General features: G+C 42.7%; 14 protein-coding genes and 1 pseudogene across 27 annotated transcripts in view; 8 read left to right on the top strand and 7 right to left on the bottom strand.

The window, feature by feature from the left end:
* Window positions 1–1,540, top strand: part of coq4 (coenzyme Q4 homolog (S. cerevisiae)) — a 4,604-nt gene extending 3,064 nt beyond the window's left edge. Inside the window, exon 7 of the mRNA XM_027027113.2 lies at window positions 491–1,540. Coding sequence (XP_026882914.2) covers window positions 491–674 — 184 coding nt within the window. The 3' untranslated portion in view covers window positions 675–1,540. The remainder of the gene's footprint in view (window positions 1–490) is intronic.
* Window positions 1,541–6,168: 4,628 nt separating this feature from the next.
* Window positions 6,169–10,997, bottom strand: bspry (B-box and SPRY domain containing). The gene is made up of 6 exons (XM_027027128.2): window positions 10,632–10,997; window positions 10,060–10,158; window positions 9,365–9,595; window positions 8,901–8,926; window positions 8,632–8,756; window positions 6,169–7,272 (listed from the first exon to the last, which is right to left on the bottom strand). The coding sequence occupies exons 1-6, from the start codon at window positions 10,995–10,997 to the stop codon at window positions 6,737–6,739; spliced, it is 1,383 nt and encodes a 460-aa protein (XP_026882929.2). The 3' UTR covers window positions 6,169–6,736.
* Window positions 10,998–13,487: 2,490 nt separating this feature from the next.
* On the top strand, window positions 13,488–18,783 carry zmynd19 (zinc finger, MYND-type containing 19). The gene is made up of 6 exons (XM_027027133.2): window positions 13,488–13,718; window positions 14,933–14,992; window positions 15,412–15,518; window positions 15,671–15,811; window positions 16,064–16,244; window positions 16,540–18,783. The coding sequence occupies exons 1-6, from the start codon at window positions 13,668–13,670 to the stop codon at window positions 16,681–16,683; spliced, it is 684 nt and encodes a 227-aa protein (XP_026882934.1). The 5' UTR covers window positions 13,488–13,667; the 3' UTR covers window positions 16,684–18,783.
* A 22,452-nt stretch (window positions 18,784–41,235) lies between these two features.
* On the bottom strand, window positions 41,236–52,686 carry sapcd2 (suppressor APC domain containing 2). The gene is made up of 6 exons (XM_027027106.2): window positions 51,659–52,686; window positions 48,078–48,214; window positions 43,948–44,094; window positions 43,580–43,675; window positions 42,602–42,715; window positions 41,236–42,313 (listed from the first exon to the last, which is right to left on the bottom strand). The coding sequence occupies exons 1-6, from the start codon at window positions 52,500–52,502 to the stop codon at window positions 42,185–42,187; spliced, it is 1,467 nt and encodes a 488-aa protein (XP_026882907.2). The 5' UTR covers window positions 52,503–52,686; the 3' UTR covers window positions 41,236–42,184.
* Window positions 52,687–54,392: 1,706 nt separating this feature from the next.
* Window positions 54,393–56,840, bottom strand: tmem141 (transmembrane protein 141). Its single transcript, XM_027027125.2, has 5 exons — window positions 56,665–56,840; window positions 56,448–56,514; window positions 56,144–56,227; window positions 55,673–55,780; window positions 54,393–55,187 (listed from the first exon to the last, which is right to left on the bottom strand). Exons 1-5 carry the CDS (start codon window positions 56,716–56,718, stop codon window positions 55,117–55,119), a joined length of 384 nt encoding a protein of 127 aa, XP_026882926.2. The 5' UTR covers window positions 56,719–56,840; the 3' UTR covers window positions 54,393–55,116.
* A 13,784-nt stretch (window positions 56,841–70,624) lies between these two features.
* Window positions 70,625–71,563, top strand: LOC113588077 (proteinase-activated receptor 3). The gene has a single exon (XM_027027110.2). It carries the CDS (start codon window positions 70,625–70,627, stop codon window positions 71,561–71,563), a length of 939 nt encoding a protein of 312 aa, XP_026882911.2.
* A 320-nt stretch (window positions 71,564–71,883) lies between these two features.
* Window positions 71,884–76,263, bottom strand: LOC113588088 (zinc finger protein 436). 2 transcript variants are annotated; one of them, XM_027027127.2, is made up of 3 exons: window positions 75,678–76,263; window positions 74,117–75,566; window positions 71,884–73,249 (listed from the first exon to the last, which is right to left on the bottom strand). In XM_027027127.2, exons 1-3 carry the CDS (start codon window positions 75,877–75,879, stop codon window positions 73,204–73,206), a joined length of 1,698 nt encoding a protein of 565 aa, XP_026882928.2. In that variant the 5' UTR covers window positions 75,880–76,263; the 3' UTR covers window positions 71,884–73,203. The 2 variants fall into 2 exon arrangements, with proteins under 2 accessions (XP_026882928.2, XP_026882927.2); XM_027027126.2 differs by having other exon boundaries at window positions 71,884–75,566.
* Window positions 76,264–77,852: 1,589 nt separating this feature from the next.
* LOC113588091 (PH and SEC7 domain-containing protein 4) lies at window positions 77,853–85,589 on the top strand. Of its 5 annotated transcripts, none has more exons than XM_027027131.2 (15): window positions 77,853–78,231; window positions 78,503–78,645; window positions 79,405–79,911; window positions 80,347–80,422; window positions 80,853–82,104; window positions 82,205–82,285; window positions 82,425–82,596; window positions 82,769–82,858; window positions 83,135–83,178; window positions 83,263–83,435; window positions 83,611–83,681; window positions 83,791–83,936; window positions 84,041–84,185; window positions 84,292–84,435; window positions 84,613–85,589. In XM_027027131.2, the coding sequence occupies exons 3-15, from the start codon at window positions 79,429–79,431 to the stop codon at window positions 84,904–84,906; spliced, it is 3,171 nt and encodes a 1,056-aa protein (XP_026882932.2). In that variant the 5' UTR covers window positions 77,853–78,231; window positions 78,503–78,645; window positions 79,405–79,428; the 3' UTR covers window positions 84,907–85,589. The 5 variants fall into 5 exon arrangements, with proteins under 5 accessions (XP_026882932.2, XP_026882931.2, XP_026882930.2 ...); XM_027027130.2 differs by having other exon boundaries at window positions 79,301–79,911; XM_027027129.2 differs by having other exon boundaries at window positions 79,296–79,911.
* A 6,574-nt stretch (window positions 85,590–92,163) lies between these two features.
* On the bottom strand, window positions 92,164–103,191 carry pax8 (paired box 8). 3 transcript variants are annotated; one of them, XM_027027121.2, is made up of 12 exons: window positions 103,055–103,191; window positions 102,449–102,605; window positions 98,671–98,836; window positions 98,021–98,218; window positions 97,729–97,805; window positions 97,504–97,629; window positions 97,006–97,175; window positions 96,589–96,709; window positions 95,758–96,000; window positions 95,433–95,534; window positions 93,730–93,816; window positions 92,164–93,132 (listed from the first exon to the last, which is right to left on the bottom strand). In XM_027027121.2, the coding sequence occupies exons 2-12, from the start codon at window positions 102,468–102,470 to the stop codon at window positions 93,062–93,064; spliced, it is 1,383 nt and encodes a 460-aa protein (XP_026882922.1). In that variant the 5' UTR covers window positions 102,471–102,605; window positions 103,055–103,191; the 3' UTR covers window positions 92,164–93,061. The 3 variants fall into 3 exon arrangements, with proteins under 3 accessions (XP_026882922.1, XP_026882923.1, XP_026882924.1); XM_027027122.2 differs by having other exon boundaries at window positions 98,671–98,812; XM_027027123.2 differs by lacking the exon at window positions 102,449–102,605 and having other exon boundaries at window positions 98,671–98,812.
* Window positions 103,192–117,796: 14,605 nt separating this feature from the next.
* On the bottom strand, window positions 117,797–120,751 carry LOC113588076 (annotated as a pseudogene).
* Window positions 120,752–122,455: 1,704 nt separating this feature from the next.
* wbp1 (WW domain binding protein 1) lies at window positions 122,456–129,165 on the top strand. Of its 2 annotated transcripts, none has more exons than XM_027027118.2 (5): window positions 122,456–122,681; window positions 124,295–124,397; window positions 124,668–124,835; window positions 125,600–126,115; window positions 126,214–129,165. In XM_027027118.2, the coding sequence occupies exons 1-4, from the start codon at window positions 122,619–122,621 to the stop codon at window positions 126,076–126,078; spliced, it is 813 nt and encodes a 270-aa protein (XP_026882919.1). In that variant the 5' UTR covers window positions 122,456–122,618; the 3' UTR covers window positions 126,079–126,115; window positions 126,214–129,165. The 2 variants fall into 2 exon arrangements, with proteins under 2 accessions (XP_026882919.1, XP_026882920.1); XM_027027119.2 differs by having other exon boundaries at window positions 126,211–129,165.
* A 2,122-nt stretch (window positions 129,166–131,287) lies between these two features.
* lman2la (lectin, mannose-binding 2-like a) lies at window positions 131,288–136,689 on the bottom strand. 2 transcript variants are annotated; one of them, XM_027027115.2, is made up of 9 exons: window positions 136,483–136,689; window positions 135,915–136,033; window positions 134,332–134,449; window positions 134,167–134,249; window positions 133,828–133,860; window positions 133,188–133,349; window positions 132,766–132,880; window positions 132,515–132,637; window positions 131,288–132,297 (listed from the first exon to the last, which is right to left on the bottom strand). In XM_027027115.2, the coding sequence occupies exons 1-9, from the start codon at window positions 136,640–136,642 to the stop codon at window positions 132,155–132,157; spliced, it is 1,056 nt and encodes a 351-aa protein (XP_026882916.1). In that variant the 5' UTR covers window positions 136,643–136,689; the 3' UTR covers window positions 131,288–132,154. The 2 variants fall into 2 exon arrangements, with proteins under 2 accessions (XP_026882916.1, XP_026882917.1); XM_027027116.2 differs by lacking the exon at window positions 133,828–133,860.
* A 983-nt stretch (window positions 136,690–137,672) lies between these two features.
* Window positions 137,673–142,448, top strand: mtfp1 (mitochondrial fission process 1). The gene is made up of 4 exons (XM_027027117.2): window positions 137,673–137,864; window positions 139,718–139,845; window positions 140,141–140,373; window positions 140,659–142,448. Exons 1-4 carry the CDS (start codon window positions 137,792–137,794, stop codon window positions 140,723–140,725), a joined length of 501 nt encoding a protein of 166 aa, XP_026882918.2. The 5' UTR covers window positions 137,673–137,791; the 3' UTR covers window positions 140,726–142,448.
* A 1,103-nt stretch (window positions 142,449–143,551) lies between these two features.
* Window positions 143,552–145,600, top strand: LOC113588075. Its single transcript, XM_027027108.2, has 8 exons — window positions 143,552–143,701; window positions 143,811–143,908; window positions 144,051–144,112; window positions 144,268–144,448; window positions 144,612–144,717; window positions 144,794–144,882; window positions 145,057–145,142; window positions 145,305–145,600. Exons 1-8 carry the CDS (start codon window positions 143,552–143,554, stop codon window positions 145,598–145,600), a joined length of 1,068 nt encoding a protein of 355 aa, XP_026882909.2.
* A 6,151-nt stretch (window positions 145,601–151,751) lies between these two features.
* On the top strand, window positions 151,752–216,017 carry LOC113583944 (mediator of RNA polymerase II transcription subunit 13-like). 5 transcript variants are annotated; one of them, XM_035526998.1, is made up of 31 exons: window positions 151,752–153,296; window positions 165,684–165,921; window positions 184,804–184,888; window positions 185,128–185,211; window positions 199,716–199,867; window positions 200,338–200,532; window positions 201,637–201,801; window positions 202,682–202,829; window positions 203,094–203,198; window positions 203,553–204,200; window positions 204,291–204,504; window positions 204,750–204,828; window positions 204,917–205,038; window positions 205,285–205,387; window positions 205,610–205,824; window positions 205,989–206,158; window positions 206,679–207,589; window positions 207,781–207,960; window positions 208,162–208,385; window positions 208,667–208,862; window positions 209,090–209,381; window positions 209,727–209,979; window positions 210,400–210,588; window positions 210,761–210,984; window positions 211,667–211,809; window positions 212,021–212,179; window positions 212,298–212,462; window positions 212,886–213,049; window positions 213,297–213,458; window positions 213,617–213,729; window positions 213,880–216,017. In XM_035526998.1, exons 1-31 carry the CDS (start codon window positions 153,225–153,227, stop codon window positions 214,010–214,012), a joined length of 6,303 nt encoding a protein of 2,100 aa, XP_035382891.1. In that variant the 5' UTR covers window positions 151,752–153,224; the 3' UTR covers window positions 214,013–216,017. The 5 variants fall into 5 exon arrangements, with proteins under 5 accessions (XP_035382891.1, XP_035382890.1, XP_035382889.1 ...); XM_035526997.1 differs by having other exon boundaries at window positions 205,607–205,824; window positions 209,730–209,979; XM_035526996.1 differs by having other exon boundaries at window positions 151,753–153,296; window positions 199,719–199,867; window positions 205,607–205,824.
* Window positions 216,018–282,500: the final 66,483 nt, after the last annotated feature.

Raw genomic sequence — 282,500 nt, 5'->3', positions numbered from 1 at the left:
TGTACTTAAAAAAGAAATTCTGCCCGTACTATAAATAAACTTCCTTTGATATTTTTAAGACATTGTCTCGTACATCTCATTTGCCTGTTGTTGATATGTAGGCTTTTCTTGTACTTCCTAATCTTGTTTGGTTTTCCCATTGTTTTTGTCTGAATGTTCACAAAATTTCCTGACAGTAGACTCACCAGCATTTATTTGATTACCTGATAGTAGACTCAACAATGTTTATTGCACCTACATACATAGGAATCCATTTCTTTAGCAATGTATTTTCATTGATTTTTCAATAATTGTGTATTATTTTATATGTTTCCCAGTATATAATTGGGTATTATTGTATATGTTTCCCAATATATAATTGTACCTAAACAGATTTATGATTCATTCAAGCCCAAAAAACAGCTAGATTCACTAGGAAGATGTGTTTAGTGTTTTGCCTATGGTAACGAGGGCTACATTCTGGCATTTTTTTTTGTGTGTGTCATTTCAGTCGTCTTCAGAAGTTGACAACATCTCTTGGGCCGTGGGCTCTGCACAGTGGCATCCACTCCCGTTGTGTGCTGAGCGTTTTCTACGAACGGCGCTGGGAACAGAACCTGGAGGACCTCAGAGAGGAGCTGAACATTGAACCACCTCCTTTCACCCTACCTGCAAACAGCAAGAGACCATCCTAAGTGTTCTAGCATGCTCTATTCCCTTTTTTATTAATAGGTCAACTAACCACATCTTGCCTTTAAAGGAATAGACTCAGCTAGTTAACATTTTCTCAGTTTTCCACTTTCCACAAATCAGCCAACAAGGTGTGCTTGTTTCTTTTATTTGTAGGTATTTTAATTTTTTCCTGGAGCTAATGTAGCTAGAAAGGACTAGAAGCCTTTTCACATAAAACCTTTCACAAAAAATGCCCAAATCTTTATTTGCTTCAAAAAGTATTATGTAATCTTATTTTTAAGTAAACCATTTTTTAAAATAGCATAGATAGTCCATATTTACATATTTAAGTTAAAGATCTAATCATGTTATCCACATAAATTAAATGTGATTCCAGTTCACCCAGGTGACTGCCTTTTAACCTTATAGCAGCCAGCTATACGGTGTAGTCCTTTATAGATTAATGTAAGTCATTCAGTTTCCTAAACCACATCATCAAGTCTGCATGAAATTGCTTATGTACTGAGTGGTATGAGGCAAATATTTATGGAGGGTATTTTGAGTAAAATGGCTCCCAATGCTCCCAGGATAGATTAGCAGTAAAGTTCTGATACAGAACTTATAAAGGAAATGTCAGTCACCAAAATGTCTTTACCATTTAATTTAATTTTACATTTAATTTTGGGTAAGATTGAAATTGTGTGCTTTTTTACAGAAATATTGAATTAAGAAGAGTATCATAGCACATCATTTTTAAGAAGACCGGCCATTGTATCACACAGCTGTGTTAGATGTCCTGGGTGAATGTGATACCTGGTCATGTATGTGAACATGGCAGATTTGCCAAGGTCGTCGGTATGAATAAATAAATATGAATGTTGTATATGAATGTTTACTGTGAAATTTAGTTTCATTTTGACTGACCTGATGGTTGAAGACTGAGAGATGCTGTATACACTAGTACTTTTCAATACCATTGTGGAAAGTGGAAAGCCCCTTATTACCATTTCCTGCTTTCTGGTAGTGTTGAATGGGATCTTTGTTCTTGCTGCTTTTCTACAGTCTGATACCATGTCACATGATGAATCATCATATTCAGAATGAATATCACAGGAATCATAATAGAACAACATTAGACCAGGTGAAATCCATCCACAACATCCCCTAAACTGGGGATTTACATCAGCAAAAAGAAGCAAACAAACAGTAATTCACCTGCATTTTCACCTCATTTTTTGTGAAAATCTTTTTTAAAATATAATTGCATGGTAAGTAAAAATTCCCAGATTTTTTTAAGGTATTAAATACAATAAAAATGTAGTGGTAATTAACTTACAATATTACAGTATACAATGTCTGAGCCACCAATACGAAGAGGAACAGAAACAAGGCAGGACCCTCAGCTTAATGCTGAAACACCACATAAGTGTTCTGTTGTGTGGTAGTGGCACTGTATCAATAAATGTAGTCTAGTCTAAAACTACCAAAGAATGATAGCCCTAACTGAGTAGTGAGATACAGACATTAGTCAGTGTCTGCAGGAAAAAAAAACAGCTCATAAGATTGTGACCTCAAGTATGATGTGAGAACCTTTGCAAAGGTTTATTGTAAAGCATCTTTGGATTAGAAAGCTGCTAACTATGACATCATATCAACACACAAATTTTTCTTAAATGTATTTTAATAAGAACCTCGTATTATTAACAGTATTTTTTTGTCACTGATTTGCAGAAAGGAGTTTTAAAATTGCTTGAAGACCTAGAGGATATATTATAATTATTAAAAATCTTTGTATGAAACTAAACCACTGTTGTATTAATAAATAAATAAAAACAACAAAAATATGGAAAAACTAATTTTAAAAAAACAAACAAATTGTCTGGTTACAATAACCTGCAATTCCAATAATCACGCACAGCCTGCCCAGCTACTCAGGCAGAGCTGAATGTACTGATAGCAGAAGGGAGAATTGGAGTGAATCATATATTTATGAATCTCAGGCATTAAATATGACTTATTAAATGTAAACACAAGCGCATATCTCTGTGGACTGAGGAAAAATTGCAAGACTTCACTGGCAGAATTGGGCCACCATTATCTAGCTAGAAGTTTTCCTGTAGTTTTGATCTATGTGATTTGATACAATTAATTCATTGTTCTACAAGATGCAGTCTCAGTGGCAGTGGGATGTCCTGATTTGTGTGAGACCATGTGATCAATAAAATAAAAATTAGGTCTGTGTAGAATTTTTTACTCTAGTACAGTCACTCTAGTATATTGGTGCATATGTACAAATATTATAATCAACATTTTAGTTTGCCAGTGCAGCTATGCATATGTCCTTAGAAGAATCAGCTTAAAGATGCAAATTATATTATTCATTTGGTGAAGGCTTTTGCTCACTAGGTGGACTAGTTTCTCAGGCTCAAAAAAGGTAAAAAAAAAAATGTAACTGTGTGGGAGAGGTGTCCGAAGGGATAATTAATAATCTTTAACCTACAGAAGAACCACCCATTTTACATTTGAAGGTGAGTAAAATAAATTAGACATATTATGGACTTTTGAACTGAATTTATAAGACAAACTTTGCATATGTACTTTGTGTGTCCATATTTAGGTTTAGGTTTAGATTAACATACAGATTTAGGTTCCAAGGATCTTCAAAGAATAGAATTATATTGAATTATATTATTAACAACAAATCTTAAAACGGTAATATCAGAATGACCTTATATATTACCAATACTATAGTTCTTGTCTCTCACTCCAAGTGGTCATTGGGCCAACCTCAAGAATCAAAGGGAAGTACAGTAACTACCCTTCCATAGCATAATAAAATCATGTTAGTTGTCATCATTGCATATATCTCATAAGAACCAACCTGGGACTCTAGGTACTCTTCTCTGTGTATTGCTACATTGGTCTTGAATGTTCATGCTGTCTCTATCATATGTAGGCCTATAAATTCTGGGCTATGCATTTTCTGCCTTCTCTCTCTGGTCCCTTTGCATTTTCCTCCATCTCAAACACATACTGCAATTCAAAGAAATTATGTGTAAATATATATTGTGTAGTGTGACTTGAAAGTTGTATCTCTAATTTGTTTAGTGAGTGAAAGAAAGAGATAGAGAGAAAATAATATTGTGCTGTCTCCCTGTAGTGAAATGATGGTGTAAGCATAACTATAAAAAAGACAAATATTGGTCTAAACTTCAGATTTTTATAATAACTTAAAAGCATTATTATATTATTACTGTTTAATGGGAGGATCAACGGGCATGCTTAAAACAGTTTAAAAGTTAACTTTGATTGAATAAATATTTGTATCAATGTTAGAATAATGTTTCTCAATGCTTGATTTGTTTCATGAGGGAAAGAGAGAGAGAAAACAATATTGTGCTGTCTCCCTCTAGTGAAATGATGGTGTAAGCATAACAATAAAAAAGACAAATATTGGTCTGAACCTAAAATTTTTATAGACCATCTCTCATAAATTAAAAGCATTATTCTATTATTACTGCTTAATTGGAGGATCAATTGGCACTCTTAAAAAAATTAAAAGGTTACCTTTGATTGAAAATTTGTATCTGAATGCTAGAATAATGTGTTAATAGCATAGATTTGGACTGTTATATACAGGTGTATAAAAAAAATAAAAGCGTTCCCCCACCAGAAACCATGGATGAAAATGTCTGGGCACTGCATAAAGTATGAGATGCAGAGAGAAACAGTCACACAGAGAAGTTTGAAGGAACCTCAAAAAAGGCATCAGCAATGCAAAGTGCAAATACAAGCAGTGCATTGAGCAGCACATTGAAACCAACAACCCCCACAGTGTATGGAATGGCATTAAGGCACTGTTGGACTAGAAGTCAATACTCTGCAGATCAACCTACCTGATAGCCAGTTTTTGCTCAATTGGAGGAGCTGCTACTCACACTGCACTGAGGAGAACAGATGCTGATTCTACAGCACCACTTGGTGAGAGCCACCATGCAGAGGGTTAATGGCAGTACAGCAGCATAAAACACATTTAACCTGTCACGTTAACAAGCTGTTGTCTTGAGATACTTTAAATCCTTCACCATCATCTCTGAGAGGTGCCTCAGTATCTTTTGCCTGGTTGTTCTAATACCCATAGTCATGAAGTGCTTTGAGAGACTGTCACACATCAGAAACTCTCAAACATCGGATCCTTCACCCATCCCCCTCTCTCCATGCCTCTCAATCTGGCAAGCTGGTCATACAAGCTGATCCAAATGCAATCTACATGACCCTGACAACTTTTGAATAGCTAAACATCTATGTAAAGATGTTACATGTGTACTTTAGGCATGCATTTAATACCACAGTTAATCACAAACTGGCTGATAAACCAAACCACCTGGGTCTGGGCACTCTGCTCCTGGACTTTTTCACTGAGACACTGCAGTACATGAGGATTGGGAAACTGCACTTCTCTAATTCTGAGCACAGAAGCCTCACAGGGCTGTGTGGTGAGGTCAGTGATCTTCACTCTCTTCTACCTCCTGACACCATAATACAATTTGTTGATGAGACCACAATAGTTGGACTCATATCAGTTGGTGAGGAAACAGTCTACAGAAATGAGGTAGAAGACTTAGATGAATGGTTCAAGGATAACGGCCTGGTCTTCAAAGTTAAAGTCCTAGACTTTAAAAGGGCTAAGTGGACAGATCACCTCTCCCTCTACATATTTAGAGAAGCAGTGGAAGGAGCCTTAAGCACCTTTGAGTCTCCTTAACACCTAGTGGAAAGAGTCACCAATGACCCTCAGAAAGCAGAAATGACCCTCAGAATGCTGAAGCAGGCTCTACTCCCTCAACAACTCCAAGTGAAGTTCTACCCCTGCAGCATTGATTGAGCACTATGACTCAGATAGCTCATAAATGCTTGGGCACCTTCTGACTTCTTTGCATGTATGTGCAAAATATATTTATATAAAATGTTTACATATGCTGTACATACTTAAACTGTTTTGCTTTGTGTTTCTATATTTGTAATTATGTATGCTGTGTTCATGTGCAATTTTTGTATGTTGTGTTGTCAGTTTGTCTATAACCTATTGAAATTTAAAGATAAGTTAAAAATGAATTTTATAATAGCTAAAAATCACAAATGAATACATTGAATGAATGGTTTTTTTTTTTGCCAACATACCCCAGACTGACAAGAAGTGCTAAATCCACATAATGAGTGCATGTTGAAACCCAGCATACTCTGTCTCAGGAATGTGTAATAAACTCCACACCCTCTTCACAGCAGTAAACAGAATTTGTTAAGATGTGGAACCAGGGCTTAGAGACTAAGATGTGCCAATATTAGTTCTTTTTCTTGTCCTTATAAACGTATGAATGACAGTAGAAAATACTTAAAGTGGTCTGCCAATTTAATGTCTTCATTTGTTCAAAAATGTTTTTTGAAAGAAAATAAATGGAATAAATGAAATAGATGAAAACTTGAGTATAGTTTTGAACAATAGACTGAACAATAAGGAAAACTGCAAACCATCACAGATCAATATTAAATCAACACAAATGTCATGTTTGTTAAAATAACACAGAAGACAAAAATCGCTTTATGTCTACAATTGAATAAAGGTAATAAATAGAAATTGGTACAATAAATTGGTAACTCTATTACTTTTAAGTCTAAGCAACTTTCCACAGATATAATTGCAAATAACATACACTACATTATAATAGGCCACAACATATCTGCAACAAATCATTTTACATTTCTTGTTAAAGTGTACTCCAGTTTTGATTCCTTCAAGAAAATACATGTCATTCTTAAAAACAAATGTAAAACATATCCCAAATATTTCAGCTGAAAATAAACTTGGCACAAAAAATATTTATTAATTTTCTGCTACTTGTTATTTTGAAGAATTTTCTATAAAATACATATATTTTTTAAATTTTACAAGAAGTTTACAAGAAGCGACAAAAATGTGGTCTTAGTGTTTATCTTCATCATTTAGAGCTTTCCACACAAGTTTGTTATACATCTGTATATTCCTTTAAGATCTCATACATTCAGTGATACAGCACAGCAGCAGCAGTCAGTGCACTATAGAGACGCTTTGATCAGCCACGGCGCAGGCGGGCAGGAGGGGCTCACTGAACACCTGCCGGACAGCATGCAGCACGGCCTTCGAGTCCGGGTCATAGAACAGCAGGGTGTGTGCACTCCAGTCCAGTAACAGACCCACTCGAGAGGGCCTCTTCACCATGGCGATGGCCACGTTACATCCGCTGTGGCAGAAGGAGAAGTTGCCGTCATAGTGCGACAGCACCCAGGACTTGGCGTTGTAGCCTAAGCGGGCATCGTTGCCTGAGCCCTTGCGCTCCATGCTGCTGTAGCAGACGCCCACTTTGAAGGCGGCGCTGGTGCCCACTTCCAGCAGCCAGGCGTGCGTGCCTGAGGAGAGGGCATATGAGCAGAGGGCATTGGGCCAGCTGTCGAAGCGTGCTGGGTCGTAGGGAGGTGCCTGGCCCCGTCTCTTGGGTATGAAAGTGAGAGTGTGGCCATCCGGCGAGAGCGAGAGGAGGGGGCTGACGGTACGCTCATCAAAACGCAGGCTAATGAGACTGTGCGCTAGAGAGGGAGCAGAAAAAACACGTGAATGGGAGAAAAACAGGAAGGAAAGAACCCCAATAATGTGGGGTTAAAAATGAGTTTGGCAGTCCAGAGTTGAGAACATGAAGTGCTATTTGAAGATCACCAGTACAGATTAGCGCATAAGACAGAGAAAATAAACGAGTCCAAGTTGTAATAATATGTTTTAAGGTGTTGTAAGTCCATTAATAAGCAGTTATATACCTTGGCCTTTTGCTTCTAATAGTGCTGTATACTTAATTAATTTGACAGTGAGTTTCACATCCAGTTTAGGGCGGGTTTGTTTGAGGAGCTCTTATTTTTCAATACGGTTCCTCTTTGCAGCACCATGAATAACACATTAATAGAAATACCTCCCTTCTAATTACACTCACTGTTGACTTTATTAGGTACAGGTACAGATCTTATAGGTCCATTTTGTAGACTGAAGCCCGTCTGTTGGCACACACAGTTCATTATCCAGGCTCTATCTCATTCATTATTGATGAACCACAGAAGCATAGCTGACTAGGCATTATTTGGGTGGTGGACCATTCTGAACACAACATAACTAAGTGACACAGCTGTGGTGTTGCACAGTTAAGATGTGTATGGTGCACATTTATAAGGCTCTTCAGTCTTTTTTGTTTATCTGTTTTTTGCATCAATGACATTGCAGCGTTTGATGATGGTCCACTCTCCAAAAATATCCAGTGAACAGCAGTTCTGACCATGGCTGGAGGGTGGCTAACACACATTACGCATGGCAAAGTGGCAACAGCTGGCTTATAGCCTCTAACTGTACACCTACAAGTTTAAAATATAGTGGTGGTATTTCAAGATTTATTTTCAAAATTTGGTGTTCATTGGTATTTCATCCTAGACTCTTCAGGAAACAGATGAGCAGGTGAAAAAACACTACACACCTGATTAAAAAACAAGCATTTATTTTACTATTAGCTGTTTTGTTGCCCCTGGCCTGCCACATATACATGTGTACCAATATATATTTTGGTGTAACAACAGTTCTGCACTAAACATTTTCTGTAGTCTCAGGTCATAGCCCTGTCATAACTTATCAGATCTCAGGCCATACACATTTAATCCAGATAGTGTAAAACTAGACTTCATATTGACCCATTCAGCTGTAAACCTCCATTTCAAAAGTCGTCTACAGTTGTTATTTAGTCACCGCAGACTTTTCTTTATTTCCATGTGTCTATCCAAGCTTTGCATTCATGGCTTTTCCAATCCTCCTGAATGGAGGAGTTTGTTTAAATCACAAAACTGGCACATGAATGACTGGGCTTTCCTGGATTAAGGCTGCTTGGTGTGGCAAGTGGTGAGGTGTCTACAGACCTGATGGAGCCAGGATCATGGCGCTGGCCCACATCCCCAACATCAGCTCGCTGTCACTGCACTCTCTGCACACATTAAGATGCTGTGTGTCTCTGGGCTCCCCAACCCCCTCCGCCTCCTCGATTCTGTCACAAGTACGCGCACACACACACACACACACACACACACACACAGGGGCACAGATGCTAATTATGATGCAGCCTCACTGACTTCATCTGCTTTGTACTTTTAAATGGTGTGATCTTCTATGTGTAAATTAGACAAATTACCTGTCTGATATTTCCTGGTTGGAACTCTAAAGCGAGAATAAAAAAACACAACATTCAGTGCAATTCCATATCAGTAGTGTCATCACAGTACATCACAGTGCTGGGGAGTGAAATGAGACATCACTTTTACTAGAAGCAGCAACAGCCCAGCACAGTTTCAGGTTTTCCTTGCTATAGCACAACTGATTCACCTCATGACAGGCATAATAACTGATGAATCTGATGCTCCTGTAGTTCACCTGGTAGAGCAGGTAGAGCAGGTGCTGACACGTACTGGTAAATATGTAAGTCATTCTGGATAGTACTGCTTTTCAAATTATGAAAATGTGCATAATCAGGAAAAAAGGATTCTGTACTGGGTAATGGCTCCCTATGACTGGAGCCGAGACCCTGGGGGGTACACGAGGGGAGCCCTCTCCAACTGACGCAGCTCAGCACTCAGTGCCCAGTGCTCCTTCACTCACCATGAGTGCAGCATCCGTCGAGTGGGTGAGTGTGTGCACCAGGCGTGTGCGGGCCTGCGTCAGAGTGTCCAGAGCCTTGTTCCAGTGCACCTGTTGCGTCAGGAGGCACTGCTCTACCCGCTCCTGCTCCCTCTGCACGGCCTCCAGCAGACGCTGCTCCTCCTCCTCCAGAGCTTCTCGGACACTGTTCACCTGAGCCACCACCCGCTCCCGCGCAATGCTTGCCTCTACCTGTGCACCACATCACCATTATGGTGTTATTAACTGACATAAACTGCACACACTATACCTTTATTTTAACGTGTAAAGCATGTTAAATGACACAAATACTATGTAAAGGTGCACTAAGTATTAATGAATACAATATTAATTAATATAATATTCATTTTTACTTATTGTGCACCATCAAACCTCTGCATAATGTCTCAAAATCAGACTGTACACTGTATATTTGTTAAAGGTGGGGAACAGTATCTAGGGTATTAACCTTCAGGACCTTCATTAAATAGCCTAAATAAATAAGCTTTATTTTTAGGTAAAGCAAAAGACTTATTGGGATAAAAATGGTTTGCCTAGAGCATGTTTCTCGTCCTCTGTGTGTGTATGTGTGTGTGTGTGTGTGTGTGTGTGTGTGTGTGTGTGTGTGTGTGTGTGTGTGTGTGTGTGTGTGTGTTTTCTTTATCCACACCAATCACCTGCACAGCTCTCTCTTTTGCAGTCAAGGTGTGCTTTATAAAGCGTTCTATTCGGAGAGATTGCAGCTGCATTTTCTCACAAATGTCCACCAACTGGTTCTGAAAGATAACAGATTTGTAATGACAAACCTATTAATGTCAGTTATAAATGAACTAATTCTAAGTTTAATTCAGTAGGGAAAATTTCCTATAAATGAATTGCATTAATTCAGAACATTTTAACACCATGATGATGGTTGACTAAACAAGGATTGAGTCAGTCTGTTTAAAAGTCAACATGGTAATATGTAACTATCAAATGTCAACATACTGGCATGGTAGGGCTCATAAGAATGCCTACATTCTGGAACCTTTATAAACTCCTTAATTCTGATAAACAAAAGTATAATATAAAATATATAAATATAAAAGTATATAAACAAAAAGTAACACTTTCCAACACTTACCACCAAATTCAAAAGTCTTAGCAGTGACAAATCTTTTAAATACAAGGCTGTAATACTGAATTTCATTCACTGAGACGTTTTCTAACGCACACATAATTAGGTGGTCAACTGCTGTCCGAAACTCACCCTTACTGCTGTGGCTCGTACAACCAGTTCTGTCACTCTGTGACCCTGACAAGACCCGCGAGTAACGCAGAGAGAGCAAGTGAGTTTTCCCTCCGTACTACAGTACCGATCCAGCGGTAACTCATGTACAGAGCACACTTTCAGTTCATCTGTAGTTGTCAATTCTGACGAAGATCCCATATTCATCGTTCCGTTAGTGTAGCTAAACGTGCTTCCATTTAAATCCGGGTCTTTAGATTTATTTGTCTGAAAGTCCATGTTGTATAGGTGGTCGTCTGCGTTCCCCTTCATTCCAGAGTCCCCTTCTTGTTCGCTATCCCGTAAGGACACCACAGCTAAGTCAAAAAGTCCGTATTCCGCACTCATGACGACTAGTACGAAATGTAATAAATCCTTGAAATGTTTGTAATGTAAAAAAAAAAAAAAGGTTCTTAAACCGGTTTAGACGTAACAATCCTGTGTTATTTCTGCGCTGCAGGTGCATCCAGTTTTCTGGCCTAGCCTACCTGACACAGGTGTGTAACACGGAAGTTAATGCTCCGACTCGCATTTCCAGTTTTACGACCTGTGGAGAAGAAATCTGTTAAGAAAAGGTATGCCTATTTAATCGATAGTTTCATTGGGAATAACAACAGAAGTATGAGTTGTTCTCCTCAGTCCGTTTACCCTTCAAAAAAGACACGCCAAACAAATCTATGACTTTCTGGGAGTGGTTGAATAGGGAAAACAACGGCCTAGTGACATTAATGGTTAAATGGAGAAAATACAGAGAAAAGTACGAAGATGTATATATAGGCTAGGCCTATTGTTGTAGGCTATTATTCTAGCCCGGCATTGGGGCCGCATAGCCTATTATCTCGAGCTTCTTACGAACTCCGGTGAAACTTTAATCGGTCTTGACTCGGTTTGTAGAACATTTCCTGAGTAGGCTGTCTTTTTAGAAATTATTTACATTTTTCGGCAGACTAATTAATTTCCCACACGGGAACGCTACCGTGGGCTACTTTAGTATGTCCCTCCACATGATAAACAAATTTAGCAAATTTCGGGTGTGCACGTACTTCCCTCTTGCGGGTATCAAGATCCCATAGTCGTGTCGAAGATTCTCAAGCAACAAGCGGGAATGTAAGCAGTACAAATTAGGTTTCATAAACTCTCCACAAATACGCCCATTAATCTGTCTAAGTGTCTTGTTTTAATGATTGATATTGCTCTTGATATTGATCTTGTTATACCTAGTTATTTAAATTGTAGTAATAATACTCGATTATGGAACGTATACTTTACGTCACTATTCAAGCCCTCCAGCTAATTCAGAGGTTGTCTTTGGCATCGAGCGCACGCAATTCGCATCTCTGTACCAACCATTCCCCCTCAAAAACAAACAACCAAACAAAACAGTTACATTTATATCGTTGAACCAATGATGAAATGATCGAACTGAACTAGCATTTTTTTTCTGGTATTCCTGGAATAGTCTCGGTCTCATCTCGTCCCATTGGCCACGATATTTTTAGCCTGTCCCATGCTTTCGAGTGTCCCCAGTTCCAAGAGATAGTGGTTGAAATAATCCCCGACGAAATTGGACAAGCCTTCAAGATCCCGATACGTCATCAGTAGCCCTCGATAGCTTTTACGTAAATATACTCGACGAGGTTTTGCCCTACATTTCCAGTATGCATGTAATCTCTCTTATGTGGACAATATTCATCATTTTTTCTGCAGTTGTCGTTCACAACTTCAGTTTCACGCATCAGTCAGTCACTCCCACTCTAACACTAACGCGTTGTTCTAGGCAACCCTACCTGCCTGCACTGATATTATAGGTGTGGTAATGTTCGGTAATGTTCACCTCGCTGCAGGACTTTAGTTAAATCGGGGGGATATGTCAAAATGCGGGGGATTACAATACACAAATCAGCAACAAAGATGTAGTTTTAGCTAGTTAACTACTGAGACATCGGCATACAACTAGCGATTTTTAATGCTTGTTATAAATAAAAAGACCAAAATACATTGAATCAACATCAAACTAAGAGATAAAACAGTGGGTATCGTAATGTTTCTATCTTTATTGAAGGAGAAAAATACCTAAATTTGTGGGTGTCTGGTCATTGCGGAAACATTTTGCTGTGATTCGCAAGGCATAGTGAGAAATGTCTCATAACATTATTTGGCGTGTGCCTCCGAAAAACCTCTGCTTGTAGGGCCATGTAGCCCTAACACCTTCGTCCCACCCCTCTATACTAACAAGAATCGGGACACCTCACCTTTAGGCGCGAAAACGGAGGGGTAGGGCTAAGTGGTACGGGCAAGGGGTGCAATGGGAGGGCTGGAGCTTTGGTCTTGATCTTGACTCGAGAGTCTTGATCTGGACTTGGTCTCTCCTAAGGTGTTCTCGAATTCAATTCTCTATATTAGACGTGCAATAAAGATTGTGCAATTTTACACATTTACCATTGGTTTGCACAACAGCATAAACAGAATGCCTTTAATTACTCAATATATCGTCTACAACTTGTGCCCTAGTAACATTTAAACAGCAAGCCAGAGGTTTCGTTTCGCGCTAAAATAACTTGGTTTTCCCACGCATCACCAAACAACCGCCAATGGCACAGAATAAACAAGGAATGGGCTGTGCTTGCAGACTGAGTTCGCGCTCCAGTTGGCCTCTCCGATCAAATAGCATTACGCAAACAGTATGCACGTCAACGTCCTAGTATCAAAAGGTGCAACGTCAGACACTGTTAAATATGCAAGCCTCTGATTGGATAAACGCGACCAGCGCTCAGTAATGGTTGGTTTATAGTCGACGGGGTTGAGTCCCACCCACCGAAAGCTGGCAGGTTTTCCAACGCCACTCAGCGGTGCATCACGGTGGTTTGGTAGCGGGTGGGGAAGAGTCGGGCAACGACTGACCCTATATACAACAAAACTTGGACGAAACTCGGGGTTAGGGGTTGCCCAGACTGATTTCAAACCTATAAACTGCCCTGCCCCCTTTTACCTTTCACTCCATATCTGACAGCTCGTCTAATGTCGGATTTCAAGCTTGGGATTGTTCGACTTGGCCGTGTGGCCGGGAAGGTGAGCCGAATCCTAGTGACTGCCATGTGCGACACGAAGGGGAGGGGATCACAAAACCTTTAGCTAGCTAGCTAGTAAAATGGCTTTTTTAGAATTTATGAGGAAATCTAACATTTGACATATAACTGTGCTGTTTATATTGCAATATTTGCGTGTTTTTTCGTTTAAATCAACAGTTCTACAAGCGGCCGGTGTCCTAATAAGCGATTCTCCGGAATCGTTTTGTCGCACGAGCCGCCTACTTTGCTGTGCTAGCTGGTGCTAACGAGGCTAGCCAAGGCTACCAGTTAGCCAGCAAAATAAAGAAGATTGACGTATATCTAGCTAGCTACATCTATCATGTAGATTTAAACATTATCAGTTTGAAACTTTTAACAAGATGTGGGATTAAAACAGTAGTCACTAGTTTCTGACGGAACAGGGTTAATTACATTAGCTTGTAGACACAGATGCACATCGGGAGCCGTCGGCAAATCTCTCAAACAGGAACCGTTGCAACGTGACTTAAACCGGCATGTCGAAAGTGATGTGTTCAAGCCAGCTAGCTATCTAGTTCAACAACTATCTTAACTCGCAGGCTTGCTAGCTAACTCAAATTGCTTACCAGTAGATTTGACAAAAAAACATCGAGTACAGCAAGATGGCTAACTAAACAAGCGTTATTGTTATTAGCATTTGCAAATACACACTAGTATATATTGTGGTCCGATTTTAAATCTGTTAATTTGATTCTTTAAGTATTTACTATCTCTAAATGGCGAGGCATGTTTGTGCAAGCTAGTTAGCTGTTTATCCCGACATCTACAACTTCTTATGACCGGACAAATCCAATTCTCTGTCAGGCCGTTCATGCCGTGACACTAGAGGGCACCCGGAAAACAAAGATCAATTGGAATAGGTGTGACAATGCAAGAGAGTTCTGCTGGCGTTGAGAGTGAAGGCTGCTTTAGTCTCGTGATACACGCTGGATTACTGTGACACCGTTTAGCTGTTGATAGATACTGCAGTTTGTTCTGTTCTCAGCAGCTCATTGCATGTAGGATTTGAAGCGTGTATGTATCATTTACAGTTTTTTCTTGGAAATTGTAATTGCATGCTTTGTGTAGAAAGAATACCGTTTCACTGTAAGTAATGATGTAAGGAAAGTTGGTTCACCTGTTTGTGGCTTAAGAGGCTCCTAATATCGCCCATGAACACTGTTTTATTTCTTCCAGACAAAGTACACCCTCATTGATGAGCAGGACATACCACTGGTAGAAAATTACGCCTTTGAGGTAAGCAATTTCTACAGGTGGTGATCTGATTTTGTTGACTTTGATTTATTTATTTTCTAATGGCTTGTACTGAAAGACTTCAAATTGGGTGTGATTTTGATCTCTCTCTCAATATTTACAGATGCTCACCCTGAGTGAAATGAACAGAATATATTATAGAAGTATTTGCACTAAATTGTCATCACTTCATAAGTCTAAGCAATAAACAGTTTCTATTTAAGAATTTGCAAATGGATTGCAGTCATAATGTGTTGGCTTCAGAATATAATCTGCATGTAATTTTTTTTTTTTTTTTGTCACAGGTAAATGAAATCTATCAATTTCTGTGAATGATCCTGATGGAAGGCAGTTGCATTAACCTGTTTTCTGTTAAAAATATTACTGAAGTTTGATCTTGAATTTTCTCATATGGTTTTCAGGCACGTCTTGAGGTTGATGCAGATGGCAATGGAGCAAAAATCTTTGCTTACGCCTTTGACATTGGCAAAGGCAGGGGGGCTGGTCGACCTTTGCACGAGTTACTCTGGTGAGTGGAGCATTCTTACAGAGAGGGGACATACGTCCTTACATACTTAAGTACTGAGGTGTTTATTTTGTCATGTTGATGTGCATGAATTTCTATGTTCAAGTGCCTCTGTATGTGGCTAATCTTTTGTGTGCATTTCTGTGCATGAGCAGGGAAAAGCACAGAGGTGGCATTGCTCCTAGTTTCCAAGTTGTCCATATAAACTCAGTTACAGTGGACAATCGTCTAGACAACTTGCGCCTCGTTCCTGTTGGCTGGAGTCCCAAACCAGAGGAGCTGTCCAGCAAGCAAAGGTAGCTGAGTTCACTAGTCACCTCAGTGGAGGAATGGTGGCACCATGCTAATCTCAAACTGCAGCTCTGGAATTTTAGACATTAATAGAACACAACTCTCTGATGTAATTACTGTACAAGGAAGCATTAGGCAAATCATGGCAGTTAGTCTTTGCCAAGCAAAAAAACATCCTTGTGTAGCCAGCTCTCCTTTTAGCAAAAACCTTGTCTCCATGCCTGTCATTTGAACCTGAACTTCTGTCCCTTGTGCAGAGAACAGTCGCTGTACTGGCTGGCCATCCAGCAGGTGCCAGCCGACCCAGTGGAGGAGCAGTATCTGGAGCTGAGCCGCACGCGCTATTACAATGCCAACGGCGAACTGGTGGAGGAGGAAGAGTGCTCCTGCACTTACTATGAATGCCATTACCCCCCCTGCTCACTTATCGAGAGGAGGGTCAGTCCAGCCATATCTGACTTTTTGTTGAGACATTGCCGGTGGCACATTGGCAAAAAAACACCCCAACATTTTCTCAACCTTAAAAATTGTTTGGATAATAGCCCTTTACTGAGTAACCCTTAAAATCGATAGTAGGTATTCTTTTAATGTAATTCTGCCTTTTTGATTTGGCAACTGTAGTGACAGAAATAACCAAGATGTATGCTCTCTTGCATGTAGATTACCATGTTGATTACCTGTTGTGTATATTTGTGTACTCTGTTTTAATGGCTGCTTTGTCATGCCTCTTTAGCTGCGCGAGTTCAACATCTGTGGGCGCTGCCAGGTGGCGCGATACTGTGGCTCGCAGTGTCAGCAGAGGGATTGGCCAGCCCACAAGAAGCAGTGCCGTGAGCGCAAGAAGGCATTGGCCCTGGAATCCGAGCCTGAGCGGTGATCCCCGGAACCCCATGCTCGGCAGTGGGGTCAAGGGCGGGGGGAAGGGGGAATGGGCTGTGCGGTGAGACTTGCGAAGCTGAAATGCAAAAACAAATCTGCTGACTGATGGGACGGGTGACACCTTGGTGGGTAAGACAGGCCTGTTGGGGAAGAAGATGAAGAGGGGGGGGGGGGAAAAACGCTCCTTCCTTCCCAGAACTTTGACATCTCCTTGGCTTGTCTAAGGGGGTTATGGGTTGGAATGGGAGAGGGGGATTTTTTTTGTTTGTTTGTTTAGAGGGAGGCCGTAAAAGGCTCTACCTGCTGCTATGGATGTGTGTTTTGTGAAGAAAAACGCCATTGCCGTCATAACTTCCTGTGTGGACTGTGGACAGTTCATAAGCTCACTCCTTTCCATCCATGCGCCTGTCATGAAGTGTTAGCAGCTGGTATCGAGGGATAAGCCTGCTGTATGAAAAAAGATGGTATAACGGACCTCTTCACTGTACTACCCTTTTCCTCTCCCGGTTGGACTTCCTGTGCACATATCCATGCACACACTCCCTCGCCATAACCCTCCCAAAGTGTGCAGCAGAGGACTGTGTAGATTCACACTACCAGTATTTGTGTGTGTGTGTGTGTGTGTGTGTGTGTGTGTGTGTGTGTGAGAGAGAGAGAGATGCAATGATCATTAATGACTGAAGGACATTGGATGAAGTGGTAGATTTTTGTTTCTTTTTGTTTTTCTTTTTTCGTTTCCCTTTCTTGGGCTGGGTGGGAGGGATGGGGAAATTTATTGTTCAATCTGGGATGTCACTTGTTGAACCATTACAATGTTCTATTGTCCAGTTTCTAAAATGCATTACTCTCGGTGCTGCATTACAATCCCAGTTACGCTTCCAGCTTAAGTCACATTAACACACACCATCACTAGCATTCAGCTTCTAGGGATGTCCTGGGAAAAACTTGAAAATCCACAGAGAAAGTTGTCTCAGAGAAATTTTGTCAACATCTGCTTGGAGAAGTCTGCGAGTTGACAGTTGGGTTTCTTATTTGTTTGTGTCTCCTTGATGTCCCATAAGCATAGCTTATGTACTTTTCTCTCTTATTTTATGTTTTGTATATAACCCTCAATCTAAAAGAAAAAACACCTACATGCACACATGTCTAAAGTGTGTCTTCCTTTTATGTGAATGGCAACTCTAGCGAACTGTGATGCGCACGCACATAAACACAAATTAGCATGTATTGCAGATATACGTGCAATTTGTTGATGGTTGTGTGTACCAATATGTTTATTTATCTGGAGGGGGTTGAACACTGTGCACTGAGTATCCTCACTTTTATCTTTCATTTAGGCAGGGCGACACGTCCGAATGATCGAAAGTGGGGAGTCTGTCTTTTTTTCTAAGAATATTACAAACATTTAAATACATAGAAAACAGTATGAAAAATATGTGATTGGGCATAATGTTGGTGATAACTGACCATCTCTTGTCACTGTAAAATAAAAGAATCAAGTAATGGTGATGTGGGAGTATGTTTATGCTGGGGAAGAAGTCCTGAGGATGTTTATTTTGTTAAAGCGGGTACAGTTTTGCTGGAAAAAAATGTCTGTATAAATGCATCACATGACATAGGAATAATGTTCCACAAGGACAGACTCTTAATCTAATTTTGTTCTCACAGTTGATACTTAATGTGAAAAGCAATGTTAAATTGATGAAACAATTTGTTGGCTAGCTCTGTGGACCTAAATTCCTCTGTGAAAAAGAAGGAAAATCGATGTTATCTTTCACAGTGTGTAGTTATTGAAGGCTTTAAGCGTGATGGTATACACACCTAAATATTCTAATTTGTTAATTTTGCAAGTGAGCTTTTTACCATTTTTTTAAACTATATTGCAATTCAGCAGAAAAAATGGACACTTTGGATGGAGCTTGAGCAAATCTAAATATATGACACAAGATTTATTGGATAAAGGTCCCATGACTATTCTTTAACATTTTGATTTCCTTCTCTCCAGTTTAAAGATTAATCTACAAATTCTGGATGTTGAGTTCATTATGTATTGAACTTGGTGTCCAAAAGCTTAAGTGTAAATAAATCTTCAGCTCTGTAGGCATGTGAGTGTGAATTTTAATATGATGTAAAGTAAGCTTTGTTAGCTGGATGGCACACCATTAGGCCTAAAGATGGAACGAGGTTGGACAGGTTAATGGATATCATGAATAGCCTTTGTCAAAATGTGTTCATTGGAACCAGAGGGTGGCACTTGCATGTTCAACTTTTCTAGTAGTCACCCTAGAACCTGCTGTATTGGACCCTATAGTCACGTTTAAACTGTAATGTTGCAATGTTGTAATATCAGCAAAAGTAATACTTGGTTTTTATCCACAGTGATATTTTAGCTGAGTTCTAGGGAATCTTCTTCACTTGTACTGTTGGAAGAGCGCTTCAGATTAGAAACCAATTTATTATGCAGTAAGCAAAAAGAAACCAATGGTTTGTTGTTAAATCGCTAGTAAAAGTAATTGCCACTGTCGTTCATCATCTAGGATAAAATATTTTCTGTGTTTTCTTTGTGCCCAATCTCCATTCTGCTTACAGTGCTGGTAGAACGATCATCTGTCCAGCTCTGTGGCAGAAAGGTGATGTGTTGAAGTGGCTCACGTTTTCTGACCTTTCACAAGTTCACTTCACAAAAGGTGAGGTGGCTCAGGAGAGTAAGGGCTCGCTTGCTGAAAGCATACTTCAGGGGAGTTACAGAGAAGAATGCATTACAGGGCATATGTGTTTATTATATTCTTACGAAGTATGATTGGTACCACTTAAACAACTTAACAGAGCCTCCATGTCCACATGTATAGCAGTATACATTTTACATACTTAAATCTGTAATTCTTTCCTGCATTTTAGGTACATGCTCAAGTATCAGATACATAATGGCACAAGCTGTTTTACTGGTTCTGCATCAGTTCTGTGAAGACAAATATACTTCATAACATTCTTATTAAACTACTGCTGTAGTATCACAGGCAGCATAAGTCATGGGCACAGTGTGATTAAGGTGAGTTAATGATTAATGTCATTTGTGGGGATGGTGGTGGGAATGAAAACAGATTCAAAATTGATTTCTTTTTGCCATTTAGAAATGGCAAAAAACCTTATTAAACTGTTTTCCTCAACATTTTAGTCATGTTTTATTATCTTTTTGGTAACTAGTACGTGTATTTGGTATTTTGATTGTATTACAGTAATAATGATAATGTGGAATACTGCCAACTTGAGTTCATCTAACTTACAAAAGCATAACCTGTCATGAAAATAAATCAGAAAAGTGTGTCTGAGTCTTAGAAGAACTTAACTGGTTTTTACAAAGCTCTCTGAAATCACTGAAACAGCTACTCTATTATCTTTGACAATTAAAGAAGTGCATCATGAATAACCCACCTCTAGATCAGTGAATCAGAATGCATGCAAGACTTTTGTTGTATTTGTGCCCTCTGTTTGAACTCAGGTGAGTGGAGTAGAAGTACTATATAAGCTATTTAATACAGAATGTAAAATACAATATAGTATAAAAGACAGTAAAGTCAAACAACAGATCTGCTTCGCATTAATCCATTTATAGTGGTTTTCTACGTGTGTGTATATAATTCATCAAGTTATTGTGGTTTACTGTATGTTTGTACATAATACAGGTATTGTGGTTTCCTACGTGTACGTAATCCAGATATTGTTGTTTCCTGCTTATAGGGGAATGGTGGTGTTTGGCTTTTGTTGGCACCAGTATTGGCATTATGTTTGTGTTTACTTGCAAGGAGGTTCAGTACAGGTGTGGTAGCCTGAAGTATTTCCCACAAATCAGAGAAACCACCTTGGTTCCTGTGAATGGCTGGTTGTTTAGTGGTGTGTGTGTGTGTACAGGACTGGCAATAGACTTGTAATAGACTGGTTACAAGAACATTCTTGAAATCCTTTGCTTACAGATGTAAGTACAAGGCCAATAATCAGTGGAGGTCTATACAGCCGTGATACAGCAGAACTTTGCCATAGGCCCTTTATCGTGTAATAATTTCAGTTATTACTAATTACCTGTTTTCTTTCTGGAATGCCTACGAAGTCCTAGAAGAGCTGTAACCTTGCTGTGTTGTGCACTGACACTATATGCACAAGTGTCATCATAAACATCAGTAGTTTGGGGAAGTCATGTACCTGAGGTCTCTCATACCTTCACAAATGCAATTGTTAGGGAAGTGCAAGAAATTATAGCTACATTAACGAAAGTTACATATTTAACTCAAAGTTAAATATACATAACATTTGTCAACTCCATACTGGCATATTTTTAAGCATGTCGTCATCACGCTCACCCATTTGCTTTGTCATATCACAAGTCCTATTGCAGTTGCAATATTATCACAATGTGATATTTTGATCCTTCCATGCATCCCTAGTATATGCTTGATTTGGATTGTCTTCGGTGTTATCAGAAATCCAACTGACAGAATATCTTAATTTCTCATGTACATATTTGTCTGCTGATCTCCTCTCATCACATTTAATATGCTGCTGATTTGATTTATTTCTCTAGTACGGAATTTGAGTACTCGAGGGGTATTAGGTTATTAATATTAAGGTTTGAAATTAGGCTGTGAAATTGCTTATTTTAGACATAATAGCAAAACTACTATTAATAATAAATGCATTAGATTATAAAATAAATGATATTAAATTATATACACTTAAAATTATTACAATGAGAAGATGACCTGTTTGAATGTAAATAGAACTGGGGTGAAGAGAATCTAATAATGGTAACCATCATAGATAAATTATATACAAAAGAGATGAAAGACATTACACTGAACAAATAAACATGAGAATCTGCAAACAAAAGCTCAAGTAATTAAATGAGAATAGGCAGCACACAAACAAGAACCACAGAATGTATACCCACACAAGCACTGAGAGCCAGTAGTCATACAAGGTGGTGTGTGATATGGGGGCACTAGAGAAATATCATTTAACTTAAATATTACTTTTAATGTAAACATAAAATAAATAAAAATATATGTTAGGGGGTTTTATGTCTAATTCCAATTTCTATTTCTTTAAATTAGTTTGAACTAAAAAATGGGCATTTTATATTTTTTGTCACGTCTTCTGAATGCACTCGACCCATTATAAACTACGTAACCCACGAGCCTCCTGTTCGTTCCAAATCCCCAGATTATTAGTCTCACCTGTGTCTTGTTTTCTATAATGTGTCTTCCTATATAAGACCTGTTTGTTCAGGCTGTCATTTTGAAATCTCGTTTGCCTGCCTCACCCGTCTGAGCCATTGTAATCTGTTACACTGGTTACTTTGTTCTCTGCCTGTATTTGGCATTTACTCTGTTGCCTGTTCCCTGTCAGATATGCCTGCTTACAGCCTTCCCTCTGGATATTACTATTGCCTGTTTTTTGACTATGATTTTGGATTGCCCCTTTTGTTATTAAACCTGTCAACCCTGCATTCAACTCTGTCTCACCAAACCTGACATTCTTAAATGAAACAAAACTGCTTGACTATCGAATAACAGGAAAATACATAATGTGCTACAACACATGTAATAGGCATTTGACAAATATGTTACTATGGAGGTAAGGTATGGAATCTGGCTAATTTATTACTATAGGTAACATACAACAGCTGGCTAATTTATTACTATGGTTAATGTATGGCATCTGGCTAATTTATTACTATGGCTAACATGACATCTGGCTAATTTATTATGATGTTTAACATAAAATCTAAATAAAATGCTACATCAATAAAAGTCAGCTTGAACAACCAATACAGTAAGTGTAACATGTTAACCTGCTGCCAGGTCTGACAGAACAACAGTGCCTACTCAGTTCTTGGACTGTGCACTTCAGTAGCCTATTCCTCTATAGAAGTTTCCTTCAATATCATGCTGTGTATTACAAACAATGAACTTACTTTACATGGTCTTTTCTCTTCTATCAACCTCAGTCTGACCAGACTTTGACCTCAGACTCATGGTGACTTAGAGGTTCTCACTTCAGCACATTGCAGAGTTGTTTCTTCTACCCACTGTTTAACAGTTTGGGAAAAATAACAATCATTTTATTTTGTAGGCTGTCATTCATTATTACACACAGTCATATTTTACATCATTATAAGTAGACCTAAACCTTCATTTTAATAAATGTATGAAAGCTATATTCATTTAAAAATATCCCAGGTACACATTGAACTATTCTAATAATACTAATGCTACTACTGCAACAAATAATAATAATAATTTTATTTACCACTATTTACCACTAGGTGGCGCATGATGCCCTCCAGGGAAAATAACCATCATGACTACAGGGTAAACGGCCTTCCTTAAAACCTAAACATATTCCCTCAAGCTCAACCACTTAATTAGTTCTCTGTATTCTAATTTTATTTTAATGATCAATTTAATTTATAATATAATATAATAACTTTTTTTTTTTAAAAGAACCTGCAGAAAGAAGGGTTAGGGTAAATCCCACAGCTAAATATTCCTTTTTTTGTCCCACAGTAATTCTACAGTCCAGTGGTCTGTTTATTTTTTTTTTATTCATACAAGTGATAGAGAAATTGTAAACTACAGTTTTGAGAGGTTTTAATTTCCTTAATGCATGTTATATTAGCTTATTCCCACAGATGCACAGAGATGCATAAAATAAGTCAGAATCATACGGTTATGCCAAAGCCAAACAGACCATCTACAGTACAATTAGCAGCATTGACTTTAAAATATTTTGGATGGTGGCTGTAGGCAGTACAAGTGATCTATAAGTATGTAGGAATCCTTATTAATAAAATTTAATTGTGTAAATCAGATCATTTCCTGTCAAGCACTGATGTGGTGGACGTGCCATCCTCACCACACATTTAAACCACAAGCAGTACATACAAACCACATTGTTCTGTCTTTGTTTCTGAAAATATAGCATCCCCTGCAAAAGCAAGAAGTTATTTAGTTTAATGCTCCAGCAGCCACACTTTTATGTGTACAGGTCAATCCCCTGCAATCCTGTTGTTTATGCCATTGAAAGCATCTTCTGTAAGTGGTTAAGTATACTGTACAGATCCTAGATACATTTTTACAAGTATGCGTCATTTGTTTGCCTTAATGCTTTAATCTCATTTGTTAAGATGTGTAATGCACAAATGGTTTGTTTCCCATTGTTAGTTTAGCCTCTACCTTTTGTCTCTATAAGTTATATAAGGTGTAAAACCTTTTATAAGCAGGATTTACTATTTGCAATTTGCAGTTTACATAGCCTTGAAATGTTTATATTTAATAAGTTGGTATAGCAGGCTTTTATAAGCAGTGGATCATTGTACTCGACAGTTAGCTTTTACAGATCCATATTGTCAACCATGCTTTAGCTCTGTTGTTGTACTTATACTGTATTTTCATTATTGTTGTTATAGTTTCACTCCCATTCATTTGGTGCATGAATGCATGGGTCAATAAAGCACAGGAGCTTGGACGCTATATTCTTACTCTCATGCATTTGTTTGAAGTGAGATTGGCTTGCTGTTAAATTGTGTATGCTTATACACACAAGGAGAACAGTACACACATACAGTGAATTAGGTCTAAATGGAATTTTAATCACCATACAGGACCAGTCAGGTAACCAATACAACATAATGTAAGTCCCTGTAACTGTAACATTGCAAGATACCTTTTTTTTTCTATATGAACTCATATTACATATGTTTTTCCACTTTAACTGGAGAATGATGGGGAAGACTCTTTCATGGACCAGGAATCTTGCAGGTTAAGCAATAGCTGAACTGGAAGATAAAGACAAAAAGGTGGTTATTCACAACACATTAAAACACTACCTCTCATCTTCAGTGCTATAAACCACAAGGTTTACCTAAAAGGTTCTGCAGCTCCATCCTCATATCCAGGATGTGCTGGAGTGTCTTCATTAACTCAAAGTACCTAAGCAGAAGGTCCATGGCCAAATCACCTTCTCGTCCTCCCTTTGGAGCCACATCTCCTCCACATATGTCTCCCAGTCTAATCTCTCTTTCTTCTTGGGTGTGCTGGAGGTCATACACAGTGGAAGTTCCTCAGTGGAGAGAAACTCCACGTGTTCCACAAAAGTGCAAACATGCAAACAGCAAAATTTCTCATACTATCCAAAAAAGCAACCTTGTATGGCCAAGTGATATTTCCCATCTATCTAATTGCCATGTTCAAAACCCCTGACAAACAATCTGTATTCCATGGGGTCGTCTGTAACTATAGGAATATTCTGGGGCGCTAGGGTAGTGAGTGTTTGTTGTCTCAATAGGAATTCAGTGATGGTTGCTTTGGGTCCCATTGACTCTTGTTCTGGCTGTGTATATAACAGATGTGCCATGTATGCTACCGCCTGCATGCTCCCTCTCCACACATGATCCAACACTACAAGGGATATGTTTAGGCAGTCTACAACTTTTTGGCTCAGAGGGTGTAAATGTTCCACTTCCATCAGGACTAAGAGCGCTAGATGTGAACTGAAGACTCTCAAACCCATCTAGCACTTTGAACTTAGCATCTGGTGCTGCCAAAGCAGACTGTATTTCTAGTTATTTGATCTGTAGCGTTAGCTTAGTGAAGATAGCTGCTGTTTCTTTTTTATTTTTGGCTTCTCGTTCGTCGAGCACATGTTTTTGCCTTAGAGGAGATGCTTGAGCTAGCAACGTGGCTCTCTCCCATTCAGTTTTCTGACAAGCAGCTGATGCAGACGGAAGATGCTTCTGAATGTACAGAGGAAGGTTTAAGTTATACACTAAGTTTAAGTTATACACTATCTGAAGTTTCAACCTCTTTATGGCACTTCTCAAACTCGACCATATGCAGATGAGTCTTTTCCATCCATATCTCTAACTTTTCTGTGAAATGCTTAGACATGTCAGCTTTAGGCTCAAACGATCTATTCTGCTCCTTATTCATCTCATCTTCTGACATCTGCTGAAGTAACACTTTAACAGTCATTATGCTCGCAAAACTCTCCAAACAGCCCATTGAACTGAACTACCAACATTGTCTAAACGACGTGCAGATTGCTATCTTTGCCGTCCTCCATTAATTGAAGCGTCTGATTCATTTTGCCTGTCAGCTGGCCCAGCTTAGCCTTCCGATTGCTAAATGTCCATTACAATCTTTCATCGATTGCCTTAGCAGTGAGTTTAACTGTTCTAGTCCCAGCAGCTGAGAAACATTCTACGTTTTCCATCATAAATACTGAAACCTGTACTAAGCTTGTGCTTACTGAACTAGATGCTGCTTCCTGTTTTTGAAACTTTTGCGCCAACACCACTGCTTCGGCATAGTAGCCCTTAATGGTCTTTAGTAATGATTACTAAAAAATAATATTGAAGAGGTGTGTCAATTAGCGAAGGCGATGTCCGATGCTGTAGTGTGCTCTGGTCCCATCGCAATGCGATATAACGTACAGCCGGTTATCTTCGCTGAACTGTTGAATGTCCAAGTCGCGCTCACAAAACAATGTGGGGTTCATAGATAATTGGAACACATGCAAGGGCATTGTTGGTGATTTCAACATTCACTTTGATAGTGCCCAAGACCCTCTGAGATCAGCCTTTAGTTCTATGTTAAAATCAATTGGTTTCACCCAATGTATAAAATAATCCAGTACTGACTTAGTACTGACATACGGTATAGACATGGAGAACATAGTTATACTACCCATTGGATGCCATCTCAGACAATTCCCTAATTTGATCTGAACTACGTATGAGCCACAATATAGTAATCTTGATTTCCTATCATACCAGATGCACGATCACGCCAGGCACTGCACCTAGATTTATTGCGAATCTCCCAGACTTATCATTTGCGACTAGGATACCCTCAAACCCCATGGAACTTGATCAAATAATTGAATGCTTAGAATGAGTATTCCACTGCACACTCAATGATGCAGCTCCACTTAAGAATAAAAAAAATTAGGGACAAAATGTAGTACCTTGGTATAATGATCACATTTGCAATTTAAAATAAAACACTCGAAAAATAGAAAGTAAATGGTAAACGCCACACTAAGCTTGTAGTCTTCCAGAAGTAGAGCCTTCAAGTACAGAAAAGCACTTATTTTCGCTCATACATCTGATCTCTTGACCCTAAAACAAAATAACAAAAATAATCTAAGATTTCTTTTTAGTACAATTGCACATCTAACTAGGAATAAATATGACACCAATGCTCAGATTACATCACATAGTAGTAATGAATTCATGAATGAGAAAATTAAGCACATTAGAGATAACATTAAGAGTATTAGCATGACGTTGAGCAGCTACTTAGAGATCAGAACAGCCAAGCCAAAAATGACTTTAGAATCCTTTACACCTATTCAAGAGCCAGAATTTACATCTCTGATCTTGGACTCAAAGTCCTCATGTAAATAATATTTTTAGGACTGCCTGTCTCCACCTTAGGAACATTTCAAAGATTAGGAACATGCTCTCCTCACCTGATACAGAAAAGTTAGTCCATGCATTTATTACTTCAAGATTGGACTACTGTACTGTCTTACTATCTGGCTGTACCACTGCGTGTCTAAACAAGCTCCAGCTGGTTCAAAATGCAGCAGTCAGAGTTCTTAATAGAACTAGAAAATTTGATCACATCACTCGTATCTTAGCTACTTTACAATGGCTCCCAGTACAATTTCGTATTGATTATAAAATAACTTACAAAGCACTGAATGGTCTTGACCCACAATATTTCAGAGAACTCTTAGTGCATTATGATCCACGTTTGCTTAGATCAAAAGTTGCAGGCTCTTTACTAGTACCAAGAATAAGAAAATCTACTGTGGGGGGCAGAGCCTTTTCCTATAAAGCTCCCACACTATGGAATAACCTTCCTGTAAATGTTCGAGACTCAGACACAGTCTGAATATTTAAAGCTAGGCTGAAAACCTATCTGTACAGTCAGGCATTTTATTAACTACTTCCCATCTTAGGTAAAGGTGTAGAACTGGGGGTCCATGGGCATTGAGAGTTATGGTAAACTGGGATGTTATGATACTGTCACTTCAACTCTCTTTTATCACTCAAGTTTGTTGACTGAGTGCGGCAGAGTGCTGATGTTCCAGGGTGCCCGCATGCCTGTAGTTCTTTCTGGCTCTATCCTTTAAGCTATGCTGCCATAGCTAGATCTGCTGGAGTCCATCTTTGTACATTATAGTTCCCTAATTTACATACCCTCATACCTGGACATGCCTAATAATCTATTCTCTCTTTCTGCCAAGGTACATCTACCTCTGATGTCCTACCCCTCTGAGCTGTTATGGCTACTCTCACCACCCTCTGATGTCCCCTGCTGTAGCCCACCACACCTCCACCCCAGTCAACTACTTCTTCTTTGCCTTTGACGTTCTTGTGCGAGATGTGTTTCGGACACATGCACACCATAAGGACCAGACTGGGACTTTTAGAAAACCAGACTAGACATTAATTGCTTATTTTTCCATTTTATTATTTATTTAATTTTTTCTTTCACTGTTTATTCTGCTCCTTATTGTCTATATTGTTAACATTGTCGGCCAGAGGACGATGCCCCCCCCTTTGAGTCTTTGTTTCTTCTTTATGCTCTAGGGACTTTTTCTTTGCCACTGTCGCATTTGTAAAGCTGCTTTATGACCACATCTGTTGTAAAAAGCACTGTTCAAATAAATTTGACTTTGAATTAAACAGAAACAAACTTGTGCAACTTTTGAAAGTTTTAATTGATATACAAACATGAAGCTGGATTTATCTCAATATAGTCACAAATAGGTGTGAAGGATTTTTTTATTATTTAATGTGCATGCTATATTATTGGTCTTTTTTCAAATGCTGGGTCCTTGAGGATATTTGGTAGGCAAATTTTCAGATGAGAAATGGTCCATCCAAAGTTAAAACAAAGTCTCAGGCCTGTGGACAATGTCGTGGTGTTTTGAGGCACCCAAATGATCGAAATAGTTGAGTTGGAGGTTTTTGGCTATCCTCTTACCCAGGCGTTCCAACAACTATGAAACAACATATCAGTAACATCAGATTGATACAGATAAAACATTATCAGGTTTGTCCTATAATCCAGAAACAGGTTTTCTTTCTTTTTGAATTAGGGTATTGAGAACCTAAAAAATATTAGTATTTACAAAAAATCAAAATAGTTCAGCAATATAATGATTAATCCATAGGATGCAATGCTTCATTATAAATAAATCCATTACCATGTATTTCTAGATTAGTATTTGGTAGAGTTTACAGTCACAAATTTTGGTTTTCACAAAGTTTGCTGCTTCGGTTTTTATGGAGGCAATTTGCATCAACTCTAGATTGTGAAGAGTGATCATATAAATTGTAAAATTAACTTCATCACAAAAATTACTTAATTTCAGCCACTGCATTTCAGCCCTGCCACAAAATCAAAATGGCCTGCTAGCATCATTTCAGTGATCTTCTCTTTAGCTCAGGAGAAAGTGTTAATGAGGACAAGGCAACTGATATCACTCTGTCATACTGATTAGAAGAGCAGACTGGTTGTTTTAAAAGGGTGGTGGTGCTTGAAGTTTTCTTCTGTTAACCATGGTTATCTCAGAAGAAACACTTGCAGTCATCATTGCATTGCATCAGAAGTGCTTCACAGGCAAGGACATTGCTGCATGTAAGATAACACCTAAATCAACCATATATCGAATCTATGGGATCATGTCACCACCAGCACAGAGCTTGCTGATGAATAGCAGAAGGCAGGTGTGAGTGCATCTGCACATACAGTGAGACGAAGGCTTTTGGAGGATGGTGTCAAGAAGGGCAGCAAAGAAGTCACTTCTCTCCAAGAAAAACAGCAAAGACAGACTGACATTTTGCAGGAAGTATAGGGAATAGACTGCAGAGGACTGTGGTAAAGTTATTTTCACTGATGAAGCCCCATTCCTACTATTTGGGACATCTGGACAAATGATTGTCCGGAGAAGAAAAGGTGAGCACTACCATGAGTCCTGTGTCATGCCAAAAGTGAGGCATCCTGAGCCCATTCATGTGTGGGGTTGGTTCTCATCCAAGGGAGCAGTTTTGCTCAAAGTTTTGCCTAAGAACACTGTGGTGACTAAGGAATGGTATCAAAACATTCTCCAAGAGCAACTTCTCCCAATGATCAAGGAGCAATTTGGTGATCAATGCTTTTTGCAGCATGATGTAGCACCATGTCATAAGGCAAAAGTGATAACCAAGTGGTTTGGTGAACAAAACATTGAAATTTTGACTCTATGGCCAGGAAACTACCCAGACCTCAATCCCATTGAGAATCTGTGGCAATCCACAAAAAGAGGGTGGACAAACAAAAACCCAAACTGTGCAAAAAATGGGTTGGCATCAGTCAAGATTTTGCCCAGAAGCTGATATCCAGCATGCCAAGGCGAATTGCAGAAGTGTTAAAAAAGCAGTCAACACTGTAAATATTAAGTCTTTATTTAAATTGGATGTATTTGTCAAAAAGTAAAAAACTTCTGAAATGCTTTCAATTGTACTTGGCTATACCATATCAACATCTGACCAAAGAATCTTAAAAAAAAAAAAAAAAAAAAAAAAACCTCAGGCAGTAAACTTTGTAAAAACCAAACTTTGTCAGTCTCAACTTTTGGCCAGAACTGTGCATGTCCTGATTTTCTTATGTCTAAATAGATGACCCATTTGTGCTGTACCTCTTTTTTCTTAGAAAAGCCACAAAGATCCTGTGCATCAATCTTGTATCCGTTTAAGATCAATTTAAAGTAAAGGTTTCCTAAGGTTTTAATAAGAAATCATGCGATTTACAAAATATCCCCCAAATATGACAAGGCATAGTGTACAAGTTAAAATATAAATATCAGAGTACAGTTAAAATCTTTAAACAATGTTCTGTCATTTTAAATACAATGTGACTAGCAGAAACGGGCAAGGAAGTAACCAGGACTCACTTACTCTTGTCATTAGAACTATCGCTCTTCTGTGCAATCATGCGAATGTAGATCCGGTAAAGCGGAGCACGGTGCCATAAATGATTACGCACATAGCAACGATACTCTTTGGTTTTATGATCAATCACAAGGCAGTGACAGAAAGCCCCAGAGCAGATCAGCCAAAGAGAGATGCACACACCGAAGATCAAAAAGCCTGCATTATTAGGTTGGTCCTATCATAGATACAGAAAAGATGGTTTAAGAATTGTTGTGCAAAGACTGATGCCTTCCTAAGTAGAATTTAAATCTCAAATTTTGGGACCAAATGTTTTGTCTTTATATTAGAAGAAGATTTATCTGTTCCATTTAGCTGGTGAAAATTTTACAAACCTCCCGATACAACTTCATACAGAGAATTCCAATAACTGAAGCAAGAATAAGAAGAGTGCCCTTCCAGATACTATTTTTATAATATTCCAGCACAAACACTGTAAACATGCAAAGAATATTGTATAAATTAATTATTGCATACTGTTCATTCAATTAAATCATTCTCACAGCTGAACATCCAACTTCATGACAGTCTATATGATATGAAAGCACATCCTTTACTCTTTTTGCTACTCACCATCATTTTCCTGTCTGAAAGGATAGCTTGGGTTCTGCTTGATCTTGTCAATAAGAATTCCTTCTGCAGATCTTAAGAAATTCCATTTCCAGGTACCAAAGATAGTCATGATTCTACACTGAAAACATATATATTTTTAATCACTTGGTCACAAATATGATCAGCAAATATAAACATCACCACTCTGGCAGATTCCTCTTTTTGCAATACCACACCTGTGATACCTGCTGTATGATACCAAAATAAACACGAACAGCAAAGCTAGAAATAACGTTTTACGGGGGTATGTCCATTTTGCTTAACATTATGTCCGAAATGAAGATTATTATTTATTATTTTTTTAAATTTCGAAACTCGCAAGTGTGAAAACTTGGATGTGTTATAAAGGTTGCGTTTACAGATATAAATTCAGAATATACTGCTGTGCATGTAACGAAACTATAGTTCGTTCCAGTTCCTTAGATTAACTAAAGCGCTTACTCTGGCTATTGTGGGCATATATACGCCATTGTAATAATTACATAAGTCTTTTCATGGCTGTGCCTTTGCCAGAAAGGGGCATGATTCTTATAATACAATTTAATATTACGAACTATTCTTTTGATATTTCAATACGTGGTCTTTGTCCTTCTCCTATAGTCTCCGAAACGATTCCGCATTTACATTGCGTCCCTTATATAAACGGTTATTCCATTCCACAAATCTTAATCACTAGCATGAATTAACCTGATTTCCTTTGCCCTAAAGACCAAAGTATTCATTAAGTTGCGTAAATTATGAAGACACGCCCTTTTGTACTATACTAAACACACACGTCTACGTGAATATACCGAGATCATTCATTCTTGTTAAACCCTTTTGGCATGTGCAATTCCAAAGAAAGTTACCTTTTATCTTATTTTGTCCGGTTAACCGACGCAGCCTACTAAATGTTAGTTGCTAAATGTTACAGGCAACTGCTGATCTCACAGCGCTATAGGTTTGTGACTATATATAAATTTAGACCTGTTTGTTTCTGTTTGTTTTTAAACGGCAACACCAGTGGTCTTAATTTATATATAGTACGTGGTTTCGACGTCACAAACATATAGCAAGATTATGTGTAGTGTATTCCGGTGCCAAATTAAAAAAAGTTTTATTGCCGTCTCAAGGTCAACAAAGTACTTCTCATTCTGTGTACTGAACAGTATATATCCACTCTAGAGGGACAATAACAATAACAACTTGTCAATTAAAAGATTGGAATTTTCAAAAATCAACTGTGAAGTAGTTAGTTAGCTATGGAAATACTTTTGTACCAGCAGGGTCCGTGCATCATTGCTTTGTTCATTTATTCACTTTTTTTTTTCGGAGGGGGGGGGGGGGGTGGTGATTTTTATAGAAAAATGATTTCTTATTTTTTATTTTAAAATTGATTATTCTAACAACAATAAAAGGAAGAGAATAAAACAACAAATTTTTCTTTTCATCGCCTTAGGTTATTATTTTCGATTCCTTTACGTACGGTGTAGTTGTGTCATTCTTTTCTTTTTAGAGATGAATGGGCCTATATGTTATTTAATTCAAGAAAAAGAGTAATGTTCAGAGGATGACATGACAGGCGGCAATACTGCCTATTATTTTAGGTATTTTATTTATAGGCTAATTTATTTGATATTGAATTATGCATTGTAAAGTAAGCTAGTTAGCTAAGACACTATCAGGACGTTAGTCGATGGAATGTACATTAACAGTTATACCGGGGGGGCGGGCATACTGCTTATGTAGCTAACTATACAGAACAAATTCATTAGGATGTGAGATTAGCTAGTACTGTTTTCCAAGTAGCTAGCTGGCTGACTTAATTGGTCAGTTTCTAACAGATAATGCATCTAACAGATAATGCAAATGTAGCCTTGTTTCCTGCATCAAATGGGGACTTTAGCACGTTAAAAAAACAGGCCATTATGAAGTTCATAGACAAATTTAACCCTTGTCCAGATTTTCAACCTAACATTTTGTGGAAATGTTGGTGTCTTTTCCTAAGAATAATTTTTTCTAAAAATAAATAGTTATTTCTTGTTTCTGTATCAGTTTCAGCACAATATCTTTGTATAATGACACTACATTGGATGATATAACTATTTTGGATTCTAAAATAAGACTTAATTTGTTGAATGATGATGATATTGCTTTTTATAACATTATTTTTTTCTGAAAATAAAAACATTTAAATTTAAATTACACATACTTCGGCTTCAGAGAGCATTCCGTGATTATACAACCAATTTGGCACAACTGACAAAGTCAGACTGGATGTGAAGAACCTTATTATGTTATCAGAATGAAAAGTCATAAATAGAAGTTTGATTTTACACTAGGTCTTGAGTATTATAAGAAATAGTATAGAATTAGCAGTGAGACTTGGAAATGGACAGTTACAAAAGTGGGAATGTAATGCTGCGCAATGATCTCATTACTGTTGGTTGTGTTTGAAAGTTTAGCTGCCTTAGCAGGTTGTGTCTGTGTTCAGACAATCTTACATTGTACAAGCACAGGTAAAACTTGAAACTTAGTATATTGAAACTGCATTATCCTGCTGAACAGAGACTTGATATTTTGAATAAAATGCTGGACAATAAGCGAAAGTCAATGAACTGTCCAAAGATTTCTTTCTAGAAAAAACAACCATTTGATAAAGAGGGCAGTGGTAGCTCAGTGGTTATGGTACATCATTTGTAATTGGAAGGTTGCTAGTTCATACCCCACCACTACCAAGTCACCACTGTTGGGCCCCTGTGCAAAGCCCTTAATCTTCAATCATAATTGTAAGTAGCTTTGGACAAAAGTGTCAGGTAAATGTAAACAATACCAGATAAAATTTTTATTGGTTTAAGCAGAGCTTGAGTGACGAGAGACTTAGTAGTACAGTAGTACAGGTAGTCTCTCTCTGTCTTCTCATTTAGTGCCTTGTTTGGATTTAGTGTGTAGAACGGTATAGAATGGAGTAGTATGGTGATTTACCACTGAGAACCAGGCAGGTGATGGCCAAGGCAATAAAAGAGACACTGTAAGAGTAGTAAGAGAGACACTGACTGTAAGACAATGGAAGAGAAAAGTGCTTTAGTCTTGTAAACAGTGTTTTTCTTTTTATAATTTTATTTATTTTATTCCATGCATGAAATCTGTAAAATAGCATATATAATACATCTCACACAAAACAATTCCCCAAAACAACTAAACTACAGCTCTATGGTGTTTCTTAATGAAATTAAATATTGTATTGGTATTGTTATCAGACAACATTCAAATGCAAGATATCAGTATCAGATCGGTACCAGAAAACAGGTATTGCGCCATCTTAGTGCTAAGGGTCCCATGCTCTGCACATTCTGTGATTGTGTTGGATCAGGACTGGGATTGGGAAGCCCTGGGCCATAGGCTTATATTTGCAAAGCATACTATGTGCAATATATAGTTAGGTTTTGGATTTGTACACCATATGTGTTACATAGTCAGGTTTTGTAATTGTACACTGAGTCATGTGTTTGCACATAGCAAGGCATTTACAATATATGTGCTGTTTGATAGGTTTTACCATTAAATGAGTGTCATAGACCCTAATGTAGAACTTCAGTGACTTGAATCTGAAGTTCATTAAATAAATTTAAAATGCCGTTGTGCTGCAATTTTTTTATTTGATATTTTCCATTCATGTGAAACTGACTTAAACAGAACTGAATTGCATTTAAAGCCTTAAAGACACAGTCACATGAAATTCACATAGGTCTAGTTCAACATCAAAATGTAATTAAAAAAAAAAATGTATATAGCGCTTTTTACAACAGATGTTTTCACAAAGCAGCTTTACAAATGTCCAAGTCCAAGCCTCCAGTGAGCAAGCCAAGGGAGAGAGTGGCAAGAAAAGACTCCCTAGAGCATGGTGTGCATGTGTCCGAAACCCATCCCTCAAGAGAACATCCGTTAAGGGAAACAGAGAAGTAGTTGGCTGGGGTGGAGGTGTGGTGGGCTACAGCAGGGGACATCAGGGGTGGTGGGAGTAGCCATGGCAGCTGAGACGGGTTTAGGCTCAGTAACATTATGGCATCAGGAGTAGGTGTACCTCAGCATAAACTCAGAATAGTTTATTAGGCATGTCCAGGTAGGAGGGTGTGTAAATTAAGGAACTATAATGTGCAAAGATGGACTCCGGCAGATCTAGCAATGACAGCACAGCTAAAAGAATAGAGCGAGAAGGAAACACTGGCATGAAGGCACCCTGGAACATCAGCACTCTGCCACTCTCAGTCAACAAAGTTACAAAAGCAAGGGGAAGTGACAGCATCATAACATCCCAGGCTCTGCTCCCTGCAGTAGATTTTCTTATTCTTGGTACTAGTAAAGAGCCTGCTCCCTTTGAACTAAGAGGATGTAGTGGGTCAAAATGCACTAGGAGTTCGCTAAGACCATTCACTGCTTTGTAGGTCATTAGAAGTATTTTATTATCAATTTTAGTGGGAGCAAATGTAAAGTAGCTAATATATGAGTGATGTGATCAAATTTTCTAGTTCTAGTAAGAACTCTGGCTGCTGTATTTTGAACTAGCTGGTACAGCCAGATAGTAAGGCATTACAGTAGCCCAATCTTGATAAATGCATGAACTAGCTTTTCTGCATCATGTGAGGAGAGCATGTTCCTAATCTTTGAAATGTTCCTAAGGTGGAGAAAGGTGGTGCAAGAGGACCTAGCTCTCTGTGGGCATAATAGGAGCACCTCTGTTTTGTCAGGATTAAGTGAGAGAAAGTTTCTCATCATTCAGTGTCTGATGACCTTTATGCATTTGTCAATAATACGAAGCTGATATATGTCCTCTGGTTTGGCTGAGTGGAAACTAGCAGTGGAAACTAGCACTAGTGTTTACATATAATGTCACCTAGAGGTAGCATATATAAAGAAAAAAGCAAAGGCCCTAGAACAGAGCCTTGTGGGACACCGTAGCTAACCTTGTATGCTGAGAAGTCTCCATATATGTTAACAAACTAGTAGTGACCAGCCAGATAAGATTTAAACCAGAAAAGGGCTATTCCCCTAATCCCAACAACATTTTCAAGTCTATCTAGTAAAATGTTGTGATCTATAGTGTCAAATGTTGCACTCAGATCACGCAATATAAGCAAAGAAACATAACCCTGTTTAGAAGCCAACAACAGGTTATTAACGACTTTAATTAGTGCTGTTTTCGTACTTGAGATCGGCCTGTAGTTTGACAGTTGACATGGGTCGAGGTTAGATTTTTTTTATAAGTGGTCTGATTACTGCAAATTTGAATGATTTAGGAATGTAGCCAAGGTTCAAGGAGGAGTGTATTAAATTTAGTAAAGGTTCAGTTACTTCAGGTAGGATTTCAGTGAATCTAGTAAGCAAGTGGAGGATTTTGAGTGCGAGATCAGAGATGTAAATTCTGGCTTTTGGATCGTTGTGTAAAGAATTCTAGAGTCATTTTTAGTTAGGTTGTTCTGATCTCTAAGTAGCTGCCTGATGGCATGTTAATAATCTTAATGTTATCTCTAATGTGCTTAATTTTCTCATTTTAAAAAATCATGAACTCACTACTACTGTGTGATGTAATCTGAGCATTGGTGTCAGTTTTATTCCTAGGGAGAGGTGCAATTGTACTAAAATGAAATCTAGGATTATTTTTGTTGTTTTCTATTAGGGTCGAGAGATAAGTTGTTCGAGTAGTAATAACTGCTTTTCTATGCACGAGAAGGCTCTCCTTCCATGAAAGCTGGAAGGCTACAAGCTTAGTGTGTCACCATTTGCATTCTATTTTTTACTTACATTTACTTTACTTACATTCTTAAATTGAGCAATATCATTGAATGTGCATCAGAATACTGATTCTAAGCATTGAGTTATTTGACCATGGGGTTTGAGGGTACCCTAGTTGCAAATGATAAATCTGGGAGATTCGCAATGAATCTTGATGCAGTGTCTGACATGATCTTGTATCTATCTGGTGTGGTAGTGAGGTGAAGTTACCACATTGTGGCTCATATATAGTTCAAATGAAATGAGGCAATTGCCTGAGATGGCATCCAAATGGGGTAGTACATTATATTGCCAAAATTATTCGCTCATTTGCCTTCGCACGCATATGAACTTGAGTGACATTCCAACCTTAATCAATAGGGTTTAATATGATGTCAGCCCACCCTTTGCAGCTATAACAGCTTCAACTCTTATGGGAAGGCTTTCCACGAGGTTAGGAGTGTGTTTATGGGAATTTTTGACTACTGTTCCAGAGGAACAATAGGAATTTTTTAATACTGTTCCATTTGTGAAGTTAGACACTGATGTTGGACGAGAAGGCCTGGCTCGCAGTCTCCGCTCAAATTCATCCCATAGGTGTTGTATTGGGTTGAGGTCAGGACTCTGTGCAGGCCACTCAAGTTCTTCCACATGAAACTCGCTCATCCATGCTCATCCACCTTGCTTTGTGCACTAGTGCACAGTCATGTTGGAACACTAAGGGGCCATCCCCAAACTGTTCCCATAAAGTTGGGAGCAGGAAATTGTACAAAATCTCTTCATATACTGAAACATTAACAGTTCCTTTCATTGGAACTAAGGGGTCGAGCCCAACTCCTGAAAAATAACCCCACACCATAATCCCCCTCCACTAAACTTTACACTTGGACAATGCAGTCACACAAGTACTGTTCTCCTGGCAACCACTGCTCGGCCATGGAAACCCATTCCATGAAGCTCTCTACGCACTGTTCTTGAGCTAATCTGAAGGCCACATGAAGTTTGGAGGCCTATAGTGATTGACTCTGCAGAAAGTTGGTGAACTCAGCATCCACTGATCCCTTTCTGTCATTTTACATGGTCTACCACTTCGTGGCTATGTTGCTATTGTACCCAGTCATTTCCACTTTATTATAATACCAGTACCATTTGACTGTGGAATATTTAATAGCGAGGAAATTTCACGACTGGACTTGTTGCACAGGTGGCATCCTATTATGGTACCTTGCTGGAATTCCTGAGAATGACCCATTTCACAAATGTTTGTAGAAGTAGTCTGCATGCCTATGTGCTTGGTTTATATATCTGTGGCCATGGAAGTGATTGGAACACCTTAAGTCTTGGAACACCTTATTTGGATAGGTTAGTTTGGGAATATAGTGTATAACTACATTCTCTATGTCTACACCGTATGTCAGTACTAAGTTACACCAGAGTGTGTGGGTTTTCTTATACATTGGGTGAAACCAATTGATTCTAATATAGAACTAAAAGCTGATCTCAGAGAGTCTTGGGCACTATTAAAGTGAATATTGAAATCACCAACAATAATGGCTCTCTCCATTAGAGTGACTAGATTAGAGAGGAAATCTGCAAATTCGTTAATAAATTCTGAATAGGGTCCTGGTGGTCTGTAGATGAGAATTAGTGGAAGAGGTGGGGTGGGTTTCTTATCACTTGTTACATCATTAATGCTAAACATGTTTTATATTAAAAATAATTTCAAAGGACTCAAAATCATAACCATAAATCTGATTTATGCCTAATGTAGTATAAATGTATTAATGACTCCAGTATAAATGACTGCAATGCCGCCTCCATGGCCAGTTAGACGAGGGTGGTGTACATAGCTGTAGCCAGAAGGACATGCTTCGTATAAAGTGTTGTACTCATTTGGCTTGATCCAGGTTTCTGTTAGACAGAGTACATTAAATCTATGTTAGGATTTCACTTATCACAAGTGTTTAGATGTTAGGGATCTAACATTTAGTAAGCCCAGCATTAGATAAAAGGTGCAGGCAGTGTTCTGTGAATCATTTACTTTAATACTATTAGGTTATTAAGACATGTTTTCTGTATTTCTGCTTAGCTTGGGGAACAGACACAGTTAAAATGATGAACCTCAGGTGACGTTACGTAGCAACCAGCAGATAGTTGGTTTAGCCTCTTTGCTGCCTGGCCTCCGCTCTGCATTGCCATGGATTAATTAGCTCTGTCATGAGACTATAGTTTATGTTACAGGAAAGGAGAGCAGCACCCTCCCTAGTAGGATGGATACCATTCCACCCTAAAAGGCCAGGCTTGCCCTTGAATGTGTTCCAATTATCTATTAACCCCACATTGTTTTGTGAGTGCCAGTTGGACATCCAGCAGGTCAGGGAAGATAACCGGCTGTACATTATATCGCGGCACCACATTGGGATGGGACTAGAGCATACAGCATCAGAGACTCCTATGCTAATTGACACACCTCTTCAATATTATTTGCATAACGAAAGCCTACAAATTCTATTGGCACAGAATTTTTTCCATATACAAACCACTCAAAAGTTAAAACTAAATTGTGAATTATAGGGCTGGCCCTTGAGATTCTGCAGTAATAACTTCCATTTACATTCTATTCTATTTACATCTGTGCAGGGAGTTTCAATTTTAAATTTTTTCTTTTTTTTTCCACAGCTTCACTAGTGTGGTGTCTCAAGGAGCGTCCGATATTAGAGAGAGCAATGTTGTCTCCCCTAGTCAGTTGTGCTCTTTCCAACTAACAAAATAAAGCAGCTTCTTTGGTGATACCAAGGACAACTCGATTTAAAAAAAGAGAAACAAACAACCTGTTGTACTTGTGTGCCAAGGTATATAATATTCAATCATTTATCATTCATAAGACTATTACAGACCACACAATGTAGAAACTTTGGGTATGCTAAGGAGGTAAAGCTATGCTGTTGGCTACTAGTGTTTTGCTTGTATTAAATTGACAAAGGAGTAATTTTATGCATTCCACTATCAGTTTGTATCTTTTTTGCTTGCTAGTGCTAAACACTGCTGATAGTGGGTCAAGAGCCCACAGAGCATATGGGTGGAAAAACTGGAACTCGGTTAACCAGCTTGAGAAGGTGATCATCATACATTCCCGTAAATGCTCTGCGAATGTCCAAAGTCTCTTGCTCATGCAGTTTTACTGCCTCGTGCCTCCATGGCCTCAGTCCTGAGCTCACTGCGATTTTTTTTCACCACTTTGTCTTCCAAAGGCTGAGATCAGTGTGTGCTTGATCTAGTCTATCCCCATTTTCTACCAGTGTCACTGAAACTAAAAAAGTACATTTCCCTCTTAATATTATTAGGCTGAGAAACTGGATAATATAGTTTTTAAATGATGACTAGAACCCATTGAGTTTTGCAAATCAAACCTCAAGAAATCCTGCTTTAACCTTCAGAAAATACATACATGCAAATTATTTTAGACATTCTTGATAGGAATCACATGACCACATGCAGCAGCACGACTGGTCTTCAATCTTCTTAAGTTCACACATTACTCCACTGCTGCGCTCCCTTCATTGGCTCCCTGTAGCTGCACGCATCAGATTTAAAACCTTGATGCTTGCCTACAAAGCCAAAAATGGACCAGCCCCTTTATACATGAGGTCAATGGTCAAAGCCCGATCCATACCTCAAGTACGGCTCGGCTTGAAATACCTTGCTTCAGGTCTCATGGACGACAAGCATCGAGACTATTTTCTGTCCTGGCTCCCAGATGGTGGAATGAACTCCCACTTGTTGTCCAGACAGCAGAGTCCCTCGCAGTCTTCAAACGCAGACTGAAGACCCATCTATTTGCAGAATATTTAAAGGACAACTGACACTGCTCCCATATTGACTGACTAAACTAGTACTTATTGTACGGTAATGTTTATGTTGTTTAACAAACTCTAGCACTTATTGTTTATAGATGTATTTTGCACGTCTAGGTATCAGCATTCATCCCCGTATTCTACAGTATTCTGGTTCATTGGTATGTTTGATTCTAACCTACTGTACTGTACTTGGATATATTCTATGGGTAAATGACAAAGCACTTTTGTAAGTCACTCTGGATAAGAGAGTCTGCTAAATGCTGTAAATGTAAATGTAAATGTAAGTGACCAACTCAAACTTTTTTTATAATTGAAGTTCTCTGTACTCTGGCACAAGTCCAAAATGAACAGTTCTATTAACAAATCTACTATCACTCAAATGTCCATTTTGATTTGTGGGATCCCTTAAAATACAGTGTGAAGAAGCAAACACCAGGATAGCTAACCTTGGAATTATGTTGATAATACCTTGATGGACGTTCCTGTGTTTGTACAAAGGATTCAGAACTACATGCTTTGTACAAACACAGGAACTTACAATCATGAATCAGTTCATCTCACAGAATGTTAAATTTCAGAGATATTGTAAAAAAAAATGCACTACTTATTGGAAATGGTACGTTAAGTGAAATGGTATTTAAGTGTTCACTAGAAATGTTTCCCAAACTTTTATGTATGTTTTAATATATGCTATAGGACATATAAGCTATTCTGCTCCATTAAAAACATATTGGTCCTAGTGCCTCGTGAACTTGGGTCTGCATCCAGCACTCTCATTTAGGAGGCAAAGTGACACAGTGGCTTGCGTTGTGTTGAAAATCGAAGGACGTCTGTGATGTTTATCTCAACAACAATAACAAATGTGAGAAAGTTGCTGGGAATGTGGTGGTCTCAGAAGTTCATCTATTCAATTCTTCAAGCCCAAAGTCCACACTATATAATTCAGGCTGAGAAATACTATAATAATAAAAAAGAGCAGTTGATACTTAACATCTAAGCCTAGATGGAGATGGAGATAATCTGGTTTGTTAAGGTGTCCTCCTCAAACACATTTCGGACGAATACAGTGGTGGAGTGTGAGCTAGTCAATCAGAAGCTCATCAACACATGGTAAAAAGAGTGGTGATGGTCAGGTCACTGTCTAAAGTATTGTGGCTATGGAGTGTCTGTAGTCCTGGGGCTGAGCTTGTCTCTGGTCTAGTGTGGTCAGGCTCAGGCAGTGGTTGAATTTGTTCCTCTTATATAAATGTGGAGTCAAGGGCACTGCCATCATGAGCATTACGAGCTCGTGCCTCAAACAGCTGCTTAATGAGAGCACACTTCTCCTGCTCTAGCTGGGTAATACGCTCACTCTTCTCAGTCACCTCCTGAGAGGATAGAAAGAACAAAAGCAAGAGACAGAATGAGTGAGTGAGAATGAGTGAATAAGAGAGAGATTAACTCATGATAAAACATAATACCTAAACATAATACCTTCCTAATAGTTAGTCCTACACTCACTACCCTATCATTCTGCTCTTCCTCATTCCTTTGATATCTCACAGGACCTTGTTGCCTGGGTGAGACTAAGTTGACAAATTGCTCATAAAACTGCTTAATACACAGGTAAAAAAGTGATATTATATGGCAGAAGTTGAAATCTTAATGGGCTTTACCTGTGTGAGAAGATGGTTTTGGTCCTTCAGTCGCTGAATGGCCTGCGGAGGGGCTTGGACAACCTGGCCACTGAGGGAGATGGAAGAGGCCTGGGTGCCAGAAGAGCAGAAGGACTGGCAAGAAGAATGACAAAGACACAGCTAGCTTAGTTCAAACTCCTGGACACATGGAGTGTCCTGCATTTACAATGGATCGCATTGCCAGAAAGAGGTAAAAGAACCGAAGGCTTGAAAGGATGATGTTTGAAAAGAAAAGGAAGAACAAAAATTATGTTGTAGGAGCTTGCTCAGGTTTTTGTTATAAGCTTGAAAAATACAATCTTCTTCAAACTGAAAACTGAAAAGTAAGACAACTATTCATTCCTCACGTTAAGAAGAGGTCCATTATGGCATAATCATGCAGAAAGACAGAGAGACTGAAGAGGAGCTTCTTCCCACAGGCCATTCGGGCCCTGAATCAGGGAAACTGATAAACTGTGGGGACCACCACCACCATGTAACATAATAACTGTATAACTGTGCATATATATATATATATATATATATTTAAAAAAAAAAAAAAAAAAAAAAAAAAATATATATATATATATATATATATATATATATATATATATATATATATATTCAATTACCTTGTAACACAACAACTGTAAATATGTTATTCTACAAAATGGATCTGTACATTCTGTAGATTGTGTACATATATACACAACCATATACATTGTACATTGTGTATATAATCATAATATACATATATTGTACATACACATATATAGAATATCTATATTTCTCTATGCACCCCTGTTTTTTTCCTGTTTGGACAGAGCACTCTCAACCATTTCACTGCGAGTTATACTGTGTATGACTATGTATGTAACGAATAAACCAAACTTGAAACTTGAAACTTGAAACTTGAAAGGGCTTCCTCATGAGTAACATAAGTCATGAATATTAGAGATAATGATGTAACAGACTAACCATTCCAGAGCAGGATATGAGATCATTAAGGCAGCGACTGACTTCTTGTAGTTTGGGCAGGAGGACATTTAGGTGACCAGATTCTGTCATAAAATCCTACTGACACAAGAAAAACACAAATAAACCCTGGGGGATACAATCTATAGATATCTCACCAAAATCTGTCATCAAAACATTATACATTGGCCACAATAATACAACAATACTTACACATTGTAGCTCACTGTAACTGATCAATCTCTCAGTTTAGTGTTTTGTCCATATCCTATAGCCCTCTGAAACAACCAGTGATGCTACAAAATCTGTGTATGTGTGTGCGTACGTGTGTGTGTGCGCGTGTGTGTGTGTGTGTGGTGTGTACTACATACGGAACAGTGGCTGGTCTGTCCAACCAGCCTCTGTCTCTCAGTGACATTGTGGATTTGGTTCTGGTACCACTCTCTGGCCCTTTCCACCACATCCAGGCCAGCAAGCAGTGAGTCCTTCTCTTGCTCAAGCTCCTTCATCTGCTTAAGCTGCAGAGGAAGCACAGCACAACGTTAGGGTTGCACTGACTGAAACCTTTCAGAGATCTGGTATGGATGTGATAGCTGAAGCCTGCATGATCAAAGAATTCAAAGCAAAAGCCTTTATTATGGCAAAGTAATGGAGAGCTTGACTGTGATTCATTTTGGAGGCTAATAATCAAGCACACCATACACTCTGAAGCCCCACCTAGGAGCTGATCAGCTAACACAGCGTGAAATAAATATCTGAACACTTAAGCTACAAATCATAAGGTATATGACACACATGGAAACTATCTGGGTGGATGATACTCATGGGAACTAGAGAAATTAAAACTCTTTGGTTTTGCAAGTAAAACGTCACAACATCTGCTGCTACATAGTGCAGTTCAGTGCTTGTGAAAGAGAACAAAGGCCTTGGAAAATGTTGCCTAAAATGAGCAGGCCAAGCTAACTATTCACAAAGTTCACACTGTGAGCTTTGTGTTGCTGACACTGGTTGGAGTAACAAGGGTGAATCTGGCTCTCTCGTGTAAATGCATACTAAACACAGTTCCCTTTTAAGAAGCCAAGTCCTCATTTGAATGGGTGTCCTAGGGAGAGACAGAGAGAGAGGGGGAGAGAGATAGAGAGACAGACAGAAAGAGATAGAGAGAAAAAAATGGAAAGAGAAAGGGAAATAAATTGCAGCTGCTTTTCTAGCTGGAATGAAGCACATGGTCCAACATATCCAGCTACATGTTTGTGTGTTGGGCCAGTAAGAGGGTAAATCCTCTTTGTAAAGGGAACAGGGGTGGGGGTGGTGTGGTACCACAGAAAACAGTGCAGCCCATACATGGAGTTAAAGTGACAGACAAAGACAGACAATGACAGCGCCTCACAAAGAGCACTAGTCCTGAAACAACACTGACTCTGCACAGCAAGTCAGTCTGGGAAACAGCCCTTTAGCACTTGTTTACATTGAGAGAGTACTACAGCCTGTAGGGCATACCATAAAGCCATTCCCTATGAAAGGCCTATTTAGCCTGGACTAAACTTTTGGATGGATTGCACATGGCCTGTCAGTTGCGAGTGTGCACAAGGGCAGACAGCTGGTCGAGCTCTTGTTAGAGTGCAACCAGTGATACTCTTCTTCAGTCCTGACTAAGCAATAACCATCAACTACAACACAACAGCACAGCCTGGCCCGTATTCTGCTTCATACATGTTAAATATTAACATGTCAAATATTAACATACCTCATAGCTGTGGATCTAACCATAGGCCATTCCATAGCCTCCAGAACATGAAAGTAACCATGACTGCCCACCACTGTACTGAATCCACTTGATATACTGTTCTACCCTTCGGCTCTTCTATGCTGGAGCCCAATATCCTGCATTCCTTTGCTCCGGTGGAGATCTCACTCACCCAGAGGAAGAAGTGCACGGCCTTGCTGGAGTACAGGCTGCTGCTCAGGGGGATGAAGACAGTAGTGTATGCTGCCCAGACGGCACTCCATGCAGGGTCAGTCAGCACCAGTGGCTCCCCAGCTTCCAGGCCCCGGCGCCCAAGCCAGTTCATCACCATGAGGGAGGGGCAGAGGAGAGAGAGGGGAAGGAGGAGGCGGGAGCAACGGAGCTAAGGTGGGCGGGGTCTGTTGCAGAGAGAGGCAACGGCAGGAGACGCGAGAGCGGTGCGGAAGCAGAGAGGATGAGAGAGAGAGAGACAGACAGACAGACAGACAGACAGACAGACAGACAGATAGATAGATAGATAGATAGATAGATAGAGAGAGGCGTAGGAAAGAGAGAGAGGGAGAAAGAGGGTAATGGGTATGGGGAGAATGTGAGCGCGTTATGAGAGTTGGGAGAGGTGGCGCCGACAGGACAAGGGCAGAGGTACTGGGGGGGAGAAGGGGGCGGGGCCGAGCTGGGGTATAGAGGGGAGGAGTGGGTAGCAGCCATGAAGAGCACAGGGCACAGGCCAGGTAGCCCATACGATTTCAAGCGATTTCACAGGCCAGTTTTAACAGGAGACTGGGCCATCAAGCTAACATCCAGAAATTACAGTGACAACATGTTGAATTTTGAAATTGTTAACAAAGAGAACCTGACCAAAACCAGATCCTTGCTAATGCTCTTGTTACAGAAATGAACAGCATTCAACATCTGTTGTAAAAAGCCCTATATGAATGAATTCAAAAACTGCACTACACAGCCGCGATGTCGACCGCGGACCAGAAAAAACCCAGAAAGAAAAGAAAGAATGGACAAAAGAAAGATCCCTGTGCTGAAAGATCCAACTGGTGCTGGAGCAAACAATTTTGCTACAACTCTGGGATATCATCATTATAATGACTGCAGCTCAGGGGGCAGTGGTAGCTCAGTTACTGGAATAGTAATCAGAAGGTTGCCAGTACAATCCCCACCACTGCCAAGTTGCCACTGGGGGGCCCCTGAGCAAGACCCTTAACCCTCAATTGCTCAAGTTGTACTCAGTCATAATTGTAAGTCACTTTGAATTAAATTGTCAGATAAATGCCATAAATGTATTTCACACAGAGAATTTTATTTTACGACTGTGGTCTTAGTATGAAACCGCAGTTTCTATATTTTTACACATGCCAAATTTGGAATTCATATGTAAACCTTCATAGAAGCTGATTTTGTGTGAATTAGCTGAACAGGCTCTTAGCTCTACATCTTATGTAGAATCTTAGCTCTACATCCTGCTCTCTTCAGGATGCTCACACAAATGAGCACACAAAACTATACACTGCAGTGCTGGAGTGGGTAATCCGGAGAATGGGATGCAGGATTGTTGTTTCTGTAGGATTCCAGTGACAAAAACAAATGCCCAGTGACAAAATTCTAAATAAATTAACAACAGTTCGACAGAAAAGCCCAGAATCACAAGCTAACAGAAAACCAAGTGCAGACATGGACCCTAGTAGTTTTCATTACTTTGCTTGTCAGTCACAGAGTTTTGACATGTTTTTCAGTGGTAATGCTCAATAAGCACCACATTGTAATCAACCAAGTTGCAGAGAGCAGTGCACAGCTTGTTCATGTTTTAAGATAGGATCTCTTCGGCTGTCAAGATATAGTAGGTTATTTTGGAGTTCTTTTCTTGGGTATTCATCACCCATTTACTTTATTTTGGGCTTTTAGACTGTTTATCTTATGCAGTATGATTGGAAATGTTTTAAGGGCTACAATAATATGGTATGAAAATACTGTACAATTGTTTGCACAAAAAATAACTCTTGACTATGATCAATATATAAATAATTAAAATAAGATCATTAAAAAAGTTAAAAGCGTCAGTTTTTCATTGCTGTTGCCCTGAGTTCTGCTGTCTAAAGTGGACATTCTATACATGTACAAACAGTATTCTATGGAATATTCTTACTTTTTATTAAAATTACATTCAGAATTGCTGCACACAAGTAACATGTAATATGATGACTAGCTAGGTTTAGGAACACAGTGGGTTTTATGGGAAATAAGAAAAATTAATTTTCACTTAATTAGTTTAAAATGAAATGTATTTTACATTTTCCGCATAATGACATTCACAATGTTTGCTGTTTGTTCAGAGTTTGACACATAGCAGTTCATGTAGCATATGGGTTTGCTCCATGCACAACTCAACAACAATGTCTAAGAACAATCTTTGCAACAGAATTGAAAACTAAAACCTTTGCTTGCTATTAAGCTCTGTCAGACAGTAGCCTGGGGTCTTTTGGAAGAAACATATTTTTAAGACAGATCAGTTGTTTTGCGTTAGCGGATCAAATAGCACCAAGTTGGGATTTAATGTCAGTCAATAGCTTGGCAAGGTGGGATTTAACGTCAGTCAAGCGCATTTCCCATCACTCATTTGATCATCACTAAACAGGTTCCCTCCACCCTTAAAGTGGAACTGTGTGATCTTCACATATCTGAGCTAAATTCAAGAATGGAAAACAATGAGGTGTGGATCAGCATGCACGCATTTTGGTTTCGTACCATTTCATAGTCCACACCATTAGTGATGGTGTGTCGACGCTGCTCTTCCCGGCTCCTCCCGTGCTGCCTGGATCCTGCGTACCCTGTGGTGGTCTCGCTCTGAGAGCGAGGGAATCCAGCACGCCCACCTTGAGGACCTGAAAAACAAACAAACAAAGGAAGAAAGAAAGAAATAAAAAGGCTGATCATTTATTTTTATTTTTTTATTCTTTTATCAATCCATTTTTTACACTTGTTATATCACTTGTAGCCACAAGAGGGAGCTTATTTTGATTTGCTTCAGGCCCCACAGATTAAAAATTCTGCAACATAATTAGTCAATCAGTCATATCTTTAAGCTCTTCTTTTGATTAACATTTAATTAGCTGAATTTAGAGTTCAAAGGCCAATGTCAAGCAAAGTATGCAGGCTGGGGCATGTCATCCATAAGCCTCATCACCAGGATCATTTGGAAGGTGCTGCAATCTCAAGAGAATCAGTGCACATCCAGGTTGATAAAAAAAATTACAGTATATCATTTCAACCAGTAGGGAGTGGAAGAAAGAACAGCTGTTTACTCTAGAGCAGAGGGGGGGAAAGAGTGATCATCACAGGCTGCCCAGAGGAATCTGCCCAGAGGTGTGGGAGGTCTGACACTGGAATTTTCCACGCTTCACGGCTACTATGAAAGATTGCAGCGTCCTATCTCGTGTGCTCAAGCTGGACTGAGATGGCTATGGAAGTGGCATGTGAACACTCCTCTTAGCAAATTTTTAGATTACAATGAGTAAGGTATAAGAGACTAAATTTCTCCCAAAGTTCAATATGTTGTGCAGACGTTTACTGTCCTTTAAGGTATCATTGATGTTATTGTTTTTAATAAATTAAATACAATAAATAAATAAATGATTAACTTGTTTGAGAATGAATCATCACAATTATGTTATTTGGCAGATAGTATTATCCAGAGCAACTTAAATGTATGTATCAGTGTGACAATGTTTGTGTTGCCTTTGAATCAAAACCATCACTTTGGTGTTGTTAGAACCTTTCTCTAACAGGTCTACCAGGTGAGCTACCAGAGGACATCATTAATCAACTCAATTCAAATGTATATGCGTAAGGTGTTTTACAACATGTGTTGTTACAAAGCAGCTTTACAAAAATCATATATAGAGAAAGTTCAGTCCCAGGTCCATAATCAGCATGCCAAAGTGATTCCCTGGGAACATGAGGAAGAAACCATGTACCCTCAACTGGTCAGAAAACTAAAACACACTAAATAAAGTTGTTTTTGCTTTTCGTTTTAACTTGCTATACAAATGATAAGAGCTGCTTTTAAGACTTAATCCATATCACTGCAACAATATTCCTATAAATCTGCTCCAGCACTACCTAGGCTGCTCACCAATCTATGGGTAGACAGCACCTCAATCCTGGGAAAACTTGTAACAGGATACATTACACATACCAACAGTGCAAATGCTAATCTTTACTGACAAATGGCCTAGCCTGTGGGAGTTCTGGGCGTGAGAGACTATTCAGATGGAACACCTACAAGTGATCCTCCACTTGAAAACAACAACAAAAGGTTTAATGTCTGCTCTAAGACATAGTGTAATTTTTGGGGGTGTTTGTCAGGTTTTCCTGGTAATTTCACAATGGAACATGTCTATACAGGACACGCAATAACAAGCTCTACTGCCTGTCCCTATTCAAATAACTGCCCAACCTTGTTTAATCTGTTTAAGTAATATTCTGATTAAAGTGTACCAGTATGCAATGTGTGTGCATGTGTATGTATTGGGGTGTGGGTTAGGGTAGGATGAGGGGGACTTTCAGGGAGTAGACTGGTGACAAAGTGCACATTAACCATTACGGCTGATTTGTCCATCCAGGCGCACAGTAGACATACACTAACCATATATACTCATCGTTTTTTACCACACTGAGAACTTATTCATGGATACAATAGTGTTTCAACACAAGTTTCCCTACTATCGCCAGCCGCCCTTGCTGGCCAGCTAGCGTGGCCACACTGATCTCTGATCAGACCTACTTTGGACCGTAGTTCCCAGCAAATGTGAGGATGGTTTGTTTCCCATGGCAGGCACTTGTGGAAGTGTGTGTGAGCGTGTGTGTGTGTGGGTAGTGGGGGTGTGACTCCCACCAGCCTCCCTATCCACCGGTCTGTGTGCGATGTAAGAGCCAGGACTCGCCATGGCTGGGCACTAGCTTCTGGCCATGTCACACTTATTACTCCAGACATCTGTTGTGGACAGCAAGAGCAGCGATTAAATCTGAGTTTTATTCAAGTAAATGTAGCTTGAGTGAACATTGGCTGATCAATCTTGCAGCCTGTTCTCATCCGGAACGTGAATTCCTGAGTCTCCAGGGCAACAGCGGGTCTGGAGCTTAAGCGTGTTTTCTCCGATCTCTTGTGATAATTGTTTTCAGACCTTCCCAGCATTCTAGCCATGATCTATATCTCTGTGCATGGGAAAGGTAAAAGACTTCAATGTGGCATGCTCCCTTAGACCAGTGCTCCTTATTAAGGGCTTAGCAACTAATGGGTAAACTAATATCTTTTAGGCATGTGTTCAGAACGACGTCAATGCAGCCCAAGTTTGGAATGCTGGAGTGTTCCGAAGATATAGTGCTCGTCACGCAGACACATGATCACCACATTTCAAACATTCACAAAATGAACATCATTCTCTACCACAGGTCTCATGAATGTCACATACACAAATAATCAAATCACCTGAAGAATTCATACACTGTGTTTTAACCTTCGAGAGATATAATGGACAGACTGACATCTTGGTTGCATAGTTAGTCATGCTGCATGAAGGCACTGGAAGAGATTTACAACGGGATACCGTTGCCATGTCTAATACTGTCATCTCAGATGAGAGCACTATTAGCATACCTGGTGTCTTGCTTAATGCAAATTCATGGCAACCTTTTATAGTTCTCTTATAACTAAAGGGTTGCAAGTGTTAAAGGAAGGGCACAAAAGCAACCTAATTGATGACTCAATTTCAGACATCATTGCACACCCTCATTTCATTAGTGACAAACATAATACATAATGTTGGTATAAATTAGTTGGTCTTTCATCTTAAATTGATAGATAACGGCACTGATAGGGGAACAATTTTGCCCGTTTATTTTGTAATAATTAGGATGAGGAGTAAAATAGATGCTGGTCTCAGATCAGAGTAAAGGACAGAATGCTACTCAAAGTACAGACAACGAGGACTTTTCAGCAGCAGTGAAGATCTGACCTAAAGCTTTATTCTGTTACTAAAGATCATTAAATGTATATTAGTGACAATATACAAAACAGTTTTTGATGTGAAAGTATCTGACAATAAGGGATAAATCTAGGACAACTGAGGTCAGTGAAGGTGGAACTGCAAAGTGTATTGCAATTGGCTGGGTGATGCTTTATTTGTCTCCATGTATCTGACCAATAAACTGGGTCCCAGCAGGACTGGAAAGTGAATTACAATCGGAGTCTTGGTATTTATATAAATGTAAATTCAAGACATTTACGCATGCATTTTTGTGAGAACCGTTGTGAGCAAATAACTTACTTGGCTGTTGGACATGCAAAGTCTCAAGTGGAAGTGATTCGATTGACCGGACCCTATTCGGCTGACACGCCTTTTTTGCAACACGAACGGAATCTGATCTATAAGCACCTCGCTCGGGAATAATTTGAGCGCGTTCCAGACTTCTCTCAGTTCTTTCATATCCACTGCCGCTGTATCTTTGGGCAGTACTCGCAAGGGTACCGTAATTCGAGGAGTCGCTTGTTGAGTGTTTACATGAGGTAGTGTATACAGAACTGGTGTCCTCGTGGTGCCGTGACCGGCTCTGTAAACATGACGCATGGCTGTGATGCAGATTAGCTCCATTGCTTGGCCCGAGCGGCCGAACATGACCCTCATACGGCCGTACACCCGTTGCACTGCCGCCGGTTTTATCCGAGTGTATTTGCTGAGGTTGTGGTTTCGGTCCGTTTGTAAAGGAGTGTTTATTATTTGAGCAATACGATTTGGTGCCGTTTTCGGGATTTAACATCGAGTACCGGAGTCCTGCAACGAAGCGCTCGAAAGTCAGGCAACCATGAGGTGGGGTCACCCGCCTTAGACACTCAAGTACAGAGCCAGGTAAATCCTGAGTTTCCGAGCCCTGCCACCGACTTTCAATCTCCGAAATGTGCACATATCCTCGCCTCTCGTCGTCTAGAATATCGAATAAAGTCCGTAAGCTATGTAAAAAAGCCTTTGGCAAAGCTTCTGTGGACAGTTCTGTTTCCTTTGGCTGCATGTTCGTTATTTTTAAACCACTTTGTCTACTTTGGACGCCCTCCTTTTTGACACTAGTCCCGTAAATTAGCCGTTTCCAGTTAGGATCCGATGCGACCAAAGCCATTAAGTTATAAATGGTTCAGACAAGTGATTTTATAATCCAAAACGCTGCAAAACCAAATAGTTGAAAACCGAAGAACAGGAAAAACCCAGTGCCGGTGTCCTGATCCTTCGAGTCCGACTCAATCAAAAGTATCCTTTAGATACAATGTCATCTGCTTTCCCCGTTGTTACCATTACCCCCCAACAAATCCCTCACAAGTTTCTGCTCCAGTTTCTTTTTCAATGGGTCCGCCCTTGAAACGTTTGCGCATCTCGGTCTCTCGGAACTACTATTGGTCATGGTTGAAATTGCCACGCGCCGATTGGTTACCACAACAGCCACAGTGCGTTCGAGTTTTGTCCTTTATGAATTTGAATACCAGTTAGCCAGTCTTTTTTTTCCAGAAGGATTTCATTTAGGTTTATATAAAAGGATGACTTCTCATGCAAGATAATATTATCTAAACAAGACGTTTTGTTTATCCTAGCTTCCAGTCACGTAAGATGTAAGAACTTTAAGCATTACAGTAATTTTTAATGTTTTACATGCTGTCACAGGCTAAACAACAGTCAATGCTTGTAACGGCAGCGTAATTTGAAGAGATTCTTGAGAGTCTGCTTGAAGTACAACCTATGCAGAACTGGCGTCGTCTGGTGTCATTTGTAGGCAGTAAATTAACCCCTTATCTAATTGAATACACAAACCCGACGTGACGTGCTGACCTCCATCGCAAATCGCCCCTAGAGAGAGAGTGCGCGTGTTCAGTGTAATACTTGCTTTGCCAGTTAAAGATTATCTTTGTTTTACGGTGCTTTTGGGAAACCTAGCCATGTAATGTATATCAATACTTTTTTCAAAGCTAAATCATACATTTTCCCGTTTTTTATAAATATTACGTTATTTTTATTCTCATTATCATAACATCTGAGGATATTTAAATATCTTTAAGATGCTGTTTCGTTACAGTTTGTCTGTGGTCTCCAGCGATCCAGGACATACCATAATTCTGGGCACTTCAAAACTAGAAGTCTTTCCTCACTTTCAGGCCAGACTGGGCTTTGGTCCCTCAAATTAACCAAAGGGATTAGCCTAACAGTATTTTGTTTGTACCCTACACAAGTTTTATTAGACTTCAGTGGCATTACGGTTAAGGTTTAGGTTATGCTAGGAAGTATTTGTATTTAGACATTTTTACTGAGCTGTCTGTATTGCTCTAGGCTAGATTACAATATACTTCTGTTAGTATCAAATCCATGTGTTAACTCATACTAAGTGACATACTACAACTGTTCATTCCTACCCATTATCACTCCATGAAAGGAACCTTTCAGCACACAAGTGTTCTTAGTGACTCAGTGTAGAGAAAGCTATTGATGTTTTTAAGAAATGTATTATTTCTGTAACAATCTAGTGGAATTACATCATCTAAATCTTTTTTGTTTGTTGGGGGGTGGGGTGGGGTTATAGAACCCATTTAAGGTTATATTGGGACCTCTACATTAATTCCAATATTTATCATGGTATAAATGTTTCCCCCAGTCCTACTGTCCCAAAGACAGTCCTACCATTAAAAATAAATGATTACTAAATGTTTTATTAACTTGATTTCTAATGGCTTAAAATATGTTGGAATGTAATGAAAAGGGAGAAATAGAAAGGATTGCACATAGCTATCTTAAATTAAGTTTTTAAATGTGTACCATAGTTCTCATCAAATCTAATGAAAAATGAGCCCCCAAAAAATCACCACTTTGGAAAAAAATGAAGTTAGGTCTGGCAGCATATTACACATTTTAAGGTCAGCATGAGACCTCCTAGCAAAGTTCCCAATGCACAATTTGTTAATATACTCATTATAAACATTGTTCAGTTTTAACTTCTTGGATTTTGCAAGTGACACTTTCTCCAGACTGCTTTTTAAACATATGGCCTTTTATTACAGATAACAATTCCTCAAAAATCTGAATATTTAGTCAAGTCACTTTTCTATAACATTACACTTATACATGGTTCAACATCAGCAGGAGCTCTTCTATCAGCCCTTACAGATAGTTTGCTGGCATGCAAGTAGTGTCTAAATTTAATTTTAGATACTTTATTATCCTGAGATGCTAAGAAAGCCAAGAAAACTACGAAGATGCCCAGAAAGTAAGTACCTTTTCAGTGAGTGAATAGCGACCTCTAGTGGCGTGGCGTTTATTCGTTTCAACTAGCCTACACGGTCAAAGCCTGTCATTAAGTGTTCGGGGCTGGAGGCATAATTCTAAAGGCAACTGTAAAAACTGATTTCCCAGCCTATACTAATGACAAAATAAACCTGAAAGGCTGGCATCTGTGCATATGCAACTACATTATTTAATCTATTAACAGTTGTTTAAAAGAACCCTAAAACACAGGTTTAAAAAAATTGAGTACGTCCTAATCCGTTACAGATCAGAAACAATTATTGATTGCTAATGACCAACACTGAGTGCAAAATTAGATCAGTAAATCAGTATTACAGGAAGTGCAAAACTACAACTATCTAATTTCAGCCAGATGTGTAGATTTACATAAAATTTTAAGAAATAAAAACAGGTATCTAATATAAACACTGATGGCTGATGACACAGGGCGCCATATTGCTAGGTGTCACTTACTCCATTGAATCTCCATACTTTGTGACTTTGGGGTCTGTAGGGATTGCAAGGCTAGGTGGGTCACCCTCTGGATAAGGATGTGAAAATAGACAATTAGATTTTTTTAGAAAGAAAGCTAAAGTGAAATTCTTTTTAGAAATAGTATTACCAGATAACGATATGTCTCTGAAATACTGATAAAATGCAAAACAATTATAATGTATTCTAATGAAATGCTTTCTCCATCTTAATGGATAACCTGACTTGGTGTAAGGCAACACATATAATTTCCTTCATATACCACACTGTATACTACAGATGCCATAGTTTGAAAATGTAACCAAGCAAACAGTTAACGCCATTAAATCAAAATTCCTAAAACAGCTACCTAAAACAAAAACTAGCACAACACCAGCATGTAAAAGCATATCTATTGTGAAGCTTATCCAAAGATAATACTATCTAACTGTTTGTCTGACTGTATGTCTAGCTATCAGGTGAATTTCCCTCTGGAATTAAAAAAAGTGATCTATCTCTAAACAGGTTGTTAGGAGAATGGAGATAAATACTCACTCAGTGGGTCTGAATCAGGAAGGTTTCCTTTCTCTAGGAAGAACCACAAGTCTCTGCACTTCATACTCTCCCAGCGTGTCACTGAGTAGCTGAAGAGTGATGAGGCCACTGCGAAGGCAGTATGAGGCAAAGGTGAGACAGCAGGCTCCAACTCACCACAAACTCACCACCCACTTAAACAGAGACGTGCACTTGAAGCACTACTGATCACATATTATTCTGATGGCAGATGTGTCACAGCAAAGTGGTAAAGACGGCATAAGGGTGGTATGGAAGTAGAGCATGTGCCGCTCTATTACGGGAGAATCTGAAAAGATATTTTAAACAAAATAATAAAAACAAATTGGTACATCCATTTTCCATTTCTATTACTGTGTCGTTTCTTCCCATACTTTAGTTCCTCTATAGATGTGTCAATTGATTAACATCCTATTAACAAAATCAGTCAAATGAGGGATAATGCTGACATACCAATAGACACTAGCAGGTTCCATTGCAGGGGGTATGGCAGTCTTTTTTGAAGAACCTGCTGTGCAAAGAAAAGGCTAGCTGTACCTAATTAATAGATGGACAATGTTAGTGTGAAAGAGGGAATAGATTATAATGCAACAATATTTCCTTTTTACTAAACTGTAATGCAACCGAGTTTGTGAAACCCCCTACTTCTAAGTGTTAAAATGAATTTAGGGACTTCGATAAGCATACTAATGTAGGTTATCTTTTTAGGATGACATCTTGGGAGGCCAGTGAAATAAACACGAATTTTTATACCAACCAATTATGAAGCTGCCTGTTCCTTTCATAAATGCACGAGACTGGCAAGCAGCATATTGTTGCAAACCCTGGACAAAGTGAAGGACAGGTAAGGACAGTGGTACCGCTACAAACATACCCATTTTCATTACGTAGCTAATAGTCTAATGGCTAATTGTAAGCTGTGATACTGTAGTGAAAATATACTCTTCTGATTTAATCAAAAGGAAATGGCGCACCGGGTGCTTCTCCATGAGTGCATCATCGACCTTGGTGAGTCCAATATTAACCATTACGTTTATATTTTGTTTGCAGCATAAAAACAGTTTAATCTTTATGACCAAAGCACAACACTATCCACTTAAGTGTTTTCTTGACGCTTACTTCCGCGTAAAGAGCCAAGAAAACTGCGAAGAAGATGCCAGAAAATGAAGATCCTCAGAAAGTGTTTATTTCGTGAGTGAATAGCGACCTCACGTGGCGTGGAGTTTACTCGTTTCAACTAGCCTACACCGTCAAAGCTTGTCAAGAAGTGTTTGAGACTGGAGGTAAACTAGACTACTTATCAGGAACATTTAAGATTAAAAACAACAACTAACACTGGAATTGACCGTGTGAAAATAAAGCATTTATTTGACAAAAGTCAGTTATGTGGTCATTTATTTGAAAGTAATTACCATCCATATCATGTGTACTGTGCTACTGGAAAATCAGCACTGCCCTTTCACAACACAAAACTACACACAAGAAAACGTTGAGCTCGTTTTTTTTTTCATTTAAAATTTTTACTTTTATTTTTAGTCTAAAGTGGGCAGCCTTAGTCAGCTATGATTTTGTCCATCGTAATGTAAGTTAATGTCTTCTTTTTAATTGATAGTGCACACTGGACTATGTTGCAAGTCTAACATTAGAGAAAAAAATACAAATCTGCATTGGTCTTTTTAGCAAGTGATTCACACTCACACAAATAATATAGATTATGGATTTACAGTGTGTACTAAAGTAAAAGAAGGGTCAAATACCTGCTTATGTTAATTTTGTTGTGATTGTCCCTTGTTGTGATTGTCTGGTCTATAGCAGACCAGTTTTAATGGCAAGCTACACTCTAAGGTAAACCAAAAAGGAACAGATTCTATTGTTTACATAATTAACATAAGATGCAAAGGTGCCCTATAACATCCAGCATCACCTGACTAGGTAAAGCAGTGAAGTAGTAACATGGACATGTGGTGAAACAGAAACACTTGAATTTGTAAAGGGAACTCATTCATATCACTGCTGCTAAGAAGCTGCCCCCATTCTTCCTGAGCCTGCTTGGTCAGCCTCCTACTATAGCAGGACAGACATGGTAAATCATCCACATAACAAAAAAATAGCATATCTCCAAGGGTGACACACACCCTTGGTGATATGGAAGGCAATGATGGCTGAATGCAGAAAGCCCTGAGGTGATCTTTGGCCTAGGCTTTATGGGACTAGAGGTCAAGATGGCTGACGCCAAGGTCGAAGTGTGTGTTCAGTACACCCATGGAGTGGTAAGCCATAGCGCTATTCTGCAGTCACATCTCACTGACTAGAGAACAGTTAAAATCAAAATCGCAAAGAAATCATATTTGATAGCTAATATTTTTGGACAGTAAAATTAACTATCAAGGTTAACAAATAATTATTTGATCTTGTGTCTGTCTGCTCTCTCCCCCTTTTCATCTTTTTCTCTTTTGCTCTTTAATCACTTTACATTTTTTATGTTATGTCTTCAGTTGATTAGGTCAAAGTTATCATTCTTACACCCACTTAGTCAAAGTTTCATAACAGGAATTATGAGAAAATATTATATACCATAAAGTTCACAACTTTAGCTCAGAAGCAAAGATAACTTCAATGTTGAATAAAAATGATATCTACAGTGTTTCATACTTTACAATACAGTGTATACTTTACGCACACTTGGGTTTTCTTGATTAGACCATTTTATACAATGAAAGTGACGTTCTTTTCTAAATATCACCAGGAAGGGTTGATATCCAGGAAGAGTCGTTCTGTCGCAGGCAGCATTAATGCATCAGCTGTGCCATTTCTCCTCACTTCTTTGGCATCTCATTTTATTTTATATTATTTAATATATGACTCTTATGTGCAGCCACTAGCATTACCACTGTTAGATAGTTAGCCTTAAACCGAGGCCTCACAAGAAGGTGCTTTCATTACAGAACATTAGCTAAACATATATAGCTAGGTATAAAATAAGGTTTTAGATATAGCTTGATGATTGGTTTTAGATTAAGTTAAAACACACTAGGATTAAGGGGCAACTTGGTCTAAATAAGATATATATATATATATATATAGAGAGAGAGAGAGAGAGAGAGAGAGAGAGAGAGAGAGAGAGAGAGAGAGAGTTTTTCTGCACCTTCATTCTTTTTTACATCCCCTATCCTCCCAGATAAAGCCACTGAATTCTCCTTAGATTTTAAGAAGAGCAGGTAGTGCATTGTGCTAGCAACACCACTCTGTCATACGGATGCGAGCACATGGATAAGAGCATCTGTCACAGGCTGTTAAGGAAACGTTTAGCCAAACTCGGTATAGATACTTAATTACACCCAAATGAACATGATACTAAAGACACTTGTCTGTCTAACCTGCTGTTTTTTATGCTCGTTTAAAAGTTGTTTTATTGATTAAATACAACTAAAAAAGATCTGCTTTATAAAAAAAAAATACATTTTTCTTGAAAATTCATGTAAGAAGAATACAGAATCCATATTTCAGATCATTCCTTTGCCTTAATTCAGGTACAGTGACTAACTTGTTGACAAATTGCTAACTTGTTTATTTCATGAAGCATCGATTTCGCTGTGGTTGCAAAATGATATTGTAAACTGCGAGATTTTAAACAGGGATGTAATTATTTTAAACCGGGAAAATAAATGACCATGCTAACGGAGAGAAACTACACGGAACAGTACAGATGAACAAGCAACAACACAGAACATAGAAGACTGACTGAATAAATGCGAAACAAGGCAAGAGCACTGGCACCAGTTTAGTACAAACGACAGCTGCTAGGACAAATCTTTAGCGACAAAACCAGGAAATGGAAACAGGTGAGAACAATAACAGGCAGGGAGAACCAAACGAAGGGCGGAATTAACAACGGGGAAGCACAGCAAAACAAAGACCACGATGGCCTATCGTGACAAAGAGAACCGTTAAATTGTAAGATTTCATGAAGAACAGACAAAATGCTTGATGGAGGATAAAAAGGTTGTATGTGAGGCAGAGTTGTAAATATTGTTTAGGATAATACAATTAAATACATGACAGATAAGATAAACCTCATTACAACTAACAGCAAAGAAGCTAGTTGCTTGTTTGCTGTTAGTTGTAATTACTCGCTACAGGTGTAGTTTCGTCTTGGCTCCTAGTTGTGAATTGGGGGCGGACACAGCATTTACTGAACTGTTAAATTAGAACGACACCGGTAGAAGGCTTTCGTTTTGTTTTGTTTTTTTTCTTCTAGTTCCTCATCTACGTTGAGGACCTCTCAAACCTTCTTTTTTATCCCCCTTTTCAAACTTTTATCACATATGTCCACAAACCTAAAACATCTATCTATCCAATCTGGAATGTGCAATTCTTGACTACACATACTGCAGATCTTCTAGATATCATCGTCGTAGACACCGCTATCTCAGTAACTATCTGCTCCCAACATTCGACACTGTCCATTTGCCACACAGAGACCTGGACCTCCAGGTTCCCTAGATAACTTCACTGATGATCTTGACACCCCCCCCTTTCAGTTCCCCCCTGAAAGAAACCCACTCCTTCTCTGTGCTGCTGAAGCTACCAGGACCCTTCACCCAGTAAACTACAACATTTTCTTTTTGTCCAGCCTTGGTGTGAATGGCTATGCATGGTAATGGTGACAGTCCTATCAGGTAACATGGAGACAATCCACAGCCAAGCCATGTAGACTGTCCACCAGTGTCCCCCCTCTCCTCTTTGTATACTCACTCCCTTGATGTAATATCTTCTCAAGGCTTCTCCTACCAATGCTAGGCTGATGACACCTAATTAATTATTTTTTCCAACTTTCTGACAGACTGGTTTCCAGGATCATGTGCAGTCATGTAGCTGATGCTTTTATCCAAAGCAACTTACAATTATGATTGAGTACAACTTGAGCAGTTGAGGGTTAAGGGCCTTGCTAAGGGGCCCAACCTGGCAGTGGTGGGGCTTGAACCAGCAACCTTCTGATTACAAGTCAGGTACCTTAACCACTGACCCTGTAATCCCCTTGTAATAGCAAAGATAGACTATTGTAACTTGCAACTTGCATGTCTTCCTCTAAGATCCATCAGACCTCTACAGCTTGTCCAGAATGCAGCAGCATGACAAGTCATCAATCTTCCAAAGTTCACACATCACTCTGCTGTTGCGTTCCTTTCATTGGCTTCCAGTAGCTACCTGCATCAGATTAAAAAAAAAAACATTCAGTGGTTTGTAGATCATTAGAAGTATTTTATAATTAATACAAATTTTTACTGGGAGCCAATTTAAAGTAGCTAAGATAGGAATGATGTGATCAAACTTTCTAGTTCTAGTAATATCTGGCTGCTGCATTTTGAGCTAGCTGGAGCTTGTTTAGGCACTTAGTGGTACAGCCAGATAGTAGGGCTTTACAGTAGTCCAATCTTGAAGTGATAAATACATAGAATAGCTTTTCTGCATAATGTTCCTAATTTTTGCAATGTTCCTAAGGTGGAGAAAGGTGGTCCTGGAAATATTATTTACATGAGCACTGAACAAGAGTTTAGGATTCATAATTACCACAAGAGGTAGCATATACAAAAAAAAAAGCAGTATCCCAATATTTTCAAGTCTATCTAGTAAAATGTGATCTATAGTGTCAAATTCTGCATTCAGATAAAGCAATACAAGTAAAGAGATGTAACCCTGGTCAGAAGCCAACATGTCATTGACTACTTTAATCAGTGCTATCTCTGTACTATGATGAGGCATAAACCCTGACTGAAAGACCTCATGTATCTGCTTCTGATTCAGGTGTGAGCTTAGCTGCTGAGCTGTTTCTAGGATCTTGGAAATAAATGGAAGATTTGAGATGGGCCTGTAGTTTGACAGCTGAAATGAGTAGAGGTTAAATGTTTTTGATAAATGGTCTGATTACTGCTAATTTGAATGATTTAGGTATGTAGCAAATGTTCAAAGAGCAGTTTATTAAATTTAGTAAAGGTTAAATTACTTCAGGTAGCATTTCCTTAAGAAACTGCATGGGTAGTGAATCAAGTAAGCAAGTGGAGGATTTTGATCAGAAGAGCAGAGATTTGGCTGTTGGATAAGTGTAAATGATTCTAGAGTCTTTTTTGGCTTGGTTGTTCTGATCTAGCTACCCATTGTCATGTTAATACTCTGAATGTTGTAATCTGAGCATTGGTGTCAATTTTATTCCTAGTTAGATGTGCAATTGTACTAAATAGTAATCTAGGATTATTTTTGTTATTTTCTATTAGGGCACTATGCCTAAATAAGCTTCAGCTAGTTCAAAAAGCTACAGCCAGAGATTACTAGAACTAGAAAATTTGATCACATTACTCCTATCTTAGCTACATTACATTGGTTTCCAGTAAAATTTCTTATTGATTATTCTAATAACCTACAAAGCAGTAAATTATCTTGCCCCACAGTACTTTAGAGAACTCCTAGTACATTACAACCCACCGCATCTGCTTAGATCAAAAGGTGCAGGCTCTTTACTAGTACCAAGAATAAGAAAATTTACCACAGTGGGCAGATCCTTTTCCTGTATAGCTCCCACACTATGGAATAACCTTCCTTTAAATGTTGGATACTCAGGACACAGTATCAATATTTAAAGCTAGGCTGAAAAGCTATTTGTACAGTCAGGCATTTTATTAACTACTTCACATCTTAGGTAAACTGTTGTAAAATTAATTTGACTTGACTTATTTTATATGTAGCAACTACCAAGATAGACATTTGTGATTTTGTGATTTACTAAGTTGGTCCAAAGCTACATATTGGTGTACTTCTAGCCAGCAAACTAAGTTATATTTAAAACTTTATTATTTTTTTTATAGCTAATGTTTGCTAATTGTTAGCTAGTGTAGTCCAAAGACATTTGCTGCTTGACAGTTGTGAGTCTGTGTTCAAATGTCAGATCCCACCACAGCAAGGGAGATGGATGAGACAAGGTCATCTTTCTAACAACCATAGTTGTAACACTGTGTGTGTGTGTGTGTGTGTGTGTGTGTGTGTGTGTGTGTGTGTGTGTGTGTGTGTGTGTATATAATGTATGTGTGTGTGTGCATGCAGGCAGATGTTCAGTTTGCCATCATTCCTGTGTTCATTTTCAGCCTTTTATTGTTATGGCATCTCTTGGCTCCTCTGTGTCACATATCCAGAAACATTTGAAAGACATCCATTTAATGTCATATGAGGCCTTATATTCATGTTCAGTTGCCTCACACAGACATAGATCCTCACTGTAAGTGGTAGATAAGCTTCAAATGAACATCCTCAATTTTGTAAAAGAGCTGATAATCTGTAACTTTAAAATGTGGTCTGATTCAATTTCTGAGGGATACAATAAAAGACATTAGAAATAAATATTTTTCATTCTGTTATCAGCCACTAGGCTCACTCACAGCCTGTTTTCTTTAATTCTTATGTTAGGATTAGGGTTGAATTTAGACATACAACCTAACCAATAATATAATATAGGTTAATGTCTTCACATATCCAGAAACATTTTAAAGACATTAAAGGCATTAAATGTCATATAAGGGCTCACATTCATGTCCAACTCCTTTACACAAATGTCACTGTAAGTGGCAGATAACATTTTGTCATTAACATCTAGGTTCATATAAAGCCTGTTTTCTGCAGTTCTGGGTTTAGGATTAGCGTTTAAGATGTATCAGTCAGAAAATGTTTTTTTGCCATTTCGTGACATACACAGAGCCACATTATAGACATACATTTAATGTCATATGTCGGCTCATCCATTCCTAGCTGCCCTACTGAAAGGGAGGCTCACCTCTCTGTTTCAGTTAAACACCCTAATTTTTTTCTTTTGATAAAAGAATTGACAGTAACGTTCAAATATGGTCTGAAACAATAGCTACAATAAAAAAAAGTAAAACATAGTTAACATTTTCATTCTGTTAAGATCACCTGTGCTCACTTAAAACCGGTTTTCCTCAATTCTAGTGAAAGTTAGGGTTTAGATTTTGATTCTTACTTGTTGCCTAACTTTAGAAAATTTAAGACATTTAATGACATTTTCCTAGGTATATCAGCAGTTGTTTATTTAATTGTCACGATCCGCTTTCTTCACTTACGTCCACGTGATGGGACTGCCCACGTGGGGCTGTTTGTTTTTGTTGTCAGCGTGCTTCTGGTTGTGTTCACGGTTCCCACAAGTCAACACGCCCCCTTGTTAGCATTCCACACCTGTGTCTTGTTCCCCTGTTGATTTAAATATGCTCCTTTGGTTCAGCCTTTAGGTGCTGGTTGTATGTGAATATTACAGGTTCACTATGTGTGAGTACTGTGGTTCTGTTTAATGGACTGACTAGAATTCTTTGCTGCCTGTTTAATCTTGTTTTCTGTTTGTCTGTTTAATGTACATCACTTTCATTTTCATTAAACGGGTTGCGTTTACTTAAAACCTTTTTTTTTCCGTCCTCGTCGCAGTAATGTCTTTTCCACGCAGTTTTAGTATAGTTACAATATAGTGTATGTTCTCTATTGAAAATCCTTCTTAGAAACAAACATCCCTTCCTCTAGACTCATTTTTACTGGTGTTATTCAACCTAATTGAGGCTAACATCTGATAAACAAGATGCTTTATGTAACTGCAACTCATCAACTCTCTTAATGAAAGATACTGATGATAAGCTGCGATACAAGACACAATGACATCAGTTATATCAATTGTAGCATCTACATTAATTGGGGCAAAGACACATTCTTACTGAGTGCTCTGTTATACATCCAGTTTTAGGCCAGTCAATTTTTTTTAGATCCCTGTCCTCCATTTTTTACATGTGTATGTAGTGCACTTAACACACTTTCCATATCTTTGACCTTTCTTTTTCGTTACATGACCAACGGCATTGTCAAATTTCCCTGATTCAATTATGAAGTCAAAGCTAATCTACCATCTCCTTGATTTTCCTAGAGCACTGTAGAAGACTGTGCTACAGCCACTGAAAATAAAGATCTTTATCTCCTCTTAGCAAATGCCTCTAATAAGACCTGCTGTTGACCAAGGCATTTTTTAGTGCCTAATCTTTTATGACACAATGTCATAAAAGATTGGACACCACCACGATATCCAATTTGTCTTGGTAATTTATCTTGTATTAAAATAACACAAATGTTTAAAAAAGAAACTATAACCAGTAGTTTTATAAATAGGTCTAAAATACATCTTTAATGGGCCTGTGCAAGATTACAGCATACTGCCTACTTAAAAGAAGTAGACACTGAGTTTGAGTAATAATATCCATCAACATGACAACAAAAAATGTAGAGGTAATATATACATTTTACCATGATTTGGAGGAATTCACTCAGATGTGCTTCCAGGAATTGGCAGCAGATGACCTTATTGTTCTGCCTGTACCTAAATGCTAGTCAACACTTGAAGATGTTTCTATACAGTTGATAGCATACACATGTGTGATGACCTAGTATAGCATACAGTGGTGTCATGAAAGATTTTAATTTTGGATCACACATTGAAATGTAATCCATGAAATTTGAAATGCAAATTCAAAGATCTGAGCTTGTGGAGCTAAGGCCTCCATGTCTTTTGACTATAAAGACATCAGTCATAATATTTGCTGTTAAGAAATCCCTTGAAGCAGATTATTTTGGAATTCTGTGGCCCTATGAACAATAACAAAAAACAATAGATTTGAAGCTCTCTTGATTTTTGGCCAAAATGATGTATCTCTGTAGGCAACATATATTAAGTATTTGAGAATTGACACCGCCAATACATACGGTGTATTCCAGAGAAACAGAAACTGTTTCTAGGAACCGTGTGTGTTTATTTATATATATATATATATATATATATATATATAATTTTTGGCCATTTTTTCTTTTGCTGGCTGAAAGTAACTTACAAACAGTTGTGAATGCTCTGCTTCCAAAGATTCCACTGCAGCGCAAGATTAAATCTGACACATTAATCACATGAAACTAAATCTTATCACATTAAACATGTTTGGTTGAACTAAAAAAATTAAATAGCATTCTTATACTCTCATTGATGCTACTTTGCACAAAATAGTGACAAATTTTATTTCATGACAGCTCAGATATTTATTGTATTATTTTTTTAACTAGGGTTACACTTACAGTTATATGTATTTGGGTAGTGTAGGCTTTATGCAGTTTTTGTAGCCTGTATCTAGGCTTACTCACTTGCACTCATATACTGAAAATGCAATCCCCCCAAGTTGGCAGGCCCTCTATTTAAAATATCTTCACACATGCCTGCACTGATGTATTCAGTATATTGTGATCTTTCTTCCTTTGTGAGATCATTACAAAAGATTAAGATATTTTAATGTTTTTTGTTTTTTGAAGTTTATTATTTTATGCACACCTTTAATCATGGTTTATTTTTCATAAAATGTGTCAGTAAAAAGATTATTGGTAAGTGTAGAAATACTCAGAACCACCTGTTTTCATTTTTATACTTTACTTATTTATGTGATTTGCCTTGTAAATATCCCTTTTTAGAAGTTTATCAACCTGAAAGAGCTTCCCTCTTAATAAAATACATGGACTGGTACTAATATTCTAATGCAATTTCACAGAGGATGTAAAGATGGTGACAAAGATGTTGACCACAACATATTATCGCAACCTTTCATGGCAGCCATGACCGTTGAAACCCTGAGGTTGAATGGAAATCAGTCTGTAGGCAATTATGCAAACATCCTGGCTGGATATATCCTAAATATCCCAAATCCCATTGGTCATAATAGGCATTAACAGAAAGGTTATTGTTTTGGCGAAGAAATGTGAATTTACTCAATAACTGTGAGGCTAACATGAATAATGTCAGCTTTAATCTGATGATATTTCCTTTCACCTGTAGGGTGAGCCATACTGACAGGGACCTACATTTAACCTTGTGATCCTGTGTCTCAGCACAATTGTAAACAGCTATTGCAACATTGCCAGTGCACCATGCAGATGGAAGAGAAGAGCTTAGTAGTGTCAGGGTCCAGGGGTCATGCAAAATGTTGTCTTTTTCCAAGTCTCCAGGGTGAAGGACATCTGCCAGTAACCCTTGGTTAGGTTGAGGGTGTTGATAAAGTGAGCACTGTAGACCTGGACCAGGTGCTGTCCATGGTTCAATAATTCCCACGGCTGGCATCTTGTTGATTTCCTCCTCGACGGCCTACTAACATGCCTATGTGCCTCCTTGATGGTAATTCCAGGGGTGTCTCAATGTTGTGCTGCATGTGTGCGCCCAGAGTCAGGTCAGAAAATGACTGTGAACTGGTCAGTCACCTCCAACAACTGCTGCATATTCGGGGTGAGTTTTTTGCTGACATGTATTACGGTTCGGAGGAGCAGGGGCTTCTGGTTTGCGAAAGCTGACAGCAGGGGTAAACGCTCTATCCATCATTTAAGCTAGTTAATGTGGTTTAATTGGTTGGTGGTATAACCATCCAATTGCTGTACATGGTAGTTCACTGATCTGACTCACTCTGTGATGGTGAGCGGTACCTACGTCATCAGCACGAACATCAGACATTTACTGTGGGGATCAGGACTAACCCACGTCTCCCAGCAGGAACTCCCTAGGCTCTGTGGGGTGGTTGTACACTCCTGAGGGATATATATACAAAAGGTGAACTAAGGTGAGGCATAGGCTTACACATGTAACGCAAGCACTGTGTGCGTGATACACAAGTGATGCATAAGCAACTATGCACACTTTACAAATAGCAGAAGTACAAAAAAGGGCAAGCGAATTTCAGAGTCTGAACAATGAGCCCAAACGGCATCAAACAAGAATTGTGCAAGTCAAAGAATAGCTAATATAGTGAAGGAAATCTAGAACAGCACTGGGCAACTGCGCTTCCTGACGTTCTTTCATTATCCCATGGAGATAATGCACAATACCACACGAGTTACCATGGCACTCCTGGACTAGAGCGAACTCCAAGGAAGACCCACCAAAACCAGGACTGGAGTAAAAAGGGGACCGGTGCTATGAAACCTGGAGAAATTGACAGGCAAAGAGGGAAGAAAACGCACACAGCCGCAATACGGCAGGATATAACAATAGCACACTACTATTTCTTTATTGCATTTATATTGTACATAATGCATCTTGCACCCTTGCTCCTGCACTACTACATATTGTAGCACAGTTTAGCTAATATTGCACATACTCCAGTTAATATTGCACACCTTGTATATATAATGTTCTATATTCTGTCTAATTATATATCGCAGAAGTGCACTAGATAATTAAATAATTAACTGCATAATTTACTATCCCTTATGTGGTCTCTTATATTAGTCTGCACAGTGTTATAGCTGGCTACACTGTATTTTTACAAAGTAATATTTTTATTGCCATCTACCTCATTCCTCATTGCCAGCCACCTGTATAGATTGATGCAATTTCTACATGTATTCTTACTTGTTGTCTGGTGTGCTTGTTCAGAATGTGTACACCCTATGTGTGTGTGCACAATACCACCCTCCACCTATGCACTTTTATTTATCCTTATACTGTATCATAATTGGCCTTCTTCACATATAGTTTGGGGAGAAAATGTGAATCCAGTATCAGATCAATGGGCTTCATTTACTCCTGATTTTAATATGTCCCTTTGTTATTTAGGACTAATAAAAGAAGAGAAATTACATTTATCTGAGAGAGATGACCCAGATTAGTCACCTTGCTCTGTCTGCACTGACTGGCTTTTCAGGGTCCATTATGTTACACTGTGTCCTATCCTATTTTAATTTAGAGAGTGCTAGATGGCATATAACCCTGACAGAAGGACCAGTTGTACTGACACCCAAACAGTGGACTGTTCAGGTTTGTAACACCATCTCCTCAAAGCCACACCAAATCACTTCCCTCCTAAATCTCCTTCGCTCCAATTTTAAGTGAACAAGGCCCTTGACCTTATAATCTCATTTTTGGTAGGCTTATTTACCCCAGATATGACATTGTGAAATTATGTAGATGTAACTACTATGAACTGTATTCATCATCTTGTATCAATAAACAAATTAATTTGAAACAAACAAGCTGGCTGGTAGTATTTGCTCAGCTGTGTATGGATTCATTTTATTGTCAGGTTTTACTGCTCAGTACAGAACATAATGACAGTATGTAAATCTCTCATTATATAGGTATAAAAGCACTGAGGCAAGAAAGGTTCCTTGGATTTAATTTAACATTCCATAAAACAGCATGTGTAAATACTCATAATGTGCATAATACGCATGGTATATTGAATTTCTGAATTTGAAATAAGTCTAAGTCTTTAAATTACACTTTCAAGTATGGTGGAAATACTTGATTGGGTTTCAACTGTGTCTGTGGTAAACTTCATCCTGTGATTTGTTTTTTATTTTGAGAAGTCTGAGAACACTGACAAAGACTTCATTTACAAAGTCTTGTGTGACATATTGTTTTTTGTACTTTTAGAATACCGCAGCAAGATGCTTGAAGAGGTGCAGTGGACTTTCACACAAAAGAAAAAGGCCAAGCTAAGCAGACCTATTTGAAAAACAGCAGTAATCCCCTTGTCACTGATGTATTTCAAAACTGAAATCAAACAGCCAGCCAGCTTCATCACCTTCATGTAACACATTACACTTTGTTACACTGAATTTCAGGAGTGTACCACCGGATAGTTGCATCAGTTGTTTACTTCCAAATTTCCGTCAGGCTTCAATGGCAAATTGCATCATTACTGATCGGTGTGAACGATGAGGACTTGCTAGAACATGCTCTCCAAATTAACCAATGCAGTCTCTCTTTTCATATGCTCAATAACTGGTCAAGTCAAAAATAGGCAAAAAGAAATTAGTGAATTTGTGTTCGAATGTGTGAGTCTATGCATTACAGAGTGAAAATAATGTCTATGGTGTGAGGGCCTGGACCATCTCCATGTCCCCCCTCTCTGAAACAGACTTCACTATGATTGGGTAATCCCGGTCCCTATGGTGTTGAATCATGGGTCCTGGGTTGTCTTCCGCACCGGCTACGTGAGGGGCTATGGTCCTATGACAGATACTCAGTTGAGCTTATTCTAAACAGGTGATTTGCACCCAACAGAAGCTGAATATCGTGTCACCATATGTGGACGTCAGAAAAGGGATATTCCTCATAATACTGGTGAGACTGAAGCTTCTTCTGCTTGTTTCTCTCTCCTTTAGGAATGCCAAGGATTTAAGCTGGTCATCTCTTATTTATCTAAGAAACAATACAAGTGTATGCTGTAACTTGCATCTAATTACAAGTGTAACATGCAGAAATAGGTAGGTCCAACCACCAATGTAGATTTACATTTACATTTATAAGCTTTAGCATACACGTTTATCGAGAGCAACTTACAAAAGTGTAGATATTATGATGAAACAGCTTTTACAGATAATGATAGTCCTTGTTCACAGAATGTCAGGACTGAAAGTCAGACAGTGGTTTATGTTTTGAAACAGAAAGCCCATGGACACAAGTCCTTGTCTGGATATGCTTATGGTTACATGTAAATGTGCCATGAAAATGGTTAGTGGGTTTATTTTCATTCATTTGCATGGATATCACAAGCCAAAGCAAAATTGTCTTTGTGTATCAGCCAGAGAAACCTGACAGGTAGGCATGTTTAGTAATATAAAGGTTCTGCATGCGTAAGCTTCAGTTTGTTGATAGATAATGTCTCAATTGCTTTTTATCTATAAGAAGAGGTTTTTGATAGAATTTGTTTAAAAAATATGCTGGGAGTCTTGGCTTTTCAACTCTTTTTGAAACATTTTAGTGACAGACACTAAATTTATCAGAAGAGCTGTAGCACCATGTGTGATTCTTTGCTTTTTAATCCAGCATCCTGGGTTGGAGTCCGCACAATCCACTCCTTTAGGTGAAGCAGAATGGAGATCGCAAGCTACATCAATAACTCTCTGCTACTCAGTCGCCGGTCCCTGAACGCCTCTGCAGCAGACCAGACCATATATGAGGAGTGCAGAGACCTGCCTGAAGTCATCCTTTTCTATCTGGGTTTGCAGTTTGTCAACATGTTCCTGGGCATACCTGCCAACCTGATGGTGCTGTGGCTCATTCACAAGAACAATGGTGACTCATCCACCTCAGACATCTTCGTCATGCACCTGGCTGTGCTGGACATGTTCTTCTGCCTCATCCTGCCGCTGGAGCTGGCTAGCCTGGTCTACCTGACCACCAACAGTACCTGGTACATCCTGCGCTTTTTCTACGGCATCAAGGACTCCTCGCCACTATTCCTCTCATGCATCTGCCTTGACCGCTACATGGCTGTGCTTCACCCAATAACTTTCAACCGCCTGAAGGGGCGGCGATACCGGGCCACTTGCGCTGCCGCTGTCTGGGTCACCACCCTGGCCTACGCCGTGGCCAAGTGCATCTGCATCATCCCAAACTTCCACAAGGCCTTCACAGCCATGATCTTGGCAGCATTTACTTTCATGGTGTTCTGCAACATCTCCATCCTCTGGGCGCTAAGGCTGTCCAGGCCAGGCCGCGACGACATGCACCCAGTCAAGAAGAGGGCTTTTAAGATAGTTCTCATTATTCTGGCCATCATTGTCTTCAACTACTTTCCACCTGTAGCTCTCTTTCCATTCCAGGCCTATTTCTCCCAGGAAGTGTTCATGTGTTACATCCACTACATAGCCTTTGGCTTCATGGACATCAGCAGTAGCATTCAGCCCCTGCTGTACTTGTCCAAAGAGAAGCCAAAATGCACAGCGTGCTGTTGTAAGTGTTGCATCACTAAAAAGACTGACAATATAATCGTGGCTGAGGCATCAACTGTGTATTCTATAAATTGTTAAGATTTCTCTCAGAGGAATATTAAGATATTTTATTATCTGTTTGCACAACTATGCTGAATATAGATATTTCTTTTGTGGTCAGATTTGTTTTAAATTCTAGATAATAAACATTTTGCACTCCCAGAATTCCATCTCAGACATCTGATGTTTAGTGAGTACTGTTTGTAGTTATTTTATGATTGTTGCTAAAACACTGTGCATTGAGCCCAGGTGATTTCACTAAACCCTAACACAGCTGTATCCTGTGTTCTCTATACACTGTTAAAGAGTAGTTGCAAGTTGACTGAAATATAGAGGAAACAAGTCATTTTCTACCAGCTATTATTTTTATTTAATTACTGACCGTACTATCGCTGCATGGTCTTAAAAGTCCTAAGCAGCACAGACAGAACAAATCTGATCATTTGCAATAAAATTACATAACACTTCATTTTTTTGTTACCCCAAATAACCCTCAAATTTGAACCACCTTTTAATTACAAAGAAAATTTGCAGTTTGGTATGGTTTTAGTAGAAATAATCCATTAAAAAAAACATTACTTCTAACATAAATTACAATTACATTTATAACATTTGACAACTCTTGGTTTGGCTGTTGATTAGAGGGCATCATTAAACCATAAGAGAGAGGAATAAATGCAAAACCATTCAATTATATTAGGACATTTATAATACATTTAATTTACACTATGCGCAAATAAACATTACTTAATATATGTGTGCGCACATACATAATTTATTTGATGGTGCACTTTAATATCTAACATTTCAGGATTACTGTGCAATAGATACAGTATTCTGCACACCTTAAAGTGACAGTATATTTTGTCAATATTCTATAGCATTAATCCAAATAAATGAAGTCTACACATTGTTTCTCATTGTAGCTGCGTGAGACCTGGAAATTCTTACTGCAAAGGTAAAGTTTTTCCTGTCCAATTTAATTCCAATGTATTTACTACAGGATTAAAGATAAACTTCAAAAAATGTATAACCTGCTTCCTTTATATACACAAACAGGAACACAGAGAATAGCTCTAAAATAAGCTTTAAAAATGCTTAAATGAAAAACAATCACTCAAACAAAAATACATACATTAGAACAGCAGACGTTTCAAAGATTTATGGCCTTTGGTTTTGTAAAAGTTGATCCATCTGAATTATCATCATTACAATCCAGGGACCACAAGACTGTCAAAATGCAGCAGATACACAAGACAATATCCCTTTAATGTGTTAAATTACAACAAATTAAAAAGATCACATTCATTATAATTCATTGTTAGCTATAAGTAGTAGGCCATACACGAAAAATCACATCTCCTGTGGTAATGTCCAAATCTGGTTCTGCTAACTCCAAGGACTATGCACAGGTGTAAAATGCCTTACTACATTCCATGCTTAATTTAAGTCACACTTCACTACATCAGTTACTCAATTTATTTTCATTCTTAATGGAGAATTTCAACTAATTCCAGTGGGCATGGCATCCATTTCTCACCTAGGAATCATGGCTAAATGTAAGAGTGCCAATCTGAAGACCCTACAAATTACATCATTGTTCATCACAGCAAACAACAGACAATGAATGATGATTCTGCAAAACCACAGTACCCATGTTTATCATTCTCCCGGGACTTTCAGAGTGTCAAGCTCTCATGATACTGCCACAATTCCTGGTTGAGCCTTGAACAAATATCAAATAACATGTACACTGAATCATTAAAGTACAGTTCAAATGACAGTTCAAAACATACACATTATACTTGCCATCATGTAATTACGATATCAATTATAACCCACCTAAAATATTCTGCAGACAGAACCTCAAACTACTGTGTATACAGTTTCAAAGGTTTTCAAACACAGGACTCACAAACAGATTAACAAAATGCTCCATCCAAAATAGTAACTTGCTTAACAATAACTAAAATCTGGTAGGGGCCTATAAGATTTCTCTCATTTGCAAACTGCAAGGCCTGATCTTCCACAGTACTCCAGTTTCCCACATAATATGCATCAAGTGGAATTGTGGAGGACATAACAGGTTGGTATTTTTAAACTGAAATTATTCTTGTTTATACAAAAATTATTCTCAATGACCTTATAATGTCAGAACAATATTACAGAAATAGAATTGCAAAATGTCATTTCTTAAAAGTGAAAATAGGTCTGAAAAAAAAAACTGCCAATTAATAGTTAGTAATGAAGTAATGCTCAGCTAACAGTTACTTTGTGATAAGGAACAAAATGCTTCCCTTAATAGTAACAGTTTAAATGTTTTTTGTTTGTTGTTAGCCTAGTTGATTTAAATTGTCTCTATAACTGAATACTAAATATTAAGTTAGGGACCATTCACGGGATGCTCCTCAGCAAACAAATTAGTGTTGAGCTGATGGCTTTGTGAAGTAGTAAAATGATATTTTGTATGTAGCAGTGTTACCACTTTAACTACTGTGACATCTCAATTATTAATTTCCCAATTCTGAATTTTTCATATCATCTGCAGTGTGTAGCTTCTGGTGTTTTCTGAGTGATGACTCATTCGTGTACCTCTTCCCGCACTCAGTGCACACATGGATGTCCTCTTTGGAGTGGAGCTGCTCGTGTCTCCTGAGGTGTCCCAGTCTGCTGAAGCTTTTGTCACAGTGGGGGCAGCTGTACAGCTTCTCCCCAGTGTGGGTCAGTTGGTGAAGCTTGAGGCTACTGGCCACCGTAAAGCTCCGGCCACACTCAGTGCAGCTGTACGGCTTCTCGCCCGTATGCATGCGCTTGTGGATGGTCAGGTGGCCAGCCTGACTGAAGGTCTTTGCACACAGGTCGCAGCGGTACGGCCTCTCGCCCGTGTGGATGCGGTAGTGTGTTTTGAGGTCTCCCATGCCATTAAACCGCTTTCCACACTGACTGCAACAATATGGCTTCTCGCCTGTGTGAATTCTGACATGAATCCTTAGGTTGCCGGCATTGGTGAAGGTCTTGGCGCATACACTGCATGTGTATGGCCGTTCCCCTGTGTGAGTTCGTAGGTGCACTTTGAGCTGGTTATGTTCATTGAATCGCTTGCCACAGTGTGGACAGCAGTATGGTTTCTCACCGGTGTGGATTCGTTTGTGGATCCGGAGCTGACCCTGATGGCCATAATTCTTTCCACACAGGTTGCATGTGAATGGCCGTTCTCCTGTGTGGGTGCGCTTGTGGTTCTTCAGCAAGTCAGCTCGGCTAAACCCCTTGCCACAGAAACTGCAGTTGTGTGCCCTCTCAGAGCTGTGAGTCCTGGCATGGATGTTGAGCGAAGCCATGCGGCTGAAGCTCTTGTTGCAGAGAGCGCAGTGAAAGTTTTTGCTTTGCTTCAGTTCTCTTGAGTTTGCGGATTCTGTCCATGGGAGCATTTCAGTATGTCCCTCCTCCGATTCTGTAGCCACTCCAACATCAGCACAATCCCCCACCAGGTCAGCATCATCAGCTGGAGCCTTAGCATCTGTGGCAGATACACTATGAGCTGAACTCTCTGCTTCCAGGTTCCCAACATCACTCTCGTTACCTTCACTTATAGCACTAGTCAAGTGCTTTTCAGACACAATGGTTACCCTGACCTCACCATCACTGTCTCTCAAGTGGTCAAAGGGAGATCCAAACTGACTGTAACATTCAGATTCAACAAAGGTTTCTTCAGTATCTTCTACTTTAATGCACTTATTTATAAAGTTGTCAGGGGACCGATCCATTGAGAGGTTGATGGCTGACTCATCTCCAAAGTCAGGGTCAGTCTTTACATAAGATAATGTGGTATTAGACAGGTGTTTGTCTATCTGAGATGTTCCACTTTCTGATTGGGGGCATGACATTAGTAACTTGTACTTTATGTCTCTAGTTGTTCGTATCTGGTCTTCACTCTGCCCCCTGGGCCCTCTCCTTTTACCCTCCTGTGCGGATCTATTTGTTGAATTATGGATGAAAGTCTGACTTGAGAAGTCCAAATTGGCAACAGCAAGATCATCATTCTCTGCAATGCAAAATAATATTTTTATTATTATTTTTATTCTTATAAAATCCATATTAGGGAAATATGCCCTCCTTTCCTAACTAGAAAATTACCGAAGGCGAATTCACATACCTGTCTTCAAATGGGTTTTTAAGGCCTCTTTTGCGTACAGTCTTTTCCTGAGGTCCTCGTTCTCTGACGCAATTCGACGAATTTCCCCTTGATATTCAGACAAGGTCTGATCTACAGAGTCCAATATGTTACCCACAGTCGCCTTAAAAATTTCATTTAAAGATGACTCCAGGAAAGCTTTCAGATTTCTGGAGTTCGCCATTATTGTGATTTCTGCATGAGTAAACCAAAAACAACAACAACAAAATCCAAACCAAAACAAACTAACAAACAACGGCTTCAAAAGGTTGCTTCTTGGTTAACACTACGTCGACTCAGATGGTTAGCTAGCTAGCAACGCTAACCTACGGAACAAAGCAGGAAGTTACTGGTCTCACGGACACTTTGGCACCGCAAAATACATTTTGGTTCTACGCAACCTACCGTTAAACGGTTCAAATAATTTAGTGCGAATAGGTGAATGGATCTGTCTTGTAACTTTGTTTATATTAGTTTGTGAATTTTGTGAATATTCGTAAGGTGTTGCAAGCAACCTGAAGCTTCACTTGTTCTACAGTTGTCGTGTACGTAAACCAGTTTATCTCAAACTGTGAGGTCGCTCCTTAAGGTTTGGAGAGCTACTGCAACCAAATAATGTTAACGTCCAGCGCCTTTGGACTCTTTTGATCAACAATGGCTTACGTTGTGTATAATGATATAAGATTACATAGGTTTACATTTCTCCCAGGATTTGTAGCCCAAATAAAAAAAATTTATTCATTGCTTTTTTTTTTTCTAAACGTGCCATGATTGCTTCACCAGTAGCGGAAACAAAAGTGAAACCATAACTCTTTTGAAAACACGGTTTGATGACAGGATTAAACTGTCCCCCTTTCATATATATATATATATATATATATATATATATATATATATATATATATATATATATATATATATATATATATATATTTGCTTGCGTTGTGACTGACAACCGACGATGATATTCCCCCGTGTGACATTTTTAGCAGCCTCACGCTCATGCGTAGACATAAATTCAGACTTTGTATAAACACTGTTATTATACGGCATGGCGTGTCTTTGTTTATGTTGCAACTTGAATATAATTGTATAAAGATACAAATTTATATTCAGATTACACGTAACGCTTTTGATATGAAATGAAGCGTTATGGGTCTTCAGTTCAGACGCCTCACTCTACTACTTTCACCCCACTCTGATACAAATAGTTTTCTGATATTTGTCTACAGCGTTCCGTCCAATTTAGAGTGAGACTGTAATCATATGTAAGCCCCAACAATGCGTCCCCCTAAAGTTGAAGCTAAATGTGTGCCTATCTAAATATTGTACTAATATGCACCTCAGACATGGGGGCGCTCTAGCAAGAAAATAGAATGGGCGGTAACTGAGGCTCCATGATTCCAGGTATCTTTCCGCCTTTGTAAATAGGTAACGCCGGCCAGGTGTCTTCTTTCGTTCACGTTTTCTTCCCACAGTTCTCCACGGCTAAATCTCTGAATGTTTATCGAAACCATAATCGGAATAGAAAAATCCGTATAATATGAATATAATTGCGTACATATCTGAATTATAATCGTGAATGGAAAGCACAGTGAATGAATAAACTATAGATGACCAATTCGAATCAACTTTGTGACTTCTGAAAGGCACCTCATGTTTCAGCATAGCTGTTTGTAAAGAATTTGTTTTCATTACTTGGTAGCTTCCATGACTGAGGATTATATAGACAAAGATCAAGAGCATCTAAAGTAGTTAGCATCTAACGAATTCAGCTGTAGCTCTTACAGTGTATTTTATTTGCAAAACTGGCATCTCCAGCTCTGTTACTCTGCCTCTATTTGTTCATATTAGTAGACACATATGCCTTATGTTGTGACCTGAGGTAAGTAAAACAATTTATATTTCAAACTCAACTTGCTTTGATTTTTTGCAGTCTATTTCAAAGACATCATCTTATGATGTGGTCTAGCTTTGCTATGCAGTATAATTTAGGCCAATACACTCTGCTTATGTGTTAGACATTATTGGTCCATGATTACTCACCAATATAAAAATAAGGCAGTTTGCATAATTACGTTTTTGTTAGATACTGTAGCCCTGCCTCCAACTTTCAGTTCCCTATAGCTTTTTCCTTAATTCACCAGACTACTCTTATACCGTAAGGATAAAATAGTTTGATTCTTATGAGTCTTAAGGCATTACACACCTGTTTTGGACTTCATTTTCATTATTAAGCCTATTTCTGACCTGTGGTGTTAGAACACTCAGACCGCACCAGTGACTGTTGTGAGATCAGCCTATGACAGGGCAACTAAAGAAAACACAAAGATCAAACAAACGAGCATTGTTCGACGTCAAGAAACTGGTCTGAACCTGACATCTATCTTCTGTCCTTTGTTGACAGCAACTGGTTGAGGTATTGAATAATCATTAAGACAACTAACTCGTAAGTGCTCATATTCTACAGGAAGAGGCGAGATGAGTACCAGCAGGAAATGAAGAGGAGAATGGACCCGGATGTGGGTTAAATGATGTGAGTAGAGCACATTTTGGGTGAGTGAGATATTAGCTTCAGAGTGTGGTTTTATGGGGGTGGTACATGTCCTAGAGAGCCCTTAATGATAAGGTCTCTTAGTCCTAAATGCCAATTTATAAACTCACCAGAGACATTACTAAAGTACTCACTCACAAACCATCTTCAAATACCTCTCTCTCTCTCTTTCTCTCTCTCTCTCTCTCTACATATTTATATAATTCTTTGTCTGTCTCTCTCTCGCTCTCGCTCTCGCTCTCGCTCTCTGTAGTGGTATATTTATGGCCAGGAAGTGTAACTGTTCCTCAGTGGTGACGGGTGTGCAGAAAGTCATTGCACAGCACATCCGTTGTGCACCTCTTGGAGTTGAGCTGAAGAAGGGTGTTTGATTAAGACACATGCCGACATAAGAAGGTGAGTCCAAACCAACTTTTGATTCAGTTATATTTTGATAAGGGGCCTTCTCTTATGACAGAAGTTGTTACAAATTATAATTTGTAACCAATGGCTGTGTGGTGACTGACGCTACTCATTAAACCTCATGTGTTCAGAACACATTTTAGTGAATATATAACTGGTTAAAGAATCAAATTTGATTTGACTTCACTTTTAAAATACAGTGTCAGTAATGATTCTTATCTTGTTGACATTATGAGTAAAACATTGTCAACTTTTATTTTTTAAGGTATTAAATATGTCCTTTACATGCTCAGCCAGTAGTTGAAACAGTAGTAGTAGTTGTTGAAGCTCCCTAACCCAATTGTTAGCATTTGTTGCACTTGCTGGCTGCCTGGCACGTTTTTCTGCATTCTTGTGTAAGATGGTCTTCTGTGTTGCAGTATTTGAATTACATGCACACAGTGGCTAACTTTGGCATAGTATTGTTCATCATAAAGAATGGATCTTAAAATGGTGCGGTACTACAGAAGTGGCATGAACTGTGCATTTTTGGGAAATGGATTGCTTTATTTTCAGTGTTAATTAACATTAAAGGAGATCCAATATTTATGTTTGTAAGTACTATATAATTTTGTAGAAAGCCCTAACCCAAAGTCTGTTTTTAGTATAGCAGTAATTGCCAAGTTACCGTTTATGTGGAGATGGATACCCCACTTACACCCATCCAGGAGAGTCAATAGCGAGCTTTACACCTCGTTGCCCTGTCCTCTGCAGCCTGAGCTTCTGAGGTTCACCATCATGGAAAGGAATCTCATTTTTCCTGTCCAGTCGCACTATCAGGAAACGGATGGGTTTGAGGCAGAACAACCTGAGCCGTACTTGGAGGCCAAGTTGTACATTGAAAGGATGGAGCAAGAGAGTAAGAGACGTCAGAAAGAAGCATGCAAGGATGGAAGCGACGGACCACTGCCCCCGGATGGCCCGGAACCCTTAGAGCATGGGGTGTCTGTGACAGTGTACCCCATTAGGATTCCCAGCGTGCATTTGACTTGTGCTACCGTGCAATGGGATGTGCCCTCGCCCTCGAGCTCTGTGAATGAGATTAACTGTAGAGATGGAGCTTGCTTGGATTTGGTAGTTGATCCCTTGTCCTCAGACATGCCTTCCTTGAGCCAGGAGGATATTACTGTCTTGATCCCAGAGAAGGAGCATAGACAGACAGACACTGTATTGCAGCAAGTGCCAAATGTAACTGCAAAAGCCCAAGATGACTCCTCCCAGGTATGTCAGCCAAACAGGAAGGTCTGTGTGGTTTGGTTTCTAAAGTAGTACTTCTTAATATGACTGCTAGAAATATATTAATCTCTCAATGTTTATTTAATACTATAGAAATGTAAATACTAGCTTTCATTCTTTGTATTTTCTATTTTAAAAATGCTTGTTACATGTTTAAACTTGCATATATAAAAGGAGCATTATATGATTGAGATTTGACTTTAACTAGCAAAAGTAGTTATCAGCTATGAGACTGATACTCAATAAACACATTAAGGTTAGGGCATAATTTTTTTGAAACACAGTATGTACTGGTTAAACAAGTCAAATATGTATAGATTTTTAGCAGTTACTGTCAAGGGAGATTTCCAACTCTGACATCAGAGGCATATGTGAGCTTCAGTTCACGATATGAGTTTAGAGGTGTTATTCTTCTTACAGATGTATCATACACCAGACATGAATGAAAATGTATGCATAATGCCATCAAATGAGAAGGACCAAGCACCATTCAAAGGTAATGGTTACACTGTTAATGAAATCTGAAGTCATTTATTAAAGTAGAATTATTTAATAATTTCTCTAACATCACAATTTAAGTGGTGAGTATTGTATGTGATAGCAGTAGTGAGGTGGCTAGAAAAACTCAGCTGTTTGGTTGTTCATAGGATGATGTGACCATGATGACTTGATGATTTTTCAGTGTAATTTCCTGTTTTACTTGTGTATATCAAGCAACCTAGATGCACCCACTATAATTTTCCAGCTGCCTATTCTCTTCTGAGAGTAGGTAGTTCATAATGTATTAGTTAACTATTTAAAAAGGCCCTTCTGTACAGCTTACACTTTGGTATATGTTTTATAAAGGCATTTCAGACAATACTGCTGACTGCCACATAAGAGTCAACTTGAAAGTGTGTTTGTCTATTCTTCTCCATTATTTTTAGACACTTCACGGACATCAGTGGCCAGTGAAGATAATGGATCTGGAACATTTGATAAGAATTTTGAAAAAATACAAAGCAATGTCAGCAGCGAGGACTCAGAGATCCAGTTTTGCATTGAGAGCTCGGATGCTCTGGAAGAGAAAAACAAAAACATAAAAGACACAGCAGCAGAAGCTAAGCAATCACTGGGGGACGCAGGAACAACAAACGCATGCATGGAGCTTTACTCCGAGGAAGGCAGGGAGAGACGTGGCAGTAGTGAAAATGATCTTTGCCATTATGAAGAGGACATAGATTCTAAACACCATTCAAGAACAGCTGGCCAAAATTTAGAAGAAGACCATTCACAGCAAACTGAGGAGCCTAACTTAATGGAAAGGTCCAATCAAACGCATCCGTCCAGTACTGCAGCATCAGGTGAAAAGGCAGAGCTGCCACCTGAATTTCCCTGTGGTGCTAAGCAATCGATAGAGGAAATAGATTCTGAAATGGTGAAGCCAAAGATGGATCCAGAGTTATCACAATCAGAACAGTTAGAGACAACAGGAAATTCTGACAAGTCACAGCAAGTCATATCTGTTGCAACACTGGATATGACCAGTAATGAAATGGCTCAGCTGGAGCAATTACAACATGAGAAGCTGCAAGAATCCATGCAGGTCTGCAGGCCAGAGGAACAGATATGTGGTGGGCATGTAGAAAGCTCACTTGAAATGGAACCTCCTGAAGATACACAACAAATAGAATGGCTAACAGGAATAGAACCCTCACATCAGGTAGCACAGTACAATTCTTCAGATGAGGTAGAACAATGTGAACAGTCAAAACATCAAGAAGATTCACTTGATAAGAAGCTCATAGAAGACTTCAAGCAATCTGGATGTTCTGAAATAGAACCCTCAAGACAGCCAAATGAATCAAAAATCTTGAGTGTGAGAGAATCTTCTGAGCTGTCAAAACAATCTGAGTTTTCTGTTGAGAAAAAACCCTTGGAATATTCCGATGAATCAGACATTTCTCATGAGGAAAAACTTTCTAAACAATCAAAACAAAATGAATGCTCCAGTGAGGAAGAACTAGAGAGACAGGTTCTACAGACACCACTGATGCCAGAGTCTGTAGAACCTGTGGTTCTGTATGAGAACGGCAACGCACAGGTTACGGACAGGGAGAAGGCCCGCAAGCTTGCTGAGAGACTCTACAGGCTTGAGAATATTCAGCGTACAGATGTGGTCCAACATCTGGACAAAGAGTGAGTCAATGTTAAGGACTCTTGAGGATAGCCCTTGGACTTACCACTTGCTCCACTCATGTAGCCTTGTTGTTTTTTGTTTTTTGTTTTTTTTTATTAGCAATGACTTCAGTCGTGCTGTTGGTGAGGAGTACCTTAAGTTCTTTGACTTCACAAACCAAAACCTGGATGAAGCTATTCGGTGAGATCCTTAGACTTCAGAGATTTAGTACTCAGTAAATTTCAGCAGAAAGATTCTAATATAAATTCAGCCTTAAACTGTTTCATAAATTGTGAGTTGCCTCCTGTTCTCACTTCTGTGAGTCACATTCCTGCTTCAGGTCCTTTCTGAATGAGGTGGTTCTGATTGGCGAGTCTCAGGAGAGGGAGCGGGTCCTGGAATGTTTCTCTAACCGCTACCAGCAGTGCAACGCTGACATGTATAATTCAGCTGGGGCCGTGCACACGCTCACGTGTGCTTTGATGCTGCTTAACACAGACCTGCATGGACAGGTACGTCTGACTTCAGAAATGCAGCGGGCAATTTGAACATGCTTTTTACAGGACTCCTGACGCAATCATTTTGGGGTTTAACTTTGTAGGCTTCCGTTAAGCTATACAAATGCACTCTTCCTACTGGCTATTTGTTGGTCCTGTGTAAGTTACATGTCTGTATTTTCATCAGAATGTTGGCAAAGCGATGTCCTTTACTGACTTTGTGTCTAATCTGAATGGGATGAACGAAGGAGAAAATTTCAACAAAGACTTATTGAAGGTGAGAGGAATTGTTCATATCAAGTGTACTTAAATAACATTTTATATGCAGTTCTGGAATTCTCAGGAGCTTTCAAATCTATTCTTTCTCGCAAGGAAATAACTGAATTACATACTTTGAGTTGATGTATACATATGAAGATCATAGTACAGACCAAGACTTGGTGAAGATGAAGCACCTTAGGTTGAAAGTTTGTTTTTTTTTTTTTTTTTTTAAACTGACATTTCCCCCCCTTTTTATTGTAATGACTAATCTTTTCTTCAAAATATTTTTCAGACGCTTTACAACTCGATCAAGAATCACCAGCTTGAGTGGGCAGTGTGAGTTGACCTTTGCTTGCTGCTTTCAGACATATTTCTTGTGCTATTTCCTCCTCTCATCTTCTATCTTGTCTTTCTTCCTAGCGAGGAGACGTATCTGGTGAAATCAATGAGCTTGGACCCGGAATCGGATCAGGATGCATCCCTTCGCTCAAAGAGCAACCCATTCCAGGACATCGCACATGACAAGAAGGCTACCGTTTTCCAGAAAGGCTTCTTGAAGCGCAAAGCACATGCTGACATAGATGGCAAGCGCAGTAAGTGAGCAAGAACATCTGTGTAGTTGCTGTAGAGCCATTAATCAGCAAAGTCCTGCAATATCGTTCCTCAACTTTGGTGATTTAGTTAGGTCATTAATTTTAATGAGAAATTACTTGGTTTTAAATCATTAAAATTCATAATAATATGAATTTTTTTTACACTCTATGACAGCTCCTTGGGGAAAGAGAAGTTGGAAGATTTTTTATGCAGTACTTAAAGGAATGGTGCTCTACTTACAGAAGGTATGTGTTGTTGTATATATTGTTTTATAGTATAATGGCATATTGTGGAACAGAAGCGTAATGCTGGCTCATCTCCTCTCTCTCTCTCTCTCTCTCTCATATCTTTCAGGATGAATACAGAAAGGATTGGCAGAGTTCCGAGGAGGTGCTTAGTATTCATCATGCCCTGGCTGAGAGAGCGCAGGACTACACCAAGAGACCTCATGTGTTCCGCCTGCAAACCGCTGACTGGAGGGTCTTCCTCTTTGAGGCAGCGTGAGTGTCCTAGCATGCTGAGCATGTCCAGCACAACCCCACAACATGCAATGTGGTGTGCTGATTAAGCTAAGCATGTCATGTTCTCCTACTGCCTTCTTTAGGTCAACAGAGCAGATGAACTCGTGGATTGGCCGACTTAACCTGGTGTCGGCTTTATACTCCTCTCCTCCGTTTCCTGCAGCTGTAGGCTCTCAGAGGAGATTCTGCAGGCCCATCCTACCTGCAACTCAGTCTGCACTCACTCTGGTTGCCTACCATCTTCAAGACATTAAAGCTTTCACTCCGATGAAGGAGTTTTGATGGCGTCAGTGTGCTTCTTTTGTGTGATACAAATGTCCTTTTGTGTGAATAGGAGAAGCAGCTGCAGTCTCATGCAGCCTCGCTGCAGTCCTTTCAAGAGGACCTGAATGCACTACAGCAGGGGGTGCCAGAGGGCCGCAAGAAAGCCAGAGAAATGGAGGAGCACAGACTCAGAGAGGAGTATCTACAACATGAGGTTTGGACTTTTAAGCACATTTTAATTTAACTTTTTAATTTAACACATAATTTAAGCACATTTTATGGGTAGCATAAATCTAAATGTTATACTAATATGAAATACTTTCTCTCACTTTTGTGTATTTGTTATGTGGGTGAGAACATATTTATACTTGTTCTCTTGCTCTCTTTACAGAGATGTCGTTATGAGACTTATGTTCAAATACTGGAGGTCTGGCAGACACTCAGCAAGTCTTCAGAAACAGCTAGTGGGACAGACCTTACTCATTTTGACAAAGAGCTGTGGAAAGGAATCGCCATGGAAGATGAGGAGGATGATGAGATCGATGGAGGGATGATGCGATCTCATTCCAGTCCATCTCTCGAGCTAGAAGTAGCTCCTCCACCGATTGTGAAAGTGAGGCGTAACATCTCAGAGAGACGGACATATCGGAAGATAGTTATTCCTCGACGTAACAAGGAGTTATGAGACAAAATGGAACAAGACTTTATTACCCAGTCCTGTACGAGTAGTGCAGAAGCGCTTCAAAAGGCCAATTACCATTGCAACAGTGTTTATAAAGCTATGCTACAAGCATCTCTCAGACCTCAGGTTATTTCATGTTTTGCTGTTTACTTCTTATTTACCAGTTCTGTGCTTCTTACCGTTCTCAGTTTGTCCCCTTTTCTCCTACTCACTGATACTGTCCACAAGAGGGCAGTATTGAACGGGTAATAGCGAGTACCAATTGCCTTCATCTGAGATTTGCTATAGAGACACATTTCTACAGATGGTTTCCTGATCAGTCACCACAGGCCATACTCTTTTCTTTCACATTCTACCGAGTGCTAGACAGTTAATGAACAGTGAAAAGTGAGATCATAAAAGCTCTCAATAGTGGCATTTATAGTTAGCATTTTGAGCCCATTTTGATGTCATATTTTGCACATTTGTTTAAGATGTCCATTTTACTTTGATATAAGTAACTTGGAGTTTAAATTATGTTAAAGTTTTATCATGATCAAGATACAATGTGTAAATCTATTCTATAATATTCATTTAAAAAGTAATGCATATGTATGTTGCATTTTTTTTTTTTAAATGTATTTTGAAGTCTAGGCCAAATGCGTTTCTGTAGCGCAAAGAAAAAAAAACAATAAAGGAAAAATACCTTGCCAATCATTTTAAGACAGCATAGGAATTTTTAAATCCCCAAGTTCGTAAATAAATCTTCAAGCATTATAACTGTATAAATATAACTAAGTTTTCTCCACATGTATCTATTTAATGTTTTGTCAAAGTTGTTGTTAACAAAACCAACTTAATAGCTATGAGAAAGGTGCCAGGAGGATGTTCCTTCACTGATCTGTATCTGTCCACTGTTAGCCTCCTGACGGAGGAAGCAAGTAATCCTGGGATTGTGTTACACATTTAGCATCCTCTCTTTCCTTCCAACAGATCGTTTTGCTTTGCTTTGCTTTGCTACAGGAGTAGGACTGGGACCAAATGATCAGTTCCTCTTACAATAGTACCTCAGTGTAATGTCTGAATGGAGCGGCTGTATGTCCACTAAATAGCATTATATCCTTTCATTTGAATAGCAGTGTGCCATTGAGATAAGGTCTGATGCTGGAGATGTCTTGGCTGCTTGAAGCATTGATTGATTGTACCTGTAGGCTGGAGCATTGTTCAGTATGTGTTGGAAAGATAAAGATCTCAAGGCTCAATATCAGATAAGCTAAAAGCAGGTTGTTGATACGTAAACACTTCTTGAGGAAAAGCACCATCGCAACCTCAATGAGTCAGAAAATGACTGAACGCCTACTGGAAATATATACATATATATATACACACACACCTCTGACTTTACCCATCACTATTGACTAAATGCCTACACTAATTTAAGAATAAATAGAAAGTTAATCATCAACACAGTTGGGCTGGCTGCTAGACCATAAACACAACCTGTCAAACTGTTTGAAGTTCAGGAGGACAAAATTAGTTTATATCTGGCATTTTAAGCATTACGTTTTGGTGTTTCAGAATTTTAACGGACAAACAATAAAAATCCTGGTGCTCATAGCATCCATGTAGGTTTTTCAACATGGCAGCTGCCTGAGCTCAACCTGTTTGAAGTGCTCCTACAGCGGTAGTAGCCTCCACACTGTGGCGTTGGTGTGAAGTCATGACCACGACCGCATGCAGGGCCCACGAGGCGTGACTGCCTCAGAGTACCGTCTGACTGCTCTTCCCCACTCACGGCGGCTGTGACTGCGAGCCTCGGCCGATGTGGAGTCTATGAGGAGCCTGTTTTTGTTCCCTTCAGGCTGCCTGGCTGAAGTGCTTTGTGGTGGACTGTCAGGCCTGGTTGAGTAATTAAAAAGGCAAGCAGAGGTTTACCTTCATTAAGGGCCTTGGCCCACACTTAGCCACTGCAAATACTCTTCTCTGGCATTCTTTCACGCTACCTCCACCTCTGTGGCTCCTGGCTAATTGCTCTGTCTGGAAAATTCCCAAAGATGTCCTCTTTGTTTTGCCATAGGACTGCCGTACTCTGTCTGTGGTCTTTTCTTATTGTTGGATCTTTTCAATCTGTACATAACGTTGTTTGTGTCCTCTCGTGTACTGCGTGGCTCTGAGGCAAGTTTGAATGTACTACCCTGCAATCCCTCCCCTTCATCCTGGTTCATTTGTGACTGGCTTCCATGGCTCTCCTGACACACATTCTCCATCTGGTACTCACGCCTCGCGCACTCTACTTGTTACTTTTTATCTTTAGCCATCTTTAGCCAAGTATCCCCTCCTGTCTGCGTCCACCATTTCAGCAATTTTCTGCTTCACCATTCCCTTACTCTGACTATTGTTGCTTTCAATTTTCTTTGGGTGGTATTAATCATTTGATGTAAACTGATTGATTATCTGGCTCAAAACCATGGACTTTATATACTAAAAATATATTTTTCAAGAGTGAAATTTTCTAGCCTATTTTTCTAGCTACTGCTACTAACATTTCCCCATTAAAAGCCCCTACCGGATTTCAAATGAACTTTCTGCTCATGTCTTTGGCATACACTTGACCTTTTGGGTCTTCAGTGCCTCTGGGTCTATGGGCTGAAACTCAAACTGTGGTGAAAACTAACATGCCATACTCAGCAAATACCTCAGTCTCCATTAGGGTTGGGATTTAGTTCATGAATATGCACACATTCTTTCTGTGCCACTGCCAAGATTATGCTCTTACTACAAAATGATTGTGAACAATGTAGAATTTTATGTTGAGATTTTTCATTCCACTGACATCTGCCTTCCCTTTCAATGTGCCTTTTTTCAAACTGCTGTTTGCCATGTTTTTATACCACACATCTGCATTCTATTTTCCCAAGCACATGCAGGTCTGGGCCACTTGTCTATGATGCCAGCCCCACACCGTCCCTCTATAGAAAGCTTTTTTTGCAGTTGTTTCAGCAACAGCGGTGGAGCTGACGTAAAGTGCCTGCCTAGCTCAGGGGCAGTGAAGCTCCTGACCCATGTTTGCCTTCACCTCTGCAACATGCTGCTTCCACTGACAACACTACCTGGCGTGTGCTCCAGTGTATTTAGCTGCTTCTCAACACAGGCAATGAGCTGCATCCTGCTCGCCTCCTGAAGCGGCAGGTCCACCTGGAAGCAATCCGCCGATGCTGGCTGTCGATTAACAGGCATTAACGAGGATAAGGCACATGGCACACTGCACAGGCATTTTTTGTAAACAATATATAACATGATAATGGGTTATGTATGTACAGACAGATGGCTGCTTGCTTGCAACTGGTAAAGCGCTTCAGTCCTTCTAGAACATGGAACATTATCAAAGTTCCAAACTTCTAATTTTGTTATTGTGGTCAATATTATTGAGAACACACAGAGAAATAGCCAGAATGCACTGGTCACAAAAAATTGCTAAATTGTAAGATATGCCAAGGGTCTGACAACAAAAACATGACAACAGAAACAGCAGTGGCAAAGAAAAACAGTGGCCTTTTAGATGGATATTTAATTGTGTATTGAAATGTGCTGAACAATACAGAAATATGACCTCACAAATGACATTAAAAGTGAATAATCACTTCCTTAACCCAGATCAAAAATATACATCGTGAGGTTCGCCAACCTATAATATGTGGCAAGGTTACTATTTAGATGCTGCTTGTGTTCACCACAAGAATACATAACATTGTGTGCATGGAACCTGATCTATGGGGGGGGGAAAAACATTATATACAGTTAGGTCAACTTTCAACACCAATATCAGAACACAGTTGTGTTTGAGAAAAGCCAAAATATACCTTTAACTCTGTTGCCAACTGTTAAACATGGAAGTGGTCCATAATGGTTTGGCTAGACATCTCCTGAGATGCATTTGGTCAGATGATTACTCTGTATGGTTCAATAACAGCTATTTTATGAGGCTATTTTACATGCCTGGACCTTGTTGGCTGTTTGGCTGTGATCTAGCATAAATACAGACTGCAATGTTTTAAGAAAGGAAATACACTTTAGGTCTTCCAGCACATTAAATTCACTCTGAGATGAATCTAGTCATATTTTAAGTACGTTAGTGTTCCACATGCTTTTATCATAATGGCCACTGTGATTTTGTAATGGAGCAAATATTGGTACCTTCAAACGGCCTGCTGAGCCTTGAGAACCTGAAGTCAAAAGTTCAGACAATATCTCCTAAGGGCTGTATCTGATACCTGGCAAATTCCAACCAGGTAAGAGCATATAAAAGAGCAAGCTTGTGTGTGTAAGAGTGGAGCAAGATAACAGGGTAGAATACCAGTGCTTTGTTTCATTTGTCTGTTGTGGTGTCTCTAGTCAATAGGACTTCCTGCCCCTGGGGTTCTTGACAAATGAATTGGTCAAAGAGAATAATTTAAATTCTCTACAGGGTTCTTCAAAGTATCCATTAAAAATATGGGTTTGTTTATTGATGATGTTCTGGAGCTTTAATGAATAAGCAAGAAGCTATGCTCATGGGATACATGAACTTTGTAGTACTTAAATATCAGGAAACATTTGCTCAGATTAACCCACATAGCATGTAGCTATGAGTTATTTGTTATGCCGTAAATGCATTTCAAAAAATGCAAAATCTGTAACAATTTCACCACATATAATTCAAGTTCTTCACCACATGCACAGTTCACATTAAGGCAGTGTAAAATATATATGCATTACCCAATTCAATAAACAAAACAGAATCTCGCATGTAAGGCAAATTAACACACAAAATCACTTATAGCTAATTCATTTTCTTCTAAAGATGGTGCAAACTCTCTGTGACAACCTGGCTGGTTTCACATTAATGAACTATGTGCTACTGATATCAATTAATGAAGTTTATTCATTCACCCAATCTGGGTTAAGTGTTTCACGTCAAGTCACAATGGCTGTGCATTTGGACTCGTATACATTTAGCAGGCGGGAATTACTGGAGCTTTCTTGTGTTGCCATTCACCATTTCCACTAACAGTGCAGCTTAATTCATTTAGCCAGACAAATATTGTCTAGCAGACAATGCTAAAGGGGAATTTGAGTTTGTTGTCGATGAATGTCTCAGTCCAGGATACAAATGAAAAAGTTTCCAGTTGACTAGCCCAGGACAGAGGGATGTAAACTCCTCTCTCTCTCACACACACACACACACACACACACACACACACACACACACACACACAGAGGCCAGACTGTCTTTTTGGCAGGAGCTCCTCAAGGGGCCTCTGTGCATCTCTTATTTGGGCCCTGTAATGATAGCAGCGCACGCACACACACACACACACACACACACACACACACACACACACACACACACACACACACACACACACACCGCCCCAGCACCATAACACTCCCTGTGCCAGAGGTAGTTACCCTGTGCGCCAGCCCCATCCTGCTGGCTTTGTCCTCCCTCAGCTGTTCCAGCCTAGTGCCTGTATTGTGCTGCCGGGCTCATTACTGGCACAAGCATAGCCCAAGCCACCACACTAATAGGTCCACTGTCACCCTGAACTACAGAGAGGGAGGGGCAATGGTTTGAACTAGGGAGAGCCCTTAAAAGACGAAGTACTACCTCTGGCGTTCTGAGTAGACGTTCTTGTTTTTGCCCATTCCTTTGGCGTCTCAGGACTTTTATTTTGTCACTCGCGGTCATTATGCTATTGGCAGCATCCCATTTGGCACGACTGATCAAGAAGTTTGAGGTTCGTGACAGGTTTGGGTTGTGTCATGTATGCTACTATGAAAAGCAGCGTCGTTTTCTTGAAAAACTCTTTCGCACAGTTCCACAATGCCCGTTTGTTTCTGCATGCGTGAGCACGTAAGTTTACATTTGTGTATCCTCTACAGAAATGTAAGAGGGCCACCCACTTCAACTTCACAAAGAGAAGTGTGTGGAACGTTAAGGTTCACAGAGAGCAGGAGTAAAGCGAAGCTAGAACGGAAAGCCAGGACAGGGCTGGCCTTTATTGAGGGACTTAAGCATGAGAGAGCCAGGAGGAGTAATTTTTAACTTCAGCAATTTAACGTGGAGTTAATTAAGCCGTGCTCTATGTAGCAGATGTAACATTACAATACCTCTGGAGCAGTTTAACTCAATATCAGGCTCAAAGACACAATGACAGTGTGGAAAGCCCTGAATTTCCCCGCAGAAATTTGACATTGCCTCATGAATTTTTTTACGTTCAACTTATGAACGCTACCACATTTACACTCTTGAGGCAACGTTGCCACCAGCTCTTGGTAAAATATCAGTAATCAAAGGAATTAAAAATATGGTAAAATGTCAACCATCAGAGGAATTAATATTCGCAAACACGCAACTTACTAAATAGGGATATGCAAACTATTTTGCATACGCTGCGTACACTATATTCAGTTCTTCTATCTTACTCTTGTGTATCCCCCTTTCCTTCAGTAATGTATCTTTTAAAAAGACCACAAATACTTAATAGCGTGTATTAGTTTGTAACTAGATAGTCAGCAGTTCACCTAGGCCTACCTGATTTTCTGTCTATTATTAAACATTTTCCGCGATATTTTTCGATTTTTTTTTCGAAATTTAGTTTTTTGAGGAAAGGGAGGCTATCTATCATTCCCGCGCGTATGCTGGTGTATCCAGGTGGGCCGTGGCAGCGTCGAACCGTGGCCTCGTTAAAGCGGCATTGTAATGAGGCCACAAAGAGGGAAGAAATAATTGCAAATAAAAGTACGTGATGCAGAAAATAAAAAAAGGAAATTAAACAGATGCGCGTGTTTTCAGGATCATTGCTTTTGTCCCTTTCATGCGTTACGTTAAACCGCTGACTTGCGAAACAAGTAGCTGGGTGTGGCTTTTACTGGAAATAATAATAATAATAATAATAATAATAATAATAATAATAATAATAATAATAATAATAATAATAATATAGTTACAACTATTATATAAACTGTGATTGTTGCTTAAAGTTGACAATAAATTTGTCTGACCTGATGCACAATGGTACATGAATATTTATCAAGACGCTATTATCATTATTTTTGTTTAATTTTATTTTTAAGAAAAGCCATCATTATATAGGCTAACGATAAATTCACAAATCTAGCAGAACATGAATATATGAATACATGGATGTTAATAGACAGTATATTGCATAGAATTTCTAGAAAATGTTTCACTTATTTCTCAAAAAAAATCAAAAGGGAGGAGTCGTTTATCATGCTTTCTTTATTTAAAAATAATTTTGTAGAAATTGATTAATCATATGCTTGACAATAGAATAAAAATGAATAGTTTAATCACAGATCTTAGCAGAACCATTTGACATGTAGTACAGGGAAGGGAGGATAATAAAACAATGAAAAAGCTTTTTAAACTTCCCATTCAATTTATTAATTCGTTTCCACGACGCCCATTTCTGTTTATATGTAGAATAAAGGGGAATTTTCAATAAGGGATTTCCTTTTCTACAATATGTACACGTTGACTTTTTTTCTTTAGATTGATGGCTAATGGTCACTGGCTGTGAAATGCGGCTCTTGCTTCTGATGAACTTAATCGGGGAGTTTGTTGGGAAAATAGATCTTTCGAAAGCGTATAAGTAGTATGTGGCTACAAAGCCCAAATATTTTGAGAACAATAGCCAGCAAAAAAACAAAAACAAAAAAACCCCCAAAAAAACCGGAAACGTTGGTTTTCTTAATAGAGTATACCAAGGTCATGAACTCCGTTCTTGTCACACAACAATCTGCTGTAAGACGATCGATCTTTGGCAATTGGACAATGCCTGGAATGCAAACAAAACTAGGTCCCTAACTTTAAACCTTGGAAAAGGTATGAAAGCTATTTAAATGGAAGTTGTAAACTTGTGTAAATTGCATTTGTGGAGGCTGTTAACGAAGTGAATAAATAAATAATAGTCATTCAGGCAACAAAAATATTGTCCATGAATACTTTGCTGGTCTTTTTCCATGTCCTTCATGTTTCTCGTTGTTTCCCTCGTCATACCCTCTGCGACTGAAGACAAGAGAATACAACGGAAGTTCTTTGTATTTTACGTATGTCCACGTCATTTTTATTCACAAGTAGCTGACCAGGCCTCGCGTAACGTCTTCTTGTCTGGCACTAAAGGTGGTCGTAGGCAGCGGTGGAGGGCGGAGCTGTGCGGGAGGCTGAGCTGTAATAATATGGTGAACCTGTAGGGGGAGACAGAGATTTTACAAAACTCAGATCTAACATTAGCAAGCGCAATGATCGTTTCGGAAATATCCTTAAACGTTTAAAAGATCGGCATTATATAATTATGCGTAATTTGTACTGCAGAAATATTGATGGTTCGTGCACTAGCTGAACTTTGAATAAGAATGACCTATTACCTTTCCCAACAATGTGTTGTTTTAAAGCTAAAGATCAGCTGGCTCAAAGTTAATGGCTGTCTTGTGACTTCCCTGTGAATGTCCTTTAAAAAGGTTGTCCAAAGAGAAGTCCAGTTGTTGGCAAGCAAGCACCACGATTCCGCCCCCCCCCCCCCTCTCTCTCTCTCTCTCTCTCTCTCTCTCTCTCTCTCTCTCTCTCTCTCTCTCTCTCTCTCTCTCTCTCTCTCTCTGTATGTGTGTGTGAGCAGCATGTGACTGAAACTCTACTGCATGACATAAATTTCTCCAGTAGTTTGTGTACAGGTCATTGATAATTTTCCAAATGACCTCCAAGAATGGATACGAATTAAGGAAGCAGAAGATCTGGATGGATGAGGGTTAAAACAAAGCAGAGTGAGACCTCTCTTTCTGGCCTACCTAGTATGCTGGAGTTGGTGAATCTCCAGGCGTCACTGTAGGATGTGTACGGCGAATGTGTGTACGTCTGGCCTGAGTATTCCGCACCTGCAAAGGAAGAACACACTCAGCACTCTTAAAATGCACATGTATGCAAATAAATAAATAAATAAATAAATAGGCACACTCAAGAAATACACTTTTGGTGTAGCGCGTAGGCAGAGAAAGGAAAACATGCTTGGAGATGTTCCTTTGGCTGCAAATGCTCCCTGCCTCTCACGGACGTCTCATCGCCCCTTTCTCCAGCCTGTGTTCGCACCGCAACTCACCAAGTCACCCACCCGATGGTCAAGCGCGGCTTGTAAACCATTAATCCCCCGCCAGGTGGAGGGCTGAGGAGTGAACATCCCTCCGCTCACTGGTGCATACACCCAGCCTCTCTCCAACATCACCCCCAACCCCCCCATCCTCCTCATCTTCCCTCCCTCACCTGCTTCTTTAGCTTCTCATACTCTCTCTCTCTCCATCCCCTTCTTTTTCTTTTTTTAACATTCCAATATCTAATTGGTAATTATGTCGGCAGGATCGAGTCCCCCGTGGCCAGCCTCGCGAGCCCCCTCCGTCCCTGCTCGGGGAGTAATTGTGTATGAACGCTTCCTCTCAGCGAGCCCACCAGAAAAATAATAAATCAGACCCTCTCATTTCGCGCTTCGGAGGACAGACTTCAAATAAAAAAAGAGAGAGAGGCACATCACGCAGTACACACTCACACTGGCACCAACTAGTCAGCTAGTAGTCAATGCTCTCTCACTAGTCAGCTTCCCCTCTCTTTTTAGCAGGTATTTTTATAGGCATTGGTCTTGCAAGTCCTTTCCTCATTTTCTCTTTCTCTCACCTTCCACACTCTCTCTTTCTCTTTCTGTCTATTGCTAGTCTGCCTTTTGCTCTCATGTTCTTTCTCTCTCTCTCGCTCACACACACACACACACACACACACACACACACACACACACACACACACACACACGCAGACACACACACACACACTGTACATTTTTCCATCCAACACCACTCCCTCCTTCCTAAGAACCTCCATACCACCCCTCACTCTCTCCCCCCTCCCATTCTGTGGGGCCCCACAGTTCCCATGGCGATGTGTGGTCGGGTGGGGAGGGAGGGCATCGTGGGGAGTGCGGGCAGCAGGGCGGAACCTTTGGTCTGTTCCTTCGTACCCCCTGGGCCGTCCTCTGCTGCGACGCAGTTCACCAAAGCGAGCAGGCTACTCATTAACCCACCTCTCCTTCCTGTTAATCTCCAAACCTGCCCTTCCAGCATTCTCATTCTCATTCTCTCTCTTTCTCTCTATCTATCCATTTCTGTCTCTCCTCCCTTTTCTTCCTTTTTCTTTCCCTCTCTTTCCTTTTCTATCAGACTGTAGCCTTTTCACTGCCACCTAACCTAATTTTTCATCAAAGCATTTCTCACAAAGTGACATCTCTCTTCATTTTCTCCTGTTCCTCATTTTATTGAGTTGGAAAGTTAAGTGTATTGTAAATCAGATATGGAATAAAGTTTGAAAAGTGTTTTGGTTTTAATTGTTGAGGAATATGTCAAGTGAGAAAGAAGACTACAATTGAAGTGTAATTCTGCATAGTAAAGGCATTGCGGTATATGTTGGGGTATATACTGTTGGGGTGTGGAGTGTGTGCCATAGGTGCTATCACCTGCTACCATTCCTGTGATGGCAGAGGATGAGTAACCTGTCTGACCAGCTGCGGGAATGTGTGGTGGGTATCCAGGGAGAGTGGAGCTCACCATATCTCGCCCTGTGAAACACATATGAAGAAATAACGCACTTATATTAGTGTCTGAGGCCCCATCTTAATTACAGATGAGGTATATTTAGCACCTCATTCTGGATCTAATCAAAACAAGCAAAAAAAAACACGCTGACATGTCTGCAGTATGAGGCCAGTGCTTATTATATTAATAGGTACTAAGGCAAAAAAAAAAGTGAAGTTTAGGATGAAATGTGTTATTGTTTTTTACCTGCAATGAGCGACTGGCTGCTGAACTGGCCGTACACTGGTGCATGATGGGGGAATGAGTTGAAGGCATGGGAGAAATGTGTGGCACTGTTGCAACTGTTACCCACGGACACTGGTGATGGAGCAGAAATGGAACCCATATCCAGGAATGCAGTATTGGCTATAATGTTGGGGGAGGGGCTTGAACTGGCCCCCTCAGGTGACATTTCCTGTTTCAGGCAGATTGGGAGGGGCTGTAGGGGATCTGAGGTGGAGCCATGTATTTCATAAACAAGTGGAAAAATGAAATAATGGAATTAATTTAATGTAAAAATTAAGTGGATTGTGGCAACAACAATGTCCAATTATGCTATATCATGATTAAAGCAAATAATAATGAGAACAAACAAATTATGGAGGGGCGGAATGAAGTTTGACTGCTATGGTATGTGGTATAAAAATCTGCACCTGTTTTTATAAGGCAAGGGTTATAGTAATTGACCAAATTTATATCATAATGCATGAGCGAGCATGACAGAGCCACCCACTTAGCACAGTGACTCTTCAGTAAAGCATGTCTATGCTCATTCATGTAAAACGCTATGACCAGTATTGTGTTGATTAGTAATTGGGGTGTTTTCCATGGGCCAGCTTCTACTAACATACCTCCATGCTTGTGGAGGAGGAAAAGACTGTGAGAATATGAGAGCGAGAGAGAGAGAGAGAGAGAGAGAGAGAGACAGAGAGAGAGAGAGAGAGAGAGAGAGAGAGAGAGAGAGAAAGAGAGAGAGAGAGAGTGTGTAATAGAGAGGAGAGGGAAAGGGAGAGATTATTTAATCTTGTCATTCATCACCTGTGACCACGGTATATCCCTGGTGTGTTGCTAAGTTCCGGCCAATGGTGGCACTGGATGTTGCAAGGTTGCTCTTGCCCTCTTCCAGACTCCCATTGAGGAGCGAGAGGGGATAGAGGCACTGCGGAGCAGGCAGGGAATGAAGAAAAATCATTAAACACTGACAGCTAAGAAATACACACTACTGATTCCTGCTTGGTTTGTACTGGCATTTGCGTTTCTTATTGCTTCGTCAACTGCTGAAGTCCTCAACTGCTGGGAATATAGGATATGTCCTCAACGTGTAATATTCCACTATATGCTGTTAATATATTCCAGCATGGAAGTAGACTAAGTTGTTCTTTTTTTTTGTTTTGTGGGTCATCTCCTCGGGTGGTTGAGCTGTGAGAGATGGCTGCATCTCTGTGATGTGGGTACCTGCTCGCTCTTGCCAGCTGCAGTATGGCTGAACGTGTCTCCACCATAGTGGTGCCGCTCGAACCCGCAGTCGAGGTGCTGGGAGGAGAAGTGCTCGGGGCGGAGCTGCTTCCTGGCCCCGCCTCCACTGCCCTGTGAGTCCACGCTGTGCCGACAGCTTTCTTGGTCACCTGGGAGACAGCCATGATGCCAATAAGTTAACAGGTAAGTTACTTGGTGCCACTAAAGTTTGCGTTTAATAGTCGCAGTACATTAGCTCTTAGCATTATATTCTGGTAACTTCACTACCTTACTAATAAAAATATGTGTAAAGAAGATATATGTTTGTATTACATGCTAAGAGTACAATGTGCCATTTTATTTCCTTTTTTACACTGACTATACATGCAATCGTCTGTTTTCCTTTTATCTAGTACCAAGAGGTATTAGTTAACTATTATCCAAATGAGATTATGTGAGCGTGTAGCATGACTGTTCGCAACTGGCCCAAAGACTCACTGTCGTCATGGCTCCTCTTGCCGTCCGAGCTTGTCTGAGGTATACCCAGCAGGCCACTGATGGAGTAGGTGGAGCCCAGAGAGTCTGACTGGGGCGACTCAGGAGGGGTGACGGCTGAACTTGGAACTAAAAAGAAATAAAGAATAAAAAATGAGTTCCAGGAATGAGGAATGGGGAAGGAAAAATAGGAATTTCTATGATGAAACGGGGCCCAGCGGCACGCACTTAGCGTTTGGCCCGGACTGAGGCTCTTACTCTCCAAGGGCACGTTAAATGGCTGCTGCACCTTTGTCCTGATGATCCTGAAAAGACGTTTCACAGCCCTTAAGTTCGTGATTAGCATGGACTATCTGATGCCAAGTATCATGAGGTGGTATTGTTGAAGACATGATAAACACATATGAGGATATGGATTAGTAACAAAAGGGTTTAGCTTTGGTTCTTGTGAACTGGGGATGTGCTGGCAACCTACTAGAGTCCCACTCCAGCAGAAATGGCCCTCGTTGGCAGGTGTTACCTGTTGATGGAGCTGACACTGGGCACTGTGTCGCTGTCGCACACACCCTCTGCAAGTAGCCGGTCTCGGATCTCCCATGCAAACATGGTAGGGTTCTGCCGCTTGTACTCGGCTATCTTCTCCACCACTTTTGGAGTTGCCACTTTTGGCTTCGAGCCCCCTATCACTCCAGGCTTTATGCTGCCTGTCTCATAGTATCTGGGGGTGGAGATACAGAGATGGATAGGACATGGACAGGTAAAGAATCTGTGAGGAATTCTGGAGGGATTCCATTCGATTGCACCATGCTGACATCAACATAGAGGTTGAATGGTCAACGCAAATATGCTTCACACAAAAACATCCAAGTGGTTCCAAATATTGTCACAATCTGAGCATATTTTAAATAGCGATAACTTTATATCACTTTATATTTAAAAATTGCAGGTACATAGCTGTTTGCACCAATACAATGTAACAGCTACCAATGTCCCCCCACCACCACCCATTTATTTCATCTTGGCCATGGACTTCTAAAAGGAACTCCAAACAGAGGGGCCAAATGGATTGATATCTTCTTCAGGCTAAACGGATAATGCAGCCTGCTGCCCTCGACCCTGCTTTGGAAAGCCACTCTAATCCAAATATCTGCCCTTCCCCGGGCCTCTCACCTGCCCAGAATCTTGCTGACGCAGCCGTGACTGACCCGGAGCTGCCGGGAGATGTCACAGGGGCGCACACCCTGGTGAGCCATGTCCACAATGCGCTGCCGGATGACCTCCGGGAGTGGCCGTCCGTTCACAAACATGCCGCCTAGTTGATTAAGACCCCCATGCCCTGGGGGAAGAGAGGGGATGAACACACATAAATGTCATGCCCACTTGGACGTGGACCTGGCCACACTTGGCTAAGCACGTTTATTTCAGCATTAAAAGACACCTGGTATGGTGAATAAGAACAGACATGAGAAATTTGTCAACAGGACCACAACCAAGTGGTGATATATTGACTAATCAGCAGTTGGCACTCATAGACATTTGGGCTATTTTTCCTTAACCTCTTAGACAATAAAAAGTTAACAACATCAAAGACAGTTCCCCAGAAGAAAACTAAAAAGGTCACTTCTGTTGACCCAAATTAAATAAAACCTGTGAATGTTTCTTCATGTTAACTTACTTCAAGACAAGGGATATTTTTCGCTTCCAAATGTTCATGTTGATTTTCCTAATCTATTTCTACCTAAAACATGGATACAAAATGTTCTGAACATTTATTACTTTGATTCAGCTCATGCTTATAAAAAGCTCAACCTAAAATAGGATGAATGTGCTACATCATAAAAATAGAATTAGCAAGTGTGTAGAGAATTCTGTATGTTATAGGTTTCTCAAAAACAAATGTTGCTTGTTACTTGAGCTGGTCTTATACATTATTGTACGTTATTTCAAGACTGAAAATGTAATAATCCTACAGACATCAGCACAAAACCATAATAACAGTTCATACATTTCTTAACATAGAGACAGTTCAGGTAATTATTACAACAGATTATCAGCAATGAAACGGAAAACTGGCTAATTATTTCAGATTTAACTAGTATGTGGTCTATGTGCATATCTTCCACATTATAGAGACGGTGAAACAACCCCAACTTTGAGATTTGTATTTCAATGGGGTCACAGAAGACTGAGATTTCCATAATTCCATATATTATTCTTCTAGTAATATTTATTGCAGGATGTGTGAAATGCATCACACATCCTGCAATTTCACACATTGCAGGATGTGTGAAAAGTGTAGAATAAATATTTTTTGCTCATATAGTCTTAAACCTTGACATCTATCTGCACACATCATTTCACTCAGATGGTTCACTATTATCCCTGAGGTCTCTACACTGATGTGAAAATATCTAAATCACTTTAATTAAATCACGACTTTCCTCACAAATAGACAATATTATGCTATATTCCTGGTAGTTGTTAATGCTATAAAGTCACATAAATAGCCTTGCGGAAAGCCTTTATGATTTTCTCTTTTAGGTTTAGGTAAACCGCAATCAGCAAAAAAAAAAACACGTGAGTCGACGATAAATGCCAATAAATAAAGTAAAGCATAATTAATGTCAGTTTTTGTAAATATTTAGAAATTGTCATTATTCGTAATAACCCAAATATCGTGCTTTCACTGAGTTTTAAAAAGACCAGAAAGCGTGTTGATAGCGAGAAGACAAGAAAAATATATTCTCATTTTATTCTTTACAATTTCACAATAGGTGCGATATTTGGGCCTACACAGAAACGCCATGCCTTTTGTATAGAAATTTGCGCTCTTCTGTCATCGCGGTCTGCATCAATAACTCTCATAGAAGCACCGTGCTTTTCATTTAACCCATTCAGTTCCTTGTTTCCCCTCGCGCTCCTTTTAGGCCTTTCCCAGCTTTCATTTCCACATCAAACGGCGCCATTAACGTTGCTAGCGGAGTGTGTAAAACTCTCCTCGCCAAGCTTCAGCAACCGGCAGGATATTAAAGAGGAGCCACCCCAAGGGAATAAGCACATCAGTGCAACACGACTCCACACACACACACACACACACACACACACACACACACACACACGCACACACTGTCGCGCGCACACACGCATACATGTGTTTGGCTAAACTGAGTTTACCCTCCAGAGTGTTCAAAAGTTGCCTGCCTGCATTTCTCATTATCTGCTTTTAAAAATATTTGATGTCATTTATTCAGCTGTTCGATTTTAAACTTGGACTTTTTATGCTTAACGAACTCATAGAACTCACTAGTTGCAAATAAAGATTAACACCATTCGAACCGCATTAGATGAAAACGTATTCGGTATTTGTATTTTTTGAACAAACGAACAAATCTCCTTTTCAATAAGACTTTCAGTAAAGCTGGCTATGACGTTCTGTTTGTTTTATGTATTTGAGATAAGGCTGTTTGTATTCTTAAGAGCGTTTATTGAGAAGTAACAAAAAAGCCTTTATACGAACGAATCGATTTCGTGTTCAAGTTATGTTCAGAAGTCTTGGGATAAAATTATCCCAGTTGATAAAAAAATTGATGTAAGGGGGTACAGTACGTCTAGAACGAGAAACAAGATACTTGTAACGGACTGGAGGCGATAAACTACGTCCCCGAAAGGCAGTAGACCTGTGTTCACCGAATATTTTCCAGAACGCCAATAGACACCAATTATGCCATTTCGCAAAGCTATTAGTGACACAAATGTTGCTTACCATCAGGCGACGTGAATTAAACACTTTTTCTATAATTGAATCTTAGGTTAGGCTTAAATTTTAAGTGAAAGTACACATCTACTCAAAGACTTGAAGAATGGTGTTGTTCTCAGATTTTTGAAAAATCCAAGCAGGATCTGTTTCCCCTTTGCAAACAAACGTAAACACTCGATGGGGTGCCTTCACAGTTTTTCGCCGGTCCGTCATTGATACAACTGAAGTGACAATGGGTTGCCCCAATCTGAGATCACACAGCACGTCAGTGCACAATTCAATATTTCAATCTGACCAAAGGAAGAATATAAACTTTAAACCCTCCTTTTGTTTTACAGTGCAGACTGGTGCGTGATTGTTCCGAACCACAGGAATCATATTTCACAGCCTAATGTTAATTTGAAATATCGTAATTGCGTCTCTAAGGTGTACGCTATGCCAAGTTTCGCCCTTAAAATCATACAATCTGCATTTTCTGTCGAAATGATAATATTTACGAATATTAATGTAGAAAGTTTCATGTTTTACTCGGAATGCTTATTACGCAATAACTTCCCTTTTCACGGTAACTGAAAATTTATAAAGGCTTTTTAAGGAAAACCAGGATTATTGTTTCTTGTCTGTCAATTTAAAAAATAATAATTTTAGCTGTATGTCATATCAATACGCTTTGTCAAGATATACCAAAAAGTAGGTCTGCTCATCGGAACACCCCAAAGCTACGTACGAAGAAGAAAAACAAGAATTATGAGTGAAATACATCCCTTATATTCGTCAGAGAATTGATTTTCAAAAGCAATAGAAAATTAAATATAGCTTCGAAATGATCCCAGTTTTTGCTCTGGACGGCTATAAATAAATAAATAATATTTACGTTAATTTATTCCTCAGTATTTTTAGAAATAAAGTAGGAATATAATTTTTATGGAATTTTTATGATATTTTCGTTTTGAATTTTATGTGTAACAGTTCCTTAATATCACGTTTTAAGTTTATACTCTTATTATTACAAATATATTTGCTATACCAATTTGTGTAGATATAGATATCACTTTAATTTGAATTTATATTAAACCACCGCTATAGACAAAAGACAGCAGAAAAGTTAGTAACTCCTATCTACTTGTTTGTAATCTGTATTACATATGTGACTAGTTATGCTAGCTAAAATGACTAGTTTGTAGTGTTTACCTCGCCCGGTTGTGGTGGACATTGCTCAGGGGTCACTTGGTCGCTTGTAGTCCTGTGTAATGTCGAAGCGTCCTCACTGTCACTTTAATTTGATGTGTTTAGTCCATATGGGGTCTCGCCTCGAGTGTAAATGTTCTTGCGTGGACACTTAAATGCTCTGCAAAAGGACATATTATAGTGGTCAGCATCGGCCTCCTAGTTAAAAATGCTATTATCAGTGATGTTTTTCTTTTTAAGCAATGACGCATTTTATACCTATTTAATCTATGATTGGGTTTTCAGCAATGTTTAGACCAGCCGTTCACCTCGTCTAGTTACCCTAGTTTAAAGTGAACAGTTTATCGCCTTGTCGTTAACAGACTGTTATTATTCACGTGCGTCCATCTCGCTTAAGGTGTTCCCCACTGAAGTTTTAGTTAGTTTACCATAAGTGAAATCTGTGTTTGTAATTGGGGATATTATAGAAAGAAGGCCTAAATCACGAGAATCGAAACGAGCATACGGTAAAACGATGGCCAGTTATAGCCTTTATATAGACCCCAAAAGTGGTGCAGCGTAGCCTACATTATTTCTCAATAACCTCCTCAGTAAAGCTGTATCAGTTACCTTTAACAAGCTGTCCGTCGAATATTATCCAACGACAAAAATGCAGGTTACAGGGCAGAAAATGTGGCTTCTTGTATGATGTCCTTAACTCGGGCAGAAGGATTGGAGTTTCATAATACGGTCTCTACACTACAATATAGAGAATAGATGTGCAAGAACAGCTGACAGGCTTGTGTGTGGTTATATCCCGCCGCCTCTCCAACGGCGGGGCCGAGGAAACGACACACTTCAGCCATTGGATGAAGGCTATAGGGGCGGTTTGCGGGGTGTGACGTTGTATGGAGGGGGTGTTACCCACACACCAAGCTGTACGGATGGATGACTGACTTAGTGTTTTGAACAACTCTCACAACACAACAGAACACAGTGACCGAGCGATACGTCAACGTTTACGGAAATATTTGTCAACGATCCGGGCTGTTTGCGTTCAACCTCGGCGACAGCCTCCCTTTGATTAGATTTCGTATGAGATGTGATACGACTCCCGGGGCTATGTGAGTGCTGGCTCATTTAGGCATACAGTGCTCATTTTTACAGACAATTTGGTCCTTGATTTGCAGTGATTTGTCATTACTGCGAATATAGTCTAATTATCTCTTAGCAAACTAGGATACCTACTTCTGTTTTTATGCGCAGTATTACAAAGGGCTTTTAAAACAACTTATTAGAATGCTTTTTGGAGCTTTGACTTAAAGAACTGTCAACAGGCTGGACAAACAGAACTACAAAACTAGAGTTTTTTAGAATATCTGATGAAGTGTTTTGACCCATTGTCAGATTACAGTAGGCCTATATAGTGTAATCAGGCAATACAATTTTATCCTTGAAACAAAAAATGTGTGATGATGATGATGATAATGATGATGATGATGATAATAACAACAACAACAACAACAACAACAACACCAATAATAATAATAATAATAATAATAATAATAATAATTTAATTATCATTAAAGTTCTTATTTTTAGCGGGCTGCACCGTTACAGCGACATGGAAAGGCGCAGTTTTAATATCTTCAGCTGAAAGAGGCCTACTCCCTTCAACAATAATCGGCATTACACTGGTCCGTGTCAGCCGTGCCATGCGCTTCACAAATAAAACCTAGGCAGCAGTTATTTGGACCCCTGCGAGTATTGACACGGTTTATTTTGTTCTCATAGCTCTCTAAAACAAACAGCGCCGTAAACTGCTCCCATCACTGACACCAGGCCGTCGCCTCTGCCTTAGAGATCTGTGCTCGTTTATTGCCATATGGCGCGTGCCATCAGTCTTTATAAAGCGCCTGACACGACCAATGAAGATTTGTGAAATTTTTTAGGGAAAGCGTAGGATATGTTTTAATAGTTAATCATCATGATGGAAATTACTAAAATTGTGAGATCATTATTCAAGAGTTTTTTTGGCAATTCTTTGTAGAACCTTTGGCTACTGGCTTATGAAGAAGGAAGATATCTTAACATAAAAGGACTGCTTACCTTGTAACGCACATAGTGCCGAAACAACACTGCTTTGCTTACAAACTTCTGATCTCTCCACTCATTCTTATTCAAGTCCCGGCCCACCGTGCAGGATAAATGCCATTACATAGGTGCCGCTGCGGAACAAAAGTGAGCGTGTTTTGAAATAAATACAACTGTCTAGGAGGGATTAAAGCAAATCATAACAAAATAGAGGCAGAAAATTCCTCTCTTAACTGTGGAGAGAGCGGACGAAAGGCCAGAGCCCCGGGAGGGTCTGAGGGCGAAGGGTAAAAAAAGAAACAGAGGATATCGGAGATTTTAACATTGAATTCAATCTCGATGACGATTTTCTAACTTTTTTTTAATAAAAATTACAAACGGTAATTCATTGCTGGTTATACAATAGATAAGTTGTGGTTTTTTATTTCCGTTTTCCACCTGTGACTAGCTAGAGACGAATGACGCCTACCGTGCACACTCCAAATGTTCCTAGCTTGTAATTATAATGACATTTTATCTCAACCCAATGCCTTTTAGTCACTATCATACAAAGTACAATATATTGGCGGTAAGTCAGAGGAAATTAGCCGGCCCAAGTAAAAGTTTAACTGGTCTAAGCACCGGTTTGTATGAAAGTGACTGCAAGATTCTTTTCTTCTTCTGTAAAAAGCAGCAACGGCACAGCTCGCAATGGACTAACACCGACGTCAGTGTTTAAAAGAATTTGAATTGTTCTTATTAAACTGCAAGTATTCAGTGACTTATTCACTACATATTGTTGTTATCCACTTTCTGGCCTAATATGACTTTTCTTTTCCCGTCTTTTCATTCCTTTTTACTTTTTAAGATAATAATATTATTGTTGTTTTTAAACTTTTAAAATGAATGCATTAATCTATATTAACATGTTTTTAAGATGTTAATTATACATTCACTGTGAAATGTAACATCACACCGCAATAATTCGTAAAATATAGATGTTTGAAAATGAAACAAAATGAAAATGTCTTGCCAATGTTTATAAAATTCTTTGGGGGGGGGGGGGGGGGGGAAAGGTCCGTTAAAATCCAGAGTTGAGACCCTCACGCTAGCCGTGTCACTGTTTTGCTGTTAATGGCTTTGTCTGCAAAAATTGCTCATTGGATTACACATTTACCAGTTACGAAGGTTGTTGCTTACTGTAAATTCCGCTTCACTTTGTGCGCAATAGTGAGGATAACTCAAAACCTTTACAAATGGGGTACATTCAGTCCGACTGCTGAACTGTAAGATATAACATGTATTTACTTCCGAACATAATATGCGCTTAGGCGAAAGGATGAAAGATCATCCCTTCATGAATTTCAAATATATAATATTAGGAACTGTTAATACATCGAAATGAGGAAAAATAGGATACCTTTTACTTTTTTCTTTATGAACTAAAAATCTATTTCACACTCAAATAATACTGAATAAAACATAAGTAGAATATAGCTGTTCTTACTGAAACAAAAATTAAGAAATGTATGTAACAATATAAAAAGGTCATTCGATCAGTTGTTATATGAAGTAAGAATGACGCCAACCCTTTATGTACTTATTCATTAGTCTAAAATAAATCCTTTTACAGGCTATATGCTAGTTTTAAACTTTCAAACTTCTAAACTGATGCTAAAAGAGTGTTTGGCACGATTCAGTGAGCATATTGGGCTATTCAATTAGCGGTGTAACCGAGGGTTAAAGACAATTTCCTGTCCCAATGTTCAATCTTCAGTCGATCGAGATAAACATTTAAGGCGTGTCTTGAGGAAAGGTGCACCGGGCGTCTCCGAATTCAACTCCTGAGGCCAGGCAACGTCGCTGACTTTTGGACTCGACTCGGCCGCCAGGGGCCTCGTATGGAAATTAGAGGGCAAAGGGTCATGTTGTTGCATCTTTCAAGTCCAAAACGAGTACACAAAGCTGCTATTGTCAGGTGCATTTAATGGAAAAACAGAGAACATGAAAGAGTTTATACACTTCACCCCACGTCGTAGTTTGGGCAGACACTTTGCCTTACAGCAAACTCATACTTCTTAATGCAGTCAAACAGATTTTATTTTAAAACTTTTTAAACTTCTCTTTCATCTATGTTAAAAATATTAAAAGGTTCAGTCAATAGAGACTGAAGGAAAATATGTCCAAATAAGCCTACCTAGACTATTGCTTAGGTATTCTTTAGCTATGTGATATCGAAAAGTTTATCCAGTATTAATGTGCTATACTTTTAAAGCTCCAAATAAGTGTATTTACTAAAAAGTAATTGGGAGATATCTCATTCAGTCATTTTTTGCATATTAAAGTTATCTGCGAGCAAATGTGCTAAGAAATATTGAATTTAATGGAACTTGTCTGGGATAAAATAGTTATTTCTCACTAGTTCTATCTGCATTCTACTTCTGCATTTACTTTAGAATTTAGCTTTTTGTGTATGCTCAAAACCGCTATGAACGGCTTGCAAATAATTTTGAGAAACATCAGTACCATTTTAAACGTTGGGAAAAACAACGTCTTGCCCGGCGAAGCTCGGCGTGAGAAACTGGTCGTGCGCTGCTTGGTTTGCTGCCGCACGCTATCCACCCTTTTCCCTGCATGATGCATTGCCTCCACTTGTGCCGCGCGACTCAGCTTGTCAGCCCGCGCACTCCGCGAGATGAATGAGCCTCGGGTTTAACCCCACTTAATAGCAAGTTTTATAAATCTACCCACACGCATGTCTCGTTGTGGTCAACGAGTCGAGATGAGCCAGATAATTAGATCATAATAGCCGACGAAACGTCTCGGTATTGATGATTCCATTAGCTTTTCGCAAACATTCTTTGGTTGGGCAAAATTAACCGCATACACTGTCAACTTTACATGACTATCGCTTCCTGAAATGTCAAATACTGTTTAAAGTTCACGCTTGTTCCACAAATTATTCAATTACACAAAACGAATTTCGATTATATTTTTATTTCTGTTGTATGGTTTATGCCATTTGTCAGTTGCAATTACCATAATAAGATTAATTTGTTAAATATACATAGATATATAGAAATTCCCATGTGCTTTCCAGTCGGTATGGATCACTTTCATGTCCTCTTCCCCCACATAGTAAATCCTCCCCTGATTTCAGCTTTTTTTCTTTTCTTGTTCCACCTCTCTCTTTTTCTTTCGCTAACCCTTCTTTTACCATCTGCTCCAGGCTGGCTTCTGTTTGGTGCCCATCTTTCTCTCCTCATCTTCCTGTGTTTTGTGCACAGTTAGCCCCCCCACCCCATCTTTGTTTGGGTCGGTCCATCCCTCCACATTGTTCCAGCTCTGCCTCCCATTTCCGCTCTGGGCTTTGCCCTCTGACCCCGAACCCTGTTCTAGTCTACCCCCTGCTCCCACAAATCTGCTTGCTCTGCCATGGGCCGCTTTCCCCCCCAAGGTTGGGGGTGTTAAAACTGTTTCCCTCCACAAGACCTCTGCGTGACGGCTATTGTAAGGCCAACAATGGCCCACAGGCATTAACAGCCATTAGCCAGAGAGAGGGGTGCACCCCTCACAGAGTGCTACCTGCTCCATCGGTAGTGGCCATCAGGGACCCTTTGGTGCTGACCTGTTCCTACATGCCAGTTGGCTCTGTTCACAGGTCAGAGATAGGGGCATGGTGATGAGCTGAAGAGTCCTACCAAGCATGGGGGCTTCCCTGCAGCTCTGCTTTCTGCTTGCCACTGTGGGGCCTGTCTTAATAGAAATAGTTAGGTGGCTAATAGTAAGGCACACATTTACAGCTTACTGTGATAGACTCGGTAGTCCAAGAGAATGCATGCAAAAAGAGTGCAGCAGAGTGGGTGTGGGTTTACAGTAATACAGTGTCAACTGCTTTAGCCAGATTGGGCTATGTGTCCGATTTCTTTTTCATGACACAAGGTGAAGTAACTTTCACATACTTCCAAAATCCTGCACCATGATATATGATTGAGAGGAGGTCCTGAGAAGAGTGGGCTTAGGCCAGTTCCAGACTGGCCAGTTTGATTGACAGCCCCCCCTGCCTGGAGAGATCTCAGCTGGGGTGTGTCCACCCATAGGTTGCCATAGTAACTGACGTCACAGTGACTGAGTCAGTTGTTTTGGATACAGTAGAGAGGGATGGAGCCTTTTTGGTGTGTGTTCTTGTGTGTGTTGGGGGATTTTCTCTCATAGTTGGTTCTTAAAGCTACGAAGACAGATCTGCTTATACCAGTGGTAACAGAGCATTGCTTTTAAATGTATAACAGCAAAGATTTTTAGACTTTTTTTGGGTGAATGTTCATCTGTCCTCTCCATTTTTATACTTTCCTTATGACAGTTTTCAGCTTTCTTCATTACTTCTTCACTCACACAATGTGTTTTAGAATTGTTGTATTTTATCATGGTCAGTAAGTAATCATTTAACCATTTACCAGTGACTGACAGATTTGTCTGAAGTGAACCTCTTAGCTGAAACTAAACATTTTGAACTGGTCAAAAAGGCCCTTGAGACAGTGGATGGCTGCTGCCCTCAGCACGCCTTTGCAGTGTGCACTGTTGCCATGGGAATCCTTTTCTGATGTGTGTAACTTGTCACCACTTTTGTCAGCTGTGTAGTGCCATCATGCTCCAAACATGATTATAATCACTACCCTGTCAACTCCCGCTATACAGACGACACGGATCTGACACAGCTGTAGATTCCCACCACCCGGTTACCTCCTTAAGCGGTCCTGTATGCTGCCTAATGATCGCTGGCCCACTTAAATGCCTGAAGCTCCTCCACATGCTCCTCTAAAGAGAAACACCTGGACCCATGGTCGCTTTTCCCAATCCTGGTGTTGGCATATGACAAATTTTGGCACATTCCCTGCTATAACACACATGCTCTAAGTCCATGAAGAGCTTGTTTATTAGCAGAAGAGCTGAGTCAGATGTGTTGGGTACAGGAAAAATACTCCTGGGCCCTGCACAGGACTCTAGGAAATGCCGGACAATCGGCATCCTCCAGCTGTTTGCCAGCTGCCAGGTCCTGGTGTCTGAGAGCTTGTGTTTCTGGGCATTTTATTTATGTCCAACAGCAAGTGAATCATAGCTTCTATGATCTAATTAGGACTATCACCTGACCAATAGCTGCCTCTCCAAATACCATTAATGTAAACACCACTCTCTAAATACCCTCCGCCAAAGCACCATTCTCCAAATACTATACATCAGAACACCCCTCTCCAAATACACCTCACCAAAACATCCCTCTTCATATACAGTAAATGAAAACTACCCTCTCCTGATACAACCCACCAGAACCCCCCCCTTTCCAAATACAGTAACTGAAACTCCCCTCTCCAAATACACCCCACCAAAGCACCACTCTCCAAATACAGTAAACCAGAACACCCCTGTACAGATACACGCCTCTCAAAACACCCCTCTCAAATACAGTAAACTAGAACACCCCTGTACAGATACACCTCTCCAAAACACCCCTCTCAAATACAGTAAACTAGAACACCCCTGTACAGATACACCTCTCCAAAACACCCCTCTCAAATACAGTAAACTAGAACACCCCTGTACAGATACACCCCTCCAAAACACCCCTCTACACTAAACTAAAGAAACAGAGTTAACTCTATTAGCCTGCTTCCATCATACCTTCTCTTTCATTCTACACCAGTTGTCACTCCTACACCCACAACTATCTTTAAGTTAAGCACATCACAGGACAATATTGAGGAAATTCATTCCTGCCTTCAACCTTGTCTCACATTATCCCATCCGTCTTCGGACTATTCTTTTTTATCTTGCATTCGACTGTGTTTATCACTTGCATGCAGTAAAACAAGAATGTGCTTGATATGCTAATTAGCCATGCATGCATTTGGAGTCATTAAAGTTATAACGAAGGAGACCTTTCCCTTCGTACCTTCAGAGGCCGCAGTAAATTTACGGCCAGGGAACCCCACGGAGATGACGTTTAACGATCCACTGACGTTTACGAACGACCCCGTATAATTACAATGTAATTGGTCTTTTATAGTCATGTAATTCACCACCAAGCACGCTGTCAATATGTTGTTTGTTGAGGGCGAGAAGGAAGATTGGGCTCGCTGACCCAGGTCAAGCTGCACGGTCACATCAGGCTACTGGTCCCCGCTCCCCGGACATGAGCAGAAGGTTCTGAATACTGTGGGAACACCTGCCATTGAGTGGAGAGCTGCCTTGGGATGTTCTGGATGTGGTACTGTCCAGTGTCAGTGGGAGAGAAAGTAAGCACTAGTGGTAAGGAGATGCCAGACAGGTAGTCAGAGAGAAGGATTTATGGGTGAGGAAAAGAGAGGAGGAGAGACACAGAGAGAGAGAGAGAGAGAGAGAGAGAGAGAGAGAGAGAGAGAGAGAGAGAGAGAGAGACCATTGTTCCTTACTGTCTAGCATGTCAGTTGTGTCACCAGTGGATTTGCTGGAGCGGAAGCAGATCTTTTCCTTCAGTGACTCTATTAATTTACCTCATTTATCTTAGCCCCCCCATAAGTACTGAAGACCACAGTGAGAGTGTGTGTTTGTGTGTGTGTGTGTGTGTGAGAGAGAGAGCGAGAGACTGAGGGAGGGAGAAAGTCAGTGTGTGTTTGTGTGTGTGTATGTTTTTGTACGTTTGTATTAGAGGCAGCTTGTGCATCTTCACATGCCCTAGTTCACATTTGTCTGTGTGTGTATGAGAGAGAGTGAGAGAGAGAGAGTGTGTGTGAATGATAGAGAGAGTATGTGTGTATGATAGAGAGAGTGTGTGTGTATGAGAGAGAGTGAGAGAGAGAGAGAGTGTGTGTGTATGATAGAGAGAGTGTGTGTATGATAGAGAGAGTGTGTGTGTATGAGAGAGAGTGAGAGAGAGAGAGAGTGTGTGTGTATGATAGAGAGAGTGTGTGTGTATGATAGGGGATAAAAACACTGCAGCGCCCCTTTCCATTCCCAGAGGACAAATCCGTAGCGGAAAAACTCATTTTCCTGCAAATAGTTTGTCAGTCGAGCTAGAAGGAGTGATAAATTATCACAGACGTCGGGTGAGGGAGGGTGAGAGGGAGAGTGCTGAGACCCTCCCTCTTTTCTTTTCTCCCTCTTTCTCTGTCTCCCTTCTTTTTTCCTACATATTCCTCTTGTTTTTCATTTCATGTCAGCTCTCCTTCCCTTTCTCATTCAAGAGCGTTACTCAATTGACTCCTATTCCTTTCTCACAATCCCTCAAAATTTCTCTCTCTCCATGTCTGTTTCTGTTTCTGTCTGTCTGTCTGTCTGTCTCTCTCTCTCTCTCTCTCTCTCTCTCTCTCACTGTCTCTCTTTCTCTCTCTCTCTGTCTGTGTCTCACTCTCTCTTGCATGCAAAACAAAAACTAACACACACATACACAGAAATACTAGAGCATTGTTGTCCATGCAACTGGAGTGTGACGTCCCTTCCCAAATGATAAATTGATGGGCAGCAAAATGGATTTGTTTTCAACTAGTAACACATCAAAGAAATAATAATTCTGTACAGGGAAAGTGGCAGAGTGATGAATGGGGTTGACAGCTAGATCACAGTGGAGCAATGGAGAGAGAGAGAGAGAGAGAGAGAGAGAGAGATGACAAGCATAAAGTCAAAAATAGGCAACAAAATGCACTATCAGCTATGGCTAAATTTTTCCTAACCTGACAGTAGTTTTAACAAAAATGGCTGAGGGGAAGCTGGTGCTCACTTAGAAGAAGCTGCTAGTTTTGGAAGGTGGAACTGGAAGAATGGCCCAGCAGATGTCCATACTTTTGGAACCGTTGGCTCCGCTCTTTGAAATGATGGAACTCACTGCTTCGTTTACCTTCATAAATGTGGTTTAGTTGGCTAAAGTGATTTATGAAATCTTATTGGGCCTATTTGAACAGTAATCAAGCAAAGGCCTTGAGCCGAGACAAGTCTCATAAATTGCTTTACTTTCAAACCGCAGGTAATATAGTCTATATTAATATATTTACATACTGTATACAAAAAAAATATTTAAGGTTACAGTCCATCATGCCATATCATGTAAGTGATGGAAAAATACATACTGAAATAAAAGTAGATGTATGAAATGTAAGAATACACTCAGATTCCAGTTCTTGAATATCCAGTTGAATTCTCAAATCAACACATTCAAAGGCATTATCCAAACAGGACTTTGACATGCAATTTGATATGCTTGCATTTTCTTTCCCTTCAGAACAAAAGGCAAAGGCATGAAAATGCATTATCTTTCTTGGCCACAGGCATGACAGATGCTTGTACATAGGTGTACATTAACTCCATACACGAGACACATTAATTCATTTCAATGGTTTTTAAACCCATCATGTATATAATCACCATGTCATCAAGCCCATTTTTATATGGATACACCGAGGACATTTGGACAAATGTTGAAAAGTCTCCTCTTCTGTTTGTAACTACATAAATGTACTAATCTTGTTTTCGGAACACTATTCGTTTCATGGCGTGACAAATCCTTGGTAGTAAACTCACCAAAACGATTATAGGGGCTTGTAAATGTTCGCAAAAGCTTCAAAACTAAACTTCTGTCTGTTTCTCCTGGGAGTGTTTTTTTGTGTCTTTGTAGCAACTGTGTTCATTGGGGATGTATTAGTGAGACGGTCCTGCAGTTTGGCTGAAGTACTCAGCGAGGACCTCTACATCTATAAACCTCTGGCCCAGCTCCTTTTAAACACACACACACACACACACACACACACACACACACACACACACACACACACACACACACACACTCCGTTTTGCATTGGTTATGCACGTTATAATGAAAATACACGTGATGGCTATAATTGCAATCATCATCATCATCATCATCATCATCATCACCATCATCACCACCAAAACCATGATCATAATCGTTATCATGGTAATAACAATCGTAATCACGGCAGCCTCACTGAAACGGTGTATTCATACAGCTGCTTTATTTAAATACTAATCCAACAGTTTTACAGGCGCATATTCATGTGAGAGGCCATATGCACTGCATGCCATTAACTGTGTCGCCCCTCTTGTGAGTCACATCCTTTTGTAGGTTTTATTTATGTTTTTTTTTAAACTTTTTAACAGTTGTCCTCAGAGCTTTCGCTACTTATTTTATCAATATCTCTTTTATTCTTTACCAACCTCTCTCTCTCTCTCTCTCTCTCTCTCTCTCTCAGGTGATTGATGGAGAGAGGCGGCGGAGCACAGAACGGCATGTGGCCACTAGTCCGAGACAACATCCTTCCCAGCATACACTGGGAGAGGCTGCGAGACTGAGAGAGAGAGGACAAAGTAGCAGAGGGAGAGAGTAAGAGTGAAACGAAAGAGCCTGTGAGTAAGAGAGAGAGTGAGAGGTGGCAGAGAGAGTAAGAGAGTAAGAGAGAGGGAGAGCGTGAGAGAGAGTGGGAGAATGGGAGGGGGAGACAGAGAGAGAGAGAAGGAGCGAGGCAGAGTGGGAGTGTATGAGAGAATGAGAGTGGGAGACAGAGAGAGAGAAGGAGCGAGGCAGAGTGGGAGTGTATGAGCGAGAGGGGAGCTCAGCTGAAAGCCGCAGACTTAATTCTATGCATCATTAAGCAGTCTCACTCAATGCAACATCCCCTATACATCATCCACGCTCAGTAAACACAACGATGACATTACATTAGCAAGCGCAAATGAATTTTCTTTTTAGAGGGAAATTGAGAATACTCTCTTGCGCTCTTTCTCTCTCTCTCCTTCTCCCTCGCTCTGTCCCTCTCTCCTGCCCACCATGTTGTCATGGCACTCACAAAAACTCACAGCACAAAGCCATTTAAAAAGGAGGACTATTTAAACAAACACAAACAGACACATGGCCCCTCACCGCCACCACACTTCTGCTACACACACACACACACACACACACACACACACGCACACATACACACACAGCCAGGGAGGATCTCTCCAGCACTGGAGCTAGTTACTATTAGCCACAGTGTTATTTACTGACTCAATGCAGCCTAGAAGAAACAATCTCATGGTTTTATTGCCGATATACGTATGTCTGATAGATGCCTCGCTCCTGCTGCGTATGAGATCTCTGTCTGACTCTCACTCATGTGGCAGGCAAGGAGTGAAATTCAATTCACCTTTTTGTATCTTGTCACCTTACCTAGTACGGGGTACTTGACAGCAATGCACTGACAAATTGGTGTTCCAGCCTCAGTAGGAAAGATCGGGACAGAATAGGGAGGGAACGAGAAGGAGAGCTCGTCCTCGCTCCTGTACGGCGGACTTCGCACATACTTCCAGAGAAAGAGTTCTTGTCTTTGGGGGAATCTCTGATTTGGTGGAAATTGACATCGACGTAGCCGCCGCTTGCCCCAGAGCCCGACCCTTTGTGTGTTTGTTTAATGATCTGATTCGGTGGCCGCGGGACTCGCGTGCGCACCATCCGCCCCACACCTCCATCCCCCCAGGATTCCATTTGCCGCTTGCTTCACACTGCGCGCATTCTACCTCTCCCTCTCAGCGACCCCCGCCGTCCCCATTCAGACCCCAGTTAACACACACGGCATAAATTACTGGCCTAATCAAATGAATAATTCTGGTTTTATTGCTCACATTATGTCTTTTTCTCCCCAAAGTATCAGGCCTCTCCTCCCCCGTCCTGAAGTCGACATCACCCATTAAGTTGAGGCTATAGATCATCTCATCTGGCTTGGCGTGCATGCATTTCAGCCCGTTCTGAATCGGTTACAGTAAAGTAACACCGCCCCACCCCGCCCCATCCTCTACACCCCCCTCATCACCACCCCAGATTTGCCCAAATGTAAAAATCCATTTTGCCTGTGCATGCGTGAGGAGGCTGTCACTGTGTGCAGTAATGACGGATGGAGGCATCTTTCTCTCTCTCTTTCTCTCTCTCCCTCCCTCTCCCTCTCTCTTTCTTTCTCTGTTGCACCGCACGGTGGCAAAAAGTCACATCACTGACAGACAAAGGGGAAAGGGAGGGACCTCAATTGTAGACGCAGAGAGAAGTGGACATGTCCGGCAAATTAGCGTGATCCGTCACCTCGGAGGGGGGGATGTTTGTGTCTGGTGTACGAATGTTGCCAGTGCTTCAGCGCAGGACAGACGTGAGGGCAGCCTGGAGTCAGAGGTCAGCGACGAGTCAAGAGCATGACCTCTGACCCCACGGCATCTGAGCCCCCAGCCGGCCAGGCTTCCCAGTGAGTCTATGTTCCCAGCTCTCTTTCTGCTTCTATCAGAGGGCTTTCATAATGCCCACAGCGTACTGCATATCGCTTGATGGAATTTGATAGTTTTTCATCTTTTGACACTTCAGGATTGAGCGCAGTGACGCTGCATCATTACCAAAGCTGTAAAGTTTAAATAATATGCCTGCATGTAATATGTATATTATGCATGTGAAGTCTGTATCACATCTGCGAAGTCTGTATAATTTGCCAGCAAAGACTGTATAATTGCCTGTGAAGTCTGTATATGTCTGTGAAGTCTGTATAATATGCTTGTGAAATCTGTATAATATGTCTGTGAAGTCTATATTATGTCTGTGAAGTCTGAATAATATGCTTGTGAAATCTGTATAATATGTCTGTGAAGTCTATATTATGTCTGTGAAGTCTGAATAATATGCTTGTGAAATCTGTATAATATGCCTGTGAAATATATATATATTTGTGAAGTCTGTATATTATGTCTGTGAAGTCTGTCTAATATGTCTGTGAAGTCTATATTATATGTCTGTGAAGTCTGTATAATATGTCTGTGAAGTCTGTATAATATGTACAGGTCCTTATCGTGACCTGGCAAAGGCCTTGGAAATAATGTTGCTGCTGTAGTGTCTGTAACATGTCACGGCGGGGGAGAACTTTCCGACCCTGCGCACAACCGCTACGCAAATTCCCAAAAGTGTTTACGTTCTCATTCATCTCCATCTGTGCCAGTATCTGCTGAACTGTCTCTCTCTCTCTGTTTATCTCCACACCTTCAAACAGACGATGACCTCCTGCCAGCCAGGCCTCTACCGACCCCCTACGGGTGCTCTGGGTTTGACCCAACCCAAGGTGTGAACTCCCCAACCACCCCCCTAATACTTGTCTTTATGATTTCTTCCTTCTTCCCTGATTAGAGGACAGTCCACTCTATGGAGCAGTAAAGTTGCTCTGTGTGTGGTTTTTTGTGTCTGTGTATGTGTTGGGGTGTGTGTGTGTGTGTGTGTGTGTGTGAGTGTGTGGAGTGAGTGTGTGTGTGAGTGTGTGTGTGTGTGTGGGCGCATGCATGGGGGGAGTCACATTTAAGCTGAGCTGGCAGGAGCACCCTGTGCTCACTCACTGTCTCAACACTGGCACAAGGCTGCGTGCGGTCAAGCCAGATGCGGCCTAGAGAAGGGCAATGCAGCATTCCAAATTGGAGCCGCTGTGATGGTGATGGTGATGATGATGATGATGATCATCATCATCATACTGGGGCTTCTGCGTTGGCTGCAGAAAGATCTGTCTAAAGGGCAGAGTGTAAGTGGGGTAATTGAGAAGGCACTGCTACAAGCTGTGGGACACCTATGTTTCCCTGCATAGATCCAATAAAAGAAAGGGCTTTTCCAAAGTTAAAACATCAGCCAAAATTCAGTATCAGTATAACTATTCATGTATAGTGGTAGTATTGTCTTATCAAATGGTCTTCAAAAGGTTGATACACTTTTCTCTAGATCCTGAACTCATGGGTTTGTCCAAAAATTGGAAATCATTTGTGAATAAAATGGTGCACATTTCTGTGCCTGTCTGTGCCTTTCCACCAGACAGTTGAGAAGAATGAGACAACAACATGTGAATTCTCTTTTCTAACTTACTAAGTACTGAGTGAGGACACTATGACTACTTAGAAGTCATCAGAAAGAAAGAAAAAAACTTTTATGAATGACTTTTCAGAGTGGGGTTGACTGGACCAAGTGGATGGGTTTTGGGGCACAATGATATGGGAGTAATCATGTTTATTCTCTTTAACTCTAATTCTCAAAACATTTAACAAGGAGTCTGTGGCTTTGTAAACAAGAGGACACCACACTGTACCATGTAGCCATTAGACAGACTTCCACTTCAGTGTTGTGCCATGTCCGTGACACAATAAATAAATTCACAGCTTAGATGGATTCAAAATGACTTTAAAAATCTTTTGTTTGCCAGTCACGGCCACTATTCATTCACCTTTACCTGTTCTTGTCTCCCCATCGCAGGATCCCACAGGCCATTACACTCACGTCTGCCCAAAAACCACAAGCGCAAATGGGGTACGGCACAACAGATGTCCGTGATCCAGAGGCTTGGAGGACAGGGGCAGTCTCTTCCTGGTCCCTTCCCAGGACATCAGCCCATGCTGGCCCTGTGAAGGAGGGCCGCGGGAGCTGGGAAACCTCCCATGATTTATGGGGCCTCCCCAGGCTCCACTGCCTCACCCCCCATCCCTCAGCTGGGTCATCCGCAGAAGTGTAGGCTGCCTGATTGCTTCACACCCCAACCTCTTTTATCTGGTAATCATAGATTGTACATTAGGACGGGCTGCAGCTAGAGCTGTCGCCCCCTGGTGGCTGTAACATCCTGTTCAGTGGGTTATTAAGTCATAACCCAAAATACATTAAGAATCAGAGCAGCTCTTTCTTTTAAAAAATTTTTAGTGAAGGTGTTCAGGGTAAAACTGTCCTCCACAGTGATTTAATGACATGTGCCCCAGTGCAGCCCAGCTCATCACAAACAGTTTTAGTTGCTACAGTACACAGAAGGAACAAAGCAATCAGGGGACGTCTTGGGACCATTTATAATTCAAAAGGGCTGAGGGATGATTTAAGCATAATGAGAGGACATGTTGAATCGCAACGTAGGCTTTACTGTTAAATACAAGTGCTATGAGTGGATCTCGGCCGATGCCAGACTCCCGAGTGCTTCCTGAGTGCGTCATCATTAAAGACTCTTACTGCCATTTCTTAACACCATCAAAACACCACGCACACTGCACACACACCACTTGGATCTGCAACTGCAGTATTTCTCCTGTCTTCCTGCTCTGAGCAATGCCATTTTCTCGGCTATGCAAATAAACAATTTTTCTATTACTGACCATCTGTCTTTCTTCGCGCCCAGCGCTGACTGCTGATTCACCTTGAGGTCTCGCACCTCTCCCAATCAGGCCGGCCGTTATTAAACCCGGACCAGGCCAGCTGAATATGGAAAAAGGGGTTGCACGGCAGTCCTACGAGTCAAGGCCGACCCAGGTTTGTTTTCATCACGGCGAAGCGCCCACATCGTGTTTCAACGAAGCGGGCTATATAAATGCAAATACTATTGGGCATCTATTAGAGGGAATCGGGAGAAAGAGGCTGTATGTAAATGTCCTATAAGAGGCTGGCGGCGCACTCATCCCAAGCCGATTACTATAGCCCTCGGTGATAGGCACGGGGAGAAAGTGCCGGCACCTCGTGGTAAATCATAGTGAACAAGGTGAGAAACCGGGTAATTGAATAGTTGTGTCGTCCGCTTTTGATTTATAGTATATGCAAGCGAAACGCGGGGGCGAGAAATTGCTGCACGCGAGCATGTGAGGGGGGCGGTAGAGTTTTGTCCGAATTGTACGTTTTGCTCGATGAACTGCTTGGAACTGTGATATATGGCACACGAGACGTGGCCCAAGCTCAGTATAAATAATTTTAGCAGGTGACTTTATTAGAATTTGATTCAAAGAGAAATCACTCTGATGTTATGGTTCAGAGTTTTGAGACAATAGTATATAGGCTAATTACTTCGCCGATTCACTGCAGCGCAGCAACAGTTTTGCAGTAAATGTTAACTTTTATTTATTTACGAAGTGGTCAAATATATTGCTGAATCATTATTGTATTATTGACTGGAAGGTAAAAAAGTACGGTTCCCTGTCATCTCTATGTCAAGAAACTAATGGCTAAGAACTTGAGCGTGCTGCAAAGGCAAATCCTGGAGAGACTCCGCCCTCTGGCGCTGATCTAAAAGAATTACAGCAATGGCCAAGTTTCGGGACCCACAATATGTGTCTGTCAATATAGTTCGAAAATAGACCTAATTATTTTTTTTCTTTCATCAGACCTCTCAGTCTTAGGTTCAAAGACAAATATTCACAGGGAAAGGTTGATTCAGTGAATTGAAATAGTCATTTATTTGTTAGGTATCACCAATGTGTATAGCAGATTACTGCAGTATGTTTTGCTCTCCAAAGGAGAATTATAAAAGGATATACATGGCAAATAAATACTGCATTCACGCATACCGTAATCAAAACAAAGAAGGAAGTGCTGATATGTCAAGCCAGTTAACCAATGCTGACAATATGTGTACATTTGGAGATTTTGAGGAAAGAGTAGACCTGGTATAGACTTATGCAGGCTCTTTACCCTGGTCTTCCTGTGTCATGATTTTACCATGACTCATTAATTTAGACTGTTTTAATATGTTTTTGTTAAAATATATGTAAAATTTATGAATGTGGTGTGTGTGTGTGTGTGTGTGTGTGTGTGTGTGTGTGTGTGTGTGTGTGTGTATGTGTGTGATTACCTGTACTCCTTCACTATTAAGAGCAGAACATGGTTGGATCTTCCATATTCTGTCTCTAATGGTGCACAGGCTGAGCATCAGTTACCTCAGTGTAGACGCTGCACTCAGCAAATGTTTGTTTGCAAAAACTAGCAATGGAACCAGACTTAGCTTCTCCTCTACAAGTAGTTCAGTTAACTCCTGTGTATATGAGAGAGAGAGAGAGAGAGAGAGAGAGAAAGAAAGAAACAGAGAAACTGTGTGTGTGAGATAGATAGATAGTAAGGGCGAATATTCAACTGGCCACCCCTGTCCCAGACATTCTTCATGTAGCCCCGAGCATAAGCTCATAAAGCATAAGCATGTGATACACATGGAGTCAGTCTTAAATAATAAGGTATCCATACCTGTGTAGGCATGACATGGCTGATGTCCTCTCTTGCTAGCTGCTTGAGCAGCATGGTTTTACCTGCATTGTCTAGCCCCAGCAACGAAATGTGGATTTCCTGCTCTGGAGATCTCTTCCGTTTCCTCAGAACAGACAGCAAGCCCTAAGCCATAAGCCACAGCACCTCTGTGCAACACCAACATGTTTCCTATATGGCAAAACTAAATTTCTAATGTCGTTCTCATGTCACACTGTTGACCCTGGCATGGTTTAGAGTCACCAATCTTTCTCTTACATTCTTACAAAGAGGGAAAGACTGGTCACCTCCTTTAGTTTGTCTACTGCCCCATTTGTGAAGGCCAGTCAGATGGGTATCTGGTCTGAGCTGTATTCCAAAAAAGACGAATCATTGTACTGACATTTTTAAATGTTCAAACTTACACAGATGTCAGTTTTACACAGCAGAGGAAATTAAATTAAATAACTGAGCGTATTTACATGCATATTCAAGAAGTTACTGTTCCAAAAACCCTTCGCAGTTCACTGTAGCCAATAGGAGAGTTCCTTGAGAGTCATTCTACCAATCACAACTTGACACAACTTAAGTGAGAATTGACACAGGTTTACTGAGCCATGCCAGGGATAAACATGTGCAGCTAAAGGTATAATAATAACCTCAGAATACAGCTGAACAGCTTTAAACTAGTTTAATCTGGCTCTTTTTCTTTACATCAGACCCTAGACAAGCATGCGAAACTGAAACTGGGAATCTGTATTGTTAGAAATATTTTGTCAAAGGTTTGCACCTCTGTGTGAAACAGACAGCAATACTTCACTAAGTTGGCCAGTGTATATAATATAAATTAAGGTGGATAATCAGTTTGATCTGTTTAAATTTAATGTAAATGCTTCTCTCTCTCTCTCTCTCTCTCTCTCTCTCTCTCTCTCTCTCTCTCTCTCTCTCTCTCTCAAATACACACATAGTCTTCCTTAAGGTTTCAGCAGGTAGTGTTTTTAATAAGAAAACTGAATTAGGCAAACCTCTATGCATAATCATTAGTCAACAGACTGCTGAAAAACGCACCTCAGTTGTTCTATGGCAGTCTCACCTGTGGTGTAAAAGGTGATACTGATAAACATGAGAAAGAAACTCAGTAGTCAATAAGTAACATAACCACAACATGGCCAGGTTTTTTCCAGACTTTTATGCAGTCCCTTACGGCTAGCCTGCAAATGACAAAACTGATAGGCACGGCATACTATCAGTTACAGGTCTTAAACAGCTACACAGCGGACCATGTTCTGTTCCGCTTGTCGTTGTGTCCCGCAGATAGAGGATTTGGCCTCACTGTGGTCGGCCCAAGCTGTCAACCTGTAACTGTGATGTGGTGTCCAACTAAGCCTGAAAAATGTTCGTTTGTCTGCGTTGGACGACAGTAAATGTTCGACTTCCCTTAATTTCTTACTTTCTTACTAATGGAAGGAGGAAGATGAAATCACGTCTGCAACGTGATAACAAACAAGAACCATTAGCCTAATATACCAAGCACATTCAACAATTGTTTGTATAGTCTATATTTAGTGTTATCAAAACATTTCAACTACTGGACCTTGATTTATTTAGTTGCCTATTTTAATTGACAGACGAGATACAGTCATGCTTAAAATAATTAAGATTTTATTGATAGAATGTAACGTTCGGGCAAATGAACAATGAAGGTTATTGCCTGGCGTACTTGTTTCGTGCAATTCGTGGTTCTTGGTTCATTCAGTTTTAAGACCTGAACATTCACCACGGGACCGTTATGTACAGGTCACACGCCTTTGGCAGCAGCACTGCGTGTTTTGGATTAAAGAATTCCCAAATGGAAAGATGATATGTTTAGATCTCTAATCTGCAATGTAAATGCTGCCAGTTCTGTAGACTAATATGTGTGTGTCGGCACTGCCCCCTACAGTCAAGCGCAGACACCTGCTTCGTTTTATTGCTTTAACGAGCTTGCCTTAGTGCAGTTGGATTGTGAACAAAACCATGTCGTTTGAGTCTTCGGTCAGTGATTCCACTGATACTTTATAACAGTTTTAAACGTAGCTATGTGATTTCTATCATCGTGGTAACGAAGAACCCTGAAAGATGCCGCAGAAAACGCTGGGATCCATTGTAGGTCTACTTTGTACAGGGACGTGTTTGGCACAGGTAAGATGAAATGTGGGCTTTTGGTGCGGTAGCAGCCTCTAAATCAAGCTCCGGGATCACAGCTGGAAGTAGGCCCTCTATTGTGTGCTTTTTGTTTTGTTTTGCTTTTTGTTTTGTTTTGTTCACAAAGGAAGTTAGGCCCGGATACTTATGAAGTAAAATTAATAAGGAAGGAATAAACAACTCCTAGCTTTTTGCTGTTGTTGTAGCGCTGTTATTCACAATAACATACGTTTACTTTTTTTTATGTGATCGAATTTCTCATTTTATTGCTTTTGCCCAAGCTAGCAAGATGTGCTATCCAAAGTGGAGAACTAGCTAGCTAGCGGCTAACAGTAATGACATGAAGGTGAAGAAGAGTTATGTTGTTATGAATAGATGACAGTTGTCATTGAGTTCGTGAAATGTTTGCGAGTGACACGTAGGCTGGCTATAGATATCAGCCAGCTGCGTATTAGTTTGCTTCTCTTTGCTGCTGATCGGGTGAAATAATGTTAAGGCTAGCTAGTTAGCAAGCTATCCGGTTATAACAAAGGCGTGTTATGACTGAATTGGCTAGCTGGCTAGATAGCTAGTATCATAGCCAGCTAACAGTTAGCTATTATACAGAGGAAATGTTAGGTTAGCTAATGGTTCATATTAGCTCTTTGTTTCAAAGAAGACACTTGATTATATGACTAGATGGCCATAGCCGATCATTTTTAAAGACAAAAGTAGGATACCAGGTTGTAGCTAACATTTAGTTTGCCATGTCTGTGCTGTGCCAACTAGTTGAGAAACTTGTGCAACTATCTGTATAACGGTAACCTAGCTAGCTACGTACTTAGTTGACCAGCTCTTATTTGCCGTTAGCTTGCTGGCTATAATAGTTACGTGAAAGGCAGTTTCAGTTTGTCCTTTGGTTTGTTTGTTTCTTGCTTTTAGCTAGGTTAATGTACTTGTGGAATTGTAGTATGTGGACTAAGATTAGTCCTTGAACTGAAGGAGTGTCTCCGTTGAATAATTAAATCCCTTAAAATATTCAGCCTTCGAATTACTTTGACATTTCCCTTTATTTTACTCACCAGGGCCGAGAAACACAAATATCACCGTTATACTCGAATTGAAAATTTTCTATGTCGTTTATGTCTTACGATAACACTTAGCGAGATGCTTTTAAGAAACGTGGCCTGGGTTGCTTTAAAACTTGTCTGGACCGAACGTGCCAAAGGTATCGTCAGCTGGACCAGTTACCAGTGCTTAGTCGCATATGATTTACTTCCCCGAGAACAGTAGCCAAGGTTCAAGAATGAGGGGGAAAGTAGCTGCCAAAATCGGCTCATGTTTAATTGCTTTTAGGGTATTAACTCAGTGGTAACACCAACACTCATATGCCAAGGCTTTCACTTTTTTCGTTAGCAAGGTAGACTTTTTTTTGTCTGTTGCTATTATCATTTATAATTTAAGCAAGGGGGTCTTGGATAATGTAGTTGTACTCTTAAGTGTGTACTAGGTTGTTAGGCTCATATCAAATATGCTTGTAGTAAATGATTAATTGCAGATTATTTCTTTTGTTCCCACACTTAATGACTGTGTGTGTGTGTGTGTGTGTGTGTGTGTGTGTGTTTTCACAGGGTAAGGAGTTCTGTTTTGGTGTAAACAATGAGAAATACAGATGTGACATGGGCTATTGTTGTGGAGAGACAGAGTGCTGCACGTACTACTACGAGCTTTGGTGTAAGTGTCTTTGTCTGCTTTCAGTTGACTTTTGCTTGTTTTCTTTATCAGGACTTAGAACTGATTGTTATACGTGTGGGCTCTGTACGTGTTTACAAAAGTCTTTCCATGATCTCTGGCAGTACTTTTTTTCTTTTGCATCTTGCAGAAAGGAAAAAGCAATGGAATGTTCACAGGAATAGTAATTCTTGTGTTTGGGCTGTGGCATGCGTGTGTGTGTGTGTGTGTGTGTGTGTGTGTGTGTGTGTGTGTGTGTGTGTGTGTGCGCAGGGTTCTGGCTGGTATGGACTCTCATCATCATGCTGAGCTGCTGCTGTGCATACCGTCACCGGCGCGTGAAGATGCGTCTGCAACAGGAGCAGCGTCAGCGGGAGATCAGCCTGATGGCCTACCAGGGCGCCTCAAGCTCCTTCACCTCTCCACCGCCACTCAACTTCCGTGAGTGTTGAGTGCATGCCACTCCACGACCCGCCTGGCCCTCAGCGCCGCCCCAACGACCCACTTCTCAGGCTTGGGCTAAGCTCAGGAAACCTAATCCAGCTCGTCTTGCTGCAGTGTTCTGTGAAATGGCCAGACCAGCTGTTTGTTTTGGCGGTTTATTTTTGATGGGTGCAAATTCTTATGCGCTGTCGAGTAGGGTGTACATGTTGCCACTTCAGAACTTGGTGGCCTTACAAGTAGCGTTCTCACTGATCAACTTGAAACTATTCCCAGTCGAGCATTAGGTTGTCTGTCACTTCCTCATGCCAGCATTTAGTGCTGAGGGCTTGCTCTGTAGCTGGGCCTTTAGGGTTGAATAAGGCAAGGCAGGTTTATTTGGATAGCACTTCATATGCAGTGGAAATTCAAAGTGCTTTACACAAACAGTAGAATGAAATTATAATAACAGATCTTATTACATACAGAGATCTATTTCAGGAGGGGTTTCGCAAATTATTTAAATAGAAAGTATAATGAAAATTATAATATGTGCAATTGATTTAGTAGCAGTGAGAAAAAGAAATAAAAAAATTTAATAACAATTAATTAAAATAGGAAAAATGTATTAAAAGAGTAAATGAACTATAAAAGTAACTAAATTGTAATTAATTGTCTGTTTTTTTAAAAGGTTTTGTTTTGTTTTGTGTTTTTTTTTTTATTTTATTTTATTTTATTTTTTTTTTTTGTGAAGACAACTTGGTTTTCCTTTGAATGATTTTCAGGTTTCTGGACAGACTGCAAGCTCCCTGATTATGAGGAAGTGGTAGCTCATCCCCCCACCCCTCCTCCACCTTACTCTGAGATGCCTCCCGAAATCTCACTCTCCGCCCACCCATCCATCACTCAGTCTGAGTCAGCTGTACTATTGGAGCCCCCCCTGGAAGCGGTGCAGGCTGAGAGCTTGGCTCCTGATTTACCGGAGCCAAACCCGGTGGCAGCCGCAGGCCAGTCGGAGCCCGGGGCGGATGGAGAGCTGGATGAGACCTTGGAGGAGGAGCTGAACACTCGGCGGAGGCATGTGACAGGCGACTCGGGCATCGAAGTGTGCGTGTGCCAATTGGACGCGGACGAGTGCTCTGGTCCAGAGGAGGATGAAGGCAGGGTCTGCCAGGTGGCTGGCAGCGGTGGTGGGTGCTGCCTCGAACACCAGGTCCTCAGGCCCAAGCCCTCCTGCACAGCCAGTGGAGAGCGTCTGGTCTGAGTCACACAGTACCGTGTTCAACGCTTCCAGCAATAAGGCATGGAAAAAGAGCAAAAGGCTTTGTCATTATTAGCGTCATTACTGAGTCATTTATTAAATGCTGCTCTTTTTTGTTTTTTTGTTTTTTTTTAGCAGGGATGACGCTCAAAGGGATGACATACAAGGCACCGACTGAAGTCTTTTGACATTCTGAATGAGAAATTTTCACCTGCATCAGCATCGATGATTGCAGATTTTTTTCAAATTCTCTCAAGGAGGTTTTCTTTATTTTGTGTGGCTAAAGTTTCCTGTTTGCTCATTCTCTCAAATCACCCTTGTGTTGCTCTAGTTTTTTGTCAAGAGTTTGTCTAAATTGTGGAGGTAAAAAAGCATTTTAAGTAGTTTCTACACCCTAATGCTAAGCAAACACATTTCAGTAAACCAAATGTATTCAGTAAACCAAAAACAAGCTTTCCCGCCCACAGCGTCCGTCCCCCCGCGACACCCGACTCTTGTCACAAATATGACTTTCGTCACACACGGGCTGAAGAACATGGAGCTATTCAGAAACTCCTGGAAGAAGGTGCGCCCAGTGGTGGACTGAGCACTTTGTTTTTCCACATGCCCGTGCTAACACGACTAAGTTCCTTTCTCCAGGACCTAGGCTCGGCAGTAGCGAGGGGGAGGGGCCAGACGGCATGGCTAAGCGTGAAACGATTCCTTGTAGATGGGACTGTTGTGACATGCCTCCCACACACCTTCCTTGCGCCTCTGCGTTGGCTTGCTGCCACAGCATGGTCAGTGGTGGCTCCGGAATGCCTCGATTGCTGCTCTGGTTTCAGGGGAGATTCTGCCATTTGCCAGGAGCGACTTCAGCCCCCAGGCCCGGAGGCTGGGCCTTTCCCTGCAAAGTTAGCAGCTATAAAAAGCAAGCGTTTGACTGCATTTCCACCAGACTTGTATAATACACATTTGGCCAAGTCACGTGTATTATTCAACTATATCATCCTCGGATAGGATTAAGATCTGTGGACAGGTTTTACTCTTTAAGCCCTGACAGAACACACAGTACAACACTGCAGTTCAGAAAGCAGGACAGGGAGTAAACAGCATTGAATACATTGATGTACTCCGCATCAATATTTAATTTGTGGGCTCTGAGTTGGCTAGAGGTCTGAGAGCTTCCTTTCCGTCCACGGGCACGTTCCACTTTTGCTCTCGCTCAAGCCGCTCTCCCTTATCCCAGGCATGGGATCTGCATGGGGTCTGCGTGAGCTCCACCCCTCCCAGCCGGCCTGCTGCCTAGCTGGCTACCCAAAAGCAGCATGCACACGTGTGTGGCGGGAGGCTGCGCATGCCCTTTCTCCGTCCACGAGAGGTGCAGATTTAGCTCAGCTGGCTGCTTATGCGTGTAAGGTGACAGAAAAGGCACCATCCGTGCATCCATTTGCTTCTGAATAACGGAGCAGATGGTCGCTTGAATCTCACAGTGCCCTCAGAGTCACTCCACTTTACCTCCAGCGCTCATATGCACCAGTTGCCTTCTGTGGCTGTTGATAGCACCCGCTCTCAACACAAATCGACTGTCATAGAGTAGATGGCGAGTTTGTATTTAACCGTATCATTTTATTTGTATGAGGAGGGTTTATATGAGTTGGTGGAAGCCATGGGTTTGTATCCCATGATGCAGCCTTGCATTGGTCCCATAGTGCTAATGTCTAGAAGCAGGGGCATTCCCACATATAGAGCGTTTCACATGATTTGGGGGGGGGGGGGGTGTTCCTTATTCTGTGACACTGGCGGCGCCTTCGTTCATGGTAATGCAAGTATTGCACAGGCTTCTTTAGTTATAGATTTTATGTTAATCTATGGGGTTGTGTCGATAGTGAGCTTGACTGTGGTCCATAATCACTTCCAGGAACTTCAGCTATAAGTTCAGAGCATTTGAGGCATTGAGGGTTTTTATTTGTTGTGTTTTTCCCCCTTCACCTTCTGGATGTGGTTGAGGTGACTTTTAAACAGGCAAAGTGAAGGCGTGTGTGTGTATATATATGTGTGTGTGTGTGTGTGTGTGTGTGTGTGTGGGGGGGGGGGGGGGGATAGTATAGATAGGTGGTTGTTCTCCCATCTGATTGAACCTGCGATTTTGAATTGGTGTTCGTGAGATGTTTTTGGAATGACTGTGGTTGCTTGAGTGGTAGAACTTTATGAAAAGTTTGTGGGGTTTACCCAGTTGATGTGTAGATGCAGAGTTTCATGTGTTCTTTATTGCAGTGTGATCTAAATGAGATTTGGTAAACGTAATCCTTGCTTTTGTGATGGGCTCAGACGCCTTTCAGTCTCCACATAAAATCCCACGAACGGGGAGCCGATTGTTGCCAAAACAATATGGCGCTACATGTTTACCTGCAGAAAAGGGCTAGTTAATAACAAACTTAGTTTAAAGTTCATGTGATTATTGTGGATGTCAGATATATGATTCTAAATTTCAGAGCCCATTACCTGGAACGTTGCAGTAGAAGGATCACTGCTAGATGGTGGGGCAGGTTTGAAATGATGCATTTGTGGAAGTGGCCCCACAGGGCTCTGCCTTTTTGTTTAGTACTGTTTGTTCTTGTGTACATAGAGATGTACAATACACCTGATCTTTCTCTGTCCTCTACCTGTGGGAATCTCCCTTACTTCTGTCTGGGGATGTGCGTGGCAGCGATGAGAGCTTCTCCTGTGCCTCTCGTGGTCCCATCTTGCCAGACAGCTTGGACTTGGCAACAGAAACCGTAGCAACCGATCCAAAACCCTACACTCGAGTTTTCCCCTTGATGTTGACTGAGGTTGGGGGAAAGTCTAGTGCAGGCCCATCAATTTGAAGAAATTTTGGTTTGGTTTCAGAAACTGCCATACCACCCTTAGTGCATGTCTCTCCCAAGAATCTAGCCTGGATCTGACCCTGTCCAGTTTCCACAACACATCCAACTGGGATGTTTACACTTTCTGTGCCTTGCTGTTCACAATGAAATTTTCTCAACGGAAAATTCCCCCCCCCCCTCCCCCTCTCTCGCTCTCTCTCTCTCTCACCCTCACCCCCTCTTCTTCCCCTCCTCCTCTGTTTTTCTGTGTGACTTCACAGCTCTGTACTGTACTGTATCTTAACTAGGCTATGCAAAACACAAAAAAAGAAAAGAAAAAAAACAAGCTCACCCACTCTCATGCTGTGTGAGTCTGCTGTGGTTGTCAGTACAAGCAATACTCAATACACAATGCACTGTATCTCGGTAGACATGCATCTAATCTTTGAAAAAGAAAGAGAAGTACAAATGCGTTGCTACTATGACCATTTTGTGTTTGAATGCTTTATGAGTCAATAGTCTCTCTTGCCTTGTAAATGTAAGGGAAGGGGAAAAAGCCATGACCCTTTGTGTTTGACTCACATTCTTGTGCTTGATTTAAACAGCTTTGCATTAAGTGTATGAAGTTCCCCAGTCCACACTCCACGGGAAGGACGTCATTTCCCACCACAAGTATATTTAACAATGGCGCTTTTTTGTGGTTCATGATGTTTATTATTTCTTTCATGTGTATATCTCTTTAACGGCGATCTGGATTGACAGATTTTTTTTACACTTTTATTACACCTTACTAAAAACCTTTTGGTGAAACCTCATCTGTCTTTTTTTGGAGAACCTGCCCCACTGGCAGAGATGTGAGATGGTGTCCCTGTGTATGCCCGTGGGAGAGGCCCCTGTCACTGAACGTTGCATTTCACTAGAGTTTAGCCTTTTACGCATGTAATGTACTGCACTGCCCAGTCATGGGCAGGGCACCATTCCCTTCGTACACCAAGGCAATCGGCAACTTTTAATGTCATAAACCGTAAGGATCAGAAACGTTCAGTTTACACGTGTAACCAGTGTATTTAATTGCAGTTCTTCAACACGTGTTTGTCAGACGGTGCCCAGCAGATCTTGTAGTTGATTTGTGCGTGGATCGGAGTTTGCCAAAATGGCAACAATGAAAACGGATGTTTGCTTGAGGTGGTTGTCCGAGAGCACCGGCACATTTTCTTTGTACCCATCACCAAGATCAAGCCAAAAAAAGGAAAGTTACAAGATGGAAATTTAAAATCTAAGCACTGAGTGAAATGTTCTAATGTTAGGGTTTAGTATGAGGTCAGCTGTGTACTCTTTAGTTATTTGTATTTTATTTTTGTAATAAAATAAATATGGCACTGAACTGTCCACCTGTATTACTTATTTGCTGGTTACACCACTGAGAATATGAAGTAGTAAATGACACAGCACTGATTGCATAACTACAACATCTTACCTGTGCACATGGTGTTGGGGTCATCCTTAAGTGTGATGAGAATTGGGAATTTCAGTGGTGCTGCATTGTCAAAGTGCAGCAAGTAGCAGCAAAAAAAACAGTAGCTTAAACCTGCTTAAACATGTCTGTGTACCTCCCTGTAATTCTCCTTCAAGTACAACTAATCCCCTTCAAACTGCTGCACTGATCCTGAGTTGCACTTCATGCCCCCAAGGTCAAACTCTCAACCTGAGACAAAAATGTCATTCTGCATGAGTATGGAAAGTAGTTCTCCCCGCTCTGAATGCCCTCACCAGTGGCCAATTAGATGTTTTTGTTTCATGGTTTCCTTTTTTTTTTTTTTTTGCTCATTTACTTTGGATAATGAAATTGGGTGGTGGGAGCGTGATACATGTCTGACTGGTTCCTGTCAGTCTGAAAACCTTATTTTAACTCTTATGAGGTGCAGATATTGGGTTTAAGCTGTGATGCTAGCATTTAAATGTCTTGGTAAAGTGACTTTGCAAGGTCTTTTAAGCATGCATTGACGTGTAGAAAATAAGCTGGTAGGCAGACACAGTTTATGAATTCATTTTTCAAAGTGATATTTTAGAGTCTCCGAAGTTTCCTGGGAGCACTACTGAATTTGATTGAATTAAAATGTATGAATTCCAAAGCTGCCATTATCTGCACTAAATGTAAATGGATGAGAGGAGAGCAGCTTGCTTTCTTACATCTGGAGTTGTGGCAGGCAGTTTCTCAGGAAAGCAAGAAAATTGAGGCCAAGGTGCATTTAAAGAAACAAGTCTGAAAATACCAGGCCGTGAGAGCACAGACAGTAACACTACCTCCTGTCAGTGACATTCTAAAACATGCTTAAATTTAAGATGAAACCATAGCAAAACAGAAATGTTACACGTCATTCAGATAATTAACTGAAATTTTATATTTATTTGTCAAACCAACAAGATTTGCTGTTGCATGCATATATGCAGTATGACACAAGTGGAAACAAATCTGAATTGCTCTCACCTTTTTAAAAATTAACAAAGTCTATATAATTATTTAAGTAATCAGGGCAAACGTCCATAAAATTGATAACAAATGTTAGATAATAAATATACAACACACATTTTATATTAAAGTCCAGTTGAGAACATATTGCCTCACACATAATGTAAAATCAGAAGTACAGTTGAGGAGAACATTTTGGGAATCCAGGACCATCAAATGTAGATTCCAGTGCGGAGTGTTTCATAGACATGACCTTTGTACATTGGTAAGTTAAAAAAAAAAAAAAAGACACGTTTGGCAGTCTCTTTAAAGGCAGTGCTCTAAATTCTTGGCTCTTGTTCATCGCAACTTGATTTGTGAATCAAAAGAACTAATATTTCCATGTGAAAGTCTAATCGTTTCATATTAGAAATACTTACAAGGCCGTTTGGGGGTCGAATAGGCAGAACGCATACCAAACATCCCATTAGCATACTGCTGTTTTTTTAGTGTTTTAAAACTTCTTCCTTGGTGTGTTTCTATGGAGACATCGCAGACCTGGTTTTGCCTCTCGTCTTAGCGTTTTACGTCGTTCCCATCCTGTTTCGACCTCGTTCCGCTCAGCCGGCACTGAAGGAGACCCTTGGGGACTGGTTGGCCCCTCAGCCCATCGTGCAGAGGACTGAGTCTCCATCTCAAAACCACAGACGTTCGGTAGGCACCGTAAGGCGGCGTACACGGGGGAGGGGTGGGCGTGGGTGTGGAGGTGGGGGATGGGGCCACACACACGGGCTCCCTGCTCTCAGTAGAAGCGCTTGCGTTTGCTCTCGTTCCAGTGTCCGTAGACCACAAGCCCTACCACGATGAGCAGGAACAAGCCGAGCATGGAGAAGAGGACAGTGAAGAAGATGGCGATGCCACTCATACCTTCGGCTTCATAATAATCTGAGAGAGAGGGAGAGGGATGGAAGGAGAGAGGAATGGAGAGGGAGAGGGAGGGATGGAGGGAGGGACAGGGAAAGAGAGAGAGAGGTTTGTTTATAATTTTGATCCACTAATCCACCACTTTGAAAAATGCAGTTTCAGGGAGGTACTTGGGAGCTAAGTGCTTCACTGCTGAGTTAAAAGACTTGCTGCACTCAGGATATCAGTAAAGTCTTACTCCTGAGGAGCTCCATGTTGTCCACACTTGGAATTGTGACCTCTTCCTCCTCTTCTTCCTCCTCTTGCTTACTCCGCAACACAGTCAGCTGGTACAGCTTCATAGAGATGAGGTCATGATTGTCTGTCAAAAAAAGCATATAAAATGCAGTGGCTTACAAAACAGGCACTGTGAAACAGTTTTACTGTGTTTGAAAATGGATTTTCTGACAGAAACATAAAATCGAGAGAACTTTAGGGAGAGGCCGTTACCCGAAAGGTCTCCGGTGAGGGCGGAGGCACCGAAGTAGTAGCCCAGTGGCAGCCGCACACCCGGTATATCCAAGCAGTCCCTCCATTCATGCTGCCCGTCGATATCGATCATGACCTGCAGAGAGATGGTACCAACAGCAGGATATAATCTAGTGAACAACACACTGGCTACAAACAAAGTACAACTGCAGAAAGTGGTACAACTATAGTCTCCACTTTAACAGGCAGACCCATCCCTCGGCTGCCATACACGTAATGCGCGCTGTTGTACTCGGTGGCTAAGTGTATGTAGGTCTTGTACCTTATATAAATCATGTCAGTCCTTGTTGGTCTCAGTTCGCGAGTGCCCTGAATTGGCCTGCTTGTATTAAACGTGCATGTAACAGCCCGTCTTGGCTGTCCTGTGTGGAGTCCTCACTCACCGTGAGTCTGCGGCGGACGTATCGGATGAAAAGGAAGGTGTCGTGCTTCAGGTTGCGCACCATGGCGTTGCAGCCACCCAGCTCAGTGGGCCGGCCGTCGCGCTCGTGGTCGTAGCCGATCGTGCCGTTGCCCACGGTTGCCAGCACATATGGAAAGATCCTCTAAGGCAAGACAAAAAACCCGCAGAGTGAAAAAGAGAAGCAGGGGGCAGTGTAGAGGCAGGGACAGAAACACAAAAATGGGATGGTGGTGCTGAGCTGGAAATGTGCTTGGCAAAACAATCTGTTACTTGGTGTGTTGATCTGATGCTGGGAAGATTCAGCATGGCTACCTTGAAACTGGATGTTGCTCAAGCTATGTCGTGCAAAATTGCCATTTTATTATCATAATGAATTGTGCAATCTTAGTGGAGAGTATCATACATATCATGCATATGATTCTACCAATGCAACATAAGCGCTGTAATTCAACAAATCATAAATTGATGTAAAATAACAAAGAAGGACAAAAAGCTGTATGAGATCACCGCTGTTCAATATTGATGTGCAAACAGCACACTTGTAAAGAGCAGTAAATGGTAGTTAATATGACTGTGCAAACAATTTAGGGCAGATGGGTTTCCTCTGGGGGCCGGGGTACCTGGGTTCGAGGGGTGTACCTCTTCTTCTGGGCCTAGCTCCAGCCGGAAGCATAAAACAGGGGGACAACCCTTTAAACACCCCTAACAATATCAACTCTGATTTACTCTTTTTACAAACTGCACTAATGGAATTCCACTAAAATCCATGACTTTTCAACTGATCCTTAAAAGAGGTATTATTGCATGTTCCAAAATGTTGTTTTATCTCCAAGATAAAATTATTTCCCTCCTGGCCAAATCACATAATAAAATGTTATAGTCTGCTTTACAAACTGTTTGCTCTATGCTGCCTAACAGATACTATAATAGAGGACATATAAATGCATAATTAGTCATACCTCTATATGCTTTTCCTCATTAGGGTAAGTATCTATAAACACTCCTAATCCAGTGAAGAAATCCTTATTGCCAAACACAGGACCTGTGATGACACCAGTACATTGTTCAGTGATAGCCTAATGATACCAAAACAGAGAAGTTGTTTGGTTTTGTGTTGTTTTTACCTTTTTGCATGCGTTCTTTAGTGTACCACACTGCCAGACCATCTCCATTCAGGTTCTTCTTCCCTTGACCATGGATCTTAAAGTGCACCTGCAGCTCCCAGTCTTTGAGGTTACATGGCTGCCCACACACAAACACACACACACACACACACACACACACACACATGCATGAATACATTTTTAGCAAATACTACATTATATATTTGGTCCTCTGTGTATGGTCATTCAGACAGAGCACTTGCTCAGGCTTAAACAGTAAAAAGGGGTCTAATGTCTACTGTTCAAAGTCGGTGTGCATGTCTCTAAAAATACACTGTGCTTAAGGCTGAAAGAGTATTAGAACACTTAATTATTAAATATTTTATTGATATTTTATTTAATATGCACTTTATAATGTTGTTTTAGTGACAAGGTCATCACATTCCAGGCCAGAAGGACTTGTACCATGGCATAGTCTAGTTTTCTGCACCTCCAACATCTCTGACTGAACTCACTGGTTAATGATCAAGTGTGTTCATGTGATGCAGGCCTTCCTCCTGAACCAAGCTAGCCCACACTAAGCTATTAGCCTATCTTACTGGCTAAGTGGTAAGCAATGAACATCCAGGAAGAAGTCATGGCTTCACTTTTTTTTTTTCAATGAGGTGAAAATACTTTTGTTGACAGGCTGCCACATTCTAACTTTTGATTAGCAAGAGGCTGGAGGCTTAAACAACTTCCAAAACATAACAGCAGTATCGTTTTACTACATCCTTTTAGTCTCCTCTGGCACAAGCAACACCCATCCAAAATTAATCTTATTAGTCAGAGATATTGTTAAAAGAGATATTGCTAAAGACATAGCATGTCTGAAACAGAGTGTGGGAGAGTTACAGACTGCTGGGAGCAGAAGTCATATTACCTTACATACATAACACCAGTCTGATTTTTACAGAATTACTGCGTTCAGAGATTTCATCACCGTAATCCTACAGGTTCAACAAACCAAAGTCCCACCGTTACTGGTACCCACTCCTGCACTGATCATAGTCTTAATTTAGCATCAGATCAGCGAAAACCCACTCTATGTCTGCTCAGACAGATCGATAGTAGACTAGCTACAAGTAGCAAGGTTACTTAGTTATTTTGTAATGATGATTATTATTATATAAATATCGGATTTCATATTTTAACAAATGCAGGTTATGTTTTAATATGTTATGTTATGTTACTGCTGCTACTTGTAAGATGAAAATTACCCATGCTTACTGGCTGCTAATGAGACCAAACTTTACAAGAACTGTTTATGAGTGCAAACTCTGTCAGCTGTAGCTGACATGACTGTAGCTTTCAAAAAAGATCAGTTTCTTCATATAGCTTGTAGTAGTTATCTACCTGACCCCAATTTCTTTAAAGGATAGTTTTAGCACAGATCAACTGATTGTATGTCAACAAGTAACTTAACAACTGTATAATAAATAGTACCATACAGTTGCTTGCTGAGTCGTTATGCTGGCGGGATGGAGCGGGCTTTGTGTAAAAAAACGGCTGAATTTCTAAATCTACTCCTCATATACTCCATCTAGTATAGGGGTGATACTTACGATGCGGCTCCATACCGCCCCCTGCTTGCTTTGCACATCTGGAGTTAAGCGCACCTGATCGGCGGTCACTATGGAATCACCCATCAGCTCCCAATGAGAAGAACCAGACACCCCAATACCTGACCGAATAAAAGAGGAGGAAATCACACACATACTCTCTCCTACACTCCTACTACGTGGGCAGTGATCGGTGAGTTACACATATTAGAAAACTGCCGCTTTGGCTGCCTACTTCGTTTGGGTCTTTTGAGCTCCCAAATAGGATACGTACTGAACGCAGGCTACGCTTTTACTTTCGCTTAAGGGAAAAATGGTCTAAGTTAAGTACTAGGCACTGTTAAGACACCAGATAGCTAACCTACCTATGAAAATGTTTAACTGCTATTAGTAAGATTTTTTACATTTCATCTGAGCTAAATCCAGGCGACTCTCCGACGAGCTATTAGTCTAATGCAAAATATTGACACCATTTAGCTTATAGGTTTAGTTGACTGCGATGATTTCATAATGTATAGGTTGCATATTATGAATATTATGACTAGCATCTACAGGACACCGGCTAGCCTACCTTGGTATGGTTTCGACAATGAATATTCTCTTTTTAGAAACTCTTCCATCTCGTGACCGTCATCAGATAAACAAAAACCTAAGGAAATAATAAATATCATATATACTACATGCATAACATAAGCCATTTTGCACAGATTTACTTCCAAATCTGTACACATCTCCCACTATATTATCAGCGATAACACAAGGCGGCGGCCATCATGTTTCTCGAACAATCCTCCGCGAGCCTCCCATTGGCTAGTGCCGTTACATGGCGCGTGCCTATTGGGCATCTTTCTACTCAATGCACGTTCGCAGTATCAAATATTCGTCCAGTCTGCTGGTTGACTTCGAATGATGGACAAGCACACATTGCAACTTTGTGAAAGGAAATTATTGTATGAAAGTGACACACTGCATGCAATGATATGCCTAAACTAAAGCTATGATACCGATGGTTATGCTACTGTAAAGTTGATGTCTAAAGTTTTAAAATATATAAAATCATTATTTTGGACTGTTTATTTCTGTGTGCATGGTACATCTGGCACGGACAACTCGAACATATTTGGTCACAAATTAAGTGTTCAACCGAAGTTTCTTTATTTCCTTCTTGATCAATCAACGAACACAATGTCACTTCCGGATGGATTATGTAAGAACGACCAAGGGACTATCAAAAACACTAAGGTCAAAACAATACCAACATTAGGGATGCTAAGGCAGGACAAGATTCGTCCGTTATGTATTTGTTTGCTTGTTATGTTAGTAATATTATTCATAAGCACAATTTGATATGCTTTGGGAGTTCAAATAAGTACGCCAGCAGTATATTAACACTTTATATGTAGGTTAATTACTTATGTTGTTTTTTAGAGGAGAGCGGCACAACAGTTTCATTAACAGCCTACACTGATACAGAATAATACAAGATTATGTATGATCACACTCCAACCTATCATGCAAAATACGTGATGACTGACAAGTCATGACACTCTTTTTCTGTCAGGCCCTTCAGCATGTCTTTTCATGCTTCACATTTACAAAGCATGGTGCCATGTTGAAAGGTGAACGTAATAATCACATATCACTTAAATGTTTTCATATCAGTTAGCTACAACATACATGTGTATTCATATAAAATTTACCGTGGAATGTGGCTAGTGGCCGAGGACTAATTTCTCCGTACATGCCATTTGGTCACTTGCAGCCAGTCCCTTACTTTACAACGTGGCGCATTCGACGAAACTGCTGGTACACTACAGCCTAACTTTACTCAGTGTACACCTGCGAACCAACATTTTTTAAGGAAATGTAGTAAAGAGGAAATGATGGAACCCAAATCTGAAAACGAGAGTAAACGGGTTGATATTTATCGCGACACATGGGTTCGGTACCTAGGTGAGTAAAGTTCTCCAGTGCAGGAGACGTTACGCTAGCTAACACCACATGCAAGTCATACCTTCTTGAAGGTAACGTATGCTTTGAATGTCTTAGCGATATAAACAGTCAAGCAAGAGCTATAGCTAGCTGCCTAGGATGGGATAGGCGAGCGTATAAACGTCTATGTGTGACTGTATTTAGCAGGATCGAGTGTGGGGGGATTTGAAAGTGTGACAACTCCATTGAAGAAATGTCAGTGTTGGAAACTAGCTAACTAGCTGATTAGATATCCTAGCGATTTATCTCTGGAGTGGGTGCCACACTCATTGCAAAGCGAGGTCAGAAAATCAGACTGGCGCACCCTGTAATTTTCTAATCAAGTCATTGTTCAGTGACTAAGCTAAATGTCCTGTAACTAGCTAACACTACATAACGAGGGTTTAATTACGTTAATTGCTGACTGCTACCGTTCTAAACTTTGCCCCAATTAATTGTACTTCATATAAGAAGAAATGCTTAGCTAACGCTACACTTCTAGCATCCCACACATTTGCCCGGCAAATATTTAATGTTCAGATTTCTTGCTGTCTTTTAAGTTCCATCTAATTTATATTTAAGTGCTGTATATCAGTTAATTTTGGAAATATTGATGTTAATTTTGGAAACATTGATGTTCTTTTTCCAGTTTCCTGTGTACAGTCGTATTCACATCGAGTACTGGACATTGTGATCCTGACTGTTCTCTTTTAATTTGTTACTATCCTGGGTTGGCTTTGAAATCTGATGTGTTACTAAATAAGATACCATAGCCAGCTGCCAGTGAACCCAGCCCCTCCCCTTAAGACAGACACACACCGCGGTGCCAACTATCACAGTACGTCGTTATGCTCTTGTATACTGGATGTCAGACCTCTTATGACTGCTCTTTTGAAACGTTGTCAAAGAGCTCGCAAAACCAAGAGCACATTTGGTTAGGCTAACTCACACAGTCAGCATGCACACTGTCTATGGAGAGCATTCTTTTAGTCTTCTGTGATGGCTCCAGAAATCAATATCAGTATCTGATACTACCCATGGGATACGGAGTGCTATTTTAAAAACATTTTAGTGGCCTATGAGGGTTTTTTTTTTTTATTGAGCCTCTTCAAGCTCTTTAGTAGTTTTCCAGTATTTCAGCAACCTTTTGAATGTTGATTTCACACATCAGATGTACGCATCACTGCATATCAGTGTTTGCACTATACCCTTGGTGTTTGAGTCTGATAGAGACTCACTCATCTGTTAAAAAGAGAGGTGGGTGGAATTTGAAAAGCCTGATTTCATGCATTTATTTAGACTTCAATGACATGATATGACCAGAAGTTTTTGGTGAAAAATATACTAGATAATGATTGCTTAGTTGTTTACAGTGTAATCATGAATCATTAAAAGTACGTAAACTTCATTAGGCTTTATTGAACTTGAGCTTTAGAGAAGTAATTCATATTTAAAACATGCAGCCTGTCCCACACCAAGGTAGCTAGGATTACCTATTTTCTTGCAACTGCTGACACAAACCGAGCTTCAGTATTCAAGCGCTCTCCGACTCTCATTAGGGCTGCAATTGCATTAAGCATGCACCCCCCCCACCCCTTCATTAAGCTGTCAGACCTGTAATGAAGCCTGAATATGGATGGAGTCATGCGGTCAGCAGACCAGCACGGAGATTACAATAATGCTTCTAACACGTCGGCCGCTAGCGTGAGGCGCCGGGGGCCCGCTGTGTGCATGCCCGCCATGAGCCATTTTTGGGCATGCTGCAATAGCCAGACAATACAGCGACATAATTGCTGTCGTATCTCACCCTGGCGTGGCGCATGCCCTCCCTATAGGCTATGCCAACGAGGTTGGGGAGGCGTTTCGCGCCCTGGTGCCCGTGGGCATGGTGTGGGCCAGCTATGCCGTCGCCATGGCATATGTGTCGGCTGACGCAATGGACAAAGGGAAGAAGGCAGCTGTGGTGAGTGTTTGCAAATGGTGTGAAGTGGCCCTAGGAACTTTGCAGTCAGTTATACACCTTCTAAACATACAGTATATATGGAAAAAAAGAAGTGATGATTAATCCTACCAGGAAGAATGTTCATCGTTAGCTATAACCCCGTATTAAATGTGAACGCACGCTTATGTGAATGGATGCAAATGTGGAGCAGTCTAATTAATTGCAAATACTCACTAAACTTAATCTGAATGAGTGCACAAATGTACATAAGAACTGAAGCTGTGGTCTGTGAGCTAAACCCCTCCCCCATGTTAAGGTCCATGGTGACAACCCGGGGAAGAGTGTGCGGGTAGCGGTGGCGGTCGTGGACACATTTGTGTGGCAGGCCTTGGCATCCGTGGCCATTCCTGGCTTCACCATCAACCGTGTGTGCGCGGCGTCTCTATACCTGCTGGGCAGAACGACGCGATGGCCACTGCCTGCGCGCAAGTGGAGCACCACCGCCATCGGCCTCTCCACTATACCATTCATCATCACACCTATCGACAGGTCTGTCTACTATTGTGAAATATTTGTGATTCTGGCAGGTGTTCACTTAACATAACATACTTTATATATTAATATGAATTTATGTTTGAAATTTTTTTTAAAGTTGCTTTAAAAAAGAATAGCATGCAAATAGAATCACTGGTTCCTTGTTATTTTGTTTTGTTAGTTTTGTTGAATTGTTGTTGGCATTGACATGATTTCTGTTGTGGATGTGGCTATGGGGGTGTGTATGTGTGTGTATATGCATGGGTGTGTGTGTGCGTGCGTGTATGCATGTGTCTAAAGGTCTGTAGACTTCCTCCTGGACTCTAGCCTGCGTAAGGTGTATGGTGGAGTGGAAAAGCATGACTGAACACGGTGCCAATGTGAAGCCTCGCTCTTATCCAGATGAAATCCCAGCAGCAGCACTTCCCTACTTCACTGAACTACCCCTCACATACCCCCACTGCCAACAACTGGTCACCAGAAATCCACACCTCTAGTCATTTTCATGTACTGTAAGCCACATTAGTTTGAGTGTGGTATGTAATATTGCTGAAAACAGCCAGGAACATTCTTATTTTACAATGAGTACCTATTCTCAGGTATTATACACAGATGTTATGCTTTGCACTGAGACTCTTTCTGTTCCCTTTTTAACATTTTCAATCAGTTGTGTTGCAAAGCTTGTTTACCATGTGATTTTTTTGGGGGGGGGTTTTGTTGTTGTTTTTTTGTTTTTGTTTTTTTAAATTTTGCAGCAGATGAATATCTAGTGTAACTTGTGGAAGGTGCCCATTAGTTTTATCATGCTGTTGTAGCTTGATGGAATCGCAGGTTGGATTTGGAGGTAAACTATAACTAGTGAAAACTTTATTGCAAAAAAAAAGGAAATATATTAATTTCATATTCCTCATGTCCTTGCCCCACAGTTGGTGCATTGCGCACTCACCAGCTCCTTTGTAGAAAGACCGGCATTAAAGTATTTCTAATACATGTATATGTTAATGTCTTGGATCCGTGTGCTGCAGAGCAGTTTGTGTAAGCCACTCTTCAGCATTCTTTAGCATCAATGGTCAGCTTCTGACCACATGACCACTCTTGGTGGAATATTTATATATGGTGGGATGCTCTCAACTCAGCTGTGATACGGACATGCAGAAACGTGTCAGTACCAGTGTTGTGCCTGATACGGTTGTAAATATTCAGTTAGCTGTGGTTAAGTGGTCAGAAACTGACTAGTGATGAACAGGGTAAAGGATGGCATGCCAAAAGTTGAGCTACAGTTTAGTGATTGAACACTTATAAATTAATTTGTAAGATAATGTACCAAATAAAGAGGCAAGTGAAACTAATGTACAAAGTAGATGGTGAGTGTATTAATTTGTACCTCAGTAACATTTATATTAAATAGATTAGATAGAGCAAATTATTTTTAAAAAAAAACAAAGGAAAACGTGAGCTCTAGAACTAGAGTGTAGGGTGATGCACTTTAGAATACGTTATGCAACCGATACCAAAGCTATCAGCTGCAAGAGTAATTGTTAAATGTGTGAAGGAAATTTTAGGTGTTAAGACATGGAAAGCAATAAGATGTGAAGAGATTTTCCAGTGATACATTCAGCAGGGGTTCATTTCTAGAAAGAACACTGAAAAGATATGTGTTTTAAGCCATATCTCTTTGAGAATCGCACAGCATTGCCTGTGGTTACTGTGACGTGTTCATTTATCTGTGTCATTAATAACCATCTTATTCTAAACAGGCATGTACCTGTAAATGTAATCTGAAAACCTATGAGAAAGCTTTGTTTCCTTTGTGTACATAAGCGATGGTTTTTAAAAAGATGTAGATTTTATTATTATGCTTGGGGCATTAAATACTCCATTTGTATATCATTATAATATAAAACCAAACATTGTCAGCTAGAAGGTTTTTTTTAGCGTGCCTTAGTGCATGCAGATTAGTTAGTACTCGGAAAGCATTTTAGTTTTAAAGCCAATACTAGTATACATTTTAAAATGAAAATATGTCATTTGTAAACAATGTTAAAGGACAGCCAAACTACTGTAATAAAATCCACAAGATCAAAAGTAAATTTTCTTGTTTGCTTTTGTGGCAGAATGATTAAAATCCATTTGGACTTTGTTCTTTTACATTTGCCCTGTACTTTCCAACAGTAGTTCCAACATTTGCATTTGTAAGCTCAAATGTATATACACACAGACATATTTTTATTTATATATATATATATATATATATAAACATTTTAACACCAAACTGTCTACAGTATTGTTTAATTTTAATCAGTATGTTGCTAATCCTAAAATTCCTTCCTTTATGTCCAAATTGTTTATATTTCACAACATTTTGGCCATTAATTAATGAATTAGCCTTTACTAGTGAAAAAGACCACAGCTTTATAAACTGGATATCAACTTCTAAAACCATTACTGTTGGACAGACAATATTAATCCCCCACAGCGACCACACTGACAGTCCCTGTCATACACACGATTATTGCTTTGTAAAATTATTCCCCTCCACAATGGCACACAACAATAAAAAATCCACAGTGCTGGTACTGTCTAACATAAAGGCAAACATGCTTAGCAGTTAAACAAACTACTTTTGGTTTTTCAAGCATACTCCTCTCATGTTGCTTGCTTAGCACCTGATTTCAATTGTTGTTCATGGGAGAAGATAATTGAAAGTCAGTCCTGAAAGTCAAATCAATTGGACGACTGAAAAAACTGCGTCTTTGCGCTAGTCTTAAATGTCATGAGAGAAGGAAAAAGATTTAGTAGTATCAACATCACTATTTTGCTTCATGATGGTATTAAAGCAAGGTCCTCTGGTCTTGCTTGCTGTGGTCTCTAGCCTGGCACAACAAGGTAAATGTGTTAAGTTGTATTATCCAAAATGGATTTTTATTCTTTGAATAGGCTTTAAAAGATTAAATAAGGTTATGTCTGGAGTGAGAACTCCATGTGGAATAAGTATGCATCAACTGGATAATGATGGTCTATGCTTAACTGCTAGTCTTTCATTATTAAGCCACTATCTGAGCATTCCTGCCTTACCTAATTTAAAATTGCCTTAATTAATATTGACTTTTTGGGAACTGTAACTGGCTTGGTTTTTCCAAGGCTGCTTGCTTTTGTCTTGAATTTAGTACTGGAGTGTGGAGATGATACAGTCATGGTTAAATGGCGGCCCAGGTTCAACTGGCCCCAAAACCTGGAGCTTTGGAAAGCTCATCTGGGGAGCTGCTCGCCCTCAAGCTTACTTGCTGATGAGAACATGCTGCTGTTTTCTGTCTGGCTCCACAACTGCAACTTCAGACGACAGGTTTGTTCACCTAAAGGACTTCTGATCATGGTTACAAATGGAGACCTAATTGTGGGTGTGTAATTTAATTTAAAAAAAAAATAATAATAATTTTGTTTTTTGTTTAAAGGTCAGAGGTGATGAGGTAGCCTATACTAATATACTGACCTATGAGCTAGGTCCTGGACTTCCTCCAGTGGTGGAGTCAGTGGAGTGCCTGTATAACCTGTGGGATATAGCCTTTTAATAAACTTTATAACCTTTTAAAATCTTTTTTTTTTTTTTTTTTTAAATATGCAGTGACTCTTGAAGGGAGTCGTATACAACTTGTTGGAATCATGCTGTGGATTCATTTTTGGTTGAATTACAGGTCTCGTGAGAGGACTGCCTTAACATCTAAAGACTTTGTCTTCAGTATGGAGCTCATGAACAGTGAGTTGAAGATCCATATGCTTGTTTACACTCTTTATACCTAGTTTCTCTTGGCAAGTGCTTTACACAGACATAACGTAACCCTAGCTTGCTACTTCTAAATGATGCCTGGTCATCAACTCTGTGTACCTAAATGTGATCCATCTGTCTAATAGATGACTTCAGCGGACCTGCCCCATCCTCTGTGTTCCCACTGGGCTCCAGGGTTCCCATCAGGGCTGAGGTGGAGCAGCAAGGCCCTGGGCCTCTGCAGATTTACCTGCAGCACTGTGTGCTAGCAACCTCTCCAGACCTCTCCCAAGCCAGCCAGTGGCACACCATCATTTCTGATGCTGGGTGAGTTTCACCCCATTAGTACGCCATATTTTGATGCAAATTTATATTTTCACCCTTGAAATGCAAAGAGAAGGGGTCCTTAAAATCTCCTGGTTGTAGTTACTGATCCTACAGCACCACACCCCAACAAAAAAGCATTTACACTAGCATTTCTCTTCCGAAGGTGCCTCACTGAAAGCAAAAAAGGCAACTCGACGTTCTTGCTGAGACAGAAGCCCTCTGAAATCCGCCTCTATTTTCAAGCCTTCAAGTTTGCCCTGGGAGAAAATGTGAGTACTGCTCTAGATCTAAACTTGTGGGTCTTGTAGACTTTGTCCATTATTAAATGATTCTCTTCATCTCCAGATTTTCTTCCACTGTGATATGGCTGCATGGGCTCTCGAGACCTTTAGCACAGACATGAAGGCTTGCCTCTACTTCAAGGAGAAAAACAGGTAACCAGTGCTAGATAAAAGAAAATGTATTTTAGTTGCAGATGCCTTCATTGCTGTTGGGGGTGGGGAAGAATCCCGTTGAAGAGGACTATTCATTATAGAGTACCCAAACATGGCATAGTTTGCAAGTCTGTTCCAGCTCTTGACAAATCTGACTGGACCTCAATGTTCTAGGTGGGAGCTTCTGGATGATCCATCCCAGAGCTATATCTGTAGGTGCTGTGATGCGACTTGTCCACAAAGAACCAGCTTTGAGTCTGGTATGCTGTTCCGGTCTTTTAACGTCACCTTGCTTTGTTGATTACCTTGGACAGGAACACTAGTAATGGTGGTCCTAACTAAGGCAACCTAGTACAAATGTAGGGGCATATTTTTGCATGTGCCACTGCCCCACCCCCAATGCTTCCATTTTATTTCTCAAGGTACACTTGCCCAGAAGGTTCTTGGGCCTTTTGTAATGGTTGAGGATTCACAGCACAAGGCCTTGGAGACGCACACGTTCGGAACTGGTGAGGGGATGTCTGGAAAGAGCACGGATTACCTGGAGCCTTCTTCCCGTTCTGCAGGACTGGGTGGGGTTCCGCTGTGGGTAGTGGTCACTGTTCCCTTGGTACTGTTGATATTGTCTGGAGCCTTTGCTACAGGCTACTATCTATGCTTCTGGAGAGGTGGACGACTAGGATACCGACCTAGCCGGGATCTTCTGACTAAATATTAAACTTTTTTTGTGTGTATTTATATAAAAAATAAAACACTTTCTAAAATTAAAGGGATGAAAAAAATGGTCCATGACTACTGCACTGATGTGGGGTGATGTCATGCTGTATGAAAGGTTGAAATGCATTTGTTTGTGTATAATTATCGGGGCAAGTATCCAGTTATTGTGTTCTTTGCAACTGCATGAGCAGCTGAGCTGGAGGTAGGGGGGGAGATCACCTCTTCCCATTATCTGAGCTTGTCCCATCAATTATTCACACTAGTGTAATGTCACAGCAACCCTGTTTCCAATAGCTGAATACCCTTGGCCATGGCAGTGCTGTAAAGAATCCACAAGGGGGCCCCACCACCACTGTAGATCTCAATTGCACTGCTGTCAGGCTGGAAACCTGCAGGAACAGTTCAGGCAGCCAGCAAAAACAGGAGCTGGCAGCCATCCATCCTCTGGGGACTATCACGTCTGAAAATTTCTCAGCAGAAGGGCGTGCAAGGGGAAAGACAAAGCACATGAAATGGGAGGGAGATGTGGGAGCGAAGGCGAATTCAGTTTGTGGCTGTGTTCTGGTTTAAGTATGTATCGGGTTCACATGAGACAATTGTTCCCATGCTTGAATGGTTAGATCATGTTTAGCTGTAATTTTTATGTTTGTGTTATTTTTACCACTTTGGAGCAGTTCATCTTAAGAAGCTGGTTTCAAAGTCAACATTTATACAAGTGTTTACAAGTACAGGGGGCCAATAAATATCTTCAGCATCAAGTCCTTGCCGAAAGGGAGTATAGGCTTCTTCGCTCTCTGAAAACACCAATATTCCCTTGCTGAGCATCTGCCTCCGTCATCCCTCCTTTCCTTGACCCTCTTCCTCGGCCGGGGGCTACCTCCTTGCCCTCATTACAATAATTGGAATTCTGCTGCGATTGGCAGGTTGGAGAGCCGCGGCGGGGAGTGGGAGAGTAATGTTTTAATTCGGTCGCGTGAACGCCGGTCCCTGACCGCATCCAAACATTTATTATGAAGCTCCCCTGAGCAATATCAGGTCGCATTAGGAGGCCCAAGGAGACAAAAAGCTGATGAATTGAATTAATCTGTGGAGCCTGGTGATAGATGGGCCTGTTCAGAGGGGCTGAGAGAATGGCCACATTGTTCATCTGTCACTTCAATGGCCGTGGACCCTCTTTGATTGGGGCCTTGTATTGAAGGCCACAAGTGGGTCCCTTCTTGCCCCTGCTTCAAATATGGGCACAGTAGAAGCAGCTCACCCTGTTGCAACCTTGCATTGGGAAACTCCAAGAGTGACATTTTTAGCCCATAGCAACCTTCCCACAGCTATTTTCCTACTTCTGTTTTTATATATATTCTGACGAATTTCTTTAGTTTTGCTTTCTATTTCAATTTATTGCATTTTATTTCTGTATACAGCACTTGTAAACCTTGCTTTTAAAATGGCTCCTTAAATAAAGCATATTACTATTGTGAACAAGTTTACTGGGGGCGGGAGGGTTGTGCACATGCATATATTTGGACACTGGTCACACTAGTTAAAGTGAGCTGCTATAATCTGATTTTATTTGTTAATCGAGCATGCATTTTATTTCATAACAGTAAAATTAGGAATTGCTCTTAAAACATGTATGGGTTGATGTACATACCTGATGATATTTGAATTTCTTGATTTTGCACGGGGTTATCCTGCTGTATGCTAAAGGGACGGTCTCACCATTGCCATTATCAATAATGGATAGGCAAAGCGTGATGCAACATTGGTGCTTTGCCAGTGAGTGAACGCTCAGGTTTTGTGCTTAATATATCTCTTGAATTGCAGTCTCTTGCAGGATATGTTTTCAGCAGTGCAATAGGCCAGGGGAAACAGTTTTGTAGTCAGTGTTGGTGAAGGGGCAGAGGTCATGCTGAAGCCAGTAAATAAAAGAGGTTAATTTATTGGGGTCATTTTCAGGCTAAGACCAGTCAGTTTGTCTAATGGACAAAACCTAACTGCTCTTACATTTGCAACACATATGGATGGATTTTTATGCTTGATGATGAAGTTTGATTTAGCAGAATTTGGGGGAGGTCTGCAGCAAAATTGTTGCTGAAAAAATTTTAAAATGGACGGTGTCAATATGTCTACAGCTACCTATAGAGCTAATGAACCAGGGAGAATGTGGAGATAAATTTTGCAGTGTAAGAATTACTACTGTTGAATAGCCTATAATACATCAGGCAGGGATAATTAATCACGGTTAGCGCTTAAACAAGACTACAAATAAATGCGCACAAATGTTGCAATGGTAAAACAGCCACATGTGCTTAGCAGGAAACTGTGTTAAGATTTTTGCACTTTCACAGATTGATGACGCACTTCTAGCCCGTGGGTGCGTGACTTGCCACGATATGGAAGCAGAAAATAAAAACCTTCACTGTTGAAAAGAAAAAGTCACTTTCCCTTCTTACAGTCCATTATTAGCTTTCAGCTCAGGTCACTACATGAGAATTGTGCTCATTTTTCTCTCAGGCCTGGAAAGTTCAAAGTTCTATTTATTTTTAACGGACTGTTTTAAAAATTGTTTTCGTTCATTATAAAGATTTGTTCTTCATCTCTTTATCGCTTACATTACTATTGTCTTTATAATATGTATTGATATATCTTGTAAACGGATATACCCATTCATGATATGCCATTACAAACGTGAGAATAAACGAAAAAGCGTTTTGCCTGATCTCGGACTGATCGGTGAGCATGGAGCCTAATGCTGGAGGACAAACTATTGTTGTCATTCTTGTGACAAGGAATCAATCACACCCGCGTCTCTGTTACTTGACAAAACGGCAAGCACAATGTGGATTTGACAGATTGTTATTGAAACCAAAGTATGAATGACTCCGCAGATGAGTTTTTATTTTCATTTCATGACAATGGATGGAGAACCCATTCTCAGCAAGAAACCAGACTGTTTGACACGTAATTGCTGCGGGAGTGCGGTTGCATCAGCGCAGAAGCCGAGCCGGAGCGGAACGCCAGCAGTAGAGTCTGAGGCCTGAATGAAAAGCGGTTGCCTTGCGAGATACGCTTTTTTGGCACCAGCCAAACAGACGTTCGCTACACTGTAATCCACAACTCGCAAACAGTGCCAGCAACACATTAATCTGGAGCGTTAAACAAGTCGACCTTTTTTTTCTTGCATGGTGTAATTAAAATCCACTGTCTGAGCTAGGGAAACAAACATTTGTAGGTGTACTGATGAGGAATGTTCAGGAAAAGTACAATAAATATTCACCATATGCTGGAAATAAGAGCAAATCAGGGGAACTCTATTGGGCATAGCAGGCTTCATGCAGCATGCAAAGACCTTGGCAAGGCTTATGCATTCTTTTCAAAAACACAGACATGCATGGAATTAATTAGGAGCTCGGACATAAACAAGGAGGGCCATCCCGGAATAAGGGGCAATATAAGCTTATTTCTAATAACCGTACTCAGAATTGATATCGTCTTTGTTGGAGAAGGTTCAGGTCTGGATAGCTTCAGCACAGACTAAGTCTGCCAACAAGGAACACAATACCACTGAACTGAATAGGAAACACTTCGAACAGGGCTTGAAAGAAGGCACGTTCTTCTGTCGAATGAATGATTATGAAGAAGACCATCTTTGGAGAGAAAATCTAAGAATTTTTAAATGTGTAAAATGTCTGATTCTCATAACCAAATCATTATGCAACTGAAAAGGTATCCAGGTCTCAAACATTATATTGCATTCTTTGTCTTTCTTTCTTTTATTTAAAAAATATATTACATTTGATGGTAATAGTAATTTCAGGGTCACTGTTCTTTACCTTTTATATGGCAGCTGCCAAGGTAAGGCCTATCAAACTGGTAACCATCACCTCTCACCCCCAACCCCCAATTCACGATACCTTTATCTCATCAAAGATACAAGAGGGAGTTTTTCAACACTGCTGTACCATTGGGAAGCGCCTGTGAGTGGCTCTCGTGCTGGCCAGAATGCTATAATTTTCCCAGGCTGGATGATGGATGAGCTGGTGTCAGCCTCGGTTCATTATAATGCATGCCATCTATTCTTCTCCCAGACAGCCTCTTCTCCAGGAAATGCCAGAGAGAGAGAGAGAGAGAGAGAGAGAGAGAGAAACATGATTATTTTTGTGATTGTTGTGATGGACCATGGTTATGAAACGTCTACGCATTTTTCATGTGTGATAACAACTTTGTGGCATATGCTCCCCAAAGCAGTTTCAGCCACCACAATTGGTCATTTCAAATGGGAAATCAAGTGATTTGTACTTGTCTGAAAAATCTGCGTACTAATGCAGCAGTAAAAAACAGTCTTTAGAGAGGTATCTGTCATTACCACCATATAGGCCTAATTATTCTGAGCTAATATAAAAGGTGCCATGCATTTGGAATAGTCACTGATGGTGCCATTGTCTTTCATACTAAAACAGATAAAGCCTTATCTTGTATTAGATGTGATGATTATGGTGTCTGCCCTCTTGCCCTGATTCAGACCAGCACATAATGTAAGAACTTTGTTGTAGCTCCCCATTCTAATGTCCTTAAAAGGATTAGGCTACAGTGGAGTATATCCACATTGAAGGTCCTCACAACAAAGGTGGAACACTGCTTAAGAGAGTCCTTTTCAGGCCTTGAGGACATATTGAACAAGGTGAAGAAACTACAAATGAATTCTGCTGTGTTGCTGGAGTGGCCGGATCAATAAGTGCTGGGCTCAGCTCTTGCCAAGTCTGATACATCTCTCTCTCTCTCTCTCTCTCTCTCTCTCTCTCTCTCTCTCTCTCTCTCTCTCTCTCTCTCTCTCTCTCTCTCTCTCTCTCTCTCTCTCTCTCTCTCTCTCTCTCTCTCTCTCTCTCTCTCTCTCTCTCTCTCTCTCTCTCTCTCTCTCTCTCTCTCTCTCATAAGACACGGCACAAGGCCAAAATCCACTTCTCTCCAACATGGGAGGTTATCAGATACAGCAGGGTTTTACAATGCATGCGGAAATAACCATAATTTGGCAAATGGGATACCATTCCCTCACTTATCACAGCATTGATTTCCCAGCCGATGTTTAGTGTTTTCCTTTGGATCTGGCTGGCTCGATTGGATTTCACCTTGTTTCACTTGCACAAGTTAAGGCAAACAGTCCTGATTGCATTAATGATCATTTTAGAGTTATGATAGCTAAATATTTGCTTAAGTGTTAAATTATTATTGATTCTTTTTAATGGGAATGAGTCATTTGAATGATTCAGTTGTTTTTTAGGGATTATTATAGATATTGTTAGAAAGCGCAGCCTAACTTTAAAATGAATTCCAACAGGCTTATATTTTAACTAGAAAGACAAGCAGCTATGGGCAATGTATGTAATATAAAGTCATACAGTTCCAATAATATAATCTGATTTCTTTCCAGTACTTTTCATGTGCCACAATTTATTATTCTTTTAAACTGTTTTTCCATTTGGTGCTTGTGAAATTTAATTCCTAAAACATCTGAATGTAATTCTGCATGTAAACAACACCCTATAGCATCTATATTTTGACTACTACATTTATAATAGCATCTATAATTTTATTACTACTCCCTATATACTGTGTGATATGGCCCTTCTGTTATTCGACAACCTTATTACAGTCAAGAACGGATTATTAATGAGAAAACAACTTGCATTTGCGCTTTTAAAATTATATAGTACGATTTAAAACTAACTACTAACTAGCCTATGTAATTGTTCAAGCCTGGCTGAATTTAATTTATTTTCAATTTAATTTAAAATCCATATACGAGTCGATTCAGAGTTCGCACATTTTGTTCTTAATGATAACGGACGAAATGGTGGGGAAAGTAGCTACGGGTTATGCTAAGTAAAGCGTGACAAGTACTTTCAATCAAAGTTAATAAAATATTTAAGTACGGACTATACGTCGATATAATTTTTCATCGGATCTAATTCAGAATCAGTGCGCACAGCTGGCGCCTCTAGCGTCGCAAAGAGGTCTGTATCAAAGATTTGCAAACGTCGCTGTAATCCTTTGCTTTGATCACGTGTGGCTCTTACTTTGCCAAATGGGAAAGCGAGTCTCTTTCGAAGGCTGGCGGCCGCCATTACATAGCTATGCGTGGTGGGCTGTCGAATAGTGCGAGAAGCTGCCAGCGACTGTTAGCGTAAGCGACAACACACGCGTACGCACACACAAAGTAAGAGCCATAGATTTGCATAGGCTACCCTTCATACAAACACAGGCTCACTTACCAATGTTACTGTGCGACACATGAATGAACAATGAATTTTTAAAGGATTCTGTACCTCACCATTCTTGGATACATAACAGTCTCGGATGGCACATTATCGACATTTTATATCCATTTGGGATAGAGCTTTGTGATTTCTGGTTGACTGAGAGGAGATAACGATACTCGTCAGATGGCTGTATTTATTTGATAATCATATCGGCATTGGATATCTTTCATATCTGGGCTGTCATCGACTAACGCTTTGCTTTTGTTAGCTACCCTGTCGTTACTTGAAACAAGCTAAAGAAATCTGTCGGCGATATCTAGGAGAGGACGTTTCGTAATGATCTAATACAGAAAGAAAGGAAGGAAGATTTTTTTAAGCCTTGCTGTGTTTTCCTGGTGGTGGCTGACAATACTTTTTTTTGTTTGAGGAAGAAATTACATTTTTAGATATGTGTTTAACGCGTTTGTTATCGGCGTTAACGTTTACATCTACACCAGGTGACTGAACAGAGGCTTAGTCTTTATTTTTAGCGCTGCAGTCTGTTACTTACAAAGTGAAACAAGGATTTTAACATTCCTCCTCTCGGTTGCCTGTTGTGTATGTAGAGGGGACCAGAACGGCGGTGGTAAGAAATAAATTCTATAAATAGCTCCTGCAATTCTCGAAAACTATCACAACTGCTACAAGCTTGTTGGTCTGGCGGAATCGAATTTTTCCTATCACATGGAATGCTGTGGCGATTCGTCGCAGACACCCGCTCGCTCTGTTTATTGTTCCTAACAGAGACAGCTTAATAACGTGTCACTGGATTATTTGAAACTTCTGGGACTCCACGATAATCAATATTTAGACAATTCTAGATTTTGTGTTTGGGGGAAAACACAATTGTCCTGTCCTTTCCTGTGGATTATATGCTTATTTGATTATTAAACAATCAGCGGAAAAACTGGCATGGACAAGGATTGTCATATCTCGCGGCTAGGATTAAAAAAACGGATACACACCACATTGCGACTGACAATGATTCGGTTTCAACCGCCTGACCTGGATAGTATGAATTATCCAATCTACAAACATATCTGGATCTGCAAAACAAAGTACTAGTTTGCCTGAAAATCAATAGAAGGAATTCCAGTTACATATTTGTTACGTTTGAAAATCACGCCTTCGTTTGTTACATTATTCGCGGCTACAGTGGTAGCATTGTTACTTCCAAACAAGATCCATCGTTGATCTGGTGGTCACTTTTACTTGATTTAGCGGTGGCGTGGTTTAATACTGAGGGAACCGATTTGCCACCCCCTGCTCGGTTCTGATACCGATCAAGGATTTCGACATGCCCTACACTGACGACCCCATTGGCGGACGATTATGACTACAGCAGCGAACTGGGTGGCTAACGGGGCAAGCCTTGAAGACTGCCATTCCAACCTTTTCTCTCTGGTACGGTACAAAAAAATTATGTCTACTACTAATAATAACGCTCACAGCCTGTCAGCGTTAAGCTTGGGGGCTAAAGGCAGCAAGGGGCATGGTTAAAATAGTAACGAGCCTACTGTTCTCGCGGTACAAAGGTGAACCAATTTCTGGTAGCTTACTGTTATTAGCCAATCATTAACAAGGGCCACACGACAGTGAAAGCATTAGGGTCGAACTTGAAGGCAATGTGAACATTTTAGTAGCGTCATGCTTCTCCTAGCCTTCTTCTCCACTGTTCATAATGTTCACCGATATCCACTCTCACCTCATGCTCTATAAACATCTGTAACTCAATAGCATTGGTTGATGAATCATGCTTTATATCCAATTGCTACCACATGACAGTTATTTCTCAATGTTTTTAGACCCCCCCCCCCCAAAAAAAAAACCTCGAATGAAGTTTGGGATAAAACCATTTGGAAACGTGACAAGTTGGGAAGATGGTTTATTTCGACCAAAATTCTTCCACAGCTGCGAGGCATGTGAAGTGACCGTTGTACAGCCTTTGAAGGGAAACTTTGTGTACGTCTCCTTCATGTGGTCTGGGCTACTCTTACTTTACGCATATAATTAGTGTAATTGTATCATTTTCCTCCGCGCATGTAAATATGTTGCGCCGTGTAATGTATCACAATGTAATTAAAATTATTTTTGAGCTGCCGTGGATTTAAGGGTTTTGCAGGGATAACCGAAATTAAGTTGAGATGATTTGATTTGTGTAGTGGAACTACAAATATTTTGTTGAATCCCATGCTTTTGGATAGCCACTAGAGCCATGCCTATTCATTACAAGAAGAGCAACAGCCCTGCTACTTCAAATGATGGAGTTGCTCACTTCAGGACCTTTTTTTTGCATTAATTAATTTATGAGTGAATGCAGAATTCAGCTTTAGATAGCAATGTTTTTTAGTTTTTGTTTGTAAGTTTCCAGTAAAACTGTCTGTTATTTGTATAGCTGGTCTTTCCATGAGTGGTTCAAGTTGCCAAAGAATCGGACATCTTTTTTAAATCAATTTATGTGCATTAATTATCTTTAGTCTTTGATCTGCAGATTTTAAATAATTGAGATTGAGTTTTGACAGAGCAATATACTTAATTCTAAAGAAAAGTACAGAGCCAAGAATGAAGTTTCACTTCAGCTAAGCAGTAAAACTCCAAATATTGTAAAATATATTATTTGTTTGATATTGCTTCAACTTGCCAGTCCTATCTCCTGTTGAAAGATATGTATGGATGGTTGTGATTACAGAGATTTAGTAGAGACCACTGCAAATAGCCCCCTCCCCTTTATCCCACTGAAAGCTACAGAACAGAATATTTAAATCAGTGCCCACTTTCCGAGAAATCCCAGAAATAGATCAGCTGAACAGGCTTTATTCAAGGGAATCTCAGCTGTGAGCTGGACATGAAGAAATCCTCGGTTTTACTGTGAATTAGAGCGCACAGAAAAATCGGTCCAGGCGTCAATAGGAAAACAAGACGGCGGAGCCTTAAAAATAGTCAACTCGGGTTTGAGCTGGAAGAATGAGTCTGGCTGTGCAGCTATTTTCTGTGCCGTTAGGAAGAAAAGAGGCTGAAGGAGTGAGAGTGTGAGTGGGAGCTGGGGAATCTGTTTTCGTTTTAGGAAAGTATTATGTGTGATGTGCATTTCCTGAGTTCAAACTCCGGCCCACTTTGAAAGGAGCTGTCGCCCTCCGTAGCTCTGCCCTGACTCGTACTTTAGTCACCACTGAAATGTGGGGTGAAGGGAGAAAATACTACCCCCCCCCCCCCCCCCATACGTAAATATGCACTATACATAGACATATGCTCAGGCAAACACATGCTAAATTGTCTTGCTTTAATTAAACGAGTTTCATGGTCTTCTCCGACAGGCTTTTTTGACTGAAACGTTGGTAATTAAGTGTCGTCGAGTGGCAGTATAATGTGATCAGCTAAGAGGTGCTCATTAGCCAAACTGTATTCAGAGAGTGAGAGCTCCAAGTAGGCTGGTGACAATGCAGCGCCAGCCTACAGATGGGTGGTGGGAAGGGAGGCCGTGCGATGGGAGCGATGAGCCTGGGAAAACCGCAACTGGGGCACCTTTGGTCGGAAAAACCGCGCTGAAAGCGGTTCCTTTTCTAACTAGGTTAACGAAGGGAAGATGGGGCAAATGAGCCTGCGCTTGACCCTGGCTGGATGTTTGACCCGTGTCACTGAGATGGTCTGCACTGGAATTATCCGTCACCAGGGAGCGAGGGCACTGGAGAGCAGGGCCTTCACTGCCTGGAAGAGTCCTGTCATCACCATCACAGGGCTGCAGCAGGATCCAGCAAATGACATCTCCGATAGATTAGATAATAACCGCTCGGAGGGTGTCTTTTATATCTGGCCAAGATCGAGCTCCATTATGCAAGCGATGGCAGTATATATTTGAGGAGAATAGTTCTTTGGGGGGGGCACGATCAAGAGGTGGATGAATCACTCAGCATAATCTCTTTATAATAGCCGTGCAAGGTAAGGCGAGATCCTGTTCAGAGAGGGAGTCTGCTGGAGGCGGGCAACCTGATTATCGGGCTGTGAGTTAAGGTTTACCAAACTACATGCGCAGTGCTCAGTAGAAGTACGATTTTCTAAGAATATTTGGTGTCTGTTTGCACCACGTGCAGGGTAAAGGAAAACAGGGGGGGGGGGGGGGAAGGCGGCCATCTGGTTTGAAATGTAGTCCTGCTGTCCTCTGAGGCTACCAACCGCTGCATTCAAGGTTGCCTGCCATGTGTCGATGATGGAACAGGGGCAGATCTGCACCTTTAAGCTACACCTTTCTTGTCATCGATCTGACAGTCCTTTGCTCGTCTTGTTCGTCCCGTGGGAATAATGTTCATAGCGCCTCACAGGCCCCTCCCCCTCCTCCATAGCACCCAACATATTACTTCACTGCAAATCGATCTATTAACGAGCCTTGTCGCTTGTACTGCTCAGGGCCCAATGATTGAGGGGTGTGGGAGCTTGCTGGAAAAAGTGGAATAAATCCTTGGTAAATGATGGCTCTGGTGTGTGTGTGTGTGTGTGTGTGTGTGTGTGTGTGTGTGTGTGTGTGTGTGTGTGTGTGTGTGTGTGTGTGTGTGTGTGTGTGTGTGTGTGTGTGTGTGTGTGTGTGTGTGTGTGTGGGGCGCAGGAGTATGGGGGACCCTTCCCTGCCATGAGGCGGAAGTATGCCTAAACAGTAGTCTTGGTGTTGCTCTAAGTGTGTGTGTTTGTACCACACCACCACAGTAGGCTGATATTTGGGAGTGGTGGTGGTTTCACTGTGAAATATGTAAGCCCTGCAGTGCCAGCTGTGTGCTATTCTTAGCCTTCTGGTGTTCCTGCACGCTATGTGACACAAGGGAGTAGAAGAAGAAGAAGAAGAAGGAGAGTTGGCTGAGCGGCGGCGGCCCATCTCAGCCACCCAGATAAAGGACAGCAGGTGTCCTTGCTAGCCCCGCCGCTGTCTGCTCTCCTTCAAGGTTGTATCGATGAGTACGGCAGCAGCTCTAAATTCGTGGGTCTGATAGAAGGCTGCCAGGCTTGGGCTGCGCTCGCTCTGTCCAGCGGAGTCGCCCTAAATTGTCTGACAGGAATCTGGTTGCAGTGTGCCATTCTGAGGTATTACACAACAACAAGGGAAGCTTGAGCTCAAGACGGCCATGCTGAGGGTTGTAGCCGTGCTTGATCAATGGCAGAAATAATTCAGGGGACTTCCTAATTCCTTTTAAAAAAATATTGTGAGCCTGAATTGTGTAATTGCAGCAGAGATTAAGTAGCATTACATTTAACTTTGGTGCACTATGAAAATATTTTAAAAGAATAGGGTTAGTCCCAATTATGTAATTGCAGTATAGATAAAGTAGCATTACGGTTAACGGTGGTACACTGATCGTACTTTTTTTTTTTCATGCTTGATTTCAACTGAGCAGTAGTACGGGCGTATTCAAGACGCGTGCTTAGCCCACATTGGTTATTTAGGAATGCACTATTCACCATGCTTTATTGAACTTATTCATTTGCAAACCATAGGGGTTCCCATGAAGCGCTGCACTGTGTTAGTTGACGTGTTGTGCCATACCTAATGGCAAAGTTCATAAAGGGCTCAGAGGGACCAGTGCAGAGATGCCATCCCAAAGCCCTCTCCCGTCGCCTTGATCAGTGGCCCAGCGCAACCAATACGGCCACACCCACTCATGGAAGGCATGAGGGATTGGTGTCCCACTGTGACCTGTCTGCACGGGACACCCGCCCTCGGACCCGTGTGCACTCCCGTGGCTGGGTGCCAGGATTTGGGCTTGGCTCTGATCATAGCTGGTCTGCCTGGAGGCCCTTTGGGCTATGCTGAAAAACTTTTAAAGCGTGAATGCAAACCAAAGAACTGGGTTGCCTTTTCCTCAGCTAATAAGGCTGTAGCTTTTGTTTTCTATCCAAGAAATACTGCTTGGTGTTATTTTATCTACAGTACTGTGCAAAAGTCTTAGGCAACCATTAGATTGCTTGTTTTAGCAATGGTATAATGACCATTTGTCATTATTTAGCAGTCTCTTTATTAAGATACAACCCCCCCCCCCCCCCCCCTTGTACACAAACTGTTTAAAAACTGAAACCAAAATGGCTTCTAGAGGCAGAAGTCAGTATTTAATGTGGCCTCCCTTGGCACTAAGCACATATTAAACTCTTGGGGAGACTGTCCTGAAGTTTTCTGAAGTCATCTTCCTGTACCATTCCACTCAGGTTCCATTCCATGTAGGTTTAGGAGAAAAACCTAAAGGGCCAGGTCCCTGCTGTTGCTCAACTGTAAGGGGAGGTCATATTAAATACTTGCCACCATGGCCTATTGAAGCTGTTTTTTTTTTTTGTTCTTCCTTTTTTAAATAATGCATGCACATTTCCTGTATTTTCTAGCTGTATTCTAATAAAGAGACTGTGTCACTATTTCTCAGTCATTCCACCATTGCTAAAACAACAAATCTAATGGTTGCCTAAGACGTTTGCACAGTACGGTACATTTCACAGGCGTATTACTCAAAAACACCGTAATTAGTGAAACAAGCCAATAGTGAGGCTGATATCTGGACCTCCATGTTTAATAACTATGGGAATGTTCTTATGAAAGGACCTATGTGGGTAATACAGCTCTGCTTACTCGCCCAGTTAGGAGACACTCAAGGCAGTTTATATTAGTGTCCAATTAGCCTTAAAGTGGCTGCTATTACACAATTACTTGATTACATGCATTCAGTTTTGGATTATTATACTGAGGCCTAAAAAGATTTCCTAGAGGGTGTTTTTTTGTTTTTCCCCATCCAGCCGCTTGTTCTCCTACCGCACCTTCAGGATTAAGACCCAGCAAATTGAAGGGAGCCGCAGGACCCGTGCTGACCAAGGCCTCAGCTGGACGAGTGTTGGCGTGGCTGAGGTTTTGGTCTGATTTTGTAGGTGCGCAGTGATGAGAGGCTTATGGTTTTCCAATGATGCGAGCAAAACGAGAATCAGGTGGCAGAAGCTGAGAGAGGGCACAAGTGTGAAAGATTGAGAATTTACATCCCTTTGTAATTTGCAGTCAACAGCAAAGGATCCCTAAACTGCCTGCAATGTTATCTGTCTGCTGTAACCCTGGAGACTGAGTCCTGAAAATTGAATAAGTTGCTGAAGTCTTACAGATGTTGTATGTTGCCTAGCAACAGTTTTGACTTCCCTCTCTTCCCTTGCCCCTCCTCTCTTGTTATCTCTCTCTCTCTCTCTCTCTCTCTCACACACACACACACACTCTCTCTCTCTCTCTCTCTCTCTCTCTCTCTCTCTCTCTCTCTCTCTCTCTCTCTCTCTCTCTCTCTCTCTCTCTCTTCCATGCCTGTCAGAGTTAATTAAGTTGCATGTGAGACAAGCTGGTAAAGAAGCCCTTGGTTTATTTATTTGCCTGTTAATAATTCAGCCTAAGCAGAGACAGTGTTTTAGGTTGCTCGCCTGTCTTTAGAGGAAGCTACCTTTAGGGTCTTGCCTCGTGCCTTTGTTTGCCAATGCAATGGCTCCTGGCTGCAGTGTTCCTCACCCTTTGCCCACCGCCCCTCCCACACACAGACTCTCTCCCCACCACCCCCGACAGGTGAGGCGTCAAGGGCTAATGGCGACGCTCCACCGCGTGCGGCTCTCCCCTGATTGGCAGGTCCATCCGTCACTCTGCCCGAGGGACGCCAACTGCTCTAATTAGGTCGCTCGCCTCCTCTCGCCTCCCGGGGCTAGATCCCTGCTATGGAACAGGATCAAATGGTGCCTCCTCCCATTGTGTTGCCTTGTAAAGTTGGCGGCAGAAGGTCGAATAGAAAGCACCCGTGTGGAGGTACGGGGCCCAGGGGCGTCTCCGCACCTGTCTGACACCTTGCTCTGTGTCCTACTCAGCTCTGCGCTACAAGCATTAGCCTAGCTTCTGTGCAGCTGCGAAAGTGCAGCAAAGAAACACACGTACACCAAAAAACAAAAAAACAAACAACAAATGCAATAATTTGGGTTAAACCAATTCCGCTGGATTAATTGGATGAGGGAGGATCGTTCGGGAGGCCCGTTTTTGCTTTGGAGTCAAGTCATCTGAAGAGGAGGAAGTCAGACTTCCTGAGAAAGGCCTCTCTGGTCTCTGCTCTGAAACTCGGAGGTGGGAAGCGCTGTGTGGAGTGAGGAGCAGAGGAGGCTAATTCCTCTCCCGTTCATTTCTCTGCAGTACAAGAACCAGAAGATCGACAAGCTCCATATTGAGAGATTCCATAATTGTAAAAGAGTCTCTCGCACAGAGAAATGGCCTCCGTTAGCCACTGTGGAAACACGTTTTGTCTGGCCCTTTGTCATCTGTGTGAGAATTTCTGAACACTCAAGGCTTTTAGCAGGACTTGTCAGCCGGTTACTATGAAATCAGTTCAATGTCAATTCATTGCTTTTCACAAAATGATATGGTAATAGAGCTGATATACACTCTTTTGTGGTTTCCTGTAGCTTCCCTTTGCTGGTATTGCATTAGAAGTTGAAATCAGAGGGGAGCGCTATCAAATGAACGCGTTCACATGTCTCTTGATTGCAAGCTCCATTTTACACTGAAATTATTGGGCCCATTTGACCATTTTTGTCACGTGCCTTTCAATTTCTTCCCCATTTGTCTTGTCTTACTCAATTGTTTACCACGTTAATAATGCCCTCACTTGAAGAGCACTAGTTAGGTGTGAGGTTTTGTATCTCCAAGTCCCATTTCCCACAGTAATCAGCAACACTATACAACAGTATACAACACTGATCTAATAATATGTAACTATAGAAATTACACAGTGCATAGTTATCGTATGAACGCACTGTGATGTTAGGCGAGTATACGGTAATGCACTTTTATTGCTGCTGCACGTAATCCCCTGCACTCTTGCAAAACTGGAGCCCCATGGTGCAGTTATAAGCCAGCTGTAAGATTTTGCTCAAATTGTACTATTTTGTATATCCCCAGTGATAAACGGCTCCCCTCAGCAGCACGCTGACTCCTGTATCTAATCACGAACGCACTGCAGTGATGGTTTACAGGCGCCCGTGCTTTGCCAGAGTGCTAGGTGGATTTTTATGAATGGGGACCTTTGTGTTTGCTTACCTGCTATGATAACAAAAGGGGCCACTGGAAGGCTCAGTCAGTGGAGCTTCAGCCGGGAGCCCCAGCTCCGCTCCCAGCTTTCTGTTGATGCTTGTTTGAGCTTTACTATGTGGCGAGGTCCTCTGTTCACCCCGCCACCCCGATCGATCCCAGAGGTGCCCGCTCTGTCGCGGAAGGGTTTTGTGTGCAGGCTTGTACATGAACTTACCCTATAAGTGTAACCCGAGACTGGGTCCTCCCTGAAATCAACAGTGTTCTTTTAACACGTGTAAACTCCCATGGAGGTGAATATCACTGCCGCACTTTGTGGTTATGCTGGATGGATTGCAGTGGGATTATATTGTGCAAAAATATAATCTGTCTTCTGTGTAGGTTTTTTTTTTTAAAGTAGGCTTCTGACAGAAGCACTGCACCACCAGCAGTATTGCTGCATTTTCAAATCAACTCCCAGACTCAGAAAAAGTTCCCTTTTCTCATGTGAGTTTAAATATAAGTGTTGCAAGAAGTGCATATTTCTTTTTTGCCCTTGAAAATCTGTCATACAGTACATCTATGGCTAAATAATAAACACAAGTTTTGAAAAGAAGCTCTCGTCCCACGGTGTCACAACTTCCCTGGGGCTCCGACTCTGTACACATATAGTATTAGTGTAAACTTTATTGTACCAGAAATGCTGACCTGATACTTGGGAAGAAGCAGAACTGGTTTCCCCGGTTGCTGGATATGTTGTATGCGTTGTGCACTTTGCATTTCTCATTGATTAATTGTCTCTGAGCACCACGTGATCCATTGAACTCCGTGTGCTTGATGAGATGTCACAGAAGTGTGTGTGTGGGGGGGGGGGGGACGACGACACATGACACTCTGACAAACGCTGCCTTGCAGATTTAGTTGATTCGCCTCTTTGATTGTGAAAGGCCATTGTGCTTTGACTGTCTTGGTGGGGGCAGTTGTAGCAGTGTGGGCTACATTAGCTGCCCAAGGGCTACCTGCTGCAACGGTACCGTACCAGTACCAGTACCAGTGTGGACAGCACTGTAAGGTGTGGGTGTGGCACTTTGTGGAGGGAGTTGAAGACTGTGGAATCCTGTTAGATAATATTTGGGAGTATTGAAGAGAGGAGGAGCTCAGGAGAGTTTTTAAATTAATTTCTTGTGTGTGAAGAGAAAAGGTTTAATAAGGTGGTGGATGTCGTCAAACATTCACCAAGAAAAAAAAACTTTTATAGGAAAGGGGGGGGGGGGGGAGATCTTCTAACATATATATATTTTTTTTTCCTAGACAGCAGTGAGATCAAATAGAAAGAAATGTTGGCTTTTATGTCTCCTGCTTTTTACACAATTTTTTTTTGAGTGAAAGTATCTTCCTAATCAGATTTTTCAAGTTGATTTGCAACTGATCATAAAACAGATCTTTCAGGATGAATGCAAATGTCTCATTCAAGACCAGTGAGGTGGGAGGGCTTGAGTCATGTGACTCCACACCTCTGCAGGCCAGTTTACATGAGCAGTCTTTCTGAAACAGTTCCCATAATCTTTACTTAGGCTAATAAGAGAAGAAAAATACATTAGTCAGTCATAATATCATTAATATAATATAAATAAATAAGATTCATTGATTAATTGATCCCACCATGGTTGGCCTAATAGTGAGCTGGCTGTCTTATGTTATATTTTACCATTAGCTAGTCTATCAGACAAGTTGTTATTACTATTGTTGTTGTTATTATTAATAACAATGTCATTCTCATTTCATTGAATGTAGCCTAATAAGGTTTATGGGAAGGTTTATCTTGTGCATGCACTGACTTGACTTGACTTCCCCGATTACTGAAACTCTGTTCAGCTTCTGTGAACGTGGGTCCTAACTTGACTTACTTGATTCATGTTAAGACTTGAGATTTACTTGTAAACTCCTCCCACCTTTGCTAATCTGTATTATAAATTGTAATCTGCACCATGCTATCTTCCTTCATCCGACAGGCTTACTTTTACTGCAATAAACTTTTACTTACCTTTCAGCAATAGCCTTTTTGCCATATTGATGTACTTGTTCAGGGTTTTACACGTAAAGTAGACACACAGCCTTTAATATGTTCATTATGTGTTATTAATCTGATACTTGCTTGTTGTTTGAATTTTATTCATCACTGGTATATTTGTGAGCCTCTCTCTCATCAACCCACGGCTCCACCGAAGCGTAAAATGTATTATTGAAAGAGATGATAGATAGATAGATAGATAGATAGATAGATAGATCGATAGATCGAACAGGCTTCACAAACCAAATTCTTTTTTGTGTAATCTGATTTCGGCTGAAGTACTTGAGTAGTGGGAAAAACCCATCCATGACAAAGCATATACTTTTAACTGAAGTGAGAATCCACACCAGCAGGGTGTGTGGCTGCCGGTGATCAACCTTTTGAGCAGGCAAATTTTTCCTGTGGGCTTTTTGCTTCCTTAGTGGCTTGTTAGTGATTTTTGTGGCCTGTTGGACCATGTCGAGAGCACCGTGACAATACGATTAAAGAGTAGTGTAAGCGTGTGCGGAGCTGGGGAAGAAGAACTCGCATTCTCGACCAAAAAAAGTCCGTGGTCCTGCCACTGAGTGTTCACGCTCCGTTGGGGAATGACAGACTTTACACCCATTCAAACGTTCCTTTCAATCCTTTGTCTCTTCTGTTGCTAGTTACGTTGTGTGCATTTGCTCAGAACTGCGTGACTGCCTGAGAGGGATTTTAGGCGGTTGGCCGTTTCGGCGGCTAAAACCCGCAGCACCGGCACTGGCTCGACTGTGGCGAAATGTCACTGCCTGATAGGAGCTGTTTGCTTTTCCTCTGAGTTCGGGCTGCCTGATTGGACTGCAGTGTTCCACATAGGCTCATCCTTGACCTCGGAGCTATTTTGGGCTGAGCCTATAGCACGTCAATGTTTATATCTCCTGTACACACTCTGTGATTATAGACGACACACAGAGAGAGTGTGTGAGCGCGTATATATGTGTGTGTGTGTGTATGTGTACATATAATCGTCTATGTCTCCTTCTCTCCCTTTTCTCTCTATCCTTCCATCTTCTCACTCTCTTGCTCAAATGCTTACACGTACACTGAAACCAAGCAGCTGGAAGACATTATTTCCCAGGCTTGGGGCGTTTGCTTACATGTTGGCAGAGTTTGAGACCCTGATATGGAAGCTCTCTCACCTTCATAACTGGGCCCATATTTCCCTACACACACACACACACACACACACACACACACACACACACACACACACACACACACACGCGCACAGATTTCCCAACACCCTCTAATGCATGCGTGTGACCAGGTAGTGATCCAGCAGCACTGGCGAATTTCAGTGGTGGCGTCTAAAAGCTGGCCAACATGGCATGGTGCCAGGATGGCTGCGCTCGTCGGGGTGTGCCCCGCGGGGACGCGCGCCGCTCGGCTCCTCCTCGGCTCCTCCTCGGCTCCTCTACCATTCGTCCTCCCACGGCTTTGTCCTGTCGCGTGGATTCTGGTTGTGCAGGCCTGCTTTTCTCTTTGCCAGCCTGGTCGCCTGGAAACGTCTTTCCCCTATACTCTTTTGATTCTGCGTTGGGCCTGAGACGTTCCACAGACGTTTCCAGAGCCTAACGTGTAGGTGCTCTCCATCCGACATGACGTGTAGGTGCTCTCCACCTCGAGCAGTGGCTTCGTGTCGGCCTCCGCTCGGCCCGGACGGGGGAAAGGTGTCAAACGGTTACGCGCTGGTAGTCCAACCTGACGGGGCCCCTCTCGTTCCTCTTGGCCTCGCCTCGGTCTTTCTCCTCCTGCCTCAGGCTCTGCCTCTCACATTTCCACCTCGCTCGCCTGCCTTGTCACCCGGGGCTTTTTCGGTCGTGCCCTCCCTCAACTCCCGCCTGCCTTTTTTCTCTTCTCTCTCTCAATCCTGTCTTTGCTCGCACGTTTACACTTTCCATCATATCCATTCCTGAAGTATAACGACTGCTTTCTCCTCATCTGTCACTCTGCCAATCTGCTTTTCAGCCGGGCTTCTCTCTTTTTTTTTTTTTTTTTCTTTTATAGCGTTCGTACGTCGGCCGTACTGATTTTCAGGAAATGACTAACTTGACTGTGATGTGAAGCTCGAGGCTCCACTCTTGAACCGCTGGTCGCAGCAAAGGCTTGTATGATCCTCAAGCATGGGTCACGATCTCGGCGATAATAGATTATCTTGACTCATCCGGGGAATAGTCTTTGCAGAGGAGCTGCGCGCTGGGCCATTCTCTTATCTAGCAACAGTGGAGAAGATTTAAACAGTGTCCGCAAGTGCAAACACAAACCCGTCCAAAGCGACTGAAGAGCTGTGAACGAAAGGACAATCTGCTGTAGTGAAGTGACAAATGAAGGCTCCACATTGTTGCCAAAGCCCTAATCATAGCTTATGATTAACTCGCAGTGTTGACTTTTTAATTGGTCTTTTAATCTAATATTGAATATGTTGCTACGATGATAAGAGCCAAATGTTTGCACATGCAGAACACGTGCATAATTTGTCATTTGGTTTGCTTAGTACTGTGAGTTTTGTAGCCTTTTAAAATGGGAAACATTACGCAAGAATAGCTTTGATTTTGCAATCTTCCACTGAAATAAATGTTTTGAATGAGTGTTTTTTTTTTTTATTGCTGTGGTTCCTCTTAGATCCAGGTGTCTTAGCTTTGTCCTCTCGGTGTGTTTGCAGGCGGAGTTAACCGGCATCAAATGGAGATGCTACAACTTTCGAGGCGGGGCCGAGTACGGGCCAGTGATCTCGGCGCCAGCGCCGGACGACCCGGTGCTGTGCAGTTTCACGCGCTGCGTGCAAGCCAACCTGCTGTGTGTCTGGCGCCGACGTGTTACACCCGACGCCAAGGAGCTCTGGATCTTCTGGTGGGGGGACGAACCCAACCTGAGTGACATCATACATCACGAGCTGGAAGGTGAGTCCCCGCTGAACCCGTGCCTTGGTATTTGCTGCGTGTGTGTGTGTGTGTGTATAGTTGTACGTGTGTGCGTTTGAGTTTTGCATGTGTGTGTATACATGTACAAGTTGTATGTGTGTGCACGTGTGTGCGTTTGAGTTTTGCGTGTGTGTAAGAGAGAGTGCATGCGTACGTGAGTGCGTTTTGTGCGTCCGCTCTCGAGGCTTCTTGACAATGTGTGGGGACACACTGACAATGTGTGGGGACTGATGGACTCTAGCCAGATTCCACTTTGGCTGCTGGTTAGTTGAGAAGGAGACTTTTCGGGTATTTTTAGCCTTGCTGCTCACTTCGTGTGCCGCGGTGATGGCAAGCCTTTTCAAGGAACGGCGCTTTGAGAATACACTCCATCCTGATTGTCCCTCCTGCTTGTATCACTGTCAGCTGTTGATGCTGACTCCGCCCCCCCATATTAGTCCCTAAAAGCCAGGCTGAGTGAAGGAGGGTGTTCCGGAGGTGGCCTGATTTCTGTCGTTATAGTTATTACTGCTGGGATTATTCTAATGACGCACCCGGCGTTCACAGCAAGCCTTTGCAGCTTCTGAATTCTACTCTTGAAATAAAGAGTGGCCATATAATTTTTCCAGACACGCTCTCACAAGGTTTACAGGACCTCAGGGAAGCATACAGATGCCAGCTAGTGATTGGGGGGGGGGGGGGGGGGGGTTGTAGAGAGAAGGGGAGAGTGTGAGAGGGAGAGAAAGAGATATGGAGGGGAGGGGGTAAGAGAGTGAGTGAGTGAATGACTGAATTCATGAGGGGTTGCCAGGTTGGTGTCAGGGCCCTGAGGTGCTACGTCGCTGGGCTACTGCTACTATCACACTGAGGAGCCTTGTGGTCAGTCGAGAGCAGTGTGTGTTTCATTCAGAGAGAAAATTGGTCTCATCCCAGTTTACACACACGCACACTTGCATGCACGCGCACACACACACACACACACACACACACACACACACACACACACACACACACACACACACACACACACACACACACGGTACTCCAGGGCCATGACTCATATCATGCTGCATGCCCTGCTCTGTGGATGTACAAGTGTGTATGTCTCTGCAGGGTGTGTGTGTGTGAGTGTGTAAAATAGTGTGTCCTCGTGCCACTCACCACCCACAGCCTGTCCTGCTCTCATTCCCTGCTCCCACAACCCCCCCCCCCCACTGCGCTCCACACTCACCTCCTTGCTGACCTCTCCTTCCTTCCCACTGCGTCCTGCGTCCTGCCCGCTCTGAATGACATGGCAAGGTTATGTCCTGCCATCTCTGCTACCACCCTCCCCTGCTTGCACGCTCTGTCACAGTCAAGTATCGGTTCCAGTGGCAGAGTAAAAGGCAGATAATGCACTTGTGTAATGAGTCCTGCTGCTGCGCGGGACGTTGGGAAGCTGTAAGTCATGCCAACGGTGCATACACGGAGCCTGGCGCTTATTAGCCTGCAACCTTCTGCTGGCAACAGCCGGGTCCTGCTTGTCAAAACATTTCTAAAAAACCTGCATGGGCGATGTGGGATTCCTAATCCTAGTCTAGATTTTGATCAGTGTTTGTTTATTTCTTTTTCTTTTTAAAGTAGCATTTCAATATCTCTTTCCTCACATCTCAGGTCTTTGCATCTGCTCATTATAGCAGTGCAAACACTGTTCCCTGGACCACGCTCGGTATTTCTGCTGCAGTGTGGGATGAGCCACACACGCGTGCGTGCGTGCGTGTCTTGCTGCTTTAGCTGGAAATCCACTCCTCCGATGTTAGCCTTCTCTCTCTCTCCAACCCCCCAGCGCACTGGTTCAACAGAAGCTGGAAGTGCCTGTCCCCCTCGCCTCTCCTCTGAAACCCTGTCTGCTGTTTTCCCACTCCGCCTCCCTCCCGTGACCTTTCCCCAGCTGGGTGTGCAGGGGTTGTACGGAGGGCAGCACCATGAATACAGCTGGGCTAAGAGCCCTGACCACCACCTAATGGGGTGGTTGAATCAGGCTCTCTTCTCCAACAACCGTGGAGGATCTTAAAGAGGGTCGCGCTGGTCTGGCAGGCTGGACTGCCTGTCTGTGTGTGTGTGTGTCTGTGTGTGTAAAAGAGAGAGAATGATAGTCTTCATTTAAGGGGCTTAGACATTTTTTTAAGTGTGTAGTTTTAGCCCCATGGACTAATGTCATATTCATAATGAATCTTTAATAGGAGAGTTTAACAGAAGATGTCTTGGTTGAGTGTGTAATTGTTTTGCCTCTTTTGGCTTTCGGGTTCAGTTTTGTGGGTTTTTTTTCTTTCCAACTTTGATGTAATCTTGCCTGTATGTCTGACCGGGGTCAAAAAAGTGTGTGTGTCAGACATTTTGAATATGCAGGTATACTCATGGTCCCTCAGAGAAATGTCACTATGCAGAAGGAAGTCATTTTTGCTTTTTAAAATATAACCTTCCCAAAGGTGCGGTGCAAAATTCTCATTTCCTTAACATAAATTGAACTTTATGCAAAAGTATTAATACAACTTTTTAATGATATTGCTATTATTAAACGTGCGGTCTTCTTCAGGCATGGCTACATAGAGGCGTCATGTTTCCATTAGTGGATGCCCTGTCTCTCATTTGTCCTCTGTGTTCTAATCAGTATGCTCTCTAGTCAGGCCTTTGGAGGCGATCCTGGGTTAGTGGTTAACGTTACTCTTCTGTGGCTGGGATTGCCTGCTTCCTACTTTAGTGTTGGCCCAAAAGCATGTTGGGTCCCATGGGCCCTGGTGCAGCGAGGAATGCCCTGTGTCTGTTCGTCCCCACCCAAAAGCACCATCATCATCATCATCATCATCATCGTAAAGAGCCTGGAATTATGAGTAATCAGGTGCGGTAGATGCAGTGGGATACCTGGGAAGAGAGGAGGCATCTTTGGCGTATCCTTCCTCATGCCCGCTCAGTTTTCTGGCTGCTCCTGGACACTTCCACCCAGGGTGAATGAGGCAAGTGGAGTATGAAATCATGTTGTCAGAGAAAATATTGAAAGAACTTGTGTTGTCCGGCACTGGGGCCACGTCTGAGGCTGACGCACAAGGCCGGGTGCCTTTTTATAGGAGTGGCCTCCATGTTGGATTTCAACTGAGACGGGAAATGGTCTGGCTGTTGACCGGTGTGGTGGACGCAGCTTGTTTGAGGAGATTGCCTCCTTCTGGCAGTCTGCGTGCATGTCTTTGAGTGAGTGAGTGAGTGAGTGTGTGTGCTTGTTGAAGCGTGTGCACTTAAGTGTGCGCATGTGTGAGTTAAGAGCGTGTGGTTGAGTATGTGAGTGTGTTTGAAACAAATGAGTAGAGTGCGAGTGGGCTATTTCAGTGCAGGAAGACTGACCCCTATCACTGTTCTGTCAACTTCCTTCCCTCATGGCTATCACCTGTATCAGTAGCACACCCTCCCTCACTGCTACTGGCTGTGACAGTAGCAAACCCTCCCTCAGTGCCTCTGGCTGTAACTGTAACACACCCTCCCTCACTGCTACTGGCTGTGACAGTAGCATACTCTCCCTCAGTGCCTCTGGCTGTAACTGTAACACACCCTCCCTCAGTGCCTCTGGCTGTAACTGTAACACACCCTCCCTCACTGCTACTGGCTGTAACTGTAACACACCCTCCCTCAGTGCCACTGGCTGTACACCTCCTTCTTAACTGCTCCTCTGTCGTTGCTTTTTTGTGGTGCTAAGCAGTTTGCTCTGGCTGCCTCCTCTCAGGTTGCGCAAGCCTCATAACAACAGGACTGAGCACCCGGAAATCACTATGGTTATAAAAGGTAGAGATGTGATTAAAGAAATGCATTGTGGGACGTTTTGCCATGTTAAAAACTACAGAAGAAGAAGAGAGGGGGAAAAGGTGTTCAAATCAGTCTAGGAAAGTGATCTGGTCTGTTTGGCCTGGGGCTGTTTACCAAGCTGACAACTGCAGTGTGTGTGTAAGGACTGCAAGGCTGATTGTAAGCAACCACCTCAGCTGCCACGTCCAGAGTTGCGAGCGCTCTTAGAGCATCGCACTTGGAGTATTCCATCAGGCCTCCGGACTCACGAAAGAGTGCCCTCACTCTGATAACGCAAGAGCAAATGTTCAAAGTCACCGTGGTTTTTAAGGTTTAAGCTATTGACTTAAATGACTGACTGAAAAAAAAACCCCAGACAATATGAGACCGGTCAATATGAGCCAAAGATCTTTTATTATTTCAAACTTGTGGAACCACACAAAATCTATTAACTTGCTGTTAAACATAGAAACAATTATTTTTGTATTTTTATATAATGTATTTTATATAATGCGATTCCTGTCTGTGGGGTTGACTTATCTGTGACCCACACACACACACACACACACACGTGCGCATGCACACGCAGTCAACTGTGCTGCCTGAAACCAAAGCAAGTGTTTTATTCCCATCAGGCCGGAGGAAACTAATTATTATACAAAGAATGTGCATTGATGGACTGCAATTAACAGGCAGCCTGTGGCAGAAGCCATGCTTGTGGGCGTCACCAATTAACCAGTGCTTAATGAACTGCGCTCTGCTGTGTAGCTGACAGCGGCCAGCCCTTTTAGGAGGTGACGGCGTTGTCGTGTGGTGAACAGGCGATGCAACTCCCCTCCAAATTCACCCCCCCCCCCAAATGTGCTTTCCTCGATGCTTTGCCTTCTTTTTCTGCTTTCTTTCTCTCTCTCTTTCTTTCTCCCCTTCTCTCTCACCCCCCCCCCCGTTCTTTCCTGACTTAGCCGACCGTTCTCAGATTTCTCCCTGTGTGCTCATTTTCAAATTTGTCTCCACTGCCCCCCACCACACACACATACCCACACCCCTCCCCCTCCCTGTCCGCTGTTGGGGACACAACCATTGTTTCAGCGAGCTCGTTGCCATACATCATGGGCCAAATATAGACCTTCAGGGAATCGATGAGCGAGAGTGTGCTGGAGGAGAAGCACGCAACCCCCCCCCCCCAAATTTATAACACTCTCCCCACTTTGCCTATATCGTCGGCCGTCTCCAGGCACGAGGAGTGACCCGCGATGAACTGTTCGCACGCGTGGCATTTCGCCGTCATTTTGCATGGAGATGAAAAGTGACTTTGCTGGATCTCCTTTATCCTCCGTGACACACACACACTGCGTCTCCGTTGATGTGAGCCGCTGCCTTGTTCGTGACCTGACACTTCAGCCAGTGACCTAATGAGCCCCGCATTATTTATATAACATGCGCATTACTTCTTTATTCGGAAATTCCGATGCGTCAGTCGCACGGTATTTGCCCTGATATGATGCCATGGTGTGTCCTGCCGTGATGTGCTCTCCCAGGATTTTGTTTAAAGAATGAGTGACCGATACTGATTTGTTTTCAGGGGCTTCCTAATATTCCTGGACAAAGCCAAAAACATTTCCTGTTTATGTCTCTCAGCACCTCCGACATGCAGGAACGCACAGCCATTTAGCACCGTGTTTCATGGTCCAACAATCATACGACTACCCATACAAATGCTTTATTGTCATAACTTGACCGCTGCCATGATATATTTAGAGCATGCATAGATTTTATAACTGGGCTTGTGCTTGTTAATGACCTGGGGTCAGCCAGGGTCATGCTCAAGGAGGGTAAGCAGGGTTAATCTAGGTTAGCTGCCAAACAAACCACTATTTTACACACTTACACACTTGTAGCAGCTGGAGTCAGTCTGGCCGCATTTCTCCCTGCGCTGGTGCAAGAGGGAGGGGTTGCAAAAAACTGATCTCGGATAATTTTTGTTTCGGCTCGGCGAAAGTATCTCGGCCGCCATTTGTTTGCACGGGAAATCAGGACACAGAATGCACTTCCTCATACAGCCCGCTGTCTGGCAACGTCGCAGCAGCACGCCTGGCTCCAGCCTTCAACAATGAAGCGTGAATAACTCCCCGCTCAGTTTATTATTTTTTTTAAAGAGTGATCATCTTTACTTGAAGTCAGGAGTCTTGGTTTTTAATCTATTTGAGTGGACTGTTAAAGTGTGAAATGGATAATAGGCAAGTTTTAGACCCCTAGAATACGAGTAAGCAGTCTTTTATTCTGCGCTCCCATGGTTTGACAGAACCCTAATTGCCTTCCCCTGTTTTGACTTGTATTCCCACAATACAAGAATAGAAAATATAGCACGGAATCAGATTAGCTTTATTGTATTACACAAGCATGTCTTTGCTCAGATGTCGTTCTTCTGGGTGCTCAGCGCTCTTGGGAGTAGTAGGATGGTATCGATCCGATCCTCGCAATCTCATTGATAAAAAGGATTTTGTGTGTGTGTATGAATGTGAGGCTCTCTCTCTTTCTTTTTTAAACGCTTGTTTGAAACGATAGCGCTACCTGTGAAGGCAGTGCCTCCTAAAAACCCCCCGCAAATCAATATGCTCACAAAGTGGCTATCGGAAGGACGCGTAGAGCGGATTAAGCCAACATCAGTCAAGGGTTCAGTGGGCTGAAAAAAACAACTAGGTGCACAATAAGAGAGATAAGATCTCAGCTTGTATAAATTATTCGCTGATTAATCGGAGGCTTAAGGTTTCCGCGACGCTTCGCGGTTAATTGGCACGAGACCTGCGAGACTTGTTCCCCGTTCCCTGCGGTGCTGGTGCGTCGCCGACCGCGATCATCGCTGTGGAACGGACGTGGGTGTTGAACTACGGCCCACTACCACGCTGTGTTGAACAGGCGATCCCGTAAGGTCACTAGCGTGCTAGCTGCTTCTCATGGCCTTCACTGCCAAAGCAGAGAAGTCACCCTAATCAGCTCTTATGCGGAAGTGTGCGAGCTTTCTACCGAGAGGCGGCGAGCGTTGCCACTGTCTGCGTTATCCTAGTCATCTTCCTCATTTACCCCCTACACAATGCTGTTTCTGTCCACGTTGGATGTTGAAACAAGAAGGACATGGTCACACCGGGGCCACCTCACACACTCGCACACGCACGTGGTGATGCCCCGCTCTTCTAGCTGACTCCTGTTGATGGAGGAGGCCTGGCGATTAGAGACTTCTCCTACCAAAGTGTGTGCCACTTTTAAGTTAGTAAATAGTTGTAAATACTGGGCATATTGACAATACAGAATCCCACACACTGCAGTCGAGATGGATCTGTACAGTCTGTAACTCTCCCTTTGAAAGCACTGCTTATCGGCACCATAAATGAACAATGAGAGAACAGCAAAATATCGTGGCATTTGGATATCAGGGAGTGCATCTTTGAATATTTAGCCATAGCACAATGTGTTAGGACGTAGTAATAACGCAATTTTCAAATTTAACAAAAGCAGGTAACAGTTTATGCCGCACGTATAGTAATCTGTCGTCGGATGAAGTGTGTATGTGCGTGTTTTGTGTTTGTGTGTGCGTGGGCGAACGTTACTTCCACTTGTTTTCACATTAATGTTACCTTCACGGGGTGAGAGGGATAGTGAGAGGCAGAGATTCTCAGAGATGTGTGTGCATTGTGAAGTCAGTCCTTCCAGCACCGAGGGCAAAAAGCTGCATAAACAACCCAGAGGATTACCCAGAATCCATAAGATGCCATTGTCCTCGAATGACCCGACGCGCGCCCTGCGCAGAGAGCAGACGAAGCCAGTGTGAAGGAACGTTCTCGGAAAGTTTGCCTGGTTTATGTAGTTTGGCCCGTGTCTGTGAAAAAATTAGTCAGATGGAGAAAATGGTATCTACTATTGAGCAAGGAGACCGTTCATCCGCTGTGTTATTGGTGTGGGTGGGTGTGGGTGTGGGTGTGCATGTGCGTGCCTTCCTGCAAAACACCAACCTTCACTGACTAACGTACAGAGATTTTCTTCCCTCCTACCTTTTGCAGTACAGGTGTGGTGTGTAACCCCCTCCTCCACCTCTGTGTAGGTGGTGGTATCTACAAATGCTTGTGTGTTTTAAAGATGCAGAGATTATTCTGTGCACGGAGGGCAGTGTGTTTCTCCTTCTGCAAACTTTCCCTACAATGTAGAGCCAACAGAGGCTTTGTTGTGCGCGCGTGAGCATGTTCGTGCATTAGCGTACATGCGTGTCTGTATACGTGCATATGTGCATGTGCGCGTGTGTCTCTGCTTGCACACACACGTATGTGCATGCGTGTCTGTGTGCGTGTGTTGTGGGGTGGGGGGGGGTTAAGGGAGGCTCATTTTGGCTGTGTTGAAATGACCCACTCTATGTTCAACCACAGTTGAACAAATGAAGAAATGACAAAATCAGATTGTCAGGTTCCATTTTTGCCAATGCCTGTATCTCCTCCTCTTTTCTGAAGAGGCCTTAAATAAGGTTAGATGCCACATGTAGTGTGTTGGAGTGGTAAATTGCCATTCTCCAAACATTTTAATCTATTTAAAATGACAAAACATTGCTTATAGTATACTTTATAGTATTTCTTGTGACATGTGGCTCAGAAAGCTTAGTGGTGGTACTATATTCGTTTACGTTCTGCTGGTGTTATTAGCGGACACCTCCTGCCGCCTTAAACCTACAGTAATTGATACTTTTAGTGAAACTGCGTGTGATGTCAGTCAGGTTTGATTATGATACTGTTGTGTAATTGTGAAGTCCTTGTCTACTGTTCTTCATGTGGGCTATTAGGGGTGTGTGTGTGTGTGTGTGTGTGTGTGTGTGTGTGTGTGTGTGTGTGTGTGTGTGCGTGCGCAGTGTTGCCTGCAGAAATCATGTCTAGTACAGTCCCTATGTGTCTAGCCACCATACTGCAGGGGGAAAAGTGTCTCTCTCTCTCTCTCTCTCTCTCTCTCTCTCTCTCTCTCTCTCTCTCTCTCTCTCTCTCTCTCTCTCTCTCTCTCTCTCTCTCTCTCTCTCTCTCTCTCTCTCTCTCTCTCTCTCTCTCTCTCTCCCCTAGACCAATCCCCAAACAATGTATTAGCTCTTCTCCTGAAGCCATTCACAGAGTCACAGTTACATTACCCAGCCTTTTTAAAAATATTTTTTACAGACGTCTGTGTCGGGGGGGGGGGGGGGGGGGGGGGGGGGGTTATAGTAACTGCTTTACTCACCTTATATAGCTATAATACCAAAATCCTGTTGTATCCCAGACCCTCGGCATTTTGAGAATTAAATCAGCAGGACAGATTCACACAGGTTTACGCTACACTCAGTCGGTACTTCCATCTTCCCTCTTCTTTGTTGTGGCCCTTGCCGTCGCCCTGTGAAGGAACCTCTAGAGTTCCGCCTTACGCAAGCAGACCCAAGCTACTGTTAACCGTGGAGCACAGCACCCGTGCTTGCAGAACACCTGCTCCCCTTTGCGCTTGTTCCTCGGTGTTTCTGATTGGTTAGCAATAAGCTCCGCCTCAGGGTCAACTTGTCGGGGAGGTTAAGGAGCAGATGTGCCCTTTTGCCCTTTGAGCATTGAATAGGACGGAATGTCTGGCCTCTGGGGCGCACCAGGCCAGCTCCACGGTGGCCACTGTGTGTAACCTCACTTCAACCGCCCAGGATTGGTTTTATCTAGAAAGCCCCGACTGGCGAAGGACATCACCCTGGCCACGTTCTAGCCACTTCCGGGCTGCGGGACAGATTTAATTTGACTAATCTGTGGAGTTTCAGATGACGGGACCTTTGGTTACTAGTGCACAGTGGAGAAAAAAAAGACTTTAAAGATTTAAAGAGTGTTCTGTGCCATTTGAAAGAGCAGTGTTCATAAGAGCAGATTATACACACTTGCTTGTTCATTGTAGCACTTGAGCAAGTGTGTGTTTGGGGTCTTGTGATGTACGGAAAAATGCAAAGATATTTTCCTTTGGTTTTGTTGCCGTCATTTTGTAGAAAGTGGTTCAAAGATTTGAAATCTGATGCTTGTGTTGCCTGAACACAAAGCAGCCATAGAACTGGGTCATTACAGGGTGCGCGTGCGTGTGTTCGGGTTTGTGCGCGCGCGCGCGTGTGGGTGTGTGCATGCGTGTGTACATGCTGGCTGATCTGTGCTGAGCTGGAGCAGATAAGTGACTCTCAAATTATGTAACAGTCTTGGATAACTGGTTTTCTAGCCTTTCTGCCCTCTGATTGTCATGACTGGCAGAAGTCCTGTCTGTCTGTCTGTCTGTCTGTCTGTCTGTCTGTCTGTCCTTACTTTCTCTTTCGATAAACACTTGTAGGCTTTTAAACGCACACACACGCACGCGCAAGCATGCAATCACACAGCTGAAATTACAAGTTGACTAAAATAACATTTAAAAAGTCAAATGGTCTGTCAAGTTGTTCACTTAAGTATGTATTAAATAACTACACTTTCAAAAACTACATTACTAATGAATAACTGCATTATTAACACACTTTGGGCTGTAGAACTTTATTAAAACACATGGAAGCACAGTGTAAACTGTGAATTTTAGTTTCTCTCTTTCTCCAAAATAGTAATCCAGTAATTCAGATCGACACACTATGAATTTGAGTACACATAGCTGTAATGCAGCATCAACATCACTTAAAACTTGATGCTTTTGAGGGGACAAAAAAAACCCCCAGATCTAAAACACACTGTGTTTGTAATCTGATTAAAACGTGTTCTAGGATGTAAGGTGACCTGCGGAGCCCTACTGCTGGAGGGCTTAACACCGGCCACGCTTCGAGCCTCTTCTTTAGCTGAACTGCATCTGTTAGTGTGGCTGTGTACTACCGCACCCCTCCCGCGATTCTGCCACCGCCTCGCGCCATCGCGCCGGTCTCCCGTGGGGGGCGACGGCACACAGCCACAGGGGGGTGGGGTTGGGTGGGGGTGCGTTCTCCGAGTCGGGGGAGGGGCTCTGCGAGATGACGTGGCAGGTGAGGGCCGGGTCTTTTTTGATTTTGTTTTCCCCTTCCTTTCGTCTTCTCTGCTTCCTTTCCTCGATGGTCTCGCCCAGGAGGCGGTGGCCTGCGACTCCCGCGCTGAGTGGCAGCACCACGTCCTGAGCGGAAAGGCCGGTGCTGAGACGGGACTGCGCTCCACGCAGGAGCGGTCGGCGCACCCAGCTGTATTTCCGTGTAGCCGTGTCTCGCACGGACGTAACGGTGTTGGCGCCCACCCGCCCAGACACGAAACCCACCATACACCTAAACATAAGATTAGCCTATAGCTTCAGGAGCATGAAAGGCTAATCTCAGATGAAATCTCCACAAATCTGATCTTGTAGGCTAAACAGATCTAGGATTAGGTTTAAGGGCATATATAATACTCAAACTGCACTTTTGTGTGAAAAGGGTACAGGCTGCTGTAATGTGATACCAAAGAGGGGGAGGACGAGAGGGAGAGAGAGTGAGCGAGAGAGAATGGGAGAGAATGAGCGAGAGTGAGTCTCAGGAGCCTCATCTGAGTCACTCCACAAAAACTATGTAACAGCCCTGACTCTCTGTAATTGACTCCAGATTTCGTTTCCCCTCTCTCCTGTGCCTCCTACTTTCTGTCCCTGCCTCTTCCCTAGTTTTGTCAGTTTTTCTGAGAGCTGGGATAGACGGTTTCTGTACCCCACACGTCCACCGTGCAGTAGAACAAAATTAGTTTTCACATTACTTATAAAAATAAGCCTTTTCACAATACGGCGTGGTGTCTATATCCCAGAAACTGCCACGTTGAGCAAATGCAAGCACACTTTCTGACAATTCTATTTGGTGCTGTATTCTTTCACTGGAACGAAAAGCATCTATTCAAATTATGGGCCGAGACCACAGTTTAAAGCATTTGTATACGCAAAATGTGCGCCTAGAATAGCTGTTTAGAAAAATAGATCATTCGCAGGGAAAGCAAAGAATGATTAAAATGTTTTCTGAAAGCCTTAACACGGCGTGCCAACTAAACGGGCCACTCCACTGGTGAAGAGCAGAATCGCCTCTCTTTTCGTTTGCTCGGCGTAGTTATGGCTTCCCCAGCTGGGCTGTACAAGGAGAGTGTCTCAGACTGGCTAGCCAGCTGTGCTAACACATCAAAGCATCTGTCTGCCTCTGCTGAGTTAACCATCTGAAAATGGCAAAACGAAGAAAGCTGATTATTATCTATTTCTAATTTAATTATTTCTAGTAATTTTTAGTAAATCCTAAAAAAAAAAGGAAAACTGTGTTATGAAATGTTTTTTCTTCATACCAGTCGCATATCAGTTTTTATAGTAGTTAATAAAACAAGTGTTGCCAAGCCTGTAATGCTTCTTCTGGAGAATCCCACTGTCCCCATACACCACAGGTGACCTCTGAACCCACTAACTACTTGGCTTGGCTTCCTGTCCCTGTAATGCTCTCATGAAGTCTGGCTATATAAAAACCAACATCCCACCTAAACCTGCTTGTGTATTGGAGAGCTCTAATGTCTTGAGGCTCCCAGGCCGGGTCCTGCATCAGTGGGACAGGACCGCAAAGACTAGACCGAGATCTCGCGACCTCTGGCCCACTGATCTGAGAACAACTCACATTGGCTGAGGACCGCGCCCTCCGGGCCACTTAGCACCAATAGTGTTGCCCCGCCCCTTTTTTGGCAGCTCTTCCGGTCCTGTTAGCTGCATCTTCTTCCTGCTCTCCTCCCACGTCTCGCCGCCCTCCTCTCCCGGAACTGGGACAGTGCCGAGCAGGACGGTCCTCTCCTGCCAAAGCTCCGACTTGGGGATTACGGGTGCAGCCTGCGGACACCGCGTCACCGGAGCGGGCGGTGCGGAACCTTCCGGGAGCCTGTAGGGGCAGGGCAGGTGGGGTAGGGGCGGAGTAGGAAGATGGCAGGAATGGGCGCCGCCCTGCTCCCGCAGCCAGGAAGAACAGATGCTGGCAGGAGTGGCTGCTTGCCTGTTCCTGTGCAGGGGGAGGAGGGGATAAATGGAGAGAGAGAGAGGGAGAGGGAGATGGAGAGAGGGAGAGGGAGAGAGAGAGAGAGAGAGACACACAGAGGCTGGTGGGGGAGGGGGACGTTCAGTCAATTACTCAAAGAGGGAGCCACTCTCTCTGTTCCCCTCCTGCTCGGGCAAGATGGAGGGGGATCTAGGGTGGCCTTTGGCCTCTGTAGCACCGCCCCCTTACCCCGAAACCATGTGAGGACCACAGGCAATGCTCAGAACAGAACAGCCATCTGGAATCGAGCGTCACTGTAACTCGGTCGCACGTATGCTTCGAGGGGCCCGATGCTAAATTAGCCCGCGCTGGTTCTGAGTGATCCTGATTATGCAGTGTGCTCCAAGACAGACGGAGACTGGCAGAGAGAAATTGAGAGCTAGACAAACAGAGAGCCTGATGGACAGTTAGAATGGGGGGTGGCGGGGGGGTGCAGTACAATCCACTTCTTCAGATGTGTATGTGTGGGGGCTGGAGTGTGCGGGGTAGAGGTGGGGGGATCCCGAGGAGCCGGGCTCCTCAACCGTCCGTTCATTCCCGTTGGAAATGAAAAGGGCTGAGTGCTGGATTCACCCGGCCGGGCACACACAGTTACTGCTGGGCTCGTGCCAGTTCTCTGAACCCCCCCCCCCCCCCCCCTCCACACACACACACACACACACACACACACACCCTCTGCCACAGCACCGGGGCTGTGTGTGATTGTTTTAGCTGGTTTAGGGCCTGTTGCTGGCAGGCTCTCTCTTTAATGGCTAATGGATCGTAGGCCCAGGGCGATAGGTGAGCTAGGGCGATCTGCTGGCTAGCGCCCGCCAGCTGTACAGGCCTCTACCAGAGACTGGGGCCCCGCTGACTGCACACCAGAGAGGCAGCTTGGGTCCAGAGACAGAAAGTCATCTGCCAACACTGCAGTCATGTGTAGCAGTATTCTGGACAGGCTTTTAAAAGATATTTTCCTCATAACCTGAAGAAGAGGAATTATTATTATTATTATTATAACAACAATATAAAAACAATAAGAATAACAATTATAATTGTTGTTACTGTATTTGACAATCACCATTTAAAATGTAGCATCATATATACAGTGCGAATACGATGGAAGCACCTATAATCGAAAACAAAAGGAAATGTTACGTTATAACTTTTGCCTTTTTTTCCATTTCTAAAGCCTAAGTTGTGGTCATAGTTGTAGCTGTTGTTGTAGTTGTAGGCCCAAGTCATATTTCCAGCCCTGCTGAGTGTTTACAAAATGTTTTTACCACATAAATGCAACGCGTGTCAGACTCTTTCGGAAAGGGTTTCTAACCTACATCTGTGACCAAGTATCTGACCATAACAGGAAATGTGCTTATCTGTTTTCCTAGCTCATGTCAGTTCTCAACAGAAGTTACTGTACCTGTTTCCTGCTGAGTGCACAGCCTCTCTTTAAAATGTCTGCTTTGCACTTGAAGAAACATTTATGCACATTCGCTGTTTGCTCCTTTTTGCTTTTTGGGAGATGATGTGTTTTGCACCTGCCCCAAGTGCTTCTCTCCACTATACGTTGTGTTTGAGGTACACTTTGCAGCTAGGGTGTGTGTGTGTGTGTGTGAGTGTGTGTGCGTGAGTGCGTGTGCGTGAGTGCGTGTGCGTGAGTGCGTGTGCGTGAGTGCGTGTGCGTGAGTGCGTGTGCGTGAGTGCGTGTGTGTGTGCGGAAAAGTCTGCACTTGAGTTCTAGCTACCTCTCCCTCTCTCTCTCTCTCTCTCTCTCTCTCTCTCTCTCTCTCTCTCTCTACTCTCTCTCTCTCTCCTCTCTCTCTCTCTCTCTCTCTCCCCCCCCCCCCCCCCTTCTGTCATGGCCGCCACGGGCCTTCGGTTAGCTAGAGTTCTGCCCCGTAGTGGATGGAGAGAAAGGCTGGTCTGGCTTGGTTTGGGTCTGTCATAAATGAGTACTTGGAAGTTGCAGCTGTTCACTCATTCAGCTGTTTGCTGCGAGCTGGCAAGCAGTCCGTTATGCAAAAATCTTTGCTGGTTACAGAACCCGTCAGAACGGTCGAGGGACTGGTTTCACACTGATCGGGTTGATAACAATGTATGCACTTATGCTGCAAATGCGTATCCTAAGCGAGCACGAAAATAAATAAGAAAAAAAAAAATTCAGCTAGCCTCATCAGCAACACCATGCTGGAAGTCACAAGCCCCTACGGTGAAGAGATATAGTTACAGAAAACAAACAGCAGTGTGTGTGTGTGTGTGTGTGTGTGTGTGTGTGTGTGTGTGTGTGTGTGTGTGTGTGTGAGAGAGCTCCATCAGTCCCTGCCTGATCAGTGCGAGACTGTCGCTCTGTCTACCTGTCTGATTCTGGACACGCGCACACACACACACACACACACACGCGTGTGCATTCAAGATCAGTGCCTGCTTTTTAAAAGCTTGTTGGGACAGTGTGGTGTTCCACATTTACTAAAAGACAGGCTATTAAAGCTGCCCACTGGAACAGTATTAGTGGCACCCAAGAGAAAGTCTGTTAGTTAATTGAAACTATAACACATATAGTTTGATATTGTTTGTCATCGCACTTATCGTTGTCTGAGCTTATATTTGTATCAGCATTGATCCCTGTAATTCAACAGTTTTCCAGTTCAACAGTATCAACCTACTGTACAGCTTAGGATGTATTCTATGAGTACATGACAAAGCACTTTTGTAAGTCGCTCTGGGTAAGAGTGTCTGCCAAATGCCATAAATGTAGTTACACACCAATCAAAAGTACAAACATAAAGATCAGTCCTTTTGCATGTCCATGCAGGTTCTGCAAACAGACAAAGAGGGATAGCTGCAAGTCCTTAATATTTTTTCACTTTTACAAAACAGCACAACAACCTTTGAGCAAGCATGAGCCTCTAAACCACCAAATAAAACTATTCACTGAACAGATCCCCTATAAATCTCCAACCAAACTTGGGGAATGTGTGTAACGTGTTTTCAATCATATGTTATCACTGTGTCAGATGTAGTGTGCACACAGGCAAGGGCACCTCATCTCAAGCATATCATTAACAACTTTCCACCCTTTCCAACAATTTTGCACACTTTGACCAAAACATGCGCACACCCACGCACGCTCGTGCTAAAGTTGCAGTTTAATGAAGAAGTGAAACCGTTGCAACCTCATGGTTTGTCGTGGGGCCCTTCTCTGTGTTAGTCGCTGTCATGGGGCCCTTCTCCATGGGGCCCTTCTCCGCACTACCCACTCACTAGCTTGCTGCACTGCCGCACTTGGGCCACTTCCGCGGCAACCATGCATCCGCTTCGATGTGTGACACAAACTCTCCATCGTATGGCAGTGTGTGAAGAGCTGGTCAGTTTTAGTAGCGTAACAGTGGTGCAGAATCAGGTATCATTGGTACCTTATGCCTGATTGATACCTTATCGATACCTTACCTTAAACACCCATGGTGTGTGTGTGTGTGTGTGTGTGTGTGTGTGTGTGTGTGTGTGTGTGTGTGTGTGTGTGTGTGTGTGTGTGTGTGTGTGTGTGTGTGTGTGTGTGTGTCTTTAAATGCTTTTGTTTGGACAAATGGGAAAGTTTTAAAAGGTTACTAAAAGGCTTTTTTTTATACTACACAAGCCAAAATGTTTTCTTTTGCTTACTGAGGTTTAGGTTTATGTACAACAATGTTTTAGCTACAGGTCTTGGTCAAACAACCCCCCCCCCCCCCCCCCCCCCCCCCCCGGCACCCGGCAGATCCTGTAACAGAAAAAGTATGTATGTCTCTATATATATCTAATAGGGGCAGATTATGCAAATGATATGCATTGTAGGACACTGAAGTAATGTATGTTAATGAATGGAGGAACTGTAAGATAAAGTAGTTTATGTTTATATGTCATGTCTGTCTGTCATGTCTGTCTTATGTTCTGTTTTCAATTTAATAAATTTTATCAGTAGAACAAGCTCACATGAAGTTAAAAAAAAGGACAAAAAAATCATAACTATATAGCAATTTTATCTTACCTAGATTTTATCCTTCAATGCTTCATAGTTGTTTGAACTTACTGGCTTCAGATATCAAGAATTTAAAAAATGCAGCATAAAATAACTTATTCTGCGAACATGACACTTGCTAAAAATCTTTTACATTATGTAGAAGTATTAGATCATGTTTGATGCCTCTAACTCCACTGCTCTTATGAACAAGTGTGCCTTTCAGAGATCTGCGTGGAGTATATCTAATATTACTCGCTGGTGGAACTGTTTACATGTCTGTAGTGTACGTTGTTTGCAGAGTTCTGTTACCATGTGCTTAAGCTAAGCTTAGCCTTATTAGCTAGCTTGATGGTGTGCTTGTGATTTCAGTGTCTTTGCACCACACAGTGAGTTGAATTATTCTACTATGTTATTAGAATAATAACAGATTATTATGGTAGAAAGGCTTTTAAAAAGAGTGAAAAGTTCTTGAGTCGAGGCTTCAGTAAGGGAAGGATGCCCCCGAGACTGAGTACTTCGTGACACAAGGGGGTGTGTGAGTGTGTGTGTGTGTGTGTGTGTGTGTGTGTGTGTGTGTGTGTGTGTGTGTGTGTGTGTAAAAGAGAAAGGCTTGGTATTCCGAACATGTGCACTGCTCCCCCCACCCCGCTCCACCCCCGTCTGTGAAATATCGGCAGTGCGGCCTGAAGCTAAAGAGAGAGACGGGAAGAGAACGAGAGACGAGGAAAGAGGGAGAGAGAGCGAAGGAGAGGGGAGGGGGCTAGAAAAAGAAATGAGAGAGAGGAAGCAGAGAGGGACTGAGAGAGATCATATTAAAATATACTGTAGAGAGATAGAGAGAGAGAGAGAGAGAGAGAGAGAGAGAGAGAGAGAGAGAGAGAGAGAGAGAGAGAGAGAGAGAGAGGGGAGGGGTGAAGAAGAGGGAGGCGCTGGGAGTGTTGGAAGCAGTAGAGCGGCGGAGGGGGGTGGGCGGAGGGGGGAAATAGAATGTTGAGGATCTGTGTGTTCTCACCGGCCGTGTTGCTATGGTTACGGGGGAATTCTGGCGAGTAAGGAAATTTCATTCACCCTGCCATGGAAAAAAAGGAGGGAAATATCAACAAACCAGAAGAACATGACAACTCCAGAGCCATCTTCAGAGAGGTGCGCGTGACGCACCCCTCCCCCACCCTCTGTCTGTCTGTCTGTCTGTCTGTCCGTGTGTGTCTGTCTGCTTTTGTGTGTTTTTATGTATTGATGCTTAAATGCCAGACGCTCAGTGAAACTGTTATTTACTCGTTGTTTTAATATGCTAATCTTGCTATATTTGTGTGGACCCTAGCGTGTGCGCCGGTGTTTGTGCTTGTTTGCCTGCCTGCGGCTGTCAGGTTGATGCCTCCCTTTAAGCAAACGGAGCGCCTCCACCTCCGACCCCACCCTTGGCCCCTCCCGCGTACTGGGGCGAGCCATAGGCTAGCCGGCGAAACGCCCTCCAGGTTCAGGCTGGGGGGGAAAACCGTGCCTCACCTCGTCCGTGCCAATAGTGGGTACTTCTAGTGTTGCTGGTGACAGGGCGCTAAGCGCTAGCGTCCTGGCGACTGCGCTGCTAAGCGCGGGTGTCAACAGCGTGGAGAGGCTGGCTCCTCTGAGCCTGTGAACGTGGATGAACCAACATGCCTGTCTCTTCCATTACGAGTGCCTGTGTGTATGTTCTTTTGATATGCCTTTGCTAAGGGTAAACACACACACACACGCGCGTGCGCGTGTATATATGTGTGTGTATGTTTGGTGTTTTAGTGGAAGCTCAAGGTCCCACCTCGTGTTTGTTTGTGGTTCAAGTTCAATGACGAGCTTTTTTTCAACCCTTTTAAATTGGGCTTGCATGTGAGAGAGAGAGAGAGAAATTCTTTGATTAGGCCTGCCAGATCCTTTTAATAGCTTTTGTGTACGTGTGTGTGTGTGTGTGTGTGTGTGTGTGTGTGTGTGTGTGTGCGTGCGTGCGTGCAGATTTGTCTCTTAACTCCCAGGAATGTGAGTTTAGGTATAGAGACAGAAATGATTTGTGCGTATGTGTTTCTGTTTGCAGTGGTGGAGGAGGGACTATGGGAATGCGGACTCTCCTATGAGTGCAGGACACTCCTCTTCAAGGCCATTCACAACTTACTGGAAAGGTACAGTTTAAAAGCAAACTACACTTCCCATCAGTCCCTTCGAGACCTGAGATGCCAAAGGTCATGATTCACCTTTAACTGCATAAGGTTCCCATAATTTACTGTATCCTCATAGACCAGTTGAGCACAGTATCTGCCAAATGAATCTTCCCACACCCTGTGAGTCATTTATAAACTGTTTTGCATTTATCATGAAACACCCTTTGTGATGTAAAATATCTGTTGTGGGTTGTTTCCAGATGCCTAATGGACAAGGACTTTGTGCGTATCGGAAAGTGGTTTGTCAAGCCATACGAGCTCGAGGAGAAGCACCACGGCACCAGGTAAGTCCCCAGCCACTTCTCCGATTATCCAGGCAAGCTCCACCTAGAATTCTGTCCTGGCAAGCTCCGCCCCCCAACACCCCAGAGTATATAATGGGTGGGGACTGTTTGTGCAACTGACGGCCTCTTAAACAGCGCCAGGGTGTCGGGGAGCTTCGCACAGCGTGTCGGCAGTTTCCGGAATGTTCTGTCATTGTCCTCCAACCTGCACGGTGGCAGGTTTTGCAGGGGTTGGATGATGGGGGGGTGGGTTGGATTTTGCACGTGAGGACGAGGGTGCCAGACGACCCGGGTGTGTGAGAGCGCGAGAGCGTGGCGACGCACGAGGTGTGAGTGCGTGTGTGCGTGTTTGTGTGAGAGAGCAGATTGATGCTGGAAAAGAGATAATGGGGTCAAATTTGTAGGCTGTCAGTCCATTTCAGCTGAGTGCGTGTGGCTCGTGTCAGACGTTGACAGCTGTTGGTTTGTTGGGGCTGTTGCAAGAGAGGCTTTTTTTGCACCGCACATAGCTATACTTCATACAATTTGTTCTCATTTCTTGGTTTTGGTGGGGGAACCTCAGTTATCTTTAGTGCTGTGTGGAAACAAATTTAGCAATTTATTAAACCAGATTGGGGTGGTGGTGAGTTAAAGACATGTAGAAACAAAATGAGAGAAAGCAAAGGTTTGGTTTTTCCTGAAGTTAACTGAGCTCGTCACACTCGACATCGAAGCTTGTGAAAAAGGAAGCAGTTTTATGTAGAGTAGGACTGAATTATGGTGTGTAAATAAGTACTTTATGCATAGTAGGACTGAATTATGGTGTGTAAATAAGTACTTTATGTAGAGTAGGACTGAATTATGGTGTGTACTATGTATTTTATGTAGAGTAGGACTGAAGTATGGTGTGTGCTATGTATTTTATGTAGAGTAGGACTGAATTATGGTGTGTATTATGGTGTGTACTACGTATTTTATGTAGATTAGGACAAAATTATGGTGTGTAATAAGTACTTTATGCATAGTAGGACTGAATTATGGTGTGTAATGAGTACGTTATGCATAGTAGGACTGAATTATGGTGTGTAATGAATACTTTATGCATAGTAGGACTGAATTATGGTGTGTACTATGTATTTTATGTAGAGTAGGACTGAATTATGGTGTGTATTATGGTGTGTACTACGTACTTTATGTAGAGTAGGACTGAACTGTGGTGTGTAATAAGTACTTTATGTAGAGTAGGACTGAATTATGGTGTGTAATAAGTACTTTATGTACAGTAGGACTGAATTATGGTGTGTATTATGGTGTGTACTACGTACTTTATGTAGAGTAGGACTGAATTATGGTGTGTACTATGTATTTTACGTAGAGTAGGACTGAATTATGGTGTGTATTATGGTGTGTACTACGTACTTTATGTAGAGTAGGACTGAATTATGGTGTGTACTATGTATTTTATGTAGAGTAGGACTGAATTATGGTGTGTATTATGGTGTGTACTACGTACTTTATGTAGAGTAGGACTGAATTATGGTGTGTAATAAGTACTTTATGTAGAGTAGGACTGAATTATGGTGTGTAATAAGTACTTTATGTACTAACTAAAGTTCTTCACGAGGATAATTCTGCTCAATAATGCATGTATGACAGGTTTAGAGTTTATATATGTTGCGAAATGTGAAAAATGGAGTGGAGATAAGGAGGAGGAGGACAAGCGGCTAGAAGTGAGGAAGGCTACGAGTTAGGAGTATGTGCTGAGAGATCCTGTGTTTATCTGGCTTGACAGCATATCAGAGGAGGTGTACCCACAAACACGCACTATCTCTCCCTCTCTCTCTGCCTCTCTATCTCCCTCTAACCTTCTGTTATCTCTTGACCCCCCCCCCCCCACTTGACTCCCCTTAGAACAATGAGGAGACATGTTTTCCCTCAAGAGAGAAGGGCTAGCAGCCTGTGTTTGCACATTACATTTTACATTCAGTGTGTGTGTGCGTGCACACAATGCTACAAATGGCACCGATCTGATACTACATTTCGGAATCGTGTCGATGTCAGGAGAAAATGCTGGATCAGATGTCAGGAGAAAAAAAACTGAAGGAAACCGATCCGATACCGTTACCGATCCAGCCTGAAAATGCACTATATGGGCAAAAGTATTGGGATGCCTGCACATTACACGTACAAATCCATAAGCATTAATATGAAGGCTTTCTACAGGATTTTGGAGTGTGTCTGTGGAAATGTTTGCTAATTCATCCAGAAGAGCGTTTGCGAGGTCAGACACTGATGTTGGACGAGAGGGTCTGGCTCCCAATCTCCATTCTAGTTCCTCCCAAAGGTGTTTGATGAGGTTCAGGTCAGAGCTCTGTCTGGGCCAGTCGAGTTCTTCCACACCACCAGTGCTTTGTACACTTGGACACATGCTGGAAAAGAAGAGGACCTTCCCCAAACTATTCCCAAAGAGTTGGAAGCACACATTTGTCCAAAATGTCTTGGTATACTGAAGCTTTAAGATTTCCCTTCACAAGAACTAAGGGGTCTAGTCCAACCCCGGAAAAACAATCCCATAGCATTATCCCTCCTCCACCAAACATTGGAACATTGCAGTCAGGCAGGTAATGTCCTGGCATTCAGCAAAGCCAGACTTGCCCATCAGACTGGCAGATAGAGAAGCGTGATTTGTCACTCTACAGAACACGTTTCCACTGCTCCAGAGGCCAGTGGCAGAGGTGTGCTTTACACCTCTCTGTGACGCTCAGTGTTGTGCTTGGTGATGTAAGGCTTACAGCTGTTCGGCCATGGAAACCCCTGCCATGAATTTCCCAGTGCACAGTGTTTGTGCTGATGTTAATGCCAGAGGTGTGTTGGAACTCTGCAGTTATTGGCCAGTTTCACACCAACGTTGGCGACTTTTATGCGACATTTCCGCACTATGCCTGTCAGCACTCGGCGACCCTGCTCAATAACTTTGCGTGTTCTCGCTTTGTGGCCGAGTTGCTGTGGTTCCTAAACACTTACACTTTTCAATAATACCACTCACGGTTGGGCGTTGAATATTGAGGAGGAAAGAAACTGACTTGTTGCAACAGTGGCGTCACATTACAGTACCAGCGAGACCTTTAGAATGACCCATTCTTTCATAAATGTTTGTAAAGGCAGACTGCATGGCTATGTGCTTGGTTTTGCTATGGCAATGGAACTGAATAAACCACCTGAATTCAGTGATTAAGTGTATCACTGCAGGTGATGTGAGACCAGCCAGGTTAGTTTGAGTAGTTCACATGATGGAGCTTGAGCACAGTTTATACACAGCTGTAAGGATTAACTGTACAGTTTTCTTCACAATAACGATAACAACCATTATGCTCAAATGCAAATATGTATGCACTCACACAGGAATGATGACAGCATTGCTGTTATGTTTGGGGGGGGGGGGGGGGGGGTTGGTTATCTGTCTTCTATTGAGAACATTTAAACGAGACGAAATAGCGTCTTAGCGCTGTTCACCGCCACAGATCCGTGACCAACACTGATTTATTTATTAAGCTGTTCTTTAAAAAAACAAACGAACAATGTTGTTTCTAGTTTGGCGGTGAAGTAAAAACAGTTCAGAGGTGGGTAAAGGAGAAACCTGACAGAGCCAGAGAGAACAGCCCAACAAGGGAAGTGCACCGGATTCATGAAGTCCATTACTATATGGCTGTAATATATTCAGCCTGCTGAGTATTAAGGTGGAACATTTGAATAAGACGTTAGAGAATAAGCTAATTTAAGCTCTGTCCATAGATGAAATCTTTTGGCTAGAAAGAATAACCATCTTGTAATGGTTATGAGATTTACATTTTCAGCTGGTTTTAAGCAGAGGTGGGGTGACGAGAGACTCGTAGTACAGGTGGTCTCTCTCTGTCTGCTCATCTAGTGCCTGGTGCGTAGCAGGAAGAAAAGCGACTTACCGTTGAAATTCACAAGAAGAAGAATTCTGTGGTCAGTGTAAAGTTGATGTGGAACTATATTGTTAATTTCAGGAGTGAGTGAATGAGGCAGGCAGGCAGAGAGAGCGAGAGAGAGAGGAACCAATCAGGTGATGTCAAAGACAATAAACATTGTTGCATTCATGATAGATGCTGTGTGACCATTAGTCTTTTAATAAGCGAAATACTTTATTTATATAACACATCTCACATCAAAAGCTTCCCTAACAATCTGTTTCACCCAAATAACTGAACCACTGCTTAACAGTGCTTTTTATTGGAAACATATCAAGATCAGTATCAATATCTGGCTGATTGGTATAATTGGTATCGTGCTGTCTTTTGTTGTGCACTAGTGTTCTGAAGGGAGAGAAGACCGAGAAACTCTTGAGATGTATACAGAGACTGATGGAATGTTTATGTTCACATGTAGAATGGTATGTGTTTGTGGACATATGCACATTGGTTCCAGGGATGTCTACATCTTTGTCCGTGTGTGTGTGTGTGTGTGTGTGTGTGTGTGTGTGTGTGTGTGTTTTAGGGGGGTGGCGGGGTTTGGGGGGAGCTCTGTGTATATCAGAGCAGTGGCAGGGAGCTTAGACTTGGAGGGCTTCCCTGCTGAGCTTTTAGAGTGGGGAGAGGTCTGTGTGTGTTTGTGTGTGTGTGTGTGTGTGTGTGTGTGTGTGTGTGTGTGTGTGGTGGGGGGACTAGACCCCGTTAAGCCCACCTGATTCTTCTCTAGTTTGACAGCTTTGTCTGTGCCACACTGTCAGCTTCTGTGCCTCCCGCAGGGTCCAACACAGAGCCAAGCAGTGAATTATTGAACAGCCTGCTCCAGAGAGAGAGAGAGAGGGAGAGAGAGAGAGAGAGAGAGCGGGGGGAGGGGAGAGAGAGAGGGAGAGAAACACATACAGCAAGAGAAGGAGGGCGGACACACACACACACACACACACACACACACACGGACGCACACACCCCATTCCTTAGCACACAGAAATCCATATGTGCCAAGACACATGCAAACTCAGGCCTGGTTTTCCCTCTCTCTTACACTCACTGGCTCCTTTCTCTACTCTGAATAAATGGACACGAAATGAAAGCGAAACGCTACTTCACCCAGCAAACACACAAGGCTTCCTTCATGCATTTGCATGAATTAATCCCACAGATGACACACACGTTTACACAAACATTGTGTCATAATCCCATTCCCTCCCCCCCCCACCGGCATGTAATACCGCACTACAGACATCCACCCTCATGCTCTCTCTTCGTGGCTTACATTTCTTTGTGCTGCGTGGGGCTCATAGATCAAAAGCAGTGGCGTGGGTGGCCAGTAGGGGGCGCAGTGACCCAGGTGAAGCTTCATTAAATCTCATTGCCCAGGGCACGGGGAGTACCATCGCATCTCCGAGGAGGTGCTGCCTTCCCCCCCCCACCTGCTCGCTCTCTCTCTCTCTCCCTCCCTCCAGACCACCTCTCTCTCTCTTCCTCCCGCTCTCGCTCCAGACCTCCTCTCTCCACACACTCGCTCACTCCTTTTTTTTTTTTTTCCCCTCTTCTCCTTTCTTTGTGTCTGGGATTGTGCACTGTACATTGGTAACGGATTGCATCAGACTCCCAGAGGGAGGTAGAGAGAGAGAGAGAGAGAGAGAGAGAGAGAGAGAGCGCGGGAGTGCACAGACAGATAAATGTAAAAAGGAAGAGGGGACAAGAGGGGGACAGACACAGAGAGAGAGAGAGAGAGAGAGAGAGAGAGAGAGAGAGAGAGAGAGAGAGAGAGAGAGAGAGAGAGAGAGGGTCTTATAAATTAAACATTAGTACGGTGGTTGAAGGATTGGGTTGTGTTAATCAGGATTAGAACTGATCTGCGCATAGAGCAAGGTGCACATAATTAGCAACACCAGCCTGTGTGGGCATTTGTTAATATACGTGCCCGCCAGCACACATTCGAATTTTCTTTAATATCTTCTTTATATCACCTTTAATTTTGCATTTGCAGTTAACCACCATGTGGCTTTGGTACATGTGATCTTGCATGTCTGCTCTGGTTTTGATGTGCATGTAATTGTGTGTATTTGTGGTGTGTTTGAATGGTTTTCTCTAGCCTGCTTTGGCCAGGGGGGGAAAGGAATGACATTGAGACATTAACCATCTCCTTGGCAACGGACGTTTGGTGTCGGGCTACATCATGGGGTCACTCGGTGCTGCTTAGCTTGCAGCCAATGGTTGTTTGCTTACTGATCTGGGAACAGCTCCTCATTTCTAGCCTCTGTGATTAAAGTTCTGATCCAGACAGGGGAACTGACCCAAGATCTCATTTCATCCATCCATTCATCCTGATGTGTTTGTTGTATGCACTGAGGAGGGTTTGTGGCTATTTTATGCCTTATGTTTTAGGTATTATTCTGTCTCTTCTAGCTTAATCTAAATGGGCTACCCGTTGGCTTGAGTGATGTTCTTGTAGTAGCTGAGAGGATTTGTTTCTTCTGTTGCTTTATTGACTGCCTTCACATGTGCAAGTCTTATCTCTATATATGGCATTGATTGGCTAAGAATGCGATAAAAGTATGATAGCAACACTAATAACGTCAGCGAGACTCTGTTGGGGGAAAATGATTTGTTGGTTTGATTTGATTGATGTCGTTTACTCACTGAGGACACCTTAATAGTGTTTGCTCAATTAAACCTTCAATCATTCCTGTGATTCTCAGATCTGAGACGTTAATTTTATTGTGTAAAGTGAAATGGTAAAATATGAAAATAGGGCTATCAAGAAAATAATGCACTCAGAAATTCAAGCAACGGGCAGTTTGAACGCACGCAGTGTGGGATCGCTCCAGCTCAGTATTTATGCTACGTGCCTCTGGCAAGACAGGGAGGCCAAAAAGCATCTTTTCCTTAGAGACACTTTACATGTTTGTGGTTTTGCCGCTCACTTGTGGCATCTGCTGTGACGAAAGTCTTTGGAATGCAGCCTGCTTTACGGAGAGTCGCCCGAGCCTTCGTCAGACCCAATGAATCGTGTGCTCCGTGTTCTGGAATTCCAACAGTGCTGTACCTGTCCGTCCTGACAGCCGCCTCTCCGAGAGGCGAGACAGACTCTTAAAGGTTATTGTCCCATCGTATAGTTGTAGTGCCAACACAATATCTGCCTGTTTCTTCACTGCCATAACCGTAAAAGCACAGATAAGATTATATAGATAACACATTATATGTGCAAGCAGGAAACAATAAAAAGTGAGATGCGGGAACCTTTTACAACCATGCTATTCTGTTTAGGTCTCTTCAACTTCAAGTGTATTGATTACACTTGGTAAGTAAAACATTAAAGGTAGCGTATGAGTTTATAAAACATAGGTTCCTGGTTATAAACATATCAACTGTTGGTAGTTTGGAGGGGCTCTACATTTTGGCAGTTTACTGTGTATCCTGTCATCTCACTGCTCAGCAAAGGTTTCTGTTAATCAGGGCTCTGAGGTGTCGTAAATTACAGCACCAGTGCCCATCCTGTCAGCAGGACAGTTGAGGTGTTTCCTGTGTTTCTTTCTGCTGTGCGGGGCTCACAGTTCAAAAGCATTGGCCCGGTGCCCTGTAGGGGGCACTGTGATGTGTTAACAAGTAGATGGTGGGGAAAAAAAAGAGACCCACAGACGGTGTCGCATTTCCGGCCCTGACCCCGACGTGACACTTGGTGCTTTTGATCGTGAGCTTAAGTGAGCAGGAGTTGTGCTGGGTGAGGGAGCGAATGGCTGGGGGTGTCTGTCGGACACGAGGCCTCAGTGCTTGGCTGAGGCGGCCGAGTTCTGAGAAGGTGGGTTTGTGCAGTCGAGCTGAGCTCCGTTCCCGGCCATCTGTGGCCCGCGCTCCGAGCGAGTCCGATTGGCTGAGCTTTCGCTGGGCGGGAAGGATGGCTCTGATCTTCTGTCTCCCTGTTGATCCAGAGAGACGCCAGCCAACTGTGGGCATCTGTTAGGTCACACACACACACACACACACACACACACACACACACACACACACACACACACACACACACACACACACACACACAGAGTTGCGCACTTAGTGTCTTCCTCCACGTGCATTGAGCTGTCCCACGATGTCGTTGGCTGTCACGTGATAGGGGGTGATGATGATGTATATAGGGATGAACTGGCAGTAGCCAACACTGGGGTGAATTTAAGAAAATGAATAATAACATAAAAGACAACTCATGCCGTCAGACTGCAACATGACACTGAACAAATAATAACGCATGTGAAACCCACACACACAGATTGGCACACACCCCTGGGAACAGTAAATGGTGCATTCATGCTCTGTTCTCTCTAGCTCTGGATTTCCTGATTGATTTCAGTGTAAAACTATTAATTGTGCACAGTGGAACATGCTGTGCTCTGTGTGTTAAGTTTGTAGCTATCAAGTATGTTCAGCACTAAATAATTCACTTGCTTCGGCTCACACCCAGTCTCTGTCCCTCTCACTCTACCTCTCTCACTCACACACATGCATGTGCTCGTGCGCACACACACACACACTCACACACACACACACACATGGACTGACATTGTGTCTAAATACATTTCACACATTCAGTCTGAAACTTTTCAAGTAATGTCCAGAACCAGTAGAGAAAGAGAGACTAAGTAAACTACAGTCACTAAGTAAACTACAGTCACTAAGTAAACTACAGTCACTAAGTAAAGAACAGACACTAAGTACAGTCACTAAGTAAACTACAGTCACTAAGTAAAGAACAGACACTAAGTACAGTCACTAAGTAAACTACAGACACTAAGTAAACTACAGACACTAAGTAAACTACAGACACTAAGTAAACTACAGTCACTAAGTAAAGAACAGACACTAAGTAAAGAACAGACACTAAGTAAACTACAGTCACTAAGTAAACTACAGACACTAAGTAAAGAACAGACACTAAGTACAGTCACTAAGTAAAGAACAGACACTAAGTACAGTCACTAAGTAAAGTACTTGTACAGTGTACATTTTAAAAACCTAAACATATCAGCTATATTTTTAGTAGGTCACTTATCTCATTTCTTTCTAAAGGTCGTTTAAGAAAGTACTGGCTTGTATCCTCTCCATTTGTTCCACCAGTCTCTCTCTTATTCTCCCTCTCTCGTTCTCTCTCACTCTCTCAACCAATCAAAGTTTATTTATATAGGCCTTTTTTTTTCTTTTTTTCTTTTTTTTTTTTACAGCAGGCATTGTCACAAAGCAGCCTTAGAAATGTCTGGGTGTAACCCCCCCCCACCCCCCCAATAGTGATGAGAGGAAACCCCCCTGTGAAACCACATGAGGAACCAAGACTCGCAGGAGGAACCCATCCCCCTCTGATCCACACTGGACAGCATAACCATGTGAACAGAAGTAATCAATAATAAGCCAAGAAAACTACAGAGAAACACGATAGAAAAACAGAGCACAAACACAGCTAATGTGAGGCAAGTTTGTGGAGACGTGCATGTCATAACTGATAAAACTGGATGCTCAGGCAGGTTGGAAGTTGTCCAGTCTGGACTTGGTGATGAAGAGTGTGCCAGAAGCCCAAGACCATGTCTGGTGCAGGACCAACTCGGGGAAGGCTAGGTTTTCTTTTATCAGGCCGCAAACAAGCGACTTCATGGTGGTAGAGAATGGTTTAGGGACAAGTGAGCGGGGTGTGTGTGTGTGTGTGTGTGTGTGTGTGTGTATCTCAGCTGAACTCCACCAGTATCACAGGGTCAGAAGGAGCGGGGGCATCTCAGAGAGTAGGAGAGCAACAGAGAATAACAAGAAAAGAGCACTAGCAAAAGAAAGCAGTGTATGATGACAGAGTCAATATATCAGCGGTGTTGCAAACAGTAGCATTTGTAAACGCATACGCATCAAGGAATATTAGCCAAACCTTTGTGTTAATGGGTATGTTTCAGTCCAGATTTAAGGACTGATTGTGTGCCTGAATCCTGTTGTGAGGCTGGGAGTGTATTGCAAGTCGAGGACGTAACAGCTCAGAGAAAGGACAGGCAGAGAATAAAACAGAAGAGTGGAGAGGAGAGAGTAAACCTTACAGAGTGAGAGCAGTAAGTGATTATAGACGCGGCGTATCCGTCAAAGCGCTGCAGTGCGTGTGAAAACGCATGAAACGATATTTACAGCCCAGTCGAGCTGTAAACAGTGGCGTTTTAAGATATGTTAGCCAAAAGCTTGCGCAAAATGAAAGACATTTTCAGTCTGGATTTAAATATTGGGAGCGCATCTGAATCCCACACCGAGTCAGGGAGCGCCTCTCTCTCCCTCCCCCCTCTATTTTTGTCCATTCTCTTATTTTTTCTGCCCCTCTGACACCCCTCCCTCTCTCCAAGGCCGTGAGCCAGCATCTCATCCCTTCAGTCACCAGTACTTTGCCAGTGGAGCAGCAGTGTCACACGTCACTCCACTGCTGCTCTGCCGCCTCTGCCCACCAAATCAGCAATAAACCGGGTGCCAAGCACCGGAAGCCCAGCTGCCTTCTGCCACATAGCGGAGTGGATGTTTCTTTTCATGTCGTGTTGACTGCTGCTGGGTGGAGTGAAGGTGGAGCAGGGTGGAACCTACACCACGCTATGCATCCATTTCTTTACCAAGATCATTTTGGAGGTTGGCGGAAGGTTCAGGAACACATTTAATCCAACACATCTCTGACTTTCAGCTGAACTTTCATGGCTCCTTTGTAAACTTTGTAAAAAGTTGTAGAAACGTCATAATCTTCAAATGTAATGGAGAAATATGACGATGGTAAATATACTTTTGAAATATAATGACACTATTGATATTATATTTTAATATACACTGCCAAAAAAAAAAGTCACACATACTAATATTTCGTTGGGCCGCCTTTAGCTTTGATTACGGCACGCATTTACTGTGGCATCGTTTCCACAAGCTTCTGCAATGTCACAACATTTATTTCTGTCCGTAGTTGCATACATTTTTTCCCAAGATCTTGTATTGATGATGGGAGAGTTGGACCACTGCGGAAAGTCTTCACATCCCAAAGATTCTCAATGGGGTTCAGGTTTGGACTCTGTGGTGGCCAATCCATGTGTGAAAATGATGTCTCATGCTCCCTGAACCGCTCTTTCACAATCTGAGCCCGATGAATCCTGGCATTGTCATCTTGGAATATGCCCATACCATCAGGGAAGAAAAAATCCATTGATGGAATAACCTGGTCATTCAGTATATTCAGGTAGTCAGCTGACCTCATTATTTGGACACGCAACATTGCTGAACCTAGACCTGACCAAGTGTAGCAACCCCAGATCATAGCACTGCCCCCGCAGGCTTGTATGGTAGGCACTAGGCATGATGGGTGCATCACTTCAGCCGCTTCTCTTCCTACCCTGATGCGCCCATCACTCTGAAACATGGTAAATCTGGACTCATCAGACCACATGACCTTCTTCCATTGCTCCAGAGTCCAATCTTTATGCTCCCTAGCAAATTGAAGCCGTTTTGCCGATTTGCCTCAGTGGTTTTGTTAAGGCTATGCAGCTGTTTAGTCGCAATCCCTTGAGTTCCCTTCGCATTGTGCGTGTGGAAATGCTCTTACTTTCACTATTAAACATATCCCTGAGTCCTACTGTTGTTTTTCTTCGATTTGATTTCACCACACGTTTGTGATTGCCGATCATGATCAATCAAGATTTTTTTCCGACCACATTCCTTCCTCAGAGATGATGTTTCCCCATGTCCTTCCACTTTTTAATAATGCGTTGGACAGTTCTTAACCAGATTTTAGTACTTTCAGCAGTCTCCTTAGATATTTTCTCTGCTTGATGCATGCCAATAATTTGACCCTTCTGAAAGTGATCAACATCTTTTCCACGACCACAGGATGTGTCTTTCGACATGGTTGTTTAACAAATGAGAAGCTACTCACTGCATCATTTAGGGTTAAATAACTTGTTGCCAGCTGAAACATAATCACCCGTGCAGTAATTATCCAATGGGAGGCTCTTACCAATTTGCTTAGTTAAATCCAGGTGGTGACACTTTTTTTTTTTGGCCAGGCAGTGTGTTTTGAATATGAAGTCTATAGCTGTGTCAGTTCTTATTGGTCACCTTGCACTGCTAAGCAACACGGTGCTCTAGGAAGAGAGCGCTATTCACTCTACGGCCTTCCAGCTGTCTAGCTGCTTGGTGCATTAAGGTGAGAGGTGAGAGAGACCCTGGTGTCCAGACTCCCAACCATGTACACCATGCGGCACACCTGTAACTCAAACCTGCTTCCATGCAAGTCCATGCAAAGGGTATATGTGCTCCTTCCTGTTTACATGGTCCTGATGTATTGACTACATCACATAGTCAAAATGTGCTAATACTGTATAGCCTTCCTGTGCTATCAGTTAGGTCATATTGAACCCCTGCAGAGACCTGCTGAGACTGCTAGAAGCCTATTGCAGAAACATAATCAGATTAATTGCAAACAACATTTCTCTAGATTTTTATTTTTTTTTAGTGTTTTATATTCAAGATTTCCTAGATCTTGTTATGGTAAGTACCCCTACAATCATCCCTGAATACGGTGCATAGCGAAAATGTTTGTAAGATAGGCTTGTAACGAAAAAGCTCATTAAAGAACTTTGCAGGAGGGCTTTCTCTTGCAACCCCTCCACTCCGCCGTGCTATCAGAAGCGGAGGGGTTGGGAGCCTTTTAACGTCCCGGCCGCCGATCGCTTGTCTAAGCCCTTGATAAGATCTGCGATTGGGCATGCTGCTCTGTCAGAGCGTGGGGCCCCACGCGGATTCTGACGGACGCCTCAGCACGGCGCGTGCCGGGCTGCTCTTCCGCTGTCACACCTTCCCTGCAACTTTCCTTCGCGCCGGCCTGACGCAGCACGACGAATAATCCAGCCCGGTTTACAGTGCGCCGAGGGATCGCCTGGGTGACGAACATCCCGTCCTTGAACCAGAGAGTTCCTGCGTTCGTCCCTGAATATGGATTCGGTAGCGGCGTATTTTGAAAGCATGACTCGAATGTGGTTTCGCTGTCAGCGGAACTGGAACCCCAGATTGGTTCAAAGAAAGTGCAGATGTGCAGTTCTTTGCCTTTTCCTTTGTGCGTGCATATAGGCTTGGCTGATTTGCACTCATTGTCGCGCACCGCATAATTATCCATTTATAAATATGTAGCGAACCAGGTCAGTCTGCTAAGACTTCTGACGATGCTAACTGTAAGGGTGGGGAAGTCTGGGTTTGATTAATAGTGCCCTTACTGAGATAAGACGGCCTTTTCTGAGAGGCATTGCTTGATCTGTGCTCGGATTGACCGGCGAAATTGTCTTGTTTTCTGGTGTTTAAAGCCTCTAACAAATCCCTCTGCTCATTAGGAAGTCGTGCGATGTCCCGTTTATTTATTTTACTCTTTGAGCGTGTCTTAAATGGCTAGCACGCTTTATGTGCAGTGTCTAAATGATGGCTCTGTGTAAGAACCAGCTAGCTGGAAGACAGTAGGCAACAGAGCTTGCTTTTCATAGACTGCACACCAAGCTGGATGCGGTTACAAGTGTGCATATGTGTGTGAGGGTGGAGAGATAGGTGGGTGGATGGGTGGGGGTTGTATGGTAGCCTGGTCCAATGCTCTAACATGAGACTTTTCCTATTGGCACCCCGTGCCTCTAAAAATAGTTCTTCATATGGTGGTAGGACAGAGTTGGCTTGGTAAAGTGGGAGGAGAGTTATGAGATGATGCAGACATTTTTTTTACTATATATATATATATATATATATATATATATATATATATATATATATATATAGATATATATATAGATATATATATATATATATATATATATAGATATATAGATATAGATATATAGATATATAGATAGATAGATGCACAGCAGTAATCTGAGTTATTTAAATGCAAGAAGAGGAAAGCTTCTGCAGCCAGTACACGTAGAAGTGTGTGTGTGCGCGCTGAAGCAGCCTGCTGTTATGACTCCAACGTTCTGTTGTTCTTGGTGAGCTGGAGGAATGCTTATGTGCCACACAAATTGCTTCCGTCAACTGAGTGCTTAGCGCCCTCTTGTGGAAACCCATCACACAGCTCCCTGTAGTCCTTATTACTCTCTAAAGCTTCATACCTTTATCCGAGATGTACACGCACTTCTGTCACACGTGTACGAAGCTAGAAGAGAGGAGTTATTTTGCTGCCCCCAAAGTAATAAACAGACCTTGGTTTGCTGTGTTTATGAACGTTTAAAAAAAAATAAAAATCATGTGATGGAATAAAAAGGAATATTGGATTGCAAAAAAAGCACAGCTGTAAACAAAACGGCTTTAAAAATAGATTATGCTGTCGTTTAAGCAAGTACTAAGCACTGGGAATATGCCTACTGCATATCTTTTTATATTATTCCATTAAAGCAATGTTGCAGTATTACTGATATGTCCCATTTATGTGCTGTCTGAAATGAGATCTCTCTCTTCCCCTCTTTCTCTCCATCCTGCTCCTCTTTCTCCTCTCCCTCCATCCACCCTCGCTCTCTCCAGCAGCAGCGAGCACCTCTCCTGCTCTTTCTCCTTCTTCCTCCATGGCGAGAGTAATGTGTGCACCAGCGTGGAGATCAGCCAGCACCAGCCCGCCTACCACATCACTGAGGAGCACGTGCGCCTGGCTCAGAGCTCCAGCAGCCCCATACAGGGTGAGCCGAGCTGGCCCCGCTCGCCCCTCAAACCCTCCCTGCTGCCCCACTCGAAGCGGAGCCTTTACACCCACTTTCTCTCATAACCCGCATCGGAGGCCTCCGTCTGGGTGGTATCTGCTCATACACCTGTACTCTGACCTCAGTGTTTTTGACTCAGTTTTCTTTGTGACCGTTTATCCCATGTTTCTGGGTTAGACGGCCTCCTCGAGCCTGGGCTTCCTCGGGCTACCTGAGTCTACCCACCTTAGGAGAAGCTGCCCCATGAGCCCTTGGCTCTATAACTAGTACTTAAAAGTCCTCTTTGGACGTACCTTTGAGATTAGATCGCCTTTTCACAATGGCCTCTATTTATCTGTTGCCCCTTTAAGAGGGATTAAAGGTGGAGCCTGTTACTTTTAAGTAAGACTAAAGGTTAAGCCTGTTCCTAGATCAGCCCGATCAGTATGCCTCCCGCCTCTGGCTCGCAGTGATCCTGAGCCCGTACGGACTGGGCGGCACCCTCACGGGCCAGGCCTTCAAGATGAGCGACCCGGCTGTGCGGAAGCTGATGGAGGAGTGGAGCAGCTTCTACCCCGTGGTGCTGAAGCGGCAGGAGGGCGAGCGCGGTGAAGCCGAGCCCACCCGCGACCCACACCGCCACGTTGCCCTGGAGGTCATCGTGGGTGAGGCACCCCGCACCACACAACGAAGCCGGCGTGGCCATGCTGGCGAGCTGATGGGAGGCTTTCGTGCTAGCTTGGGTTGATTTTCAAAGAGTGTACTGACTTGCTGACATGTTCATTTTGGATAACGATGATCTACTCTGAGCATTGGCAGACATGATATAAACCAGACACGCAATGTCTGCTCTTAATTGGGATTGGGATGGATTGGAATTCAGCCAGCCGGCTGTTTCTGGTGCCTAAGAAAGCTTTTGACTCACTCACTCTCAGCATTCCCATGTAAGCAGACAGGACAAAGTCATAGCTTTGATTAGTTTTGGCTCTTGATATGTGTGAGGCACTGTCACCAGGGTTGATTGGATACGCTAAATTGTCCTGTATGAATGTGAATTGCGTATGTATATAGATATACATACGTGTGTGTGGGTGTGCGTATGTGCGCTGTGGGCAATTTGGCTGCCACTTCTCATCTGTATGTCTGAATTGATTTTAAAAAGCTGATTTCTACCTGTAAAGTGTCCTTGGTTTAAGAAAGTCACCATATAATTGTAACTAATAATAATAATGATGATAATAATAATAATATACTTCTCACACAGCCAGGCATGAAAGACTCCAAACAACAGAGCTCCAGAGAGCAGACACAGAACACAAATTCTGAGTAACAACCATGGCCTAATGACTTACTAATACTTCTCAGACTCCTCAGGAAGTGTAGAGAAAGCTGCCTTCTCAGAACCCTGAAGCATAAGTACAGCACTGTTACACACTACCAACTGACATGCAGACCAGGTGCAGGGTGGGAGGGGCGTCGAGCTGGCTGTGTGTTTACAGGTTAAGGCTCAACTTATAAGGGCAGGTTTATCTAAGCTTGCAAGTGAGATGAGCCCAGGTTTTGAATGATTTGATTATGAAGAATACTAAATATTGATATTTATTGATATATACCACTGGGGTGTATTGAACCAGTCAGCAGTGTTTTAAATCTTCTACATTGTTCGAACACCATTATTTTCTCTCGCTCTCTCTCTCCCTCTCACACCTCTGTTCCGGCCCCCAACGCCACCTGCTTGGTTGGGTTCGTTTGTCCCGTCGTCCCTGTAGGTGGAGTGCGGATGATCTACCCAGCAGCCTTTGTGCTCATTGCCCAGGCTGATGTACCTGTGGAGCAGCCTTCACCCGCCCAGGGAGCTCAGGGGACCACGAGAGACTCCACCAACTGTGGCATCCCCCTCACTCCACCCACCTCCCCAGAGCAGCCCTGCTCAGGTAACACACACACACACACACACACACACACACACACACACACACACACACACACACAGAGGCAAGAACACACAAAGTTAATTAGGTGTAAAAACCATTGAGAAGAAAGTTTAAATGCCCCATAAAATCTGAATAGATACCATCTTGGTTTTTACTCTAACTACGTAGCACTGAAGCACCATATGCCCAAGTTACTGTGGATGCTTGTCCTGTTTGGATGCACTAATCATCACGTGGACTGATCACACACTTGAGCTCTTTACATTCCCCCACAGATGCCCCCCGAACAACCTCATTCCCTCTCATACCAGCCTCATTACCAGCCACCTCTACACTCAAAATGTAATCGTGCTTACAGTGCATTTCCTGTTAACGGTTCCGCTAATGACCCGTGAGCGTATATTAGTGCCTACTGGAGAAGATTATTAACCCCACAATCTCTGTCCAGTCACATTCCAGCATGGACAAACGCATACCAAATTCAGAAATGTAATCCTTGTAATCCTAATCTGAATTGTCTTTATTAGATAAGCATCCTTCATGTCACGGTTTGGGAGATTATGCACTTAAAATGTGTTCGATATCAAATCTTTGTGCACTTTCTTGTCCCTTTTATCATCTCGTGTGACATCCTTTTGTCATTAGCATTTAATTAAGGGGTCAGTGAATGAAGGAACTTGCAAATTAAGATCGAGCAGATACTGGTGCTGAGCTGGAGGGCCCTAGAGGGTGCTTTAGAAGTGTTTGAAGTAGTCTGGCTGTGACAGGCTTCCTTTATTCCATACTGCCTTGCTAGAGCAAACAGAAGCCAACCCTAAAACCAAATAAACACATTTTGAAGTTTGCATCAGTGGTGATGTGTGTTTTTGGCTGTTGCTAGGTGACAGTGGCTTCCAGACCGCCGTTTCCAGCGTAACTAGCCAAGAGAGTGGCCCTGCCCACAGCCCAAAGCATTCGGAGAAGAAGCTGACCAATCAGATGGTCCATCAGGCATGGAAGGAATGCTATGTGAACCAATTACAGCGCAAGTATGTGTTCTTTAGGAGGAAAGCCTGGCTTTTCCTGTGTGTTTATTGCTTTTGAAATTTGTGTCCCCTGCATCCTAAAGCCTGATACTAACTGCCTTTCACTGGCTTTGATCCACATCGGCGCTTTTTGGCGAACTGCTGCTTGAAAGATGTCTTGTCTTTGAATACTGTTCCATAAATATACTGCCTCCATGCCTTTCAAACTCCTGGTGCAAACATAACAGAAGACCGAGTCATCAGCGCTTCTCTGTCTCGCCCACGCAGATGCAATCTGTCCAACAGCATGACGGCGAAGAAGGAAGCGTCAAGCGAGCTGGCCGTGTGGGACTTCACGGCCCCCGGCGAGAGGGCCCCCTGCAGCTGCTCCAGGTTGGCACTCTTCCTCACCCGCACATGCACCGCCACCTTCCTCCAGGCCCTGTTCCGTTTGCCTCGGCAGCGGACCAGAATTTCACGCCACGTGCGGCCTCGAGCTTAGCCTCACAAACCGCACGGGGCGCGAGCCGACGCCTTTGCGGGTTTCCTTGTCACAAGCGCGCGTTGTCGTGACGACAGTGTGGTTTATAGCCTTTGGGTAGATTTATGCGTGGAACTGCATTCATTTCATAGACATGGGGCTTTTATTTTGAAGTTAATACAGTGGTGTTGATGGACCTCTGCTTGGCTCCACTCCCATGCTGGGAACGGCTCTCTGGATGAGCTTTTGTGTTTTTGCCCTTGAAGGTTGAGGCAGCAGCCCAAGCAGCAGCAGGCGAGCGGGTGCTCTGCCAACCCCCAGCCTGGCACCAACCCCTCCTCCACCTCCGCCCCCTCATTGCCCCCGCCCTCTGCGCCCAAACACAAGACGACTGATAAGCCTGACAAGTCCGACAAGGGGCCCAAACGGGCTGCCATAACCCCCTTCCACCACCGTCTCTCCATGGACCAGCAGCCGTGCCCGGAGCAGGACGCGCCGGCCGGGCCGCAGCTGGCTCTCGTGCCCCTGGAACCTCCCCTGGATTCCCTGCCCAGCTGCAAGTACCCCAAGCCCCTGTCGGCCATCAGGAAAGTCCCAGAATCTCTCCTCCATTCCCCAGTGTCGCCGTTGCCACCTACGCTCAGCCCACACCCCAGAGTGCAGGACCCCGAGGCCGTAGAGGCCCCCGTCAGTTTGCCCCACTGTCTGGAGGGCCCTCCAGTGGCCCCGCCTACCGAGATGAGCGAGACGGCGTTGTATGCGGCCTCGCTGGGGCCCAGAGACGCCGGTGGGAGCTGGTGGAAAAGCTTCCGGACCCCCAGGGTGGAAAAGCCGGACTTCAAGCCTCCGGAGCTACCCGGCGATACAGTGGAGAGTCCAGCAGAGGGCGCCGGCGAAGGAGCTGCACTGAAGAGGTACCGTGAGCGCAAACACTCTGCACTGGGGTGGAGAGGAAGCACACCAGCATGCAGCTGGGATCAACCGTCTGCTCCGTTTGTCCACAGGCTTTTTGCCGAGACGCACAAGCGGTTTAAGGTTTCGGAGGAGCGGGTCCGCGAGCACGTCAGCACCCTGCACTTCCTGCAGCAGCCTGGCGTCGAGGGGCTAGGGGAGCCCGGTGATGACCCTTATGACTTCAAGGAGGGTGACATTGAGTACAGTTTCCCCACTTCCAAAAGGCTGAAAGGCCAGGGCCGGGATCCCAGCCGGAAAGCAAAGGTGGGTGAACAGTTTCCTGGGTGCCAGGTAAATCTAATATCAGGGTTTTAGCATGTTCAGTAGTGTCTCAGCTCTTTACCTGAGACCTTTTTTAAATACATACATGTTAAAAATCTGTAGTGCACAGTGTAATATAATCTTGGCCGTATTGGCTATCCCTGATAAATTTAATTGAAAAGTTCATTTTATTTCTGCACAAATGTTTAAAAAGTTGGTGTGTGTGTGTGTGTGTGTGTGTGTGTTAGGGAGAGGAGATAAACGGAAATGGGGCGATGCCCGAAGGGAAAGATGCCATGTCCATTTTTAGCTCCGCCCCTAAATCCGGTGAGTCGGCACTCCGAGGATGGCGGGTGCATATGTTTACAGGGATAAAGCGGCACTGCTCTCAATGAATGCACTCTCACCTTTACAGAGGAGCTGGCTCAAGACGAGTCAGGAGCCAAGGCCAACCCCCCTCTGACCAGGGAGAAAGACCTGATAGTGCTCATCTCGGACCTAGAAAATATCTTCGGGGAGGAGGAAGATGAACTTGGGGTGAGTGTCTGCTCAGACAACACTTACATCACAGGGGGCAAGCTCACGTTTTTATGAAAACTATGTGACCCGTATTTGCCATAATTGCTGACCAGTGACATGGCAAGATATTTGTTGTGAGTTACTTTTTAACGTTATTTTTAACTTAGTTACGTTCTTTGTGATCGTAGTTTCAGAGCTTTACTCTGGGGGTCAACGAACTACTGGAATATTTTCAAAAGTTTTCTGTTTTTCTAACCTTTTCAGACCACGTTTCCTAATCATCAGCAGTCAGCCAAGACTGTGGTCCCGGGAGCAGACGAGCGCCCCCCGGGGATAGACGGGAGAGTAGCAGTGCCATATCCCTCAAGTAAGTTTAGCCTTTCTGGTCAGTCAGCAGTGTAAAAATAATTAATTAAAACCTGTGAACTATAACACAAATTTTCTCTTTCTTTTGTTCTGTCCCATTCTCATTCTCCCTTTCCCTGTCCCTTCTCTCTCTCTCTCTCTCTCTCTCTCTCTCTCTCTCTCTCTCTCTCTCTCTCTCTCTCATCCCCTTCCTTTCTCGCTTTTGCCCATCCGCTCTCAGCAGTAGCAGAGCTCCAGCGAATGTTCCCCACACCCCCCTCTCTGGAGCAGCACCCGGCGTTCTCCCCCATCATGTACCGCGACACCCCCAGCCAGGAGCCCCCGGCCCCTTCAGCGGGGCCCGAGCACATCCTCAGCGCCCACACCAACAGCCATCTCTCCGATTTCAAGATGGAAGTGGAGGACAGCATGGCCAGCCCCAAAGCAGAAGACATACGGGTGGGTACAGGGGCTGGCCGACGCTGATTACGCTAAATAACTAGAGAAATGTTATATTGCAAATTCAGGATGCGCTGCTCTGTCTTTCTTCCCTCATGAGATCTTGCAATCAGCCCCCCCCCCCCCCCAAATTCTCATTTGTGTCCCATGTCCCCTCCGTGCAGCCACAGTTAGGCTGTTCCATGTTCGCCCCCCTGCGGACCCTTCCAAGCCAGTGCCTCCTCCCTCTGAAGATCCCAGAACAGTGCTACTACAGACCCTCCTGGGTCCTGCTGCCCAAGACGGAGCACTACTGCCTCCCGGCCCACACGCCGTTCCTGCGGGATGGTTACGTGTAAGTGCACGTGACACTTGTGTCCTGTAGTCTTATAACGTATCCGTTGCCGACTAAGCCAGCTGACACTGATCTATATTCAGCATTTTTTTCCCCCTGAAAGTTAGTTTTATCAGTAAATCAGTTTGAAATAAACCAACCTCCCCTGATGTAGCCCTCCAACAATCTTAATAGTCTAATATTTGAAATGTAAGGTTCAAATAAAGCTGTGTAGTCTCAGCTGCAGACAAATGCGGTGTGAAGTTCTTAATGCTAAAGACATATAAGATTTATGTGTGTTCCCTTTCTTCTTTTTGCAAAACCTGCATATTTTGCTTCTAAACGCTTAGTGGATTAACCAGCTTGTCAGTATCTAGTTAGATCAATTACGTTTGAGTGGGAATGTGTCCTGTAGAATCAATGGGCTCACCGTGTATGGTAGTACCATCAACATGTATTGAACAGTGTTGGACAGTAACCCTGTTATTGAGTAGTGTTTGGTTAGCAGTAGTGACTCTGTGCCCTGTCTGTCCTCCCACAGTAACGTTCCCAGCATCTGCACCCTGCAGGACCAGGACTACAGCCAAATGAGTGCCAGTGCTGCCTCCACTGGCACAGTGGGCGGAGTCCTCCCATCCCCTGCCACGCCCCGCTTCTCTGTCCCCACCCCCCGCACTCCACGCACCCCCCGTGGGATGGGCACAGCCAGCGGGCAGGGCTCGGTCAAGCAGGATGGCACCGAGCTGAGTTCGCCCGCCTCCACGCCCTCGGCCAGCCTGCCCCTCAGCTCCGTGGAGCCGGCGCCCTCTGGGCCGGCCCTGCCCGAGGCGCACAGCCTCTACGCCATCCTGCTCCTCTCTGACTCCGTCCTGGACGTGTTCAAGGACCGCAACTTCGACAGCTGCTGCATCTGCGCGTGCAACATGAACGTGAAGGGGGCCGACGTGGGCGTCTACATCCCGGACTCCACGTGCGAGGACCAGTATCGCTGCATGTGCGGCTTCAGCGCCATCACGAACCGCCGCATGGCACACGGAGCCGGCCTCTTCCTGGAGGACGAGCTGGATATTTTCGGGCGGGGCTCGGAGGCGGGCCAAGCGGCCGAGAGGAGGCTGGCTCTGTGCAGGAGGGACCCGCCCACCAGCGGGAGGCGGGCTCTGGAGCAGCAGCAGCCCGTGTCTGTTTTAGGGCTGATTCAGGAACAGTGCTCCCAGCCCATCTCCTCGCTGGCCTCGCTGCACAGGCCTGCCGCCTGTTCTTGCCGTAGCAGGCAGGGGGCGCTGCTGCAGAGCTGGGTAGCGGACCGGCTGTGGGCAGACAGCAGTGACGCATGTGTGGAGTGCTACAAGGCGCTGGTGCAAGGACTGCAGTATGTGGACAACGCGGCTGGGGGCAAGGTGGAGCAGGCTTTGGTGAGGAGCAGTGCTCTGCACTCCTGGCCCCATACCAGTGGTAAGAGTTACTCCGTCGAGCTTTAACTCTGCTAGATTGCTGTAATATATTCCCCTCTGTTGGGTCCTTTGAAAATGGTCCTTTGACACTGTGATGTTAGCTTTTTCTGATCATAAACTGTGTGTGTGTGTGTGTGTGTGTGTGTGTGTGTGTGTGGTGTGTGTGTGGTGTGTGTGTGAACACTCCCACAGTGTTGGACATCAGCATGCTCTCCTCTCAGGATGTGGTGCGCATGCTATTGTCCCTGCAGCCCTTCCTGCAGGACGCCATCCAGAAGAAGCGCACGGGCCGGACCTGGGAGAACATCCAGCACGTCCAGGGGCCGCTCACGTGGCAGCAGTTCCACAAGATGGCCGGACGCGGTTCCTACGGTGAGGCCGCGGGGACTCTGTTTCCATCCTCGCCTTCCCTCTTGGCACCAGAACAGAGATGTTTGCATTTCCACAGTCTTAACCAACGGCAAAGGATTACTCTCCCTCGTTGAAGTTTTGTTTCTCGTATCACCTTCGGGTCCTCCGAAGTGACTGAGGAAATGCTCGTCAGGATCTTCTAATGTGTGCTTTACCCACCAGGGTCGGAGGAGTCTCCCGAACCTCTTCCCATCCCCACACTGCTGGTGGGGTATGACCGCGACTTCTTGGCCTTGTCCCCGCTGGTGCTGCCCTTCTGGGAGAAGCTGCTCCTGGAGCCCTACGGGGGCCAGCGTGACGTGGCCTTCCTGGTCCTCTGCCCCAACAATGACACCTTGCTTGCCGGGGCCAGGGCCTTCTTTCAGGAACTCAGCGCTGTCTATGAGGTAACACACGTTACATACAGGAACAGGCGTAATAGGATGCAAAGTACAAACCTTTCCGGATTTTTTGTTTGTTTGTTCGTTTTTATAAGGTGCCAACCATCCAGATCATTGTTGAGCTGCCTTTTTTTAGCAATCTATCTTAAAACTGCTAAGCCTTGGTAGTTCTAAAGATAGCCTTCTGTACTTTTCTTTTCCGTACTTTAGTTATCGCAAACAAATTACAGTTGGGCATAAACGGAGCCCCTCTTCTCTCATTCCCACCTTTCCCCCTTGTGTCTCAGTCCTGTCGGCTGGGGAAGCACCGTCCGCTCGCCCGGGTGTCCCGGGAAGGCATAGTGCGTGTGGGCTCCAAGGAACCCGAGAAGCTGGAGGATGAGGTGGTGGATGAGTGGCTTACAGGGCCATGGGCTGGACAGTATCATGAGGACCACCTCAACAAACTCAAACTCTACGCCCAAACCTGCAGACGGACACTAGGTAGGAATATCTCAGCTTGGGCTTGTAGCTAAATTAGCACTCCTGGAACCTTGACAACAGCAGCAGAATATGGTAAAACCTTGTTTAACCTTGAATATATACACTGAAATACACTGAATGTCAGTTGGCCTCTTGAGATGCACGTTGGCTAGCCCCAAGTAATCATGTGAAAGAATGGGCCATCTATAGCTAACTGCATATTTTCACACTGATTTCCTCCTTTCCAGCTCCACAACTCTCGGCTCTGTCACTAGACAGCAGTCTCCTCCTGCCCCCAAAGCCTCAGGCCACTCCAGCTTCTGCCCCAACAGCCCAGCCTGCCCCGTCCAGCCAGCCGACACCGGGCCCTGGTGCCCCTGAGGGAGATGCAGCAGCGGGGGCCCCCGGGTCAGGCAGCACGCCCACCAGCACCAGCACCAGCCAGACCAGCTCGGCCGAGCAGTGTCAGAGCGGGGCCGACAGCAAAGGTGTCCCCAACGCCTTGGTGAACCCAAGCCAGGCAGCCGAGAGCTCTGAGATGTGAGCGGCACAATTGCACTGCAGTTTGGGTGCACATTCAGACGTCGTTAACTAGTCGTTAACAATTAAATGAACGCAATTAAAACTTTTAAAGCAGATGACCTTATATGAACACAACCCATAAGCCCGTGAGATCAGACCTGTGATCATCTCACAAACTCAGCCAGGAGTGTGTACCAAAAGAGCATCTTGCAGATGACCACAAGTCATTTTTTGCTTAAGGGTCCTGTCGATTGCCCTTGAATGAATTGTGCAGGTGTGGAGTCTGTATATAGTCTGCAGTCTATATGCAGGCTGTAGTGCTTTGATTCTCTGTATCCCAACCAGTTCCTTTTCTTCTTGTAGCAGTTTGGCAGAGCGGGAGAGAATCGGCATTCCGACCGTGGCGGAGTCAGCAGATAGCCACGTCCACCCGCCGGCCATCGTCCTGTACCTGGTGGACCCCTTCCTGTGCTCGGGTTCGGGGGCAGGGCCAGGGGAGGAAGAAGACGCAGAGGAGGTGGAGTCCGGCAGCGTGTGCCTGCTGGCGCTCCTGCGCTGCTACACGGACATGCTCAGCGTGCTGCCCGAGAACGTGCAGCAGGTTCTGGTGCTGCAGGTCCGAGCACAGAAACGCGTTCATTCTCTCTCTCACACACACACACGGTGGAAGCGTAATCCACATCATGCCGCCTGATTCACAGAGCAGGAGTTCCCACCCATCTGGTTAATTTAAGATGAAAGTCAATTGGGTGGACCAGTAGGAGACGCTGCCCTCGGAAAATCCGGGTTTTGTCTTGAATTCACTCAGCTCAGTGAATAAATGAGAAAACCTGTTTTATGAAAGACCCCCTCACACGAGCGTTTACGAGCAAGCTTTTTTGTGGTCTCCATTTTAGCTGTTGTTAGTTCCAGTGGTACTTAGTCAGAATCCATTTAAAATGGCACATCATAGTTGGCACCTTTTTCTTTCAGGGGGGAGGGGGGTGTATTTCTGGAATGTGAAATGTGTGACGAACGGTGCGTTGTTTGGGTCCAGGTGGTGCCGTGTCAGTACCTGCTGCAGCTGGCCAGTGGCGAGAGCCCTCTGTACCTGCAGCACCTGCGCTCGCTGGCCTTCTCCGCCCACTCGCAGTGCAGGCGCCGTCTGCCCACCCAGACGCACATCAGATCGCTCACGGGCTTCGGACCAGCCGCCACCATTCACTCCTTGCTCAATAGCCCCGAGGTGAGGCAGGCTTGTTTCCATGCACGACCGCCCCTGTGCCGTTCCACGTTTCCAGAATTAGTTGTCCTGCTAAAACGTCATGAAAAATTGATTTGCACTTAATCCCTTAATCTCTTAATCTTCTATTGCATTATGGCTTTAGTGATTGATCCAAGCTGTCTGGCTTTGGCAGAATCCCAGCTCTATGCAGGTGTACTCTCCTCCCTTCATCCTGGGACCTACTCGCAGCAAGCAGCCAGAGGCAGGCGAGGTCTGTTCAGAGGCTCCTGCCCGCTACAACGTCCTCTTCGTGGGCTACTGCCTGTCCCACGACCAGCGCTGGATCTTGGTGTCCTGCACCGACCAGCAGGGGGAGCTCTTGGAGACCTGCACTATCAACATAGATGTCCCCAACAGGTAGGAGCTGGGCCAGGTCACATCATGGGTCTTATTTTCATGGCATGAAGTGCGGCTTCCTATGACGGCATTACTACGTTACAAAGGGTGTGTCCAAAACACATAAGAGCATCATAAGGACGTGCCCAAAAGACAGACATTACTGTAGTTCCAAATCATCCATAAAAAGCACTGCAGATTATGTGGAAATGGGCTGTTCACTTGAAATTAGTAGACAACATCAAGCATGTGCAGTGCAGGAAAAGAAATTGAAATTGCCTGCATTGTACGTTTTTCTCGCCCGACTCTGGAAGTACCACGGGGCTACAGGTTCAGGTGTTGTAATGTTTACACCAGTCATATCCTCTTCTTATACACGTAATGGTGTAGCTAGTCTTCATCCAGGACTATTCCACGATTCACTAATTCCGGGGCCATTTTCAGCAAGCCTTTTAGAGCTCATGAATCTATTGGCAAAGTCTCAAGTTTTCTTGCTTCACACACGCGACTGCATTTGTTTGCACCCTCTGTTTGACCGTAGTGCAATGCAAAGTGTGGCAGAAAATGAGTAAAAAGCGTTCTGTGCCATCATTCAAATACCAAGTTGTTGTAGCGACGGCATGACCGTAGCGCCGCTCGACTAGAGTTTGATTGGTTAAGGGTTTTCAGAGGGTTACATGCTGCGTTTTCCTTTGGCACACAGGTCTCGGCGTCCCAAGTTTTCCCCACGCAAAATCGGCATGCAGAAGCTGTGGGAGTGGTGCATTGGGGTCATCCAAACGACAGCGGTGCCCTGGAGGATCGTGATTGGACGCCTTGGTCGGTTGGGTCACGGCGAGCTGAAAGGTATGGCTCACTTGAGTGCTTCTGCTACACACTTTCAGCCGTGGGCCATACCTTCTGTTCGAGTGCCTTCTACAGTTCGGCTGATGACAAATTTGAAAAAAACAAACCAAAACGACCCACATTTTCCCCCCTAAAGCAGGTCAGTTAGAGAGGGTATTGAACTGGCAGCAGAGCTGTGGTGATTTGACCCGCGTGTCTCGCTGTCCCTCAGACTGGAGTCTCCTGCTGGGCGAGCACTCGCTGCACTCCATCAGCAGGCAGCTGCGCGAGGCATGTCGCATGTGCGGCACCTCCGCTGCAGACTCCCCGTCCATCCTCAGTGCCTGCCTGGTCTCCATGGAGCCCCAGGGGTCCTTTGTGGTCATGCCAGGTAAGAGCTGCTGCAGCCGGAGGTTCACTGGAAGATGGGACGACAATGTCCCCGCGCAGTGTGAGGCTGAAGACTGTGTGCGTGTGCGTGTGTGTGTGTGTGTGTGTGTGTGCTGCAGATGCTGTGACTATGGGCTCGGTGTTTGGCCGTAGTACTGCATTGAACCTGCAAACATCTCAGCTGAACACTCCCCAAGACGCCTCCTGCACCCACATCCTGGTGTTCCCTACGTCCTCCACCACACAGGTGGCTTCCAGTGCCTATCCCACAGAGGACAATACTGGTACTGCAACACCTTTCTACACTCTCCACCGACCTGATTTTCTGATTTTAAAGTCCTATTTAAATGTAAACACATATTTGTGTTTATTGTAGTGTTGCATCATTCATGGTCTTACAATACCATAAATTAGCCAGTTAGGCCAAAATTTTATTTGCTTGGTAATAGTCACTATGCTAGCAAATATCATGCTAATCAGGGGCAACCACCTTCTCACCTTAGTAACCATATTAACTGTCCATTAACATAGGTTTGGAACTCGGTTGTTTTTCTAACTGTTCTGAATACATCTTTTTCAAAGGCTGCATTTTACTGTTAAAGTTCAATTTGCAATGCTACCAGCAGAGGATGCTATACATCCTCAGCTTTCCTGGTACTCTGTGACTCCCCCCATACGCTTGACTCTGTTCTCCTCCACTGTTCCAGATGACATGTTTGACCTGCCATTCCCGGACGAGCTGGAGAATGACATTGGGCATGATATGATGCTGATCACTGGGAATCTGCACCCTTCCCCCAACACCTCGCCCGTGCCCTCTCCTGGGTCTCCCTTGGGGATGGGCGTGGGCTCCCACTTCCAGCACACACGGGTTAGCAACAAACACCAACAAAATCAAAAGTGCCCAATAGTGGAATTCATACACCTCTCATAACTAATATGAATACATAACATGCTCATATATATGTTTATGAATGCTTATGTCTGCACTGCCTGAATTTACACATAAGGCTCAACATATAAAAGCCTGTCTGCTTGTCATCAAGTGTTATAAATGTTTTATGATTGTGTGCGCGTTTGTGTGCGTACGTGTGTGTGTGCGTGGTGTGGTGTGGCAGAGCCAGGGTGAGCGCTTGCTGTCTCGCGAGGCTCCCGAGGAGCTAAAACAGCAGCCTCTAGCCCTGGGCTACTACGTCTCCACGGCGCAAGCCGACGGGCTCCCTCACTGGTTCTGGGCGTCCTGTCCTCAGGCACAGAGCCAATGTCCACTCTTCCTCAAGGTAGGAATCAGGAATCGTGCTCACCTTTTCCCTTCTTTGAATGCAGCACCTCCCCAACCCTAACCTTACCCCCCCAGCCTTTATATGCCTCTGGTACAATGTAAAATAACAAGTGGTGCAGGATGTGACTGGATGCTGTGGCTATTCTGGGCTTGCAGGCCTCTCTGCACCACCATATCTCCATAGCCCAGAATGATGAACTCGTTTCCTGCAAGACGTCCCAGAGGAGCCCTCATCCACTGGACTCCAAAACTACTTCAGATGTGCTCAGGTCAGCCCCTCTCTGTCTGTCCACACGGTCCGGATCCACCCTTAGATATCTGTCTCTGCCACCGATCTGTTGCAGAGGCCAGATTCCTTTTATCTTCCTTTGTCCTGAGTTATTCATTTTGCAAGACTGACATCCAAGTTCTCCTTGCAGGTTTGTGCTGGAGCAGTACAATGCCCTCTCCTGGCTAACGTGTAATCCCGCCACTCAAGACCGTCGCTCCTGCCTTCCTGTGCACTTTGTCATCCTCACCCAGATGTACAATGCCCTCCTGAAGATCTTATAGGAGCTGTGCAGAGAGGCCAGCCGCCCGGGAGGGATCTGACGTCTCTCTAACAAGTGCCAGGGACGGTCTCGCGCTGAAATGCAGCCACTGGGTCCGTTGCGGCCAGTTCAGGTCAAAGGAGAAACTGTTCAGTGGGCCAAGCCACGGGTTCCCCCCAGCAGAACGTTCACTGGGGTCGGAGGGCAGCCCGTACTATCCACAGAGGGCAGTGGCCAGCCAGGTGGAAAGCTCTTGCTTGGATTTGACCATCTCTGAAATAAGCCTAGTACAATCACTACCCTTTAACACTCAGCCACAGGTGGGTTTTTGTGCCAGTTGTGTGGTCTAGCCTGGAAAAAAAAAAAGGATGGAAATGTCAAATCCTGCACTTTTGGATCAGCGTTGGAGCTGGAGTTGAAATGGCAGCCATGATTCTGAAATGGGTTGGTGGTGTTTTGTTTTTTTCTGTTGTTGTGTTTTGCGTTCTCCCTGACCTTTTCCACCATGTGAGATCCAATGGGAATCCCACATGGGGAGACAGCTGGCCTCGTGTAACATCTAATAACACTATGATGAAAGCTGAGAACGTTAACCAAACTTCAGAATGCCGTCAGCTGTCTTATCATTTGTCCATGTCCTCGCACAAGCGCTGCGTCCTGTCATTCGCCATGGCAGGCCCGAGTCGGTAGAGGTGGTCCACAGCGGTTTTGTCTGCATACCCCTGAAGACTCACAGAACGATGCACAGTCACTCTGTGGCCTAATTTGATATGCAAAGGCTGAAGCTGAGCTATAAAGTGACTCTCAGTCCAACTCCGAACTGCCTCCAGCGCGTTCACTCCCCGAGGCTAAATGAGCCGTCAGACACCATCTCCTTTTGCTCCATGACCTTTTTTACATCTTTGTAACTATTGTATATAGTTCCTCCCGAGTGTCTCGTTTAATCTGCATTCAACGCTGAACACTTGAGAGAAGGCAAAGAACTTCCACTAAAGGTGACTCGTTCAGTAATGGCACTTTCAGCTCTTTTGAGGAGTCAATTTTATTGTTGTAGATAAACTTGCCAACTAATATTTGACAATGAAATCAAACTCAAATGTATTTGTTCATAGTGTAAAGCTGACTTTGCAGAGAATTATTTTTATTAATGAAAGCAAAAGTTTGAATAAAAATAGACCAAGGCCTTTTTTCCAAATTCAAATTGAGAGCCTTGAGTTCAGAAATGTTAACTCTAATTTTAAAGATAATTGTAACAGAAAATGTTGAAATGCCATATTTATATATTATATATCCCATTGTATAATTTCATATATATCATATCTCTTTCTAGCCACCACAAATGGGTAATATTGTGGTAGGGGTTTACACACAAAAAAAGTCTTTTAAGAGACAAAACAGTATAAACATTTATGAAATCAGTGCATTAAGTTGCATATTTGCTTTTTTAATTTACACTTTGGTCTTTTTGCCTTTTAATTTAATGAGTTAAGTTAACTAAACAATGCAGAAAAAAAATATTTATGAAGTGTTTTCTTTTACTGCAAAATAAACTTGAAATAGGCAATAGATTTAATTCAGTGTATTTGAGCATAAAGCATATTGTATATTTAACTAATATGCATTATTTGCAAGTTTTTAAAGATGTCAAAGTTAACCCTCAGAAAGTCCTGTTTCTCATTCATGGTCACAGTTTGCTCTGTCAGTTCTATTCCTCCTTGCATGTTTGTATATACACTTTTCAGCAGTGTTCTTAAACCTTATGAAAGTTGTAGATTTCATGCCAGTTTTCTTTTATTCGACATGACTCCTATGAAGTTTTTTTCTTGCCTTTTTGAAATACAAATATACAGTATATTCACCTCATTCCAATACAGCCAAGGGTGCATTGCCAAGACATGTATACTAAGAACAAAAACTTTGGGGCAGGTTTGTTACACCTCTGCTATCATTTTGAATATCGAGCAGATCTGTCTCTGAAAAGAGATCTGTTTCTTTTACACTTTTTTAAGTAAATTATTTAAATCTGAGAGTTGAATCGCTTGAGATTTTTTTTAAAAATTATTGTTCCTAAAGACGTTACCAATTTTCAATGTAATTCAGCTTTTACTGCTTAAAGTGTCCCTATTACTTGGTCAGTCAAATGAGATCCATCTGTGTTGGCTACAAGTCTATCGTGTTGTCCGTGAAGGTAAGCACAAACAGCATGTGTTATGAATGACTGCTGTTCAGCTGAGGAAGGGTTGGGGACCATCTCCCCTGATGGCTGTTTCACACATGCATCCTCCTGTCCAGCACATGATATTCCAAAACAAATTGCGTCCCTTTCATTACTGTGTCACAGGCTGTGGTCAGAGTTTTACCAAAGGTGTGAGAGACTCCATGCAAAAACGCAACATGCCATATCAAAGTGTATTGTGTTCGGACAAAAACTGGCCTTATTTTATGCTGTCAACCTTTGATTTTTTAAAAAGAATATTTGGGTAAGAATAACATGCCCAAAAACATCAGTATGGTTGACAGTGAATAAATCCTAGCGGCAAAGAATTAGCATTAAATGAGTTGCATAATGCTATCTGGTTGCTGACGGTTCTTGTTTATTAGAAACTAGCATCTTAATATAAGATCTCCCTTTAAGGTCAGGACAGGCACATATGTTTCAAAGCATCATTATTAAATGCTACCAACCACAAATGTTCCCTCCTGTTAGCGATCAGTGGCTGATGTGTTTGCACGCTGTTGGGGGGAAACGGCAGCGACAATGTGGCGTGCGTTTCTCCAGCTCGGCAAACCCCCGTCGAGCCCCATCTCACACTCAAAGCGCCGGCTTGGTTTTGGAGTCAGGCCCGGCTGACGAGGAGCCGCCTTTGTGTAAAGTGCAGGCGCGGAGCCTAAACAGATGACTCATCCGGAAGGCCAGACCGGGCGATGGATGTCCATTTCGAAGATCGGGGCCGAGTGAAAAGAGGGAGGGAGGACCCACTTAAGTACAACCCTGGCAATTCAATAACACGGGAGGCCTTGGTGCCTGCATGCAGGTGGGGGGTGGGATGCGACATCAACCAAACAAACATAACGACGAGAAAGGTCGAGGGAGTGCTGGATACAGCGGTCATTGTACGGAGGACTCTGAAGTGTCTCTCTCGGGCTTGGGCGCCAGTCTAACAGCAGTCCATAGAGTCGTAGTCAGGGCTAATTGCATTGCACGTTACACGCAGATGGCCTATTAAGTATTGGCCATTCACTTGTTACCTACCTCACTGGTCCCCTTTAGCCACCAAATGGCCTCTAAATTGGACAACGGAATTTTAAAGTGCATCTTGTCAATGAATCTATATAACCCTTCAAATGCCATTTCAAATGCATATGAGCTTGAATGTACAGTCCAGTTCTGCCAGGAACATATTTACAGCAAAGTCATTTGTTTGGTGCAAACAAATGGGCTAAAATGTTCTTTTCACTGCATTTGGTTCAGCCATCATATATTATAATAGAATAGCCCATCAAAGGCCACATTGCTTGTGATATGAAGCATAGACTAGAACAGGTCTGGATCTTATTCCACATTCACAGAGAGCAGACAGCATGCAAAAATTCAGTACTTGGTGAGTCACTGTATATCCTGTTCCCCAAAATGAGTTGCCATTGCAACAGAGCGAGTGTCGCAAGTGTTCTCAGCACCGTCTCCTCTAATGAAGGTTCTCTGTCATTAACTGGCATCCCACCTGATACATATACATTAATACACAGCCATTGTATTAGAAACAATGTGTAGGTCTGGTGGTGCAATCAGTCTTTCTGTTGCTCTAGCTGTAGAGCTACTGTGCTCTAGCTCCTCATCGTCTGACCACAAGACCTCTGCTGGCTGGACAAGCCCAGTAGTGACACTGATGCATGTCACAGCAGCACTGCCAAGAACCGGTTTAACACCCTCGGCCATGCCAGTACCATTTCAGTGCTAGCGCTGTAACACCCAAATAACATCTGGTCAGAAGTGGTCTTGTGGTCATAAACTGACCAGTGTTGAATAGGATAGAGGGTAGCTGTTGAAATTATACTCTGGTCTGTAATTGTGTACTTGTATAATGCAGCTATAATTGACCAAAGAGTGTGAGTCCAAGGTTTCTGATAAAGTGGCCTGTGAATGTAAGGGACATACACATAAGCTCTGCATCTTTGTTGGATTCATTATAGCGAATGTGCACTGTGCACAGTTTGATGCAGTTTAGAGGACTTCTATCACCATAAATTTTAAAGAAAATCTGGTGTTCCAACAGCATTTGTATTGGTCTAAAATTTTGAAAGAAAAAGTTTTGAAAGTTAAAGCCACCAGGTGATATTTTCAAGAAATATTTGGATGTTTTAATCAGCAATTTTTTTATTTAACCTTGTTTCCCTGATAAATAATCTAGGAAATTATAAGATTGTGATTCATTGTTGAGCTGGCAAATTCAGTAAAGAACTAGTCCGTGAGATCCAGTAATCTCATACATGGGTTCTTCTCAGTTTGATGAGATCCAAGATTACCTAACTAGCAGAATAATTTCATTTTCACCAATTACATGAATTCACCAATTATTTTACAATCATTTTAAGTCAACTTTACTAAGCAAATTCAGTAGTGCAGTATTTATTGACTTCATCAAGAAGCGCACTGTGGAAGTCACTGATGAACTAATAAATGTTCACTTCACTACTGGGTAACAATCCATTCCATCTAATAAAAAGACTGAAATGCTAGACAATCTGTAAGTTGTGTTGTTGGATGCTTTCAGTGACTGAAAGCATCACTATAGAATGTAGACCCCAAGATTCTACCACAACATTTTTTTTTATGTTCACTGTGCCATTCTTGGCTACATAGACAGCCTAACAACTGGATTTTAGTGCAGAATTCTGCCATATGGGACTGGTTGAAATACAGGAAAAGAGTCTGACATATCTTTGAAGGATCTTCTGCCAGCCTGCGAGAGACTCATTCGCATGGCTCCAAAAGCCTAAGGGGTCTGTGATGGAAGCAGAGGCATGATGGATGCAGGATGAACTGGACAGGAGGTCCTGCTGCCCCTCCCCCCACCCCATCACCTCTGCACTGAGCATCTGCACAGCATCTGTCATGCCCAAAAGGCAAACAGCATGGAGAGTTGTGTGTGTATATGAGAGAGAGATTGGTCCCTACAGTCATACAGGGGTCAAACTGTGTGGTAGGTCAGCCTTATTCCTGCCACAGTGGGTTTATTAGGTGAGAATTATAAACACAGGCTCACAGGTTCTGTGTGTGTGCGTGCGTGCGCGCACACACACACACACACACACACACACACGCACACACGCACACACAGGCTATATACATGCAAACACTACAGAAAATAATGATAATGTCTGATTCTAGTTGCAAACAAAAGTTTGAGGGTCTCGGAGAAAGATATGTTATACATTCTCACTGTTCCCATATTTCAACAGATGCTTTAAACAACATTTAAGCTTGTTTCTTGTTTCACAATATCCTATACAGTTCATTTAGTGCATATCTGAAATTAGAAAGAAAGAGTAAAGATGATTTATGTTAGTGTGTACACTGTATGTTATGAAATATTCCAGCGGTTGTCAGCAGAGAGAAGTTTGATGTTAGCCAAGTGGAATAAATTAGAGCCTTAAGCGAGCTCAGATCTAAGGCTAAACCACTGTCTTTGATCATGCCTGGTAATAGTAAAGGTTAGATCTGGAGCTGAACAAAGTGGCTGGTTTTTATTTACACGCTTTCGTCGCAACGACAGCGACATTTCGTCCGCAGCGACATTTGAAAAGATGGCGTTTTCACCGGGACATGTCCGTGTTCCAGAAGGTGTGTGCGTGCACAAATAGTTTTCGTTGTGCAGCTAGAAAGGATCACAAAAGCAAACAAGTTTCTCTTCCAGTGGATGTCGCGTCCGAGAGCGAGAACATCCATTAGTCCGAATTAAACCTCTGCTTCACACATAAGCCGAGGTAAATACACAGAGATACCCAGGCGACTTCAAAGACGGCTGTCCTGAGATCTGGCGCTTCATCAAACATCGTACCATTGAAATTTCGAACAAAATTCAAAGTGGATATATTCCTGTATTATAGTGACTTGTTTGGAGAAGGTACTACAAAACATTTTAAGATCTGACTAGACACGTTAATATATATAAAAAACCAGAATACAAAAACCTGTTAAATGCTTTGGAACGCTGACCAGCAAATCACACTACTGACCGCACGAGGTTGGTACTATTTTAAATATTTGAAAGAGTGGAAATATTATTTAGTATCATAAGTCAAAGATGTTTAGGTTTAGAAGCTGAGGTTGGGTAGACACAATGCAACACTGAACACGGTACATGTAAGATATTTTGTACAAGCTGAATTTGGTCATATATTTTAATTATGATTAAAACTTTAGTGTTAAACGCTATATTAACGTTATAGAGTTGTACTGTTTTCATGTTTACGAATAATTCGTTGGACTTGTCGCCCTGTGATGACTGAGAACTAATCCGCTGACTTGGTAATGATACTGAAATCACTCTTTAAATTACAACTGTCACCCGGTATTCCTGTTTCTTTCCACAAGGGTGAGTTGTTGCTCTATTCAACATGGAGTAAAGCGCTCACTTTCATAGTACATCTCTCTTTGTTGAAAACGTTTACTTATTCTACTGTAGAAAACAACAGCGCTAACAACAAAATATGACAAATACTTGAATTCAGTTTTCAGAAGAGATGTACACGTGATCTGTTGCAATAATTTGCTAGTAGTATCATCACTCACTCACACACACACACACACACACTTTCTCTCTCTCTCTCTCTCTCTCTCTCTCTCTCTCTCTCTCTCTCTCTCTCTCTCTCTCTCTCTCTCACGTTCTCCACTCACCTCCTCACTTTAAGATAAAAACTCTTGCTAAGTTCAACTCTATATATTCATGTTGTAGACACGTCCAGCGACACACAGTACTTCTCTGCTAGCCCGTCCAAGTTAACTTCACTGTCACCTGTACATAAAGGTAGTCTAACCCACCCATATTGAAAAAAAGGAACCTATTATAATAAACCTGCAAACACACAACATGTATTTACGTTACATTTAGTTGATACTTTTATCCAAAGTGACTTACAATTATGACTGAGTACAACTTGAGCAATTGAGGGTTAAGAGCCTTGCTGAGGAGCCCAGCAATGGGCCCAACACAACATAGGTTCCTGTATATACATTATGTATATATCATAATAAACCCACAAACACACACAACATATATACAGGAACCTATCATAATAAACCCACACTGGTTTCTCTTCACAAACTCTCTCTCTCTCTCTCTCTCTCTCTCTCTCTCTCTCTCTCTCTCTCTCTCATATATATATACATACAGTTTTACTGTTAAGAAAAATATCAGTATGCTTTGCCCTCATAAATATGTAAAATAATGAATGGTCCATTTATAGTGATACTCTATGGTATGCTTGTTACACGTATTCTCACCTTTTTAATGAGTTAATTAAATAATTTGTGTACTTCTATCAAAGGTCCCCCTAAAGCATTTTGTACTATATTTCATATTGTTAAAAGCTAAACACATTTGTATTTAGGGTTTAATTACTGGATTGGAGATCAAGCAATAAGTATGAAGTGCTAATATTGAATTTTCTCAGAAGGATTTCAAATGTAAACATTTGCATGTGCACTATTGGACATGACTTGACACCAGCTACAATAATCATTAGACATTTTTAACACTGATTTTTCAGACCATGTCTCTGGTTCCAATTTAATCTCAAAGTAAAGGTTTCACCATTGATTTCCTGTGAAAACACCTAATATGATTCATATATGACAACAGGAGAGAGCAGGGGGAAATGCACCATCGTAAATGGAGAGCGCCACTAGTAATGGGTCAGTCAAAGCAACTGAACAGCAGAGCATTTGAGAAAGAAACGAACAAAAATTCCCAAAACAGTAAAACATTTAAAGGGATTTTCAGGACAGCCTGCATGACTTACTGCATCAGTGCATAAACTGAGACTGCATGACACACAGTCAGACAAGACACATGTTCTCACATTCACATATATGCACATAGAGAAAAAGCTTGTGCTCTCAGCTTTCCCTGCATAAGAAGCTAAGGAAAGAAAGAAAATAATCCGTAGGGCGGTGGCCTTGGACAGAAGAGACCCCTCGACCTCTCGAGTAGCTCCGTATAGAACCTGAACGTTTTACCCACACATTATTGCGGTCTTCAAAGCCAGCCAGCCTCTTCAACGTGCCTATAATTTCAGTCATCAGTCACCATTTTCTACCAACAGATGTTTCCCCAATGTCAGTATGCTGCTCAAAAGAAAAAAAAGAGAGAAGATGAAGAACTCCTCACTCCCTTAAACAGTTGCACATGGAAGTATGCGGCCTTTAGTGCACTTCTTACCGTGGAAATGGACAACGCAGTGATCTTAACAGCTCACTCCCAGAACATGGGAGCCACTTTCTCTGCCAAAATGGCAGTGCTTACTGTTAAGCTCCTGAGAGCTGAACTGTCCCATTGTGTGCATTTTGAATTCCTCCTAACTATTACCACCTGATAACTAAGAGAACTGAAAAATGTTTTTTTTTTTGTTTGTTTGTTTGTTTTTTAAGATAGGAAATAGTTGGTGAATAAGTGTGCTGCCATACTGTGAGGACAGCATTACTTCTGCATAATGTCTAAAAAGGGTGTCATAGAGGAGTGAGGCCAAATTCACTGGGAAACAGAGGAAAGATAACATGCCTGATTGAGTGCAGACGTCAGCGGATTGTGACCTGTAAGGGAATTTTTTACAAGGTTTTAGAAGGTGCCTTAGTTATAAATGTTTAAGCTCATTTTCCTTTTGTGTAAATTCACTGTTTTGTTGCACCATCGCTAGAATAAGTGTTATTTTCTCTTAGGAGAAAAACAGGAGACTTTGCTTTTCATAATAAGAATTCATCGAATGTTTTTCAACCAAGTTCTAAATTTGCTGAATTAAAGAGCCTCAATTGTACATGACATACATTCAGATATCTATCCAGTTAAATAGGTGGTATAACACAATGATATAGATCAATGATATCAAAATAAACATGTTAATGTATCCATCTGCCCATTATAAGCCTCTGTGTGTGTGTGTGTGTTTGTATGTGTGTACCTGTGTGTTCAGAAAAAAAAAGTGGACTAAACTGGGACATAATGGTTTAGTTTTACAGTTTTGTATATTTTGTAACTTCAACAAACGCTAAATAAAATTAATTATGTAAAATGTTCTGTAACCTGAAACAGGCTTTTAAAATCTGTTTAAGTTGATGTTTTCTTATAATATAAAATTGTAGAAAAAAACAAGATATTAAAAACAAAATGAACTAGCTAAACTTGACACAAATAAATCTAAATGTATTTAGATTAAATGTTTTATTATGTTATTTATTTATTTGTTTATTGATAATTAGGCTACTTCTGAAAGTACAAACACACTCACACACAGATAACTTGCGTTAGTATTGCTAAATAAGCTTACACATTTGCACTGAAATAGAAAAGTGACGATTCAAGCCAATGCAAATGACAGAGTGGTGAGAAAGGGGAAAACACGGGGTCTCTCGGATAATTGGAAATGACAAGTTTTAAACGATTTCGACAAGCGGGGTATTCTTAGCTTTTTCGGAGTAAAATCATCTTCTCAAATCGTCTCTATTTTTTACATTTTTTTTTTTTTTTTTTTACATTTCCTCTCTTTTCCAGATAATGACACATGAAGCGGGTCTGGGTGAAAGAAAATTGCCAAGGTCAAAGTCTAGAAGATTGTAGTTTTCTTTAGTGGTCGATGCGGTGGAGGAAAGTTATTGTAACAATTTCCCGAGACCGAATCGTTTTTCCCCTGGGCACTTTGACTAGGAAAAGCTCGAGCTTTGATTTTCAACATCAAAGTGACATATTTGCATAAATCAGGTAGCATACTGTTAGTGAACATCGAATGTACTCAACCAGATTCAAAGTAACAGTTTGACACCTCAGGAATTTACGTGACAATAAATTGTGAAATAAAAGGATTTTTGTCCACATATGCAAGCAGTCTTTAGGTTATTTTGATTGGTTTTAGCCAAGAACGTTTTAGCCAAGACGTCTTGTTAAGGTAAATGCTTTTTTAACTTTGATTAACTATGGCAGCCGCAGCCCTTGTCCTGACACTAGGGTAATATGATATTTATAATATGCAGTTTTAGAGACTTTATCAACTCAACTCAAGGTTTGTGCTGCTGTCTAAGTCTTGGCACTTGGACATTTTACTCCAAAATCTCACAACACACGTTTCAACCACTGCATGGCGCTAAATATCCATATTCGTATAATTTATATGCGAATATGATAGGCCTAGATGCGAATATGACAGGCCCCGTACTGCATCAGTACGGGCCAAAAGCAATCGCATATATTATTATTATTATGTCTAATTTTTAAAATTAGTATAAATTATATAATAACTGATTGCATATTTCTACACTATTTGTATTGTTTTATAGGGCATACTGTATACAGGTACGACTCGTTCCTAAGTATGATAAAAGAATAGTGTAATAGTTCTAAATCGCATTTTCTGAGAGAAATTGTGCGCATGAGATTGTTTGTTATTTATAAATAATGAGTTATAAAACTAATCTAACTGACCTCAAGCATCATGTTTATCTATAAAAATAGTCATTGTACTTGTACATTGTACTACACCTGCGTTAATGCAAATATCGTCGTCCTCTTCATTTCCTGATGTGCCGTTCCTAACGGTGCAGAATAAACGCTCAACTCAATAAGATATTGACTTGCATAAATTCGGCTGCTGTATAAACGCCAGACAGTATCATGGATATCCTATTGCCACTCGTTTGAACTATAATTTTGGGGATGCAGCTTTTATTAGTAGTATTATTATTTTACAAAATCCGTTCAATCGAGCTTTTTGACAGTTTCTCAAACTGCAGCTAAATTTAAACCCCTCTTTCTTCTTTTTCTTCATCTTCTATATTTCCAACGAAGTGGAAATTTTATTTTATTTATTTATTTATTTATTTATTGCCGCAAGCTGCATTTGAAAACCGCGCTGTCATCGCTCGGGATTCAACATAAAACAAACGATCCCTGTTAATAACGTGCACTTCCTTGTGGGTATTTATGTTGTGCAGTATTGCTACAATTTACAGAAACAGCACTGCAATTATAAAAATTCGTTACATATTTAGCCTTGTAGTCTGTTAAATTCTGCTGTTTTAAAAAGCAAGAGTGAAAATAGCAGTTATTTACTGTAAATACCCATATCTAGCAAGTCATGATCGAACCTATAGCAAACAGCACTGAAAAGCTTTTGGCTTCTGCAGTGATACTGGCGACTTCTGAAAGAGAGCAATCCTACAGAATGGACACAGCTTCGTCTGTGCTACGTTTTCCCAAGTTTAACATATTTGTTTTTAATTATGCTAGTCTGACAGCACGCCTGTTGTTATCAAATATACCTGGTTTAAGCCCTTCTTATTGTAAGTGACTACTAAACATGTCAATAAAAAAAAAAAAATAAGACAGTAAGCAAGAAAAAGAAAAACCTGACAAAACATGGCTTCACCAGGAAGAAAGAGTTTTTCGTGATCACAGAGGTCCTCTTTCAGTAATAAACAAAACTTAAGACTGGCTAAAACTGTCCTGTTGGATTTGGCAACATCTGTGTGGCCTTACACACACATCCACAGCAGTTACCACAGAGTCTGAACCTCATCAGACGCTTTGCTTTATGTGTGTACTGAGTGACAGTGACCAGACTTCAACATGACAGAGGATTTCTATAGGCTATTATTCATCGCCTCCTGCGAACTGCTTAAAGCCCCAGTACTGGAAAAAATACGTCAGAAAGACCGGTTACCTGCTTTTTATATCTTTTTTAATTTTAGTACGGAATAAACCCTATTATGTACGGTAATGTGTACAATAGCGTAATTGTGTTGCAATGCCACATGTATGCCACAATCACTTAAATGTACATATTCATTTATTTATGTTTGTTGTGGTATTGTACATGCTACTAGGAAATAAATGATCACACTTAACATTTGGCCGTGATTTTATAATGGCGGTCAATTATCTTGAAAAACAACAAGAAAAAACAGCTAAGATGAACTCAAGTATATTGAAATGAGATGTTCCACATCAGACATCCATAATGTGGAAACTGGTTCTCTGAATGATTTCTCCTGCAGATCGTGGGGCTGCATCAACTCACCCGCTTTACCCCTCAAACGAATACCACATCTTTCCTCTTTTCACATCTTGTCTTGCCCCTGAGGTCTTGCTACAGTGTGGTCATTACGTTTGGGTTTCAGTTTGATCATAGTAGAGAGACTGCCGTGAAGAGATGTGTGTTAAAAAGAAGGGCTGTTTGTACCTTACTGGGGTTCTCAAAGTGTAAAGATGTACCCACTCTCTAGAAATATACAGCAAACACCAAAGAACCATCCCCTTTGTGCACAGGCTTTACAAAAGCCTGAGCAGCTTCTCAGAAGCAGCATCCATGTGGTCCATAACTCCTCTTAAAGGTGGCGTCTCACAGCTTCAGGAGATCCCAGCAAGCAGGCAAAAACAGACACCGTGCTGCTAGAACAAGAAAAGTGGAAATAAGGGCAGATAGAGGAACCCAAATTCAGAGAGTTTCTCACACAGCAATATTCAACCAGAGCTTTATTTGGGCAAATGTGAAGAAAGAATCCACAAAAAAAGCCTAGCTGGAAATCAGAGTGGCAGGCCAAGCTTTTCAGTGATGCTTGGACTTGATGTCAAATTCAGGTATCTTCACTGCGGTGTCTCTTTTTGTCAGGCAAGTTATTTGTCATCAGTATTAAATGCAGTTCGCTTTGCTGTGGGCAAAGAGAGCTATAGAGTAAACTAGAAAGGGAGGGAGAAAGAGAAAGAGAGAGAGAGCAAGAGAAAGAGAGTGAGAGAGTGAGTGAGTGAGAGAGAGAGAAAGCTTGAAATCATAGTCCTGCTGTTCAGTGCTTTTCCTTCAGTATGCGAAGCTCTTCCTGTCAAAGACACATAACACCTTCTACATCATGGTAGACTTCCATATTGTCATCTCTTACCCACAACCTGAAATAACCTTTTAGGCATAATCTATAACATCCCTCACCCTTTGCAAAATCAAATACTCCTCTTGACTCTCTCTCTTTCCACTCTCTCCACTCTCTCTCTCTCTCTCTCTCTCTCTCTCTCTCTCTCGCTCTCTACTCTCCCTCTCCCTCAGCTTTTCCAGAGATCAAAGGCCGAATGAAGTTACAGGGAAATTTATAACAAACACCCAGGCACCACTAAAGGCCAAAGTGTGTCTGCTGCCCATGGCTTTTATTTCAGAAGAATGACTCCACTACAGGGGAAGCTAGGTTCGGTAAGACTAACCCACAAAGACAGCCTGTGGCAAACGCCGGGATTTTTCAGTGCAGACGAGTGGAATCAATTAGTGGACAAAGGGCCAGTAAAAGCAGCTCTATCGAAGCATAAATGCAACAGTGCTACCTCTGGCCTACCTGCGCCACTGAATGGCACAAGAGTGTATGAATGCACCAAGAGAAATACAACTTTATACACAGAATCTGAACACATGTGAATATGGACATGCATGCAATGAGTTGTTCACTGGCTCCAAACCCCATTTAGAGTAGCACTCCCCACTTTCTGTGCTACCAGTGATACCGTATCCAGGGGACCCTAGTGTGGTCGAGTCATTTGTGGCAGACAGATTAGGTTTAGCTCAACCATTAACTCACTTTCATTAAAACGGCACAAAACACATCGTGTTTGCTATCTGCTATCGAAGCGATGTGTGCAGCACATGTTTCTGAGATTTCAGTGGTTTCTTGGACAATAAAACTGCCAGTTAGCTTTGCCCGGTGTACTTCTGATAATGACAAATGGCTTGGCCCATGTGCACATAAACAGGCTTGGAGAGAGAGAGTGTGTGTGAGAAAAAAAACAAACAAAACAACCTAGTATAACCTCAACCGTGCAATGGTAAAGTGCAGGCGAAACAGGAAACGAAGGGCAATTCACAAGCCACATGCCTGCGTCCGACTGGATGTCCGCTTGCTACCTTCGAAAATGCTATAGACCGCCATTGTGCTCTCACAAAGCATGCATGCAATTAGATTTCCCCTTGTCATAGTTATACACCAGTTTGGCTGCCACAAGCTTTTTCCATCTGTGAAATCTGCTCCAGCCTTCTCATGCTGGGGGTTACAGGCTGCCCTTTTAAACAGAACCTTTGCCATTTCTTGAGGGATCAATGAGTGGTATTTGAAGCCCTGGATGAGCTGTAGAGCTGACTGTGGAGTCCGTGTGCTGATCTCTTCCTCAAGCATCTGTAGCTATCTCTTCAAACAAACTACAGTTGCTACGAGTGGTCTTTTTGACAGTAATTAAAGACACCAGAATGTACAGGAAACTCAAAGCCCAGCTGTTCCTGTCTTACATGGTGTATTTCCTATACACATTTATTAGACTAAAGCTGAAGAATGTTTTTGAGTGTGAAAGATGATCACCATAAAAAGAATACTGAGGCCCGAGACTGAGCAATTTCTCTTTCTAAAGCTTAAATATTAGGATTTCAAGAGATAATCCTCATTATGGAAAAAGTCCAGGAAATTGTGGAAGAAAAAACACTTTAGCTAACATCAGGAAGCACTTATGAAAATCAGTAAAGGTTGTCCTCTAGACTGTTCACATATGTTCAGGTGATGAAAATTATCATGTGCTCATAAGTTTAGGCACTCTACTCTTGAGCCCAGTTAAAATAGGCGTGACTGAGAGTTCAGTGGACAATTCAGGATTTCGCTGATGAAGGACATGCACAAGCAATCTAGCAAAGATGACCTGAAATGCATACCATCTCATTATCTTGCATCACTGCTCTTGATAATCAGCGGCACGAACCTCAACCGTCACATCAGCTCATCAGCGGAGCAACAAAGCCAAGTTCAGCTGGAGACTGAGAGGAAGAACAAAAGAGAGAGAGATCGGAAGACAGGGAGAGGGGGGGAGAGGAAGAGAGTGCAGAGGTACGCAGAGTGTCTGCGCGATGGAGGCCCTCTTTCGCTTTGGTCCCCCACTAGATAATGAGTGTCCATGTCTCTGCGAGCAAGATAAACATTATTCCTGGCATATTGTGGCTGCCAGCAGCTTATTTACGGCCTGCCTTTTGTGCTGGGGGAGCTAATAATGCTTCAAAAAAAAAAAAAGAAGCACCCCCCCCCCCCCAACCCCCTTACCCTGCAGAGTGATAGTGGGAGCTCTCCTCTGTTCAGGCTCTCTCCTCTGCCCTTGCAGTTCTACAGGCACTCCAAGCGCTACATCAAACGCTCACTGTCCTGGCTTGGCTCCCTGTTAATTGTAGATCCATTGTTCCCATGTAGCACCTGAGCAATGGAGAAGAAGAGAATGCAAGTGGGGGGTGGGGGGATGGGCTCCCAGTAATGAGGCCCCAGCAGCTGAGTAAATATACTCTAAAACAATATGAACTGTTTTGAAGCCTTGACTTGTTACAGCCTCACCTTGGTAATAAATATGTCGTGGCAGGCTTGTGGCGGGAGGACTTGGGGGTGCGTGAGAAGATGACAATATGCGGGACGAGTGGAAGAGGTGCTTTGGGGGTAGTTGAGACTGGCCCTCAAACAGGGCTACTGTTCACTCAAAACGTGGCCCCAGACTGTGTGTAACGATTATTTGGGTTTTGGGGAAGTATGTAGTTGTTGTTACATTGATTAGGCCTTCTGATCATTCATCAAGCCAGTGTTCTGTCTATTGGAGGCTAGTATCCATTGGTGCACGTTTTCCCACCATTATCCCACAGCAGTGCATAAACAATCCACTGACCGAAGTCAAAAACACCATCTTTGAATGTAACATTAAACCAATGCTCTGTGATTATTTTTGGAGCCTCACATTTAGAGCTTCACTTTTTGCTCAGAGTACAACTCTGCATCCCTCACATCCGTATCTGATAACGAACACTCCTTTGTCATTTCTGATCAGAAGTGTGTCATTTCTTTCAGGAAGGTCACACAGCTAACTCACCGATGCCAGTGTCTGGCACAAGGAGGTGAGAGAGAAAGGTTCAAAGTTCAAGCCCCAGCTCTGTGGAGCAATCTATCCTTAGTAGAGGGAATATTTATGGGGTGTCATTTTTATGGCAATGTGAGTAATGACAGGTTTAAGAGGGCACCTCTAACCTTGTCATGACTGAACCTGACCTGGTTCAAAAGGGGGGAATAATATCTCTGGGCCTTAATTAGCAGTAGAGCTTCAGTGAGTCATTCCTACATCAGTGTGTCCAATGTTATGGCTCAAGTTTACTTGTAAAACAAGGTTTGGCAATCCCTTATAGCCAGGTGAAGAACAGAGTACCTTGTTATGAGACCAGGTTAGAACTCTAGTATATGTGAGAAGGTCAGTAAAGTTACACAGGACACATGGAGGAGACATGAAGATCCATTATGGCATGCATGTTTACACATTCATCACCATACATCTGTGTTTACAGAGGACAGCCAGCTCTACCAAACACATTGCTGTGGTCTTTATATTTCAGGCCTCTCACAGCTGAAGCTCAGTTGAGAGAAGGTAAATGCTTTGCCATGTGAAATGACTGAAGAAACATAACATTTCTCCAACAACGTGGCAAGCAACATTAACCTCCTGCCCCTTTGGTGAATTCCAAAGGGCAGGTGCACACAACTGGATTACAACCCCGACATGTCTCCTTTTTGCCCCTTTTCCCCTCGTACCCACATCCCTTACACCACCAGGCTTGGCCGCTCCGGAGCTGGGTAGCAGCGCGATTGGGCTGACAGAGGCAGCGATCCTCTTAGACAAAGTGAATGTGCAGCAGGGACTCGCTGGCCCCCTCCACGCAGCCTGTCACTCCTACTTACCGTCAGCGGCCCCAAACTAGCGATTAACTCCCCCAGTCTCACAGTCCCCAGCCTGCCGATGGACTCCTTGACCTTGGGGTACAGTGACCCGCAACCACCACCACCAACCCTCCTCCACTCAGACCCCAAAACCACCTCATCAACCACACTGACTTAAGGACACTGTACCGCCAGTTCATGTCAGGCCTCTTTGTGGTTAAAGTCAGTTTCTGGGCTCCTCGAGGCAGACTGCTCTGCATCTGGCATTCAAATTTCACATTGTCGAGCAATGCTGTTCAGCTAAAGGCTACTGGACAAGAGTGTAGGCGTCAATACTCAGCAGAGGGTTCTGCAAGCACCGGGACAGCCTGAGTCACAGCATTTACATGCCATGGGGGTAGAAATGGATCGCTAGTCTTCCTAAGGAAGGTCTAGAATTTAGTATGTTTAGGTAATATAATGTTCCCAAAGCACAGAAAATGAAACTTTGGAATAAGACATCTTTTGTTTCGATACCATGGCAAAAACAGCCAGGCTGAAAGTGAACTCTAGGTGATCGATCAGTTTAAAGACAGCCTCATTCATTTTAAAAGCCTGCACCTCTGCCTACTAAATACTGATCTTGAATTCTAATTAAACATTTGTTTTTCTCTATTATTATTCATTAATTCTTTAAAAAAAATTAATAATCTTGATTTCTATCCCAAAGAGAACATATGAGTTTGATGCCAGTGGATACACTTATGCACTTGCAAAGCTAAGCAGTAGTCAGTTTATGTCTGGTGTACTGTGGGTAAAAAGACACACTTATTATTATTCGTTTTGGGAGAAATAATTGGCCACAGGACCGATTACACATTTGCATATAGCTTTCCTCCTGGAGGCAGGTGACATGCGCGTATAATGGTACTACCACAGCATCACTCTCTTAACAGCCCTCATCCAACATCTCACTACTGGGTATGTGCGGTCTCTAATGACATTGCAGTGCCTTTCACCTTCAGTGTTCCCTAATTACTGAACCTTGGCCTGCAGACATGCTATTATCCCCTGAAACTATGGCCTGATATGGGGTGCCTCAAAGGCACGCGCGCACGCACACACACACACACTCACGCATGCACAAATTTGTTATTACTGCAATCACCAGTGCTTTTATATAATGTTATTTATATAATGTTGTCAACAATTTTTTTGTTACACTTCTAGACCCTTTATGCCTTGCCTACATGCTAAAGCAGGGTTTTCCGTCGTGGACGTGTCTAAGTTCACATATGTATGCATGGATGCCTTTGTTATGGGAGGGCTGACTGAAGTCCTTGTTTTGTTTATAGGCCTGGTAACACGAGGACTGGTAAGACCAGCACACGAGGTTTTAAGCAGGTTTATATTCTCATGTTTACATTGTCATTGCAGAACAAGAGCAAAAATGAGGGTGAGGCGACCAGTTGAAAGGGCTCCCCTAAACGAGTTTGTCCCGCTGCTAAGATTCTTTGCTCGTTAGACAACTACATTGAGGAATAACGGTTTAATTTAGCCTTATTAAATCCAAAGAAGAGCTCAGGAACAGGGACAAAGGGCGGGGCAAAACGACGCAAAATAGACACAGTTCACGTAACGCGACAAAGTTACACGCAAGATTTAAATCCGCTCTCTGCTTAAATCTGTAATCATACTGTAATCCAGTGGCTCGGGAATACTAACATCGCAGACAACGAGTCGGACAAATGAGAATTCCTTAGGGATGCATGGCAAACCCGCTGTTATCCTCTGAGAAGCATTTCCGGCTAGACCAAGAACCGCCTGACTAATCCCGAGACTCACATGAAGTGACGTTGACAAATGACGGTTACAAATGACGGTTAAAAAATGAACAAGTGCTCGTAGCGGTAAAGCTTTAAGAGATTGAAGCGGCCTGTTAAAAATAGCGACCTGTTCTATCAAATGTTTTAATAAAAGAGACTTCGTAATAATTCTAATATATTCGAATGAAAGGTAATAGGCTACCCATAATTATTTGGTTAGAAAAAAAGCACAGTTTGAAGCTTAAGCGGAAAAGAATAGAGCCGTTGTCATGGAGTCCTCTGGCAAAAATAGCTTCGACAAGTTTTAAATACAAGGATTTAGGACTTGGCGGCACGCAAGCTCTCCACCTTGTCAAGGTTTGGATGCAGGCCCTGTCATTGTGACAGCTCTGGGTGAACACAAAGCCAGTGATAAGCCAGCAGCATGCAAGGAAATCCTCCATCATTCATGTCATGCCATGATACCCCTAAACATCCTTCAGCAGCAGAACCAAAGGAAGCACACACAGAGAATATTTAACTATCAAGGTCCAGAGATGAGCAGTTGCTGAAAAGAGAATTAAGAGATCTTTGTGTGGCTGCTTTTACACTGTGCCATCTTATTTTAAAATCCTGTTTTAATATGATAAATAAACCCATGACTGGGCTGATAACAAACGTGATGTTCAATCATCCTGGTTAATATACAAGATTTGTTGGATAATATTGGATAATAAAACCCTGGACCATGAAATGTTTTGAATAATAATAATAATAATAATAATAATAATAATATAATAGAATAGAATAACTAATAGAATATCATATATCTCCTACTAAACTCAGGTTAAAGGTCATCTTCTCACGCCTGCCTGTCAGTTAGTTTGTCCAGTCAGAGGAGGGTAGACACTGTGAGACGCAGCTCGACATGGGGGAGGGAGGTGTGGTGCAATGTGGGTGGGGGGTGTTCAGGGCGAGAAAAAACAACAAACCCCAGGAGCTAAAAAAGGAAAAAGAGGAAGTGCCTTACAATAGAGGAGACCTTTGATCCACTGCAAAGGGAAGACTTCCCCTCAGGGCGCAAAGTATTAATGTGAAAGTGACCACCTCAGTGCACATTTGTTACAGGCGAATAATGGAGCCTAAAATTAGCTCACAATAGTCGGCAGACGGGCGAGCCTCGCGCCCAGCCATGTGCGGGGAGGGGCGCGGGAGGTGATTGTATGAAAATGAGTGATTTGCCGGCATGGAGACTTGTCAGAAGCGGCGGCTGGCCTTCCACGCCACGCTGAATGGAGACGGCGGGCCAGGCCCCAGGTCTGTCCCACAGGTCACATTCTGGACAAGGCCATTGTTCTGAGACTGCCAGACTGAAGGAGTCAGGAGCGCGTGCGCCATGAGTGCGTGTGCCACAACTGTGCGTGCCAGGTTAGGGACATTCTTTGTTGACGGGACGTTACCGCAGGCTGCTGGGTAGGAGGAATAACAAATTCGTCTTTTACGTCAATGTTTTACAGAGAGAGAGAGAGAGAGAGAAAGAATCACAAAAGTACCACTATTAGTCATCTGTGTGGATTAAAAGATGACCCCATTAAATATATTAAGCTTTCCCAAAAGTTCAAGCTCATGCATATTCACTTTGCACTGATAGACAATACACCTGACATCAATGTGCATTCCCCGTTATTTAAATAATACCTTATGAAATTACCACATATAAAACTTCAAATATCATGGGAACATGTTCGGACATAAATCGTATTTTATCAAGTGAAAAGGCACCCGCTACCCTTGCCAACAGTACCACTCCTGCACTGGCCAACAGTTCTAGCTTGTCAAAAAACAAGTTCTGGAAGTCTGCTGCTTTCTGTTCCTTTAAAGCAAACTGACAATTACACAGCTCTAATGGAAAGAGGAACTGGTGTGTAAGGGTTTTATAAGGCCAAACTTAAAAAAGGTGTGTGTGTGTATGTGTGTGTGTGTGTGTGTGTGTGTGTGTGTGATCTGAGTTCTGTTACACATTAATGTCTTTTTTGGATTGTGGCAAAGCTTTCCCAGGTGCCAGAATATTCCAGAAATGTGGTTAGACAAACCATAGAAGAGGTGGCCAGAGCCATGATCATTTTTTTTGGTTTCTTTTTCCTTTTCGTCAGGCAAGAGCTTGGACGACTGCAAGGGACAGCTGCAAAGCCCCCCCTGTCGCCGGAGCAGTAAAAGGCATTACCCCCACTTGTTCCTCCTCACACTTTTAAGCTTGCACGAATAGTAGGGATTACAAGATCTAATTTCCACCGAGTGCTTGCCAACTGAAAGTGTCCCCCCCCCCCCCCCCCCCCCCAAAAAAAAAAAAAGGAATTGGAGGGTTTGGGATGGAGGACTCGCAGGTAGCTTGTTTATGTCGGTGGACTGAGGGCTGTTAAGTGCTCAAGTCATGGTAACTGAAGCCAAGGGGTCTGGCTGTGAGTGCAGTGCCACATGAGATCCAGGCTGCAATGGCTGAGAAAAAGCTCGGAAGCAGACGGGTCCCTACTGAGGAAACTTTGCATGACCCTTAATAATGAGAAAAGACAAAGGATTTCATTTTGGGGGCGGTGGGGGGGATTGAGAAGAGATAATGAGTCAGCGTGAGAACTAGACAAGAAAACAATCTGCAAATCCATAACATTTAATCTATCGTCATACACAGATGTGTAGATGTTATGTCTTTGTCTAACTAGCTGACAACATACTTTAAGAGCATTTTAGAACTAAAAAGTGCAGAAACACTAGAATGTCCATAGTGTCTTCTCTACCATTACTATTTATGTAGCAGCCAATAGCATTACTTTTACCTTAAGAATAGAGCTTCGACACCACTAGGATAAGTGAATAAGTTTATTAGAGCACATAAACAAGGTGGATTAAAACTTCCTGTAGCTGTTCATAAAGCCTTAAACCACCCATATGATGGTGAGGTAATGACTTAAACATCAACATGCCATATCATTACGGTCAGCTGAGGTTTAGGTCAGGTAACAATAACAACAACGGTAATTAGCAAGGACTACAGATTGTAATCTCACGGCAATCACATGAGATGCAGTTAAAAGTGAATGCCAGTATGCCCGTCCATCTAATGAAAGATATCACTCTCCCAATCATTATTTAAGAGGAGCTGACCCCAAGAAGTGAGTCAGCAACAGTCATGCGGCACTGAACAAAACAAAACCAAACTGAAGGCATATATTACGGCTCACAAAGCAATTCTTCCAAGACCTATGTGAACTTTGACAGATAGGCCTGACGACAAATGCCTGGGCCAGTTGCAGCTGGTTCTGGGTATTTAATAAACATGTAAACAATCCAGCTCACCTCATTAGGTGATTGCAGAGAGCGGCGGTGTCCATAAATCAAGGGACAGGTTATCAAGGTTTCTGATCTAACCTGTACTAGGGCGCCCAGCTGTCTACGGCATACAAACTGTGAACAGCAGGCTGTAAAGAATTAAAGTCCTCCTGACTAGTTTACCTTTCCCTGCACAGAGAGTCAGGCAACACTTACTCCTCTGTGCAAATGGACCGGGGTGGGGGGGGGATTGTTTATATAGTCCAATGTGAATTCCATTTTTTCATAAGCTTTGCATTTACATTTTGCATATGTGTTTACTCAAAAGACATGAGTAACAATGTGGAAACAGATGCATATTCATGCAGAGCATGCTCTCTCTTAATTGCATTTGCTTGTCAAATTGGTTTTGCTGTTCAAAGTAGAATCAATTTTTTTTTTCTGCTTCAGTAGCTCAGATTTATTTTGACCCTGAAACAGTCCAATACAAATTGTTTTATGTAGTGGTCATGTAACATCCAAAATGACATTAAGAGGCATTACAATGGTCTTATTGTATAGTGTATACAGAAGAAATGTGACTTTTAAAGATGATTGCTGGCTCCTGTTTTCATGACAGAAGATGCATTAGAGAAATTCTTTGATTTGAAATAAAGATAATTTAAAAAAGGGGAAAGAGTGAGTAAGAAGGTGGGCAGGCTATTTGCGGTGATTTGCTGGTGCAAATCACACTGTGAGCTGCATCTCTGTCCCACAGGGAATGCAGTGAGGATACCGTAAAAAAGGTCTTATTCACACATAAAATCCTGGGAAGAATTGTTTGATGGAAAACACATGTCCACTTGACCCTGCCATTCCTGTTTTATGGACGCACTCGATGTAGCCGTCCCTCAGCTCCTGTCTCTGCGCTCATCTTTCTCCTGTGCTGTTAGTCAAGTCAGAGCATCTGACAATGTTGAGGATGCAATATTATTCTCCAGTTACCCAGTACTCACTTGGTAGTGCACGAGGTGGATTTGTCTTGGTTCAGTAGTTCAGAGTACTCTGCTTGAATACTGGGCTATAATTTTGTGATAATGTAGATGGATTCTTTGTTCTTTGACTGAGCTATTTGTTTTCTCTCTCTCTTTGATTTAGGTTAAGCAGACTTTAGGATGGGTGTTATTCCCCAGGGAATTGTCTAAAATTTTTCCCGATGGACATTTTCATATTAAAATTGAGATTAATGGCGCAGCGTAAAAATTGTCAAAATAAAGATAATTTCTCTGGAACAAGTAATTGTACCTGTAAAACAACTTTACATTAATATCCTCTGTCTAAATGCTGTGCTGCACTGAATGACAAAATTCTTAATTCCCCACTGCTAGTCAAAAGAAAAGCAAGGACAGGCAACGAAGCCCAAATCAACCGGTATTGTGTAAAGTACGAAGTGTTTTAATGGCTACAGGATAAGAGTTTCTCTGCTGAGCCTCGCCTTGCAGTGCTGTGTGTTTTTGTTTTTTGTTTTTTTTGTTTTTTTTGTAAAAGATTAGGAGTTAGGGAGCAGCAGCGGGCCTGATACACATGAACCTAACTGCTATTGACAGGGACCCATGACCACGTGGAGACTTCAGCTCTAATCAGAACAAGCCTTTAATCATGTCAGTAAGGAGAGAGGCTCTTGACTCGGCTCACCCCACCACTATTGAATTACCCCGGCGTCCGAGTCAGAACATATGGGCCACTCGGATGCAGCCCGCACTGGCGTACCTACATGCAACTGCATATGTGACACACGGTCATGCTCGGGAAGTAAACCGGCAGCACATAGTAAGGCGGCCAGCTGAATGTAAGCATTGTTGTGGTGGTTGTTATTAAGCGGAGGGGCGGATGTGTGGAGTGGACAATCCAGGCAGCCTGTGGCTGAGCCGAGGCTTGAAGTATTGTGTCTAATTTGGGAAGGCTGGTCAGGCAAGGAAGTGGGGAATATCCTGGCTACATCTTTAACCTATTCAGGCGGGGATGATGTCATGATTAGACGAGGAAACTGGGATCCCTCCAAGAGCCAAACACCCCGAAGCTACTTAGGCTTAGCCCTGTCAGGCACACAACCGGTGGGGTTGGGTGTGTGTGTGGGGGTGTGTATGTGTGTGTGTGTGTGTGAGTGTGTGTGTGTGTGTGTAGCAGGCTGAATTTCTCAGCAGTTCCATGCCTGCTCTGTGGTGAGAGATCAAAGCGCAGCAACACTCAGCCTCTGACATCAGAGAGCGCACGCTTTAACAGGGCTGTGGGGGGGGGGGGGGGAGGCAGTAGTACTGGGTGGAGGGTGGGGGGAGGTGGTGGTAGGGGAAGTGGGGAGAAGGTGGTGGTGGAGTGGTGGGTGGAGGCGGTGAGGAGAGGCAGTAATGCAGTGCTGGGTTGAGGCAGTATTGGGGTGGAGGGAGGGGGGAGTTCGTGGGGGTAATGGTGGTGGCAAGGAGGCGGAGCTGTTGCCCTGGCCGAGCTCCTAAGCTCCTCCCTTATGCGTACGCTGCCTCCTCTGCTTCTCCAGGACAGACATAACATGCTATGAAACATATGTAGATTTGCTTTCCATCCCCTTCCCCACCCCTGTCCAGTTTCCCTTTCAGGATGTTAAACAAAGCTGGCTCTCCACTCCCAGTAGAACTGTGCCACGTGGCACTGGTGATCGGGTGATTTGGACAGAGGTCAGAGGCGGTACAGGAGCGGGCGCCCCACCCCATGCTTGGCCGGCACTCTTTCGGAGCGGCTGTTTGAGAGGTCGTCTGTCTTATTTGGGCTTCCCCTGCCTGTGTGGCCGGAGCGAAGGGTCATGAGGGTGTAGAGGTTCTCACACAGGGTGTGGGAGGAGTGGGTGGAGTGAGCGGTGCAGACATGCGGCCGGGCCCTGGTGGAGCCCTTGTCAATCTGCTGGAGTTGCACTGGCTTTCCATAGCGTCATTTCTCACCCTAAACTCAATGGATGTTGGCCAGAATTGGTACAAGATTCACAAGGCGCTCTCACAAGATGGAGAGAGCTGTAAAACTGTGAAATCCACTACAAGAAACATCCTCAGTTGGACAGGGTTGGGGTGTTGGTTTTAATGTCTGACTGTTCTTGTCAGCGGCATAAACTTCTCATCTCCTATTAAATGCCCCTTTATTCTTGGCTGGTGTAAATAACAGATACTACACTAAGGCGATAAGCTTTCACTTTCAGAAATGCACGCTTCATTAAAGAGGAGGGAGTTCTGATCCACTACTCTCATCTGGGCTGACGCCTTTGTCTGAGGGAGTGCACTTGATTTATAACTGAGGTCGTGTCCCCAAAATCACAGAATAGCTTACGGAATCAAGCCTGCTTGCTTTTGTGTGCGGCTCAATTATCTAAATGATTGTGCAATTGATTGGCCATTGTTCTTGACTCATTAGAGCCAAAGACAATACATTCCTCAGTTCATCTGTTTTTTTTTTCTATAATAATCAAAAACAAATGTTAATAAAAAAAAGTTGCAGAAAAAAAACGTCGTACACCCTTCAAAGGATGACGTGCCCGAAGGACTCCATTGGCCTCACCATGTACGCTTGAGCAAGCCTGATCCTGCCCCAGAGGCAGACACTACAGAAGGCTTCGCAAGGCATAACTCACAGAGAGCTGTCATCTCCTCAGTGTGAAATATGTTCTTGCCCCAAACTAAAACAAACAACACATATGTCTTCATCTACATGACTTCCAAAGGAGGCGGGGGGGGCACAGGCTGAGCAGGTTCCTGATTGGTCGATTGACGCTGCCCCGGCTTGGACACCTCCAGGCTCTTGACGTTCAATTAGATGCTGATTTACACCTGCAAAACTAAGTTCAGTGACTTTTTCCATCGTGGCGCTCAATCTCTGTGATATGACAGCTTCCTAACAGAGAGCAGAAGGCATCGTTAAAATAGTTTCCTACATGATGTTGTTCAAGGTAAATGTTTATGAGGGGAAAAAAATTAATGATTAAAATATGTGTAGAATTTAGGGACCACTTTAAAAACCAAACAAAACACACCAAAAAAACTTCCTTAACCAAAATGCATTCAGGATACACAAAAACTTTCAAAGATGCTAGGCATTCTCTCTTTCTCTCTCAAAAGCCTTATTATTGCCCTCCTCTTTGATTGCACATTTTATTGAGATCCATATCGTCCTGGTGCCAGATGATTTCAACATTCCCAGCCCACTCGAGAGGGCTTGGATACTAAATCCAAACACCATACTTCCCTCCCAACTTCAGTTTCCCTTCCTCATCACGGCTGCTGGACGACAAGTGAGTGACTCAGCCTAAAATGCCCCACCCAATTTCTCCTGACCCCTTGGATGTGCTCAAGATGTGAAGGATCCCTTAGGTCTGCCGGCTTTCTGGAAGCCATTTTCTCCCCCCCCCCCCCCCCCCCCCCCCGCCTGACAATTGAGGGCATGACATGTTGACCAGGAGCAGTGGGGGCTACCACCCTCTCAGGTCGGTGGGGGCCTAGCACCTCGTGTCAGCCACGATTACAAATGCTGCTGCAAAGGCCGCAGGAGCCGTCTGTTGCTGCGCCTGCCGCGTGCCAGCGAGTGCCGGGGGGAAGCGATCAAGCAGCCCACTGGCTCACCATGACATGACACCAGTGACATAGAGCAGACAGAAGTCAGTGGGAAATAAAATGCCATGCTGACTCATGGCAGGTTCCTTGGAGGTGAAACCATCGGCGGTCATCTCAGGAACTGTCGTGACTTGCTGCTATGTGCTAATCATCAGCTTTTAAAAATTTGGCGAGGAGAAAAGAGTTGATGCGCTAGGAGGACACGTTTCCACCTGACGAACACTGCTTTTGTATTGTTTTTGAAAACAGCACTTACTTGCCTATTAAAGCTTTGCTCACAGGCATGCTGTAGAGGGACCAGTTTGAGGGTTAAGTCCAATAGGAAAGGAAGGTTTTAGGACTTTGGAATAATACTTAGAATGAACTGAGTATCAGGAGCTCCAGTGGGTTTACTGTTTTTGTTTAATGTTGATTACACCATAGAAGATTATGTGCAGTGTTTTATCCAACCCCAGGCATGGGCAGCTTAGCGACTGGCATGGTCTGGAGGTTGTGGGTGAATGATATCATGATCAGATGTATATCATGTGGCGGCTTGCAGAGATTGATATCATGAAGCTCTAGACAAGGAAAGTAGTGTATAAGGGGGAGCCATGCTACTTTGGAATTACACTAGTGTGTGTACATTTGTGTGCAGGAATAGCCCTGTAATATGTGTGTGTGTGGGGGGGGGGGGGATGAAGGAGAGTTGAGTGCGAGTGTTGGAGGAGGTGTGGTCACGTGAGCTATCTCAGTGCTTCCTCTAGGCTGTAAAGTGGGCGCCATTGCTCTCTCTGTACCCTAAGGAGCTGTCAGTCAAAGCCATGAAATATTCAGAGTCTTTATCTCCCTCACCAGGGGTGCTATGCAGAGTGGTGGCGCCCAATGAGCGCTTCAGCCTCACTGTTTTTCTCTTTCTCTCTCTCTCTCTCTCTCTCTCTCTCTCTCTCTCTCTATATATATATATATATATATATCATTCTTGTGGAGCGCCCCAGTTTTATTTAGTTGTCTTTCCCTTCAGTAAGTCCCAGTTAACTTCACTTGTCATCTTGTCAGCATCTCTTCAGCACATTTATCATGCTTCATTTTAAATGTTTTCTCTCTGAGCCTCTCTCTCTCCTTGTCTCTCTCTGTCTCTTTCTGCATCTCTATCTCTGCCTCTGTCTTTCTTTGTCTCTCTCTCTCTCTCTCTCTCTCTCTCTCTCTTTTTGTGTCTCTCTCTGCATCTCTCTTTCTCTGTGTCTCTCTACAGCTTCCCTTCAGGGCTGAGGGCTTTGACAGTATCTCTGCAGACACTGAGGAGTTGCTACAAGATGTTCCTTTCACAAACTGTCACTGGCAAACAAAAACAGCAGCCCTGAGGTTCAGAGATAAAGAGATTGTGTTGCATGTTATGCATGTTCTCTCTATGTGTGTGTGTGTGTGTGTGTATGTGTGCACTACTGCCTCCCCTAACTCCTCAGTTCTGATCCATATCTCTGCATATCACCACGGTCATCCAGCCCAAAGGCTTGGAGGAACTGAGGAGAGAGGCAGCCCCGAGTAAGGTATTCGCCACAGAACTTGTGCAACAGATGTTCTGCCCTTTATGGCTATGTCAACAGAGAGCTTTTACCTGGTCTGCTGAGCAGCTACTACTGTTAGCCGTTATAAGCCAGATGAGAGGAGTCAGCTCACAGGGGGATGTTTGAGCTGTAGTTATACATGGCTGTGTGAAATACTGTTGTCTATGGCCTAGTAAGATATACCACTCATCTACTGTCAAACCAAATTAGTTGGAAGATCGTCTACTGCAAAGCTGTTGTTTCTACAGAGTGAAGTTCAGTTCACCGCTAGGCTCTGATATAGAACTAGTTACCGATAAAATAACACTGAGATAAGAAAGTGGAGGTCCGATCTTAAATCAACACTAAAGAGCAACTTCTAACAATGGCCAACTTTTCAATGAATGTCAGATATTTAAACTCTGGCAAAACTGTTGCGAAACATTCTAGTCTAGTGTCTAGTGGAATCATTTTATTGACATGTTCCCCTGAGTCAGTCCATCTGCCCCTTTACTGGCAACAGTTCTCGCAGTCTGGGTCAACCAACACTCCCCTCACAGGGAAACAACAAATCAATGGCCTCCGATTGGCTAACACAGCCTGACACTGACACAGGCCTGCGGGCTACTCAACTGGCCAGCACTTCAGCCGCTTTATCTGAACAATCTCAAAAAATGCTCTTCTCACACACCAAAGGCCCAGTCCCTCGACACACACTTCTACCCTCACCATCCCACCTCGTCTCCTGATTGTGGCGTCAGGTCCATTACGGCAGGTGTTAGCGGCGGCTATAGGATTGCCTTATTGTTAGCCGCGGCGCTGCAAACCAGTGTAATGATATCCAGTGGCGAGTCTGCCTGGCCTGAGTTCCGGTAGACATGGAGTCTGACCGAAGTGTGGCATCGATTCTAATGGGCTTTTTAGGCCTGTAATGATGGGAATCTGTTCACGCCTCAGCTGTCACGCCTAATTACGGCCAACAAAACAATGAGTCCATTCACACTGGCTCAGGTTACTGTGCTCATGCTCTCTTTCTCTCTCACTCACTCTCCCTCTCTATCTCTCTCTCAATCTCTCTATCCCCCCCTCTCACTTTCTCTGTCACTCTTTTGCTCTTTTCTTCTCGCCCACTGAGTGATCTACATAGAGAGCACAGCGTCTAGAGTCTGGTCCAGCTGTGTGAAATGTGTATCTTGCACAACCAGTCACATCAGCTGTGTGAAACAGAGCATATTTACACTACGGTTCCATATGGGTATCTTTTGAATGGCATGGCAGGCTGGCTAGGCTTTCAAATGACAAACAAGACCTAACTGGCCCCTAGTTGCCTTATATTCAATTATGACCCAGAAACAGGGCAGCAACTGTAGATAATGAGCCTCTAAAGTGAGAATTATGGGGTGAGAACGAACTCCACTCTCTGACTTTATATTGTATGTCAAATATAGAATTGGCTTAGATTCTTTAAAGTAGATCATACATGAAAAATCCTTGTGGTGGCCAGCTTTTGTCGTTGACGGGCCAGGTTTGCGACTGTGTATGTGTGGCGCCTGCTCAAAGTTGGCCAAGGTCTTAAATCAGCGAGTGATTCAGCGCCGGCAAGCTGCTTCCCTCTCCCTCCCACTCGGAGATGTTTATGCACACGAGCTTTCAGCAGAGCACTTAACTTTAGGGCTCTGATCTATAAAGAGATAATTACTGGGCGAGTGAAGGCAATGGCTCCTGCGTCTGGCTTCGTCGGATACCTTTGTCAGGCCTTACCTTTTTGCCTTCTACCATAGTGCATGTGCGTTTGTGTGTGAGCGTGCTGACGTCACTAGCGAGTGCTAGGCCTTGTGAAACTGTGTCTTTGTGATGTGCATTACTTGATGGGAAGGTTGTCTCTGATGTGGGGGGGGGGGGCATCAATGTTTAGCACCTGCGCTTCAAGGTTGTTTTTCTCCAGTCTCATATACTCTTCATTAATGGCCCAAGAGCACGTATATGACGAGTCTTTATCTTTGCTCATATATTCACCGAAATAACTTCAAAAATATGATAATATCAACAATACTCCAGCTTATTTCAGGAATGCTTTTGTTCCCAAATAAATGTTGATGGTAGGATATATTTGAACCTCTCTCTCTTTCTCTTTAGCTCTTACTCTTTCTCTCTCTGTCTGTCCTCCTGTCTAGCTGTCTGGTGGCTGAATTCTTCCTACCAGAGCAGACCTGACTACATCTTCAACCCTGTCCTGAGAGTGCTGCTGTGAGCCTCTGCACTGGTGTAGAATGCCTCCCTGCATCCCAGCCCTGTGGCTATCGTTAAGCTTTTGGTCAGCAACAAAGGCCCACACACTAGGGACAAGCACTCAGATAAATCCTGCTCGGAGAAAGTGTGAGGGTGGTGGAGGACATGACTGGCGGTGCTCGTGGGACCTATTGCCCACACCCTGAACCTCAAGCACACGCTACACTGTGCCTGACAGGCACTCATCTTGGGGTCTGTTGCTGGCTCTGGTGAGGCCCTCCAGTTGAGCGACATGCTTTCTCTCTCAAGTGCAAACTCCCAGCATCAAATGCAAGACTTTTTGGGCCAGATTCAAGGGAAATCCTAGAATCACTGTTTGGGAGGGTATAAAAAAAGATCTAAAAAGATTCTGGTCTGATAAGTAATAAATGCATTAAATGGAATTACCAAGCCAAAGTCTTGGTCACATTTGGCTCATCTGAAAATTCCAAGACTTTTGCAGTCACTGCACTCTATATGTCTTGCCTATTATCTCATGGCAAAGGAGTGAAAAAGACTGTTATCCCACCATGTCAAAAGAAAGACAAAAAGTTTCTTGAACCAAGATAGAATTTCAGTTCCCTCTGAGTTTCTAAACAAAAGGATTTGAATGCTCTCTTTGAAATGAGGAGACACATAACAATGGCATCTTTTGCAATCATCCGCTCTCATGAGAACCTCTTATAAGAAACACATTTATGCAGCGCAAGGCAAACGCACTACAAATCCCATACAATCGCTAGCCTGTTCTCCTGGGCCACTGAGACAATCTCTTCATTAATGTGAGTATATACCAAACAACTGATCAATCTATCAAAGGTCTCTTAGTCTGACAAGAAGCAGATAGCAAGGCTTTGAATTAACGTGGACATAGGTCTGGTGTAGCTTGGCAGCTTGGATTCACCGTTAAGCATTTACATTTTTGAACTCCCCATAAAAAAAACTCTGCTGTGCATTTTCATCACAGAAACGGTTTAGTAGATTTACAATGGTTAGAAACTAACAAGACAAAACAAAAGTCCAATGGGTACATGGGCTTTGTGGATAGTGCATAGACACCCGCAGTCTGTTTAAATATACTACACAGATTATACAGCAGTTAGTTTCGAAATCACAATCTGATTGGTTGAGAAGCATCGGATTTCACACCAAAATTCTATTACCCCGCGGACACGTTGCTAACAACTCTCTCCATGCACCCAACCCTTAGTTGCTTCGTGCAAACCTAAAATGGGAAATGAATACAGTAGATAACCTTTATAAGATAACATTTGAAACCCGTTTAAAGAGTCCCACCACAGACGCACATCAAAATCCGAATCTGCCATTACCTTTACCTGAGTTCTAGGACGGCAGATCAATTAAACACACCGAGACCAGCAGCGAAGCGAGTCGGGTAAACACTTCCTACACAGAAACCTTTTTTTTCTAACTATACAATAAAGTGTAAAGAGTAACATACAAATAAGGCAATAACCCTTATAAGTAACTCAATTCTAATCTTTTAATTTGTAATAAAAATCCTTTTTTGTTTTTTCCATTTCATCCTCACTTATTTTCGCTTATTTCAAACTAGCCCACTTGGTAGTGCCTTTTAAACCTTTAAGCCGTTTGTACTGTGTTACGCGCACAATTCTTTCTGTTACGTAGCAAGTTGTTATATTTTTAGAGGAACGAATTGTAAATATTAAAACATATTTAAGCTTCTTTATTTTCTGTCTGAATTTTGGAGAACAGTTGTATAAAAGTAATTGAACACTTGAGGGCGGGTGTTAACACGAGTGATCTACTAGCCATGATTATTGGTGATAACACGATCTCGAGGGGGCTACACAACTGATTATAAAACACACATGTAAAGCAAGTTACCTTAATGTTTCAACAGGTAACCTCCAATAGCCTATCAATGGCAAGTCAAAACAATGAGACCACCAAACAAGGGCTAAACACAAAATTTGTACATGAACACAACCCGCCCATAATTTTATTGAACTGCACGCTGGGAAAATGTCTTTCCATACGTTCATATCTTCCGCTCCCTATGAAGACTTCCGCTCTCCATCACCTCTGTACTGTCTGTATATGTCGGTGGCGTGTTTGACACTGTGCGTCTTGTGTTAGCAAGCAGAACACCGCATGTCCAGAATCTCTCCCTGGTTCAATAGCTCACAGGCTGCATTCAGCCACAGGCTAACTTCATGCTGAGATTTATTGTTACTCCTCCAAGACACTCCTCTTGCCAGCAATGGCAGCTATGATTGCATAATCCCAACATGATGAATGACACTCTAAGGGCCCAACTGTGTGATGTGGCACAATTCCCAATCCAAGAAAAATATATTTAAAAATGGATGAAAAAAATCTATGCTCGACTTGTCTCAGTGTGCTAACGTTAATGTGGTCACTGATTGGTTGTAATAATTGGTTGCGAACCAAGCCAGAGGCCATATCTGTTTTCATAGTGAACAGGCGTATTGTGCTTTAGTCAGCTGTGGAGTCATTAGACATCATACACAATCCTGGTGACAGGAGACGAGAGCCTGAAGATAGTTGCAGAAACTCCCGGTCAAAGCATCGCTCATAGGATGTACTTGGTAAACACACATTATGACTTCGCACCCCCACCCCGACTCCCCGACTCCCCGTGCAGCAAGAAAAAATGATCCCCAGCATTCACTCCTCTGTGGCTTCCTGGTGTATTCTGTTTTGCTGTGGTCTCAGTTGCTTGTTTTATTTCAAACTAATGTTTGTTGAAATGTTAGCATTTAGCTAACCACATCATTGTGCTGAAATGTTAGCATTTAGCTAACCACATCATTGTGCCCCTTTGACATAATCCCTCCAGTGAACTACATGCGTGGTGTGTTTATCTGCAGTTGTCCTTATCATTCGCACATGACCCAGCTGAGCTTGAATGTCATTGTTCTGATGCGTCGGGGAAAGAGTGCTGAACACTTATGAGTTTCATGAGAAGTAAGGTCATCACGTTTGAGTGTTTAACATCTCTATTTATTATCCAGCACACTCTTTAAGAGTTTGGCATTGCTTGACTGCTAGCAAACTGGCACAATATATTTAAAGTTAAGAATTAACATGTGGTCCAATTTAATCTCCAATTTAGGAGTGCTGAAGGAAAAGAAACTTACAAGCCATATGGTTTATGGCTTATATGTGGCTACATTTTTTAAAAACGTTTTTTGAAACTCCTGTTTGGGTCTGTTTTGGCTCAAAACATTATGGGTGTATATGTAGAACTAATATACGAGAGACAATCAATCATTCTGCTGTGCTCTAGTATCATTTCAAATTGCCATTAAACTGAACCAAAGCAGGCAAATCAAGGTTCCCACTGAATCATATTTAATACATGCACTGAATTTGGAACAGACATATCAGTAAGTTGATACTTTGATTAAATACTGTGGCAATGGAATGGTCTTGGCAAGCTAAAGCACATTTGTTTCATAAGCAAGGTCCCAAGATCCACCTGGAATATGGCCAAACATATGTCACATATAAAACAATTGAAAAATATTGTATTATTAAATTCATTATGGCACACATTTGAAATTCTACAAAGAAATGCAAACCTCACATGTAAATTGAAAATATACATCTCTGGCATGTACAGGTGACTTCAAAATATTTTGTCATTAGAAACATACAAGGACCATTTTGTGCTGGTATAATAAATGTTCCAGGTTATAGTGATGATATATTGTGACTAGAGTAACTTAAGTGTTGAGTATACTAAATATAGCCCTCTATTTGAGCTGCAGCTGCCAAAAAGATGACTTATGTGCTGGAAAACAGTTCACATGGAGGTCACAGGCTTACACTCAGGTGAGAGAATACATGGAATGCCGTCGGCAGAAGCAGTCATAAACATGACTAGCATCCATCAACATCCTTCTCAGGTGTGTAAATCCAGGAATATAAATTGTGTTAAATGGCTCACCTGTACCGTGCTCAGCCTAACCACTAAAGAGAATAAATCATTTTAGGCCTCTTGCTTACAAGATTTGGTCAAAAGCTTAGTGCAGTTGGAGTTGCTATGAATTAAACTTCAGGTTTGGAGTGAGCTAGCATGCCTACACTTCTCAAAATTGTGTTTGGATACAATGCGCATAATTGATGAACAACATAATGACTCAAGCGAGCAAAGTGGTTTTCCATTCCATTAGTTTCTTTGTTTGCAATATTAAAAAACACACATGCAGCCACAGGGTAGACATTCCATTTAATCTCATACAACTGAGTGGTAGAAAATCAATTAAGGAATTTACAGTAGCATGACTTTTATGCAGCTGTTTACCCATAATACCATGCTGGAAACTTAAAGAAATTTCAGTCTTGGCACAGACCACACTAGCGTGTTTAGGCCTTGCTGCATCCGACATCCGACTGCACAGAGAATCTGAAACTGTCCTCGAAACACATCCCACCCCGAAATATTACCCTTCTGATTGCCCATTGCCAATAACATGGCGTAGAGCCCATTTTGAGTGCCATGATAGCTGACAATGTTTGCCCAGCAGTCGGCATTCGGTACCGCCTGGGTGTCTGGAGACCTCTGTTCCCTCAAGTGTCATTCTCATTGGGTGGGTGGCAGAGATGAGCTTAGCAACTGCTAAACTTTGTAGCTGTCACAGCCATTTTATCTAGCATGCAGAAAAACAGGCCACTCTCTTTCTGGCCAGCGGATACAAGCCAGTTCTGCCGTTAGGTGGGTTGGAGGTGCATGGCACTTGAAAAGGTTGCTTTCAGGAAGTTGTGAAGTCCTGGCAGGTTGCATTTCTAATGGACCTCTCCCTTCCCTGTTAGCTGGTGAAACCTTGTCAGTGGTGTTTCTCAAACCAGAGCTAAAATTTGACTTTGATGACCTTTTTCGAAAATTCACAGCTGATTTACAGCTCATCCATGTTTGGTGGCATATGGTAAATAAGCACATGGTTACATGGATGTTTAAATATGAGATTTAATATTTAAGCTCAGAAAAAAATCTAAGAATATAGCAGATAGCTTTACAAGAATGAGAGTGAAGTAAAAGAACTGCAAGGTGCCCACGGACCCGAGGTGAAAAGGGAGAGCATGAGAACAGCTGTTTCTTCCTTCCTGTTCCTGTTCTCCTTGTCTTGTCCATCTTCCTTCCGGGTGATTTTCCGAGCAAGAAGAACGGGTGCTGCATATAGCAGATCGATGTCAAAGGTGCATTAGAAACGTCTTGGGGAGGATTGTAAACAGATCACAGAAAGTGTGCTGTATCCTCAAGATATCCTCAGGATCAAGTGAAGGGGCAAAAAAAATAAGCTCTGGTGCCGTACTCCATGAGTCTGTGCACGTTCGAGCCTTTGCAAAGGACCCTTTATAGATCGGAAACCAAGTTATGTGCTTTGTGCTTCATTGGCTGCTGCATGTAGTTGGCGGGTGGCTGCATCTTGCTAGTGCACTTCAAGTCTATAATGTACAAGCATTATTAGCATCTGATTGAGGAGCTGAGACAACACCCTTCTCGCCATTGCCTAGTTTCTCTGTGCACTACTGCAGTCAGAGGGCTCAATATCAACATATTAGAGAGCTTTGAGTGACCTGCAGACAGTAGCAATGAGACAGGATCAGCAAGTCAGCAGCACCCCCGCCCACACACACACACAAAGACACACACACACACACACACACACACACACACACACGCCCGTGCGCAAGCAGCCCCCTTGCATAATCTAATCAAGTGCGATGGCTAGCTCGATTAATAAAGCCAGCTATTGACTTCTAATTGGCGCCGCTCGGCTTTGCTAATTTCCTGGGACGAAATTACACTAATGCAGTTGGCTTGATGGAGTACTTATAGCTAGCTCCCAAGAGAAACAGACAGAAGCAGCTAGATATGGGGAAAAGGAGTGGAACGAAAGAGAGAGAGAGAGAGAGAGAGAGAGAGAGAGAGAGAGAGAGAGAGAGAGAGAGAGGATGTTAAACTTTGATAAAGATCTTGGCCCTGTTGTTTAATCACTGTCCATTTTCTAATCAGTTCCCTCTTGGCTTGGAGGACATGCCATCCCGCGGTGTTGCTTACAGTGCAGGGTCCCGGACATGGCCGAAGGCTGCAGACTTTCACATTGAGAGCTGTAACACTAGCCACCTGTCTACACGCTAATGAATTCTCTCCCAACCATTCACCTCTGCGGCTAGGGTGAACTGCTACTGCTGCCGCCGCCTGTGCTGCGGCCCAGACTGATCTCGTTAGCCGGAGAAGGCTCGCGGCCGCGCTTGTGCGCGAGCACACAGGGCCAGCAGCTGTGGGCCGAGCAAACGTCAAGGTTCATTAGAGCCCCAGACGCTGCGGCATGTCTGCGCAGCCTCTTGCTCTGGCTGGCAGCCGCTGCTCTGGCATCCGTTTCCAGATATTGGAAATGGGGACGGCTATCTGAGATTGACAAGTCCATGACTATTTGATGAAGGGTAGGGTTAAGCCCCAAAGGCCCAAAATAGGTTTGCAGTTTTTTTGATAGTCAAGGAAGGGAGCTTTATTTCTAGTTTAAAATGTAACTATTAGTTAACTTAATATTGGGTTTTTTCTTTCTTTCTTTTTTTCTTTTTGGCTTAGTGTGAAGAATCACAGTACCAAATAGAGAAGGATTAGAGAGATTATCTCACACATTTTGCATGGTCTGTGTTCATCATAATCCACAGACGTAATCTTGGCGGTATCAAATAGATTCTTCATTCTTCACAATCCTTCAAGCACATGTATAATCTGGAGCTGACGCTGATCTGTATGGCACCAAACACCTGTTCCTGCTAAGGGGCGAGGGAGCTACCAAGTATGTCTTCCAACTGCCCATGTTACAAGGATGACGTCTTACCAATAGTAAAGATATAAAAGGCTAATTTATGCTTCACTTATAATGTAATGCTAAATCATCTATAATATAATGTTTAGCACTCACAGGGACACTAACCACTACAAAAATTATGATGATTTACAAACCTAGTAGCCATATTTCTGTAGTCAATATAGAAATATATGTCATTAGACTAATTGAAATATGAAATTGACTTTAATTTATTTCTTTCTAGATAATGAGGAGAACCTGTTAACACACTATTGTCTTAAATCTCCTATACAGCGATGGACCAACCTGAACGCAACTCCATCCTGTGTTGAGATCTGACACTGAAGCTGGGGTTTTTATGGTTTGGTGCAGCAGACTGCAAGTGAGCTTGTCTTGGTAAATTAGTGAGGGTGATAAGAATAGACAACAGGTACTTATTGTAATTCACGTAAAGACAGTTTACCCCTGGAGGATTGTCTGTCACCACCAAAAAGGAGCGTACTATTTCTAGGGTGAGAAAAATGATTACAGTAAGTTCCTATGAATAAATGCTACAGATTCTCACACACACACACACACACACACACACACACACACACACACACACACACACACACACACACCTGCAACTCATTTGCATTCTGAAACCTTATCAAGGCAAGAGTCTTTGAGAGCCGCTGCTTTGCACTCCCACCCAGTTACACCCGAGGGGAGCGAAGCCTGATGGGTCAACTGTCTCTGTTTAGAGACAAGCCACGACACACCACCCCCAAGAACAGAAACTACCGCTGAACAGGATCCAAAGGCACTCCCTCAATTAGGGTGGACGCCAGGGAAATGTCAGACCATGCTGACAAAACATCACGCACTCACACTGAGTCACCTATGAGAAGGATATGTGAGCTAATAATGTTAGTGTTGCTAGCAGGGGATTGGCTCAGCCAGTGTATGGACACGGGTGGATACTGGTTAAGTGACCAATGCTAAATCGGTCTGCGAGAAGTAGCATGCGAGCTAATTTGAGTATGTGGTTATTTTGAATTCTGGGCTGACCTGCCTTGTCTCTTGAGACCCATGTGTCGTGTTAGCCAGCCATTTTGGAATTTGGTCTCCCTCGTATCTTAGTGTGATGTGTACAAGCTTGAGTTATGAGGGATGGCTCCATTGAGTGCTTGGCACTGATATACACCCTACACCCAGATTTAATTCCCACAGTGTTTACAGAGCAGAAACATAGCAGCACATTTGATACAAACTGCAGATTTACACTAAATGATACATCTCAAAGATTAAGGAAGCAGCATGATTAAATCAGGACATTTTCGAATAACAAAGACTGGCTGCATGATACTGCACATATGTGGTGTGTTTGCTTTATTCCTTCATATACCTTTCACAATTTATTTGCAAATCAGGGTTCTCTGGCAGGATTTGTTTAAACACAGAATGTAAATACTTATTTGCTAAGTGCTTGCAAAATGGTTGCTAGCTTCTGACCAAGAGCATAAGATTAACAGAGAAATCTATCATGCTCCAAACCACTGACTGTGACGCTACACCTGTAGCCCGTGGACCTGTGTGTTGAAGCTCTTGATGCACGTGGTCCATAATGTGAATATGTCTGTCTGAGAGAAAGAATGAGGGTGGAAGCTTTGGGCCAGTGGTCAGCTAAAAGTTACATGTCTCTAACAGTAGGTGTCGCTCTTTATTCCTCTGCAGAGAAGTGCCAGAGTGTGTCCAGCTCAGCTTCAAAACTCAGCTTCCCAGACCGTCTCACAAACACTCCCTCACCACCCCGGGTCCTTCTCAAATGAGCTTGCCTGTGCAATTAGAATCTTGTCAAACGTGGCAGTGTGGGAACCTACAAAGCACCCAGGAGTTCACATTCATGAAATCACCAGGAATAATGGATCACATGCACCAGTAGATTGGTGTAAAGCAAGAACAAAACAGTATATTTCCCTTTCTCTCTATGTTCCACTCGATCTCCCCCCCCCCCAACACACACACACACACACACACACACACACACACTCTCGAGGTGGCCAGGGCTCAGGGCTCATGTCAGTGGCGTGACGGCTCACGGAGCAGGGCTGGCGATTCAGCCGCAGCGGTGTCAGTTTACCAAGGCCTGAAAGTGAAAGCTTTTCACCTTGAGCGCCGCCTCGCCCGCCTTGCCCGCCATGGCCAGGGCTTGCTGCGCACCAGTGCCCCGGCCGCAAAACCCACAGGTCCTGTATAATGTTCAAAGTCGAACAGCAGAAAACAAGGATCGCCCACTGGAAAACTGTAAATAATGCCGCTCATCAAATATTTATGCTATCAGCCCCCTAACTTAATATAAGGAGATGCCAAATGGTGTATGGACCTAAATATTTGATTAGCGCTTATGTTATCACATTGATTCTATAGAGCCACACATCAGTGACAATGAGGAAGAAGGAAATTTCTGGGTTGATGATGAAATTTTCTGAGCAGTTGTTCACCCCATGTTTGACGCTTTTGCTTATAGTATGTTTCATCATGGTGTACTTACTGGTTTGGTGTTCTATGCTCTTATTGCCCTGTGCCAGGGGCGTTAACTGAGTATGTTTATTTTCAGACTCTCTCTGGTCACATTTGTGCCGGGGGGCGACGCGAATGATGGCCCCGCTTTCAATTTCCAGATCTTTCATCTGCGACAAGCAAACCTGATCCTGGCTGCCCAGGGCCGGAGATCTCTCCACTTCCCGGTGTCCGAGTAATGATTGTTAATGATGTCATACGATCAGGACGAGAACCGAGCATGTGGATTTTGTGTGTGTGTGTGTGTGTGTGTGTGTGTGTGTGCGTGTGCGTGTGTGTATGTGTCTCAGGGCGAGGAGGGGAAGGGGTCTAGAGACCGTGCAGCTGGGGAACTGCTATGATAATGGCAGAGTGAGCAGAGTGGAGGGTTAGGGAAACAATACGGCCCAGTGTCCGCACGCCTATCGTGATCTCCTTAGCCGCGAGTTTGCCTTGCCCTGGAGACTCTGCTGCTCCTCCTCAGAGGGTCTTTTGTGCTCCCCCCTGCCAAACAGCCATCCCATCCCCCCACCCCCCAGCACAACTAGACCAGCACCGTGCCTACACCACCTCCCCTCTCATTAGGGCCCCTGGACCCACTCAGACCCAAGCCCGGGAAGCATTTTGGGCAGTCAGGTTTAGGCAGTAATTACTGCTGCATCCACCTTCTCCCCCTCTCAGCCTAATCTGTTCCAGCTTCAAAAGGGACCCGGTTATGCCCAGCTAGGGCGCCTGACCCAAGACATGAGAGACGTGTAGCTGTATCCCTGGCTCGGGCATCTGGAATGCAGGACGGGTCTTGGATGGAACCGGCGCCATAGACGAGGAGGAGAACGCAGGCCCAATAACACCATAACACCTCTTTATCTGCACATATATGCCTTGCAGAGCACAAAAAGCTCCAGATAAAACAGGTCCATTTTTTATGTTTGAAATGAAGCAGTTTGGCCTGAATGACATAATTACATAAAAAAAGCAGTGCTTTTTTAGTGTCTGCGTATATCGGTGTAAGGAGTTAATGATGCTTTTAACAAACATCCTCTCCACATATTCACGCCCCCTGATAATGCTAATGTATCATGATTGTTAATGGCCAAGCACTCTGGGTGATAACTGATGCTATCATGCGTCCTCTTTCTCTCATTCCTCACCCGGAACAGGGCATCAGCCAGATAAAGCGTCAACCTCCCTCCTGTTTTCCATGGTCCCTGCCCCCTGCTAATGTCTCCCTCTCTCTACATGTTGTGTCTGATGGTCCTTCTATTGTCCCAGAGGTCATGGACAACAAAGTGGGAGTCTGCCCCCATGACAGCACAGTCTGGCAGGGGCAGATACTTAAAAGGCTGGAGAGCCTCGTCACACCGTGCAGACCTAATTACGTTGTCAGTGGCACTGTGATGTAGGAGACTGACCCCTGATTTGGGGACTTGACCTGGATGGTTGGCAGATTGTTTGCATGGGTGTCCCGGTGCTGTGACCTCTATGTGGCCACAGCTGAGGAGCATCTCCCCAGAAGCCCATCTGCTTCTGTTTTCTCCAGAGCTCTAAAGGGCTAGCGGCAGCAGAAAGTGTCACTATAGAAATAACTGCATGAAATGGAAGTGCCAAATGTTGTTATAGTTACACTCAATGTGTTGGCTTCCTTCCTTCCTTGCTTCTATTGTCTTTGCTTGAGTGGTGTCTTCCATTAACAGCAATTAGGACTGAGAAGTATAGGATAAAACTTATACACCACAACCAGTGGTGGTGGTATGTCCACTGAGTGGTTTTGCCCTGCCCATTGGCAGTTGTTAACGATAATTGTTTTGGCATTTTCCCTTTACATTGCCAATTTCTCTCAGTCATACTTCCCCTTCAGATTACAACTCTGTTTGGGGTGGCCATTCAGCTCAATTTTTCCTCAGCCTGTAAGAAACAATAGGGCTTCTGACACATAGGGCAACTCTGAAAATAGCCCCATCCTTGGTGTAATGAAATGGCTCAGTTCATTTTTTGTGTCATTCTACTTTTTAATACATCATAAAGCTCGTTTCAACTTTGAATCTCAGACATTTATTCAACCAAAAGGCAGAATGTCAGTTTCCTGATAGGAGCAATTTCCAAAAGTAAAAGCTTCTGAGGCCAGAAATCATACCCAAAATGACAAGCAGTGCAGCAAAAGATATGTCTGAAATTTGTAGCAAATGAAACACAGATGTGCATGTTTATAAAGATAAATTAGATCGGGGCAAAGGCGTATCGGTGCCACTCACATCGGTGGACTCTCGAAAATCCCAGTGGTTTGTTATTTAACTGGTTTCAACAGGTAATGCTATTAAGAAGGGGACCCTTACGAGGCTACAGGAAATGAAACGCGGATGCTGGGAAAGAAGCAGACTGGACAGTGCTTCTTGTCTGAAACATCACTGCACCTTGGATCACTGGCTCTCTGAGACTGGGGAGCGAAAGGGACAACCCCCCCCCCCAGAATTCCTGGAAATGGAATTCTCCGAATGCGCGAGTACGTTGCCGACAGCTAAGCAGAAAGGCCTTATCCAGACCTGGCAAGTCTCACATGGCTTGCCACCTGGAGCAGGGTTCGAGGTGATCCACCCCGTTGGAGGGGCAGTGGGCGAGCGGGCATATTGAATCGTCTTTTTATTGTTGGCAGGATAAATGAAGCTCCATGTGAGCCAGATGATCTCCACTCCACATTTGATGTGCTGATTGTTGATTAGCGTGGGCACAGCTGTGGATATTTGTAATCATGTTTCCAGCCTGGCTCTCCACTGGAGTAGCTATTCATGAAGGCTGCTTTGGAGCTTTCAATGCGAGCTGTGCGTCTTGCTCACTCCCGCAGCGGATTCGTTTTGGGTGAATGTCCTCTTACCGAAAACTCATTACAATGTTTACATCATGGATAATTTACAAGCGTGTTCTGCATAAACGGTTGCTCGCTCTTGTGCACAGGCATATGTGCTTGTGTAGGTGCGTAGACCTCCCCTGATCCCACCCCTCAAAACATACACCACACATTCTCATATGCACTAATTCAGGGATCACATACGCACATCCTCATGCCCTCTCTCCGTCTCTCTCTCGCACACACACCTGGATGAAAGAGAAAGTCTCTGGCTGCTTCCTGGCATTCTTTCCTAAGTTGAACAGTCCTGGACCACTGGAGAGATGTAGACCTTGGACCCTTATAAATAGGACTGGAATCTTGCTCCATGGGGATAATTCATTGTTCCTCCTGGCCTATGGTGGTCAGACACGATGTGGCTCACCCAACTCTTGGGGCCCCAGGCCAGTGCCACGCTCTCCTGCTGTCTGGGGTCTCGCCAGCTCACCACAGCCTTCTACAGCGTCAGACAGGATTGCCTCGTTTTCAGCTTTTGTCTCATCAAACAATGGAAAGGCCCTCAGACAGAGAACTTGGACAAGAATCACCGGAACAGACAACTGGGTTGCTGTACTAAAAATACCTTTCTTTTTCGCCTAGCGTGTGAAGAAGATAAGGCCCCTGAGCACGCTCAAGTAGCTGCTGATTTTCAAGTAGTTCTAGGACAAACCCCTCCCCCCCCAAAAAACCCCCACATCACATAGCTTTACAGCAATCACTATTGTCAGCATACACAATAGGCCAAGTTCCACTAGAACAGCCCTTCCACTTTATGAAGAAGATGAACGTCATCAGTGGCGTCTTGTACCAAACACCGTTCCATTTTTGTTTTTTGACTTCATTTCCATATGTCACTCGAATGTCAGCACGCATGAAGGATCACGTCATTACCAAAACGGCAGCCATCCGAATAGAAAGCCCGCCTCCGTGGTTTGCTAACTGTTGCGTCGTGGCGTGAGGAAGAGGTGCCGGGCAACAAGAGCCAGTGCCTGCGAGCCCTCACCTCATCGATTCAGACAGGCAGGACTGGAGTTAATTACCCTCAACTCTCTCCCCTAGCGATCACTCACTTGCCCACCCAATCATCTCTGTCTGTCTCTCTCTCTCTCTCCTTTCCTTCCAGCCCAGGAGGTGTACGCTTTCAGTGCCAGAGTGTTTGTGGTAGCTGTGGCGCAAGGAAAACCAGGACTCCGCCATCGGTAATCTGATTTCAATCGCGGGCGTCTTAGAGGGCGAGTCAATTTGATTCCCTCTCCTCGTGCAGAATGATTAGGGCTCCTGCACTGGGAGGTTCGGCAGTGGAGGTGGTGGGGTGTGTGTGTGTGTGTGTGCGTTTGTGTGATCGGGGATCAGGGGGTTGAAATACCGCTCAGTGATCCTCCTGCTTACTCTTCCTGTCCCAATAACGCACCGCCTAAATCATTAGACTACATACTGGCAAGAGATGTGGATAGAGCCCTTGGACACTCTGGAAACACGGTAGATAAGACATCATCACTGATGTTTATTAAAATGTATTTGGTGATTACTGTTCTGATGGACAGTACACATTATTATCAACATACAGTCACTGTATCTCAAGCGAATAAAGAATAAAATGTAAAGGACATGTGGGCATGTGAAGGCTTAGTATTATATGGCCTGCTTTTCCTGTAGTGGTGTGACCTCTGAAATAGAATAAACAATAATTGCCGATTAATGTAAGCATTCAAATGTTTCGTGTTCCAGAAGGAAGGAGGGAAATGAATATGAGTCTTCTGATGAAACCTAAGCCACCTCGGTATTACTGAGCAGCAGAGAAATTCAACAGAGCCATTGATTACATTTCAGGGTATTACAGATGTGGACCTCCCTTTCCGTGAATGAACCTGACAATACCACTATGACTTCACCCACTGTTGTTAGTAATTAGTGGCGTCTAATATATAGTGTCCCACCCCACATAAACGTACGCACTCAGGCAGACATGTACACATACGTACATCCACACACATGCGTACACAATGGGTATAATAGAAAAGAACACACATGAAGTCTAGCATGTGGGCTGGGACATAGTCATTGTGCTGGACTTCAGAGGTTAGCAATCCCCTCCCATTCCGCTTGGATGCAGTGGGTTAAAAATAATGTACTTCTCTCTGAGAGACAGAGAGACAGAGAGAGGCAGAGAGAGAGAGAGAGAGACAGAGAGAAAGAGGCAGACAGCCCGGAGCCAGAGGTCCTCATACACACACACACACAAGCCTCAGTAAGAGCCCAGTGTACTGATATACACACGCCTCCTCTGTCACGTATGGATTTTTTTTCTCTTTTATGAACATCTCAGTGGCTGAGGCCCCTAATATGCCCATAAATGTCCTGTACACAAACAGAAATAGATCGTCATCGGTTTACCCGAGGCTCATCGGCTCTCATAGAGGAAATAAAAACAGATATCGTGCCTCTGAATATACTCCATTCACTCTGTCCTCTCTGTTTCCACAATTCAGAAATGTATGACTAGGACCAAGAGATAAGGAGAATTCTCCATGTTGGCAGTATCATACATTCAGTATCACACGTTATGAGATAAGACGTGTCAGTGATCTCTTGAGATACACTGAAAAGAGTGGATGATTAATCCCTACTTTCAAAACAAACAGCATGCACAATAAACACTGCCTTAACAATGCATGTGCACGCGTAGCTCCTCACTGTGTCTGGGAATCTCCTGATATGCTACGCCCACTCTTTGACACCCTAGCGGTGTTGGGGACATGTGTGGGAGGACTGAAACAATGACTCACAAGTGACCTGCCTCCACTTCCCTCTAGCTCTATGTCCTTTGTCCCTCCCTCCCTTCCCGGAGGGAATGCTTGCGTGAGGAAGAGTGGGGCGTTTGCGCCTCTCCTCCGGCCAGAGATAAGGCTGTCTCCAGCCGCCCGCGCGCACCTCCTGTCCACTGTCTGCTCCTTATCACGCCCTGCCCAGGCAACAAAGTGTCGACCAGGCAATTAGCCTGACGCAGTTCCTTATAACACACAAACACACACTCTGAGGTGAGTCCTGAGCCAAGCGACACCTACTCTCTGGTTACAGTCCTCCACGGGATATGAGGCAGTTTCGGGATCATTGTGAATGACGTGAAAAGGAATGTCCTTCAGTGCGATTTAGGTCTCAAATCTCTGTGTACCCTTTGCAGGCTGGAGACATAAAAAACCAATAAATATCTGACTGGCACTTTTATAGGAGTACAGCAAACTGCTTAAACTTCTATTAGACATTGTCTTTCACATATTGTACCAGCTGATTTTATGTGAAAACTTGGTACTCCAGGGCAATAGTTTCTGTGCTCTAGTAATGTGACTGATAATGACCATTGATAGGCATCAGTTACTGGGAAGGAAAGAACCGTAAAGCTTTTATGGGTGTCATTAAACTTTGCTTAAATGGTGAATATGGCGCTCCCTGATTCTGAGACTACATTGTGATTTATGGCACCTCCCTCAACATGGTAATACCTATTTGGAACTGTTTGAGTTCAACAGGTCTGGCCTCGCTGGTAATGGTGATGCTAAGATAAAAGAGGCAGGGTGTCTCCTAGCTTACCGATGTTCTTTCAGTCTGGAAATCAAATAGGATTCTTTGTCCTCTATGTTTTCACTCTTCATGTGGGAATGCTGGGCACATAGGTTTGGCCTATTTTGTTGCAAGAGTGAAAGAACATTTGGATCTGAAGTCCAATGAGCAATGTGGCAAAGCACACACCTGAAGTATCACCGGCTCCCCACTTTCTGCGCAATTACATGACGTGAGATAACCCGAGAGTGACCTTAAAATCTAATCATCAGGGTATATATGTCTGCTTCGAGCGTTAGTGGCCACTAGATCCTTTCATGTGACCACATCAGTCTCAATCAGTTCCCAGTGTTTGCATTCAAACACGTTTTCATGACACGCATGACCTTCACCTCGGCGGCAGCCGCTTAATCAGACATTTAACCTATTAGGCATTGTGAGAGACGGGCACTTATGTCTGTTACAGGTCAAATCTACTTATGCCTTTTTTGCTGGCCCACAGTACCTTTGTGGATATGCAGAGATGGATGAATAAATCAGTGTCGCCCTAGAAGCTTTGTTGGACACGCCTAAAGTCGAAGAGACATGTGACAGTTGTCCACTGTGTGCGCCCCCTGACCCCTGAGGTGCGCGAGGACAAGCGACTACTTCCTTTACCCTCAATTAAGGTCAGGGAATAATGTTGTGGTGCCCTTTCAGGCACCCCAGCTCTAGGAAACAGTCATTTTTTCTCCAGCTTTGGTTTGGTACATAATTTATAACACCAGAGAGGTCCAGAGGGGTCCAGGGCTGTCCCAGTGACACTAACCTCCTGACCCCCTTGACCTTATGGGGTTAGTATGACAAAAGTGGGCTTTCCCTTTTTTTGATTCCAGGGCTGGACAGGTCATACAAGTGACCTCGCATACAAGTTAACCTCTAACCCTTTGACTTGAAGTCTGTGATTCAATTTTCATTACAGGCTTTCTGCAGATGAAATTGGAATAGCGCATTTACAAAAACACAGGGAATTACAGGTCCTAGGGATGTGGAAATGCAGGCCTATGATGAAATGCAACATAGATCTAAATGTGCCAAAGTTGTGTCTATATTCTGAAACAAAGCATTTTAAGCACAGGTAACAAAAGACATTAATACGATTTCAGTACAGGGTTTGAAATCGCAGCAAATAGGACAACACATGGCCCCAAAGGATCAGTAAGGATCGCATGCCCAAAACTGCAACAAAAATGAAGAATCTCTCAACCTGTTTTCACACCCATGTCTTAATGAATTTGTCAGGCACACACGTCAGCAAATTGAGTCAAGTATGCATAGCAGCTAAGAATGGAAACCGCCCATAGTGGAAAAAAACCCCAAATGTCGAAGGGGGAAAGAGAAGACGCATGATAATCTGAGGTATCCAATATCCACTTATTCTCCAGGCCTGTTAGGGAGACACATTGTCATACCCCACCTTGCCAGGGCCTGTAGGAAGGCCCTGCATGGCCAAGAACACAGCAAGCTGAAAGTGAATAGGAGAGTTGGGCGGGCCTACTGGAGCCAGTCATGGCCAGACAGACAATAGGGGGGCCCTAGGCCTGTGGGAGAAACCTGAAGCCTAGGCTCTGGTATTTTAAGAGGGGCTGAGTACCTCTGGAGCCAGTTGTCAATCAATAGGTGCTCACAATCATGCAAAATGGCTGCCAAAGAAAAAAGAAAAAAAAGGAAGAAAAAAATGCAGACTCCTAAGAAAAATATTGACAGATTTTAACAACTGTGTGATGGACAGAACATCATGCCCACTTCAGAGGCTGCGGTCTCCTCCATCTCTTTCTTGAGTGCTGGCTCATCCTCGGGGTGCGAAAGGCTAGTGAAAGCACATGTAACCAGACCACAGGTTCCTGGGCTTTCATCGGGTGTTTTAAACGCTTCAGCTTCCCTCCATGTGTCGCTGGCAGCCAAAGACAAGTCAGATGGCTCATGCTTTTCATGTTTAGCGAGGCGTCACGTTATTTTGTCACAAAGGGCGCTCGTTTCCTCTCACGCCTCGCGGACCCTCAGAGGAAGGAATGGTGACGAGGCCTCAGGAAGCCCACGCCTGGCGGGCCCGAGTGACACTCGCTCAAGCTGGATGCACCACTGCCATGCCTCAGACGCGTAGACTCCGAGATGGGTAGCATGCCTCCATTAACCTTTTTTTGTGTGTGTTTTGTGTGTTTTTTTGCTGCTGGAGCCATCACTGAAGGTCTTGATTAGTGAAATTCTAGCCAGACAGTGGCAGGAACATCATTAATCTCAATTCACAGCAGAAACAAGACAATCGAGACAAGTGTCAGAAGAACATTTGAACACTAAAACAGACAACTGACATTAAATTCAAGCAAACAACAAAACCCTCGAAACACTAGCGAAAATAACTCGCCGACTCTTAGCTATGCTTTCATCAGCTAACCTCCAGACTGGCCACTTTGTTTCCGAGCAGCTCTGCCGAGCGGAGCGCATCCGTCTCCAGAGAGACAGATTGGAAGTGACCGCTGGCTTTATCAAAAGCAGCATGAGCCTGCTGTTCGTTAGTGCGAGATTGGCCGGGACACATCTGCAAGCAGTTGAGCATGCCTGTGCGGCAGGATACGCCGAAGAGGTCTGGGAGGCGGGTGATGAGGTGGCGTTGACCTCCGCCTGAACCATACGTCACTTAACCCCTCGTGTTGGACACCAGCTCGGCCATGCTGCCCGGGGCCCAATTGGGCCGTGCATTTGGCCGCTAATTCAGAGGTTGGATTGAGCCGTGACCCATAGATTGCTTTGGGGAGTGGAGCTATGGTATTTCTCTTCAAGTCAAAGGGCCGAATGTTGAAACTGTATGCACTGAACATATGGAGCAGGGAGTTTAGACAGCATCTCCAGCAAATAGGGCCCATCCAACTCCTCCCACGGGTTTGAAATAATTGCCTGAGGGAACACACTTGATAACAAGAGGCACAAATCGATCACAGAAATTGCTCCTCTCTGAAGCACTGCAAAAAAAAATAGAAATAAAATAAAACATCTAAAATGGGATCATGTCTTTTTCCCTTTATCTGGTCTATGCAGTTTATTACTTTTAGGTGGTTTAATAATGACTCCACATTCAAAAAGTCCTAATATTCATCACAGTATTAAAGCATATATACCGTGAGATGGAGATCTATACCCTTTTAGTCACACAAGGTCAGTCTTTGCAAAGATCCATGTGCTGTTACTATGAAGTGCATAAAAACGTTTGCATATTATCATTTACCAAGGCAACTTGAGCTGAGAGTTCATCTGCCTGGACTCAGGTATACAGTTATCTGATTTACAATATCCAGCCGGTGGCTACAACACACATCTTCACTGCCTACGCAGATCCCTGTTCTCAACAGAATGCAAGGTAACAGTCAAGCAAAATTATTTACCAAAAAAACCCCCATATGTATAAAAGCATGTGTATAAGTAAAGTTTGAGAGTAACCCAATAAGAACAACATAAAACAAGTAGCAAACCGCTTACAGGTCCAAAAAACAGACAGTATTCAGATTACAGCTTCTTTTGAATCTGGATCAATTTTATATTTATATTTCTTTATATTTCTTATTCCATCTGTAATTTCCACTGAATTGTAAATGAAAGGTAGAAAGGAAATTTAATCTGAAAAAATATACGGTATATATTACTGATACTGAGTAATCCTTAATATTGTTACTGATTGCAGTTCATAACTGAGACAACAGTAATATGAAATGGAATTGATTTTGAAAGAAGTTTTCCCACCAATACATAAATAGCAGTCTATACGGAAGGAAAATGATTATTTTGATAAACTTCACGGAGTATATAGTAAAATGATAGTACCAGAACACAAAGATTTCTGCTGGATTTTCTCTGGCCACAGAGCTTTGTAGTGTACCACACAAACAAATGCATGACGACAGGAGTGGAGACAGAGAGGTGAGCCCAGGTGTCTGTATCTCTGCTGACTCTGGAGCAGCCTGGCCTCACTCAGGTGCAGCCCAGGGCTAGTAAACACTAATCCTACGTCAGCCCTTGAAAACGTTCCCCTGTTGGAAAAGGTCACCTCGTTCCTGTCCCCTTGTATGTGGTCACCCCATGCAGGCAGTAAGTGGCGCAGGCCTGGAGAATATGTTTCTAATAACCCCTAGTCAGGGCATGTTAGCATCTACCACTGGTGTGCTTCGCAGGGGTCATGACTTGCCTTCTCCACCCCCACTCTAAGTCCCCTAACTGGGAGGACAAGTGATGCAAGCTCAAGGGACAGAGGGGAAAACTGACCCCTTCAGTGAAGACTAACATCAGACCTCATAGAGTCACCGACAGCCTGTGAGAGCAGATTGAGATCTGGGGTTCTGCCTCCGCTGGAGCAATACACTCCAGCATGGAGCTGACCTACACTACACTACAGCATGGAGCTGACCTACACTACACTACAGTACAGCACGGAGCTGACCTACACTACACTACACCACAGCATGGAGCTGACCTACACTACACTACACTACACTACAGGGTCAACCCTAATCCTGCACTGCACCACAGCAGGGGGCTGACCTACACTATACCACAGCACAGGCTGATCTACAGTACACTACACTACAGAACGAAGCTGACCTACACTACACTACACCACACTACAGCTCAGAGCTGACCTGCACCACACTACACTACAGCACGGAGCTGATCTACACAACACCACAGCACAGAGCTGATCTACACTACACTACAGCATGGAGCTGACCTATGCTATTTAAAATCTAGTTCCATTTACAGGATCCATAGCAGAAGCTGTTCGACTCCATGTCAGCCATAATCATCGTTTATAGAGGCCAAGTGTGTCTCAAATAAGAGGAAGACTGTGCAACCTTTCTTCCCCTTTATATACACACACACACACACACACACACACACACACACACACACACACACATAAACTACAGCACGTTTAACATCTTTTAAATGTTTTTACTTACATGCTTTAGGGTTATGCACCCAAGAGGCCTCAGAATGTATTGTGTGCTTGAGAGGCCAAAAGAAAAATCAAAAATCAAATGTTTGTTGTCCACCTACAAAAAAACAACAAAACAAAAAGACGCAGAAAGCATGAATAGAATGTTATACGTGAAAGATTAGCAACATGGATTTGTTAATCAGTGTTTCACCAAGGTTTACGTTTAAAGCTCTTTCGCAGGGATGCCCATGACTTTCATACAGTGATGCTTTTTGGAAATGGCCTGCACAAAATCACCCATCCTTAAGATAGACAGTATAAGATAATTTGAGGAAAAAAAGGTTATCATGAGCAAGGCGCATGAATTAGATTTTTCCGCTTGACAGAAGACAAATAATTACTCACTAGCAAGGAGTGCCTCATCTAATTAGGTCTGCTGTTAACGGAATTACATTTAGGACGTCTGACCAGAATTTAAGCCTATGTGTTTCGGTGTCCAACTCGGGTACAGGCCTGTTTCATTTAAATACGGCTTTATTAGTTCAATGACCAGAGTCCCTGATCAGCACTCATCGGCATTAATGCCACGGCTGTGCGTTCTGTTGATTGGCCCAAGGCGTTAGTGTTTACCCCCAGACCACATTCGGCCTAAGAAAGAAAGGCATTTTCCCTCTTGTACAAATGGAACGTGACATGAAGACACTAATGTATGTGAATAAGCACGAGAGGCAGAGTGACATGCCGCGCTGCTTTTTCCATGTTTTTCAGGCTGATCGGTTCTGAGACATGTTTTGATGAGAAGCGTTACAAAGTCTTATAATAGGTGGCTTAATGACCACTCTTATGCTATTGTCCATGTATTTTGCTTCACGCTGACCGCAAACCGATGCTTATCAAAATGATGAATGTAACATTCATTCTAATGACTTGTAAGATTTGGGAAAAGAAAAGTCCGGTTTTCTTCTGCACAGTGGCCTTCTGTTCTCTGCTCCGTTTTGCACAATAAATGCCTGTTATTTTTGTAAGTATTTGTTACTCTGTAATTGTACAATGGCGGTATCATTGGAATAAATAGCCATTTTATGTGGATGCACATTTCTATACGGTTAAAGAAATTGGGGGGAATGGACAGTAAAAAGCAAAGAGGGGCAACAGAAACAATAGCGATTATTTGTCAAAGAAAGGTAGGCTTAGGCACACAATGATAAGTCATATGCACTTGGTCCGAATTATTCAATATCGAATAAATGGGTCTGACCTTGAGGGGTGTTCCCATTTTATCCTTATCCTTTCACTGACAATACCTCTAGATAGCTTCTGTTCCTTAAAAAGGCTAAAAAAAAATTTCTGGCCTTTGCCAGAGGGCAAAAGGAAGGATTAAAAACCCCCAGCATGTTTTGATTAGCAAGTTTCGGTACGCACTGCTTCTCTTTACACACCTCAGGCCTCTGATTTATATCTCATAAATGCACCTTATAAATATTTAAAAAGAAAATGTTGAGTGTATCAAGATGTTGAAGAAAATGCTTTAAAGACATAATCTATGAAAAAAGAGAAAACAGTCTTTCAGTCTTTTTGAGCATAGAGTGAGACTATCCCCATCCCTATTTACAAACATCCCTTAGGCAGCTGGAATTAATTTATAAACTGACGTGGGGGGGGGAGTGCTGTCATCTGAAACAAAAATATAATAAGACAAAACAAGGAGCAATTAGACGAAACAATGAGAGGTCATGATGCAAAGCATTCTGCCACCCGGCCCGGACACAGCTGGCAGAGAAAAGCACAAGAACGGGCTTGTGTTCAAGCACCCAGGGAAGTGAACAACCTTGCTGATTTGGGAAGGCCAGCACTAATTAAAAACCTGGACTGGAGCACTGAGGGCATTCCAGGCCTAGACCTCAGATGAGCCCTCGAGTCTCTCTCTCATACACCCCTGGGCACAGAAACACCCACCCACCCACACACAGACTCTCTCTCTCTCTCTCTCTCTCTCTCTCTCTCTCTCTCTCTGTCTCTCTCTCTCTCTCTCTCTCTGTCTCTCTCTCTCTCTCTCTCTCTCTCACACACACACACACACCCACCCACACACAGACTCTCTCTCTCTCTCTCTCTCTCTCTGTCTCTCTCTCTCTCTCTCTCTGTCTGTCTCTCTCTCTCTCTCTCTCTCTCTCTCTCTCTCACACACACACCCACCCACCCACACACACACACACACACACACCCCTCATAACGTTGCACACTTGTTTTCCCTGTATAGCAGATGCAAGTGTGTAACTGACTGACTCATACCCATCAGACTATCAGACTGCAGACACGTACCCATCAGACTGCAGCTCCTCCAGCCAGCTCTTTGTGGGGAAGAGAGTAAGATGCTCCACAAAGCTTTGCACACTATGTGAGATATATGGCTTTCAAAATCCAACTGCCATTATTAAACCCATGGTAAATAGTATAGTGTGTCTTTCTCTGCATAGGTCAAATAGTATTCTTAAAATTCTAAGTAATAGATGTGAATCGAAAGGCACAGTCTTTTATGGGGGTTTTTTATTTTACATTTTGGAGAAAACAGCAATTTAAATACAAGCAAATAGATCATCAGTATCATTCATGTTTTAAGTTTATATCATCTAAGACTATAACCTTTGAATTAGAAAAAGAACTCTAAGCTCTGCAACAAACATCATTAAAATATGGCATGCCACTTTCCTAATGTACTTCTTATACCAAGACACAATTTACTGTCTATGACAGCATCTCGAGGCTTTCTTTGCAGCTTCACGATCGAATCATATCACATATCACTGCAGCCACCGTCGCCGCAACGACGGCCACTGCCGACAGGGGCCAATCACAGACAACGAGTCCGGCTCCTCTCTGAACTGCTGCTATTAGTCTTCTTCCCTGATGAATCCGTGGCTGTGGTTATCACTGGTGTTTCTTGTTTCTTTGTCTCGTGTGTCTCCCCCACCCCCAGTGGATAACTGTGGAGGGCCCAAGCCTGCCACCAGTGCTGGAGAGTTTCTTCTCCCTCTCACGCAGGCCTAGTGTTAACGCCCCAGGCCCAGTTCACAGATTTGAGTGACTGGGGAGTTAATGCCGCACGCCTCGTTTTCAGCACTTGTCCCTCCGGATTTGCGACCCTAGCTGCACAATTGTTCTTCAAATTCTAATTATTCATCAACTCGTTATCCCACCCCCTCCATCACTACCACTACCACTACCGTTAATTAGAATGGATGCTGGGGTCTATTAGAGGCTGCCCTGGAGTGAGGGAACCAGTCCAGGACCAGTCCAGGCTGCCATGTTTGTAAGAAATGACCAGTTGCCAGTTGCAGGGACTGACAGAGGGGCAAGTTGACAGTGGCGGGCGTGTCCCTGCAGCCTCGCTCTGAGATGCGCCGCCCCCGAGCTGCTCCAAGCCCCTCGTATGCTCTCTTGGATAAGTGAGAGCTTGGCTCTTCAGTGCAGCAAGAGGCATTGCTGTTGGGGGGCTCGTGTTTCCAAGTTCCTGGTAGAGGCAGTTCTTGTGACTGCAGGGCATTCTGAGGAATGTTGGCAGAGAAGGTGAATGATCAGAGAAAGACATGTCAGACTGTGAAATGTAAAAGTGTAGCATGGAAATAATGTTAATGAGAAAATCATTGACAAAAATTAAACCAAGGTGCCATATGTGGTATGTGTCTGTGTATATGTCATTCAATGGGTATGTGAGACTTCTTTTTTCAATAGTGCGGAAACATTTTACGTGTAATGGCTGTGTGTGTGAGTCAGAGGGGAACGGGGTGTTTATTGCTCAAAATTAACATCATAAGGCTGCAGTCCCAATGCAGCGGACTGTGGACCTTTAAGCTAGTAGCTCCTTAAAATTTATGTGTGTACTCCTTATTGTAGCGACTTCACTTGGCCTACAGCAAAAAGGAATGAGCTACAACATGATGTTAGAATCTGGCATTCCAGTGTGTTGTAAAAATGTAGCACTGTATTTTTCTGAAATGCAGAAGTTTTGCTTTGCAAACTACATGAGAACGTGCATTTTGTTTTGGTAAAGAACTACATATTTCCAGTCATAAAGAATCTTGTGAAATCAGCAATTAGGGTTTGTGTCAAATGTTCTGTGCAATCAGTGACAATTTTTACTTATGGACTAAATAATTTATTACAATCTAAATAAATGGCAATATTTTTTTGTTTTCTCTAAAAAAAAAAAAATGTAATCATATTTAACATGAGCCATGATACAATACATATATCCAGTGTTTGCGGGACCATTTGCCATAGAAGCCACATCTGAAAGGAATCTGGGCATCAGCAGTACTTCCCTGAGTGATTTCAACTACTGCTGAAACAGAAGACGATATAATTAATGATGGCATGTGTATGAATTTGCTCCCTTGTGGCCTAAGTTGTTTCAATGTGACCCTGCGGTGAGCTGACTCGTCAGCTGTTCTGCACATTAGCAGATCTGCTGCCACTATTCAAGGGAATTCTCCATCTTTCTCACACCTTTCCCTCGCTTCTTCACCTCCATCTCCCATGAGTGAGTGGCGGCATCACACACAGTAACAGGAGTAAACGTGGTCACGTTCTCAGTCTTTTTGCCACACACACACACACACACACACGCACACGCGTGCACACACACACACACACACACACACACACACACACACACACGCACGCGCGCACAACACCACACACACACACACACACACACGTACGTGCGCGAGTGCTAATTAAAGCCTTCACCATAAGCAGAGAAATGCGTAATCGTGACATTTAGTCAAGGGAGATTTGAGGAGACGAGGAGGAATTGTAGCACGCAAGTCAAGCTAGGCCCGAGGCAGCCGATCAGACAAAAGGACAGCAGTGGCAGTGGGCGCAGCCAGCCGGGGAGCTGCGGAAAGGTCATCTCCGTGAAAAGGCTAACGTGTCGCTGCTTTTATTCCTGTCCCTTGGAACATATGTTGGGCCCTCCTCCATCCCTGACCCCCATCTCATTGACAATGAACTCCCCCAATCCCACCCATACAAATACAGCTTTTGACGGTGCGACTGTTTCTTTTCAGCAGTTGCAGGAAGGCATTATCTTACCTTCTTGATCAACTGTTGAAAATTGACTGAATGGGGAACACCTGTCCCTAGATTTTAGAACCCCGAGGAGGCTGAAATCAAGAAAGGTTCATCGCACAAATGCAAGGTCTGGTGTGGTTTACTGTAACCCTTAGTGATGGAGCCAAGCTTTACTGGCGCAGTGCCACTGGCACTTAGGCCAACCTCTTTCTATGTTCCTCTGATAAGGGAAAAGCTTGCCCTTTAACACAGGCTCTTATATGATTTATGTGGTATTATGAGTATCTTTCACAGGTAGGCTTTGACTCAAAAGGAAAAGAGATTTATATCTGTTGAATTAAGAACCATTAAAGTTCAGTCTGCAGCACATGAGCTAACTTCAAACTCCTGAGAACAACTGAAGATGACTCCCAGTGCATAGATACTACAATCGCTGCCAGTTACAGCACGGAGATGTAAAAGCAAACACAGCCTCTTTCAGATGGAAACAGCAGGCAGTACAATACAGACCCAAGCCAAAACTAAGGTTATCTGAACCACTAATATTGCTAACACTAGCATTGCTATCACTCTCTTTCCACATTTCTACTTCTGACCTAGGATATCATGTCAGAGGGATGTCCTTTCAGGTGGGGGATGTGCTTCAAGGAACGCTATTTCTACAATTTTCCCTCCGGCCTTGGTAACACTTGAGAGAAACTGGGGCTACGGGACTGTCAGTAGCAGCTGGGACATGATGGTGTGTCTGGTATGTTAACCATGTATGCCCAGACATCTATGCCCAAACAGGGCCAAGTCTATGGGAATGTGGACAGTAGCATGTTTACTGGGCTGCTAAGCTGTTCAGCCCAGATCTGCCCATGCAGGGTGGAGCATTAGCATGCTGAAAGTTAATGCTTACAAAGCCCCTTACGCGTCAGGGTCACGTGCTGATAGTCACTGTTCACAAAGCCCCTTACGCGTCAGGTTCATGTGCTGATAGTCACTGTTCACAAAGCCCCTTACGCGTCTGGTTCACGTGCTGAAAGTCACTGCTCACAAAGCCCCTTACATGTTAGGTTCACGTGCTGAAAGTCACTGCTCACAAAGCCCCTTACGCGTCAGGTTCACGTGCTGAAAGTCACTGCTCACAAAGCCCCTTACACGTCAGGGTCACGTGCTGATAGTCACTGTTCACAAAGCCCCTTACGCGTCAGGGTCACGTGCTGAAAGTCACTGCTCACAAAGCCCCTTACGCGTCAGGGTCACGTGCTGAAAGTCACTGCTCACAAAGCCCCTTACATGTTAGGTTCATATGCTGAAAGTCACTGCTCACAAAGCCCCTTATGCATCAGGTTCATGTCCTTCATTTGGCCTAAGGCTCCTCTTACCTGGGCTCCTGGTCTTAATTGCTGCAGCCCTCTCATTTGATGCAGAATTAAACTGCAGTTAAAAAGATGAGGACAAAAGAGAACTTAAATCTTGAGTGAAGGGATATGAATATGAACTTCTTAGAGTTATTCTGATGATGTTGTGTCTAGGAACAAAAATGTAAATACATAACATAAAAGTGAATAGCTTGTTTTGATGGAAATGTCAGCTCCTGTAGGAATAGATTATTTTAGTGGAGCTTCAGAAGGCGGAACCGAGCCTGTGCCAACTGCAAGGCCGATTGGTGGAGTCCAGAGTGTTGACATGTGAACCAGCTCCACACCTTCTGAGAGCTAATGGAATTTGCTGGTATGTTGGCCGCCGGGGCTGGACGTTTGGGTGGCCAGGCCCCACGCCTCCCTCACAAGCCATCGCTGCACATTCAGGGAAGCTGGGACATGACAGTGGAGTCATGAGGCCTGTCTGTTCTCCGCTTGCCTCTCCCGTGGAGAGGAGAGGTACGTGCTGTGACAGACGCCCCTCATTAGCACCGCTCAGGAGCTTCCACGAGTGAAAGGAGGATGGCACTTGCCAAGCCGCCTGTCCGTGCACCTCCCCTTAGCCCTCCTTCTGTCCAGTGGTGACCTACAATTTGAATTATCATTGTTAACACTGTAGCCCTAGCATATTGGGGATTGCTTACAATGCATTCCTAATGTTAAGATTTTTGATTTGATTACGATAAAACAGGTGTCCTGTGTCACCCTTTATACACACCTTTGGGTTCAATAGGACTGTGCCTTGGATTTCCGTAACCGTGAGTTAAATCAGAGTGCAGAAATATTGTAGCGGATGAATAAATCATGACCAGGGGACGGGATAAGAATGAAAGGGCGAGAGTGGGACGATGAAGGCAAATAAAAGTCAACAAGCAATGGGGCTCTTATGCCTGGTATCAACAGACGAGGCATCCTCCCAGAGTGCATCTGCACGTGATAGCCAAGTCTGCCCCTCCGGAGCCCTTCACACGCTCCATGAGCAGAGTGCTTATGTAGAAGCTGTCAGTGCACACATGTTTCTTTTCTGCTGTTTTCCTGCTGCTGTGATGAAAGATGTCAATCAAATGTCATGTAGGACTCTATGAAAAGAAAGCTAGGAGAGATTGTCAATTTACGCTGTGGAAGTGTCAAGGCCACTAAACCTTATGAAAAACAAATGTGGTAGATCTCTTTTCCTACACAACAGCACTGTCAAACTGGAAGGGAAAAGACAAACATTTTCGATGTGTAAGCATGTCATCATATCTTTCCCCCGCGAGAAGATTTGGACGACTCTATAATGACTACAAACTCCATCAAAGTCAAGGTGAACCACAAATCAACAATCCCAGTCAGGACCAACAGTACAAACAACTTTTACACTGTAAATGTCCAGGAGAACATCCCTTTGAAGGGCTTTGCTCATGTTTCTATGAGGTGGCAATCAAGGGGAAAATGAGATTCTGTTTTTAGATCCCAAAATCAGGGCATGAAATCTCAGAAGCTCCCAGCCAACTAGGATTTGTGTGTCCTGTTCTGGGCTTGTACACTTGATGTTAGTAGGAAAGTGTAATTATATCATGGTCTAATGGAGGGGTTCCTTGGCACTGCCCTTTGCAAGGCCATCTCTCAGACCTGGACCTACATTATCTTCTCAAACTGTCAAGAATGTACAGGCTGCATTATTCATATTTTCACGCACCTGTACTTTTGAGGGCTTTTGAGAAACATATTAAAACCTAAATTAAATGTGTAGACGTTCAGTGAAAATAATTTCCTTAGTATATTTCTCTACACAAAATCCGTAGTTTCAAGGTTGCATTGAACAACGGCACCTAGTTCCATGTCGAACTATAAACACAGCATTAGGCCCATGCCAGGGGACTTGTGAACCTGTTTTCAGACAGGCAGCTACAGGATACCACCCTGTCAATCCTGGTGTGTGCTAAACTTTCTGAACTGTCTTTAATTACAGACAGGGCAGGGGGTAGCAATAGGCCCATGGTAAACGTCAGAGGCAATGTGACAGCCAATGTGTCTGTACTCCTTGTTCTCAGCCGACCCCTCGCCTCGCTGTAGGATGAAAGAAAGGTGTCGAGGAAGATTGATGGAAGACATGAGTGCTCGCAGCATGGTACTAAGGCTACCAGCTGGGGGTCTCTCTTAACCCGACACAGCAGAGATTCACAGTCAACAGCTACCATACAGATGGGAATGACTGGATAAGCCTTGATGTGTATTCTTCTGTCCAGTACGAAGTGTCTACAGCAAGATTCAGCTGGTCAGGAACTTCTTCTCCAATGCCAAAGGTGCTAAATCCTCTAAACCTTCAAAATGTTTGACATGAATTCTGAAAAGCTGCACAATGATATGGTGGAAAAAACTGTATATGTGAGCTCATTTGTTTTATTAAAGCATGGACTGCCAGCAATCCTTTTTCACACTTTTATTAAGTCATACTACAGACGCTGCTGATACCCACTTACAAACACTCAACCCAGCACCTGCATGACCAGACTGCACTAAGAGCTGTGAAGTAGAAGTGTTTGTGTGTGTGTGTGTGTATGTGTGAGTGTTTGTGTGTGTGTGTGTGTGTGTTTATATGGGAGTCTGTGGAGTGTGTGTGTGTGTGTGTGTGTGAGAGTGTTTGTGTGTGTGTGTGTGTGTGTTTATATGGGAGTCTGTGGAGTGTGTGTGTGTGTGTGTGTGTGTGTGTGTGTGTGTGTGTGTGTGTGTGAGGCCTGCACACAGCATCACTCACTTCGGCATCCCTCTTTCCTCTGGGTAGTCCCGCTCTGGGTAGCCTGGCTGCGAGAGCCCGTGTCCTGGAGTCTGCTCAATAATGGATGAGTCTGGAGTAAACACATAGGGCAAGAGAAATTAAGCAGAGTTAATTATTCAACGGTACCAGTGCATTTGTATTGGGGATTGGGGCATGCCTGAAGAGTGGCAGGCTTTCCACTGCGAGAACCTCAAGCACCAGGCCTCTTTTGTCTTCCCAGAAATTCCCCCCAGTAAACCAATGAGAAGTATAGTTCTTTCAATCTGCACCTCGTTCGCCTTAACCGTTGTCACACCTTTAACAAAAACATTTTTGTTACAAGTCATGTTTTCCTAACACAGGGAAGACTGAAGGTGAAAGCCATGCCAGACCCTTCTGACTCCGCTGATGTGTATTAATGGAAACCTTTCAGTGCCGTTGTTTCCTGGGAAGATGATTAGATGCTAAAGATCTCCTGATGCTGCTCCTGGCAGAGAGTTGTGGCTCTTAATCCATTACCTCTTACCAGTAAGAGAAGGCTCCCTTCTGAGTTTGCTGCCATTAGCTGCACACCTTTGCATATAAATATTCATGCTGCTGACTGCTAGAGCCAGGACCAAGGCACGCTTGGAGAGGCTTGGGAATAAGTAGTGGAAAAAGCAAAAGCAAACTGATAACTGCAAACTGCTGTCATGACACTAGTCCTACTTCTGTCTGTACTCTACTACATCGCTGTGTAAGCTATACTAATCGTAATCTGACTCATGTGTTGTCTTTAGTCTGTCATTTAGAAAGGCACATCTCTCCAGCACTGCCCCCCACCCACATCCCTCTCCTATCCTGGACACACTGCGTCCTGTGTCAGAGCAGCCTGGAACATTCAGGACACTGACAGCTTTCTCACTGCACCGAACGCTTCTCTGTGCTCCCTCAAATGGTCCTCAAATGCCCAACACTTAAAGTTGGATGAGCATGGATGAGGACTTGTAAGTTCGATGCTGGCTGAAGACTTATGTTCCATATACTGGAATTGCTCCTGTTTGGTTACATTTATCAGATAAACCTGAAAACTGTTTGGAGAGAATAATCGCACATGACACAAAAAACACCTACATATGATTTGCAGTAATTCCACTTCAAAGTTCAAAGTTCAAAGTTTATTTGTCACATACATAGTCATACACAGGATAACTGGCAGTGAAATGCCTTTGGTGACTGCTCTACCTGTGAACCGAGGATAGATACAGAAAAATATATAGATGAGGGTAATATAAGGTTAAACTGAAAATAGATCCTAAAGTTTATTTGAAAATAAAGTCTAAGATATAAAATAAATAGATAAATGTGAATGTGGATGAATAAATATGTCCAGATAAATAAATGAATCTAAGGGAATGTATGAACACGAATATAATTATATACAAATGTACAACTATTCACTTATCCAGCTCAGGTGAAGGTGTGCAATATGGCACAGTGCAGTATGGCACAGGGCAATATGGTTCATACTTCACTCAAAACCAAACAATACAGACCCACATTTCATCACTGCACAGCTGAATGCAGCAAATGAAGAGCAACATTTTTGTGAATTCATCCGATTTCTCTGAATACTTTAAACAGAGCAAAAAATGATTTGATCCTTGCTGATTTAATATTAAACCAAGAACAACAAGGTATATCATTTTTCCCTTCCTTTATTGGTTTCTGCTTAGCTGACAGACAGAAATATACAGGACAGACATAAATATTATGGTATACTGTTCTGGTCTGCTTGCCTTTGTGCTGCCTTGTTGCATGTACTATATTGGCCCACTTTCGGGGGCATTTTTCCCCTATTGCTTTGCCGATAGTGGAGTCAATACTTCTATGAACCTAAGGGAGGAAGGAGCCATAATGCGGTGAACAGTAAGAAGGCAGGGCTGCAATGATTCCCAACAGAGAACCCAGATTCCCACATCGATTCATCGGGTGCTTTGATCCACACTTCAACTCGCAGGAGGTGGAGGATTAGATGATATACAGTTATACTGGCCCGAGTCTGAATTCTGTATCAAGAGCAAGGCACTCGCCCACAGGCACATGCTGACACCCAGCCCACACAATGTAAACAGCACAATCCTGGCATGAATTTTTCATAACATCATGCTCGATACTAAACGCAATAAGTGTTTCTGGTAAGACGACTCCCCGGCACTTACAGCACTTGAGAGTGCGGCAGGTTCCCAGACATTCGGCGTGCCAGCAGCCTGCTTTGGCTGGGTCTGATGATAGGGACAGGGTGAGAGTCCTGGGCTCAGTGGGATGGAGTGGGGGCAAGCAAGGAGAGGCTGAAGGTCAGATGAGAGTTCAGTCCGCATGCCAGATCCTCTCTACCCAGATACTCACCTCTGAAGTAGAACATCCCAAATTCCTTTAAGGGGGTACGATTCACACAGTAGTAATCTGGAGGAATGACCCTGTACACTATTTTTCTTGTGCTTGCACACAGACACACACACACACACACACACACTCACAGTCTTGGAGCATTGGCTGACCTGCCGCTCAAGCAATTTTTCAGCACTGGCTTTTGCATGTCTGTAAAGCAGTTCTCAGTTAGAGATAGACATCTCAATTTCCCAGATTTTCTATTCTAATCACAAACCCCTGTTCGATGCCACACGAACAGTTGAATGCGCACAGTGATACCGCTGATGAGTGATGAGGACCGGTAATATATGAAGCATGGTGACATCAGATGAACACTGACACTGGTAATCAGAAAAGCAAGATAATGTATTGATCAGTAGGGAGGATCAAGTCATGGCATCTTAAATCCTAAAGGCATATGCTGTGCTTTTATACCAACAGAACGGTGATGCTGATGAACCAGTTTTCTCAATGCCCCAATCAGTAAACTATCAAACCCTACCAAGGTCTGCCAAGGCTTAGTTCTGCATTCAGGAATGGTCTACATACCACTAAAGAAAAATGTACTGGATGTGCCGTGAAAGGCATGTGCTGTTGCATTACAAAAATGGCCTAGAAGTAGCAGTGGTTGCCAGTTGGGGTTTTATTTCTTTATTTTCCTTTCATGCATCACTCTATTTAATGAACATACTGTATCAACAAATCCCTAGAATGGAGCAATGAAAGACATCCCGCCCCCCCCAGCACCTGAACCACCACAGCACATAAGTTTCGGAAGACGAACATTCACACGCAAATCACTGCCGCTGAACTCTACCCTATTGAGTGTGCCCATTAAAGTTAATTTGCAGCAGGGAGTTGCTAATGGAAGTGGACTCTTCAGGAGTCAATCGACCTGATTTAGGAGACCAGTTCATAGATCCACTGAGGGACACTGACAGGTTGAACCGAGTCTGCTCATGAATAACAATGCGAGTGGCGGGGCTTAGGGAGACAAGAGAGGAAATTGTGCTGATCTGAGGTCAGTTAACTTGAGTCGTATTTAACTTCAAATTCATCATGAAAGAACATATATGCAGAGTGTTTGTGAATTCACCATAGCCTTAGAGTTTGACTGGAGACAGTGTGCTTAGCAGGTTATTGGCTTTACTTTGTCATACAAATGTCAAATGCCTCTCACCTGTGGACTGTGCAATGAGGAGTCAAGTGTTGCTGTTAGGAGGCATAAGGGCCCATGACAAATGAGGCCTGGTCCGTTTGATGAAAACGCAGGAGTGGAGGGGGTCACCTCAGGGGTGCAGGGGGGCTAGACTGGAATTGACATGGGCCACAGGGATTTGCCATGTTAAAGCACATTCATGCTGCACTTACATAATAATTTAATGTTTGTGAGATACCCCACTGAACACTTTAAATAGAGAACCTTGATATATGGTTATTTAAAAAACTTGCTGATAGCATAAATCCATGACTACTTTTTTTGCATGAAAAACTAATAAACAGGCATGATACTTAGGAAAACTTAGTTAACAATTCAATGAACAAACATCCCTGAGATGATCGCATCTGAAAAACATCAATCTGTCTACTCTCTAAAGCGGTGCAGGAATTCAGAAGGGATGCTTCAGTTTCAGGACATTCCAGGCCAGCTCCATGCGGCTCAGGCCGCCCTCCGCTTGCTCTGAGACCAGAGAAAAGTAAAGTGTCAGGCCTTAATCAGGTTAGCCGGGGCCGTGATGGATTAAGCTCCAGTCGGGGAGACGCTTCCCCAACATTAGGGTGTCTGAGATGTCAGCTGGAGAGCGCTCCCATTAATAGCTCTCCCTCAGATTACTGCATTAGGGTTATTAGCAGCTCCAACTCCGCAAGCACTTTGGGTGCTCAGGCCAGGCTGGGTGTGGTGCGGCGGGGGCGGAGAATTGCCGATGGTGCCTCACCGTGCTGCTCCTTGGCGTGGGGCTTCTATGTCCCCCTGACACGCTAGTCAAGGCAGGAGGAGCACAGCAGCGGGACACTGCCTTAAGCCCACCTGTTGGGACTACCTGAAGCACCTGCTGGGGGAGCCAGGAAGGCCACAGCTGTGTCATGGCATTTTCAAATGAATTCCTCCTACATGGTTATGAAGAATGAAAGAATTAGGGGAGGGGTTTAGAGTCAGCGCAGCATAACCTGAGAGAGAACCAGGAGGGAAAGTGACTAGAGAACATCTTGATATGGACTAGAACAGGAAAACATATTCTTTGAGTTGTGAGGTCATTTAAATACTTTATGTTCTTATGATTGTTATAAAAAAAAAAAAAAACATTTACAAAAATGTTATAGTGTTATAGTTATAGTGAACAATCAGAAAAACAGTGTTTTACAAAATCACACTTGGAACTCTGCCAATAAACTGCCTGGATTGTTTACACTGCCTCTATCTTACAATTTATCATCCATATTTCAATGACCTAATAGATCTAATGTGTGAAAATTGATTTTTAGGAACATGCGAACCTTGACCTGTCTTCCATGATCCTGTTGTGTTTGACTTTGTGTGTGCTCAGTCCTTCCTTTGACTTACACCTTATTAATAAGCTGCAATTGATTTTGCTGGGTAATAAAACATCGCACGCGTGGGTGCTTGTGTGGAGGGGGAGGTCAGTCACACCCATGTGTTTGATTACAGCTCCAGTGGCCCTGGTGTGGGCTACAGGGCTGGTGAGGTGGGAGGCTGGAAAGAGTAGAAATGAAGACGTACAGCCTCTTAAGAGGAGCCATCCGCCCGGCCCTCCCCGACATCCTCATCACTCTTCCCGAGAGAGAGGAGGAACGTGAACGGCTTAATCACTGCTTAGTTGCCTGTGATTGGTTTAAGTGTCCCTGCCTGAGATTGGCCAAGCAGGGCCAGCACCGGACTGGGATGTCATGGCCGGAACATGATCCCGGGTCAGCTGCACCGTTGTGATCCTGATCGTGAAGTGCCTCCACCTCTCCGATCAGCCACGGAGGCCCCCGAAACTCAACCCTATCGTCTCTGTGGTGATGACAGCGATTAGCTCCGACATGGGTGTCTTGTCCATCCATGCGAGCTGCCTCTGATGCTCTCTCACCTTCCTCCTCTGTTTCGGAAGTGAGGGGGCCCGTCATGTGTCTGAGAAGATTGCTTTCCCAAGGCACTGTGGGAAGGCCACTCGCGTTGCCCCCGCCATCCCGGTTTGTCATACACCTCAGAGAGTGCTGTTCTGCATTTCCCAAGGGCAGCTGGCACCTGATCCAAGCAGGCAACCCCAGCATCCTGCTACGCCTTCTGGCACAGGTAGCCATTTGTGCGTGGGGTTGCTCGCCTCGTCCGTTCACATGGAGGGGAGCCCAGTAGAGCTTCTATGAGCACGTATTAGCTTTCCCCTGAGGGAGAGTTCTAATTAAGTAATTGACTGATGCACAAAGCAGGTGCATGTATCCATTACAGTGGGTCTCCACCTGTTCATTATTAAACAGTGACCCTCTTTGGCGCTCGTGCCAAAGGCAGAAATGGAGGGAGAAAGTCTTCTGATGGCGCTCTCAAGAAACACACAGGCAGGATCATAATTACACTTTCGGCTGACTGACTCCATCGTCTCCGTTTGCCTCTGTCCTGGGTGAAATGCTGCACTCCAGCAGTTGCTGGTGGAAACCAGGAGACACGACAAAATCTCAACAGAAACCAAGTATGAAGATATTTAAGAGAGATACTTAGACTGGTCTCCAGATCAGATGGGTAAAAATGTGATATGCTTTGGCAAAGCTGAGCAAAGATAATGATTAAAATTAAAATTAAAATTCTTGGAAGGAAAGATAACAAGACAACGCACGTATTTCCGTACATGACTATATTCACGGAAATCAATTTATTTCCATTTCCAATTCGGTGGAAACACTGGAAAGTAACAGAAGTGAAACATAATCAAATGCTCACAAGCCCTCAGCGTAAAGGACAGAGGCAGCTCACTTTCTGTTCAGCTTGTGCTGAGATTATTTACTGAAGCAAGCAAGTGGCCAGGATATGGATTGATAGCTGAGAAGCAAATTGATTCAGAGGCCTGCAAGCGCAAGCACCACGGAAACGGGACACGGCTCTGCCATTTTAATTCAGCAGGCCACACATTTCATTTCACAGAGCTAGGCAGAGTTACAAGATCTGATCGCCTAGACGTCGATGTCCTGGCTATTACATCATGAGCTAAGGCTCGGTGAAGTAGAAGCAGAATGGGGTTGGATGGAACAGTGCTAAACGCTCAGAGGGTCTTGAGACTTTGTTGGCTTTCATCCATAAAGGGTCCTTTTTTAAAAGCTGAAAAGCTGCCCTGAGCAGACAGGTGGTGACTCTGCTGTGATATCCTTTCCATGAGCAAGGAAGTCAAACAGACACTGGGACCAATCCCACACATCTGGGCCAACCACAACGGTATCCTGGATCTGAGGGATTAAAAAGAATCAGTGCCTTCCCCCGCCATCTCATCTCCTCCAAAGCCTACATGATGGATTACAGCAAGGAGTCTTGATGAGGGATAAGAAAGACTGGGATATCGAGGGCTTGGAAAGGAAAATTCCAGAAGTAATGCTTTAGGGAAGGAGGGGACATCTTCTGGGGCCCACCTTGTAAATGCGGGTAATTCTGATGTGTTAAAATGAGGATTTGGTCTAAGAAATGTCTTAAGATCACTTAACATAATACATTGTTGAGAATATAAACATTTTTCTCATTCAATACTATGCAAAATGTCCACTGGTAGTATTAATCTGAAAGCTATCTAATTGAGAAGAGCAAATTAAGCATTATTTACAGAACGCGTTGCAGATAGAAGGTTAAAATTTAATACATGATACACAACTTATGTTGTTATAGACAAACAATACAATATAACAGACAAATTATAATGTTTAATACATAGATTAAACATTATATATTACATGCCACTGCTTTGTAAGATGACAAATACTGAGCTACCATTATCTGTAATTATATTCTAGAGTCACTTCTCAACAACTACAGGATGTATCAAGATGAGCCTGACTAAAATGACTCCATGATAGACGAACAGCTTCCGCACCTTAACGTCATGCAAGTGCACTGATGAGAAAGTGCCCCCCCCACTCCCCCTACAATCTCATCACTTCAGATGAACAGACATCAGAATATTACCCAGCCAGATGTGGGCTGTCTAATGGCGTTGCTTTCCAGAAGCTTAAATAATCATAACCGACCTCCGAAAAACCAATAAACAGAGAGATGGCTTTCAGCCTTGATTGGATTTATCTGAGCACTGATTGATTTACATTAAACAGACCCCTTTGTTTGTACAGTGTGTTAAGAGGCTTTGTGCATTCAGCCAGGCATCAACGTAATCCATTCAAACATGTACACGGTAGGAGTTGTTCCTTTGTAATGGACTTGGCCTTCTCTGACTTCTAGCCAGGGAGAGGCTAATACCCACTACATCGTTACCTCGGCCCCAGAATTCCCTACAGGACATGGCAGAAAATTTAGGTGGGGCAGTGTATTACCACCAGTAATTTCTTTCAAATTGACACTCTGATAGCCTTTTTGTTTGCTGTAAATTCTTTAAAAAAAAAAAAAAAATAAAAATAAAAAATATATATATATAT

This window comes from Electrophorus electricus, chromosome 6, assembly GCF_013358815.1.
Source record: "Electrophorus electricus isolate fEleEle1 chromosome 6, fEleEle1.pri, whole genome shotgun sequence".
In the NCBI taxonomy this organism is placed as follows: Eukaryota; Metazoa; Chordata; class Actinopteri; order Gymnotiformes; family Gymnotidae; genus Electrophorus; species Electrophorus electricus.
The sequence above is the reverse complement of the archived record's forward strand: the minus strand, read 5'-3'. Positions and strand labels throughout refer to the sequence as shown.

Bases quoted from the DNA above. Each gene is read 5' to 3' on its own strand.
- bspry (XM_027027128.2), bottom strand. From the start codon at position 10,997: ATGAGTGCGGAATACGGACTTTTTGACTTAGCTGTGGTGTCCTTACGG. The intron at 10,159-10,631 runs GTGAGTTTCGGA...GTTATCTTTCAG, and splicing joins TACGAGCCACAGCAGTAAGG to AACCAGTTGGTGGACATTTG. The intron at 7,273-8,631 runs GTCTGTAGACAC...CTCCCTCTCTAG, and splicing joins CATGATCCTGGCTCCATCAG to CGCACAGTCTCATTAGCCTG.
- zmynd19 (XM_027027133.2), top strand. From the start codon at position 13,668: ATGTCGGATTTCAAGCTTGGGATTGTTCGACTTGGCCGTGTGGCCGGG. The intron at 14,993-15,411 runs GTAAGCAATTTC...TATGGTTTTCAG, and splicing joins TAGAAAATTACGCCTTTGAG to GCACGTCTTGAGGTTGATGC. The intron at 15,812-16,063 runs GTAGCTGAGTTC...TCCCTTGTGCAG, and splicing joins GAGCTGTCCAGCAAGCAAAG to AGAACAGTCGCTGTACTGGC.
- sapcd2 (XM_027027106.2), bottom strand. From the start codon at position 52,502: ATGGCTTTGGTCGCATCGGATCCTAACTGGAAACGGCTAATTTACGGG. The intron at 44,095-48,077 runs GTACGAAACCAA...CTTCCTCTGCAG, and splicing joins ATGGTGTGGACTATGAAATG to CTTAAGCAGATGAAGGAGCT. The intron at 42,314-42,601 runs GTAAAGCCCATT...CTATCCTCTCAG, and splicing joins AAAACCATCTTCTCACACAG to GAGGTGACTGAGAAGAGTGA.
- tmem141 (XM_027027125.2), bottom strand. From the start codon at position 56,718: ATGGTTAATATTGGACTCACCAAGGTCGATGATGCACTCATGGAGAAG. The intron at 56,515-56,664 runs GTGCGCCATTTC...CACTTTGTCCAG, and splicing joins CACTCATGGAGAAGCACCCG to GGTTTGCAACAATATGCTGC. The intron at 56,228-56,447 runs GTTGGTATAAAA...TCTATTAATTAG, and splicing joins AACAGGCAGCTTCATAATTG to GTACAGCTAGCCTTTTCTTT.
- LOC113588077 (XM_027027110.2), top strand. From the start codon at position 70,625: ATGGAGATCGCAAGCTACATCAATAACTCTCTGCTACTCAGTCGCCGG.
- LOC113588088 (XM_027027126.2), bottom strand. From the start codon at position 75,879: ATGGCGAACTCCAGAAATCTGAAAGCTTTCCTGGAGTCATCTTTAAAT. The intron at 75,567-75,677 runs GTATGTGAATTC...TTTGCATTGCAG, and splicing joins AAAAACCCATTTGAAGACAG to AGAATGATGATCTTGCTGTT.
- LOC113588091 (XM_027027130.2), top strand. From the start codon at position 79,324: ATGTGGAGATGGATACCCCACTTACACCCATCCAGGAGAGTCAATAGC. The intron at 82,859-83,134 runs GTGAGAGGAATT...AATATTTTTCAG, and splicing joins TCAACAAAGACTTATTGAAG to ACGCTTTACAACTCGATCAA. The intron at 84,186-84,291 runs GTTGCCTACCAT...TTGTGTGAATAG, and splicing joins CTCAGTCTGCACTCACTCTG to GAGAAGCAGCTGCAGTCTCA.
- pax8 (XM_027027121.2), bottom strand. From the start codon at position 102,470: ATGTCCACCACAACCGGGCGAG. The intron at 96,710-97,005 runs GTACCCACATCA...CCTGCTCCGCAG, and splicing joins CAGCTGGCAAGAGCGAGCAG to TGCCTCTATCCCCTCTCGCT. The intron at 96,001-96,588 runs GTGATGAATGAC...GCTCCACCTCAG, and splicing joins GGGATATACCGTGGTCACAG to ATCCCCTACAGCCCCTCCCA.
- wbp1 (XM_027027118.2), top strand. From the start codon at position 122,619: ATGCCGCAGAAAACGCTGGGATCCATTGTAGGTCTACTTTGTACAGGG. The intron at 122,682-124,294 runs GTAAGATGAAAT...GTGTTTTCACAG, and splicing joins CAGGGACGTGTTTGGCACAG to GGTAAGGAGTTCTGTTTTGG. The intron at 124,398-124,667 runs GTAAGTGTCTTT...GTGTGTGCGCAG, and splicing joins GTACTACTACGAGCTTTGGT to GGTTCTGGCTGGTATGGACT.
- lman2la (XM_027027115.2), bottom strand. From the start codon at position 136,642: ATGTGTACAGATTTGGAAGTAAATCTGTGCAAAATGGCTTATGTTATG. The intron at 136,034-136,482 runs GTAGGCTAGCCG...TTATTCGGTCAG, and splicing joins ATTGTCGAAACCATACCAAG to GTATTGGGGTGTCTGGTTCT. The intron at 134,450-135,914 runs GTAAGTATCACC...GTGTGTGGGCAG, and splicing joins GGGCGGTATGGAGCCGCATC to CCATGTAACCTCAAAGACTG.
- mtfp1 (XM_027027117.2), top strand. From the start codon at position 137,792: ATGATGGAACCCAAATCTGAAAACGAGAGTAAACGGGTTGATATTTAT. The intron at 137,865-139,717 runs GTGAGTAAAGTT...CCCTCCCTATAG, and splicing joins CACATGGGTTCGGTACCTAG to GCTATGCCAACGAGGTTGGG. The intron at 140,374-140,658 runs GTCTGTCTACTA...ATGTGTCTAAAG, and splicing joins ATCATCACACCTATCGACAG to GTCTGTAGACTTCCTCCTGG.
- LOC113588075 (XM_027027108.2), top strand. From the start codon at position 143,552: ATGGTTAAATGGCGGCCCAGGTTCAACTGGCCCCAAAACCTGGAGCTT. The intron at 144,113-144,267 runs GTGAGTTGAAGA...TCTGTCTAATAG, and splicing joins CAGTATGGAGCTCATGAACA to ATGACTTCAGCGGACCTGCC. The intron at 144,718-144,793 runs GTGAGTACTGCT...CTTCATCTCCAG, and splicing joins AGTTTGCCCTGGGAGAAAAT to ATTTTCTTCCACTGTGATAT.
- LOC113583944 (XM_035526995.1), top strand. From the start codon at position 153,225: ATGACTACAGCAGCGAACTGGGTGGCTAACGGGGCAAGCCTTGAAGAC. The intron at 205,825-205,988 runs GTGGGTACAGGG...CCCTCCGTGCAG, and splicing joins CCAAAGCAGAAGACATACGG to CCACAGTTAGGCTGTTCCAT. The intron at 213,730-213,879 runs GTCAGCCCCTCT...TTCTCCTTGCAG, and splicing joins ACTACTTCAGATGTGCTCAG to GTTTGTGCTGGAGCAGTACA.